The sequence below is a fragment of the Diceros bicornis genome, chromosome 4 (genome assembly GCF_020826845.1).
Source record: "Diceros bicornis minor isolate mBicDic1 chromosome 4, mDicBic1.mat.cur, whole genome shotgun sequence".
NCBI lineage: Eukaryota > Metazoa > Chordata > Mammalia > Perissodactyla > Rhinocerotidae > Diceros > Diceros bicornis.
In genome coordinates, this window is record NC_080743.1 from 59,781,126 (window position 1) to 60,028,113 (window position 246,988).

At 49.3% G+C, this 246,988-nt stretch overlaps 11 protein-coding genes and 1 long non-coding RNA gene across 26 annotated transcripts; 7 read left to right on the forward strand and 5 right to left on the reverse strand.

Moving 5' to 3' along the window:
• The first annotated feature begins 3,473 nt into the window (after positions 1-3,473).
• Positions 3,474-20,069, forward strand: SEMA4A (semaphorin 4A). Of its 5 annotated transcripts, none has more exons than XM_058539429.1 (15): positions 4,058-4,143; positions 5,087-5,261; positions 5,885-6,045; positions 6,966-7,028; positions 7,271-7,369; positions 7,599-7,704; positions 8,555-8,671; positions 9,029-9,153; positions 9,323-9,495; positions 10,740-10,890; positions 15,884-16,064; positions 17,534-17,652; positions 17,746-17,903; positions 18,231-18,331; positions 18,728-20,069. In XM_058539429.1, exons 2-15 carry the CDS (start codon positions 5,195-5,197, stop codon positions 19,318-19,320), a joined length of 2,214 nt encoding a protein of 737 aa, XP_058395412.1. In that variant the 5' UTR covers positions 4,058-4,143; positions 5,087-5,194; the 3' UTR covers positions 19,321-20,069. The 5 variants fall into 5 exon arrangements, with proteins under 5 accessions (XP_058395411.1, XP_058395415.1, XP_058395412.1 ...); XM_058539430.1 differs by having other exon boundaries at positions 4,072-4,143; positions 5,160-5,261; XM_058539431.1 differs by having other exon boundaries at positions 4,082-4,143; positions 5,163-5,261.
• A 5,207-nt stretch (positions 20,070-25,276) lies between these two features.
• On the forward strand, positions 25,277-41,489 carry SLC25A44 (solute carrier family 25 member 44). Of its 5 annotated transcripts, none has more exons than XM_058539437.1 (4): positions 25,279-25,477; positions 30,203-30,840; positions 36,743-36,819; positions 38,845-41,489. In XM_058539437.1, the coding sequence occupies exons 2-4, from the start codon at positions 30,216-30,218 to the stop codon at positions 39,034-39,036; spliced, it is 894 nt and encodes a 297-aa protein (XP_058395420.1). In that variant the 5' UTR covers positions 25,279-25,477; positions 30,203-30,215; the 3' UTR covers positions 39,037-41,489. The 5 variants fall into 5 exon arrangements, with proteins under 5 accessions (XP_058395423.1, XP_058395420.1, XP_058395421.1 ...); XM_058539438.1 differs by lacking the exon at positions 38,845-41,489 and adding an exon at positions 38,723-38,831 and having other exon boundaries at positions 36,692-36,819; XM_058539435.1 differs by having other exon boundaries at positions 25,283-25,477; positions 36,692-36,819.
• Positions 41,490-41,546: 57 nt separating this feature from the next.
• On the forward strand, positions 41,547-65,175 carry PMF1 (polyamine modulated factor 1). Of its 3 annotated transcripts, none has more exons than XM_058539443.1 (5): positions 41,547-41,892; positions 59,945-60,050; positions 61,253-61,353; positions 63,069-63,203; positions 64,642-64,681. In XM_058539443.1, the coding sequence occupies exons 1-5, from the start codon at positions 41,732-41,734 to the stop codon at positions 64,679-64,681; spliced, it is 543 nt and encodes a 180-aa protein (XP_058395426.1). In that variant the 5' UTR covers positions 41,547-41,731. The 3 variants fall into 3 exon arrangements, with proteins under 3 accessions (XP_058395426.1, XP_058395424.1, XP_058395425.1); XM_058539441.1 differs by having other exon boundaries at positions 41,552-41,892; positions 63,008-63,228; positions 64,642-65,175; XM_058539442.1 differs by having other exon boundaries at positions 41,567-41,892; positions 63,008-63,203; positions 64,642-65,173.
• Positions 65,176-65,290: 115 nt separating this feature from the next.
• BGLAP (bone gamma-carboxyglutamate protein) lies at positions 65,291-68,207 on the forward strand. Its single transcript, XM_058539444.1, has 4 exons — positions 65,291-67,290; positions 67,540-67,578; positions 67,823-67,892; positions 68,075-68,207. The coding sequence occupies exons 1-4, from the start codon at positions 67,227-67,229 to the stop codon at positions 68,202-68,204; spliced, it is 303 nt and encodes a 100-aa protein (XP_058395427.1). The 5' UTR covers positions 65,291-67,226; the 3' UTR covers positions 68,205-68,207.
• Positions 68,208-68,382: 175 nt separating this feature from the next.
• PAQR6 (progestin and adipoQ receptor family member 6) lies at positions 68,383-74,116 on the reverse strand. Of its 2 annotated transcripts, XM_058539434.1 has the most exons (8): positions 73,331-74,116; positions 71,868-71,943; positions 71,282-71,409; positions 70,942-71,147; positions 70,687-70,813; positions 70,187-70,283; positions 69,806-69,956; positions 68,383-69,443 (listed from the first exon to the last, which is right to left on the reverse strand). In XM_058539434.1, exons 2-8 carry the CDS (start codon positions 71,916-71,918, stop codon positions 69,169-69,171), a joined length of 1,035 nt encoding a protein of 344 aa, XP_058395417.1. In that variant the 5' UTR covers positions 71,919-71,943; positions 73,331-74,116; the 3' UTR covers positions 68,383-69,168. The 2 variants fall into 2 exon arrangements, with proteins under 2 accessions (XP_058395417.1, XP_058395416.1); XM_058539433.1 differs by lacking the exon at positions 73,331-74,116 and having other exon boundaries at positions 71,868-72,310.
• A 79-nt stretch (positions 74,117-74,195) lies between these two features.
• On the reverse strand, positions 74,196-101,237 carry SMG5 (SMG5 nonsense mediated mRNA decay factor). Its single transcript, XM_058539445.1, has 22 exons — positions 101,039-101,237; positions 97,332-97,430; positions 96,671-96,794; positions 96,161-96,317; positions 94,300-94,389; positions 93,267-93,356; positions 92,493-92,571; positions 89,661-89,786; positions 89,486-89,554; positions 88,806-89,014; positions 87,760-87,897; positions 86,996-87,595; positions 85,236-85,411; positions 84,005-84,080; positions 83,082-83,257; positions 81,925-82,083; positions 78,433-78,492; positions 77,868-78,027; positions 77,349-77,439; positions 76,376-76,450; positions 75,803-75,941; positions 74,196-75,613 (listed from the first exon to the last, which is right to left on the reverse strand). The coding sequence occupies exons 1-22, from the start codon at positions 101,110-101,112 to the stop codon at positions 75,530-75,532; spliced, it is 3,051 nt and encodes a 1,016-aa protein (XP_058395428.1). The 5' UTR covers positions 101,113-101,237; the 3' UTR covers positions 74,196-75,529.
• Positions 101,238-102,729: 1,492 nt separating this feature from the next.
• Positions 102,730-108,590, forward strand: TMEM79 (transmembrane protein 79). Its single transcript, XM_058539449.1, has 4 exons — positions 102,730-102,854; positions 103,615-104,417; positions 104,693-104,906; positions 107,542-108,590. Exons 2-4 carry the CDS (start codon positions 103,658-103,660, stop codon positions 107,753-107,755), a joined length of 1,188 nt encoding a protein of 395 aa, XP_058395432.1. The 5' UTR covers positions 102,730-102,854; positions 103,615-103,657; the 3' UTR covers positions 107,756-108,590.
• Positions 108,591-108,824: 234 nt separating this feature from the next.
• GLMP (glycosylated lysosomal membrane protein) lies at positions 108,825-111,854 on the reverse strand. The gene is made up of 6 exons (XM_058539447.1): positions 111,700-111,854; positions 110,936-111,193; positions 110,535-110,735; positions 110,189-110,407; positions 109,447-109,706; positions 108,825-109,332 (listed from the first exon to the last, which is right to left on the reverse strand). The coding sequence occupies exons 1-6, from the start codon at positions 111,817-111,819 to the stop codon at positions 109,167-109,169; spliced, it is 1,224 nt and encodes a 407-aa protein (XP_058395430.1). The 5' UTR covers positions 111,820-111,854; the 3' UTR covers positions 108,825-109,166.
• Positions 111,855-115,535: 3,681 nt separating this feature from the next.
• CCT3 (chaperonin containing TCP1 subunit 3) lies at positions 115,536-132,451 on the reverse strand. The gene is made up of 14 exons (XM_058539446.1): positions 132,341-132,451; positions 130,326-130,387; positions 129,560-129,610; positions 129,406-129,468; positions 128,553-128,649; positions 124,870-124,987; positions 122,599-122,785; positions 121,740-121,889; positions 120,409-120,541; positions 120,141-120,222; positions 118,542-118,722; positions 116,627-116,872; positions 116,215-116,346; positions 115,536-115,867 (listed from the first exon to the last, which is right to left on the reverse strand). Exons 1-14 carry the CDS (start codon positions 132,369-132,371, stop codon positions 115,763-115,765), a joined length of 1,638 nt encoding a protein of 545 aa, XP_058395429.1. The 5' UTR covers positions 132,372-132,451; the 3' UTR covers positions 115,536-115,762.
• Positions 132,452-132,675: 224 nt separating this feature from the next.
• On the forward strand, positions 132,676-140,243 carry TSACC (TSSK6 activating cochaperone). Of its 4 annotated transcripts, none has more exons than XM_058539452.1 (4): positions 132,676-132,751; positions 133,641-133,699; positions 138,136-138,258; positions 139,834-140,243. In XM_058539452.1, exons 2-4 carry the CDS (start codon positions 133,663-133,665, stop codon positions 140,049-140,051), a joined length of 378 nt encoding a protein of 125 aa, XP_058395435.1. In that variant the 5' UTR covers positions 132,676-132,751; positions 133,641-133,662; the 3' UTR covers positions 140,052-140,243. The 4 variants fall into 4 exon arrangements, with proteins under 4 accessions (XP_058395435.1, XP_058395434.1, XP_058395433.1 ...); XM_058539451.1 differs by having other exon boundaries at positions 132,677-132,789; XM_058539450.1 differs by having other exon boundaries at positions 132,695-132,735.
• Positions 140,244-163,413: 23,170 nt separating this feature from the next.
• On the forward strand, positions 163,414-180,336 carry RHBG (Rh family B glycoprotein). Its single transcript, XM_058539454.1, has 10 exons — positions 163,414-163,600; positions 174,069-174,255; positions 174,716-174,866; positions 174,987-175,134; positions 177,094-177,260; positions 177,562-177,699; positions 177,822-177,955; positions 178,512-178,633; positions 179,628-179,701; positions 179,905-180,336. The coding sequence occupies exons 1-10, from the start codon at positions 163,414-163,416 to the stop codon at positions 179,971-179,973; spliced, it is 1,377 nt and encodes a 458-aa protein (XP_058395437.1). The 3' UTR covers positions 179,974-180,336.
• Positions 180,337-205,239: 24,903 nt separating this feature from the next.
• LOC131403158 (uncharacterized) lies at positions 205,240-212,492 on the reverse strand. The gene is made up of 3 exons (XR_009219244.1): positions 212,329-212,492; positions 205,637-205,736; positions 205,240-205,282 (listed from the first exon to the last, which is right to left on the reverse strand). It is a non-coding gene; the product is annotated as an uncharacterized LOC131403158 (long non-coding RNA).
• Between the last annotated feature and the right edge of the window lie 34,496 nt (positions 212,493-246,988).

The window sequence follows — 246,988 nt, forward strand, 5'->3', positions numbered from 1 at the left end:
GCGGGTGTTCCCCGGGACTGTGCTTTTCTGGGGCTGCCCCTGAGGCTGGAAGGGAAAAGGGGGTAGGGGAAACTGGACCTGCTGGGCACTGGCGAAGCCAGGAGTGGCTTCCCTCCGGGCTCCAGGAGCCCCTTCCTCAGTGAGGTATCCATGCTCCCTAGGGGTGCAGAAGAGACAGAACCCCCGGGGCAAGCATGGGGTAGGGATGGGGAGCGACATCTCCATCTTCCCTCCCAGCTCCACCCCCACATCTGGATCTTTACCCTGGGCCAGTGAGCCTGGCAGGAAGGGGCTACTGTTTGGTGCGGTCTAGGGGCCACGGGGGCAGAGTCTCTGAAGGAGCTGGACCCTGGGGCAGGGGGGCAAGTTTGAACTCAGCATAGTTTTCATGGGGAGTCCCCAGGCTGGGCTCCGGGGCTTGAGGAGAAAGGAGTTGGAGAACCCCCACACTGGGGCTATGAAATGGCACAGCCCCTAGGGCCTGGTCCCTAAACATCTGACTCCTTCACACAGCCACCCCACCTGACCTGCTGCCTGACTCCAACCCCAGCCCAGACGCTTTCCCTCCCTGGCCTTGGTCTCCTCATTTGTACAGTGAGGGAGGGAGTGGAGCCCTGCCAGCTCTGAGCTTCCTGGATGCTGTGGGCAGGACCTGCTTCATCATTTGCACCTGCTACATCATTTGTGGGGCCCAGTGCAAAATGAAAACGTGGGGCCCCTTGATCAAAAAGGACCAAGACTTTCAAGACGGCAGCAGCAGAGCATTAGACCAAGCATGGGCCCTGCTGAGCGTGGGGCCCTGTGTGACTGCTCAGGTCATGCGCCCACGAAGCCAGCCCTGGCTGTGGGCTCTGCCAGCTGCAGGAAGGGAGATGGCAGTGTGACTTTGGATATGACTCCAGAGGCTCTGGTGCAAGAGGGGCAGCAGAAGGCCGCAGGGTGACCTTCTTCCCCATCAGGCTCCATGGACTTTAATCAGGAGGCTCTTGTGGACGTAAGGGTGGCACCTGTACCTGATGGCCTTTCTTCCAAGAGGTTTCTGTTCCCTCTTGAGACAGGAATCACCCCAGAGATACTGTTTCTTTGCCCAGAGGAGCTAGAGCATGCCACCCCCCACCCTCCACACGTGCCTTCTCCATTCAAGTAGCTCAGAGCTGAGTTTCCTGGACTGGGGTAGGAGGGAAGACTGCAGGAGGGAAGACTGCAGGAGCAGAACTCTAGGGAGACAGCGTAGCTAAGGGATTAGCTTTTGTATAATTTTATTTATTTATTTATTTTTCCCCAAAGCCCCAGTAGATAGTTGTATGTCGTAGTTGCACATCCTTCTAGTTGCTGTATGTGGGACTCGGCCTCAGCGTGGCCCGAGAAGCGGTGCGTCGGTGCGCGCCCGGGATCCAAACCCGGGGCGCCAGCAGCGGAGCACGCACACTTAACCGCTAAGCCACAGGGCCGGCCCCGGGATTAGCTTTTGAATGAGACAGATCTGAGTTTAACTTGGCTTCTAGCAGTGTAACCTCCCTGAGCCTCACCTTCCTTATCTGTAAAATGGGAATATGCTGATACTTATCTGCTAAAATTGTTGGGTAGACCAAAGCCTAATAATGCAAACTATTCATCTTGGCTGGAGGGGCTGGGGAAGAGGAGACCTGGGGCCAGAAGGAGAATTCTTGTGTCTCTGGAGAGGGCTGGGCATTGAATCTAACATTTCCAGAGAGGCGGGCACAGGGCAACAGGCAGGGAGGGTGGGGCTGGAACTTCCTCCCCCATCTCTCCCTCCAGCAGAACTCCTCCCAGCGAACCAGATAAGCCAATCTGTTCAAGCAGAGAGGTCTGGGCAGGGTGGTGCCCAAATCTGAGCCAGGGGTTGGGGAGACAGAGAAGGTGGAGTCCAGGTGGGAGTTTCCCCTGATTCTGAGAGTCCAGATGACTTTTTCTGGGTGGCTTGGCCCATGACTTCTCCCAAGCACCTGGCAAGGAGCCTCTGTGAGAGTCTGGGGGAATCTTAGGCAAGTCCTCACAGACACAGTTGTCAGGAGGGTCTCGCTGGGAAAGTGAGGGAAAATGGGAGCAGAAGGAGAAGAAAAGAAGGCTGAGCAGGTTCTGACAAGAAATTCTTCTAAGGTAGCCTGGGCTGTACCATCACCCTGTAGGCTGGTGCTGTGGCAAGAGGGATGGAAGTTACACTACAGGAAGGACTTCCTGACCATGAGGAATGTGTGTTTAAGAAGGAGGTGGGTTATTTACTGGAGTCGGATTAGCCCCAGGATGGCTGTGCTCTTTAACCAGCAGTCAGCTGGTCTCGGGCTGAGTGGGCAGGAAACTACCCACTTTATAGGTCATGAAGCCCTTGGTGCTAGATACCTCATTAACCCTACATTATGAGGTTCCCCCTGGGGCCTTCAGGGAGGGGCGAGCAGCCACCATTGGGAGGTTAGGTGCCTCAGAAGTATGTTCCAGAAGTATGAGCTCAGATGGGAAATTTTCTAGGCCTCCCACTGGCCTGATGCTGCCCTAAGAATGATGGAGATTAGACTACAGGAGGGACTTCCTCAGCAAAGCCATGGAAAAGAACCTAAGGCAATTGTTTTATTTTTTAAAGATTATGGCCCAGCTGGAAGTGGGAGGTTTGAAGGTTAGACCACTGCAGGGATTTCCCAGCAGGTAGGAGTGCAGAGAACCCACCTTGTGGGTAAGTGAAAAGAGGAATATGAAAGAGAGTGTCAAGTCTCCCATTAGGGAAATCTTGAGCAAGAGGAGAAACCACTGCTAGGCTGGTTAGACTGGATGTGACATGACAGAGGGACAGCGGAATGGCTGAAATAACCTAGAAACTTTCTGGCTTTTTAAACTTTGTGGATAGAGGGAGGCAAGGAAAGAGGGAAAGACAGAGGTGTGTCTCTTTTTATTCCCCTCCCAATCCACCAACTTCCGCCCAAGCCAGGGATCTGTCACAACTCGAGAGGTGGAAATTCTGGTTTCCCTTGCCCAGAGCTCCCAGTGCTGGCTTTGGCACTATGGGTACCTGGAGGGTCGCACTCCCGGCCCAGCCGGGCTGAGCCTTCCGTCCCCTGCCTCTGGGGCCTGGGAACCCCCCTCCTTCTTTCTCTTGGATGGCACCTGTGCCCCAGAGTCCGGACACCTGGGTTCTGCACTGTGGCTGGCTCAAGGGTATGTGAGATAAGATGAGTGGCTGGGGGTTGGCGGCCCCGGGAGAAGATTATGCAGAGACCCAGGGAGACAGACAGCAGCACCGCAGAGACCAGAGAGAGAGGGGGCAGCTGCAGAGTCTGGGAGACTGCCAGCCACCCCCCTGCCCTGGGCCACTTCCCGGGCAATGCTGATGGCCTGGGGCAGATAGCCTCCAAGAAGAGGGCCAAGGAGGACAGAGCATATCAAAGATGGGAGCCCAGCTGGGGCTGGGGGCAAGGTCAGAGCAGGTTGATTCAGACCTGGTCTGCCTGCTTAGGTCATCAGAGGGCAGGGGTGAGATGAGGCACAGGGTAGCAATAGATCTCAAAGTGCCAGGAGAGTCAGGTCTGAGAAGTCCATATTTTGAGTGCAGGAATCTGCTCCCCAGAAGTCCCCTGCCCAGGGCCAGGCAATGGTTTGGGTTCTGGGATATGGGAAGAAGGAAGGCAAAGAGCAGATAGCAAGAAGGACTTCCCTGAAAGTCAGGTGAGAAAAGGCAGAGCAGGGCTATTGGTGAAAAGAGATCAGAAGGGCAGGATGGAACATCTAGACTCCTACCCAGAGAGGAGAGTGAGGCAGGAGGCTGAGGCCTGTGAGGATGATGGAAGTGAGACTCTCTGAGGGCCCTTTGAGAGGGAACCGTTCCCTCCCCTAGCACCCTCTCCTCCTCCCCCAGCACCCTCCCCCCATACACACTTCTGCTGCCGGGACTCTCCGATTGGTCCCCGGGGTGGGGATGTGGTAAGGACTGCTCACCCAGAGAGTGCCCAGTGTCTGTTTCCCCAGAGCTATCTGGCGACAGCCTCTGGCTGAGCATGGCCCTTCCAGCCCTGGGCCTGGACCCCTGGAGCCTCGTGGGCCTTTTCCTCTTCCAACTGCTCCTGCTGCTGCTGCCACCGACAACCGCAGGGGGCGGTGGACAGGGGCCCATGCCCAGGGTCAAATACTACGCAGGTAAGTGTCTGATGGCCAGGAAGTGCGGGGATGACAACACTGAGCTGGTGGGGGGTGGGTGGAGGAAGGAGAGAGGGGGAACTAAGGGAGAGGGGGAGGAAAACGGACATGGAGGAGAGAGAGGTATGCCAGGGAGAGATAGAGGGCCTCAGAGAGAAAGTCAGCCAGAAATAGAAATTTAGACCGAGAAAGGAGCGAACGATGAAACCTACCTGGGGCGAAGATTGAGGACGGGGCCAGAGGCACCGCTCCCTCTGGTTCTCCAAAGTTGGTGATTTTTCTTTTCCTCCTTAAATGTCACTGTCATCAAGCTGGGCACCTCAAACCCCTAACTGCTTTGATACTCCCAGATGCCTCCAAAGCTAAGGCCCATGCTAGAAGATCATCTGTGGACCTGGTGACCCAGAACACACCAGGCCCATGCCAACCACACAGATCATGCTGGACTGTGCCATATCCAGTACCGTGGACGCCAGGAATACAAGAAGTTAGGGTGGCCTGGCTGGGGTGTGGGCCCTGGGACCCTATAGGCACAGCTTGGCTGGTTTCTTTCTGAGGCTGTGGGAGCTGCTGGCCCTCTCACCTCCAGGGAGAAGATTCAGGGAAGGACATGGGCCCCATAGGAGTTGTAGGGCTGGGGTCTCCTGGACATGGCTGTGCCTGTAGCATCTTTCTGGGGCAACCTGGTGAAGGAAATACATGGTGCCTAATGATGGAGAGGCCTCCTCTGTGTTGGGTGGTGGGATTACCAACGTAAACAAGACTCAGCCCCTGCCCTCAAGGTGCTCAGAGTTCTGAGGGGAAAGCAGATGAACAAGCAGACAATCATGCTACAGGGTGATCAGTTCAGTAACTGAGGGGTTTATACGTTCTGGGGGAGGCTGGCCCTTCCAGCACCTTGTCACACATGATTCCCCAACTTCTCCTCTTGGTCCTGTCTAAGATTCTCTGAGCCTCCAAAGGTAACAATTAGCAAGTCAGTCCTCTAACTAATGCAAAAGCGCACATGTGCTCAGCAGAGAGGATTTGAGGAGCTCCTTCCCCCTTGCTGATGTGCCAGTGGCACCGAGCACACACCCCACCACCACCCCTGAAGCAAAGTGATGGAGAAGACCTAGGTGAGCCTCCTAGGCTGACCTCCCCTGCCCAGGTGACATCCAGGCATGCCCACAGGGACCTCTAAAGAAAAATGTTTACTTTCTGTTCACCCTATGGCAGTGATTTAGGGGCGGAAATTTCCTCAGTAGAGAAGGGGAAGGAAGTGGGGTTGGCAAGTGGAACCCCTACACCCAGAGCTCTTCTGACACACAGTGCTGTGTCTACCTTTCCTGCCTGTGGCTGCCAACACCTTCCTGTCTATCTGTCTGCCTTCTGCCCCTCCTGCCAGTAAGGGCCAACGTGTCCTCCCCTCTACAGCCCTGCAAGAGCATCCATTGTGCCTCACTTTATTTCCTGTCCCTCTGTCTGTCTCTTGGGTGCAGGCCACCCTCCTCCAGCCCCAGGCTGTCATTACCCTTTCTCTGGCTGCCTCTCCTCTCTATTGTGGCCTCAACATACAGAGGTCCTATGGCTGCCAGCAGGGTGGGGCGAATGGGGGAGCTGTTGATGAACAGAGGGACCAGCTGCCAAGGCCTAGGGAGCACACTCCACCAACCCTTTCCTTTCCCCACTTTTATCTCAGAAATCAGCTGCCTGCCCACCAACTCCTCATCACTCACCCCTTCTCACCACCTCCCAACAGGGGACGGACGCAGGGCTCTTAGCCTTTTCCACCAGAAGGGCCTCCAGGATTTTGACACTCTGCTCTTGAGTGGTGATGGAGGCACTCTCTATGTGGGGGCTCGAGAGGCCATTCTGGCCTTGAATATCCAGGATCCAGGGGTGCCAAGGCTGAAGAACATGGTGAGGAGGCCAGGGATAAAGGGTGTGGGCTGGGAGCGAGGAGGGCGCCAGCAGCTGCCAATGCATGAATAACTGCCCAATTACTGTTATCTATAATCAGCAATAATCAGCAATTCTTGTTATATATATCTGATCCATATAACATACAAGAAATACTATAGTGGCCTCACTGTTCGTTGATATCATGAATACTGGTTGAATAATATTAATTGCTAAAATGTCTGATATGGAAATCATTGACATATGAGAGAAACACTGACTCACATTATATCAATAATGTGATATCCAGCCATTGGTAGAAATCACTGAAGCTCCTGTGTTAAATTATAGTCACCCTACTAATGGGAACAACGTGAGGGAGAAAGGGAGAAGGAAGGAAAAAACAGAGGGAGGGAAGGAGCTAGCAATTACTGAGCATCCCCACGGTTTCTGTTTCTCAGTGTGGTTTGTGGACCACCTGCACGTATAGGATGCCAGTTAAAAATGCAGATTCTCTGAGGCATTGACCCGGGAACTGAAATTTTTAACAATTTCCCCAGGAAATTTGTGGTTTGACAACTGTTGCTCTATATACTATGCATTGCATTAGGTGCTTTACATATGTACCTAGTTGTGCCCTCCAGAAGCCTGTGCCATTGACCAAGATCACTCAACCAGTAAGTGGGTGAGCCTAGATTCAAACTCAGGTCTGTCTGATTCCATAGGCCATGTTCTACCTTGGAGTTGTGTCCTAATGAATATCAGTGTCATCAGAGTAATAGCTATGGTCATAAATTGATGTTATTATAGCCCATGAGCATGTCATTAACCACCGTGCCTGCTGGTGATTTCACACCAGAGCCAAGGAGGGGATGGCAGGTCACAGCTAGAGCTAAAGACCTCATTTCCCTTCATCTCTCCCCTCCCATTCCCCACTTCAGATACCCTGGCCAGCCAGTGACAGAAAAAAGAGTGAGTGTGCCTTTAAGAAGAAGAGCAGTGAGGTAAGTGGAGGTGGGGGTACAGGGGCTCTAGGTAGGGAACCCTGGCATCCCCAGCCCTTCACTGGATGACCTCAGGTGGGGCAGGCAGCGGAGGATGCTTGTTTGCATAATTATCGCCTGCATCCTGTTCTATAAAGATGTACAGGGACTGCCCAGCCCTTCTCCCCACTAGGAACTGAGGGGGCAGCCTCTGGGGGCCCAGGAGTTTGGGGCAAGAGGCCTGAATTCCCTATCTCCCCCAGACACAGTGTTTCAACTTTATTCGTGTCCTGGTCTCTTTCAATGCCACTCATCTCTACGCCTGTGGCACCTTCGCCTTCAGCCCTGCTTGTACCTTCATTGTGAGTTATCTGGCACCCAGCTCTCAAGCCCCACACATCCCTCCTCACATCTCCCAGCCCATCCTCTGTAGCTCTGGAAAACTCTGGTCTTCCAGATGCAGGACCCTTGTGAGCTTCCCAACCCCAGGCCAATTTCACTCTATGTTACTTTCCCTTCCTCCCTCATGCCCCCCATTTCCCGGACATGAGACTCTGGCGTTCTGGCCCCCCAGCTTCTCCCCCCCTCTAGGAACTCCAAGATTCCTACCTGCTGCCTGTCTCGGAGGACAAGGTTGTGGAGGGGAAAGGCCAGAGCCCCTTCGACCCCGCCCATAAGCACACAGCTGTCTTGGCAGGTGAGTATCAGGTTCCCTGGTCCATCCCAACATTTGCTTTCCCAGGTCACTCTGTGACATATGGAATCGAACACAGTTTCCTGCAAGGCAGGGGACAGAGGGAGGGGAAGCCAGGAGCCTCAGAGCACGAGATCAGAGGGAGAATCAGGCACCCCAACCACCAGCTCCTGCTGAAGCTTCCACAAAGGAGGTGGAGAGAGATGGATGTGGAGAGATACTCAGAGGCAGGAGGGTCCAGGAAGGGTCTCAGGCAGAGAAGAGGCCTGAGATTCAGCTATTTGTTCAACAAATATGCACTGTGTGAACACCTCCTCTGGTGCGACAGACATCATGCTAGGAACCGTAGGGGTTACAAAGAAGAAATCATGGCCCTGTGTCCTCCTGGACACAAACCATTACAGACTTCCCACTCTGGCTTCCTGGAGGAGGTGGCCTTCGGCTTTTGAGTGGGACCTTAAAAGATAGGTAGACAGGCAGGGAAGGTGTTCCAGGAAGAGAAGGGTAGGACCCAAGGTGTGCAAGCAGAAAACAGAGCCACATTCCGGGAACAATGAGTGATTCTATTCGGCAAGTGGTTCAGCTGGGTGTGTGAGGGAGTAGCCAGAGAAAGGCTGGAAAAGTGCCAAAACACAGAAGGCCACAAGGTTAGCTGTTCCCTGTGGGCAGAAGGTCCTAAGAAGGGTGCTCAGCAGGGGACTGTGAGCTGGGCTTTGGGGCTCCACAGGAAGGCATAGCACAAATAAAGGGGGCCAGAGACTGATGCAAATCCTGGCCCCAGTCAGAGGCAGGTCTGAGGAGGGCAGGCGCATCCTCCAGCTGATAAGGTCTCCCCACCTCTGCCCTGTCCTAGATGGGATGCTCTATTCTGGCACCATGAACAACTTCCTGGGCAGCGAGCCCATCCTGATCCGCACACTGGGATCCCAGCCTGTACTCAAGACTGACAATTTCCTCCGCTGGCTGGAACGTAAGGACCTGAGGCCCACCCAGCACAGGTGTGGCCCCCTTCCCCGAATCCCAGAGACCTGGCACTGTGAACTGCTAATTGACTCAACTCTCACTTGTTGAGGGCATACTACATGCAAGGCAGTACTGTTAGGCGCTGGGAGTACAGCAGGGAAGAAACAAAACTCCCATCACCTTACGTAAATAAATACCAGTCGGTCCCCTCCCCCACCCGCCCCTCATGGCTATCCCTCAACCGGCTGTGGGATCCGAGGCATCACGTCTCCTGGCCTCCAGAGCCAACCCGAGGGTTTTCACCAACGGGAACCCAGGACATCCAGGCACTCAGTCCCTAAGCCTATCTGCCCCGCCCCTGCAGCGGACGCCTCCTTCGTGGCAGCCATCCCTTCGACCCAGGTTGTCTACTTCTTCTTCGAGGAGACAGCCAGCGAGTTTGAGTTCTTCGAGAAGCTCCACACATCCCGGGTGGCCAGAGTCTGCAAGGTCTGCAGCCTGGGTGGGAGGCGCGGCTGGCCATGGAGGAGCCAATGGGGAGACGGCAGAGGCAGGGCTGAGTGCCTAGGGCCCAATGGGAGCGGAGAGAGGCGGGCGGGGGGGGGAGACATGCGGGGCGTGGTGGGGGGGCGCCCCCTGACTCCGCCCGCGCCCCTAGAATGACGTGGGAGGCGAAAAGCTGCTGCAGAGGAAGTGGACCACCTTCCTGAAGGCCCAGCTGCTTTGCGCTCAGCCGGGGCAGCTGCCCTTCAACGTCATCCGCCACGCCGTCCTGCTGCCCGCCAATTCCTCCACCGATGCCCGCGTCTACGCAGTCTTCACTTCTCAGTGGTGAGCAGCGGGGCGGGAACGTGGGGGCTGGACGTGGGATCTGGCTCACAGGGAGGGGGAGGAACTGACGTGAGCCGAGCACATACTCCGCACTTCACATAGGACAGCATTTGATCATCACCACTTCCCAGGAATTTGACTCATGCTCTTAATGTAGATGGGAAAAAATAAAGCTCAGAGAGGTTCTTATTAGTTTATATCCTGCCTGATTCCAAAAAGGATAGGAGGCAGCTTACAAAAGGCAAACATTAAAATAAAATAAGATTGATAAGAAAATGGAACAAGAGGAGAATAAGAGAAGCCAGGGATAGGGTCAGCATATTACAAATGTTTGTCATTTATATAGTCCCTGGATGGGGCCGGCCCCATGGCTTAGCGGTTAAGTGCGCGCGCTCTGCTGCTGGCGCCCGGGGATCGGGAGCGCACCGACGCACTGCTTCTCCGGCCATGCTGAGGCCGCAGCAACTAAAAGGACGTGCAGCTATGACATACAACTATCTACTGGGGCTTTGGGGAAAAAATAAATAAATAAAATTATATAGTCCCTGGATACTTGTCACAAATTTAGCTGTGAGCTTCCTAATGGCCAGAGCAAAGAGGGAAACACCATTAGCATCATAAGATAAAAATAAAGTCATTGTTTGGAGGCTGAGAAAGGTCACTGCCCTACAGTGTTTGAGTACCTGCTGACAATGTGTCAGGTACCAAAGATATCTGGTGTAAGCAGGGTCTGCTATATAGGACACCCAGAACTGAGAACATGGTGTGTGCCACAGTCAGGTTAAAGAGAATAAGAGAGACAGACCTTCTGTCTCTACAGACCAGGGCTGAAGGAATAAAACTAGTCTTGTAGTCGGCTCTGGTTGGTTCTCTGAAGATCAGAAATTCATGGGACCCAAGGAGGAAGTCTACATCTGGAGCCTGTTGGGAGCTTGGGTACATTGCCCCTCCCATGGGTACAGCCCAGCCTGGGCAGGACAGACAGGAGCTGCCCCAGGGCCTGAGCCCCAATTAATTCTCATTAAGGATAGTCACACTTCAGATCCTAAGATGGGCCAGAGTCAGGGGCTCTCCTAGCCCTTATCACCACAACTGGGGGAAGGAGAGGCAGCTGGAGGCTGGCCTAGACCCCCACAGTCCTGTCCTCCTGGGGTTTCTCATCAAGGGTGGGCCAAGGCTGGAGGGGGGCCCTTCCTGGTATAGCAGAGGAGATCACAGACAATATCCCCTCTGGCTGTCTCCAGGCAGAGCGGTGGGACCAGGAGCTCTGCTGTCTGTGCCTTCTCTCTCAAGGACATCACGCGTGTCTTCGAGGGAAAGTACAAGGAGTTGGACAAAGAGACTTCACGCTGGACTACTTACGGAGTCCCCGATATCAGTCCCCTGCCAGGCAGCGTGAGTACCATCCCCCACACTGAGCAAAGTCCACACACAGAGACACGCACATAATGCTCATGTCAAAGCACCTGTCATGGCATAATAAAAGCCCAATAAATGACAGTGCTCCCCCCGCCCCCCCCGGCCAGTCCTGTCTGCTCAGATATATGCCTGGGCCAACTGCCCACATCCCACAGGTGTGCAACACATACACACACACACAGGTGTGTACACACAGGGCAGCCCTCCTTCACCCCAGCTAAGTGCACACCAAATACCTGGGTATATCCCTGAGGAAACAAAAGAGCATCGGCTGGGCCAAGCACTATCTTGGGCATCTGCACCTGCATTTTTTATTTAAGTTTTGTTTTGTTTTTTGATCAGAGTTGTATATGTGCACCATTTAAAGAATCATATAGATCTACATGGTTGGTTACAAAAATATAGCCCTATTCCCTGTGTTCCACTTTTCCCTTTCTAGAGACAACCACCTTCATCTCTTTTAGCTGATTCTTTTGGCATTTATCTCCAAATCTCTAAATAACATACTTTTATTGCTGCTTCTTGATATTTAGTTTCAGGCAGTATCTATTGAATTCCCATTCTGCAAGGTGAGGATTTAACTGTGTGTCCCCCCCGCCCCCACCCCCTACCCCCAGTGATGTGCTGGAGCTGGCTGGCGGCAACTAGCAAGAACTCTTTTTGCAGATCTCTTTCCAAATTCATGTCCAGTGTTATTACAGTGGTAGTTTGAAATCAGCCATGGTGGGAGTATACACCACGGAAATTAGCAAACACTACAAATCAGGGCTTCCCCACCCCCCTACAAGAGCTGCCTTACCAACACACCACGGCACCCACCCCTCATCTCCCAACGTAGTTTTATAGTAATTTGATTAGGTCAATATTTATATTATGACTCTTATTAGTCACAGCTGAGCCAGGTGGTAAGCCATGATTACTTTGCCTTTTTGCATAATTTTTTTCCCTGGGGTTAGTAATTATCTTGATTTTTTTTTTTCTTTTTTGCTTGCTTTTCTAAGCTCTTTAATTCAACCCCAAACTCTTCCTCAATTATCTGAATCTCTTCTGAAGACAGACCCATTAGGTACTCTTATAGTTTCATATTCTTGGAAATCCTTCTATCTGCTGCGGTCTGGACTGGTGGCCCTCTACATCCGAGGCAGAGCTGCCATCCTGGAATTTCCCTTCCTCATCATTCTGGGCATTTCCTTTGACTCTTTCTTGTGATGATCTCGTGTTTCTTGCATCTCATGGCTTCCTCTTTTTTTTTTTTTCTATCTTATTTTAGTGGAGGATAGCCTCTGTAGCTTCCTGGAAAGGGATACATGGCAGGTAAAATTTTTTGAGACCTTGAATGTCTAAAAATGTCTTTATTCTACTTTCACATGTCATAGTTTGGCTAGGTGTATGTAATTCTGGACTGAACTAATCTTCCTTGAAACTTTGAAGGCTTGCTCTATTATCTTCTGACTTCCGGTGCTGCTGTTCAGAAGTCCAAAGCTGTTCTGACCCCTAACTCTTGGAATGTCACCTGTTTTTTTCTCCTTGGAAACTTGTAGTACCTTTTCTTTGTCCCTAGTTGTTCTGAAATTTCATGATATTGTGCTTTTATGGGACTCTATTCTTTTATTGTGCTGGACATTCAATATACCCCTTCAGCCTGGAAATTTAGTTCTTTCCGTTCTAAGAAGTTTTCTTGAACTATTTCATTTTCATTCAACAAATATTTTTTGAGGCCACATGCCACTGTTCTAGGCACTGGACAAAAGTCCCCTCCCTCATGGAGCTGACATTCTGATGTTATGTTTTCTCACTTCTTTCTGGACCTCCTGGACTGGTCCTCCAACTTTTTAAATCCTTTCCTATTTTCCAAGTCATTGGTTTTGTTCTACTTTCTTGGAGAGTGTCTCAGTTTTATCTTGTGATCCTTCTATCATATTTTTAATTTCTGCTAAAATATTTAATTTCCTTGATTTTTTTGAGCTTTGAATATCTCTTTTATAAAAATGTCCTATTAGAGAGAATTTCAAACATAGAAAAAGTAGACAGAATGGTATAATGGACCTCCATATACCCAGCAGCCAGCTTCAACTCATAGCCAATCAAACTTGGCTCATCTACACCCCACCCACTCCTCCCTTATTATTTTGAAGCAAATTCTGGATATCGTAACATTTCATCTGTACTAGTTTGATAGGGCTGCCATAACAAATTACCACAAATTTGGTGTTTTTAAACAATAGAAATTTATTCTCTCACAGTTCTGGAGGCCAAGAGTTCAAAATGTATTCTCTCACAGTTCTGGAGGCCAGCAGGGTTGGTTCCTTCTGGAGGCTCTGAGGGAGAATCTGTTCTATGCATTTCTTACAGCTTCTGCTTGGCTGCTGGCAATCCTTGGTGTTCCCTGGCTTGTAGACACATCACTCCAATCTCTGACTTTGTCATCACTTCACCCTCTCCTCTGTATGTCTCCTCCACTTCTAAGGGCATTTGTCATTGGATTTAGAGCCTTCCATAATCCAGAATGATCTCATCTTGAGATTTTTAGTTATAGCTGCAAAGACCCTTTTTGCAAATAAAGTCACATTCATAAGTTCTAGATGGACACATCTTTTGGGGGGCCACCATTCAACTCAATACATTATCCATAAATATTTTAGTATGTATCTCCAAAAGATAAGGGCTTTAAGAAAATAGCCGTCGTACCATTATCACACCTAAAAAATTAACATTAATACCTAATCTGATATGCATTTAGTGTTCAGATTTCTAATAGTCTCATAGCTGTCATAAGAGCTTTTTAGTATAGTTTGTTTATTTGAGTCAAAATCCAGATAAGATTTATAAATTTGGACTGGTTGTTGTTTTGAGTCTCTTTTAATCTTTATGTTCCCTTTCCATCTTCATTTTTTTCTCTTACAATTTATTTGTCATGTAGAGTTTTCTGCAATCTGGATCTTGATGATTTTGCATCTCTGTGGTGGAGTTTAAGTATTTTCTGTAAATTGGTTGGTGGTTGGATCTAGAGCCTTGATCAAATTAAAGTTTGATTTGTATGGCAGTGTGGTCTTCTTTCAGGACCTACGTAATGTCTGGCTGCCCTCTTTGAAGTAAGAACTCCTCTTTCATAGCATTCTGTTCTTGTTTCATGGGTACACTATCTTCACTTATCTCTCTTAAGATAGTAATAATACTTTGCTATGAAGTTTTCTTTTCTCTAAATCATTTCTGTTTCCTCTTAGGTTTTTCTTTGTTCATTTTTCTCTGTTTGTTTTGGTCTCTTTCATGTTCATGGTTTTACTCACATGTCTGGTAATCCTTGGTAATCAGATCATATTTAAGAGTGTGGGACCGTGAAGCTGTTTGGAAACTCTGCCCTTGTGGGTATGACCTGGCAACTTGAGCTCCATTGTAGCTCCACTGAGGATGGTCTGGCTGGGCTGCTTTGTTGGGGACCTTCAATGTCAGTATCCTGAAGTCTTTCCTCCTGGAACTTTAGTCAGTTTTTCCAGAGCTCTTCTAGTCTTCTGCTTGGAGGGAGGTGGTCTGGCTCCTGGTGCCTGGAGACGGTGGGGGAAGAGCGTTGGATGTGGGGGAGGAGTCTCAGCATGTCCTGTGCCTACCTGCACCTAATCCCCTTACCCGCTGCTTTCATGATGGTGTCCCTCCTCAGCTGTGCCTGCTGTCCTCCATCCAGAGACCTCTGTTTCACCCTCTTCAGAGAATAAACCTCCAGTCTTGGGCCAGGGCGTGGAAGGGACAGTCATCCAGCTGCATGGAGCTGGGAGGAGATCTGTCTGCTTCTTAAACAGACTTTCAACCAATCTTCTTTACTCAGCCTCTCTTTTACCTCACTTCCAGAGGTGACTTGGGCCACTAATTGATGAACTTGAGGAATTTTGTCTTGTAAATCAGATAGTTTTGGGGTACCCCAGGATTGACTTTAGAAGATTCTTATTTTTTTCCCGTCAAGTCTTTTATTACTTGTTCATTTGCTTTCCAGCATCCAAACTGTGGCTGCTTTTACCTCCTCTCCTGTTCTCCCCATCCTTGTAGGTTTATGCCTTTAAAAAAAAAACCCTTTGGGAGGAAGCGAGAGTAGGTGCATGTGCTCATTCTGGCACCCAAATGAGATGTAGATGTTACTACTTCACTTTACAGATGAGGAAATTGAAGCTCATAGAGCTGGGGTAACTTGTCTGAGGACACCACTTGTAGGTGACAGAGTTGGGGCTGGCCCTAAGACAGTGCTCTTGGGTATGGAGGACAAGAATCCTGACCAATGATCAGGACACAGGTGTCCCAGAGCCACAGCCTGCTGGTGTTGGCAGGGCCTTTTGAGAACAGCCGGTCCAACCCCCTCATTTTATGGGTGAGAAACAGGAGGTCCAGAATGGAGAAGGGACTCTCCCAGAGTCATGCAGCAAGTTCATGCAAAACCGAGATGAGAAACACTCCCTGCTACACCACCCCTTACTGTGATATCCTTCATTCAATCACCGACTCAGCAAACATTTATTGGGCACCAGCCGTGTGCCAGGTCCTGTGCTGTGGCTGGGGCTACAGACAAGAGTAAAACATGGTCCCTGCCTGCGAGGGGCTGTCACCCTGCTTCCTGCTGGCTGCCAGGCATCCTTGATGAAGGTGATGAGGAGGAGGAAAGTAATAACAGCTAACATTTATTGAGTACTTACTTCATGCCAAGCACTGTTCTAATTACTTGTAATGTATTAGTGCATTTCATCCTCACAGCAAGCCTCTGATGTATTGGTAATATGCCCATTGCACTGTTAAGGAACCTCAGGATGCAGAGGCTGGAATTCAAGCCAGGCAGCTTCAGAGTCCGAGCTTTAGCCACCATCCTGAGATGAGGACTGCCATGAGGGAGGGAGGCAAAGGAGATGAGCAGAGGGGGAGGGAGGGAGGGAAGAGGCAATGGGTGAGGTTAAGGGAAGGAGAAAGCTGATCTGCCTCCTTCCCCCTTCAGTGCTCAGTGGGCCCCTCCTCGGATAAAGCCTTGACTTTCATGAAGGATCATTTCCTGATGGATGAGCAGGTGGTGGGGACGCCCCTGTTGGTGAAGTCTGGTGTGGAGTACACACAACTTGCAGTGGAGACAGCCCAGGACGTCGATGGGTACAGCCATCTGGTCATGTACCTGGGCACCAGTGAGTAAAGGGCTCCAGGACATCCCTCAGAGAACTAGAGCGGGACCTGCAACTAGAGCAGGTTGAGGAGAGAAGCTTCGAGATCATTCACTCATGCATTCATTCAGCAAGTGTCTTCTGAGCACCTGCTTGTGCCTGGCACCCTGCTAGGCTCTGAAAATACATTGGGGGAACACAACAGCCCAATCTCTACCCTTTCTGAGCTTTCAGTCTGGTGGGGGCCTTAGCAAGAGCTGTTTATCTTATGGCAGAAGCCATGTTAGAGAGGGGAAGAGTGAGTGGGTAGAGGGGAGCTGGAAACAGCAAGTGTAGAGATCACTCCTTCAGGAAGCTTGGCTGTGAAGGGGAAGAGAGGAAGCGGGGTGACTGGAAGAGGGTGTGGGACCCAGCCAGCATTCTTTTTTTAAAGATGGGAAAGATTGTCAGGATCCAGTAGAGAGGGAGAGATGGTGAAGAGATGAGCAGGCCAGGGGATAATTGGCAGTGAAGTTGCAGAGGCAGCAGGAAGCCAGAGTCCAGGACACAGGTGGAGGAGGGACAGCATCTCTGCTGGAATGGGAGTGAAGGAGTAGCAGAGGTAAGCCTGGGTGAGTGTATAGACTACGGGGCCAGGCAGGAAGCAGAGGGAACTCTTATCTTAAGTGAAGGCTTTTGTGTTCTCTATGAAGTAGGAGGACACAAGGTCTTGAGCTGGGAGTGAGGGGTGGAAAAGGTAGGAGGTTTGAGGAGAGAGGGGTAGATTCAAATAGTCATTGGGGAAAGAAGGAAAGAGTCAGTAGGGGAAAGTGGAGGATTGCCAAGCATATATATTGAGGGCTTGGCTGAGGTGGATGACCTTGAACTTCAGTGGAAGAAATCTACCAGATTCATTCATTCTTTTAGGACGTGTTACTAAGCACTGTATCAGCTGTGCCTATATTGGGTGTACAGTAGAGAACAAAACAGACAAAAAGGTCAATCCTTGTGGAGTGCATGGAGACAGACAATAAACATGCTGAGTGAATTACTTAGGATGTTATGAGATTAGGAAACTAATGAAGTATAAGGGCAGGTCAGGAATGCCAGTTGGGGAGGCTGCAGGGGTGGTCAGAGTAGACCTCACTGAAGTGCCTTTGAGTAGAGACACTTGATGGAGGTGAGGGGGGCTGGTGATGTGATTGTCTATAGAAGCGTTCAGCTGTCCGCTATCCCATGTCCATGGAGAAACGGGACAGCTGGGTTCCTTCAGGAATGGAGTTTTATCAGGCAGTTGCAAAGGAAGGACAGACAGGCAAGGGATTTCAAGCTGTTTACAAGAGCGCTCCAACCCCATGGCATAGAGGGAAATGGTCTGATCCATCTGTGTCCAGTGCATGTTATGCTTCAGAAGGAACTTTCCGACAGCTGGGGAGGCCACCTGGAGTCAGAGAGGAGCACAAGAGGGGTCTGTGGATGAGGTGAGACAATCTCAGCTCTCTGTCTCTCCACAGCCACGGGGTCCCTCCACAAGGCGGTCGTGAGCGGGGACAGCAGTGCTCATCTGGTGGAGGAGATCCAGCTGTTCCCTGATCCTGAACCTGTTCGCAACCTGCAGCTGGCCCCCACCCAGGTGGGAAGGGACTTTCTGATAGGTTGGGCCTTGGATGCTGGGTCCTCATTAGGTGTGGTGGGGGCGCTCTGACACTCTCCATCTCTCTTCCAGGGCGCAGTGTATGCAGGCTTCTCAGGGGGCATCTGGAGGGTTCCCCGAGCCAACTGTAGTGTCTATGAGAGCTGTGTGGACTGTGTCCTTGCTCGGGACCCCCACTGTGCCTGGGACCCTGAGTCCCGAATCTGCCGCCTACTGCCCACCCCCATCCCGTGAGTGCCAGTCTTGGATGGTGGCCACAGGTGGCCCACCAGGACCCTTCTTACCCAGCTTATGCTTCTGTTCTTCCTCTCTCCAGGGTTTACTGACACATTCCCTCCATGATTCCCCCCTCCTGTGATGGGTTGCTCCCGGGATGGAATTGCGCCAGGCAGTTTTGAAGCTGCTCCAGCTGTCCTGGCTTTCTCTTCCTCTCCTCTCTGTTCTACCTTATCTCCCCTGGCCCACCTTCTTCCCCACTGCACTTCCCTCTCTTCCTTCCTCCTCTTCCCACTTTTGGCTGTTTCAAGGGATGATTTTTGCTTTCCCTGCCTTCTCAGGAAGTCCTGGAAGCAGGACATGGAGCGAGGGAACCCAGAGTGGGCATGTGCCAATGGCCCCATGGGAAGGAGCCACCCGCCTCAGAGCCGCCCCCAAATCAGTGAGTGTGGGACCAGGGGAGGCGCAAAGGCTCAGGAGAACTTCTGGGCAGGGGCGGGCATTACTGCCTCAATTGCTGCAGCACCTGCCCAGCTTGAGACCTGAACACCCAGAGTTGGGATGGATTTGGGTTCTGGCTATAGGGGGGAGGGATAGGAATTCTAAGCTGGGATTCAGGATTTAGGGTGAAGTTGGTTTTGGTGTCAGAGTTGGAGTCAGATGGATTGGAGGTTAGTTTGGGGTCCAGACTGGAGATAGGCAAGGGGTCAGAGTTGAGTTTGAGAGTTGAAATGGAATTTGGAGATGGGAGTTGGGGTCCAAATGTAGGGCAGAATGTTCCCTCCTGCCTTCCTTCTCCCCCTTCCCTTAACCTTTTGCCCTTTTCCCTCACCTACAGTTAAAGAAGTCCTGGCTGTCCCCAACTCTATCCTGGAGCTCCCCTGCCCCCACCTCTCCGCCCTGGCCTCTTACCGCTGGAGCCGTGGCACAGCAGCAGTCCCGGAAGCCTCTTCCACGGTTTACAATGGCTCCCTCTTGCTGCTACTGCGGGATGGGGTGGGGGGCCTCTATCAGTGCTGGGCCACTGAGAGTGGCTTCTCATACCCCGTGGTCTCCTACTGGGTAGACAGCCAGGACCAGCCCCTGGCGCTTGATCCTGAACTGGCGGGCATTCCCCGGGAACGTGTGGCGGCCCCACTGACCAGGGTTGGTGGCGGGGTCACTCTGGCTGCCCAGCGGTCCTACTGGCCCCACTTCCTCACCGTCACTGTGCTCCTTGCCTTAGTGCTTTCAGGAGCCCTCATCATCCTCCTCATCTCCTCACTGGGAGCACTTCGAGCCCGGGGCAAGGTCCAGGGCTGTGGGACCCTGCCCCCTGGAGAGAAGGCCCCATTGAGCAGGGAGCAGCACCTCCAATCCCCCAAGGAACATAGGACCTCTGCCAGTGACATGGACACTGACAACAACCACCTGGGCACTGAGGTGGCTTAAACTCTTGGCACAGGCTAGGGGCTCCTGGCCATGCTGGCTGGGGCACCTGGAGCAGTGCAGCCCTGACTAGGGTGGGAGGAGCACAAAAGACCACCTTCCTCCCACACGAGGAGCTTCTCCTGCCACTCTGTGCCACCAACAGCACTCAGCGGGGTGGGCGCAGTGGCCTGACTGCCCTATGGGACTCCCTTCTACCAAGCACATGTGCTCTCTAATGGGGTTGCCCCAGACCTGGACCTAGGCTATGATACGAGGACCTAAAGAGGATCCTTCAGTTCTGGCCATTCCAAGACCGTCCAGAAACATACTGCTCCAGGAGACTCTGAAACACCTGACTGTTCTAGGACCCCATGGTGATAAACGCCAAACATCTAAACAGCCGTAAGATAGCGCACCGCTCCTGGAGACTCCACTCTGAAAGCAGCTGCCACCTTGGACACCAACACTCCCCTCTCCCAGGGGTCTCTAGGGTTCTGCAGGGAGCTGCCCTCTCCTGCTCCCCTTATTGGCCGTGCACCGCTGGCTCCTAGGAGGTCTTTCCTGAAGTCTGACCTCTTTCCTTCTTGCTTCAGTTGGGGCAGATTGTGATCCCTTCCGGCCTGGCTAGAATGGCAGGGGTAATCTGAGCCTTGTTCACTCCTTCACCCTGGCTGACCCCTTGACCTCTGTCCTCTCCCCTTTCCTTTGTTTTGGGATTCAAAAACTGCCTGTCACAGACCGTTTATTTTTTATTAAAAAGACAAAGCTTACGACTGGTGCTGTTTTTGTTGGAGCAGGGTGCTCCAGCAGAGGACTGCGGGATGTGAGGGGAGCAGGCAGTCCAAGGACATCAGTAGGGAGGAGGACTAGGTTTGTGGGGTGATTGTTCTCTCGAACTCCAGACCACTTCCTCTGCCCTGCCAGCTCGCCCCACAGAACCAGCTCCCCGCAGGTGCTGTACCCAGCTCTCCCACACTTCTCGTGACTCCAGCTCAGCCCCCCTTCCCCAAGGCAGCAGTTGGTTTCAGGTTTTGGTGGGTTGAATTTATAGAACAGCTGTACAGCCACCCCCATCCTGGCCACATCCTTCCCAATATCTGACAAACAGCACTCTGTCTACACCCCATACCACCTTCCCCCTCTCCCTCCTGTCCTGAGGGCACATGTCCCTCCTCCAATCAAGGCTAACCAGTGTATTTGCCCCCTCCTCTCTGCCAAGGCCCCCAGCATTGCCCCCTCGCTTTACTACTCTCTCATCTTTAATGCCCCCTCTCCTACCCACAGGTGTGCTAGGTGTTCTCTGTATGAAGAAAACAAAACAATAACCCTTCCCGCAACTGCACCCTTTCAGTCTACCCCCTCCACCCCGACTTGCTCTCTCTTTCCTCTACCACCAAACACCAGAGAGTGTCCGTTCTGGCGGCCTCGCCCAGTCCACCCCCAGTGTCGCCTTCACCTCCTTTAATCCCCCATGGTCTGGCTTTTTTCCCCACCTCTCGGCTCAAATGACTCTCCAAGATTTCCCATAAGCTCCTAACTGACCTTGACCTCCATGCAGCCTTCACAGCTTGGCCATGCTGTTCTTCTCACCACTCTCCTATGAAGACTTCTTCTTTAAAAATGTTTTTTTAATTGTGGCAAAAAGCACATAATATGAAATTTACCCTCTTTTTTTTTTTTTTTGAGGAAGGTCAGCCCTGAGCTAACATCCATGCCAATCCTCCTCTTCTTGCTGAGGAAGACCGGCTCTGAGCCAACATCTGTTGCCAATCCTCCTCCTTTTTTTTCCCCCAAAGCCCCAGTAGATGGTTGTATGTCATAGTTGCACATCCTTCTAGTTGCTGTATGTGGGATGCGGCCTCAGCATGGCCGGAGAAGCCGTGTGTCGGTGCGCGCCCAGGATGCGAACCCGGGCCGCCAGTAGTGGAGCACACACACTTAACCGCTAAGCCACGGGGCAGGCCCTGAAATTTACCCTCTTAACCATTTTAAGCATACAGTTCAGTAGTGTTAATTATATTCACATTGCTGTGTAACAGATCTCTAGAATTTTTTCATCTTGCAAAATCGAAAGTCTATACCCATTGGACAACTCCCCATTCCCCCTCCTCCCAGCTCTTGGCAACCACTATTCTACTTTCTGTCTATGAATCTGACTACGCTAGGTACTTCACATAAGTGGAATCATACAGTATTTGGCCTTTTTCAACTGCCTTATTTCTCTCACCATAGTGTCCTCAAGGTTTATCCATGTTGTAGCATGTGACAGGTTTCCTTCCTTTTTTGAGGCTGAATAATATTCCATTGTATGTATTTCATCTGTTGATGGACACTGGCTTGTTTTCACTTCTTGGCTGTTGTGAATAATGCTGCAATGAACATGGGTGTGAAAATATCTCTTCAAGATCCTGTCTGCTATGGCTTCTATATTGGAGTTATTTGGCTTCTCTAGTTCTTTCTTTCTCCCCTGCTGGCTCCTTTTCTTCCTCCCATTTCCCAATGCACTTTTACCCCAAGCCTGACTTTCAGTGTTCAAAGCACCCTTGCCAGACTTCCTCTCTTGTGGCTCCCCTGATGACCTCTAGGCCAAGGGTTGTGGGGGTGGTGTGGGGTGGTGAAAAGGGCACTGGGCCAGACTGGGCTCCTGGGACCTTCATCTGCTGTTAACAGACTCAGACAGCCTTCCCTGTCTGCACCTCAATTTCTTCATGTCTCAGAAGGAAGGAATGCGCAGGAAGCTCTTCCTGCTTTAAGCATTATGGACCCCTCACTGTCAAACATACAGCTCCAGAGCTGAACCTTCTCCTGTGCTCCAGGCAGTACAAGGACAAGCCTGCTGCACATCTTCATCCAAGTGCCCCAGAGGCTCCTGGAACCACACCCTTTCTCTGCCTCCCCCACTGTCACTCTGGAATGTACTCTTTCCTCATCTTTCTCTAAGGTACAATGTAGAGGCTGTCTCCTCCATACCGTCTTCCCAGCCTGCCCAGTCCTGGCTGATTATTCTTCCCTACGATTTCCCCAGCACTCACTGGATCACTCGTGAGGTACTTAGACCAACCATAAGGATGTAAGATATAGAAGGGATGACACATGTGGTTACCTCTGCTGGACTGCCAACACCCTGGGGACAGGAGGCATCTCAGCCTCATCTCCATAGCCTACAGCATGAGGCACTATGCTATAGTGAAAGGAGGCGCTTGGGAAATGCTTACCATTTGTGGGAGCAAAGCCTTGGTCAGTCTCATCTTGCGTAACCTCTCTGCAGCCCTTGACATTGGTCACATTCCTTCTTGTAACCCTTGTCCTTTGGTCTCTGGTTGCAGTGCTCTTGCTTATCTTCCTACCTCTCTGGCCACTGCTTCTCAGTTTCCTTCAAGCACTCCTCTTCTCTCCCTTTAAAAGTCCCCTTGGGCAATGTCTTCCCTGTCTATTGCTTCCGCTCCCACCTCTTAACCAAGGATGCCCATTCATTCATTCAGCACACATGCACTCAGTACCTGCTACGGTTCAGAATCTGGCTTTGACAGCTGGGGAGACACATGAATCAGACCTGCTGCCTGCCTTCACGGGCCTTACAATCCAGCAGTAGGGACGGGCTGGCAACAATCAGAGCTGGGGTGGGATGGGGAAGAGGTATGGTAGGGGACAGTGTATTGCCAGCTCAGGCTTCCTGCCTCCACCCAGATACACCACAGACATCTCTAACACATGTCCCACGTTGATCATCCTCTCCAAACCTGCTGCCCCTCCCATGTTCCCATGCTAGTTAATCGCACTGCAATGTAGAAGCTTGGGACTCATCCTACACTTCCTCTCTCATCCCCTCCACATTCAGTGGGCCACTGGTCTCCTCTCCTCTCCTCTTCCCTCTCCCTGGAATTCCTCAGCACCTCTCCAGTCCCATCAGGCCCAGACAACCTCACCAAGACAACCAGAGCCAACCCCTAACCAGTCTCTGCCACCTTCTCCCCTCCCATCCCATCCATATTCTGCTCTACGGTCAGGGTCAAGAGGAGCTTACTAAAAAAATTCTGCCTAAAACTGCCAAATGGCTTTTATTAAATCCAGAATTAAAAAATGACAACCCCTTGGAATGGCATGCCTTGCCTCCAGCTCCTCCATGCACACCTTGATGCTACTTGCAGTTCCTGAGCCCCTTTATACAGCTTCGTGGAAACCTTTATTGAGGGCCTAGCGTTACTCCAGTCCTTGGTGACACAGGGATGAATAGACATCCTGCCTAAAGGAACTAACCATGAGCTTCCTTTGGGTATGCTATTTCTTCCACCTAGAACATCATCCCCTCTGTGGATTCTTCTCTAACCTCCCATGCAGAGTTAGTGCCCTATGCACACCTCAGTACAACCCTTTGTATGCAATGCTGATGCTTCATTGTGCTTCTGTGGGCCTGGCATATGGTAGGCACTCTCTCAATGCTGACACCTGTTCATTTATTCAACAAATATTTACTGAGCACTTGCTATGTGACAGGCACTGTTAGGTGCTGAGGGCACATCAATGAACAAAACAGACACAATTCCTGCTGTCATGGAGCATACATTCTAATGTGGGAGATGGATAATAGATATATAAATCAGTAAAATAGATAGGGAACACTAGATGGTAAGGTGCAATGGAGAAAAAACATTAAGTTGGAGAAAGAAGGTTGAGAGTGGGTGGGGTGTCTACAATTTTCAGTAGGGGATTCAGAGTAGGTCTCCCCAAAAGGAAACTCTGTACGAATTAAGCAGTCACTCCTTGCTCTTCCTCCCCCAAGTCCTAGGCAACTGCTAATCCACTAATGTACTTTCCCTCTCTATAGATTTGTCTATTCTGCATATTTCATATAAATGGAATTACATAATATGTGACCTTTGTGTCTGGCCTATTTCATTGAGCATAATGGTTTCCAGTCATCCATGTTGTAGTATGTAGCAATACTTCATTCCTTTTCATCACTGAATAATATTCCAACACATGGATATACTACAGTTTGTTTCTACTTTTTGTCTATTGTGAATGGTGCTGCTCTGAACATTTGTGGACAGGTTTCTGTTTGAACACCTGTTCTCAACTCTTTTGGATATATAGTCAGAGTGAAATTGCTTGGTCATATGGTAATTTTGTTTAATTTACTGAGGAATCACCAACTTGTTTTCCACAGCATCTACACCATTTTACATTCCCATCAGCAACATCTGAGGGTTCCAATTCCTCTACATCCTTCCTAACATTTGTTACTTTCTGGGTTTTTGTTTGTTCGTTTTCCTTAAAGCCATCCTAGTGGGTGTGAAGTAGGATCTCATTATGGTTTTGACTTGCATTTCCCTAACGACTGATGATAGTTGAGCATCTTTTCATGTGCTTATTGGCCAATATCCTTTGCCCATTTTTTTAATTGGGTTATCTTTCTATAGTTGAGTTGTAGAAATATCTATTTTGAAATGAATTGGCTCTCCACCTCAGACCTCCCAGTCCCTCATTTAAAGAGCTTTTCCTCTTCTTTTAAATCCATGTACTACAGGCAAATAGTTTCAGAGCTGGAAGAGACCCTTAATGTCATTTATTCCACCTCCAGGATGTCCCCTATTCCCGCAATTTTTTGAGTTGCCAAACCGCAAAATTAGTTGTCTAACCTTAGTCCTTCCTGAGGCAGATTGGCCTCTACTGTTTTGGCTCTATAAATGAGAAAAGTTATGCAAAAATTACAGATTAGATTTGCATTTAAAGATTCTAATAGATCTGAAACACAAGGTGACCCATTTAGATTTGGATCTTCAAGAACCTGCCTGAAACTCGATTTCCGCGAATTAGAAAGGACACGCCCGCGCGCCGTAGAATTGAGGGCATGGCGAAGCTAATGAAGGCGTGGCTTATGCCCAAATTCAAGATGGCCGACAAGGACCTTCTATCCCTGCACCAGGGGTGGTGGGGAGAGGCTCAAAGAACGCCATTGGTGGAGTTGCCCACGGATCATCCCCGCCCCCTGTAGGGGGCGGGAGTGACAGCGTCCCAATTTCCGGTTCCGGCAGCACCGGGGTCCCCGGCGAGATGGAGGAAGATGCGACCCGAGGCCAGAAGTCGCGGGGAACAGAGGTTAGAGTGGGAGCTGCGGCTTAGAGGTCCGGGCTTGGACTTCGCCTCAGACGCGGCGGAACCGCCCTGATCTGAGAAGGTAAGAAACCACCGGCTTGGGGTGCCTGAGGACTAAGGTCTCCGAGGACCTGGAGCTGTCAAGAAGGCAGCGAGCGTCTGCAGTGCCCGGCTGCAGTTCCATGGGAGCCCGCCACGCAGTTTTGGGGATGAAGGACGACTCCCACAAGGCACCTTTTCCTGTCGGTGGAGCATGAGGTTCGCAGACAGCGAAAGAAGCATGACGAGAGGCATGGCAAGGGGCATGTCCGAGGACCCAGAGGCGGCTGTGCAGGGGCCAGGACAGAAGCTGCATAAAGGGGGTGTCCTGTGGAGTAGATGGAGAGGATTGTCATGGGGGTGTCTGTGATGAGGGATCACGTGGGTACCTATGGAAGACCAAAAGCAGGCTGGGTGGGAATCTCACCATGTCTGAGGGAGGAGATTATCTCGAAGGAGGGGTCGGAGGCATAGCCAGGGACCTCCCCTAAGGAAATGCATATTCATTAGGACAGGTAGGCAAGCATGTAAATATATTCCCATTCATGTGGTAGATTGCTCCCAGGATGCAGAGCCTTGATGCACATGCAGTAGGGAGAACAGAGGAACAGAAGGAGGAAGAAAAGATCTTGTGTCCAGCTGAGAGGTGGGGACCACACCCCATGGTGTCTTGTCAGGAGTTGCAGAAGGTGATCTGATTTGGTGAGAGTGGTTGACTGAAAAGATCTGAATGAGTCTAGCTGTCATCATTGGGCCCAGTTCTGGTGACAAGTCAGGATGGAGTCAGAGGGCTCCTAATCTAGTCTTAGTGGTCCTGGACTCCTGGAGTCGTTGTTGTTGTTATGATACTGACAATCCTTAATATTTAAAGCAATGCTTTCCAAACTCCGATGCACGTATTAATTACTCAGAGATCTTGTTAAAATGATGGCTCTTGTTCAGCAGATCTAGGGTGCATTCTGAAATTCTGTATTTCTAACAAGCTCCCAAGTGATGCCCAAGCTGCTGGTCTGTGCACCAGTCTGAGTAGCAAAGATTTAGAGCAGCACTGTCCAACAGAGCTTTCTGCAATGGTAGTAATGCTTTGCTGTTAACAAAATGTTTTCACACATCTTAGCTCATATGAGTTGCACCACACTGTTATATAGCCATGGCAGGCTTTATTAGCCCCATCTCACAGATGAGGAAACTGAATTTCAGTGAAGTGACTTGGTTCCAATCCTACTAGTAAGTAATGGAAGTGGAATTCAAATTTGATTCTCCTGACTACTAGTATTCTTTCTACGGTATGACTTTGCCTTCCAGGTGACACTGCCTTGTCCTGAACCAGAATCTTATCCCAGAACCTAGTGAATAGTCTGGTGTGATTTTTCTGGTACAGAGAGAGTGGAAGTGAAGGGGAGATGTATCCATCCCTCAAGTTTGTCCCTTTTCACTGATAGGCTCAGTAGTGGGGGCTTTGCCTCTGACCTCTCATTTGATGACTTCAGGACATCCTGGGTCATCTGTTGGGTCCCCAGGGGAAGCACTTCAACCTTTGTACCTGAGCAGTGTTAAAAGATGGGGGAAAATTCAGAATTGGAGCCATGCACACAAATAAGGGTCTGGGAAAGAGCCATAAAGAAGTTGGGCTGATTGAGTTAGGAGAAGGGAAGGCTGAAGGAAGTTTGCAAACAGGTGGTAACTGCAAGGAGGATTTTCCAGAGAGTAAAACAAGGGGAACTGGTTTTGATATTTCAGCAGGAAGTCTGGAGGTTATATAACAAAGATGAGGTTGAGATCCCACCTTTAGGAGCAGCCCAACCTTTTAAAGGGGTAGAGGGAGTGGGTGCAATGCCCCCTCTCCCTTCAACTGTGGAGGCTTGTCCCTCTGAGGCATGACCCTTCGTGGCTTCTCCTGTCACTATGGCAATGGTAAGAGTTACCTGCTTCGGCCTTGCAGAGGCTGCCCTTCCTTCTGGGAATTTAAAATAGACTGGCACATATGAGAGATGGAGGAAAGTGGGGAAATGGGGCACTGGGTCCTGCCTTAGGATTTCTCATCAGGAGATATTGGTATTTTGTCATTCAGCTTGACAAGTTGAGATGGTGCCCATAAAACCAGGTCCTGGAACAGAATCCTTGGTTGCTCTGCCCCTCTGCCCTGCTTGGCATGCAGTTTGCATGAGCTCGGCAGGAGGCCCTCCTGCTTGAGCCCTGCTGTATTTATTTGTCCTGTGACAACAGCATGCCCGCCCAGCCACACAGCTCGGTCACTCCACAAGCACACTGGAAAAGCAGAGGCAGCTCTTGGTTTTTCTGAAACAGAGACCTGAGAAAGGTCTCTGGGCATCTTCAGGGCCAGGAGCTTATGCTTAACCCTTGGGTGACTGGCAGTCATGAGGGAATTTTGCCTCCCACAGATGGGAATGAATTGGCTTCAGACTGAACAGAGAGATTTGTCTTGGAACTCCTCAACTCCCATGAGGTAGAAGACATGGTGGAGTAGAGGAGAAATCCTGGCTCATATCCTGCCTCCACCAGTGACCAGCTGCATGACCTTGGGCCTGTCCTTTTAACCTGTCTGACCCTCCATTTCCTCATTTAGCAGAAGTGTCTAACTGTACACAGGTTAAGTTGTGAGGATTACATGAAGTAATAGCTATTCTGCAAATCCTAGTGTCTCTCTATCTCTCCTCATCTCTCAGTTGTAATGGACAAATGACCTTGGGACCCTGGATGACAAACATCCTGGGGCAGGGGAGACAGTGACCACCTTCTCTTGAAGAGCCTCAAAGGAGAAGATTGCCCTGCTGGACTTGGTGGGTGTCCTAGGCTGAGGCTGGGGAGGAAGGGTTACTTTTGCCCACAGCAAGTGGCAATATCAATGTTCAGGGGTTCTCCTCCTAGAACCCCACCTCTAGCTCATTTCCCACAGCCTAGCTTCTCCATTCTGGCCAACCCAGTTGTTTCAAGCCATTGTTCTCTCTCTTTCACTCTCTACATGTATTCCTCCTTCATTCATGCTGCTTTGTCCTCCTCCAGGAAGCCTGTCTTGGTCACATGTACCTCACCCATGCCTCACCTTGAAGCTGAGGTTTTCCCTCACCTCGCATGTACTCCCAGTTTGCACTGCTGGTGGCCCATACTTTAATGAAAGTGATACAGTCCAGCTCAGGGAATTCCGGAAAGCTAACTTTGCTTCCCCACTGACTTCCCTGGTAAACCAAGAAGCTACTTATGCTAGTTGGGACCTTTGGGTGGGGACAGTGGTTGAAGATGAACTCTGATTAGATACTCGACGTGAGGTTTGCCAAGGCACTGGCACTGGGACTGCTTGTATAGAACATTTCAGCTCTCTAGACTTGTCCCGTTGATGTGGCCACATCCCTTCCCAGCCCTTAGGGATTTCTCTCACAGGCTGGGGAGCCCCTGACTTCTCGTTTCCTGGAATTTAACTTCCCACTTTCCCCTACTGGCTGAAAATGTCCAGTACCCTACACAGGAGCACTTAGATTGCCACTAAGAATATGTCCAATAAGAATATGTCCAACATATGATGTCCTCTTGTTTGACAGTTCTTAAGTTGGAAGCTCCTGATTTTATACAGTTATTCCATTAGTAAGATTATTAGTTTTGTTTGAAATTTTAGGTGATGGATACACTTAACATGAGGGCCACGTGTACATTAATTTCCCTGGTTTCTTTATTTCTGTATCTTACATCCCTTCCCCAGGGAGATACAATCCCCAGAGGGATACCGTGTCTCCTTGAACAGACAGTGAGTTTCTCGAAGGCAGAGTCTTTATCTTTTCTGTCACTTGAATTTCCCTTCATTATATAGGACTGCGGTTATGATTTATATGCTTAGGGATGAAAAGGGCCAAACATATTCTCTCCTCTGAAGTTCTGAAGACTCTTCAGGGAAACTGCTTACCTCTCAGGTGGATCTTTTCTTTCTCTAGAGTGAGTTATCTAATAACCAAAGAGGACTCTGACCTTTGGCTTATTCCTAACTTTCTAACTCCTTTCATAAGAGGGCGGGGAGGGAGGGGGGGCCCTGTGGTGTGAAAGCCCCACTTAGCTTCTTCCCCACACTTGCTTCTAATGCAGACTGGAGAAAATATAACTGTAGTGAGCATGGGTCAGGGGAGCTCAGAGGGCCCAGCACAGGAAACCAGAAGTAAAATAAGGTGAGTCAGCTGGTAAATGGTGATAAAAGAGGTACCCTGCTGAGGATGAAAGGCCAAAGGTGGTGACTCCTCAGTGGGCGCAGGAGCATCAGAAATGGAGCACTTCTCTTCAGCCTTTAGGAACCTCGTAAATGTCACCTAGTGACATCCCATTAGCCCACTTAAAGGCCTTGCGTCCTGTCAGGTGATCGGTTTGTCCATAGCATCCTGAGCTCTGCCTGGGTGAGCCAGAGAAGGAAAAGGAGAATGGGCTATGACACCAGAGCCCAGGCAGAAGCAGAGAGACCAGGATTGAGACCCGATAGGCTGGGGGTAGGGAACTGAGGTGGGAGTGGAGCCAGGGGAGTTGCTGAGGTGGGGAACAATTTCTGGAATTGGGAAGGACTGATAAAGGAGAGAGAGGGGGCAGTATCCTTATCTGTGAAGGAGACTCAGGTGGTGGTTGGCAGAGCCAGACTGGGTAAAGTCTAAGCTTTGGGGAGGTGAGTACCCCAGGAGATGAAGGCTGAGAATGGGGTTTCAGAGCCTAGCCAGAAGGGGAAGTGAGAAGTTCTGACCTCCTCCCTCACATCCCTCCACTCTGCTCAAATCCTCAGGTCTTCAGGCACAATGGAGGACAAGCGCAACATCCAGATCATCGAGTGGGAACACCTGGACAAGAAGAAGTTCTACGTGTTTGGTGTGGCAATGACAATGATGATCCGTGTCAGTGTCTACCCATTCACCCTCATCCGCACCCGGTTGCAGGTTCAGAAAGGCAAGAGCCTCTACCATGGGACCTTTGACGCCTTCATCAAGATCCTGCGAGCAGATGGGGTGACTGGCCTCTACCGGGGCTTCCTGGTCAACACCTTCACCCTCATCTCTGGCCAGTGCTATGTCACCACGTACGAGCTCACCCGGAAATTTGTAGCAGACTACAGCCAGAGCAACACAGTCAAATCTCTGGTGGCCGGTGGCTCAGCCTCTCTCGTGGCCCAGAGCATCACGGTGCCCATTGATGTGGTCTCCCAGCACCTGATGATGCAGCGCAAGGGTGAGAAAATGGGCCGCTTCCAAGTGCGAGGGAACTCAGGGGGACAAGGGGTAGTTGCCTTTGGCCAAACCAAGGACATCATCAGGCAGATCCTGCGGGCTGATGGGCTTCGAGGCTTCTACCGAGGCTACGTGGCTTCACTGCTTACCTACATCCCAAACAGTGCTGTCTGGTGGCCCTTCTATCACTTCTATGCAGGTAAGCAGGGGCCAGGACAGTGGGAGGGGAGGAGGGGTTTACTAATGGGGCTGAGATACTATTGCTCTGTGCATGTTGGAGTGGGAGACTTAATGGGAGAATGGGCAATTTATTCAGAAAATATTTGAATCCAAGAGGTTCCAAGATGATGAGACATGGTTCTTGTCTTCAGGGAGCTTATACAGTCATGCGTCGCTTAACAATGGGAATACGTTCTGAAAAATGCGTCGTCAGGCAATTTCATCATTGTGTGAACATCATAGAGTATACTTCCACAAACCTGGGTGGTGTAGCCTACTACACACCTAGGCTATGTGATACTAATCTTATGGGACCACCACCCCATTATATGCGGTCCATCATTGACTGAAACGTCGTTATGCGGCACATGACTGTATTATAATGGGAGGAATCAGACACGTCAAGTAGATGACGTAGAACATAGAGTATGTTCTGGGTGCATTGGGATCAACTAGGGTTAGTGGATTACTGGCAGAGATTTGGACGGTGGGGAAGGACAAAATTCATGGGATGTTTGAGATTTGAAGATGAAATTGATGGATAACAGTGAGCTTTTGAGTTGGATGCCAAGATGTGATAGAACCTTTTTGTGTATGTGTGTGTGTGAGGAAGATTGGCCCTGAGCTAACATCTGCCAATCCTCCTCTTTTTGCTGAGGAAGACTGGCCCTGGGCTAACATCCGTGCCCATCTTTCTCCACTTTATATGGGACGCCGCCACAGCATGGCTTGCCAAGTGGCGCATCAGTGCGTGCCCAGGATCCGAACCTGTGAACCCCGGGCCACTGCAGCGGAGCGTGCGCACTTAACCGCTTGTGCCGCTGGGCCCGCCCCCACCTTTTTTTTTTTTTTTTTGAGGAAGATCGTCCCTGAGCTAACATCTGCCAATCCTCCTGTCTTTTGCTGAGGAAGACTGGCCGTGGGCTAACATCCATGCCCATCTTCCTCCACTTTATGTTTTTTTTTGTGTGTGTGAGGAAGATCGGCCCTGAGCTAACATCTGCCGATCCTCCTTCTTTTGCTGAGGAAGACTGGCCCTGGGCTAACATCCATGCCCATCTTCCTCCACTTTATATGGGACGCCGCCACAGCATGGCTTGCCAAGTGGCACGTCGGTGCGTGCCTGGAATCCAAACCAGCGAACCCCGGGCTGCTACAGCGGAGCGCGCGCACTTAACCGCTTGCGCCACCGGGCCTGCCCAATGGAACCTTGAACCTCTCCACTCCTATAATGTATTTTTGTTCATAAGACATTTTATTTCTTTTTAAGTATTTCCCAGAAATGGGACTACTGGGTCAAAAGATAACATTTTGAGGGCCTCAATAAACATATTGCCAGATTTCCTTCTGAAAGGGCAGAGCGCATTGCCAAGAGCAGGACCTGAGTGTGCCTGCTACCCTGTGACATCCACAGCTTTGGGTAACCACCCAACTCCAGTTAGGGCAGTCTGTGCCTGGAACCTCCCTGATCCCTGCTGCTGGCTTCTAACTCTTGGCAGTGGGCATTCCGTCCCCTCCCATCTGGAACTTTTCTAACTAAATTTTGTAATGACTTCCTGACCTGTAATCATTTTGTCTCTATGACCCTGTACTTTTCTGGTTCTCCTATTTTTCTGATTGTACCTTCCTTTTTTTTTTTGGCTAGCCCTGTTTCTTTCTTCTTCTGTTTAACACAGTCTTTCATCTAGAGTATTTGGTAAAATTCACATACCTGGATTCCAGCCTGACACTTTGTATCAGATTCTTTGGGAATGGATCCTGGCAATCTTCATGTTAAAAAGACTCCTAGGAAATGTGAGCATTTTCTCTGGATTCTGTCTTTGCCCTTCTCTCCTCATTTAATTTCATTTACAATTGAGTTGTACTTTTCTAATATGTCCAAAAATCTGTATTTCCATTCCTAGACTAACCTGTCCACAGCTCTGGGCAGACATTCTGACTGTTGGACCTCTCAACTCGAATGCATTCATTTACATCTGAAATTTTATTCAATTAACTATTTTTCATCCCAGGCTGGCTTTCCCTTCTGACTTACTTTCATCTCTCAGTGGCCATGTTATTGTCCAAAGCACTGAGACTAAAGCCTTGGGGATTGTGCTTGGCCACTCCCTCTTCTTTGTCCCCACATCATTTGTCCTGGTGACCCCAGAATATCTTCCCCAACTTTCTGTCCATTCCTACTGCCTTTCCTGGAAACCATGCCCCTGTTACCACCCTCCTGGACTGCTACATTGGCCTTCTAGCTGTTTTCTTTTTTTTTTACCCCCTTTTTCTTCCCAAAGCCCCAGTAGATAGTTGTATGTCATAGCTGCACATCCTTCTAGTTGCTGTATGTGGGACGCGGCCTCAGCATGGCCGGATGAGCGGTGTGTGGGTGCACGCCCGGGATCCGAACCCGGGCCACCAGTAGCGGAGCACGTGCACTTAACCGCTAAGCCACGGGGCCGGCCCCATCTAGCTGTTTTTCTAGGTCTCTTCCTTCCAATCCATCACCCACCTCCCTAACAGATAAACTTTTTAAACCCTGGTTGTGATGTTCAGTGGCTCCCACTGCTTGCTGAGTAAAATCCAAACTTCAGCCTGACTTCCACCTCCCTTTGCAGTGAAACCTCCCCGTGTATAGTCTGTGCTGCAGCGAGGCCCGCTAATGCTCAGTTCCTCAGCCATGCACCCTCTCTCCCCCTCTGCTTTGTTCATATCATCCCTCTGCCTAGATGCCTTCCAGGTCCACTTACCCTGTGAAATCATGACTTACTTTAAGTGCTTCTTATTGCCTCCCCTCCCATCCTCTCCATGTAGCCGTAAACCCAGAAGTGATCTTTCCCTCCTTTCAACCCCCATGACATTGCTTGAATCTTTCTTAAGGCAGTTATAACATTTGCCTTGATATTATTTCTGTGTGCCTTATCTCTTCTACTATGTGGAAAGGTTCTTTTCTTAATACATTTTTTTTTCCTACCTTTATTGAGATATAATTGACTGGAAAGGTTCTTGGAAGGGGGAGGAAACTAAACTAACATTTATTGAATACCCCGTATGTGCCAGCCTCTGTGACACTCTGTGTCTCAGGGTCTGGTGAATTGTTAAGTGCTCAGTAAATATTTGTTGAATGGGTAGATTTGTTCTTGTCACTCCCTTTTGCTTAAAATCTACCAGTGCTGCCTGATGGGCATTTAGAATAAAATCCAATGCTTCCCATGGTCAATACAGGTCTATATGGTCTGGCCCCTGCCTGCTTTTCCAGCCTCATCTCATGCTACTCTCCCCTTACTCACTCTGGTCCATCCCCAATGCCCTTCTCTCAGTTCCTGAAACACACCAAGCTCTGTTCTTACCTCAGGGCCTTTGCAGATAATGTTCTTTCTGCCTGGAAAACCTTTCCCCTGTTCTTTGTGTGCCTGGCTCCTTCTCATGCTTCAGGCCTCGGCTTACATGCCACCTTAGCAAAGAGGACTTCTTTACCCATTGAAAAGAGGGCTCTTTTTGTTTTCTTCTTCAGCACCTGTTTCCTTCATAACACTTGTCATAATTTACAATTATTTTATCCCCAACTCCCAGCTCCTTAATTAGACTGTAAGTTCCATGAAGGCATTTCTCTGTCCATTTCTCTGTTTTATGTCTAGTGCTTATCACGGTGCCTGGCATCTAGTAACCATTAAGTAAATATTCATTTATGTTTCTTGTCCAAAGTCATTTAGCCAGAACGGACTTAAACCAAGTCATCCTGAGTTTATCTTCTGCCATACAGATAATGGGTGCCCAGTAGACATTTGTTGAATGAATGATGGAGAAGGAAAGACATGGGGCTCTTCCCCCACCCTCTTGCCTTTGTTTTTTCATCCTCTCCCTAAGCCCCAGGAAAATGGCATGTGTGCATGATTAGAATTGGAATCTGGATCCTGCTGCAGCTTGCAGCCCTGGGGGCCAGTGCAGACAGGCCCAAGGAGGCTGGCAGTGCCAGTCCAGTTGCTACCTTCCAATGGTTGCAAAATGCTTGTTTCTTAGGAGAAACAAGACACTCGTGAGGTGGAGCTGCCAGTTCACATTGTTTCTGTTTGCATGCTGACCCTGGGGAAGAAAGGGATTAGAAATCGGAGGAGAGGTGGTTCTGGTAGGGCTTAAGGAATTCTGCCATGCCGGTGGGGCTTAGAAACTCTCACTTCTGCCCTGCCAACCCCCTACCTTCCTACTTGTTCCCTAATCTTTAGTTGCCTGGCCACAAATTACCAAAACTAGGAGCATGAGAAAAAAATTCTTAAAGGTATTATGGCAACTGAAGTGTAGAGAGAAAACTGAGAGGGGATCTTTGAGATGATGAATCTGTTTTACATCCAGTCTCACTCAGAATAAAAGCCAAACTCCTTGCAATGGCTTCAAGGCCCTAAGTGACTTACTCTTGGACCTCATCTACTGTTCTTTCCCTCAGTCATTCTGCTTCAGGCATACTGGTCTTGCTGTCCCTTGGAAGACTTCAGGCATGCTCCTGCCTCAGGACCTTTGTATAGGATGTTACCTCTGCTTGGAAAGTTCTTTCCACAGATCCCTATGGCTTGCACTCTCCTTTGGGTCTTTGCTCAAACTTCACCTTCATGGAGAGGGCTTCCATGACTACCTTATTTAAAATGGCAACCTTTTCACCCCTTACCCTTGGCATTCCCTGTCTCCCTTTCCTGCTTTATTTTTATCTATAGGTAGCACACATCACCTTCTGACATAGCTATATATTTTGTTTTCAATTTGTTTACTGTCTCTTTTCCCCCACTAGAATGTAAATTTGATAGGGGCAGGGATTTGAGGCTGCTTTATTCACTGTTATATCCTTAGAACCCAGGGTGACTGGCTCATGCTAGTCACTCAATAAATCTTTGTTGAATAAATGAATGAATTCTTGTCTTTCATCTCCAGGGAGAGTAAAGCAAAAAATTCAATTGCACGTGAACTTCCCAGCGATACTGGGAATGGGTGGATCTGGGTACTCTTCCATCTTCTTACGAGCATTTTGAAAAGTGATTTTTTTCGTTCTTGATATAGGCTGGAGAAAAGTTCTCACTATAGGATATGACTTTCTCTTTTAATTGTAATTGTGTTTTTTTTAAAAAAACATTCATATAGGGCCGGCCCCGTGGCTTAGCGGTTAAGTGTGCGCGCTCCGCTGCTGGCGGCCCGGGTTCGGATCCCGGGCGAGCACCGACACACCGCTTCTCCGGCCATGCTGAGGCCGCGTCCCACATACAGCAACTAGAATGGATGTGCAACTACGACATACAAGTATCTACCGGGGCTTTGGGGGAAAAATAAATAAATAAAAATCTTTAAAAAAAAAAAAAACAGAAAAAAAAACATTCATATGGTTCAAAATTCAGAAGGTGGGAAAGGGTATGCAGTGAAAAGTCTCCTCACCCACTGTAGTCACCCAGGCCCTTCCTTAGAGACAATCAGTGTTACCAGTTATTCAGTGCATATATAAGAAAATATGTAGTGTGTGTTTTTCTAGCCTATGAATTGGGAGGAGTAGAGCACTAGCATAAGGTTTTTATATCAGGTAGGATTTCTGTCCATCAGATGAAAGGAGTCAGCAAGCAAAAAAGATAATCCCCTTCTCTAGAGGAATCTTGTCCTGTTCAAAATGGGTGATGACTTCTGGAAGGAGCCTGAGATTTATAATTTTTTGTTAGTTCAGATGGAAGCAAAAAAAACAAAAGATGGGAGTTACACGGTGAAGTGGCTAAGGATGGAGGGTTTGTCATCGTTGGGCCAACTGGTGGAAGCAGCATGAGGGCAGATGGGGTGGTACCTCACGTCTTGAGGCATTGTCTTTCCCTTGATTCCAGAGCAGCTCTCATACCTCTGTCCTAAGGAGTGCCCTCACATTGTCTTTCAAGCCATTTCGGGGCCCCTGGCTGCAGCCACTGCTTCCATCCTCACCAATCCCATGGATGTCATCCGAACCCGAGTACAGGTAAGACCAGCCTCTTCCCCACTCTCCTCCCAGAGAAGCCATTAGAAGCGTGATCTTCAGGTCCTCCAGCGTTCCCCTGACCTCTAGTGTCATGGCCCTCTAGTCCAGCCAGCCTTCTCCTGGTCATCCAGACCCTTCCTTGTGGTTACGACTTACCATCTACAGAAACCAGCTGAGCACTTTAAAGTACCTAGAATGTTTCTCTCATCCTATCTGCTACTTTGTGTGCCTCTACTCCTTTACTTGCCCATGCATCTAGGAATTCTTACTGGTTTCTTCTAGCCTTTCATTCTATTAGCATAGCCTATCAACCACCTTCTCCTTACCTTGCAGGTTTGTGGTAATTAGAAATACTGATTTCAGTTAATTTCCTAAGTCTGTCTGGTTTCTGCACTAGGCTCTGATCTCTTTACAGACAGTGAGAGTGACTGTTCTTGAATAGGTTTCAGATTGTACTGTGTGGACTCAGCAAAAACACTGACAAAGCCCTGGGTGGCACTGTCTAGGAATTATAGTCCTTGTCTTCAGTCGGCTCAAAGACAATTTCACAGCACCAAGTCCAAGGAAACAGTGTCTGAATGATGATGTATTATATACAAATGGTGGGTTTTCGCTGAATGATGATGTATTATATACAAATGGTAGGTTTGGGCTGTATAAAGCTTTAGGTGGAGAGAATGGGGGATTTTAATGTCTGATTTGGGTAGCTTAAGAGGAAAGCTGTCCAAGAGGGTGGAGTCATTGGGTTATGGCGAGGAGAGGCGGGAAGGAAAATAACTTTAACAGGTTGGGGGTGAAGTCAGCTTCCCTGATAGCAGGATGTTGGGACGGAGGTGGCTGGTAAATCTAGGTATATTTGTCGCTAGGAAAGAGTGCCCCCCCCCACACACATACACCACACAAATTTGAAAATGAATAAATTGGCATCTGATTGGTTTGCAAATAATGAAATGCATAGGTTCCATCCTCATTCTCTCCTGAACTTTGTCCTGGGTGTTCCACAAGGAGATCCAAGGGAAAGGACAAGTCTCTCCCTTGAGTTGCTCCCAGGCTGGAGGAGACAAAGTGCATATGAGGGCCAGAGGCATAGCTGAAATAGCCCTTGACATGGCTGTGGATAAGCGGGAGGGTTAGGGGAGCAGAGGTGGTCAGATGAGTGTACTGGAGAGGAAGGGAGTGTGGAGCAGGGTGCTCAGGGAGGAATGGTAGGATGTTCTTAGCCATAGAAGGGATTATCTTGTGAAGGCCATACAGTGTAGGGGGAGGTAGAACAAGGAGTGCCTTTGTCTTGCATTGGCTGAGGGTCTGAGTGGGGCGGTCTCTAAAGGTGTAGCTTGGTGGCAGGGTATGAGGGGGTTGAGGTGGGGGTAGGCCTGTTGAAAAAGAAGAGAGAAGAGATTCCTGCCTTAGCCAGGCTTCCAGTGTGACAGGGAAGACAGGTCATGGGGTGCTTGGAAGATGACAGGGTCAGAGTGGAGGACTCTAGCCCTGGGGGCTCAGAGGGATTGAGATGATCAGAATCAAAATCACAGACTGGCAAAGCTGCAGAGGACCTTAGAGGTGATTTAATCCAGCCTGCCTGAGACCAGAGAGAAGCACCCAGTCCAAAGACTCATAGCAATGTAGTTTATCTAATGATATTCATAACAGCTAATATTCATTGAACACCTACTGTCTGCCAGGCACTGTTCTCAGCATTTACAAGTATTCTTTTGTTTACCGCTCAGAAAAACCATGTGGGGTAGGTGGTATTATTATTGTTTTATATTTGAGAAAACTGAGGTGCAAAGAGTTAAGTAAATTATCTGAAGTTATGCTGTTAGTAAACTGGGGAGCAGAACTGAAACCCAGCCAGTCTGGCACCAGAGCCTATACTAACTCACTGTGTTGTACTGTCTCTCAGAAGCAGAATCCAGCCCTCTGACTCCCAAGTCTAGATCTTCCCACTTAGCCTAAGGCAGAGGGAGATGGAGCAGAGGTGCTTTGACTGCAGACCGTGGCCCTCCACTGTGTTGACTTTTCCAGGTTGAGGGCAAGAACTCCATCATCCTGACCTTCAGACAGCTGATGGCAGAAGAAGGGCCTTGGGGCCTCATGAAGGGCCTCTCGGCCAGAATCATCTCATCCACACCCTCCACCATTGTCATTGTGGTGGGCTACGAGAGCCTCAAGAAACTCAGCCTCCGACCTGAGCTGGTGGATTCGAGACACTGGTAACCAGTGGCGGGAAGAGAAGCCTGCTGTTTCCCACACTACTCTGGGTCAGGGGCATAGTGGGAAGGATAGTACCTTCTCCAAGTGCCCCCACCACATACCTAGCCCTGCCCTGGGCCAGGTGGCCTGTCTGGGGACAGGGATAGAGACTTTGAACTGTTCTTGCTGAAAAGGCTCCACGCCTGGATCCCTTGCCCCCATTATTTTTAATTTTCTTGCCAAACTGGGCTCCCTCACTCAGTCCCTGTACTCAGTCCTGCCTTAAGGAAACCTACTCTCCCTACCAATCCTACTCCACCCCTCCCCTGCTAACCCTTCTTCTGGCTTCCCCTTCATCTGTGTCCCTGAGATCCTGAGAAGAGCTGTACGGAGAGCTTGCTTACTACCACTGCTTCTTCCTCTTGGGCTTTCAGCCCAGATTCCTAGCAGCTGCCATCACCCCTTTCCTGGTTCATCTCTTAGGCTTGCTTATTTTTATTTTGGGACTGAGCTGCCCACCAGACTACCCTGCTTTTCCCTGCCACTGGGGGCAAGGTGCCAGGCATTTTTGCACAGGGAGTAGGAGTAGCAAAAACCTCTGGTTCTCCAGAGCACTCGTCCTCTCTTTGGAGAGTTATTAGGTTGGGGAGAAATGTTGATACTTTATTTTGTGTGTGTATTTTTTTTAACATCTGTGAACCAGGCTACTGTCTTAGTCCTGCTAAAGCACCAATCCTGCAGTCAGAGCCCACCCCTTCCTCACATAGATGGAAAAATGTAATGTAGTTTTCCCCTCAATCCCAGTTCCCTATCCCTTCCATGTCCCTTCAGGCCCAGCAGCCCCAGGACATATAAGCTGTTGGCTTTCCCTGGCCCAGATGACTCCAGTGGTGGGCACAGTTCTAAGTAGATCAAGCTGGCTGGGGCACACTGGACTTGGAGCACAACCGTGAAAAGTCAGGTTGAGCGAGTAGTTGATTTGGAAGTGACAAGTGGGTATGTGTGCTCCAGCGCCTCTCCCCAGACCAGCAGAGCCAAGCCTAGGAGAGGGCAGTGGAGGTTCTCAGCCCCAGCCAGTCATGACATACACATATATACCACAATCACTTGGACTTACGGAAACAGATGTTGTTTCACAATGGGAATCTCTGAGGTGTGGAACTGTTTGTGTTTCTCTTCTCCCTGATGTGAAGAGTCATCCTGGTCATGGTACCTTCTGGAGGGATGCTTGGAAGAGAGTAAAGAGCAGGTCAGAAAGTCACCCAATACCAGGACCACTGCATTTACCAGCCTGATACTGCCAAGATTATCTATTGAAGCTCTCAGGAGCTAGATGATGAGCCCTCCTTCCCTGCCTCATCCCCCGTCCCCTCCACCAAGCCTGTGTTGCAGGTGGAGAGAGGTGCAGCAAACGGAATGAGGAGGCATATCAAACCCTGCACTTCTACTTGAGACATTTGGCCCAGAGGATCCTTCAGACCTTCCTATTGGTCCCACTCCCTGGGAAAGGCCATGGTGCCAATTTGAAAGGTGCTAGCTACCTGAAGCCTTGATATTTCTTATGGCTGCCCCACATTCTATCACCTTGGCCAGATCAGAATCTGAAAACCACATTTCACTACCACCACTGCCCATCTTGGTCTCTTATCTTGGAGGGTTATTTTCCCTTTCACCTATTTTTCTTTTTGTTTGTCCTTTCTTGCACGTTGTCAGGAGTCCTCCAATTTCTGTCCATAAATGGCCATCAAAAGGGTTGGGCCCACAGATCATTCTGAATCTTCCTGTCCCTCAGTCACCCCTTTACTCTAAGAACCACCAACATAATGGAAGCCAGGGGCCCCACCTCTCTCTTTAAGCTCATCCTGGTGAGACCTTTGGCCATTGGTTTTCTCAGCTCCACACCATCCTCTCTCTAGAGACTTGTCTTCAATCCTTCCCCTCTATGGCAAAGTGGTAAAATATCATGGACAGGAGGTAGTCTCCTGCCTCTCATGTCTTAGGATGTTTCTCCCTCCCAGACTCCTTTCATTCTGTTTTATTTTCTTGTACAGTATTTTACAAGCCTTTCACCTGTTCTCTCTCCTCTCTGTCACACACACGCACACACAATTTTAAAGGATGATGTGCGTCTAATGAAAGGGACCCCTGGACCCTACTTTCCCATCACATAGTTTAGAGACTGGGATTGGGTGTGATTAAAATATACCTTGGTGGGGAAGGGACAGTGGGCTTCCGTTTTCCCAGGACCATGGACCGGACCAGCTGGAAATTTTGATGTATTGGTCCGTAGGCAAAACTGGAAGAAACTTTCCGGAGATTGGGCAAGACAGGAAACCTGATGGGAGTATTGAGGGACAGGGGGATGAAAATGCAGATACAGTTAACATTTGATAAAGTGGACTCATGAATATTAACAGCGAACATTCACTGTTGGCCTGTACGAAGTCTTTCGAGTGTAATTAAAAGTTTGTATTGAGCCGGTAAGCTTTGGCTTGCGCTTATTTTGCCCGCTTGCCGAGAAAGTACTCAGGTGTACTACAGCGTTGGTTTTCTCTTGGCATAACCCTCTGCATCCAGCAGTTTCCCTTCCCCCGTCGGCGGCTCGGTGATAGACATTCCGCTGCTTCCAATCGGAGGCGCCCAGTGCTGGGAGTGGCCAATCGTGGGCCTCGGTGGGCGGGGCGGCCGGGCCAGTTAGATTTGGCGGTTCCACTTCAACATGGCTGAAGCGAGCAGCGTTAATGTAGGCAGCGGCTGTGAGGAAAGAGGGCCTGAGGGGTTGTCCCCGGAACCTCTGCCTCCCGGCACTACCATTTCGAGGGTGAAGCTCCTCGACACGATGGTGGACACTTTTCTCCAGAAGCTGATCGCAGCTGGGAGGTAAGGTGGAGGAAGCGAGGCTGAGGGCAAACCTCACAGTAGGTGAGGCGGGCGAGAGGCAAAGAGAGGGTTTGTCCCCCCAAACTAAATCCCGCGAGAGCAGGACGGCAGACAGCCCAGTCACGTGGGTCTCGGGGTTCCAGGGTTATTGACTGGCAGTCTTGAATCAAACAACAGTCGATTCTTGAGCCTCGGGGCATCACGTGGTGTTTACCAACACAGGAAACGTGTAGCCGACCTGGACAACTCTGCTACCACTTCCGGTCAGCCTCGTTTTGACTAGAACTTCGGGTGGTCGAGAGGAAAGATACAGGCTTTGTAATTGATCAGGGTTCGAATCATGGCCCAGCGTGATGTGAGCCAGCCTTAACCGCTCTGTGCCTCGGTCCCTCATCAATAAAATGGTGATGATAGTACCTTTCTCAAAGGATCGTTTTGAGAATTAAATGAGTACATACACGTAAGGCGCTTAGAACAGTGCCTGCCACATAGAAAGCATTAGAATTTTAGTTATTACTATGGGCATAATAATACCTTCACGGAGTTGTGAAGACTAAATGTTCTATCACAGAAAGAAACACTTCCTATCTTGATTTTTATTTTATATGAACAATATTGTGACAATATTGGATGATTTCAAGGAAGAGTTTTGCCCATGAGCCTACCACCCCAGCACATTAATACTGAAACACTGTTATCAAAACTTCAAGGGGTTTGAGCTCAGCCGGTTCCCCATCCAGCCCTCTCTATCCTCACTACCCCTGTTCTTTGACCTCATCGAGACTGGGATCTTCTCCCAATCTCCTTCCTTCCTGGTTTAGTACTTTACCTTTTCTGCATAGACCTTATGATCCATCTCTTCACTCGTTGATTCACTCAGCAAATATTTGAGTGCCCACTCTGTGCCAGGCACTGAGGATACCATAAAGCAGACAAGGCCCCTGTCTTGGAGCTTACATGCAATGGGTAGAAACATGCAGTAAACAAAATATTCGTAGAGCTTGGTAAGATCATGAACAGGTCATGTGACAGAGAGCAACTTGGGGGAAAGGAAAATGCTGGATAGGAGTTAGGGGAGCCCACTCTGAGGAAATGACATTGAGCTGAAACTTGAAGAATGAGAAGGAACTGACTCTGAAGAACTAGAGAAAAAGCTTATAGGTAAAGGGGACAGCTTATGCAAAGGCTCTGAGATGGTGAGAGTGTTCTAGGGACTGGCAGAGGCCTTCTTGGCTACAACATAGTGATCAGAGGGAGAGTAAAATCAGAGGAGGCTGGACAGGCAGGTGACAGCCATATGCAGGACCCAGTTTCCATAGTAATGAACTTGATAAAATAACTTGTAATTATTTTTGTGGACCATTTATGACACACCATATTATATGTCCAGGCGAGGTCCCTCCTTTGATTGATTAACTTTTCGCTACTCATTCTTTTTTTTTTTTTAGAGAGTGGCCCTGAGCTAACATCTGTTGCCAGTCTTCCTCTTTTTTTTTCTTTTTTCTCCCCAAAGCCCCAGTACATAGTTGTATATCCTAGTCGTAGGTCTTTCTAGTTCCTCTTTGTGGGAGGCTGCCTCAGCCTGGCTTGATGAGCAGTAAGTCTGCGCCCAGGATCCGAACCAGTGAACCCTGGGCCACTGAAGCGGAACGCACGAACTTAACCGCTATGCCACTGGGCCAGCCCCGTCGCTACTCAATCTTGCCCTCCTCTCCCCTCCCCATAAGCCCTGCTTTCTGTTGGCTATATGTCCTCCATTTATTCCTAGTTCATATACAAATATTTATTGAGCATCTACAGTGTCCCAGGCTCTGTTCTAGGAGCTGGAGATACAGCAGTGATCAAGACAGAAAGGTCTCTGCTGTCATGGAGTAGACGTTATAGTGCCATAAAGAAAAATAAATAAGAGGAAAGGAATGGAGAGCAATGGGGAGAAGAGTCTGGGTTAGTGTGAGTGTAGTGACATTTGAATATGTTTATATCTTTGTGAAATATGTTGTTTTGTCTGTGTATGTTTTAAGTTTATATGAATAATTGTGCTACATATGTCTCTTTTCACTCATTTCACACACCATTTTTTTTTTTTTTTAAAGATCTAACCATGTACTGAAAGTACATATGGTTCAGAGCTTCTCAGTGCTGCTTCTCCTTCCATGATATGCATCCAGCACTTACCCATTCCCTGTCATGGACACCTGGTTGCCTCCAGCTCCCTCGTCCACAAATCATGGCAGGGTGAATATCCTTGTATATCCCCTCATGGACTAGTACTAGAATTTTTCTGAGGTATCTAACGGAGAGGGATCACTGAATCCAGGGTTTACACCTACCTATGTTTTGTCAGATTGCTTTCCAGAAAAGCTGTTCCTGTCTCTTACATCCTCACCATAACTGGGTATCTACCATTCTAATATTTGCCATCCTGAAGGTGTGCAAGGGGTATCTCATTATTGTTTTAGTTTGCATGTCTCTGAGTCCTCATAGGTTTGGGCATTTCCTCTTATACTTATTAGTCATTTGGCTTCCTCTTCTGCAAACTGTCTACTCATTTCCTCCAGCTTTTTATTTTCAGACCCATTGTTTTTTTGTGTGTGTGAGGAAGATCAGCCCTGAGCTAACATCCATGCTAATCCTCCTCTTAGGAAGACCGGCTCTGAGCTAACATCTATTGCCAGTCCTCCTCCCTTTTTTCCCCCAAAGCCCCAGTAGATAGTTGTATGTCATAGTTGCACACCCTTCTAGTTGCTGTACGTGGGAGGCAGCCTCAGCATGGCCGGAGAAGCAGTGCCTCAGTGCGCGCCTGGGATCCGAACCCCGGGAGGCCGGTAGTGGAGCGCTCACACTTAACCGCTAAGCCACGGGCCTGGCCCTAGACCCATTTTTTTTTAATTGGGGTTTTTATCCTGTTGATTTCCTGGAGTTCCTGGTATAGTCTAGAAATCAATCCCTTGTCAGTTTTAGACTGAAGAAGGAAATATCTTTCTCTGTCTATTAGGTGTTAACTTTGTCTGTAATGTCCTTTGAGGAACAGAAATCTTTAATTAAAAAATAACACATGGGCCGGCCCCGTGGCTTAGCGGTTAAGTGCGCGCGCTCCGCTGCTGGCAGCCGGGGTTCGGATCCCAGGCGGGCACTGACACACCGCTTCTCTGGCCATGCTGAGGCCGCCTCCCACGTACAGCAACTAGAATGGTGTGCAACTATGACATACAACTATCTACTGGGGCTTTGGGGGAAAAATAAATAAATAAATAAAATTATATAAAAAAAGAACCATCTGTGCCTGAAGACCCTTTAAAAAAAAAAAAACATATATTTTAATTGTTTATCCTTTACCCCAGGAGGATGAAGCAGAAAGAGAAATGCAGTCCTCCCAGGGGATCCCCTCACAAGCTGTGTGGATCCTCCTGGCTCTCCTTTTCTCAGCCTCTGGACTAACTCAGCATCCCTCAAACAGTCATAATACAGTCATGCTCCACATAATGACAGACTGCATACATGACGGTGGTCCCATAAGGTTAGCACCACATAGCCTAGGTGTGTGGTAGGCTGTACCACCTAGGTTTGTGTAAGTACACCCTATGATGTTCACACAATGGCAAAATCGCCTAACGACGCATTTCTCAGAATGTATCCCCGTTGACGCATGACTGTAAATTGTTAGGTATTGCCTAATCAATTTATTTTTTAAGACCCTTAATTTTCATGTAATTACTTCATTTTTTTCACCTTATATAAGGTTTGTGCTTTTGGAGTCTTGTTTATAGAGGCTATACTCACACCTAGGTCATAAAGATAATGTCTAGAGGTTTCTTCTGTTAGCTATTTTATCATTTTACTCTCTACTTTAATCTGTCTGGATTAAGGTGTAAGGTGGTGGTCTCAGCCAGTCTTATTTTTCTAGTTTTCCCAATCGTCGTCAACTAAATAGTTTATTCGTCCCCGTTGCTTTATGGAGCCCTCTTTATCATGTGGCAGATCTCTGTGCCTACTGTGTCGCTGGGTCTTTCTTCTGCCCTACTGATCTATTTGCCTGTCGTGCCAGTGCATAGAGGTTCCTAATACCAGGCCTTGTAGGAAACCTTAAGTCCAGTACGGCGAGTTCCCCTCTTTTCTCTTTTTAAAATTGGCCCAGCTATTTGAGGACCTTGATTTTGCCTTGTGAACTGTAGAATGAGTTTTTCTGGTTTCTCAAAACATTCAGCCACAATTTTGCTTGGGATTTTACTGAATTTATAGATTAATTTGGGGAGAACTGGCTATCTCTACAATGTACTGTCTCCACAATGCCTTCATCCAGCCACAGGAATGATATAATCAATCCATTTAGTCAGATTGTCTTTTATGTCTTTTAGTAGAGTTTTAGGAGTCTTTAAAGGACTAATGCATTCTTTATTAGGTTACTGCCTAATACTTTATAGTTTTGTTACTATTGTGAGTATTCTCTTATTTTCCATTTTCATTTAAAATTAGTTACTACTGATGGCTTAGAGAAATTATTGATTTTTGTAAGATAATTTTGTATCTAGCAATCTTGCTCCACTCTTATTAAAGTATAACTTCCCTCAAAGTGCACAAATCATGTGTTCAGCTTGGTAACATTTTACAAAATGAGCACACCCATGTAACGAGCACCCGGATCAAGAAACAGAACCCCCTCCTTGGGCCGGCCCCGTGGCTTAGCGGTTAAGTGCTCGCGCTCTGCGGCTTAGCGGTTAAGTGCTCGCGCTCTGCTACTGGAGGCCCTAGTTCGGATCCCGGGCGCACACCAACGCACCGCTTCTCCGGCCATGCTGAGGCCGCATCCCACATACAGCAATTAGAAGGATGTACAGCTATGACATACAACTATCTACTGGGGCTTTTGGGGGGGGGGAATAAATAAATAAATAAAATTATAAAATAAAATAAAATAAACAGAACCCCAGGAGGTGTCCCTAAGCTCCCTTCCCATCTTTACCTTAAACTGAAAGGGAAACCACTTTCCTGACTTCTGTTACCATAGATTAGTTTCGCTTGTTTTTTTTAACTTTATTAAATGGAATGTTATACTAGTGTGTTATCTTTTATGTCTGGCTTCTTTTCCTCTGCCTTCCTTTTGCCTTTGTGAGATTCATCCATATTGTTATAGGACTTCTAGTATTAGACAGTAAGAGTGCTATAATCATCTTTGTCTTTTTCCTAATCTAAAGCTCTCCATAATGTTTACTCTAGGTTTTTGGTACATATTTTTGGCAAATTAAGAAAGTCCCTGTCTCTTTCTAGTTTTCGGAGAGTCTTTTAAGAGATCATAATTAGGTGTTGAACTTGATCAAATGTTTTCTTCTCCTATAAAGATGATTTTGTAATTTTTCTTTAGTTCATTAATGTTGATAATCTACATTGGTAGATTTTATGGAAGTTAAACTATTTTTGCATTCTTAGAATAAATCTACTTGATTATGATGCATTTTTAAAATACAGTTAGATTAGTTAGATCTGTGTTCATATGCTCATAAGGGAAATGGACCTATGATTTTGTTTTCTTTCGCTGTCATCTGCTAAAAGAATCAAGGATATATTAACCATGTAGAAGAGTTGGAGAGTACTCCTTCTTCTGGAACAATTTATATAAAATCGGGATTATCTGTTCCTTAAAAGTTTGGAAGAGCTTATTTAGGCCTAGAACTTTTGGGGGTTGTTGAGGAACTGCGACTATTATGTTAAACAGCAGTGATGCTAGTAGGCATCTTTGTCTTGTCCTCAAAGTGTCTCCATAGTGTTTCTTGTGGTTTTTTTGCTATATAGCTATTTCTTTAATGGCTACCATTCTCTTCAGATTTTATTTCTTCTTGTGACAGATTTGCCATTTTACAGGTTTCCCCCTCAGAAATTTGTCTTTTTTATCTGTTATATTTTATTAACTTATAACTGTTCAAAATATTTTAAATTATTATTTTAATTTAATTTTTATTTCCCCTTTTTCCATTATATTTTGTTTCTTTTTTGGATTTTATGTAGCCAGAGTTCCCTCCATCTTATTAATCTTTTTAAAGAATCAGCTTTTTGTTTTTAATTTCTGTGTTTTGAGGTTATTATTGGTCTCCATATCTTTAGAATCTATCCTTATCTTTATTAGTTCTTTGTTTTTTATTTCTTTAGGGATGGTTTATTAGTCTCTTCCCAAATTCTTGAGTTGAACATTTAACTTTTCTTTTTCAATCTTTTTTTGTTTTCTGAAAAATGTGTTTAAAACTATAAATTTTCATATAGTTACTGCTTTTGCTGGTTTCTACAAATTCTGATATCTAATATTTTCATAGGCATTTAAGTTTTTTAATTGAGATATAATTCATATACCATAAAATTCACACATTAAAATGTACAATTAGTATAATCACAAAGTTATGCAACCATCATCACTATCTAATTCCAGAACATTCTCATCACCCCAGAAAGAAACCTGTATTCATTAGCAGTCACTACCCATTCCTCACCCCCACCTCCCAGCTCCTAGTAACCACTAATCTACTTTCTGTTTCTATGGATTTGGCTATTCTAGACGTTTCACATAAATGGAACCATACCATATGTGGCCTTATGTGTCTGGCTTCTTACACTTAGCATAATGATTTCAGGGTTCATCCAAGTTGTAGCTTATAACTCCTTTTTATGACTGAATAATATTCCATTGTATGGATGTACTACATTTGTTTATCCATTCATCAGTTGATGGACATTTCGGGTGGTTTTCACTGTTTTGTCTATTATGAGTAATGCTGCTATGAATATCTGTGAACAAGTGTTTTCACTTCTCTTGGGGATATACCTAAGAGTGCAAGTGCTGGTTCATATAGTAACTCTATGTTTAACTTGTTGAAGAATTACCACACTCTTTTCCAAAGCAGCTGTACCGTTTTACGTTCCTACCAGCAGTTATGATTTCTTTACATCCTCACCAACACGTTATTGTCTGTCTTTTTGATTATAGCCATCCTAATGGGTGTAGAGTGGTATCTCGTGGTGGCTTGGATTTGCATTTTCCTAATGACTGATGATGCTGAGCATGTTTCATGTGCTTATTGACCAACTGTATATCTTCTCTGGAGAAACGTCTATTCAAATACTTTGCTCATTTTGTAATTGGGTTATTTGTCTTTTTATTGTTAACTTGTAAGAGTTCTAATTTTAAGAAGTCCAATTTAGATTATTTATTAATATTTATTTAGCTAAAAAATTTCAAAGAATTTTTTCTTTTGTTGCTTGTGCTTTTAGTATCATATCTAAGAAACCATTGTCTAATTCAAGGTCATGAAGATTTACACTTTTGTTTTCTTCTATGAGTTTTATAGTTTTAGCTCTTACATTTAGGTCTTTAATCCATTTTGAGTTAATTTTTGTGTGTACGGAATGAGAAAGGGGTCCAACTTCATTCTTTTACATGTGGACATAGTCATTTAATTTATTTACTTTGTAATTTTCTGTATGATTTCCTCTTTAACCCAATGATGATTTTGTAGTATGTTATTTGGTTTCCAGACATATAATTTTTTTTTGTTATCCTTTTGTGTGATTTCTAATTTATTGCATTATGGTCAGATAACACAGTCTGTATGACGCTGATTTTTTTGGAATTTTTGACTCTTTGACACTATGTGGCCAAGTATACGAGCAATTTTGTGAATGTTCCATGTGTACTCAAAAAGAACGTGCAGTTTCTGTTTTTTGGGTGTAAAATTCTATACTTATTTACTACTTTGAGCTTTTAAATTTTATTATTAAAATATTTTATATGCTTATTTTAAAAATCTTCTTGATTGAGCCATCCATTTCTTTTTTAAAATCTCTAATCACAGTTGTTTATATCTATTTCTCCCCATAGTCTATCTTTGTTGCATTTTATATGTAGGGATTATTATTTTTATTAGGTACAAGGGAGTTTATTATTCTAAGAGAAATGGAAAGCCATTGATGTGTTTTAAGTCATGACTGATCCTCTTTTTTGCATTTTTGGGAGATGGCTATCTTCTGGCTTAAAAATTTTTATTTATTTATAATGCTCTGAATACAGTGACTGATCTTTAAAAGGCACTCTGGCTGCTGTGCAGTGAATAGATTGTTGGCAGGACTGTCTCAAGATCTTTCTAGGCTCTAGACTCTGATTTTTTTGAGACCTCGGCCCACATCATGTTGAATGTTTTTAAAAAGCATCCAGTATCTTGACTGAGATGGTGGTTATGCAAGGTTACATATGTGATAAAATTACAAAGATACACACACACACAAATCAATGTATGTATAACTGTTGAAATCTGAATGAGCTCTGTGGATTGTCCCAATGTCAACTTCTTGGTTTTGATATTGTACTCTAGGTGTATAAGGTGTTAACATCTTTGCAACTTCATATAAATCTATAATTATTTAAAAATAAAAAGTTTAAAAAGTTTATGTACAAAAGATATTCATCATAGCACAATGTTCAGTGGGAAATAATTGAAAACCACTTAAAATGTCCAACATTTGAAGAATGGTGGTTACATAAGTATAATAACAATATCTAATAAAATACTATGCAGATATTTAAAATTCCATTTTGAATAATATTGACTCATGGAAAAATGATCACATTATAATGGTATATTTAAAAATTAGGTTATGAGGGGGAAAGCATCCACATCCCACATTAAATATAATTTTTATCTAATTATATTAAAATTGCAGTTGACTAGTTGACATAATATTGCATTTCATTTAAGATAACAATTATTAGTTCAATTTTGAGATTTTATTTTTGAAGCCATTCCATTTTTTTTTAAGTCTAAAGTATTTTCTGTGCCTGAAAATCTTGTCAACCCAAAGCCCTGTGCCTGGGGTGCTAACTGCATGGTAGGAGCTGCAGTGGTCCAGGTAAGAGACGTGGTGCAGATGCGAGACACGCGCAGAAGTGAGCTGATTGGAGGTAGAATGGATTGGAGGGGAAGATGAGAGAAAGGGAAACTCCAGGAGGATGCTGACTCTTCATGATGGTGGTTGGGTGGAGGGTGGTGCCATCTACTTAGATGGGGGAGAAACACTCCCCACTGAGAGTTGGGGGAGAGGAACAGGTCTGGGTTTGGAAATCAAGACATCTGTTTGGACAGGTTTAGTTGGAGATGCAAGGCAGCCACTCTTCTGTTTCTCATCTCCTTTGCTCCCTCACCCTTCCAACCAACAGACTGGCAAAAACCCAAGTTCAGTATTCTGTCTTCACACCTCTGCCTCTACATTCAGCCTGCTGAGCAGCACTGTAGAGTCTCACCTGTGGTGGAAAATGGTGCCTTCACAAAGTCATGGTCTTGGACTTCAGCTGAGCCCTCAGTGAGCCCATGATCCTCATGCCCCCAGCCAGTTCTCTTCCTCCTCTCCACACCAGCTATCTTAAATCTTCGTCATGTCTCTCAGGCCCCTTCCCTGCTGCCTGTACCTTCTCAGTGAAAATGACCCCAACACCTGGTTCATAGAGAAAATTGAGGCCACTAGGCAGGAGTTTCTACACGTGTAAATTTGGCTGAGAGATAGCCAATCCTGCATCCTCCTAGCTACCTCCCCATCAATTTCCTTTCCTTTACATCCAAGGCTGTGGCTTCGGGTTTCTACATTCCCAGGCTCTAGTTTTCTTCCTCAGCTTAGAGCAGTTTGCCACCATTCCCTTAAAACTATTCCTTTTAAGGTCATTAATAACTCTTTGTTGCTAAATACTGTGGATATTTTTTCATCTTGAACCTGCCTGCTCTCCTTGTAGCATTTGACACTATTAACCACTTCTGTGTCCTTGAAATTTCTCCTCGGCTTCCAACACCATTCTTTGCCCCTTTACGTCACTAGCTGCTCCTTTTGGGCTCCTCTTCCTCCGCTTGTCCCTTAAATGTGTGAGCATTGCCCTTCCTTACTTCACCTCCCCAGTGAATGATCACATCCCATTTGATATCTTGCTGCTGCTGAAAGCCCTTCATCGGCTGTCCATTGCCCTTTTCCGTGGCCTCCAACGCCCCGCAGGCTGTAGCCCCTGCCTACCTCCTGTGCCCGCCTCCAACCATACTCAGTCATACTGACCTCATTTCCTAGAATGTCAAGGGCTTTCCTGCCTCAGAGCATTTGCACTTGATGTTTGCTCCACCAGGAATGGTTTCCCTCCGTGCCTTCCCTGACTTTCTCTAACGCCACCTTTCTCTCCTGGTTATTCTTTATTATAACACCTTATTTTATTCCTTCATTGCACTTATCACAGTATACAGTTCTATTGTCTGCCTGTTTACTTGTTCGTGGTCTATCTTCCCAACATAAAACATAAGGTCCTTGAGGATAGGATCTTGTCTGTCTTGTTCACCACTCTCTACTCATTGCTTATCACAGTGCCTGGCACATGGCAGACACTCAATAAATAGTTTTGGAATAAATGAGGAGGATTCCCAAGCCATATCTCTCTCCTGAGCTTCAGACCTCTATCTCCAACAGTCTATTAGAAATCTCTACTTGGTGTCCCACAGAACCATCAAGCTCAGCATGGCAGAAACACGATTTCTCCTCCCTCTGTGGTCCCTAAGTTGGTTGAAGATACCACTGACTAACCGTTCTCTAGGCCAGAGATTTGGGAGTCCTCACTGACCCCTCCTTCCCTCTCGCTTCCAGTTAACCACCAATCCCCGTTGGTTCCAGCCTCCCTCCTCAATCTCCTCCTTTCCATCCTTGTGCCAGTGCTTTAGTTCAGGCCCTCACCATCTCTCACTGGATTGTTGTGCCAAACTAGCCCTCGAGTCTTGCCCCCTCCCTCCAGTCCACAGCTCAGATACGAGCGTGTCCTTCTCCTGCTTAAAATGTTTAGTTGGTTCAAGTGCTTCCAGAATCAAATGTAAGCTCCTTAGCTCAGCATACAAGGCCATTCACTCCTCAGCCCCTCCCTGTCTCTCCAGCTGTGGTCAGGGCCGTAGGTGTACAACACATGCACACTGGCATGTAGGTACAAACACACAAATACACATAAGCTCTTCTTCATTGAGTGCTGCCACTGTCCCCCCATCCTTGCCACCTGCTCTTTCCACGTACTGCTTCTCCTTGCTAAACATCTTTCCCCTCGATTGGTTAAATAGGAACTTACAGCTAGTTTCCACATAGAAAGGGCTCAGTAAATGTCATCCAGACTTTTAAGATGTATGCAAATACTGACCCTTTCCCAAGTCATTAGGTTAAAAGTTCTCAATCCCAAAGACCAAGTACTTATACCAGGGACAGGAGTCTCTACAGAGTAAAAGCTAGTTTATTCACATGTCAGTTATCCAAAGGGATGTTTTAAACCCCAGATGGGTTTTCCCCACAACTCAGAGTATTTTCCATGTAAATATTTGCTCGATTAGGAGGGCAAATTATGTGACGCACCCCAGAGTAACTGGAAGATGATCGGCCTCGCTGGGCTATCAGATCCCATGGACCCACACCCTACTGTCTTCAGTTAGCTGTCTTTCATTGGATTGGCTGAGGCAAAGATGCCCGAGTCTGTCCTCTCTCAGGCTTCGGAACATAGAAACATGGCCCTGTTGGAGCTTCCATTTGCGACCTCTGCCTTGTCCTCTGAAAATGAAGGGTTCTTTTCTGTCCTCACAGCCTCCTGGACCTTCTGAGAAACAACCATTCTGTGGTTTGGCTAAAGCAAGCAGATGAGGCTCTCCCCTTTCTGTGTTTTGTAACAAATCAGGACCCGCCAAGAGAGGCAGTTGGTTAGTAGTGTTGGTGGAATCCTGACTGAAGCCCAGTTAGCACTGTTCAGAGGAAAGCTGGGTCTGCCACAGGTACCCATGGCACCCCAGCAGCTGTGCCGCAGGTGGTGTCAGTCCAAGGGGGCTGAGAGGGTGAGAGCTGATTGACAGTTTTTAAGTTCTTAGATGCCTGCCTGGGTCCAATGCCCGTCCTGGTCCAGTCTTCCAGCCTGAGACATGCTGTGCAGAGTTATGATTTGTATAAATTGACTTGAAGTCTACGTCTCACAGCAACCAAGGAGAGAGAACTAGTTGCGTTTGTATATGAACTGGTAGTTTTAAACTAGTGGCAAAGACCTTTGGTGTTCATAGGAAACAGTTCTTCACAGGACAAAGAGTGGTTTAATATATAAAATATTCTGTAAATAAATGCCTCAGAAATATCTCACCCTCTTTGAATGTGCAGCTGATGCGTGCTACTCTAGTGGTTTGTTTCTGAAGTGTGGGGATGACTCATCCGACTGTGGTGTGAGGCTTCAGCCCCATCATGCTGATTTTCTCTTCTTCATATGTTTCCAGACCATCCACCTCCCTCTGTCCCCATCGTGTCTGCCTTGCTCGAGTCTGCCATCCTTTCAGCTGTGCCTCCTGAGTCCGCCCTCACACAGCAGCCTGAGGGAGCTTTCTGAAGTGCAAATCTGATCATGTCCCATCCCTGTTTAAAACCCTTTTCTAGCTCCTCGTGTGGTGATACAGTCCAGACCCTATGTGTCTGGCCCCTCCCTGCCTGCCCCGCCAGCCTGCAGGCTGTGTGTTGTGCAGGCCACAGGCACCAGATCCAAAGCCAGATGTCTCCACCATGTCGCAGCTATGTGACCTTGGGCAAACTGTTCTCTGCCTCAGCTTCCTCCTCTGAAAAATGGGGATGATGATACTAGACCTTACCTCATAGAGTTATTGTGAGGATAAAATGAGCTACTCCATGGAGAGTGCTTAAAACAGTGCCTGCTTCTAGTCAGTACTCAGTAAATATTTCCTGTTATATCTTCCCACGTAGGCACACACACGCACACCACTCTTCAGCTGCCCCGCCTGGGCCTTCTGTCCTCTGGCCGACTCCTGCTTCTCTCTTAGGTCTTAGACGTTGCTTCCTCCAGGGAGTCTTCCCTGAGCCCCCGGTAGGGCCCCCCACCCTAGGCTAATCCATCCCCATTTTCCTGGGGATTGATCTGTCTTTCCTTCTAAACTGTACCTACTTTGAGAGCAGGGATTGTACTTTCTCAGCTTTGGGTTTGTACCACTGAGTTCAGCATGGCACATGGTTAGTGCTTAGTGTTTGTCAAATGAATACATGACTACAGTTATCCTGATGGTATTTTTTATCTTCATGCTAATCTTTATTAAATCAGAAGTTTTTTTTCCTTCTTTCTTTTTCAGAAAAAGTATCCCAATTTCAGATTCTTACTATTAAGTTTCTAACAGTTTCCAGAGAATCCAAGCAATGAAAGGTTAAATTAGCCCAAGAGATCTAATAACCTAAAGACATAATTAAGAATAATTTTTAAAAGATAACTGTTTTTTTGTGAGGAAAATCAGCCCTGAGCTAACATCTGATGCCAGTCCTCTTTTTTTTTTTTTTTGTGCCGAGGAAGATTGGCCCTGGGCTAACATCCATGCCCATCTTCCTCTGCGTTATATGGGATGCCGCCACAGCATGGCCTGACAATCAGCGGTCGGTGCACGCAGGGGATCCAAACCTACGAACCCTCGGGCCGCCAAGTGGAATGGAGCACGCGCACTTAACTGCTACACCACCGGGCCGGCCCCTAAGATAACTTTTTAATACAGTCTTCATCATAAATCACTGACCTCTTCTTTTCATCAAGGAACATTTCCGTTTGGTTTTCTTCCCCTCTCCTTTTCTCAGTCCTGAGGCTGCCCAGTGTACATAGGACTGAGAAAAGGGAGAGGGAAAAAGACCAAACAGAGAAACATTTCTTAATGAAGTGGGGCGGCTGTTTAGGTGGTGGGTGGGGGGTGGGGAGCATGTATTTCTGTCTCGGTGATCTCCAGCTGCTATTGGTCTTGGTCTCAATCTTCTCTGCCCTCCATGCCTCTATTGGGACCGAAGCACCAGTCCCCGCCCGCCCTCTGGTGGACACTGTGTGAAATAGGCATCAAGCGCGTCACCATGGAGGAGGAAGGCAAGCCAGGGCTCCCTTAGCGCTAGTACACTAGCACATGTCTGCTTGTCTGTGTCTCTCATCTTTCCATTCCTGCACAACTTATCTGTGTATATAGACCCACAGATTGACAAACCACCAGAGATTGACTCTGGGCTTAAATATTTTGAAGTTAATTTTTTTTTAAGTTAAACTTATGTCATAATTCAATTTACAGTGAGTTTCTAGTGCAGTAAATGAAATGCTTTTTCAGTGCATTCAAAAACAGTGAAGGTGTCTCAGATACTGCATAATAAGTGTTTAAGAGAAAAAACAGGTTAAAATCAGTTAATATAGTCATTTCTGTTTTGAAACTCAGTAAATGCAGTTTGTAAAATTTGCTTTCTTTGATGATAAATGTAGCCCTCTTTGGGAGGCCACAGGTTAGTCTTTTCTCTGTGGTGGGGCTGCAGAGGAGAAGGTTCCTCCTGCAGCTGGGTTGGTTTCTGCACATGCAATTGCAACCAAGATGCATTTACTAAGCACTCGCCTTCTGTGGGGGAGGAGAGTTCTCAACTCTGGGAAGCCAAGTTACTGACTGTGTTCTACACTTTGAGGGGGTGGTGAGGACTGTTCTGCTGAGAATAGTAATAATAATTGTAGCTAACAGGGAGCAGTTCAGTGTGCTAGCCACTGTACCAAATACTTCATATGTGTAACCTCATTTCATCCTCACAGTAATTTTGTGAGTTATAGATACAGTTATTATCCCCATTTGACAGAGGAGGAAACTGAGGCTTATAAAGGCAAAGAAGTTGTCCAAGATCATTCAGTTGATGAGTGGTACCAGTAGGATTTGAACTCAGGCAAAAGGATAGGCAGGCTGTCCTCAGAGCCAGCACACTTACCCAGCACATAGCTGGGTGGCCCCTTGTGTACCCTTGGAAGGCCAAGGCCAGGAGACTATTCTAGCAGAGGGCAAATGGGCGCTTGGCAGACAGGCCGTTGGGGGTGCTTTTCAGGGAGGACTCCTCTGCCCAGGTAGCCCAGGTCCTGGTACCCTGGGGTCCAGGGTAGGGGAGGTGGCTGGGAGTGGGGCAGACCTGGGGCCAGGCAGCCCAGGCCTCAACTCCGCCCCACTCGCCTGGTCTGCAGCATGTCTTGTGTGCTGCTGTGCATCTCATCTTGTGTGCTGAGCTCCCTGGAGATCCCAGCGACATTGCAGGCGGCATCCCTATCCACGAGGATATTAGTTTACATGAGAAGATACAATTTGACAGTTGGGGGTGGGCGGTGGAAATGGCCATGAATGTTTTCTAAAAAGCATCACTTTTCCTGCTTCTCCCTGAGTGTATTTTTTCAGGAAATTCAAACCATTCCCAAGTCTGCACTGGCTTTCAAGAAGGGAATTACCGGGGGCTGTGGGGAAGGCGAACAGGAGAAAGGTGGTCAAAAGATACAAACTTCCGGTTATAAGATAAGTACTAGGGATGTAATGTACAGCATGATGACTGTAGGTAACACTGCTATATGGTACATTTGAAAGCTGTTAAGAGAGTAGATCCTAAGAGTTCTCATCACAAGGAAAGATTTTTTTTCCTTTTTTTTGTATCTGTATGAGATGATGGATGTTAAGTTATTGTGGTAATCACTTCACAATATATGTAAGTCAAATCATTATGCTGTACACCTTAAACTTATATAGTGCTGTATGTCAATTATATCTCAATAAAACTGGGGGGGCAAAAAAAGCAAGGAATCACTTTCCTCCTGCCCTCACTGACATTGCCCTCCAGGCTGGCTGCCTTCCCTCGTCCTTGCAGCATATTTTCCCCATCTTGTGTATTTGTATGAATGTGCATATTTCTGCGGTCCTTCACTTTCATTGAATTCTCAAACCCCAACGGGGACATCAGAAGAATTCATGAGCAGTGCTGGTGGGCAGAATCTGCCTCACCCCTGCCCTGGGCCCTCTCCACTGCCAGCTGCCTGAACTGAGGGGAGATGCGCCAGCTCAGACCCTCCGCCTGTCAAGTGGGCTGAGAGGAGGAACAGGATCTCCCGTGTCCGAGCCAAACCCATTTTAAGCCACAATTACTGGGTTTCAATTCCAGCCCCACTTGGTCAGGCGTCATGTGTCCCTCCACATCCCTCCATGTAGCCATAGATTGCGTGGCTGGTGGGGCCAGCAGCAAAGCAACGAGATGTCTGGGGCTCTGCTGAGGGTTGAAAGGATACCCATCATCTGTTCTTTGTATTGTCCTTCTGGTACCTAGGTTTAGCCTCCAAGGGGTACTGCAATCAAATGTGTACAATGGCGAGAGACTGTCACTCTTACCCAGAGGTGTGCTGGTAGATGCTTACAATGGCTCTCCAAAAATAAAGCCCTGGCTTACAGTGTTTGCCAGTTTCCAAGGTGTAAATACTCCTAAGCTCACCAACCTAATGTCACTAAATACAGAGTTGAGAGAAGATGGGCAGCAGCACACCTTTATATATACTTCCATGGATAGAGACAATAGATATAAACAGGATCAGAGTAAAATGTGGTAGAATGATTAGGAAGTCATATGTTTTGAGTAGTTAGTGCCTTTGTTTTTAATATAATTTAATTTTAAGTTTATATAATTTTCAGTAATGGCTGTGTTTAACAACTGGCTCACAGATTTCATGAATATTTAACAGTTGTGCCATGTAAGCTGCCGTGAGCTGGCTCCAGCACATTACTGCTCTTTTCTTCACCTGTTTCAAAAAATATTGTTTGGGGGTAGCAATTGGGTGGGGAGGCCTAGAGAGCCATGAGAAAGGGAGGACCCAGCGTGGATTCCCTGGGTGGGGGTGGGGGCTATGCATTGGGTTCCAGGTACCTAATCCTCTGTCCAGTGGCCCACTAGCCTGCCCACACAGCTGGGGAGCATCCAGACCCAGACGTGTGTTTGAGGACTTCTCCTTGGCTCAAACACTTTCGGCAGGTCACTTGAACATCAGCGAGGCCTTCCCCACCCCATTTAAAGATGATCCCCATGATGCACTCTCTCAGGCTCATAACCCCTGTCTGCCCTTTCCTTCAAAGCACTGTCCCCAAATGGTCATCACCATATTCACGTGGGAGCATCTGTGTTTGCTGCCATCTCTACTGGAAGCTCCAGGAGGGTGTGCTGGTCTCACTCCCCCTGGAACATCCGGTACCTGGTGGGCGACCAGCACAAGCAGGCACTCAGTGAATATTTGTGGAAGGGGAAGAGCCCGAGAGAGTAGGCAGAGAGACAGGCAAGAAAACGAGGAGGCGGGAGAGGAAACAGCCAAAAGAGTTCATTTAACTTATTTGAGTTTCTTTGTCCAAGAGGAACAAGCTTTGGGAGTGTGCTGGGTACCCCTGGATCTTTCCAACTACAAGGGATGTATCAGTGAGGTACTCAGCTGCCAGTGACAGAGACCTGATTTTAAATGGCTTGAACAATAAGAAAAATCCATTACCTCACTGACAAGAAGCCCCAGGGTAGGGTGGCTCCACGTGGGTATTTTCAGCAGCTGGCGATGTCCTCAGAGGCCCCAGTTCTTTCCCTGTTTCTGCTCTGCCTCCTTAGGGTTTAAACTCTGCCCTCCGGCCAGGACCCCCACAGTTCCCGGGAGCTGGAGGCATCACTTGGATATAGTCATGTTCTACAGAAAAGGCATCAGTTCTTTCCTGTGTGGAGTAAGGAAACCTCTCCCAGAGGCCACATGCCCTGTCCTGATCCAGCCCTGCAAGGGCACTGGAATGACCAGCGGTTCTCAAAGTGTGGTGCCCAGACCGGCAGCATCACCATCACTGGGAGCTTGTTAGAAACTGCGGGAGTGCCTGCGATCTGAGTTTTAACATGCCCTCCTGTGATCTGATGCTCGGTAAAGTTTAAGAACTGTGGCTGGACCATCGTGACCCACCTTTAAGGGGGAAACACCTGAACTCAGCTGGGGCTCTGCTGAGAGGAACTGGGGAGACTGGTGAGGACTGGTCGGGTTGAGCCGTCCTCAGTAACTGGACCTGCAGATGGGACATTTTGCATCCACTGCCTTTAACCAGGGCCACGAAGCAGACAAGGCTTGGAGCCCTGTGATGAGAGGTGGGGGTGCCCAGGCATGAGCCGATGACTGGTCGCGTGTTTGACCCTCCTCACCTTTGCCTTCTCTCCTTCTCGCCAGCTACCAGAGATTCACTGACTGTTACAAGCGCTTCTACCAGTTACAGCCAGAGATGACACAGCGAATCTATGACAAGTTTATCACTCAGTTGCAGACATCTATCCGCGTGAGTGGCAAGAAGCCCAGCAGGTCCTGGCTTGGGTCCTGCCTCCAGATTGTCAGCCCCCTGAAGGCAGGGACCCTACCCTCCGCCCCTCTCTATCCTCAGTCCCTAAACTGTCCTCTGTGCCCAGCAGGCTGCAGTGGCAATTATCCCTTCCCTTCAAATGATGTGGGTATCCTAAATGCCCCTTCTCTCATTGCCCTGTGTTAGAATTCTGTGTTCATATGTCATCTCCCTCACTAGACCTTGTGAACCAGCAAGGGCAGGCCTGGGTCTCCCTCGTCTTCGTGTCTCCAGCGCCTGGTGCAGGGCCTGGCATAGGGGAGGCATTTAACACACTGTTGAATTCAATGGAACTGCCTACTACAGGGCATACAGGAAAGGACAGGATTCCGTTCGTGTCTTTAAACACCTGCGATCTCTCTAGAGCGTGTTATTTCCATGCTGTTACACTCCAGAATGGGCCCACTAAGCATCAGAATGTATGAGCAGTATCAGCAAAGGGTGCCCCGGGCGTGGGGATAACAGCTAGGGCTGCAGCTTTCAGAGATGATGGGCAGGAGGAGAGTCTTGCCGCAGGCTCTTTTTAAGTGTTTTCCATTTTATACTTTTTTTTTTTTTTTTAAGATTTTATTTATTTATTTTTCCCCCCAAAGCCCCAGTAGATAGTTGTATGTCATAGCTGCACATCCTTCTAGTGGCTGTATGTGGGACTCGGCCTCAGGATGGACGGAGAAGTGGTGCCTCGGTGCGCGCCCGGGATCCGAACCCGGGCCACCAGCATCGGAGCGCGTGCACTTAACCACCAAGCCACGGGGCCGGCCCTATACTTTTTTTTTAATTATAAAAATCACATGGGGCCGGCCCCGTGGCTTAGCGGTTAAGTGTGCGCCCTCCGCTACTGGCGGCCTGGGTTTGGATCCCGGGCGTGCACCAATGCACCGCTTCTCTGGCCATGCTGAGGCTGCGTCCCACATACAGCCACTAGAAGGATGTGCAACTATGACATACAACTATCTACTGGGGCATATAAAAAAATTAAAAAAATAAAATAAAAATCACGTATTATAGGAAAGTTGGAATATTTGTATAAAGACACAGAACATAAATTAGCCATAATCTTACTAAGTGCTGGTAGCAGTTTAGCATATATCCACTATGGGCTTGTCTGATATTCTTATAGCTCTTTCCTCCTTTCTCTGCAGGAGGAGATTTCTGAAATCAAAGCAGAGGGGAACCTGGAAGCTGTCTTGAATGCCTTGGATACAATTGTGGAAGAAGGCAAAGACCGCAAGGAGCCGGCCTGGTGAGAAGGGGGCAGGGTGATGCCCCCCTCCCTCACAGGAGGGCTCATGGGGAAAGATGGACCCATAGGCATGAGACTGGGCTCACGGCCCCTGAGAGAGGACCCTGTGATAGGGACAGGTGGAGAGGACAAACACCAAGCAGTAACCCAAAACAGTGAAACAGTAGTCCCCTCCTGGGGAGGAGCACCCTGGGGCAAGTGTGTGTTGTCCAGGGGTTTGAAGGGGACTGAGGGAAACCTTCCCTGAGGAGCTCCTTTCAGGACCATCTGGCCTGTGAGAGAAAGGGTAGAGGAAGTGGGAGGAGGCAGAATGGGAGGTTTGGAATCTTATGTCGATTAGGCTGGCCTGGGCATCTGGTTTTTATTCATTTGTTCATTCAGCAAATATTTAGGGAGCACCTACTTTACCCCCAGTACTGTGTTAGATGCCAGAGATTCAGCAGTGAACGAGACACCAGAGACCTGCTCTCCTGGAGCTGGCATTTCAGTGGCAGCCCTGCTGCCTGGTATGTCCTGTGCAGGAGGGAGAAGGGGGCCCTAGGGCAGGGAGTGGGCCTGAGCTCCTCCCACCACCTCCCTCACCTGAATAGGATCCTAGGCCAGAGGGAGTAAATACCTTTTTTGTGATTTCCAATTTTTTTATGCTTTGTGACCTTTATACTTAAGACAATTAAGTCTTATAACTGAAAAAGAATTCTTTTTTTTGTGTGTGTGTGAGGAAGATCAGCCCTGAGCTAACATCCATGCCAATCCTCCTCTTTTTGCTGAGGAAGACCGGCTCTGAGCTAACATCTATTGTCAGTCCTCCTCCTTTTTTCCCCTTTTCTCTCCAAAGCCCCAGTAGATAGTTGTATGTCATAGTTGCACATCCTTCTAGTTGCTGTATGTAGGACGCTGCCTCAGCATGGCCGGACAAGCAATGTGTCTGTGTGCCAGTGCACGCCTGGGATCTGAACCTAGGCCGCCAGTAGTGGAGTGCATGCACTTAACTGCTAGGCTACAGGGCTGGCCCCTGAAAAAGAATTCTTTAAAAAACCTATAGTGGCTTCCACCCTACTGCCCATCAGAACTGACCTATCTCCTCACTCTGGGCATTCGGAAGCCCCCATAATCTTGCCACCCCTATCTTTCCTTGTCGTCCCCCATTAGCCAACACTTCCTGGGGCCTCTCTGGGTCTGAGCCCGTTCTCAGGCAGCCACCCCATCCAGGAGGGCTCATCCTGTTGCCACCCTCCTCCGACCTCTCCAGCTCACAGTCTGATGGAGTGGATGCACCAGCAGGGCACATGGTCACAAGCACAGAGGCAGGGGCTGAAAAGTCGCCCTCAGCCCTGAAGTGTTAGAGATGGGGGGAGTGTATGTGGACGAGAGGAGGAGAATGGGAGGGATGGTGGAGAAGGTGAAGATACGGGCGGAGTGAGAAGGGAGAGAGGTGGATTCCTGGGCACTGAAGCTGAATGGACAGGTTTCATTCCCATCAGGAGCAGGAGCCGTCTGGCTGGGTCTTGGGAGGCAAGAGACCACAGGAGAGGCCTTGAAAGCCAGCCCAACTTGAGACTGGAGGTGGGAATTCACTGATTGGGTTTGGAAGTAGAACCCTCACCCCCCCACATGCCCTCCCCCTCCCCACCTCGTACCCCCTCCTGCCCTCCAGGCGCCCTAGCGGGATCCCGGAGAAAGACCTGCGCAGCACTATGATGCCCTACTTCCTGCAGCAGCGGGACGCCCTGCAGCGCCGTGTGCAGAGACAGGAGGCCGAGAACAGGCAGTTGGCAGATGCCGTCCTGGCCGGGCGCAAGCAGTTGGAGGAGCTGCAGCTGCAGGGCCAGGCCCGGCAGCAGGCCTGGCAGGTGAGGGTCCCGGCCCTGCCCTCAGGTACATGTTCCCCTGCTGCGGCAGAGGAGAAAACAGGCCTAGAGAGGGCAAGTGACTTGCCTAAGGGGACAGCTCCTCCTCCTTGACTTGTGTCAGAGTCAGGGTTAACCCTCTGTAGCCGTGGTGGTTCTCCTCCATGTGACCACTGCCCAGTATCTTTAAAACGTGTACATTGCAATGACTTCTAGAGCTTTCAGCACATCTAAAACACACCCTCCATGCAACAAATGTGTGTCCTTTGAGGGTGAACTTAATTTTTGAAAGTGGCTCAAAGTCATTTGGGGCCAAGTTGGTGAATAAGGGGGAAGAGGGTGATCAGGCTGAATGACACAGACAGCAGGTGTGGCTGCAAAATGATGAGATGGATTTTCTTACTGGTTCAAAATGCGGTTCCAAAGTGGGTTTCTAGTAGACAGTGGCACCACTGTCGGATTCTCTCTATCATTCAGATGTCCAACTTATGTTTACTTAGAGCCACTTGACAGCTCCCTTCCTGGAGCAGAGCCTCCTGTTCCCAAGGGGAATAGGTCCCTAAATCCAGACTCCTGGCCCCCCTGGTCTTCTCCTCCCAAGACCAGTCAGCTGCAGCCTGAAGGCCCTGTCCTGGCGTCAGCAAGGCCCCGAGCCTCGGAGAGCCAACAGCAGGAGAAAGGCTGGTCCTCCCTCTTGTCCTCACTCCCTCCAGCCTCCCCATCTAACAGACTGGCCCTGGGGACTGAGCAGCAGGCACCAAGGTGGTCGAGACCAAGGTCCTCAGCCTGGTGCTGTGTTGTGGGGCAGCTCAGAGTTGTATCTTGGGCACTCTTGGGGCCACCCTGCTGAGTCCTCAGGCAAGATACTGCTCTGCCATTGCCACTCCATCACCATGAGGCAGCCATCACAGCCCTGACGTTCAGTGCTTCTATTTTAAGAGGAGGATGAAGCCCCCTGTTCTTATAGCCACACCTCACCCATTGCAGCTACACATCCTAACTGTTGTTTGAAGGGGGTCAGCTAGGTTGAGTATTCAGTGCTGAGCCTTGTGTGGGAGCTTTAAAGAGCTCTTTTTCACCGCAATTTCCATGTCTGTAGCCCAGCTGAAAGTCCACTTAATTTCAAGGAAGTTTCTCTGCTAGAAATCTCTGGTGGGGTCAGAGGATCAGGGGCACACTTTGGGAGTCCTTATTGAAGATGGGCTCTGCTCTGGGGAAGCCCAGCCTAGGTGGCTATGGCACCCAGCCTGCCATAAACACCTGCTGAGTCGGGGAGACTTCGTAACATGCCTTTGTCCTCACACACCCTGCTGAGCCTGTGACATGAGCTAGACCTCTTCTGTATCGTTAGGGGGAAACCCAGGCCTGGAGTCAAGGACAGTAGAGGGAAAGAGTTTGGATTTCCTCATCTCCTAATTTGTCTGGTCTCTCCCATTGTCAGGCTCTCCACAGAAAACAGAAAGAGCTGGTGGCGGTGCTGAAGGAGCCTGAGTGAGGAAGAGACGGCCGGGCCTGGGAGCAGAGGGCAGTCAAGGATGAGGGCCTGTGGCCCAGCATGCTGGGCCTGGGCGAGCTGCCTCTGAGAACAGCTGAAATGGTGCCCAGTCCCTAAGCAGTGATGGAATTTGCTGGAGGATGAGGCCTGAGCAGTCCCCACTGCCACTGTGCCTTTGGGGCTCCCTTGAGGTCACACATACACACACTACCTTCAGATTTCTCCGTGTTTTCTTCTAACTTGAGGATTCTTGGCCAGCTCCCACCCTGGGAATCAGGCACCATGCCTTCTCTCCCCTCGGTTCACCAGCCCCCCGCCTCCCCCGCCCCACCGCTGGTTCCTGAGCCCTCCCTGGAACCTGGCTTGAGGAATCTGTTTTCAATCTCCACTGATTGCCCTCTTGCTGGCCAGCCCGAAGGCCCTTGCCATGTTCTCCCCACATCCGTAAATAAACTTCCTCCACTACACTGTAATCTGTGAGGATGCTTCCTCCGCCTGGGCCTCTCCCAGGCCTCTCCTGGGCCAAGACCCCCTCCTGGGCTCCTGAGGGCTGGCTCCAGCCGAGGCCTCAGTTGCAGGGCTCTGAGATCCTCCAGGCTGGGATGGGTTGGTGGGGATGTATCTGACCATCTTGCAGAAGGACAGCAAAGCCCCTTGTCACAGAAACCAGGACCCTGGGTTCCCTGAGGCCAGGACAAGCTGCCACGGGGGTGTCACTCTGTCCAACCCAACCCACCCTTTTCTTTGCCATTTGGATTAATTCTGAGAAAGGCTCCGTGGTGGGCCTCCCTCAGTGTTTGCACATGTGAGTGCTCACACACGGAGCCCTCCAAAGAGCTGGGCACTTTGTCCTCTTGCTTCTCACACCTTACTCTTCCCCAGCCAGGGCAGCAGGGCAGCAGGGCAGCAGGAGGGGCTTAGCCAAAGGCAGGATGGGTGCTTCCTCCAGACTGGAGGGTGAAGGGGGATGGGTACGGGTGGGGGCAAAACTTCTTTCCCGGGGCCAGCTCGGTGGCGCAGCAGTTAAGTGCGTGCGCTTTGCTGCGGCAGCCCGAGGGTTCACAGGTTTGGACCACAAGCGCGCACTGATGCACCGCTCATCAAGTGATGCTGTGGCGGCGTTCCATATAAAGTAGAGGAAGATCGGCACGAATGTTAGCTAAGGGCCAATCTTCCTTGGCAAAAAGAGGAAGATTGGCATCGGATGTTAACTCAGGGCTGATCTTCCTCACTAAATAAATAAATAAATAAATAAATAACTTCTTTCCCTGGTGAGGGCCTCACCCTAACTCTGTTGGGAGAGGCTTGGTTGCGTCTGCCTAGGAGTACTGAGGGCACTCCAGAAGATATCGGTGGCCCCTGCTTGCCAACCCTGCTACCCTGAATTGAGCCCAGTGGCTTCGTCTCTCCCCCTTGAGCTGCAGCAAACATCCAGACCCCCTCTGTCCAGCTGCAGGTCGGGGCAGTGGGCAGCGAGGGCTTTGTTTGTTTGTCAGGTCGCCACCTGGTGAGTGGGTGGTGAGGGATGACAGGGGTCAGACAGGGGAAGGTGCCAGGACACCCTCCTCCTCTCTGGCTGAGCTGAGACAGAAGCGGCTCTCAGGTGTGGGATGGGGTTTTTCAGGCGGGATGTTCTGTCACTTGGAGGACAGGTGCAAAGGTTGCTAACACTGGGGACGCTGCGAGGGCAGGAGGAGAACGAGTGTCAGGAGCCCAGAGGTGCTCTCCATCTCCCTGCTCCTCACAGGCCCTGCTTCCCTCACCTGCACAGGACTCAGGGAAGGGAGTCCCCACCTCAGCGCCCACCTGGCCTGCCCCAGACAGTGGGGCTCTCCTTGTCTCACGCCTGGCACCACCTCTGTGGGCTTTTGGCTCTTGGCCCTGTGCTGCCCCCACCCTTCCTCCTGATGCCAGGGCCTGAGCAGAGGCCTGTTATTGGCGGCTCGCCGGGGCAGGGAATGAGGAGCAGACCTCATTCTGGATGACTGAGGGCATCGCGAGGCACTCCCTTCCTGGGGTTTGGCTCCTGCCCTCTGGGCCGACAGTGGAAATCACAGTCTGAGAGCTGTAGCCCAGCTCTCCTCGAATCTATTTTAGACCTGGAGGCCCCCCTTTCTGTCTAGGCTCCCCCTCCTTCTCCTCCTGGCCTGTCCAGCTGATGGTCAAACTGAGGCTGGGGCTGGGTCTCCGTGGGAGAGTGAGTAGGGGCTGGGAGACCTGGGCCGGCCCCCTTGGGGAGGGCCCGGCGGCCATGTCCAGAGGCTGGCAGTCTCAGATTGTGGCCCACCCTCCTCCATCACTCCCAGGGGCCTGCCCAGGCAGCCGCACCTCCAACCACAACATCCTTTGGGGTTTGGCCTACAGAGCTGGGGCGGATGACCCCCAAATAGCCTTGGCAGATTCCCCCATGACCAGCCCGTACCATGGCCAGGCGCCCCATCCCTCGTCTCCCGGGCACAGCCCAGAGTATAAACAGTGCTGGAGGCTGGGAGAGGCAGCCAGCTGAGCCCTGAGCAGCAGCACCGACGACCATGAAGCCCCTCACGCTCCTTGCCCTACTGGCCCTGGCCGCACTCTGCCTTGCTGGCTGGGCAGGTGAGTGTCCCCAACTCCACCCCAGCCAGTGGGAGCTGCGAGGGGAAAGCACCATGGCCTCACCTCGCCCCACCCCTTCCACTGGCAGTCCCTTTGGCAGTCTAACCACCCTCCTGCAGGCTCAATCCATTTGCCTCCAGTTCTGTCCTTGTGGAGGGAGATGAGGGAAGAGCAAGCTGCTAGAAAGGCGGTGGGGGGGCGGAAGGTCCTAGGGATGAGCGGAGTGAACCTGGCTCCTTTCCTTTGCAGATGCAAAGCCCAGCGGTGCAGAGTCTGGCAGAGGTGCAGGTATGTGGTGGGGCCTGATGGGGGCTGTGCCCACGTCATCTGGTGGTGCTGCCCACTCCCAGCACCCCTCTTACCCTGGTCCCCTCAGTCCCACTCCCCCAACTGCCAGTTCCTGTCTGTCAGGAAGGCCAGCCCACTCCTCACCTTATCCCCCCAAACTCAGAGCCTGTGCCTCGCTGCTCTTGAACATTAGTGACTACGAGACCTTTATTGAGAACCTGATCCCCGCTCCTCTGCTCCACAGCCTTCGTGTCCAAGCAGCAGGGTAGTGAGGTGGTGAAGAGACTCAGGCGCTACCTGGACCACTGGCTGGGGTGAGAGAAAAGGAGATGCTGGGCCAGGGCCCTGCATCTCTAGAATGGGCTGGAGAAGTGGCCTCTGGGTGCTGCGGGAGGACAGGATGGTCCCCCTGGCGAGGACCCTGGAGCCCCATGTGCAGTGAGAGGAGGGGTGGGCATTTTGTATGGAGGCTGATGCCATTGTGTTGGGCTCTCAGAGCCCCAGCCCCATACCCAGACCCCCTGGAGCCCAGGAGGGAGGTGTGTGAGCTCAACCCAGATTGTGACGAGCTGGCTGACCACATCGGCTTCCAGGAGGCCTATCGGCGCTTCTACGGCATGGCCTAGAGCTTGCAGCCCTGCTGGTGTGGCTTGCAGCCCCCAGCTCTGGCTCCTCTCCAGCACCCCTTCCCCTCCCGTCGCCCTGACCTCCCTGCCCTGCAAGATGGGGTCTCCATCATCCCCAGCTGCTCCAGAATAAACTCCAGAAGAGGAATTGGTGGGGCTATCATTCTTTGTCCATCTATGGAGTGTGGGGGGAGGATGGGGGTTGGAGAGGAGGTTTTACCTTTTTCATTCCCAGAAAGTGCTTCCCAAAGTCTTTTGTTGATTGATTGATTTATTTGTACCTGCCTTGTTCCAGAAGCATTGAAGCTGGCTTCCTGAAGTCTAACTAGGGTTGCCCCTTCTAGCCCAGCACCCCTTCCCCCACCTCAACCCACTGCACCATCCATGACACATCCAAATAGACCCAGACCCCAAAGGCCTGGACACCTTGAGTATACATAGCTGTGACCAGGACAGACAGACTCATCTCTATAGGCAAAGAGCTGCCAGCAGATGGTACTGCCTGGTTTGGGGGGGTGGGGGTCAACAGTGGGCCTCCCCAGCTGGTTAACGAGCATTCAGGGTAGGCCTAGGTTAGTCAGGTTAGTTCTTCCCTGGGCTGAGCAGAGGCTTCCAGGAGCACCAGAAACAGGACCAGATGAAAGGGCCCCAACACCTCCCCATCCCAGCCTCCAACAGTGGTGGGGCAGCTCCAGCCTGGACACACCCGCCTCCCCTCTCAGCCCCTCAGCACTTCCCCCAGCCCCATCAAGAGCACCCTCACTGACCCTCCTGCTCTCTGCTGCCTCCGTCCCCCCAGCCCCTCTCTCCTCTCCTCTGCCTTCTTTCCTCTGCACTCTCTCCTCAGCCACTCTTGGTTCCAGGCTCAGATGTGCCCGCACCTTATCAGGCCTGGGTCTGGGCTCCTCTACAGCACCAGGGTGGTCTCTGCCTCCCTCCAGGGCAGGCTCAGAAATGGGCAGGATCACTGCTGTCTGGCCTTTGTACCCCGCTCCAGCGGGCCACCTTGCAGCAGGGGGCATGTTCTGGGACCCCGAAATAGGGAGGCTGTGAAGGCAGCAATGATAAGCAGGTTCCCAGCTACTGCCATGCCCAGTGTGGCCACCGTGCCCACCAGGCCCAGGGCGGGTTCCTGCGTGGCCAGCCAGGCTCGGCGAGATCCCATATCAGCCAGCACCGCCTCCAGCTGGAAGTGGGTGCCCAGCACTGCACAGATGTGGAATAGCTGGTGGCTGTGGCCTGTGGGAGGGTGGGGAGGTCAGGGCACATACTCCATTCCCAGGATTGCCCCGACTCACCCTGTGACCCATGGCAAGTCACCCCATCCTCTGGACCTGCTACTTCCCTAAAATTGGGAATAAGAAAGCCTGATTCCCAGAGTTATTGGAAGGAGTGAATGAGCTGATATGCATAAAGCTCCTAGCATACATGCTACTAGTTTTGCTGTTATCTGAGAAGTGGAGTTTGGGCCTCGACCCTGAGGACCCTTCCAGCGACACTCTCCTTTTGGCTGTGATACTCCATTTACCCCGTTCACTCTCTGTGCTCTGGCAAGCTGTCTCCCCTCGCCCCTTCCCGGATCAGGCCAGGCCTGCTCTCACCAATATAGTCAAAGCGTCCTGGTGCCAGCCGCTCAGGCAGGTGGGAGGCGAAGAGGAAGCCCGTGAGCAGGGCGCAGAAGAGGTGGTAGCCATGGCTGGTGCTCAGCGCCTCCTGCCCGCAGTTGTGGCCCCTGCCCCAGCACAGTCCGAGCTGGCAACGGAAAAGCAGGGCTGGTGGGAAGGGGCTTTGGGAATGGACACGGATGTGTCTGGAATCTGGTGAGGATGTGGAGGGGGTAGGCATAGCCAGGCCGGGTCCTGGGCCTGGAGGGGGTGCAGCAGGGCTGAGGTCAGGCATCGAGGGGGCAGGACTGACAGTGGGCACTGTGAGGGTCAGGACAGGAAAGCAGGAGCCTGGGCAGGGGTCCCAAGCACCCTTACCCGATAGAAGAGTGGGAGGTTGTCGAACAGGAAGGGATAGGTGAAGGCGGCTGTGCGGAGAATCTTACTGAGCCCAGGGCTTTCTAGCTCGGGGAACCTGGGAAGCAGGGGGGCAGGCTGGTCACCATCCTTGTGCTGGGGGGGGGCGGGTCAGAGGAAAGCAGGGGACCTTGGGCCAAGATGGAATGTAAGTGTAGCTCAGTGGCTACTAAAGCCCTTAGGGCACGTGAGCCTCTATAAATGACCACATCTGTAAAATGGGGATAAAGACACCTGCTGCTTGGTGCCTGTGAGAACTAAAGGAGACAGCGCAGCTTCGGCGGTGGGGCACAGGGTCTGGCACACAGTAAGCCCTCAACACGTGGTCCCGTTGTTACTAACGCTCAAGAGCAATGAGGCGCAGGCACACGATGGCTGGCCTACCAGCCATTCTGGCTGTCCGTGTGTTTGGGGATGCCCTGTCCCTCCTCCTTTCCCTCCACCACTGGCCAAGAACCCACCGGGAGTAGCAGGAGAGGCCGGTGCACAGGAAGGAATTGAGTGCGGCGGCGGGCACAAATAGCTGGTGCAGTCGGCCGTGCAGCCAGGAAGCCGGCATGGAGTACGCGGCATAGGGGAAGGCGCAGCCTGGTTGGGGGAGGCGCGGGGCGGGAGCTGAGGCCCGAAGTGCGCGCTGCGGGCAGAGCCCCCCGCGCCGCACCCCGCCCCCGCCGGAACGCTCCCACCCCCGCGCGCCGGCCGCCCGTGGGGCTCACCCAGGCTGTAGAGACTGAGCGCGCCGTAGTCCAGGAAGTAGCAGATGTGACGCGCGCGGGGCGACATGGAGCTGAATGTGTGCGCGCAGCACGACGCGAAGGGGTAGAGGCAGGCGGGCAGCAGGAAGATGAGCAGCGGCCAGTGGTATGGCTCCGCTCGGAAGCCCGGGCCGCCCGCGAGCTCCAGAAGGCGCCACAGGAAGTACCTGCAGCGGGCATCTGCTCAGGCCGCCGCGGAACCCCGCGACTCCCGCCGCAGCCTGCAGGCCTAGTCGGTCCCTGCCCGCCTGAGTACCCTCTCTGAGCTCAAGGCCGCGGCCTGGGACACAGCCTCCCTCACCAGGTGGGCAGGAAGTGAGTCCAGATGTTGACCGTCTCGTTGGTCATCTGGAAGGAGCTGAGGACACAGTCCAAGGCCGAGCTGGTGGGGCGGCGGTAGCCAGACATGATGCCATCTTCCCAGAACACCTACGGAGTGGTGGGTGGGAGGGAAAGGAGGGGAGTGACTATGCTGGACCCTTTCTCTCCATGAGAGATCGCGAGATGCAGGGTTGAAGAGGCTGGAGTCACAGTGGCCCTAAAGCCAAACTAAATCCGACCCCCATCTTACTACAGGTTCCCATACCCAGACAGCAGATGAGAAACAGAAGAGCTACAGTAACGGGACAAGATATGATAGGGCTGGTCGGGGGGTGCAGCGGGCACAGACAGGGCACTCTGGGGAAGGGGACTCTAGATGGAGGGGCATTCTTGGCTCTAGGGAGTGGGTCATAAGTCTGTTCCTTAGAGAACAGAGGAAAAGTCTCACGCTGGAACGGGGAGGGATAAGAGTTAGCCTGCAAGAGGGACTTCCCCAGTTGCTGAAGGAGAACCTCTGCCTCAGTCAGTCCCCTGGGGAGTAGGAATTGGTGGGTGGAGGCCCTCACCGGGGGGACCTGGTGGATTTGAAGGAGTTGGGGCAGCTTCAGACTGAGCATGGTGGCCCGACACCTCCACGTTGACCTAGAGACAAAGTGGGGGGAGGAGGTGGGTCAGGTATCTGCCCTCATCCACAGGCCCCATTTCTCCCAGGTCCAGGCTGGGCCTGGTCATGGAGTCCCAGGGTGGGTTATGTGCATGCACATGCGTGTGGGTGGTAGCTAGCCACCGAACTGCTTCCTTCAGGCCAGGGGAGGCAGGCCTAGCTTCCCCAGTCATTATATCACATAACCCCGACCCCTCCCCATCTGAGGCTGGGGGCATTCAGTTCCCCCATGGAGAGGGGCTGGTCAGCTCAGCCCAGCATGGAGTGGAAGGTCCTCCCCCGCTGGAAGGCTGTCTCAGTTAGTAACCCCAGATCCTGGATCCAGGCCCCCTAACCCCCAATTTCTGTCTCAGGAGAACGGTGACTAACCCCAGATCCTGGATCCAGGCCCCCTAACCCCCAATTTCTGTCTCAGGAGAACCTTGACTCATGGAGGTCAGCACAGAGAGAGCTCAAGCACACCCCACCCCCCCACACCACCAGAAAGCCCCTTGGCCCACAGTTCCTGGGCTGAACACAGAAAACTCATGGTGCTCAGGAAGAATTCCTGGAGATGCCAGATACCCACCACTGGGGCAAGGAATTAGGGGGATGCCTGGCTCTTCTCTGAGGACTACACTTGTGCCCCTGGGGCCATTCGGGGGGTCCCTGTCCCTCCTAAGCCCCGTGCCCCTCAGCCCCAGACCTGTGCGCTGCCTCCGGGTGGCCGTGGCTCTGCTTCCCCGCCTGCCTCTCAGGCTGCCTCTCCCAGGCACATTCCTTGGCACAAGTGGAGGGGCCGGGCCAGCTAGGCGGGTGGAACTGCCCCAGAAGTAGGGAGAATAGGACACTCCCCCCACCTCCCCAGGCCAAAACTTTCCAGCAACACTACAGCCTAGCCCCACCCCTTTTCCTGCTGCCAGCTTGTCCCGTCTGTTGTTTGTGCCGTACACACACTGGGCCTCACACCAGTTGGTCCCCCAGGCCTCTGCTCCTGTTATTCAACAGTTTGGGGGCCCTCTACCCCTGAGCTGGGTGCTGGGGTCCCTACCAGGCACAAAGCACACCTGGTCCCTCGTCCCTGCACCCTGGCTGAGCTTTACGATAGATGGATGAGGCCTCCCAGGGTATCCCCTGCCCCCTCCCAGGCATGGATGGGGTGATCTGACCTATCTTGAGTGCTGCTGCCCAGCTACCTGGAGGGGTGGGGAGAGGAAGATGCCGGGGTCTAGCTCCCCTCAGGGTCCCATCCCTCGGCAGTAAGGTTTAGAGGTTTCTGGAGTAGACTGTGTGCTGTAACCATGGAAATGGGAGAGGGGGCTGGAGCAGGCACTTTACTTCTAGTTCCCCAGAAAGGGTGTCAAAGCCCCAAGTGAGCTTTCTTACCCAGAGCTTGACGGGAGCTCCTAAGCCAGTGGGTCAGCGGGCCTGGGGCTCCAAGGGTGGAGTCCCAGGCTCCTGCGCCAGGCCGATGGGAAGGAGAGAGTGGCGAGCAGGCGGGCCAGGCCTGGACAGGGAGTGGGAGACAAAAGGGTGCCAGGGAACAATTCCAGCCTTGTCCAGCCTCCAGGGAGCAGCGCAGGGTGGCCCAGCCCCATTAGCAGGCAGCTCACTCGGCCTCCTGCACACAGCCAGCCCCTCCAGCTTAACCCAACCCTACTGAGATCAGACTGGCCACAACAGGCTGGGGCCCTAGCCAGGATGCAGCCAGAGTGACATGGAGCAGCCCTCGGGCCGGGCAACGCCACAGTTCCAGGGTTCCAGATTCTCCCAGGAGTTGAGGGTGGCTCTGCCTTAGGCTGGGCAGAGGCCAGAGCAAATGCTTTGGTACACGGTTCAACCATGAGGGATGTGCCAAGCTTATTCACTCACCAAAAGCACACTTGATGTGCCAGTCCTTGCAGAGGAACAGGGATTGAGGACTCAGAGACTGGTTTCAAGGCTCACCCCCACCTCTCCCTTGAGGAAGTTTCTCCATGATTCAGAGGACCCAGGTGGAGACAGCAAACCACCCCCAGGCAGTACTGTTGCTTTCATAACATCGTTTTCACCTATCACCCTTGCTAAGTCACCAACTCAGTTCACAGGGTCAATGAACTTGACAATGTCGATCACAAAACTATCTCTGGAGCTTTTGCTTGATTTGCCGGCTTTTTGCTTTGATGGATCAACCTCGAAGACACCTTTCCAAAATGCCATTTCAGCATATAATATCCAATGTCCCAATAAAATTGTACAGAAAGGCAGCAGGTGACAGGGAGTGGGCTTCGGGGGGGTCTTTATTAAGTGATGCTTTTGTCTCAGTCTCTGCCAGGGACTGGCAGTGGGGGTGACACCACTCCCCCCAGGTTGTCCCAGACTTGCTATCTTAGAGGAAGGAGGTAGGAAGCCTGCTCTCCTCTCAGAATAGCCTGGGAAGCCAGGCTATGCTGCGGTGGGGACAGCAGAGCTGAGAGCCCCCACCCCCAACCCGAGCCACAGGTACAGCCCAAGGGGAGAGGCAGAGGCAATCCTGGCCAGCGCCTCCCACACACAGCCCTGCTCTTGCTGCTCCACTCAGTGCCCTGAGCTATTCATGATCTCTGCTCCCACACAGTCACCTCCATGCTCCAAAAGCTAGCCCAACCTGGCCTTTAGTGCCGGGGAAGGGCAAAGTAGGGAAGCCCATCAGGACAGACGGCCCCTGACCCAGCAGCTTCAAGGGGCCTCTCCTTTCTGCTGCCCACCCAAACACAGGCCCCTTCCTAGAGAGTAAGGGGGAGGTGGCCTCAGACTGCACCCCACTCTTCTCTTACTGGCCTTCCACTCTGTCCCAGCACAGCAGCCAAGAGCACAAAGCGTGGTGAACCCTCACTGGCATACAGACCACACTGCCTGCAGCCATTGGTGGGGCCTGCTCCCTGCCCTGGAAGCTAGACAGAGGGAGACAGAAAGTAGAAGTGGGGCAACTGGGGGTGTGGCCCCTGCAGCAGGAGGAGGAGATGCAAGCCCTGCCCTGTTATCAGTGCAGGCAGCTCCAGGACCCCCTCTTCTTCAAGAGTGCCCAAGGCTCCAGAGCTGCCCAGCCCCTACAAAGGGAGATGAGAGGATGCGTGGTTCTCAAGGAGAAGGGTCTGCAAAGAACCATCCAGATATCTGGTATTACCAACTCTTCCCCTGGGGCTGGGGAGTCCAAACTCCTGGCCCCAACCACCTTGTGTCTTGGATGAGGAACAAGGGCCCCTTCTGCTGTCCCTTCCCCTCAGAGGTCCAGGAACCACTCCAATGAAATGGAGACACCTGTGCCTGCCACCCGCCCCTGGGGACAGCAGGGAGGTTGAGGCAGGAAGGCTGGCTAGGGGCCCAACAGGCCTCTCCTGCTCCAAGCACTTTCCTCGCTTTCCTGACGTCATCTTGGCAACAGGGGGACCCTGCCCTCCCAGCCAACTCCTGGGCCCTCCCCGCAGCCTGTGTGCAGCTGGGCTTCCTTCCTGTGTGCGTGCGTGAGTCTGCGTGTGGTGGGGTGACTACAGGTGCTGGTCCTGGCTGCCAGGGAGGGCAGAAGAGATCTGGAGTCAGCCCCACTGCAGGGCCTGGGGGTCAGTCTCAACCAATCTCCTTCCACTGCTTGTAGAAGTCCAGAACATTCTTGATGTCCACACTGGCGTGTGCAGCGGCCTGCAGGGCTGCCTGTGGAACGGGGGGGGAGGACAGATGGGGGAGGGCCTGACCTCTTGAACTATGGGACAAGTCATTGAGGGGTTGGGGAAGGGGTGAGGGAAGAGGAAAAGGGCAACTGTATGGAGGGCCTGAGAAGGGAATCTAATCCAGCACCTCTTCCCCATCCCACACCAACCCCCACCTCACCCCATGACCCACCTGCATAGGGCCTGAGAGCGCACCGGGGTTGTCCAGTGGAAGGCCCGTGACGATGGTCACCATGCCGCTCGGGTCCTCCTCACCTGCCCCCTGGGCCAGAGTCAGCTGTTTGCAGCTGTCCAGGATCTTATAGAGAGTCCTAGTGGGGAGGAGGGGGTGGGTAGGCCAAGCCCCAGTGTTAGCATAGCCTGAACAGCAAGATCTCCAGGGCACAAGGGGTGCTGGGGGTGGGGAGGGCACTAGGAGAGAGCAAGAGAAACCAGGCAGCCAGGGGCAGTGGGTCCTGGAAGCTGGCCCTGGAGGATGTGCTATGGGGAGTGGGCAGAAATGCACCAAGTGAGGGCACCAAGCCCAAGCATCTCAGGGCCACAGTGGCTCCAGTGCTGGAGCAACTTCTTACTCCCTCCAAGGTGAGGCCTGCAGGGGACACTGGCAGGCTGAGCATGGAGCCCAGGCTGGTCCAGCTACCTGTTAAGAGAACTCTCTGGCCCTGTCCCGCTCTCCCAGAGTGCTCATGGAGGAGCAAAGCAGGCAGCCTATCTGGGGTTCTAGGGGCGGGGACTGAAACTGTACCAGGCATCTGCATCCTGCCTCTTCAGCTTATGCCGCTCAAAGCTCTTTCCCACCTCTTTCTGGCAGCGAATGTACCTGCAAAGGAGACGGGAGAGTGGAGGTGAGGGGCAGAGGAGAGGGAGGGTACCTCACACAAAGCAGACCATTGTGGCTCAGGGGGCCCAGTTTTACACGAGAGGGTAGGAGACACATCTCTCCCATTGCAGGTCAGCTTGGAGCCATTTTGAAGCAGCTTCCTGGCCGCTTTTCCTCCTGATAACATCGATTCTTTGGTTCCTCCCAGGGGAGGTGCTGGGAGAGGAGAAGCAGCAGATGCTTTTCAAGTCAGGGCATCTAGAGACAAGGTCCAAACAAGTAGGCTCTGTGCAGCTTCCTGGCCAGGCAAGGGGCAGATCCAGAGGAGGGGCGAGCTGGCTAGCAGGGCAAGGGGGGAGCGTTCTCCCTCTTCCCTACACCCACTGCCCAGCCCTCTTCCTGTCCTAAAGGCCAGAAGGAAGGGTCAGTGCTGGGCTGAGCACCTGCATGCTGCCGTCTGCTGGTCCCTGGATGGCTTCAATGGGAGGTGGGAAGCCCCCAGGCAGCCCCGACGAAGGCACTCCCACCCTGGTAAACCCCATCACTGGTCTCAACCCTAAAGCAGGAGAAACTCCTGCAAAGAAGCCCACAGCCTGGTGTTGTGGGGTCTGCTCCCCTCTCCTCGCTGATGCTGATCTCATGTTTGCCCCAGAGGCAGAGGGACAGCAGGTCAGTGCTCCCCCACAGGGCTCCTGGCTCCTCTGATGACCCTCTATTTCCACACCTAAGACCCTGACTTCTAATTATGTCTTCAGTCTCCCTGCCCGGGCAGTGAGTGAACTGTGAGCAGGGACTGCAAGTGTGTGTCTTACCCACAGGGAGGAAGGAACACATAAGCAACTGTTGTCTGGGAGACGGACACAGGACTCAGCACAGGTCCAGCCAGGTCTGCACTCACCTGTTTCCTTTTTTAAACTCTGCCTCCAGGTATCGGATCCCATCTCGGGCCCCTGGGTGTTCCTTCTTCAGCAAATCCAGGCCATCGATCACTGGTGAGCAAGGTGGGAGTAGAGAAGGACAAACAGATGAGCTCAGACTGCTGTGACAGGGGGCTCTACAGGAAGTATCTGAGCTCGCTCCAGTACACACTGCAGGAAGAGAAGGGACCATGGCTCCCTATGGGGCTTCCAGAATCCTTTGAAAGTGTGACCTTCTGCCAGCAACATACTTGGCAATTTACCAAGTGCTTTCACTTAGATTTTCTCTTCTGTTTCTCCCAACCATCTTGTGAGGCAGGGTTTAACAGCAATTGTTATGCCCATTTCACAGATGAAGTGACTGAGGTTCAGAGAGGTGGTAGGACTTGATTAAGGCCACTGTGTGTAACCTGGGCCCCAAATAAGGGTCTCTCAATGCCAAGCCCAGAGTCTCTTTTAGCCACACTCTATCCGTCCCCCCACCTCCCCACTATGCTTACCTGTCCTTGGGATGATGACAATGAAGCGTCCACTGGTGGCCAGCTGGCGGATGACAGGGAGGTGGTGGCAGAGGGCCTGGGTGTCGGGGACGAGGTAGGGAGACATTGCCGACTGGGCCTTGGGCTGCTGCAGGCTCCCTTCCAGCTGAGAGACCTCAAGCTAGTGAGAGAAGGCAGAGTGGGTGGGGCTATGTGGGGCCCCTGCAGCCTGGGAAGATGGGAAAGAATGGTACTCAAAGTGGCTCTTATGGGGCTTCTCCTGCTGCCAAGGGGGACAGGGAACTCTACTAATAGGCTTGGGCAGAAAGTAGACAGAAACCAGGGTTAAAGTAAAGAGAAAGAGAAGGAAAAGAGACAGAAGTGAAGGCAGAAAGGGGGCATTAAGGCTCAGTGAAGAATGAGCAATAGGGAGGGCGACCTAGGAGGCCAGGACGGTAATCTGGGTGAAGTGGAGGGCCACAGCAGAACAGAGCTGGGGGCTGCAGCTGGAGGGGTGAGGATCTGCCAAGGGGCTTTAGGCAATAACCAGATCCAGAGCAGGAGCACCTGGGCCCTGATTTCCTACCTGAAGTCGTAGCTGGGCCATGTCTCTCATTAGCCTGTTCCGCCGGGCTTCCTCCTGTGCCTATGAGGGAAAACACGAAGTGCTAAGCTTGAGACAAGGAGTTGAGAATATATCCTTTCTCTAGTGATCAAGAAGACCAAGAGGAATTCCTGGGGTTTGAAAAAGGTACGGCCTCATATAAAGTCAGCTCTATCATTCCTGCTAAACGAGGGGAAGAGAAGCATGGGAGAAAAATATTCCTCTGGTGCAATCTGAACAAATTCCATTACCAGCCCACGGAAGCTCACACCGTTCCAGCACATGGGAGAGAAGGAGCAGACAGCCGTGCGCCGCCATCGCGCAGGAGAGCACCTGGCTGTGCCCGCACATTTCGCGGCTAAGCCACCCTCAATCTCTACTCATTAAACACTGGCTGGGCCTCAGGGTTTGATCTCTGCTCTCCTCGATTTGTTCTCCCTCCCAGGGGATACCATCCTTGCACCCCCTCACCTTCCATCACCATCTAGTTGCCAACTTCTTCCAAATCTGCAGCTTCAGCTCAGACCTGACCACCCAAGTTCCAGACCCACATCGTCAACAGCCTACTCAACAGCTCCACCTGCTCCTCAAAACCTGCTTCTCCTCCTCCAGTGTTCTCCAACTTGGTAAATAAACCACCATCTGCCCAAGTCAGAAAGCTGAATTGGCTTTCACTTTTCCCTCTCTCTCAGCCCCAGAAGTCATCAGCTTCCCAGTCCTGTTAATTGTACCTCCTACAAATCATTCAGATCCTTCTGCCTCCTTCCATCTCACCTGTGTAACCCTAGCCAGAGCCAATACCTCCCACCTTGACTATGATAACCACCTCCTTACTGGTCTCTGCCTCTGATCCAATCCATTTTCTCTGCCTGCGACCAAGGCAATCTTTCAAAACCCATCTGATGTCCATCACGCCCCTGACAAAGTCCTTTGATGGTTTTCCTTTGTCTTCTGGATGAAGTCCAAATTTCTTACTTAATATGGTCTAAAAGATGAGGTCAAGGATGGCGACTTGTCCTAAAAGATATGGGGAGCCACTGAAGGCTCTTTGATGAGCACAGTGGCATCATCAGAGTGGTGCTTTAAAATATTAATCTGGAATGTATAATCTCATTCTAATCATAAGGAGACACCAGACAAAGCCAAACTGAGGGACACTCTACAAAATAATTGACCAATATTCTTCAGAAGTGTCAGTGTCATGAAAGACAAGGAAAGACCGAGGAACTGTCACAGATTGGAGGAGACTAAGGAGACACTACAACCAAATGTAATGTGGGATCCTAGAAGAGAAAATAAACATTATTGGTAAAACTAGTGAAATCTGAATAAAGTCTATACTTGATAGTACTGTACCAACCCTAATTTCTTAGTTTTGATAATTTTACTATGGTTATGTAAGATCCACCCCCAGCCCCTGCAGAGTCCTGCACAACAAAGAATGGTCCTGTCCAAAAAGCCCAGAGGGTCCCCTTCGAGAAACACTGGTAGAGGAAGGAAAGAAGGGAGGCAAAAGCCCAGAGCCTGAGCACAGCCATTTTCTCACAGGCCCTGTTGGCAAGTCTGCCGGGGGGGGCACTGTGGACAAACTTCCCCTCTTCTCACTGTGGAAATCAAACCCAGTAACCTTATTTTTAGGCTAAAATTGGAACCATGAAACCCCATGTTCCAGAGAGCGGGATAGGAGCCCTTGGGTGAGTCCCCCCAGAAAACCAGTGCAGGCAAGTGTGGATCCATCTGGATCCAGGAAGAGAAGAGCTGCGCTAATCAAAGGCTCCGGTATTACCGGTTCAGCAGTTCAGAGATGTGGGCCTATGTGTTCCTCAGGCAAAACCTGAGGTTGCATCAGGAAAGAGAGGTCCCCAAACCAGGCAGACGCTGGAGTCCCAGAGAGCAGGAGCAGCAGCTCCCGGGGCCCACCTGGCCTGTAGAGAAGCTGAGCCCCACAGCAGCTGTCGCCCTCCAGAGCCCTGGCTCTGCCGTGGACCACATCTCCTTTGTCATTCCGCACTTCCTCATCTAGAAAATGAGGACGCAAGCACCCGCCTCACAGTGTGGCTGCAAGGGTTAAGTGAGATGTCACATGCAAACCAGACTTTGCACACAGAAAGCTCCTGATAAACGACACGCGATGGCAATATGACAATGACCACGCTGCTGCTGCTGCTGCTGCTAGAGGATAAACCTGTGACCCTGGCAGAGAAGGAGGCAGCCCCTGCAGGCAAAGTGGCTTGTGTCCGGCATGGCCTGTGGTACCCAGCACCACACGACAGACTTTGAGGTACTCCCTGCCCCCACAGGAGTCTTTGGAGCTTCAGGCTGGAGGAAATGCCTGGAAAAACTCTAACATTTTTTGAAGCTGTGTAACTTCCCCATAATTATTTGTATAACCCCCCGTGTCTTCCCTTATGAAACAGCAATAAACACCTTAACACAAAAGGTTTGTTTTTAACAAAATGTGCTTGCTTTTAAGACAGCAAGGAAGGGAGTTTCTGGGGAGGCTGTGCCCCTTCCCAAATAAGCAGAACGTCCGCAGGAAGGGGGCCTCAAGAGAGGTGGGGACACCTGGGCTAGGGAAAGGAAGGACATGGGGGAGGGTGCTGGCTTGGGATGAAGAAGAACCCCAACGCTTGAGGAGACATGTGGGCCATGCTGCCTGTGCCACACACCACCCCAGACGTCCTGGTGCTGCTCAGCTCGGGGAGGACAACACACCCAGGGCTGTGCAGGCCCCACTGCAGAACCCAGATTGTTGCTCACAAAGTATCAGCCCCACAAGAGAAAGGACTGTCTTGTTTGCTGCTGCAACCACAGTGTCTAGAATACTGATGGGTCTGGCACAGAGCAGACTCTCAATAAATATTTGTGGAATGAATTAGTGAATGGAAAAGAGGTAACACAGGCAACCTCCTTTTCTTTGGAGCCTCTGAGGGATGGGGTCGAGTCTGGGATGGGAGGGTTCCTGCGTGGTATCTGATACCACGATCCCTCCACTCCCCTCCACCCCTTAGTCTTCATCCCCCTAAAAGAGAAGGGCAATGAGCATTTGCTGAGCACACACACTCCATGAGACAATGTGCAAGGGGCCAATATGCACTATCATTCCATCATCACAACCAGCCCATAAAGCTGACTCTCCTATTCCCACATAACGGATAAGGAAACAGGCTTAGCAAGGTTAAGTGACTTGCTCAATTCACAGACTGGGCGGTGACACAGATGGCTCTCAACCCCTAGTCAGTCTGGATACAGGTCCACTGCCATGCTGCCTCTGTTCAAAGCACCTCTCACTGTCTGTCTATCAGCCCGTGCCTTAGTTCTCTCCCCACCTCCTCTCTCCGGAGGCTCGGTTTCCTCAAATCCACTCACCACGTTCTTCAGTCAAGGGCCACTGGTCTGTCTGAGTCTCTTACCCTGGTTTCTCAGTGAGCCCCACAAAAGCAGAGCAGACAGGGAGGGGAAGGCCTGACTCACCATGCGGAACTGTGCCTGGGCCTGCTGCAGCAGGCTCTCCTGCTCAGACTGGGCGATGCTGACGAAGATGCCGACCTCCGGATTGAACTGAAGGATGCTGCCTTGCAGGCGGGCAACGAAGTGGCCAAAGCTGCGGATGCAGCAGATGCGCACGACCGACTGCGAGGAGACACAGGAGCCCGGCCCGGCTGAGCAGGGCCCTCTAAGCCCAACCCGCCCACCTGGGCTCCCTCCCTCCTGCCTCCCTGCTGTCCCAGCCACCTCAGCAACAAGGGCTCCTTGGAGAGGCTCGTGGGCTGTGGGGTGGGAAGGAGGAGTACAGAGCCCAGAAACTCTAGCTGCCAGAAGCAAGCAAATAGCAAGGAGAATCCTAGAAGGACTAGAGAACCAGGAGTCCGGGCCAAGGAGACAGAGACAAGGGCACGGGGCTGGGAGTGAGGAGACCCAGGGTCTAAAGCCATCTCTCTCCTCCAGGTCTCAGTTCCTCACGTGGAAAATGACGGGACTGAACTAGACCAACATTTCCAACTTATTTTTTTGGTCAGCAAAACCCTTCTTCCCCATCAAACAAAAATCTTATCTAGAACCCTAAAATATAAAACCGAATAAGGCAAACTGCTCTGGCTGGAAAGGGACCAACCAAGGGGGCGGGCATGTGTTGGGGAGGAGAGCTGGGAGGTCTATTTGCTTGGCTTTCCTCTGCTGCCCCCAGATGGCCTATGTGGTGACACACATTCAAGAGTGACAGTCACTGGGCTAAGTGGGCAGCACATTCCCTTCCAGCTCTAACTTTCTCTGTTTGATGTTCAGCTCAGAGAAGGCAGGACCCAGAGCAGAAAAGAGACTGATAAAGATTTCAAAGCCCTAATAATTCACTTGTTCTGTCTTCTACAAAAGGTGAAAAAAGAAGAGGGAGGCTTGTGCTACAATAGGAGACATTACCAACAGCAGACCTGTGGAAGGACATCCTGCCAAGAAGGAAAGGAAGCTCAAATGGCTCACTGAATGAAGAAGATCCACCACCCACAGCCCCAAGGATACTCTCCCTGTCTGGATGGGGTGGGGGGGCGGCCTGCCTGCCCCCTCCAACCCTGAGCCCCTGCTTTGCTGCTGTGTCTGATTAACGATGGAGCTTGTGCCGTGAGAAATATCCTCACCTCCTCTAAAACGCTGAGCAAGGGCCGATCTGTGTCAAAGTTAAAGCGTCTGTGGGCAGCCCGGAGGGGAGGCAGGTTACGAAGTGCCATGTCCTCTGGAAGCAGCAGGCTAGAGGGGAGGTCAGGCAGTTCACAACCTTCAAGAAGATCCTGGACCTCGGGACACAAGGCCAGGCCTGGGGATAAAGAAGACACGTGAGACCACCTGCCCTGTGGGAGCCCCCAGTCAGGGGGACACAGCCCTTCCCTTTGGGAATTCCCAGGCTGATGAGACAGGACATACCCCTAGGACAGAAGGTGGGGAGACATGGAGGGAGGAAAGGAAAGAGAGACAGATACAGAAGTGCTGTCAAGCAGAGGTCTAGGAGACCAGAGCTGGAAGGGTTAGAGAAGCAGAGCAGGTGGGGAGAACAAGGACAGCTCAGACTGGGAACTGTCCCTCCCCAGCAGGGACAATTACACTAGGATGGAAGTGAGAGGAGGGTCTCTGAAGGAAGGAATGAATAGCCCTTGGTTGAGTCCTAGAGGGAGAAGGTGATTTCTAGCTGGAAGGTGGTAGGAGTGGATGAGCCAGACAGATGGGCTCTGGAGGTCAAAGTTGATTCTCAATGACCAAAGTGTCAGTGTGACACCAGTGACTAGGGCTGGTTCCCAGGCTCCCCTCACTCTGCTCTTGTTCCCTCCACTGCCTTCCCCAGGGAGCACACTCCCTGGCAGACTAGGCCACCTGCCCACAGTGAGGCAGTGTTGGGCAGGAAACCGGAGAGGCCAAGACCACAATGACTGCTGTGTGTCAGGGAGGCTGGGCAGTGAATCCTATTAACCTCCTTACCCCAAGGACCGGGTGACCAGGAATGGGGGATGGGCTTCGTGGGGCCAATGAGAGAGAGGGGAAGGGAGGGTAGCTCCAGGGACTCACTCACCAGACTCTTGAAGTTCACCAGCAGCTGGCAACAGATTCAGCAACACAGACAGGCGGTTCCACAGACTTTGAGAGCTCTAGGGTGAGAGAGAGAAGAGGAGGCCTTCAGTCCGGGCAGTGTTGGAAAATGGCAGTGAGCAAGAAAAGCACTAGACTTGGGGGGTCTGGGGTTATGGTCACAGGCCCAGAGAGATTTGATAGAAAAATTAACAAAAGAGGCCAAGAGGGGCTCATGCAGGACTTGGAAAACAGGGAGCTGGTCCCATGAGAAATGAAGAAGGGGGACCATGGAGCCTTGCTGAATTTCATCGCCAGCTGAAGGCTTCATGAACACAGTAGGTGTGAGAAGGACTTTCTGGATCTTGGTAATGGGAAAAGCTGGAGCATTGGAGACAGCTTCTCCACGTCTAGCACAAACCTTTTCTTCCAGCCCTCCACATGCCCATACTGGCACACCTCCGGGGATGTGACCCCGCATCTCCATCTTTACCACACCTCCCTGGATGACTAACAATGACTGCGTAACTAGCTGTCATCAGACATAAGCACACACCCAAGGGTGTGCCTCGCCCTTATCCAAACTCTCATTTAGGGAAGAGGGCGACATGCAGGGAGAGGGGTTTTCTGCAGCAGGGCAAGTGTGCTCCTGGAATGAAGCAAGCCTGAATGAAAGCGTCAGGGCATTAGAGGCTCAAGACTGAGGCTCTGAACCCGAGAAGAAGGCCGCCACTGCCCCACTAAGCATCCATGCAGCCAGCCTGTGACGCCACTTGCTCTGGCTGCAGGACTCTCCTTCTGCCCGGAACACCTTCACCTTGTCTGAAGACCCCACCGTTTGCTAGAACCCATCTCTTCCATCACTACTCAGTGTTCTCTCCTTTCTCTGGACTCTCTGGTATTTACCTATCGATGTTAGCTCTCAAACACATACTTTCATCAACATTACTCATAATGGCAGGCATTATGCCTGGCTTTGGGGATACAAATCAGAAAAAGCAGCTGTCTCACTTTCCCAGTCCACAAAATTTGTATCCCAGCCCAGGCCACAGGCTCTGAGGGCAAAGGTCACGCCTAATCCTTTTCCTATAAAAAGCGTAAGGACTTAGCACAGAGCAGATGCTCGACAATAACTTTTGTCCCCATCTGAGGGGATTCCCAGGCCCCATCCTGGCTGACACCCTACCCCAACACCCTGGGGCCTGACAAAGGGCAGTGCAGGTAGAGTGACACACCTGTGCACACACGATGATGAGGTCGGGGTTGGTCCGCAGCCAGTCCAGGAAGACTTTCACGGCAGGAAGCAGGCCTTCGGCCATCAGGACCTGCAGCTTCTCCTGGATGCTGCGCTCATTCCGACAGGAGCGCCCGCTGGACTCGCTCCCCTCTGACTCAGAGCCCTCTTCGGAGGCTTGGGGCAAGTAACAGAGAACTGGGATGAACAACTAACAGGCACAGGGCAACAGGCTTCAGCTCTGTGGGGGAGCATGCCCCACCTGCCTGGACTCTTCTGAAGAATTCTGACATGAAAGATGGGGAATTCACTTACAGACCCTGCCTGATTTTCCCAGGCCCACTAACTGGTTGCTTTTATTTATTTTTAATTAATTAATTAATTTCCCCCCCCCAAAGCCCCAGTAGATAGTTGTATGTCATAGCTGCGCATCCTTCTAGTTGCTGTATGTGGGACGTGGCCTCAGCGTGGCCGGAGAAGCGGTGCGTCAGTGCGCGCCCGGGATCCGAACCCGGGCCGCCAGCAGCGGAGCACGCGCACTGAACCGCTAAGCCACGGGGCCGGCCCCAAACTGGTTGCTTTTAAACCAAGAGCCTGATGCCTTTCTAAATATGATTCTTTCAGACTCAAGCTAATTTGTGAGGCTGGTCTACAGCTGTTCACTCAACTGATATTTATAAAGTGCCTACTCCGTGCTAGAAAGCAGGGCAGACAGTCAGAAGGGAGCTGTAAGGGAGGGAGAAAAGGGGTACAGAATTAAAAGAGCCACTTCCAACTCCTAGCTCTTCGACTTTGCAGGTTAGAACACTGAGCAAGTCACTCCACCTCTGAGCAACAGCTTCCTCATTTCTTTTATTCATTCAATATTTCCTAAGTCCCACCCATGTGCCAGGCACTGTGTTAGGTACTGAGGACAAGCAATAGACAAAACATAGACTGTCCTGCCTTCAAGAGACTCACCATCTAGTTGGGGAGACAGACAACGTCACTTGAGTGGGAAAGGGCTGGAAGCTGTGGAGGTGCAGAGGCTACAGGAGCCCACAGGAAGGAAATCTAACCAAGCCTTGGAGGAGTCCCAGACCAAGTGACTTTTAAGCTAAAATCTAGAGGGCAAGTAAGAATTAGCCAAGTGACAGGCTCAGGGCAAGGGAGTTTTTGAGAAGTATGCTCCAGACCGAGGGTACACCATGCACAAGAAACTTGGAGGTAAAACAGCAATTAGAATAGGGATGATAACTCTTCCACAAGACTGCTGTGAAAGTTAAATAAGATAAGACCTGAAAATTTCAAGTCCAGCCTAGTGCTTGCCACAGAGTGGGCTCAACAAATGCTCGCCGCTGCTGACTGGGTGCTCCCTCCGCAGGAAGACCCTCAGGAGGTAAGTCTCACTCTAATCCACCGGTCCTGGTGGGTGCTGGTTTTTCTAGCCTCCAGGAGCCCTGGTGGGACCTGGGATGGCACCAGGGGAGGAAGCTGCAGCCACAGGTGTTGTGTGAGGAGAAAAGCCCCAAACCCACAGAGCAGGGTGGAGCAGGAGAGGAGCAGGACCACGAAATAGGCTGGGAGCTAGGAATGGGGAAGTGAGCAGAAGACGGAATTCTTAGGGAAAAACTCCTGGGCTATGCTACAGTCAGAGGGCCACAGGTAAGGCAGTGAGGGTGGGGATGAGAGGTCCTCGCACAGAAAGGAAAGTGGCTTGTCTCAAGTAAGTGCCAAGAGCATGGAGGTGTGGACCAGAGCAGAGTGATGAGGCCCAAATACCTGGCTCTGAGGGCTTCTCCACATCCCCATTAACACAGGGCCTGTGGTTGGCCAAGGTGTGAGGTTCAGTGGTGGGTTGGAGTAGCAGGTTGCTGAAGGTGGGGGCCAGTCGGAAGCAGCGCTTGGTCTGGAACATCTGGGTGGACATGGCTTGCAGATTGCTGGCGATGCTAGCCTCACTGGGGCCCAGCGGGCCATTGAGGGATTCAGGAGCCTCTGACCTGCCCCGAGGGGGCTCCAGGGCTGGGGATCGTGTCCCTTCCTCATCCTCCATATCTTCCAGGTCTGATCGGGACTCTTGGCTATTCATTTCTGAGTCTGTCTCAGCATCAAAGGCAGTTCCTCCCCCTTCAAGACTCTTGTCGGAGCCACTCTCTGAGCCCTCGCTGGCCCGGGCTGAGTCATGGCTTGAGTCTGATTCAAAGCCTTCGCTCAGGTCACTGTCATCACCAGCTTTGGGGGGATGGCGGCGGCGGCGGAGGCAGGAGAGACGGGAGAACTTGCGGCTCTTTCTGACCTCACTCGCTTGAGGTGATGTAGGAGGAGGTTCAGGACCCGGCTCCTCCTCCTTCTCCAAGGGTTCTTTGGACTCCGGTTCATCTGTAGAAAGAGGACAGTGAGGTGGGGCCTAGGGACAAATTGGAGCCCGGACGCTGGAAGGTGCTCTTTGATACCACCTCCCCCTCCATGACTGTGTTCCCCTTCCTTGATCCCCACACCCCATGCTAACTTTTCCACAGTCACAACCTCCCCCACTCCTGCACCTGTGCCATCGCTCTGGAATGCTGGAACAGGATTCTCGCCCTCTTCCAACTCAGCCTGCAGCCGTATGTTGACATGATTGACGAGGTGGGAGAAGAGGGCCAGGGTGAAGGCAATGGCTGCACTGTACTGCCTGGATCCTAAAGCCAGAGAAGCCAGGCATTAGGGGCCTAGGGCCCTGATGAGGAGTAGGCACCATCAACTCCAATCCCTGCTTACCTGTTCCCAACCCTTTTCAAGGATCCAACTACCTTTCAAAGCTTCTTCTAGGGTAAAAAAAAGATTTCTCAGGTTTCTGCACTATTATCCCATAATCCAGAATGTGCCAGCTCGCGCTGCTTCCTCACGTAAGCTCACGTATCCTCTTTTTATTTTATTTTATTTTTATTTATTTATTTTTTCCCCCACAGCCCCAGTAGATAGTTGTATGTCATAGCTGCACATCCTTCTAGTTGCTGTACGTGGGACGCAGCCCCAGCATGGCCGGAGAAGCAGTGCGTCGGTGCGCGCCCGGGATCCGAACCCGGGTCGCCAGCAGCAGAGCACGTGCACTTAACCACTAAGCCACAGGGCTGGCCCTCATGTATCCTCTTGTCCCATCTCATCCTCCCTCACTTTGATGCCGTCACATAGGCTCCTCCCCATACCCCAAGCACTTCCACATCCAGCCCTTTTTCTCCCTCCCAACCTTGCTCTACATATACCTCTGCCAGAAAGGTTTCCAGAACTGCCTAACTGCCCCCACCAGCAAGGTCTGAATTCTGTCTGGATCATTAGCTAAGTATCCTGACCCTCGTGTGTGCCTGAGTCCTGGCTAGGGATTGGGGTCGGGGTGGGAAGGTAGGGATTATGCTGGTGCCTTTGTTCATTCACCAGGAGCTCCCTTAGGGTAGGGTTCCTCATCCCTCACTCTTCCAGAGCCAAGCAGGAACACAGGTAGTGAAGGGACTGCTTATGGAAGGAAGTTTATGAATAAGGAGCTGTAGAAAAGGGCAGTGAGTATCCCAGAACCCAGTGAGGGAGAAAAGAAGGACATAGGGAAAGTTACCTGCTCTCTTCAAGCTGTGCACACCCATAAGGCAGATGATGACCATTTGAAAGATGAGAAGATCTGGGAGGAAAGCATATCCACTCTCATACTCTTCCTCATCCTCACTGGCCAGGCTGAGGTTGGGTGAGGAGGGCAGGTAGAAGAGACAGAGGTTGAAGTCCTCCAGGACCGACTGGCAAAGCGATGTCAGCTCTGAGTCCACGGAGCTATGGAAGGGCAGGAGTAACAGGGGAGGTCAGTGATGGGGGCTGAGGCAGGCGAAAAGAGGTGGGAATACGGGATTCAGAGAAAAGACTAAGGGATCCTGCAGAGGAGACTTCACAGAGAGCAACAGGGGGACTCAGTGCTGGGCTGACCTCCAAAGCAGACAAAATAACATGGGAAGGGCAGACCTTCAGTGGAAGGGATGTGAATGAGCTTCCCATTCAGTCACTCCTTCAACATTGAGTAAGCACCCATTCTGTGCCAGAGGGTGAACTGCTCAGAGGAAAATGAGCAAAGAACACAAGGGTGAAACAGTGAAGGATGCCTAGAAAAGACTAATTGGCTACAAAATTTCCAGCTGAGAGGCAGAATTCAACAGCCCGCTCCCTGCTCTTCAAGTGCCCCTCTGTAGAGGAGCCAGCATGGATGGGGCTCACAGGACACAGTTCTTGCTCGTGCTCTCTTCCACTCACCTGCTTTTGGGCTGCAGGAGGCTTTGCAGATACATAAAGTTCACCAGCAACCTCTTAATGTCTTTACATCTGAAATGAGAGGAGCCCAAGGTAAATGGTGAACGGCTCCACAGACCCTATGGTTCTACTGTACCAAATGGAGAAAGATCCCCTCCTCCCCACAGGCCCCACTCACCGCTTCTTGCTGGGGGAGAGTTTCCGAGTCTCACACTTCTTCAGCTGGTGGTACATTTTGGCTGCCTTGTCATACAGCCGCTTGAGGTTCCCATAGGCCCCCTCAAAGGACACTTCCGACTGGATGCTGAAGGAGATACAGAGGTGAGCTACTGAGTCTTGGCAGAGGCAGAGGCAGAGGGGGAAATGTCACTCTGCTAGGACTTTAGGGAAGAACGTTTCTAGTAAATACAGGCTGCCCCCACCCTCCCCTCCCATGTACATACTCAGAGTGAAAGCTATCTTTCCTAATAAAATACACACACACACACACACCAACTTCCAGATTAATCAGAGTAAAGATGATGTCTGCATCTCTTCTATATCTGGAAATGGGACAATTAATCCTACTCTATGGTACAAAACTTAACCACTTAACTTAATTACCATCCCCGAAATACACTATCCTTCATCTTTTTTAAAGCACAGAGCATCTTGGGGCTGGCTCTTAGTGGTTAAGTTCGGTGTGCTCCGCTTCGGCGGCCTGGGCTCGGTTCCCAGACATGGACCTACACCACTTGTCGACAGCCACGATGTGGTGGCGACCCACATACAAAATAGAGGAAGACTGGCACAGATGTTAGCTCAGGGTGAATCTTTCTCAAGCAAAAAGAGGAAGATTGGCAACAGATGTTAGCTCTGGGCAAATCTTCCTCAGAAAAAAACGAAATAAAATAAAGCATAGAGCACTTAATAACAGATAGCATTTAATAAGCCATTTACTACATGCAAGGATATTTACATACACCATTTCACTCATTCAAATGCAAATACGTACTGAGCACCCTACTGTGTGACAGGCACTGTACTCTAATATTGCCCACATTTACAGATGAGGAAACAGAGCCCGAGAGAACAAGCATACTGTGAAAGTCATCTAGCTAATACATGGTAGAGCTGAGTCTGTCTCACTGCAAAGCCTATGACCTCAACAGTACACTACACTTTTTTTGATGTCTTGTTTTTTTGAAACAACTTTTTTTGTGTGTGTGTGAGGAAGATTAGTCATGAGCTAACACCTGACCTGTTGCCAATCCTCCTCTTTTTGCTGAGGAAAACTGGCCCTGGGCTAACATCCATGACCATCTTCCTCTACTTGATACGTGGGAGCTGCCACAGCACGGCTCGATGAATGGTGTGTAGGTCCACGCCCGGGATCCAAACCTACAAACCCCAGGCTGCTGAAATGGAGCACGCGAACTTAACCGTTACACCACCGGGCCGGCCCTGAAACAACTTTTAAGTATAAAAAGTAAGGCATAAAAAAGGAGAAATACAAGTTTGTGGTGAATTAAAGAGAGCCATAAATTCTTTGATATACCTTCCACTGAAAAGTGGGATCTATGTCTCCTCCCCTTAAATCTTGGTTGGGGGTGGAGCACTCTGCAACTGCTTTGACCAATACTGTAGAAGTGATTCTGCCAGTTTCCAGGCCTTAAGAGACTGGCAGATTCTACTTCCAAGTCTTTTGGGTCATTATTCTCTGTTGGAGCCTCCAACCACTATGCAAGAAATCGTCTACCCTGAGGAAGACACTGCATGGAGAGGCCCTGAGACTACACGGAAAGGGAGAGGGGCCCAGATGAGTCAACCCTCCAGATGTATCAGACCTCCAGATCTGCTGAATACCAATGACTGACCCTAGACAAAGCCACTGGGAGGAGAAGTGCCCAACTGAGTCCTAACCAAATGCCTAACTCAGACACCACGAGATATCATTGTTTAAGCATAGGACAGTAGGACCTTAGTGGACACCTCCCAAACCTGCACGTACTTAGCTCTCTTTGGAAGTGACTCACCCTGAATCACGACTATGAGTGTGATGAGGGATTCAGGACAAGTAAGGGGGGCATTTTCTGGATGGCATGTGAGGAATGGGAAAGACACAATGGGAGGTTATAAACCTGGTGATCATACTTAAGAATGAATACAATAGAACAGGAGGCCAGTCCGTACTGTTCTAGAAAAGGCGAAGGGGCACCACATGAGCAAATACTTGTTGATACAGGGAATAGGTTTCCTTGACCAGGTGAACCAAGGTCATGACACATGTAATTATAAAGCAGAATTAGGCATTTTACTTTACACTTTAGTATCTGACCATTTAAGCTACGAAGACCACCTTATTCCCTTTGCTTTGATGCCCAATTCACTATACAACCTCTTCTGAGAATGATTTAGCTTCTCAAGTAAACTTTGGCCCTGATTAGGTGGCAACAGGAAGTTTCTCGGTTTTCCTGGCAGTTTATTTCTCGCTATAACTTAACCAACAGCATTCTGGTTTACCTATAAGCCTCATGGACATTTGGTTATGGTGACTCAGTAACCGAGGCCTAATCAACTTTGCGTGCCCTGAAAAAATTCTTTATTCTAAGAGCTAAGTGTCAGATCCATGGAAGCAGTGACCCACTCTGCTGCTAAGTTGGTCCCCAGAGGCTGTCATCACCTCAAGACACTGAAGTTCTACAATTCTGAACTTGTCAGAGGCTACTTTGGTGACTTTTTATTGACTATATCAAATTTATTTCCTTCTTCAGGAAGGCAGAAATCCTGTATTTGGCATGATAGTGGACAGCTATTTTAGCTGTCCAAGTGCCTACAAACCCAGGTGGCTGTATGAAAAGCAGCAAGGCTGTCAGGGTGCCCCTGAGAGGAGGACAAATGAGGGCAATCTTAGCATTCCCGTATCTGTCTTACCCAGGAGCTAGAGAAGGGAGGAAGGGAAGAGAGAAAACAGAGCAGGAACAGTATGGACATGAAAGCAGGGCTGGGGAAAGAGCTGGCAAATACTCACCAGCGCAGGTAGCAATACATGGCTTCCACATTATAGTACTTGCTGCCTGCAAGGGTGCCCAGCTGGTTGAAGGGCATTCCTGGAGAGAAAGAGAAGTTATGCAGTCTGTGGCCACAATATTCACCGAAAGCTGCCAAGTCCAACCAACGCTAAGCATCAGAGAACTCGCAGGGAGAACAGCGGGTCTGCAGGCGACACTGGTGTCTCAGCCGAGGAGCAGCTTAATCTTGTTCCTCCAGGGGATTACCGATTAGAGACTCACTTCCTATCAGTCTATTCCAGCCTGGCCTACCAGGGATTTCAGCACCAATGGTGGGCCATTCCTTCAGCAGCAGCTGTGGCTTTTCTAACACTGACAGAACTCATGGAGCCCTCTCTTCTATCCCAGCTCAGTCTCTAACCTCTGAGTTCTCCTTCCTACATGCTAAGCCCCATCTCTCCCTGGAATGAAGCCTCATCCCTTCCCTCACTGTGCCTCCTGTGGGGGCAGCTGAAGTACAGAGACCTTAACGACAGGGAAGCCATCTTCTCTCTTTCTTCTCTTCTGCCTCCATCCTTCTTAGTTCAAGACTTTCCCATTTTCCCTTTTTGCCTCCCCATCTTCCGAGTGTGTGTTACAAGGGGGAGAATGCATAACCAAGGTGAAGTATGAGAGAACTGAGCGTGGGTAGGATCTAGGGAGAAGCGAATACTGCCTGCCTGCCATCTCAACATCATCATCTTCCTCTTGCAAAATGCTGCTGGCTTGGGAGGCCCAAGTGGGGACCCACTTACCAATCTGGGGAGCTACTGACAGAGCTTGGTAGTAAAATCTCTCAGCTAGCAGCTCAGTGTCTACGCCAGCTAATTCATTCTGATATCGTGCTGCAGGAGAGAAGAGGAAGAGAAACGTGATGATTCCATGTTTCAGAAAAACCTCCCCTCATCTGGGAGTCCACTCTGTGAAGCTGTCATAAGAGCCTGGGAGGAAGATACCTGAGCTAGGAGGCAACTTGCTTGGGTCTCTGGCATAGTCTTAAATCTGCATGACTATGGGCAAATTGTTCAACTCTCTCTTCCTTGCTGGTAGGTTCAAAATGTAAAGAATATTTAGAGTTTGTAAACAGATTCTTCTTGATTATCTCTTCCCAACGAAGGGGAGCTGCAGTACATATAATTGTCTGGAAAGACTTTCTAATACTGGAAAGTAACTGCTCGATTCTAAAGAGAAGACATTACTAACGACGCTTGGTCAGTCTAACGTGAAGCAGCTGATTCTCTGTGCATACTGCCTATGAGGGGTCCAGGAGTGGGCTGGGGGCAAGGAGAGAAGGAGCCTCAGGTCAATAAGAGATAATGCTTCCAACAGCCACACACCAGCAGCCTAATGAGGAGACTTTGCCTATTAGGACTAGAGACCCAAGGGCCATTAAGCAAGAGAGTACTTTTCCATTCTGAGAAATATTAGTCTGAGGCAGATAAGTCCTCCCTGAGGTCTAATTTCAATTTCTCTAAGAGTCCAAAAAGAGAAAAGAAAATCCCAAGAAAGAGAAAGACATCAAATTAAAATCTTCCTAACCCACCACTGAAACCGAGTTATCACCCTGACTTTCTTAAAGGTCAAAGACATTTTCCTTCTTCCCGTATTCACTCACAGAAGAGCAGTGAAAAGAAGGGAACATTGTAAGCAGACTGGAAGGAAAAAGTTATAGGAGGCCAAACTACTCCTCCTGCTCTCCAACCTCATAAAGGTTGGTTCCACCAACTAAAGCAGCTTGAGCCTGTCTTATAGCCCCAAACAGAGAAAATGAAAAGTTCAGATTCTTACACAAATCCCCCAGGTACACTAGACATCGGTGGCATGCCATCTGTGCCCAATCCATCTCCTTCCCTGAGGCAGACACTGGCTTCTTGCCTCCTGAGAGAGAAAGAAAGAGAGATTTATGAGCCCATTCCTCTGCCCCCTACCTATGGGGAAACACCTTTCCTAGGTGAAGAAAGGAGATCGAGAATCCAGGGCTAGTCTCGGAACATTGTCTCATGGAGCAGAAAAGACACTCATCCAGGATATAGGTAGAGACACAGAGGCTCGTAGGTAGGATTCATCCACAAGACAGGAAGGAACTGGAAGAGATGGGTTAGGGTCCTTAACCTAGGACAACTCTTGGGGGGGAAGGTCACGTGAAAGGTCATCATAGGAAGGGTTCTAGAAGGGAGAAAGAGGTGAGGCTCAAGCGTCAGGAGAGCCATGGGTGCCTTGGGTAGAAGCTCCCCACATAAAGGTAAAAAGTTTGGGTAAAGATAGGAAACTTGTCCAGGAAGAATGGAATGTGAATGAGGCCAAGGTAAATGCTCCTGGCTTCTGCCTAGTGGAGGAGGTCCACGGGAGGCGGCAGCCTATTGGAGAGTCTGCCCGTGAAGGAGACAAGGTGAGCTTGCCCTGCCTGAGGACTGGTGGTGGCCAGAGCCAAATATGCCTGGGCTCTCATCTCTCCCTTCACCCAAGCAGCCTTGGAATTTCAGTTCAGAGAGCTAGAGCTCCTTGGGAGGCAGCTTCCCCGAGTCCCAGGAACTGGTCTAAGTGTTTTATATCAACTTAACTGATCCTTACAGCAACCCCATGAGGTAGTTACTCCTATTACTCTCACTTTACAGTTGAGGAAATGAAAGTCACCCTGCGGGTTAAGTGGTACAGCCAGGACTCAAAAGGCAGTCTGGCTCCAGAGACCATCCTCTTATCCACTCCACCTTGCAGCTACTCTCCTGGCAGGGTAGCTTCCATTCTGAAAAGGCCTTCCTAATGTTTTCTATAGAGACATCTCTTATTTGCCTGAATGAGAAATATCAATAAGGAGAAAAACTAAAGTGGTTTGGGGAACTGACCTTTTGAAGCAAGGTTTCTTAATCTTTTCTTTTGGCTATGGATTCCTTTGGCCATCTGATATAAAGCCTATGAATGCTGTCTCAGATTAATGTTGTTTTGTTTTTAAATAATGTTTTTAAATGCACAAAATACAGTGCTGTGCTTCCGACCAGAGAATGCTGCCATGTGGTGGCAGGGACACAACCTCCATCTCTGACCCAGAATGTCTATGTCCTGGTGAGGGCAGGGTATATGGGGTTGGGGGAGGGAAGAGGGTATAAAGAGCAAGGGGAGTTGGAGGAAGAGAGAAAGAGGTCTAAAGGGTGGTCGAACTAAAGAGAAAACTACCAACTAGAAAAAGAGGTAAACTCTGGCTGCCAGTACCTTAGACAGCCAAAACGAGATTTGCACTATCTTCAAAGAATAATTTCTCCAACGTTTCTAAAAATTTCAATATTTTCATCAAACAGTGAAAAACAATCTCTAAAGCTGAAAGAAATAGTGCCAGCCAAATTCAACTGGGAGAAGAAAACAAATGCTATTAATACCATCTTCCAGTGCCAGACCTACTCTAGATCATTCCATCCCCAACTCCACATTGGTCTACAATCCCAGACCAAGAGAGGCCTCTCTCTTTCCTTAAGATCTTCACTCCAACTCATATGCTTGTTTGGATAAATCCAAACTTCACGAACCATTTGCAGGTCTTGCTAGAATCCTCTCTGCCTGGCTGGGTCGCAAGGTACATGAACCCTGAGGGATAAGAAGGCCAGAGGTGGAGGCCTATGAACCTGTTCCTCAAGCCCACCTTTTAGATTTCACTGACCTATGAGGGGGTCGGTGACGTGGGTCCAGTCGATGCAGCACTGCAGTTCAAGCTGGTAGTGGGACTGGATATACAGAAGGAGATGCTGGTAGAAACCAATACCAGCAACCAGGTGTGTCCTGTAGGCACATTCCAAGGTGCTTCGGCTGTGGATATGCTGAAGATTGGGAAAGAGAAGGGGCTGGCTAAGCAACAAGCTCAGAGTACCACTCCCCCACTTCCTAACGCAATTCATCTCACTGAGGAAATAAACATCGTCTTGGTTCTGGAACTTTATCCATATCTCCTCTCACTCACGAGTTACCCCCACACCTTTAGATCTACTTCTCTGGTCTCTCCATCTGGGATCAGGCTTCTTCCCTCCCCTAATCCTAATTATATGTGACTCCTTCCCTCCTTTCTGCCATCTCTTCCTTGGCTCCCCAAACATGCTCTGGCCCACTGTCTCTTCCTTCCTTAGCTTCCTCTCTTTAGAGAAATTTCTTCCCAAGTTCTAGGACCTCCCCTTACCTTTTTGTTAGTCTTGATAAGCTGGATAACTTCATAGTATACCTTTCTCCACAGTAGCTCCTCAGCCTTCCTCCCATAGTCCACCGGGTGTAGGAACATAAGCTTGACGCAGAGCTCACGCAGCCTGGGAGGGTGTAGACAACCACAGAGTGACTACCCATCCCTTGGTGGGGTACACAAGAACCGAGGGCAAGGAAGCATTTGCCAATACCCCAAATGACAAATCTCTGTGCCTCCCAGGAGACATCCAAGGTCAGTCAGTATAACCCAGGATGACAGCAGTCCTAGAATGCAGTGGGAGCCCCAAAAGATAGAGGCAGGAGCAGTAAGAATTTTAATAATCTTCATTTTCTTCCCCTGCACCCTTCTCTCCTTTTTTCTCTGCCTTTTTATCCCCTCTTTCTTTCCTTTCATTATGCAGTATGGTCAACTCCCCCAACTCAAATGCCATTCTTACGGCACCAGTCCATTAGACACAGAAGCTGCAGATAAGAGTGAGGGATCTCCATCTCCTCTCTTAGGAAGGCCAGAGACTTCATAGCCCATTATTGTACCATGAGGTCAGGAGGTAAGAGAGAACATACGTCTATCTGTAACAGGGTTTTGGGTAGAGAGGGGCAGAGAAACTGCAAGGATCCGTGGTTTAGAGTCTCCAGCTTACTTGTTCCTCAGGCTAATGTTCTCTGGTTTGAACACTTCTTGATACGCGGTTTTGTTGCAAAGGATGAGGTCAAGTCGATGCACAGCCTCCACTACAGCCCTGCAAGGAAATACAAGCAAATAGCCCCTGAGTCATGTGTATGGTCTACCTACGATGCTGGGACACCGATCCTAGAGGAAAAGCTAAAAAATTAGGAGTGGGGAAACGAGAAGGCTACAGGCTGAGCTCTGTACAAAACAAGATGAACACAGTGTCCATCCTGATACAGCAGCCCCCCAAGGAACATTTGGCAACGATGGAGACATTTTTAATTGTCACACCGGGAGGAGGGGGGAAGGAGTTGCTACTGGCATTTAGTGGGTAATGCTAGATATCCTAGAATACACGGGACAGTCCACCACAATAACTACCCTGCCCAAAACGTCAACAATGTCAAGGTAGAGAAACCCTGTGATGTGGGAAGGTAGACTCTCCCAATGGACAGAGCATAGGCTGTGATGCCAGGCAGAAAATCTAGGGTTTGAACTAGATCTGGCTGTGTCTTACTAACTCTGTAACTTTGGGCAAATTACCTAACCTCTTTAGGTAGGTAATCCATAAAAACGGAAATAATAGCAGCCACCCCAGAGTACTGTTGTGAGGATTAAATGAAATAATTTATATATAGCATGGATATATGGTAGGCATTCAATAAACAATGGTGGAATGAATGTATTATTATTATGTAAGGGCTTATGTCTGACATAAAGGAAAGGCGTTCCTAGTATAAAATTCTGCTTTGGAATAGTGGGGTATGGGAAAGTAGGGGGAGGGGGTTCCCGAGCTGCGAGTTGTAAGGTCTCCTGGATTCTGCTGAAGGAACTCTGTTTAATATAGAGTGTAGGCTCTGGAACTAGACTACTGGGGTTCAAATCCTGGCTCTACTTCTCACCAGCTACGTGGTCCTGGGCAAAATATGTAACTTCCTTATGTCTCAGTTCTCCCATCTATGAAATGGGAATAACATTATCACCTACTTTGTAAAGACTAAATTAGCTAAAACATAAAGCACCCATAACAGTGCCTCGTACATAGTAAATGCTCAATAAGTATTAGTCTCCATCCTTCTTGTTATAAGGCTGAGGAGGAGACTCCAGACACTAAGAGAAAAGACCAAGGAAACTACAATGGATGGCTAAGAAGTGCCAGAGATAGATGTCATCTCTGGAGGGTAAAACCCGGAGGATGACAAACAGCAACTGTGAAAACAGGTGGATCAGGCATAGCTCTGGACACAATAGCAACCAAAAAAACAGGGAGTGATGATTCCCCAAACACTCCAAGATTGTTTTAGAATACTGAAACATGTGCTCCTAGGCCTGGGAAAGTGGGCCACAGCAGGCTAGCATCCCGTGGTGGCTCAGGTGGTACACCACTAAAAGCCACCCGTACAGGGCAAAGGGAGCGCCAGCACCAGCTAAGTGGGTGGGATGGCAATCAAGGCCTTCTCACAGGCAATCTTGAGAGCTCAGCATTTCTCCAAACACGTTCTGGGCTGCCTGGAGAGGGGAGCCAAGCCCTTTTGGCCAGCCTGGCCCTCGCTGCCAGAGGCAGCATCAGGCAGCCATCAGTGATTTACTCTATGCCAGCTGAGTCCCCAGAGCAGCACTCTTAACTTCAGTGCCATAGATAGATTTAAGGGGGGGGGGTGTGTGTGTATTTTTATGGACAGGCTCCAGAGCTCTCCTTAGATTCTTGATCCAAAAAAGGTTAATAACCACTACTCTAGTAAGTTCTAATTGCAAATTCTTAAACCTGAAAGGACTCAGCACTTTTTTCTCCATTCCCCATCAGACAATAAGCTCCTCCACTAAACTGTAACCTCCTTTAGAACAAAAACTATAAAACTAGTCTTGTGTCTCACTCACTATTGTAATCCCAGGCCTAGCACAGTGTTTAAAAAAAAAAAAAAAAAAAACACTTTAAAAAAAATGGTTAATTGGGTTAATTAATTAATTGGTGCTTGTGTCCCTTCCCGTATCCTCTCTCCTGCTGCTTTTTCTTCTGAGGGGCTTAACACATTTCAGAATTTCATTTCTGTAAACAGATTGTGGGAATTTCCCAAATTTACTGAAGCTCAGAGTGACAGTTTCGTAGTCTTAACACATCTATCTTGGGCAGAGAAATCAGACCTTCCTTCCCCAGTTCCTTCTACCAATCACCATTGCTATAGTAAACAGCAAAAACAGAGACCTGCTGCCTCAAATTTCCACCCTGCTCAAAGCCAACAACACACAATCACAGGCAGAGATACCCATGTGAACATACATGCAAACACATCAGCTTTAGTCAGTCAGTCCCATGAAGGTAGTGGCTTCAGAAAGAACTAGACTTGAGAATGATTAGAAGGATGACCAGAGCCATTACCCAAAGCTGGAGACAAGGAAGGAATCTTGCAGACACTGCCCACGCTGTCTGACAGACAGCGCTGACACTCGGCAGCATGACAAGGCACATGTGCCACCCTCAGTCAACTCCTCACCCGCCCGGAGACCGCTTGGGGCAGCCCACAGTGGGAACCCAGGGGCTGCTGGACTGGATCACTTTTCTATTTTTGGAGCAGCCTATACTCCCCTCTGCCTTCTGGCTTAATAAGCCAGAGCAGGCAGGATGCCTACTCAAGAGAGGAAAAGACAACATGCTCTTGACTCTTTCACTGCCAAAATTGGGCCCATGGCTCTAAGGGTGGTCTTCTCATGCAAACACCTCTGTTCTATAGAGCTTGAGCTAAAGGAAAACTCAAACCCTACTCCCTACTAGAAAGCAAAAAACTCAACTTGGTCTCTGTGCTTCATCCTATTTTGACCCAGTTCTAGAGCCCATGTTCCAGTTGCCCCACACAAAAAATCCTCAACCCAGGGTGGGAAAAGCTCATACTGGCCTGTTCCCAACAAAGGGTTGAAGAGCTGAAGACGTGACTTAAGGAGTGTGAGTGGCACTGTGGAAATCAGAAACCAGGAATGTAAGCTGCCTGGCAGGAGACTGTAGTCATGAGGCTGGGAGGCAGGGAGGACTTAGAAGTCCCCAGCTGCCCTGAACTGGGCATCCATGACCTAAGAGCACTCTGGACTCAAAGTCCTTCCTGGCTCTTCCAGTCTAACACACCTAGTCTTCCAGCCTCTTTCTTTTCATTCAGATTCCCAAAACTTAGAGTCATAAGAGACTTCAGAGCATATCCAATTCAAATCTCTCCTTTTAAGGATGAGGAAACTGAGGCCCAAGGTCACACAGTGAGAGGGGCAAAGCAAGGATCTGAACCTGGTTCTCTTGATTTCAGTCCAGGGCTCTTCCCCGTAAATCCTACAAGGTTCTAAGCACCATTCCCTTCCGGGTTTTTCTCCATCTGTGACCCCACCCTCACCTTCCCAACCTCTGCAGCCCTCAATTTTCACTTTCTTACCCCAAATCCGTCAAGTTCGGTGCCCGCCCCAAGCTCACGGCGGAGGGGCTTCCTCCACGTGCTTCCCTCCAAACCTCCCACCCACCCAATTCCTTCTTTCAACTCCATCTCGGGTTACGGGGCCCCGCCCCCCCTGCTTCCTCCAAAATTGCACCCTCCTCCCTCGCACCCCAGCCCGGCACCGGGGCCCCGCCCGCCCTGGAGGCCCCGCCCCTCGCTGTCCCCTTATTTCGCTCAGCGGCTGCATTTACGCCCCGGCCCCTCTCACCGGTAAAGCCGCTTAGTGTGGAGGACCTTTGCTTCGGGCTCGCTGCTCTCCCCTGGGGGGGGCCCTTGGCTCATGGTGCCCAAGTCCGGGGGCGGCTCCCGGTCACAGGCCCCCACCACCCACCACTGCCGCCACCACTGCTGTCTCCGGCCGTAGCCGCAGCCGCCACCGCCGCCGGCCCTGCTCGGCCGCCATCGCTGTGAGGCGGCTGCCCGCGACAGCTCCTCCTCCGCCGGCCAAATCTCGCGATAGCAGCTGCACAGTTGCGGGCCAGTGGCCTGCTGCTACTAAATCTCGCGAAACTAGTTTTCCCTCCCGGGAAGTTGCCAGAACTAACTCTGGGCAGCGTGGCCTCTTTCCGGCTTCTCCGAGCACTTGCGAAAAACTTTATTGACAAAGGTGCCAGCGAACGGACAGTGGACTCAGTGAGGGGGCTGAAGCTAAGGTGGATGGGACAGATGGGCTCCCATGGGGCAGATGGGCTCCCAGCTAGGAGCGTGACTTTGCTTTGTCCTACAGTGGCCATTTGGTCCATTCTGCTGCCCCTTCACCCCTCCCCCCCAATATGAGCCGAGCCTCTTTCAGATTACTGGTTAGAGTGATTTCAGTTCTCCCCTTTTTCCATTATTTAAACAAACAAAAAAACATGTATGTGAAAATTTCCTTGGAAAGGGCCAAGCATAACTTAAGGGTAAGGCCCTCTAAGACATGACTCTTGTACTGGCATCTTGGCCCTTCAGCTCCCTCGCCCCCAAAGATTTCCACTTGCATATCCATCTCTCACCAGTCCAGCAAACATTTATTGAACACCTGCTGTCTTCCAGCCACGATGCTGGGTTCTGGAGACACAGAGATGAGCAATCCAGACACCATCTGGGCCCTCACAAAGCTTAAATGACTTGAGAGATAAGGTCCCACAGGAATGAGAAGTCACTCCCTCACGTATCTGCCCCCTGGTCCTCCCATTGGAAAGATCACCTTGGATTCCTATTGCTTTCTTAACCTTAAACCTAAGCTAAAAGGCAAGGTGTTTGGGGGGGCCTGTGTACATGCTGTAATGGGAACATAAATACCACCACCACCACTATGCTCCTGATTCCAGCCACCAACCTTCTTTTTGTTCCTGACATAGCCTAAGTCTTTCCCACTCGTTGGCCTTTCATTTGCTGTTCCTCTGCCTGGAACACTCATACTCCTGATTTCTCATCAGATCTCAGCTCAAATGTCACCTTGGCAAAGAGGTTTTCCCTACTGAAATTGTCTTCTTTAGCTGCTAGGCTTCTTTATTATCTGTTACCCCAATAGAACAAGCTCCTTAAGGGCAGAGACCTTGCCTGTCATCTTGTTCTCTCTTGTGTGCCTAGAATAGAGCCTAGCTAATAATAGGTGAACAAATAAGTGTAGAAATTTCACCTCTTTTCTGGGTATCTCAACCTACTCCACACACCCTTGGATCCATAAACCCACTCTTCCCCCTCTCTTTCCTGAGCTGGAACCTCCTGCACATCCCATGTACCTAGAACACACATTTACCTCTGTGCCCAACTGCACATTCCGCCCCCCCCCCCCTTTCAGAAAGGATGACTCCTCTAATGCTTTTTCTGTCGGCCGATTCAGCAGGGCGGGCCCTGCCCCTTTAATCTGGGCCCCACCTGCTCTGGTCAGACAGGTTTGGAGACACAGGTAAAGGAGGGACACCGAGAGGAACACTTGCAGTGCCAGCAGGGAGCTAGGCAGCTTCTTCCCGGACACTGGGGACCCACTGCCTCTCTCCAGATGGAAAATAAGAGGGTGTCATGGGTCCAAGCGGCAAGAGGTAGGAGGCTCTTGAGGAGGTGGTGGGAGGGGAATCAACCCCATCCAGAAGCAGTGAGATGGAGGATGGCAGGGAGGGGAGAAAACAGGAGAGGCAGCATGGGAAAAAGCCGTGATTAGACCTAGAAGTCAAAATGGACAGACCCAGGCCCTCCGGGGATGGAGGAGGTGGGCTAGTGAGGACTTTGGAAACTGACCAAGTACCCAGATTGGAGAAGAAAAGAACAGGGTACACTGCTACTGCCAGCTCTTTGGGACAGATTTGTTGGCAAATCATTGGTATCATTTGCCAGGAGAGTTCCAAGCAGGGAACTGCAGGGAGAAGGGGAGGTTTGAAGGTGAAGGGGCAGCTTCTCTGTCCACAAGATCCTTAGTGGGAAGGAAGCTCTTGGCAAAATTCTAGACATCTTCTCTTCCTCCCATTCCTGCATTAGGGTGGCCATGACCCCAGGGGTTTTGGTGGAGGGGGATAGAAAGCGTGGGTGGGGGCTGGCTGAGGCCACAGCTGCCAGGGCCTGTGCCCCTTGACTCACCCTCTGCTGGATGGCATTTGATGTCGAAAGGGTGCCTCCATTTCAGCTGCTCACTTCCCTCCGCCTCCCTCTGTTTCAACACCTTCCTGCATACCATGTTCTCTCTAAGGTCCCAGAAGGGGCTAAAGCCCATGAGGCCAGCTGCCCTGGAGAGTTCCAGTTCTATCAACCCGTCCTAAGGGCTAGAGGACAGGAGCTTCTGACAGAGCTTTCCTCTGCTCTCTCCAGGGTGACGTGACCTCACGGTAGACCCCAGAAGTGAGGCCCCAGGATGACAGAACCCGAGACCCTGGCCCTGCTGGAAGTGAAGAGGCCTGAGGCCCCAGAGAAAAGCCCACCCCAGGCCTTGGTCCCCAATGGCCGGCAGCCAGAGGGGGAAGGTGGGGCTGAGTCCCCCGGAGCTGAGTCCTCCAGAGTAGGGTCTTCAGCTGGGTCTCCCACAGCCAGAGAGGGGACTGAGGATGGTCTAGACAGCACAGTAAGTGAGGCTGCCACCTTGCCCTGGGGGACTGGCCCCCCGCCCAGTGCCCCGTTCCCGGATCCCCCTGGCTGGCGGGATATTGAGCCTGAGCCCCTTGAGTCAGAGCCACCCACCAAGCTAGAGGAGTTGCCTGAAGATGATGTCAACCTGCTTCCTGAGAAGGCAGCCCGGGCCTTCGTGCCCATTGACCTACAGTGCATTGAGCGGAGGCCCCAGGAGGACCTCGTCGTGCGCTGTGAGGCAGGCGAGGGTGAGCACCGCCGGACCTTCCTGCCCACCCGGGCCACCCACCCTGAGCCCTCTGAGTGCAAGTGGGCCGAAGCAGTGGTGAGGCCACCTAGCCGCTCCTGTGGGGGCTGTGGGAGCTGTGGGGGCCGAGAGGGGCTGAGGGCCGTGGCCTCAGTGGGAGCTGCCCTCATCCTCTTCCCCTGCCTGCTGTACGGGGCATATGCCTTCCTGCCCTTCGATGCCCCACGGCTGCCTACCATGAGTTCCCGCCTCGTCTACACGCTGCGCTGTGGGGTCTTTGCCACCTTCCCCATCATACTGGGTGAGCCTGGGCCCTGTGAGAAGGAAGGGGCTGTCTGGGAACTGGACTTGAGGTCAGGGCCTGCCTGGCTTGGGGAGCAGGAGAGTTTCCCTTCACTCAGCCCAGCCCCCTCAGGGCCTCCCACACCCTGCCACCCTGTGTGCCCATCTCCCTCCAGGATCACCTCAGCCCCACTGTGTAGGGCGCATGCCCATGAGCTTTCCATTACGAATTCTGCCCCCAGCTTCCTGCCTACTGCTCCTGTTCTGACTTATGTGTTCTCCAACCCCACCCAGGGCTCCTGGTGTATGGGCTGAGCCTGTTGTGCTTTTCTGCCCTACGGCCCTTTGGGGAGCCACGGCGGGAGGTGGAGATCCACCGGCAGTATGTGGCCCAGTCGGTCCAGCTCTTCATCCTCTACTTCTTCAATCTGGCCGTGCTTTCCACCTACCTGCCCCAAGATACCCTCAAACTGCTTCCTCTGCTCACCGGTCTCTTTGCCATCTCCCGGTGAGTTGGGGCTGGGGGTGGGGCACAGGGGAGGTGATGATGCTAGAGGGACCCAGGCATCTGAATATCTGGAGGGCCAGAGACAGGGAACTTTCTGGATTCTGCAATAGCCCAAATGTGTACCCTGGAGAGCTGAGTCCACTTTCTGCCTTGCACCTTACCTCACCTGGTAGCAGGTGATCAGTCACATGTCTTCCCAAGGGAAGTTGATTTCAGAGATACATATACCAACCTAGAACTGCAAGGGCTTTCAGGTGTCATGTCGACCAACCTCCCCTCATTGCAGCCACTCCTCTGTGGCACTCTGGTCAGGTGGCCATTAGCCTCTAGTTGAACACCCCCGGTGACCAAGTGCTCAATTCTTTATAAGGCACTCTGTTTCATTTTTCAAAGGTCTTAATTATTAGAAAGTTCTTCTTTATATTGTGCTAAAGACTGCTGCACTTCGGGCCAGCCCAGTGGGGTAGTGGTTAAGTTCACACGCTCTGCTTCGGCGGCCCAGGGTTCATGGGTTTGGATCCTGGGCGCGGACCTACACACTGCTCATCAAGCCATGCTGTGGCAGCGTCCTACATACAAAATAGAGGAAGATGGGCACAGATGTTAGCTCAGGGCCAATCTTCCTCACCAAAAAAAACCCCAAAAAAACAAACAAAAACAACCCTGCTGCCCTGACTCTGTCCTCTGGAAATGCCTAGGACAAATGCAGATATTTGACAACAGCTCTCAATTCCCCTACTCCAACACACTGCTCCCCTAGTGTTTACTTTGCTAAGTGACCCTGGTCTCTTTACTGTCCTGGGTCCATTCCTTTAGGAAGGAAATTCTCCTGCTTGTCAAAGGGGGGGGCGGTGGCGGGACCCTGGTCAAGGGTATTGTCCTTCTGTTCATACAAACCGAGGCCACATTAGCTCTCATGGCAGCCTCATTACTCTCCTTTCGTTTAGAATTTACAGTCACTTGAAATCCTTAGGGGTGTTTTTAAGTGAACTACTGTTACCCCAGAAGGCACCTTTGAGTTTCTGAAGTCAAATGCAGGTCTTTCCATTTTTTCCCTAATACATTTCCTTTTGTTACTTTCGATATAGGATTCCAGGTAGTTTAACTGCTAAAACATTCTTCCTGTTGAACTAAAATCTGTCTTCCTGTCACTTCTGATTGTAGTCTAGTGGTCATCTGTCCCACCAGCCTCCTGACCATCATGCAGCCCTGCATTTTCTGCCAGTAGATGTTTCCCAAGATAAATATATTCCGGCTCATGTAACTCAACCTCGCATCTCCCTCTCGGGGAATGCTGGTCTCAGATAGAAGTTGGCTTAAGTAGTACGAATCATCAGGGAGCTAAAGGAAGACTCAGTGATTGTCTGGTCCATCTTACCCATTTTACAGGGAAGAAATCACAACAGATCGGGGGAGAAGGGTTGCTCAGGTCAGTCAGCAGCAGTGGCAGACTAGAATCCAGGTCCCTTCCCTCTGTCATCCAGGGTCCTTTCTTCTCTACCATAGGCAAGTTACTTAAGCATTTCATGTCTGTTTCATCGTCTAGAAAATGGACTTAAATGAGCTAATTCATGTAGAGTGCTTAAAACAGTCTGGTACTTGGGAAGGGTTCACTAAATGTGAACTGTTACTATTATTATGCCTGCTGCTTCCTGGAGCAGTAGAGAAGCAGTTGTTACTCTTCCCTCCATTTCACAGCTAAAAAGAAGAGGCCTGTCACCTTTATAATAAGGTCCTTCAGATATTAAGAGAAAGCTGCTGTGCTCCCCCACAGGGAGATGTATATTTTAGTGGATCTTCTAAGAGAGGAGATTTGATTGTGGCTGATCCATCCCTCTGGGCTTCAAGCCCTTGCTTCCTTACTCTTCTTTCCCTCTGCCCATCTAAAATGGCAGGGAGGGGGTGGTGAACAGGCTTGGGTTCAAATCACAGTTTTACTATTCCCCAGATGTGTGACCTTGGACCAGTCTTACTTAATCCCTTTGGAATCTTAGTTTCTTCACCTGCAAAAGAGGCAATAAATACAATGGAATGTACTGCAGCTATAAAAGAATGAGGCTGTTTATATACTCATATACAGTAATCTCCAAGATATATTAGGTGGAAAAAAAAAATCAACATGCTACCATACTTCACAAAAGGGGGAAAAGGAAAACACAAATCTTTTTGCTCACATATGCATAAAACATCACTTGATGCACAAGAAACCATAATACTGGATGCCTAGGGTGGGAGTGGAGTGGAGGTGGAGGTGAAGGAAGAGAAGAGGGTGGCTGAGAATCAGTAAGGGGGGAAGACATTTTACTATACTCATCAATACCTTTGAATTTTGAAACATATGAATATATATTGCCTACTCAAAAAATTTTAATTAAAATTTTAAAAATAAACAAATAAAAGAGGGGAATAATATACTCACCACATAGAGATATGGGGAGGTCTAAATTAAATAGTGCCCCTAAAGTAATTAGCACCGTGCCTGGCACATGATAAGTGCATGAGCATTGGCTGTTTTTGGAAGCCTGGGCAGTACCCACCAGCCCCTCCCTTAGCTCTCTGTTCTCCCCACCATCAGCCTATTGCCAGTTGGCTGCTTCCCTCAAAGGTAGCCCGACCTCTTTCTTGCCCCCCCTAGGCTGATATACTGGTTGACCTTCGCTGTGGGCCGCTCCTTCCGAGGCTTTGGCTATGGCCTGACGTTCCTGCCCCTGCTGTCCATGCTGGTGTGGAACCTCTACTACATGTTCGTGGTGGAGCCGGAGCGCATGCTCACTGCCGCCGAGAGCCGCCTGGACTACCCCGACCACGCCCGCTCAGCTTCGGACTACAGGCCCCGCCCCTGGGGCTGAGCCACTCCAGCCTCTTGCCCCCTGCCCCGGATTCTCAGTGGGACAAACCTCACTACTGCCCAACAGGGATCCTATCCAATCAGAGCAGGGACTGTCCCCTCCTCTCCCCCAGTCGGCGCTGCCCTTCACCTTTGGAGGGGAGATAGTCGTGAGGGGGGCACTTAGACCATTTTCTTGCAGGGAAAGAAGAGGGCAGCCATGTCCCATAAGGATGCTGAGGGCACGGGGCCAGGACCAGGAGCAGAGACATGATTCCTTCCTGAGCAGCCCCCCAGCACTGCCAGTAGGGCCCACCACTGCTGGAATCTGCTCCACTCTCCAGCCTCCTGTGAGGCAGCAGGCAGAGTCACAGCCAAAACTTGGACCATTTCTGTGCTCATTGTCTAAGTAGAGGGCCTCAAGGAGACTGGAAGTACTGCCCACGCCTAAAGAGAGAGGGTGGGCATCAGATCAAATAGAACTTTCACACTTGGTGAAAACCTTCCTGGGGGCTTGGGTTCAGGGCCCTCCACGACTGGACCTCATAGGCCCTTTAGCCTCAGTTAAGATGGTTACAGCTGCCCCAGCCCAGAGCTGCTAACAGCCTCTTCCCTTCCAACCAATTTAGGTCCCTGTAACTTCCCACTTCCAAACTGCCCAGAAGTCATGCCTCTCCCATGGGAAGAGGAGTGGACAGGGAAACCTGCCTCCCATGGGGGTGTGTGTGTGTATGTTTTTGTGTGTGTGTGGGGACGTCCATGCATGTGGTGGCTGGGTGGTTAGAAGGCATAGTGGCTGACGTGAACCCCATGTGAGTGTGTGTGTGTGTGTGTGTAACAATAAATGACTACCAGTCTTCCTCGGCTCTTCCTGCATCTTTGCCCCCCAGTCTCAAGAGTCCCTTCCTGGTTTGAGTCAGACTGCATCAGAAACCTCCCAGATCTATATGATGGAGAGTGGCTGCTGGGGCCTGGTCCCACTGCAAAGGAGAGAACTAGGCCTGGTGAGGAAATGGGGCCTTCCATGCCCACCTCTTAGCCCTCTCATTCCCTGGAACCAGCCCAACAACACTCACACACTGAGAGACAAGCCCTGTGGAAAAAAAATAAGTCTATTTCATGCTCCAGGGCAACCAACCAGTCATAAGGCCTCTCATTAAGGCCTATGAGTCCCATTCAAGGGAAATGGGGGGTGGAGGGGCAGGAGGCAACACCAAGGGGACCATCCCTCCAGCAATGACCCTGTCCTTGGTCCCTCCCCAGAATATGAAGGAAGCTCCACCTGGGGGGTCCCCAGGAAGTTGAGGCTTGTCTCCGCGGTTCTGGAGAAAAGCAAGGTGGGAGAAGGGAGCAGCTGGCCGGGAACACTGACCCTCAAACCTTTAGACCAGCAAGGCAGGTCCAGTGATGTCCTTCCCTCTAGAGAATGGGCCTCAATTTATGGGGTGGTATTCTGAATACCGCTTGTGGCCCAGCAGCAGATACAGGCCTCCTGCCAGCAGCATGAGCCCTGGAGCACCCAGAGTCACTGCCATGATGCCTAGGACTAATGGGGACAAGGCATCTACTGGAGGGGTGCCCACACCCAGGAGCATCGACCTAGAGCAAGCAGAGTGAGAAAGAGAGGTAAGCAGGATTAGGAGGGAAGACTGAGAGGCCCAGCCCTCCTCCACTTCAACCTCCCAAAGCCTTTGCCCAGGCCCTAACTCTCACCAGCTGAGGTAGTGTTGGTCCCAGTAGCCAGGGCCTGTGGAAGCCCCAAATGTCAGATTGAAGGCACAGAAGTTGTTCTGGGACCCGAAGAAGGCTTGGACAATGGGTGACTGGGGGAGAAGGTACGCCAAGGTGAGGGGGTAAAGAGGTGAAGCTTGGCAGGGCAGGGCTGATTCCCGGCCCCTCTGTTTCTGGGAGAAAGCCACTGGTCGCCACTGCACGAAGCCTGATGGGAGGGAGCCCCATAACAGCTGGTTCAACTGGGGAGAAAGGCAAACAGGCAGAGTGAGGAGGACCAACCTGTGCCTGACCACTCTGTTCCCCTACCCTTTCCCAGCCTCCATCTGTCACTAGTCAGCCTGAGTCCTAGGCCTGGTTCTAGAACTCACAGGCTATTTGCATTAGGGCCTCAATCTCTCCTCTGTAGAAATGGGAGTTGAACCGGATGAGCACTGCATCCTTTTCCAGCCCGGACACTCTGCAAGCCTGCACTCAGCTCCCTCCTTTGAGCCCCCAGGCCCTTGCAGATCCCACTTGTCAGAGCACTAGTCACACTGAACTGCCTTCTGTCTGTCTTCTCATTGAGGGCAGAGTCTGGGCCAAATTCATTAGCACAGTGCCCAGCACTTAAAGGAGCTGAATAAAGTGTTGCTAAATGGTAAATGGGTTAATGATTTTCTGAGGTTCTAACGGGGTCCCCCAACATTCCCCCACCCATCTGCCTCTCCGCTGGAAGCCTGACCTGGAAGACAGCAGGTGCATATTCATCATCGATGGAGTGCTGCTCCTGCACTGATGGGCAGTCAGGGCCCTGGCCCAAGGTGGCTACCTCCAGCCCAAATAGGGAGCGGTTACCCTGGGGAGAGGCCCCAACCAGGGCCACCTCTAGCTGGCAGGTGTCCGCTGTGTGCAGGAGGCGAGGAGGTTGGGCTGGCCGGCCGGATCTGGAGAAGGCCTGCACCTAGGACGGAGTAGGCATGGGAGGTATGGGAAGCAGGTGAATGCCTGTGCTTGGAGGCCACCCCCATCATTAAATCCCACCCTCATAAACCAGTCTTTTGAGTTCTTCTGATTCCCCATACCCTTACCCTGAAGGCCAGGCTGCCATTGGCAAAAGCCTTGGTGGGGTCGTGAATGGGGTGACCTTGAAATGTAGCACTCAGGGTGGCAGGATCCAATGAATCAGCGATGTTGTTCCAGGAGAAATTGGCCAAGGAATATGGAGGATACGGTTTTCCTGGAGGCTTTGCTGCTGCATCAGATGTGTTGGTGCTGTCAAACTCAAACAGCTGGCGGGTAGGGGTGGGGTGGGACTGGGCTTGCCAGAGTCCAGCTTTCTCCTGAATCACCACCCCCCACTCACTGGCCCACCCCCAGGCGCTCATGCCTGCCTCTGCTTCACTCACCCCCCGTCTTCAGTTCCTCCCTCTAATTCAGATGAACCCTCTCCTCTGCATTCTTCCACCTGGTTCTCCCCCACCCTCCTCACCCTGGTAAACACAAGGGCAGAAGAAAACTGGATGCTGTCCTTGGGGAGCACCATCAGGCCTCCATCACGCTCAGGGGAGAGTAGGCGGCTCCAGTTGACACTCAGGGTGCTGTGGGGGGTGTTGGTGGCCACCAGCAGCACTGCTGGAGGCCCCAGGCTGCTCCACACATAGTGCAGCGTAGAGTTGGTACCCACTGCCCGAACATGAAGCAGGTTCTTGGGAGGGCCCAGCCGGTCAGGGATGACCTCCAGAGACACCTAGAACATGAAGTAGTGGAGGATCAAGGGAACAGGATCAGGGAGAGACACAGAGCAAAGAAGCTTGCAGTGAGGGAGAGAGGGCTTGGGACGTGATGGGGAAAGGGTGGGACCTTGGGGGCCTAGGCAAGAGAATGTGTGTGGGAGCTAAGGGAATCCTGGTGTAAGGGGCAGAGGTGGGGTGGAGGAGAGGTGGGTAGAGCCAGAACTGCCCTGACCTTGGAGGAGAAATCAGGGCACGGGGCTGAGAGGAAAAAAAAATCCAACGCTTGCCTGGATCTGGGTCACTTAGGGCTGAGCCAGGGTCCAGACTTCACCGGGAGACAGGAAGCCCTCACATTCGCTCTACTCCACAATTCTGTCCCATGACCCATGGCTGCTCCCCACCCCGACTGAAGAAGTCTTCTTTAGGCAGCCACTCCCTACCCCCCTCAACATTGGCTGCCCTAGATTCAAACCACCCTGTAAGGGTAACTTTTCCTGAAATATCTATTCTAGCCTCTCACCTGGCGGGTCTCCTCCCCCAGCAGGCCAAATGGGGCTGCAGACAGAAGTAGACTCAGGAGGAGCATGGGGCCGGGGGCACAATGCCCGGAACCCCAGCGGGGCTCCTCACAGCCGCACATGCAGCCCCAACTTGAGAGGGCGGAAGAGACACTGGAGTCATGTGACTCACTGATTCAGCTGATCTCTTTAAAGGGCGGGGCCATCACACCAGTTCTTAAAGAGACCTCCTCCCTTAACTCAGATTTAGGCTTGAGAGAGAAGAAAATCAGAAAAGGTTAGGAGTTCGTCATCTCCAACTGGGCTGGCAAGCAAGACATCCCACACTAGATACATACGCGGACATACTTCCATCTCTCCTATCCAACCGGTCCCACTGAACAGTTATCTGTAAGTGGGCATTATCTCTGGATTCAAGATCCAAATGGGATCCTAATAAAATGACTCTGTGGTAGGGAAGGCACAGAAAGAAATTTGAAGGAATTCCATGGGGGAGATAGTGCACCCCACAGGGTTCTTTTTGTCAATTATTAATATTTATTGAGCCTCCAGGTATGCAGGTTCTTGTCCTGGAAGAGCTCACAATTTTATTGTGGAGAAAAGATACCACAGAAGATAGGATATGAGAGCAATATATATATTTGTCAAAAAGGGGAGTTCATGCCTGGCTGAATGAATGCATTTTGTTGTTCTTGGGTTTTTTTTGCTTAATCTTAACATTATTTTGACTAATAATAAATGCATATGGTACAAAATTCATAAGGCACCAAAGGGCATCACCCCTATTCCCCAGCAACCTGGGTCCTTCCCTGAGACAACCACTATTACCAGTTTCTTATGTATCCTTCCAAGGATATTCTATGCATACTCAAGAATATATATAATACACATATACACACATATTACATAATACATATAATACGTATATACACATATATGTAATACCATACAATGGCATCTAAACACTGTTCTGCAGTTTGCCTTTTCACTTGCATATTGAGGACTGTTCTCGATTAATGCACTTGGAGCTGTCTCATCCTTCACAGAAGTATTTCAATGCAGGAAGATGTTCCATGGATATACTTAGCAGGAACTTTGATAGTTTCCAACATTTTGCTATGGCAAACAACGCTGAGAGGAATATCCCTGTACCTACAGCATTTCATACATATTTGTAACCAAATCCAGAAGATAAATATCCAGGTCAAATTGTCCTCTATATGAGGTTTATCAGTTGACACTCACACCATGTGTTTGAGGGCCCATTTCCCCACAAGCTTGCAAGTGTTTACCAAACTTAATTTTCATTTCCTTATGAATATGGTTAAGCGTTTCTTCATGTTCTACAGTCATTTGGTTTCACTTTTTTTGTGTGTGAGGAAGACCAGCCCTGAGCTAACATCCGATGCCAATCCTTTTTTTTTTTTGCTGAGGAAGATTGGCCCTGGGCTAACATCCATGCTCCTCTTCCTCTACTTTACATGCTGGCACAGCATGGCTTGATAACAGGTGCGTCAGTGCGCACCGGGGATCCAAACCTGCGAACCCTGAGCCGCTGAAGTGAAGCATGCACACTTAACCACTGCACCACCAGCCCGGACCCTGGTTTCACTTTCTTTTATTTAAACCTGCCTAGAAGTAATTTTGCTGTAATGAATGAAGTAGAGAACCAATTTCATTTTTTTCCCAAATGGCTACTCTAGGATGAACTCAAGTTTCCTCAAACTTTCATTTTTCTTGAGAAAAAAAGTACTTGTGGGGGGCCGGCCCGGTGGCGCAAGCGGTTAAGTGTACGCGCTCTGCTGCAGCGGCCTGGGGTTTGCCGGTTCCGATCCCGGGCACGCACCGATGCACTGCCTGGCAAGCCATGCTGTGGCGGCCTCCCATATAAAGTGGAGGGAGATGGGCACAGATGTAGCCCAGGGCCAGCCTCCTCCTCAGCAAAAAAAGAGGAGGATTGGCAGATGTTAGCACAGGGCTGATCTCCTCACACACACACACAAAAAAGTACTTGTATCCTCTGAGGTATCAACTCTGGGACCTGATAAGAGAGAATAAAAACAAGAGTCTTGGCTGCGTACTGAGAGTTTAAGTAGCCAGTAATTCAAGCTTCCTCACCCCAAAAATACTGCTTGATGGGGGGAAAAACAGAATTTCACTGAATCGAGGAGTTTGACAGTGGGAGCATGAGAAAAGTCAAGGAGGTGGCAAAACCGTGCTCATGGAATCACTCGATTTTGTGATTAGAGTTCATGCAAGGCACTAGAAAAACTGGCTTGAGTAGCCTTTAATCACTATGGTAAATTTAGGCTTTGGACAGCACAAAGGGGCTTTGAAAGCTAGACTGGCGAGTACAGGTTGATCTAACAGGCTAGAAGGGATTTCCACAGGTTCAGGAGACATTGCAGGTGCTTAAAGAAAAAAGGCACTGATGACAGCAGGGAAGACTACTGTGTACAATCATCCAAGTGCTTAACCATTAGAGCTGCAACCAGAATGGACCTAGAAGAGGAAGGAACAAATGGGAGGCAAGAATCCACAGGGCGTGACTTGCTTCCTCCATCCACAATTTCTCAGATCTTACAAGCACTATTTCTTCAAGAGCTTTTACTCACTTATTTGAGAATTAACCCATTATCCTTCTCTAACGTCTTAAAGCTCTGAGGGAATTATTAACACTGCATGTAAAAAGGCAGATTTCAGCAAAAGGTAAGTAGGCTTATTTCAGAGCCCCTTGTAGAAGACGAAAAGCTGAGGACTTCAGACTGGGCTAAGCAGGAAGCTAAATATTAGGTATGCTCACAGCAGAAAGTTTCCAGAGGCCCTCTCACACGCCCTTTTCCACCTCACACCTCAGTTCAGTCAGCATAGCCAGCTATAAAAGAATGGCTTCTAGAGCCAGACTGCCTACATAGGAATTCCAGGTCTGCCACTCACCAGCTTTGTGACCCTTGGACAAGCTTTATTTGTGCTTTCGATTCCCCATCATAAAATGAAGGATACTACCTATCTTAGAGGCTGCTTGCGAGGACTAGTTACTATATGCAAAGTGACTAGAACATGTCTACTACACAGTAGGCACTGTGTGTTAGCTATTATTGTTCTACCTAGTATTCAACTTAATATGACTAAGTCCTGCGGTTAGGGAGGAGATATAGGCTGATTATATGAATCATAAGGACAGGGGGATGGTGGAAGTCCCAGTAGCCAAGAGGAAGGACACGGAAGAAATCGAAGGCTAGCCCCACCTAGCCTCCAGCATCCCAGGGCCACTACTCAAGATTTTTCCCTTGATAAAAACAAAGCACAAAATGAGACTTAAATCTTTTGTTTCTGCTAACAGGGAAAGCAGAGGTCTGATCGTGACACATAAGCATACCACGACAATCAGCCAGCAAGCCAGAATATAGACTGGAATCAGGAAGAACACAGAGAGAGCAGAGAAAGAGATAGGAAGGATTCTGAAAGCCACAGGATACAATACAAAAAAAGAGATGTTCTATGTTCTTTACGACAAATGCCTGAGCCATAGCATATATTGGGTGTTGCTCTAGGAACAACCACAGATGGGGAACACCCAGGGTTTGGACAGGTTCCTCCTGTTCTTTGGGTGGTGAGTGCAAAGTGGTGCTTCTTTAAAGCTTTACAGTGTCTTCTTTTGAACTTTGAGTTTCCCTAACCGGCATCTACTGAGAAGTCTGAAGAATATCCCTTCAAGAAGGCAAAGACTTAATGACCTCATTCCCATCTCCCCGCCTCCCCAATGCGGTTTTCTGCCTCTTCTCTCTGCCACAAGGCAGAGATATGACCCAAGGTTGAAAAACACATAACAACTGTCTCAAATGACTTAGATTTAATCATCGGAAGCAAACTAAATGCAACGCTTACAATAGAGAAGAATTACATGTCAGTGCCTTTTGCAAACTGAGCTGGGACAGAAAGGGACTGGGGCTGCCCCTCAACCTGATCCCTTCCAAACAAAGACATCCACAGTGTCCCTGGCAGTCTGGCTCAGCGGAGGGGGAGACTGCTGGCTCTGTGCGTTGAGGTCGCCTTGCCCACCGCTCACTCCTGGCCAGCATCAGGAGCCCCACCTTGTCGGCTCTGGTCATCGCCCTTCTTTTTGTGGCCTGAGACGATGTCATCAATCCGCAGCAGCAGAACTGCAGTCTAGGAGAAAAACCACAGCCCCAAAGAAATCAGCAGAGAAGAGAAGGACATTTGTTTTCTTTTAGATATATCATCTAGCTCATCCTAAATAATTACCATTTTATCTGAAATCTACCTTTTCAGAGTCTTGAATGTAAAATGCAGTTCTCCCTAGGCAAAGGATGCAACTTGTGCTATTATTACTGCTGTTTATATCAGCTAAAGAACAGTAGTGGGATGGAATTCCTTGGGAGACCTTTGGAGAATACTCTGCCTTCTATAACTTCTCCCTTCAAGACTGGACCAAACACACTGATGTCTGGTTATCTGGAAATAAACAGCATAGCATATGTCTTAGGGTACCTCACCTCCACTGCTGTCTTGTATGTTTGCAGTTTTACAGCCAGTGGCTCCCAGATGCCCAGTTCTTTCATGTCCACCAAAGTACCTGTCTCACCATTTACACCCCAGGTCTCACAGTTTTCCTGGGTGTGCTTGGCCTGTAGTTGGAACAAACATAAATAGTCAAAGGAAAAATACTAGGAACAGGTAAGCTGGCAGGGAACATTAGGTAAAAAACTAAACCAAAAATAGTGGATTGATAAGGAAGGGTAAGAGAACATGGCAATGACAGCAAACAAGTCAAAAATTAACAGAGAGGAGAGATTTTAAGGGGAAAAACCTATAAGGAGAACCCACACAGACAGACACCAATGATCCTCTTAGGCCAAACAAAGCTTTCCCTACTCCATCAAAAGAACAGCATGGAAAGGAACTCACCCGAAGGGAGGTAAGTAGACGAATGGTGCTGGCCCCACAGTTCTGGATAAGGGTACGAGGGATGACTTCTAGGGCCTGGGCAACAGCCCTGTATGGCCACTGCTCCACACCAGTCATGGCCTTGGATTTTTCTGTCAAGGCATGGGCCACAGCCATCTCAGAGGCTCCACCCCCTGGCACCAGCTGAGGGTCCAGGAGAACATTGCGGCACACTTGCATGGCATCCTGGAGGTTGCGTTCTACTTCCTTGGGAAAGCAAACAGACAGCATGAAGCCAAAGCTTGATTACTCTGGGACAAATCAGAGGCACCAAAGGACTTGCTGACTGCCAAGTTCGGTAAACCACCAAGGAGGGCAACAAAGAAAGGTCCCTGGAACCTCTATTGAGCAGGGCAGATGCTATTTACCTTGGAAAAACACATTAACTACAATTGCAAGAAGGCCGGGGTGGGGGATGGGGGAGGTATCACTCTGTGAAGCTGGGCGGAGCTATACCCTACTTTGCCCTGTCCTAGTTGTGCCCTTTAGGAGGCTGCGTGGTGTAGTGGAAGCTCTCTCCTACTTACTAGCTATGTGTCTTTGGGTAAGTTACTTAACCTCACTGAGGGAAAAGAAAGTAATAAGTGTAATTTCAACTTAAAAAATAAGGAAGCAGTGGTTGCTGGGGGATGGGAAAATGATGAGTCACTGTTCAAAGGGTATAGTGTCTCAGTTGCAAGATGAAAATGTTCTGAAGATCTGCTGCTCAAGTATGTGAACATACTTAACACTACAGAACTGTACACTTGAAAATGGTTAAAATGGTAAATTTTTTTTTTTTTTACCATAATTAAAAGTAAAAATATTGTGTTACAACTGATAGAGTAATAAGGAAAGATTAGAAGGGCATGAAGACAGACGAGGTAGTGCAGAGCTATACCAAGGATTCTTTGCTGGCCACTCATTACCTGCAATTCAATTACGTTTCATGACAATTTTAAAAAACAAGTAAAATAATCTGAATTAAATTTTAGAGAACAGAATTTTATCTTCTCTATAGAAAATGGATTGGAGGGAAGAAAGCAAAGATTATTTGGAGGCCTCCTACAGGCTATTTTTAAGACCAGGTGGAAGGCAATGGTAGACTGGATTAGAATGATGGCAGCTGTAGCAGACACTGGTCTTCATAAAACGTTTCCTGTTGGATACTCATCTAGACTAGACATCCTCACTTTTTTGCGTTTTGGTGTGTCTATATAACTGAGTTCTTTTCAATGAAATAGAAATGGAAATTATGAAAATCAATTCCAGGCCTAGCAATAAAACCCCCCATGCAATCCACTACTGTCTCTTCCTTCATCTGCTGGCTGACTACAGATACATGCTGAAGATGGCAGAGCCTCAATAAAGTTGAATCTCTTGAATGACTGCCTAGAGTAGAACAGCCATATCCCACCCTATAAACAAACAAAATCTCTGCCATCCGTGCTGCACATCTAACTTGAAATTTTCAGGAAATAGCTTTCTGTTGTCCCAAAACAGGCAAACCTGATCTTATCTATTGGAGGTAAGGACAGTGGTTAGTCTTGAGAGTGATAATGAGCAGAAGATAATAGGAGTGAGGATTCTGGAGTACTGGTAAATTTCTGTTTCTTCATTTGAGTTCTGCTTACATGGGTATGTTCAGTTGGTGAAAAGTGATCAAGCTACATAAATATGATGGTTACATTTTCTGTATGTATTTTATACTTTACTAAAATATCTTAAAATGTCAAAAAAATAAATAAAAATATTAAAAAAAACAAGAGAGATACCTGTGGCTATAGATCAAAATTAAATATCTAAAATGGGCAGCAGGATGATTTTAGGCCCTCTGGGAAACTCTCAATGGAGTTGAGACCTAGTCCATTCAGTCATACTTCCAAGGCTGACTCACCGAGAGAATCTCTTTGCTGGCCCCCCGAAGGAGAATGGTGCAGGCCTTGGGGTCTTTGCACTCAGTGATGAATGTAAAGTACTCATCTCCAATTTTCTTGATTTCCAACAGGCCTGCTCCTGTCCCAACATCTTCTTCTCTCAGCTCCTCTGGTCGGCTGACTATCCGGGCCCCACACGCCCTATTGATTAGATAGGGGGGTGGGGGGGAGCGGGGGTAGGCAGGGAACCAGATGATTTCAGATACTTTTACTCAACTTCCTAGTCCCTAGGGTCTGTGACTGGGGATAAGGGCAAACGTAGATTGCTAGAAACATTTCCATGTAACTTGAGGTATCCTGGCTGCCTGGTGAAATAGATTTTCAAACATATATAGATGAAGTTTCCTTAAACTAATATGGCTTTATAAATAAAAGTGTACATACCTAAGGCAACTACTATAACTACATATAGTTTAACTCAAAAGTATATTTTGTGGACACTAAAATTTGGACAAATGAGTTATTATGCATATCTACTATGTACATATCACATAAGAGAAATTTCTGAATAGAATTCGCCCCAGATAGTACTGCCCAGTTAGATCTCTAGGCCAATAACAGGACTGTACTAAAGATGATGCAAAGGTCAAGCAAGGAGGAAGGTGAATAAGTGTAAGTCTGACCCAATTTTAATGAAAGTAGGACTAATTTCTTACTTGTCCCTCTTGGGCATGTAGAGTCAACCAAGTATATGCAAGTACGCCCACGAGTCATTTTACAGCAAGCGGAAATATAAAATTCAATTTGGATCTATGTTATATTACGTGATCTTGGGGTAGACTTTTTTTTTATTAATTAGTATTAAAAATGGATGGTATCTGAGCACAGACATCACTGCAGAAGTAGTGAATGCAATCTAAAGTTGCATTAACAGTAGCTGAGGATCCAGTCAAGGAAACTGATGGTTCTGCTATATCCTGAGCTTTAAGATAAAACAGACTACAGGCATACCTCAGAGATACTGGGGGTTTGGTTCCAAAGCACTGCAATAAAGTAGATATCTCAATAAAACAAGTCACATGAATTTTTTGTTTTCTTGGTGCATATAAAAGTTATGTTTACACTATACTGTAGTCTATTAAGTATGCAATAGCATTATATCTAAAAAAATGCACATACTTTAATTAAAAAACACTTTATTGCTAAAAAATGCCAACACTTGGAAAAATGGCACCGATAGACTTGCTCAACGTGGGGTTGCCATAAACCTTTAATTTGTAAAATACACAATATCTGCGAAACACAGTAAAACAAAGTATGCCTGTACTCTGTAACAGATCCCTACACAAAGCAAGGTAACAATCACAGATGTCTAAGCATAAGTTGTTCACTACTGGTTAGGAGAAGTATAGAAGAGACTCATGTAGTAGATAATTACTGGACTAGATAGAGGACTTCTGAAGGGGCCAGACAGCTAAACCCAAGTTATTTCCACGTGTAACTGATTTGGCTTACTGTATCCTACATTAAACTTTTTCAGGTAATGATGACTGCATTATGAAGCTACAAAATGCGAACACATGGGTAGGAAGAATCTTATTTTTACCTGGCCTACTCACCTAGCAATGCGATTATTGTCTGTCTTCCGGACTCTGCGGATGGCTGTGATATTGGCCCGCACGAGGTAGTGCTGAGCTAAATCTGCAAACCCAAGAGTAGAGGTGTCAAGCTGGAAGCCAGAACTCCTGGGTTCTGAACTGGTTATATCCTCAATACACCCCAACCCTCACATGTTTATTATGTTCAGTCTATGCCAACCAAGAGGGAAAAAAATAACCCATCCTCTCCTACCTCAACAGTAGTCTGGAAAAATGAATGGAGTCCTACCTGAGATACCCTTTTCTGTAATGACCACGTCAGGCTTCAGATGGATAATGTCCTCACAGAGCTGCTGGATGTACTCTTCTTCCATTTGGAGGATTCGAGTGAAGTCTTCCTCTCGCGTGATCTCAATGTCAGTCTGTGTAGTGAAGAAAAGTCACTCTGATTTAAAAATCTTGGACTGGTACAGCTCTTCAGGGTCATCCCAACTACTACGAACCCTCCACTCAGCCCTCTTACGTATCCCAGAAAGTTAGTTACAATAATGTTAAAGCCATGACCCACCTCTATAAGCCAGTTTAGCTCTAGCAATTATCTAGTTTAACTCTCTCATTTAATTATAAAGCAACTGGAATTCAAAGTCAAAATGCAATTAGTGGAGAGTTTGGTATTAAGTTCTCTGACCACTCAGTTTAATGTTACCTCTGTCCTGTCAGTGTGCGTGGTAATTCTGGGTCTTAATTCTTCCCACCAATAAAATGATTCTTGTTCCCAATCCTTGTTTAATGAACTTTGATTACTTTGTTTTATCTAAGGATGATGGAGCCTTGTGAGTCTCCAGTCCTCTGGAAATTCTTCTTTAGCACTTCAAAGCTAAATTAACTCCTACTCTGTATTCTACTAATGCATTCGGAAAGGTGGCATGGTAGTGTGGAATTGAAGCCAAATACAGCCAGGTTCAAATTCTTTTTTTTTTTTTGGTCAGGAAGATTAGCCCTGAGCTAACATCCACACCAATCCTCCTCTTTTTGCCAAGCAAGACTGGCCCTGGGCTAACATCTGTGCCCATCTTCCTCTACTTTATATGGGATGCCGCCGCAGCACAGCGTGCGCACTTAACCACTACGCCACGGGGCCGGCCTTGGGTTCAAATTCTGATTCGACTAATACCAGCTGTGTTCCTCAAGCAATTAACCTAACTTCACTAAGCTTCAGATCCGTCACCTGTAAAATGGAAGTTAACATCAACTGTTTTAAAGGGCTGTTTTTGGGGCCGGCCCCGCGGCTTAGCGGTTAAGTGCGCACGCTCTGCTGCCGGCGGCCCGGGTTTGGATCCCGGGCACGCACCGACGCACTGCTTATCCGGCCATGCTGAGGCCACGTCCCACATACCGCAACTAGAAGGATGTGCAACTATGACATACAACTATCTACTGGGGCTTTGGGGGAAAAATAAATAAATAAAATTATAAAGGGCTGTTTTAAGAATCAAAAATTACATGTAAATGTCAGTGATCAACATCGAGTAGGCATGTAATAAACATACCTTTTATTTCCCTTGTCCATATTAGCAGTTAGATTCTCACATCAACTTTAAATAGGGCCAGGAACCTTACCTGGCTTTCCCCTTTCTTGTATTCTAGAGAAGAATCCAGCAGCACAATGCGAGGGTTCTTGATATAGCGCCGCATTCGTGGATGGGTCACATCCTTGTTAATCATGACTCCACGTAAGACACATGAGTCTTCAATGATGCCCCCAGGTATCTGAGCAAAAGATCCACTTTAATCCACAATCAGGAGGAGACAATTTCTCAACTCCCTTCCCAGATATTCATCTTCCCCAAATGACCACTCTTTCAGGTTTCTAAACTATCTTTCTTCCATGAACCTCAAAAACAAATAACTGCAATCCCATTTTTTCCCCTCTAGGAAGCACTCCAATCTTAGACCACGAAACTCAATTTGAAGGTCACCTGAGACTCACAGAAATTCAGTAATTAGATTTAAAGGGGCTCAGATCTCTCCTACTTCCTCAAAGATACTCCCACAGAACTTTAGGCTTGGGGCTCCATCTACCGGCCACAAGCTATTAAAGCTACTTTTTGATCTTAAATTAGAGAGAGGGAGAAAGCTTTCTGGGGCTTATTAGCATTACACTGTAGAGGCCTTGTTTATATCCTGAGCAAGTGGCTGATATGTATGCAAATGCACAAACATGGAGACACCAATAAGCCTTTCCCTCCTAGCCCCTGTAAACATTGTGTAGGGACAGCAGTGAAGCTAACAAATTTCAGGAATACCTCCTTGGTACTCTCTTTTTCAAGTTTTTGTTTTCCAGGCAGCAAATATTACTCTTCTTCTTAGGTCTAACTATAAAGATCTCTTGCTCTGATTTAAACCTATTTCCTCCATAAGTGGGATGATTCATGCTAGGAAATATTTTGTCTCCAAAGTACAAATTGGAAGAGTTTACCTTTTCCACCCTTGCATATTTCTTAATGTCAATCTCTTTCCGACCATTCTCCTCAAACTGTACAGTCTTGACAGCATCTAGGGCTATGCTGCAAGCCAAAGAGGACCACCGACTGATTGCTTTGGTAGTAATGGAGCTGTTGATGATGTTCAGCATCATATCACGGTTATTAGTGTCAACAGGGGTACTGGAGAAAAGAAAAACGGTAATATGCTCAGCAGGGATCTTGGCTATTTAAGGAAGTCCCTCATCTATATCTCAGTAACTTTAATACTGGGCCAACAGACAGAATTAGGAGAATTTTTTCCTTTATAGGAAACTAAAAGTGACATCAAGAAGTAACTTGTCCATCCTCCTGCCTTTTGGCAAGGTTACAACTAACCTATCCCTGGAAGGTGTCTCAACTTCCTGATAACTCCCATGTCTGACAACTCTCCACACTTACATACAGTGCTCACAGTAAAACAATTTGTTCTTTACCTTCTGCTCCAAATAAACTTGACAACTTTTACAACTTGGGCCAAGACACATTTTGTCTTTGAAACCTTATTCCATAACTAACAAATTCTGAGAGTTCCTCTTGATAATCAACATCTGTCTGTACTTTCCATTTGAATACCTGACTCTATTTTATCTAGCATCTGAATACATGGTGTGCCACATGGTGTTTACTGGTTTTACGTGTAATCTCCCTTAAGATTATAAGTTTGTACATGATGAGACTACTTAGAACCATAAAGTCGTAACAGACCTTGGAAACCATCTTGTCCCAATTTTCACATATTGCTAAAATCCCTTTTATAACAGTATAAGACACGTAATACGCAATCATTAAATATTTGCTGGATTATGGATTTTAGGGCAGAAGTCATAGCTCCAAAAGTATTATCTAAGACATGTAGGTAGTTACTGCTTGATAAAAAGAAAAAATTTCTAACTATTCACCTCCACACTCAATAAATCCTTTGGGTATCTCTACACTCTTTCAGAGCTTACTTCATAAAAATAATTTAAATCAAACACCTCATTCCCTAAGAGTGCTAGACAGAGATAATATAGTGTATTTTGTTTCTTAGCAGATAGTGTAATACAAAGCTCGCCAAATTACTAGATACTTATGTAACCAACAACCAAACCATATAAAATAGCAGAACATCATAGGTTTTACTTACTTCTTTATTTTCTGGGGTGAGCAAGATTGGCCCTGAGCTAACATTTGTTGCCAGTCTTCCTCCATTTCGTATGTGGGACGCTGCCACAGCATGACTTGAGCAGTGTGTAGGTCTGCACCCGGGATCTGAACCCATGAACCCCAGGCTGCCAAGGTGGAACGTGCAAACTTAACTACTACACCACTGGGCTGGCCCCGGTTTTACTCTTTAAACAAATTTAATGAAAAAAATTCTGCAGTCTGAATTATGTCACAACTTAACTAATAGTCCCTAGTTAGAAGTCATGCAGGGGCCAGCCCAGTGGCATAGTGGTTTAGTTCGCGCACCCCACTTAGGTGGCCAGGGCTTGCAGGTTTGGATCCCAGGCATGGACCTACGTACTGCTTAGCAAGCCATGCTGTGGCAGGCAACCCACATATAAAGTAGATGAAGATGGGCAATAGATGTTAGCTCAGGGCTAATCTTCCTCACCAAAAAAAAAAAAAAAAAAAAAGTAGTCACGCATTTCTATATTCCTTTCATTACCCTATTAGCACTCAGCAAACACAGACTAACAGCAAGTTATTCAATTACTAGATAGGATTCAAATAGCATTTTCAGTCCCAGTCCCTTCAATTTTAAAGAAAAACTGCTGGCTACAATCCTCCACAGCACTTTATTAGAGCACTGACTGAATTAGCTATAATCACACATGATGGTAAGATATTTTAATATTAAGTCCTGAATAATTACAGTTATCTAACTCTGTAACTTATTTCCCCCACTAGAATCTAAAATCTTAGAAGGTAGATCTATTACCACACATTTCCCATGGCAGTGCCTAACATGGAAATTAGAAGATAGCATGTAATCAAAATATATTTTGAAGAACTGCACCTAGCTCTTTTGTCTGCTTTGTATCCTTTGCCATTTTCTAAAACTTTTATTTCCCTTAATCTTCTCTTTATTTTGCTCTCCTCTGTTTCTCCTTCTCACAAAACGACACCAGGGTAGGAACCACTGTGTGTATGATCTGCTTGGCCTTCCTTCACTACCTAAGAACAGATCAGTGTTCTAGGCTTTCCATATTTGACACTACCCGTTTTTGTCCTCCCAATACCTGATTTTCTTAAGGGTGCTGATCATATCATCCAACGCCTTGCGGTAAGCACTGATCACCACTGTTGGGTGCATCTGCTGCTCTAGGAAGTGCTCAGCCACCGACAGCATCTCCCCGGCTGAAAAAGAATACAAACACCATAATAATGTTTTAAAAAGTACCTGGACATGAAGGCAACCTCATCATGCTTCTAAAAATACCTTATCTTTTTTCCTAAAATAGATTCTCCCAAAAGATATGCCATTTGGCTGTTAATGCTATTCCAAATTTTACTCTTTGTACAAACCAATTCATGAAAAAAATGTCATCAGACATATTTTAAATGATCAAAGACTGATCCTAGGGTTTACTTATTCTCTTGATCTTGCTAACTAAACATTTGTTACCAGTTTTCTAAACAAACAAACGAAAACTCTTCCAAAGACTCTAAAATAGAAGAAAAATAGATAAAAGAAAATCGACTTATCATCTCAACACCTAGGATGTAATCAAACTGCTGGTAGCAAAAACAAAAAAACAAAACACACAAAACCTTATACCTGGAAGAATACACACAAAAATGTACAAAATTCACCCTTTGGATGAAGGATTATCGGTAAAATGTCCCCTTCTTTTAAAGTTTGCCTTTATTTTCTAATTAATACACACTCACACAATAATACATTAGTACACATTCACACACAAAGCTGGTTTCTAAAAGTAGTTGCAAGAGAAAAATATAAATTTTTTTTTTTGTCAGAAAAAGCCGTTTGTACAAATTGCTTGTACTACCTGCCCAGTGGCACTAATTTTTAAAATGTACACAAATGTGCTAAAGCTCACATGTATTCTCTGGCATGTGCTCAAATGTTTCAATTCAATACTTTATACCAATTCCTAAGTGACCATGATGTATATTAAAAGAAAGATAATCAAATATTTTAAAAGATGCTCGAGTGAATTAAGTTAGAAAAGGATATACCCTGTCAAAGAACAGTCAGAACAATAACTTAGAAGAAAGATGTCTTTAGGGATGGGAAAGTTTTGCTTTTTCCTTTTTCATTTTTTTGGTGAGGAAGATTAGCCCCGAGGTAACCTCCATTGCCAATCCTCTTTTTCCTGAGGAAGACTGCCCCAGCCAACATCTGTGCCCATCTTCCTTACTTCATCTTCCTCTACTTCCTCTACTACCTCATACTTTCTCTATGGGACTCTGTCACAGCATGGTTTTTTTTTTGGTGAGGAAGATCAGCCCTGAGCTAACATCCACGCCAATCCTCCTCTTTTTTTGCTGAGAAGACTGGCCCTGGCCTAACATCTGTGCCCATCTTCCTCCATTTTATGTGGGACGCTGCCACAGTATGGCCTGACAAGAGGTGCATTGGTGTGTGCCCAGGATCCAAACCTGGGCCGCCAGCAGCGGAGTGCGCGGGCACTTAACTGCTATGCCACAGGGCCAGCCCCAACACAGCATGGCTTTGATAAGCGGTGCGTAGGTCCACGCCCAGAATCGGAACTTGCGAACCCGGGGCCACTGAAGTGGAATGTGAGAACTTAAGTGCTACACGGGCTGGCCCCTATATTTTTTTTATATGTGGGATGCCTGCCACAGATGGCCTGATAAGCAGCACGTAGGTCTGCGCCCGGGATCCAAACTCGTGAACCTGAGGCTGCTGAAGCAGAGCGCGTGTGAAGTTAACCACTCGGCCAGTGGGCCGGCCCCTTTCTTTTCTATTTTTTTTTTAATTTTTATTTATTTATTTATTTTATTTACTTAGTGTGTGTGTGAGGAAGATCAGCCCCCAGCTAACATCCATGCCAATCCTCGTTTTTGCTGAGGAAGACTGGCCCTGAGCTAACATCCGTGCCCATCTTCCTTCACTTGATATGGAACACTGCCACAGCGTGGCCTGACAAGCAGTGCGTCAGTGCACGCCCGGGATCCCAACCCGGGCCATCAGCAGCGGAGCGCGTGCACTTAACCACTACGCCACGGGGCCAGCCCTCCTTTCTTTTTTAAAGCTACCTATATCTAAGATAGCTAGACTCATGGATACTTAACCTACCTAATATCTCCAGGTGATTCAACTAAGATGATCAGCTAGAAAATTCTGCTTGATATATAAAACTCATCTTCTACAAAAAAAAAAGGAAAGCATACAAAGTCTTTCCTCCCTCTTTTATCCTCCAACTTTTTCTTCACAGTATAGAACTAGCCATATGTAATTCTCAATCCATCAAAGCATTAGACCCAAAGATGTGATTAGGGCCCGCCCCATGGCTTAGCAGTTAAATGCACGCGCTCCGTTGCTGGCAGCCCGCGTTCGGATCCCAGGCGTGCACCGACGCACCGCTTCTCCGGCTATGCTGAGGTCGCGTCCCACATACAGCAACTAGAAGGATGTGCAGCTATGACATACAACTACCTACTGGGGCTTTGAGGGAAAAAAATAAATAAATAAATAAAATTATAAAATTAAAAAAAATAAAGATGTGATTAGTTGGCGGCGACGCAAGCAAATTTCCACCCAACTTGCCATTCTCAAAATGCAGCACAAAGGCATTCTAGAAATAATTTAAAATGTCACTTTTTAAAAAGTTCACATTATAATAATGTTTTTGTAAGAACTCTATTTGCAGGCACGTGGGCCAATACTATAAATTGGCATTCCTTAAAATAGTTTTTTCTCATTTCCTATCAATGTGTTGCTGCAATCAGATTTTTAAAAAATGAATGCTTTTAATATAAAAATTTCACCAACTTAAAATTTACACAAGTAAAGGCAACAAGTTTTCAGAAGTGATCTTTTATGATGCTATATGAAGTGGAAAGATTAGTAATTAACACGTGTCCAGCCGAGATTCATTCTTGAGATTCATATTTGTCTACTTGCTAAAATTTATTTGTAACCCCAAATTGATATCTTTAGCATTTTTGTGGTCATTCACAGACATGTGCAGAGATGAAAAATTCGAGTTGCCCAATGCATACATTCCCAGGTGAGGTCAAACAAGACAACACTATGCCTTGTTTCAGCTCTCATACTGTAAACAAGTGTCCTTCATGTGGTATATTTAGTACCATGTTTTTCATATTCTTGTGCATTTTGTTGATGATTTCACTGTTTAAAACGGCCCAAGATGTAGTGCTAAAGTGTTATCTGGTTTTCCTAAGTGCAAGAAGGCTGTGGTGTGCCTTATAGAGAAACCAACACTATTAGATAAGCTTTGTTCAGGCATGAGCTATTGCGCAATTGGCTATGAGTTCAACGTTAATGAGTCAACAATGTATTAAATTAAGGTGTCTTTAAAACAAGCAAACAAAAAAAACATAAAATAAGGTATATATTTATCAGCAAATAAGTATGTGACCAGAGGCTCACCTAACCCCTGGAGCGATGATTTCCCTCAGGATTGATGGTTTAGTATTTGCTTCTTCAGTGTTTGTGGTGACTTTACAACTTACTGTGAATAACGAGAATCAACTGTATTTTATTCAACCATATTTGCACAGCTCACCCTATACTATGATAAGTGTTTTATACTCAATAAGAGAGACTACCTAGAAAATTAGAAACAAATTATTTAAATATTTCTAAGTAGTGGACTGGTAAAAATTTCCTTCTAAAATATGACATTATTTCTGGCAAAAACCTTCACGATTCAATCCAACTTTCCTTATCAACCTTCCATTCTCTTCTTACCAAGAATAATTACTGATGTGGTCCCATCTCCAACCTCTTCATCCTGTGTCCGGCTAATTTCAATCATGGACTTGGCAGCTGGATGCTGTACCTGAATCTGAAAAGAAAAATGTAGATTGCCACTGAATCAACACTACTTAAACACCTCTTAACCCATTCTGCTTGGCCCTAACTCTTGAGCTTCTTGCTTTCACACTTACTCCCTTTTCCTTTATTGTTTTACCACAGCCTGAAAGTTTAAAAGTGACCCTCAAAAATATCTAGGTAAACCACCTTTCCAAATCCCCTTCTTTTTGGGGAAAAATGCACTATGTCAACACAACTATTAGTTTCTTGAGGACAGAACAGTATCTTTCAGCTTATTTACTGGGAGCACCACAGTTGTGGTAAGGACATGCTGAAGTCCTACTCCCTGGAAATGTGAATGTGATTATATTTGGAAACAGAGTCTTTGCAGCTGTAATCAAGTTAAGATGAGGTCATATGGGATATTAGGGTACACCCTACGTCCAACCACTGGTGCCCTTATAATAAGAGACACACAGGAGAACGCCACATGACAACCGAGAAGGACTGAGTTTACAAGCTGAGGAATGCCAAGGATTGTGGTCAACCATGAGAAGCCAGAAGAGGCAAAGGATTCTTCCCTAGAGCCTTCAGAAGGAATATGGCCCTGCTGACACCCTGATTTTGAACTTCTAGCCTCCAGTCTATGAGAGAATAAATTTCTGTTGTTTAAAGCCACTCAGTTTGTGGTAATTTATTACAGCAGCCCAAAGAAACTAATTATCGTCTATATATATCTTTATGGGTCCTTTACAAAAGGATTAGAAAGCAAAATGAAAAGTCATACCTCTCGAAGAATGGCATTGCCATCATTGGTCATCACAATGCCTCCCATTGGGTCCAAAAGCATCTAGGACAAAAGCAAAAGTTATATTTAAGTGTTCCAAATAACAGAAAGGGAAAATCTGTAGTCAAAGAGTTTCAGTGAGAGATAAGCCTACCTTCATCATGGACTTGGGTCCCAAACATGTTCGGATGATATCTGCAATAGTCTATTGGAAAGAATATATAAAACATGTAAGCCCAGATCAAAGGAGTGCGTGTGTTAGGTGAAGGGGCACGAGTAATCCACAAAGTCAGTGTTTTAACAACTACACCTCTAAAGCAGGGTTGGCAACCACTTTAGACATAGCAAGCCACGTGGCTAGATTCTGTTGTTTTTCCCCTTTGGGAATGCTTTCAGGGTGGATGTAGAAAGAAAAAACTTCTCACAAGAAAAAAGGAGGCGTGCCTCCCAGAGCTTCAGTTTCCCAGCAGTCCAGGTAACTGGAAGTCCATGTCTTAGTATTTCTTTCCATGACAGTGGCCTCCACACCATGCTAAATCAGACCTAGGGCTATTTCATTCTTTCATTCAAAAGATATTTACTGAACACCTATCCAGGATCTACAGTGGGGACTAGGAATACAAAAGGGAATTTAATACAGTCCTTCCCCTCAAGTAACTCAGTCTAGTATGGGAGACAAACACAAACAGAATACTATAAAACAACATACAGCAATAGAATTATACACAAGTTAATATGAGAAGACTGTTAGGCATCTCTCAGAGAGGCAGAGCTTCCTTCTCTCTAGCACCATTAGGAAAATGTCCTGAAAGAAGGGAAGTCAACTTTTCCTCTCCCTAATTGCAAACAAGTACAGAAATACTAGGAAAGGCAGCTGGAGGCAAACTATCATACTTTAAACAACTTAAAAGATATGCTACCTTGGCGGCATTGATGTTTCCAGACTGAACTTTTCTTCCAGATTCACGCTTTGTGTTCTGGCCTAAAACAGATAAGAACAAAAGGCAACAGCCCAGGATTGCTCCACTGTATATCAGCTATTTATTCCCTGACCTTTGAAAATAAACACACAGGTATATACACAGATCACAGCTTCTCAAATTGTACACTTTAAATATGTGTGACTTACTGTATGTCAATTATACCTCAAAAAGCTGTTAAAAAGTAAACATATGTACTTACGGCTACTTACTTCTTTATTTACTTCAATTCCCGGTGTACTAAGAAACAACCCATAAAGCTTCAATTTTGGAATTTTGTTACTTTCTCTCTAACCAAACATTAATGTATTTACAACAAGGATTCATAACCTGAAATCCTTGAGTGGGCCTCAGTGGGATAGTGAACTCCCTGAGATTATATGAGAAAATGAGAGAGACTGCGTTTTTGTCTGGGAAGACAATCTCTAGCTATCATCAGATTCTTAAAGGGCTGGTGACCCTAAAAAAGCATGAATCACTGCTTTATGTAAAAAGGGAAGAGCTTGGGGGTTCACATTTTCCTACTTGGATAGGGAGAATCATACTCTGACAGTTTCAGTATACTTATTGATAGTGCCCCCACAATGTGCTGGGGAATGAGAACACATTCTCAAAAGTATGCAAGATAGTCACGTCATGCTTGGATATGGTAAGAATGCTTCAGTAACCCATCAGTAAGAGCTGACTATGTATTTTAATAGGGAGCCTCATCAGTTAATAGCCAGTAATGCCAGAGATTAATGTAGACCTGAAAAGGGCTTCACAACACACCACTCACTCCAGGGCCCTCAATGTAGACAAGCCAGTGGGTTATAACCAAACCAACATAATGCTTATTTCCCGCCTCTCTCCAAATTATACATTCCCTACAATTTAAATCTGTAAATTTTTTCAATCCAGTTCTATCAAATCTCAACACAACTCTCAGGTTTTAGATTCCTATTTTAGGCAGTCGTAACTAAAATCCTGCATTGACCTTTCTGATGGATTCATCAGAAATACTGTGTTTTTTTCGGTCAAGTGAAATTTTTTCTGAAAACAGTTATCTTCCAGGTATAGAGGAAATGAATAAAATCTACGAAGAGAATTCTGTATACAGAAGATGGTAAGGGAGGGAAATGGCGAGTCGGGCGTCTTAGGTAGTCTTGCAAATGGGATACAGAAGTTGCACACAGAATGGAAACATATCCGGGAAGACAAATGGAGGTGGTACTCACTAGTCAGAAAGAAACCTGGGACGTTCCCGACAGGTAAAGAAAACCAATGGAAAAATTTGGGAAAACTCGGCTAGTGAGAGAGATTACAACGCGGGGGACACTGAGGGAATAACCACATCTAAGACAGACCAGTGAGGGAAGTAGGGTTTCTTCAGGAACAGGGGTTGGTGAACAGAAATTCAGGAGGAATGTTACCGAAAAGTGACCAAGGCTATCACTTGCTGTTTGCCAGATCCTCTTTTAAGCAGTTTACCTACTTATCTCATTTAATCCTAACAATTCTACGAGGAAATACTGTTAGCCCCAATTATCAAGACAGAAACGCTTAAATCAAGCAATTTGGCCGAGGCCTCACCGCTACCAGAGGACGGGCCAAGGTTATAAAGCTAGGCCGGACTGAAAAATCATCATTCATTCAGCTACACACTGAAAATCAAGCCAGGAAGAGTGCAGGGGCGGGGGAGGGGAGGAAGAACCGAGCGCCGAGTGGGAAGTGGCTTCCCGAGGCCAGTGCCCGCAAAGACAAAAGGCTCGGAGAGGGGAGGTCAGTTTGCGTTTGTGAAGACAAGGGAATGGGCCAAGGGAAGAGAGGAAGGCGGGAGACGGGGATTCCAAAATGAATGATGACTGGAAGGCTCAATGGCCGGACCAGGGCGGGATGGGGCTGGGGCAACACCGTAAAGTGTGGACAGATGGGGGCGAAAAGGGGGTCCCTTCCCCGGTTTCCCCACAACTCACTGAGCACGAGCACGGGACGATGGCCCATCATGGCGGCGCGATGCAGAACCGGGCACCCAGCGCGGGGGCAACCGGCAGAACGTTCTGGAGACAGACCCAGAGGCAAGCCCAGAAAACGCTGGCTCCTCGGGGCTTACACCTAAACCCGCTATCTTCAGAGTCGCGGCCAATCACCGTAGCCACCTCATTGACCGGCACGAAAACAGGCCAATTGACATTCTTAGCCCCGCCTCCCACGCAAGAACGGTAGGGCAAGCTAGATAGAGAGAGCGCGATGATGGAGGTGGGAGGGCACAAGCGCTTGCGCAGTAGGGTGGCCGCTCCCGGCCGCGTGCGGCGCGAACCTCGGCGCAAGCGCCAAGGCTCTGGCAGTTGGCCGGCACGCTACTGCGCATGTGTGTCAACTACATGGTGGGTGCTGGGGTTGAGGCCTTCAGTTAACATCGCAGGTGAGGTCATTAAGCTGCCTTGCGCCTCAGCTGTTCTCGGGCCGCGAAGATCAACGAGGGTGTGACAGTTTCCACTCTTTCGTTCCAGCCTGAGGAACGGGGAGGAGTAGAGGGGCGGGACTTCACCGGTAGTTGAGGGAAGACCTGGCTGGTGTGATGTGGGTTGAAATGGGAGTTGTAGTCCTATCGGGCTGAGCTGGGCGGTAACAGTACGTCTTCTGGGCACGCTGTGAGTTGTGGTGTATTGCCTCTGGACTCGTTGCTGTGAATGGACCTTTCCCTTTTTAGTCAGATGCTTCCTACTGAGGCTGTGAGCGGTACTGGAGGGTAATGGCTTACTTTTTCCCAGAGTTATCCTATCTAAAACGTTTTCTCAAGCGCTCCCTGTAGTGCTTTGAGATTTTCTTTCTGCACGCCTATCTGCTCTCCCGCCCTGCTTGTCCACTCAACTGCTGGTCCATTAGAGATGATGGGGAGCCAGAGTTTTTAAGTTATCTTACAGGACAGGAAAAAGGGTTGATAGTGCAGAAATCAAGCGTGAAGAGAACACAGAGTAATTGCTGTTCGTAGGAGGCTCGTAAGGTTTGGGTTTGGTTAAATTACTATTTTTTCCACAAAAAAAGGAAGCAATAAGAGAACTGTGTTACAAACTAGTGAAGGCACCGTGAGAGCACAAACAATGCAAGAAGAGTTACTTATATTTGGCCATGAAATAGAAGAGTACACCCTTTCACACTTTTTCCTCCTGAAATTGGAACAGCCTGAGATCTGCTGGAGGGAACTTATGAAATTGTCAATAGTAAAATAATAGCATGGGTTGTTGATCATGTGATGCTATGATTCTTTCTTAGGCACCACACTGTTGGTGTTCAGATGGAGCAGCATACTACTCATCCTTCGAACAGAAAAGGTGTGTGTCAGAGGCCCTGCTTTCTCTCCCGTAAAATCAGACCGCTTTAATGGCCCAGCATTTGGGAAAATTATTCTAGTTGTGTGTATGTTTTTTCCTTTTATTTAAACTTTTTTTTTTTTTTTGCAGAGGAAGATTAGCCCTGAGCTAACATCCGTGCCACTCTTCCTCCACTTTATATGTGGGTCACTGCCACAGCATGGCTGACCGGTGGTGTAGGTCTGCAGCCAGGATCCGAACCCGTGAACCCAGGCGGCCAAAGTGGAGTGTGCTGAACTTAACCACTACACCACAGGGCTGGCCACTGTGTTTTCGTTTTGTTTAGTTAATTGAAAAGTATTTGTACTTTTTTCTGCATTTCCCACTAAATGGGAACATTGATGTATTCCCAGTGCCTAGAACTGGATCTGTTAAATAACAGATGCCCAGTAATTATATGTTGAATGAATATATTATTCTTCCTTTGTAGCTCCTCTTAATACTTAGAACAAGACTATGTCCAGGGATCCCAGAAGACATAGTGTTGGCTAGAGTGAACTCAGTTTGAGTGGGACAGTCCCACTGGTGGCCAGGGAAATGCCTGAGGCCATCCGACTCCAGAGCCTATCCACTTAAGCGTAGTGGAGTAGATTACTTTATCTGAGAGGCCTATTATGTCATAGCTTGCACATAAATGAACTAGCTCTTTTCACAGAGTATATTGTGCAGTGATAAAGAGCATGACCCTGGAGTCTACAGGCCTGGATTTCATTCCAGTACTGCCACATACTAATTGTGGAATCTTGAGCAAATTTCCTATCTTAAGTTTTTTCATGGGGCCGGCCCTGTGGCATTGTGGTTAAGTGCACGTGCTCCACTGCTGATGGCCCAGCTTCGCATCCAGGCGTGCACCGATGCACTGCTTGTCAGGCCATGCTGTGGTGGCATCCCATATAAAGTAGAGGAAGATGGGCACAGATATTAGCCCAGGGCCAGTCTTCCTCAGCAAAAAAAGAGGAGGATTGGCATGGATGTTAGCTCAGGGCTGATCTTCCTCACACACACACACAAAAAACGTTTTTCAAAAAAATGTGGATAAAGCTACCTACTTCAAAGAGTCATTTGTGAGACATATATAAGATAATGTATGTAAAGCACTTTTTATTATTATTTTCTCTGTTCTGCCTCCTTTTGCTGCTCCTCAGCCTCATCTTCTCTGATACGTTGTCTAGTCAATAATGTGGTTCCTTAGTATGAATTATCTGTAAAGTATTCTTCAAATCTTACAACCTGGTAGAAAATGTGTCATTATATACCTAGGAAGGGCTCAAATTATTTAGAAGTGCATTTGTATGGAAATTATCAAATTTTTCAAACGGTGAGAAGAATCTATTTTTTTGTTTTTATTTTTTGTGAGGAAGATCAGCCCTGAGCTAACATCCATGCTAATCCTCCTCTTTTTTTGCTGAGGAAGACCGGCTCTGAGCTAACATCTATTGCCAATCCTCCTCCTTTTTTTCCCCAAAGCCCCAGTAGATAGTTGTATGTCATAGCTGCACATCCTTGTAGTTGCTGTATGTGGGATGCGGCCTCAGCATGGCCGGAGAAGCGGTGCGTTGGTGTGCGCCCGGGATCCGAACCCAGGCCGCCAGTAGCGGAGCACGTGCACTTAACCGCTAAGCCATGGGGCCGGCCCAAGAAGAATCTTGAGACCTGAGTTTCAGTTTCTATTTCTTTACCACTCTGCATGAGCCATCAAATGACTGCTGACCCTGGAGCAGGAGGGAGGAGAGGATGGAAGACATTCAGTAGGGTTTGGAAAATCCACAAGCCCAGAGCGAAAAAACAGATTTCCTTCACCAAGAGTAACTGACAGGGAATAGAACAGCTGTCAGTTTTCACAGGCTCAATGACTTTCCAGACAGAAAGCACCTCAGCCTGGCACCTATGTGTGAACACTTCTTCCTCTTGGCAGGCCATTACTCTGTTGCAGTCTGAGTAAAGGACAAGAATGAGACATCTTCCTTCATACAACCTCCTTGTCACGCCTCTGCCCCCAGGCTTGTTTTTCGTGAAGAGGCCCTCTCTTTATCTTCATCCTTCAAATCCCAGCTGAGACTGTGTCACTTCCTCAGAACACACTCCTCAGCTCCATAGACTAGGTTAGGTGCTCTTATAGCAGTTAAGGGGTGTAATAATGTGCATGCTTGATCGCTTAATTACTGTTTACACTGCAATGCTGTCAGTTCATGAGAATAGTGACCACATCTGTTTAGCTCACTGTGGTATCCTCAGTGGCTGACACATTGCAGGCACTTAACTCTTATCTATATGAATGAATGAATGAATGAATGAATGAATTCCATTTTCCTATCCTTTTTTGATCTCTGACAGTAAGTTATAGACTCCCAACTGTCTCAAGCTCTTTAATTCCCTCATGGTCCCAGCTATTCTACCTTTCCATCCATTGCTCCTCTGTCTGCTTTGCCACTTCCTTTTCATCTTCCAAACTCCTGAGGAGTTCCCCAAGGATCTAATTTTCACTCTCAGTTTTTCACTTTGGAGGGCTAATTTATTTTTGCAGATACTTCATCACCTCCTTGTGGCTGGCCTGGCGGTTTGACCTTTCTCCTTAGCTCAGTGCCATCTCCCTGACTATTTTTCTTTTTTTTTTTTTTATAATTTTATTTATTTATTTTTTCCCCCAAAGCCCCAGTAGATAGTTGTATGTCATAGCTGCACATCCTTCTAGTTGCTGTATGTGGGACGCGGCCTCAGCATGGCGGGAGAAGCAGTGCGTCGGTGCGCGCCCGGGATCCGACCCTGGGCCGCCAGCAGCGGAGCGCGTGCACTTAACCGCTAAGCCACGGGGCCGGCCCTCCCTGACTATTTTTCTGGGCACTTCTCTTTGGTCTGCCTAGTCTCACATCAGATTCAATATGTCCAAAATATGATTTATGTTAATATGACAGAACCCCAACTCAGACTTTCTTGAATGAAAAAGGAAATTCAGAGGCTTATGCATTTGGAAGGGATACTGAGGTAGTCACAGAATAAGAAGAAGAGCTGCAAAAACCAGGGCTCTAGGGACTGAAACTGGTTATTCCGTGCCTGTAGGTATCTGTCCATTTATCTATCTGTCTCCTATGCTCTCTCTTGTCTCCAGTCTCTTGCTTGTATCTTCTTCTCATGGCATGCTGGGCAAATTCAGTAGCTTTCATTGGCCCCAACTTTACATCTTCCCAACACAGCAAATCAGAAGAAAGCAAGCTGCTTTGACACAGAATCCATATATCAATCTCAAGGAATGACTCTGGCCCAACGTGCCTCCTGTATTTACCCCTTGGATCAATCACAATTGCCAAGGGGGACAGAATACCATGATTGGCCTGTCTTGGGTCACATGCCCTTTCCCACGGGGGAGAGGGGTTGGGTGCAGTCGCATCAGTATGACCTGGAATCAGGATGGAATAGTTTCCCAGAGGAAGGGTTGCTCAGTAGACAAAAATAATATCTGTCTTCTGTAGGACTCATCATCTTCTCTCTACAGGTCAGTTTTTTCATCTAACAACTATTTTTGCCAAAGGTATTCTTTTTTCCCATTTAAGAATTTCTTCCATCCCATTTTAATACCTAAAGATTAATTAAAATAGAATTTTTATCATATTTTCTAATCCTAAAAGGGTCAGTGGCTTTCCATTGTATTCAAGAGAAAGCCTAAAGTCTCAGATTTGCTTTGTGAAGGGTCTTCCATGGTCCATCCTGCCTTCCCACTCTCCCTACTCTTAATTCTGGCCAGTTTCCCAGGGCTCCTCGTCATTCCAGTGATATATTGGCTTCCTTGCCTTTGCTCTTGCTATCCTTTTTTCTCCCACTTGAAATACCTTTCCCACTCATCAAAACCTTCCTGTTTTCAAGGTCCAGTAAATATCCTCCACCTACCTGGAGTCTTCTCTGACTATTGTACTCATATTGATCTCTTCCCCCTTTTCGAAAACATTCATTTTTACATCTAATCATATACTTAGCGTAACTAAAAGGTAAAAGGCCTTATTTTCAACCCACACTGTCAGACTCATTATTTATGTCCTTGTGTTGTTATATCACCATTTCATCAGCATCTCATTTGTCTCCTTAACTAGATATTAAGCACCTAAAGAACCATGTCTTAGATGTCTTGTGTATGCCCTAGCACCTAGCACAGTAATGAGCATGTAGTGCATATCAATAAGAACTTGTAAAATGTAAGCAAATTAGATTTTAGCTCATCCCATTCCTGCTTAGTTTCCCTTAGTCCCACTGTGGTTTCTTTTTTGTTTGTCTTATATAACCTTCTTTGAAGCTATTCAGGGCAGGGCCTTGGCACCTGTGTTCATAGACCAGATGCAGTTATCTAATTAGAAAGGCCATCCCTTGTTGGAATGAGCTCTGATTAGTTGCCTCTGATTTTGTTCCAGCCAAAGAGGAAGGTAATGCTGTGCCTCTTTGTCAAGCGAAACCCTCCCCCAGCTTTATTAATCTTCAAGCAAGTTCCCCGCCAGCCACTTTCCTGAACACCCAGACAACAAAGCTGCGTTCAGGTAAGGATGTGGGGAGGGCCTCCCAGATGGAGTCAGCACAGGGGGGTTGCATGGAAGAGTGGCCTGAGCCTTCTCCTGTTGATCTGGTACCAACTCTAGGTCAAGCCACCTCTAGATTTTTCATTGGTAGCTTGTTGATTATTCAGTTCTACTGATTCATTTAATTCCTGATTCTACCAGTTCGTGTTGTTTCCTTGCTCATTAGCACATTTCCTAGACTAGGCAGGACTGAAATGAAAATTTTATTGCTTGTTAGTGCTGTTAGTTAAAAAATGGCCAGAGAAGGAAATAGTAACTATTAGCTCAATTTCTTTGAATTTCAGCTATCCATCCTCCCAGGGGAAAATCAGTGGGTGTTTAGCATACTTGTGGGGAGCCTACCAGGGCAAGACAGTCATGACCCTTGCTTTTGAGGACCTCAGAGTTTAACAAAGAATCTAGACCAAGGGCCATCCCGGTGATGTAGTGGTTAAGTTTGTGCACTCCGCTTTGGCAGCCCAGGGTTTGCAGGTTCGGATCCCAGGCACAGACCTACACACTGCTCATCAAACCATGCTGTGGCAGTGTCTCATATAAAGTAGAGGAAGATGGGCATGGGTGTTAGCCCAGGGCCAGTCTTCCTCAGCAAAAAAGAGGAGGATTGACAGATGTTAACTCAGGGCTGGTCCTCCTCACGAAAAAAAAAAAAAGAATCAAGACCAAGAAATACTGGGCCGGCCCCGTGGCTTAGTGGTTAAGTGCACGCGCTCCGCTGCTGGCGGCCCGGGTTCCGATCTCGGGATCGCACCGACGCGCCGCTTCTCCGGCCACGCTGAGGCCGCGTCCCACATACAGCAACTAGAAGGATGTGCAGCTATGACAGACAACTATCTACTGGGGCGTTGGGGGAAAAATAAATAAATAAAATCTTTAAAAAAAAAAAAAAAGACCAAGAAATACGCAAACAATAGATAATATAATTACCAAGGTTAACTAAGAGCTGGCTGCATATAATGTAGTAGAAACCATTAGAAAAAAAATGGGCTGATGTAGTAAGACTGGTTGAAATTAGACAACAGGAAGAACTTCAGGTCACCGCTAATGAGACAGTATGTCGAATAAGAGAAGAAGGCTGAGGCATCCCCTGAGCTCTTGAGAGGGAGTTAGGCCTCACTCCCAGACCATATCATTCACTCATCAAATATTTGTTGAACGTTTTGCACCAGGCACTCTTTTAGGTGCTGGGGATACAGCAGTGAACAAATCAGACAAAAATCCCTGCCTTCCTGGAGCATACATTCTAGTAGGGGGACTTAGACAGCAATTAAATAAGTAATTACAAAATATGCCACATGATCATAAGTATCATGGGGAAAATGAAGGGAGAGGGGTAATAAGGTCCAGTGATTGGTTTCAAATTAAAATAGGGTGGCCAGGTAGGCCTCACCGAGAAGGTGACAGCTGAGGAAAGGTGTATCTGGGTTAAGTTGTGCCTGGAAAGGTTAGAGGGGTTATCTTATTAGAGCCCTTCCCACCTCAGCACAATGACAAAATCTCTCTTTTGTCCCCTTTCCACCTCCACTGCTCTTCCTTCAGGAGTTGACCACAAGCCCAAGGAATGCCTAGGACTCCTAGAATGTATGTATGCCAATCTCCAGCTTCAGACCCAGCTTGCCCAACAACAGATGGCTATTTTGGAAAATTTACTAGCATCTGTGACACAACTGGCTACTGGGAGGGAAAGCAAGAACTCTTCTCTCCCAGCCTTGTCTCGCAATCTGTTGTTAAATCACCTGCCCCAATTCAGTAAATGAATTGTGGACAAAGTTATTGTGTATGTTTTTTCCCTCTCTGTTCCCAGTTCAACCCTTGGTGGAATTTAGGCATAGATAGTCTACATATGGTTGGTTCATGAGTTCGTAATAAGTGCTCATTGAGTGCAAAGCACTGTACAAGGCACTTGGGTTTACATATTACAGAAGAGACAGTTTTGGAGGATTTACTGTCTAGCAGGATTTACTGTCTAGCAAGGCAAATAAGAGATAATTCATTGCAAAATTTAGTGGTACTCTAAGGGGGAATGGAGGTTGAGAGATAGAGGGTACTAGGATATAACTGGACCAATCTTGGAATCTTGCTGGAGGAGGTGGCCTTATGAGGCCACTTGATGAAGGGGTGGGATAGGGGACCATGGACAGATGAAGTAAACTGGTTCCATGTCAGCTGGGAAGCTTCAAAGACCCAGAGGTAGGAGAATAAGTCATCAGAAATTAGGAGAAAAGATTTTTTTCCCCCAAGAATGTAGAGTGTGAGGTAGAATGTAGAGCAGCTGAGGACAAGGCAGCTTTCCCTGGGGAATTGTTCTGATAGCAACCATTAGAAGCTCTGGTTTTATTTGAAGCACCAGAGAGCCATTGGAAGCTTTCAAATAGCAGTGAGGCACACATAAAATAGTAGAAACACCATGGGCAAAACATTTTGGGGTGGAGGGAGAATGAAAGTTGAGAGAGACTTGCATAAATTAATAATAGTAATTTGATGTGAAACTACCATAGTCTGGATAAAGGGTTTAGAAATGAAGATAGGCAGTGGGTAAGTCTGAGTTATATAGCAGAGAAGGACTAGTCTTGAGCTTGAAACACCAAGAGACAGCATCCTGAAATTTCTAAGTTGGGAAGTCAGTTTAGCTTTACTGAGGGTTCAAGTCCAACCATACGTTTTCAGTATTTGAGAAGGGGACAATTGAGATTGGCTCAGCCATTTGAACCACATTAGGTCACCACTTTCTCCTACAGGTGTATTGGCAAATTACTCTCAAGACTGGGTCCCCTTTCCACAGAGGCCTTACTTTCCTGTGGAATGTGGAGAAGATGAAAAGAGAGTTAGGCTTGAATACAGAGATGAGGAGAAAATGAGAAAGCAGTGATGGGGAAGAAGACTTCACATTGGCCTTCAGATCTTTGAAGAGTTTTTCAGAGATTTCTTCTTTATTCTCTTCTATTAAAGAGGGCAGAACAAGAATAAGGCTGTTGTGAAGCTTGAGGAATTGGGGTTTGGCATTCAGGAAAAAATTCTGATTAAGCTGCTATCCATGGAGAAAGAGAAGGAGGTAATTAAAATAATTTCGGAAAGAGAGGCCCCGATATTTGTGGATAAGTTTGGACCTAACTGTGCTTGGATGCAAGGGGAAGGGTAAGTTATGTCTGGAAGTTTGTTTAAGTTTCATCATCCCATTATTCTCATCAAAATGCAGTTTTTGAATAAAATCTGAATGCGGTCCCCTCTTCTCTTAGCCAGTGATCTCTCCATCACACTTAAAATGTAAAAGTCACGCTCAATGGAAAGATTATCCATGTTCATGGATAGGAAGACTCAATATTGTTAAAATGTCAGTTCTTCCCAACTTGATCTATAGATTCAACGCAATCCCAGTCAAAATCCCAGCAAGTTACTTCATTGATACTGACAAACTGATTCTAAAGAGGAGAGGCCGAAGACCCGGAATAGCCAATGCAATATTGAAGAAAAAGAAGAACAAAATTGGAGGACTGATGCTACCCAACTTCAAGATTTAATATAAAGCTGCTTTAATCAAGACAGTGTGGTATTGCTGAAAGAATAGAGAGATAAATGGAGCAGAATAGAGAGCCCAGAAATAGACCCATGTAAATATCGTCAGCTGATCTCTGACAAAGGAGTAAAGGCAATCCAATGGAGAAAGCATAGTCTTTTCAACAAATAGTATTGGAACAACTGGACATCCACTTGCAGAAAAGCGAATGCAGACACTGAGCTTACACCTTTCGCGGAAAGTCATGCTCAGTGAAAAGACCTTGAAACAGTGATCAACTCAGTAGCAATGAATCCACCTAGCACTTAGATTATAGTCTCTAAGTGCCATTTTTTCAATAAAAGGAAGCAGGGACCCTTAAAGTAATGGCTGTTTCCAGATCTCAGGCAGGAAAAATACAAGGTAAGCCTAGAACGTCTTATCCTATCAGGTAGAAAGAAGCTGTCAAAGCCTGCTAGGATTGTGTCAAAAGAACTCAGTAGTCAATCTGAATAAGGCATACTTTAATTATAAAAAACACATTTCGGTGAAAGTAATGGATGGAAAAAGATATACCATGCTAACAGTAAGCAGAGGAATGCTGGAGTAGCTCTATTAATATAAGATAAAGTCGACTTCAAGACAAATTGTACTGCTAGAGATAAAGAGAGACATTTCATAATGATAAAAAGGTCAGGATGAACTATTATATTCATGCAATGGGGTACTACTTAGCAATGAAAAGGAAGAAACTACTGATACATACAACATGGGTGAATCTCAAAAACATTACACTGAGTGGGAGAAGTCTCAAACAAAAGAATACACATTGTACCATTCAGTTTATTTGAAGCTCTAGAACATTGCAGTATTAATGTATGGTAGAAAAAAACTAAAAACAATGGCTGCCCCTGGGGATGGAGTGGGAATGAGGATTGACGGGGAAGGGCATAGGGAACTTTCTGAGTTGATGATTCTATATTTTGGTATAGGGGTTTGGGTTACACAGCTGTATGCATTTGTCAAAACTCATCACATGGTATACTTAAGATTTGTACATGTCACTGGATGTAAATTTTACCTTAAAAAGAAACTGTAAATAAATATTGAACTCTAGTTAATGATATCCACACAGAAGGGTATATAGGTGAAGTATCCTGACGTCTGCAACGCACTCTGAAATGCATCAAAAAAATAAAATGAATTAATGGAAGGATACATAGTTACGTAACAAAGCAAGTAGAATAAAATGTTATTATAGAATTTAGATAGTGTGTATCTATGAGTTTTCACTGGAAAAAATTCAACTTTTATGTATGTTTCAAAATTTTCAAAATAAAATGTTGAAAATAAGAGTCCTTATATTTAGAGATACATACAGAAACACATACAGATGATGTCTGGAGTTTGCCTCAAAATAACCTGGGTGGAGGGGACTGGTTTAGGGCATGAATGAAATACAGTTGGTCATAGATGGCTAATTGTTTAATCTGGGTGTTAGATATATCAGGATCATTACAGTCTTCTCTATTTTTGTATATGTTTGAAAATTTCCGTAATAAAGGTTTTTTTTAAAAAAAACCGCAGGGGCCGGCCCCGTGGCCTAGTGGTTAACTTCAGTGTGCTCCCCTTCAGCAGCTCGGGTTTAGTTCCTGGGCACGGACCTACACTACTTGTCAGTGGCCATGCTGTGGTGGTAAGCCACATACAAAAAATAGAGGAAGATTGGCACAGATGTTAGCTCAGGGCAAATTTTCCTCAGTTAAAAAAAAAACAAAACTGTAGACATTTAAAAAGCTTACAACAACGCATAAGGTATAAAATAAAAGCAGAACACCAGAAGTCTCTCCTAAAACCCTAGGCCTTCTCCCCAAAGAAAACTGCTGTTGACCATTTCCTGATATTCCAGAAAGTAATATATCTATACCAGTTTATATATTTGGATTGAATATATATTTATTTATCTCCATTTTTCTAATTTACACAAATAGTGGTATATTAGTTTCCTGTTGCTGCTGTAACAAATTGCAGCAAACCTAGTGGCTTAAAACAACACAAATTTATTATCTTACAGTTCTGTAGGTCCAAAGTCCAACACAGGTTTCCCTGGTCTAAAATCAGGGTGTCAGCAGGGCTGCGTTCCTTTTTGGAGGCTCTGGGAAAGAACCTGTTTCCTTGCTGTATAGATAATACAAAATATGCATACTAGTCTCTGCTCCTGGTTCCTGGCACAAGCTCCTAAAACCGTTGTAAATTCCTGAGTGAGAAGAACACTAGGAGCGTCTCTTGTTTTAATGAAGCAACTCTGGGTGGGCTCTTGAATGGCTCCTGGATGAGGGCTGGTCATCAGAAAGACCAAGTCGTGATTGGAAACTTGGGATTTTCAGCTCCACCCCCCCATCCTCCAGAGAGGGGAGAGGGGCTGGAAATGGAGTTAATGATTGATCATGCGTACATGAGGAAGCCTCCGTAAAATCCCAATCATGTGGGATTCAGAGAGCTTCCAGGCTGGGGAATACAACACTGGGAGGTGACACACCACAACTCCATAGGGACAAAAGCTCCTGTGCTCTGGACCTTCCCAAACTTCACCCTATGTACATCTTCATCTGGCTGTTCATTTGTGTCTTTTATCATATCCTTTAATAAACTGGTAAATGTAAGTAAGCATTTCCCTCAGTTCTGTGAGCTACTCTAGGAAATTAATCGAACCCAAGGAGGGGGTCGTTGGAACCTCCAATCTATAGCAGTTGGTCAGAAGTGCAGGTGACAACCTGGGAAGGGTTGAAGGGTGTCTGAAGTGGGAGGGGGGCAGTCTTATGGGGCTGAGCCCTTAACCTATGGAATCTGATGCTATCTCTGGGTAGGGTCAGAATTGAGTTGAATTCTTGGACACCCTGCTGGTGTCTGAGAATTGCTGTTGATGTGGGGAAAAAACCTCCATACATTTGGTGACCAGAAGTCTCAGAAGTGAAGTGTTTTGTGTGAGTAGTAAAGGAGACTCACAGGGAAGAAACTCATAGTAGGGAAGAACTGGGTGTTTCCATACACAGGAAGAGGAAAACTGGGTTTTTCCCTTTTTACTTGCCTTTTCCAGGTTCTGGAGAACTCCTTCCTCCATCTTCAAAGCCAACAATGTTGCATCTCTGTGCATCTCTCCCTCTGATTCTCCTCTTTTGCCTCCCACTTCTACTTCTACGGACTCTTACCATTACATTGGGCCCACCCAGATAATCCAGGATAATCTCCTCTTTTTAAGGTCAGCTGATTAGCCACCTTAATTCCATCGAAACTTTAATTCCCCTTTGCCATGTAAATTAACATACTGATATTATGCTTAACATACTGATATTATGGGGATAAGCCATGGACATCTTTGGGGGCATTATTCTACCTACCACAGATGATATACTGTACACATTATTCTGCACCTTGCTCTTTTCTACTTAATATAACTTGGTGATCATTACAAATCTGCATATACAGGTTTACCACGTTCTTTTAGATTGCCGCATAGTATTTCATTGCAGAATATCACAGAATTTAACTAGTTCCCTATTAATGGACATTTATATTGCTTCCAGTTTTTTGCTGTTACAAAAAAAATGCTGCACTAAACATCCTTGATTTGTAGGTAGAGGTACTTGTGACTGTAGGATAAATTCAGCAATGGAATTATTTTAAAAATGAGATGTCTTACAGCACTGCATTCTCTATGATGAGATAATCCTAAAAAATGATAATGTTCCCTGTTCCTTTTTTCTTCATTCATTCATTCATTCATTTCCTGGGTGTCTCTCATGTGCCAGGCACTGATCTTGGAGCTGGGGATAGAGCAGTGCACAAAACAGAAAAAGTCTCTGCCTCACGGAGTTTTCATTTTAGTGCAGGGAGACTGACCACTATAAGAAAACAAGGAAATACATAGTAGGTCAGATGGCGATAAGAACTATTAAAAAACAGTGTAGTAGTTCTCAAAATGGGGCCAGGGACCCCTGAGTGTTCCTAAAGCCCTTTTAGGGAATCCATAAAGTCAAAACTATTTCTGTAATAATACCAAGGCATTATTTGCCTTCACTCTCATTCTCTCACGAGTATACAGTGGATTTTTCCAGAGGCTACATGATATCACAATAGATTGGATGCAGAAGCAGATATGAAAATCCGGTTATTTTCTATTAAGCCAGACATTAAAGATATTTGTAAAAATGTAAAACAGTACTCTCACTAATTTTGCTTTGGCTAAGTTATTTTTTATTTAAAATATTTTATGTTAACAAGTCATGGGGTTGCTATTGTTTTTAAATGAATACGTGAATATTTTTAAATGTTCTAATTTCTCATAAGGTAAATATTGAGAGAGATGACCCACATAAAGAAAACCTCTTTGGGATTCTCAAGTTTTAAGAATGTAAAGGGGTCTTGAGACCAACATATGCGAAAACTATTGGTGTAGTATAGTGGGGGGAGGGGGAAGATGGTGGCAGGCGGGGGAAGCCTTGCTGACAAGAAGACAACATTTGAGCAAAGAACTGAAAGTAGAGAGGGAATGAGCCATGTGAGAGTAGAACATTCCAGGCCAAGGGAACAGAAAGTGCTATGAAGCGTGCCTGGAATTCTGGAAGGGTAAAGAGGTCAAGATAGCTGCAATTATATGACTGCAAGGAAGAGTGGAGAGATGAGATCAGAGAGGTGGTGAGGATCCCAGATGATGTGTAGGGCATTGCAGGATATTGTAAGGATTTGGGTTTACTCTGAGTGAAATGGGGAACCACTGGAGCATTGGAGGATGTGATCAGAAATACTTTTTGATAGATGACTGTAGCTGCTGCGTTGAGAAGGGGTTGTATAGAGGCAAAGGAAGGAGGAGGAGGCTGTTTTAATAATGCAGGCAAGAGGTGATGGTGACTTGGACCAGGGTGGTAACCGTGGAGGGGGTGAAAAATGTTTGGAGTCTGAATATATTTTGAAGGTATGGCTCTCAGGATTTGGTAATGGATGGATATGATGTGTGAGAGAAGGAGAAGTCAAGAACACCTCCAGAGTTTTGACCTGACCACGTGGAATGACAGAGTTTTCATTGATGAGATGGAGAAGCCTGGGGGAGGAGTAGGTGGAGAGGGATACAGAAGCTAGGTTTGTGACTGGGTTAGGTTTGTGATGCCTGTTAGATATTTGAGTGGAAATATCCACCAGGCAGTTAAATACATGATCTGAATTCAGTGGGGAGGCCTGGAGAGGAGATAAAAATTTGGTAGACATCATCGTCTATTGATGATATTGAAAGCCACAAAACTGGAGGAGGTCACCTAGGGAATGACGAGACAGAGAAAGAGAAGTGAGCTCTGGACACCACACTGTCAAGAGTTCCATGAAAGGAAGAGGTCCCTTCAGACTGTGTTCTCCCTGGCTTTGATCGGAGAGGCTAAGGTAGTGTGAGAAGAAAACATGTTCAAGAACGAAAGAGCCAAATCACCTGCCTTTCACTGTTAGGAATATAATTTGATTCTGAAAAAAGGTCCCTTTAATTATTTTCCCAAAATTTCCACCAATCATTTCTTACCCATACTTGCTTGGCTCTGATTTTCCAGTCTTTCTTCTGCCAGGCCCCTGACCAACCAGCCAAGCCATTCACCGCTACTGTTCAGAACTCCCTGTATATTCTTACCTCAGGCCACTTCTCCTGCCATACAAAGTGAACGACTAGGTGTAATACCCAAGGCTCTGCCCCCAGGAGGATTTCTCTTCACCGCTGTCCTGTAAGGCCACCTCTGAGAAAGGCTGTGCAGCAATACCCATTTACAGCTAACACCAATATATCATGCTGACCCATCTATGCACCAGACTGAGATTTTTTTTTTAGGGTGAGGAAGATTGGCCCTGAGGTAACATCTGTTGCCAATCTTCCTCTTTCTTTTTTGCTTGAGGAAGATTGTCGCTGAGCTAACATCTGTGCCAATCTTCCTCTATTTTGTACGTGGGACGCCACTACAGCATGGCTTGATGAGCAGTGCATAGGTCCACGCGCGGGATCTAAACCTGCGAACCCCAGGCCGCCGAAGTAGAGCACACGAACCCAACCACTATGCCACTGGGCCGGCCCTGAGTTGTATTTTAACGTTGATTTACAGAGAATTTAGAACATATACCATAAATAGAATAGTATATGAACTCCCATCTATCCATAACTTAGGCTTAACCATGGCCATTTCTGTCCCATTCATTTCCTTCTCTCATGTTATTTTATTTTTTTAATTAATTAATTACTTAATTTATTTTTTCCCCCAAAGCCCCAGTTGATAGTTGTATGTCATAGCTGCACATCCTTCTAGTTGCAGTATGTGGGATGCGGCCTCAGCATGGCCAGAGAAGCGGTGCGTCGTTGCGTGCCTGGGATCTGAACCCTGGCCGCCAGCAGTGGAGCGCGTGCACCCAACCGCTAAGCCACGGGGCTGGCCCTCTCATGTTATTTTAAACCAGTTCCAGACATTATAGAATTTCACTGTAAATATTTTAGTATGTATTGCTAAAAGATAAATATTTTTGAAAAATAATGACATCATCATTATTATACCTGAAAATAACAATAATACCTTAATATCAAATATCCAAGGAATGTTCAAAATCAGGCCCTAGTTTTTGTTCCTCTGTCAGTGGGTCTTGAAAAGTTTCTCTTGAGGCCATAGATGTGAGGTGAAGAAAAAGCATTGGTGCAAAGCACATAGATGACACAGGAGTCTGGACCACCAGTTCATGTAATTAGCATGTGTCTTTTGGATCTGCTCAGGCCTAATCCCAAATATGGTATTTCCCCATCGTACAATGGATTGCTGCTGTGTCCTCACAATCTTATGACTCAATGGATTTGATAATACCCAGTCAAGATGAGTAGCTCTGGATAAATAGTCACTTGATGGCGCTATAGTCAGGTTCTGGGTCTGTGATCAAGCCCTGTAGCCCAGACAATGAGTCATTCTCTGCTACTGTAGGCAGAATTTTGCTCCAGAACCGAGTCTGTGCTACTGGAGACTCTCCTACTGGAGCTTTTTAGAGACTCTATACAACATCCCTATCCATTGTAGATACCTCTGGATTCATTGTATTTTTTGTCGCGTGGCTTTAGTGGTGAGACGGCTTGACTCACAGCCTGAAACTGCTATAGAGCTCCCTTTTGCTTGGAACCCGACTCAAAACTGGTAGCCTTCCTGGTCACCTGATAAATGGTTTGGAGCAGTACTCCCATGTGTGGTATATGCTGCCTCCAAAATCTAAAGAGTTTCCCAACCACTATTCGTCTTGGTAGTGGGGGATACAAAATGCAAACATTTGTCTTTACCTTAGAGGAGGTGTTTTGGCATATGCCTTAGATTATTGGATCCCTAAAAATTTCTTCAATGTGTCAGGAGCCTGAATCTTCTAGTCTTGCTAAATTACTTGCCCTTTCCTAATCAGTCCAATTAGTGAGTCATCTATATAGTGGAATAGCATGATGTTGGGCAGAATGTAAAGACAATTGAGTTCCCTGCAGACTCTATCAGGTTAGAGAACAGGAGAGTTAACATGACCCTGGGGCAAGACAGTGATTGTATGCTGCTGGCCTTCCCATATAAAGGCAAATTGCTCTTAACCATCCTTATCAATGAGGATGGGGAACACATTTACCAGACCAACATCGCATGTCAAAGTGCTAAATTCCCAGAGCACCCAAGCAGAGACACATGGTTCTTCCTCCAGGAGGAAAAGGACCGACTTGAGGAAGGGAGACCACTGTCTGACTCCTGATCCTGCTTAGTCAGCCAGGCCCCCGCCCAGCCTTCCTCCACTCTTGGGAGCCCAGCCACTCATTCATCTATCTATCCAGCTTACTTTTCTTCCTTTTTACCTTCCTCCTACCTTCCTGCCTTCTTTTTTACCTTCCTAAACTTTCCTTCCTTCTTTTTTTACCTTCCTTTCTTGCTTCCTTCCTTGCATCCAACCATCTGAAGGACCCTCTGGAAAACAGGCCAGAGCGGCCTCACTACATCGCTGGCCACAGCCTGTGCCTGCGCCTACCCACCGCCAGAGGGCGCTCCCGCTCACTCAGGGCCTCGGGGCCACGTCGCTTAGCAAGGGGGGTGGTCATTAACGGTGAGGCCAGAGGGGCCTGTGGCCCGCCCATGCGCAGTTCATTGGCCGGCTTCATCTCCGCGAAGCCGGGCTCCGGGAGGGAGAGGGGGTGGTGCGGGAGAGGCGGAAGGATGGGAGAGGGGTCAGGTGGGGAGGGTACCTCTATCTTCCTCTCTTAAGGTTCCCCGAGGTCCTAGATCTCAGGGTGGCTGCCGCCACGCCGCCATAAGCTCCATCGCTGCCCCCGCCGCCCCAGCCTCCCCTCCAACTGCCACCATCACCACCACCCCGGTGGCAGCCTTACTCGGAGGCGAGACGCGGGCACGCCGGGCCCCTCTGTGGACCCGAATCTGGACCGCAGTGGGTGACAATGGGGTCAGATGGGGGGGGGGTAGGGGAGATGAAATCCGGTGAGGCGGGAACGACAAAGATCCCCCCCGAATGCCGCTCCAAGTGATGGTCTGCTCAACCGCAAATCTAATGACCCTGGGACCGGTGCCTCCCCTAGACTTGAGCAGAGGCCCATGCCCTTTGGCCACAACCCAGGGGGTCCTTGCCTCTCCCACTGCCTTCCAGGAGTCTGTTGAAAGCCACCCCCCTCCCGGCCAGTCGCCCCACTCCACAAACCACCACCTTCCCTCAGGTAGTACCTGGGCATGGCCCTCCAGGACCCAGCCATGGAGACCCAGCTCAGGCATAGACCGTTGGTGGGCCCTTGGGCCACTGATGGAAATTCTCCTTGTCAGGCCTTTGTCACCTCCGCAGTGGGGAGAATCCTGAAAGGGCTCTAGCTGTCCTCAAAGGAACCATGTTGAAGAATGAGCAGTTTCCTCCAGGTCCATGGGATTGTCACTCAGAGTTTCCCCAAGGGCTTTCTGGGCTCTGACCCCTCCCATCGAGTTCCAAGTTCTGGTGATGGCAGCACCCCATCTCTGGGGACGTCTGCCAAAAGCCATCAGACCCCAAGGGAAAAGCGGTGCGTTTTCCATGACGTGAATTAGGCCAAGAGATAGGTTCATGGGTAGCTACAGGGGAGGTACGAACATGTGTTCAGTCATAGGTGAAAGACACAGAAGGGAAATGCTCAGTCTGGACAGGGAAGGGAATCTCTTTTCTGAGTTGAAAAACCTCAGCAAACCAACCAAGGCAATGACAAAGAGGTTTGCCTGTGACTCTTATTAAGAAGGATGGAAGCCACGACCTGAGCAGAAGGCTTGAAGAACAGGTGAGACCCAGCTGAAGGAAAAGTGAACCCGCTGGGATAGAATGAGTGCACCCTAGCCTAGGAGCACAGGATCATGGGGAATAGTGAAGAGCTGACACAAGCATAGAGAAGAGAGAGATCACGGGCATAGAGAGACACTTGTGGCACTGGGATCCGGCAAGAAAAGATGGAGAGAGAGAGAGTGCTTCTGAAGTAGTATTTGGAGATTCCCAGACGGACTGTGACCCCCCAGCCATGCTTTGGACCCAAGAAGGACCCCCAGAGGGGTCATGATCAAGAATATCCCATCCAGGACCACAAGAGGAAATGTGCTGAGTGCCAACCCAAGGTCTGAGAAACTTAGAGACGGCGAAAAAGGAAAAGAAAGAAAAAGAGACAGAGAGAAAGAGCGCCTGCCGAGGAAAAACCCTGGTCCCAAAGACCCCCACCACTCCCAGCCCCACCGCCAGCCCCCAGGGACCCACCTCCCAGGAAAAAGTGGCAGCCAGAAGGTGAAGTGCTGCTAGGCCAAAACAGGCAGCTCAACTGGCAGTGGGTCAGGGGTGAACTGGCCATAAAGTCTGCAGCTGAGTCGGTCCTGCCTTCCCAAAGCGACGCTCCTCTTCTTGATCATAGTATTTGGGTTAGGGAAGATTCTGGCACTGGGGGAAGAGGGATGGTAGGGTGGCATTAGAGTCATGAGCACCTTCTCTGAGCTCTTTGGCCATTAATGCTGCAAGTGTAAAGTGAGTTCCTGATCAGGTCTTCATGAGTTCTCGTGTTTGGAAAGGTATGGCTCAGGATGGAGTGGGGCTTCCTACCACTGCAAGTCCGAAGCCTAGTTATCTCCCTGTAGATAAAAAAGGGGTGGCAGGAATAGTACTTGGTAAGGACAAGTGACGTATTTTGAGCCATCTTTTTCATGTGAGTTCTTTGCAGGGTCTCCAAGCAAGGGGAGGCTACTTTCCTCTAGCAAAGGGAGAAGGGTCCTTCTGTTGACCTGGAGTGTTCAGATCAATCTAGAGGTTCAAAATTCTCAGGTTCATGCACCCAAATGTCTCATTCCAGGTCTTTGGGTCTTACTTTTTTCCTATCAGGGTCCTGACGTTGATATAGGAGACCTGTTGACACTGTGCCTTCAGTCTCCTTTGCAGTTCTGCCACCCTCAGTTAGAGCCTGTATCTGATTTTCAGCACTGTTTGCTCTGCAACTTAGATGAGAGCCTCCTTAAACATTGCCATAGGGGCCGGCCCGGTGGCGCAAGCGGTTAAGTGCGCGCGCTCCACTGCGGCAGCCCGGGGTTCGCTGGTTCGGATCCCGGGCGCGCACCGACGCACTGCTTGGTAAGCCATGCTGTGGCGGCGTCCCATATAAAGTGGAGGAAGATAGGCACAGATGTTAGCCCAGGGCCGTCTTCCTCAGCAAAAAAAGAGGAGGATTGGCGGATGTTAGCTCAGGGCTGATCTCCTCACAAAAAAAAAAAAACAAAAAAAAAACATTGCCATAGAGGCTCTCTGACTTGCACAGTGTGCCTTAGTTGATCCTTGGCTGACCTGAATCTGTAACTTGTTTTTCAAGGCTTCCAAAGCAACTAACAAAAGCCAGCCAATCCTTCTGCTTACCATTGCTCCCTTACTATTCAAGGGTCATAGCTATCACATATCCCAACACTTCCTCTTTTACCACATCCCAATACACCATAGGTGAGAATCTTAGTTATTTGATGCTATCATACACCAAGAATTACCAGCAATAGAGTCCTTTTTTTGCCATCTGACTAAAGAGTGATCTAGTTCGAAAATCCCACCTGACGGTCTTCATTCTAGCCTAGAACTAATTGTTTTAGCCAGATGCTCCCAAAAGCAAAGCCTGAGTCAAATGTTTGCATGCAGGTAGTTTATTTTTAATGTGATCCAGAGAGCAGGTATGCAGAACAAGGGTTGTGGAACAGGGAAGAAGGGAAAGGTGATATAAAGATGTGTCATTCAGTTGGCCACCACTACAGGTGACTGTTGATCAGTCCCATGAGACCTTCTGAGGAGCCTCATGAAATGGATCTCAGAACTGCCCACCAAGGGGGAATGAAAAGGGGAAAATTTAATATTGCCTCCTGACACCTGTTGAACAAGAGTGGCCCCACTAGTGTTAACTCCCTGTCTTAGTCAGTCTGGTGCTATAACAAAGTCCCATAGGCTAAGCAGCTTATAAATAATAAATTTATTTCTCACAGTTTTGGATTTTGGAAGTCTGAGAGTTCCAGCCTGGTTGGGTTTTGGTGAGGGTCCTCTTCCTGCTGCAGACTGCCAACTACTTGTATCCTCGCATGATGAGAAGAGGATGAGAGAGCTCTCTGGGGTCCCATTTAAAGAGCACTGATCCCATTTGTGAGGGCTCCACCCTCATGACCTAATCACCTCCCAAATGCCCTACCTCCGAATACCAACACATTGGGGGGTAGGGTTTCAACATGAATTTTGAGGGGCTACAAACATTCAGTCCATAACACTCTCCCATGCTTCCAGGTTACACTTGCATGAGTCTTTGTAGGTTCTTGCAGAGAATCCCCAGGGTAAGAAATGGGAGGTGCATAGTACAGATTCCAAAGTGAGACACTGTCGGGTTGTAGCTGCACTAAGCTGGTTGAAGTGTGTATGAAACAGTCACCACCGCACTGGCTGGAGGAAGAGATAGGGCCCAGTGAATTTATAGAACAGGTATCTGTTACAACATGTGATAGTGCATTTGGGACATCACAAGGGAATTGCAGAGATGGGTATGGAAGAGGGAAGGTGGCTGGTGTGCCTGGGCGGCATTCCCCCAGTGTCCTTCTCCTCTTGGCTTTCCCCTCAGTGAGGCAGAGGTTTCATTGATTACTGTTCCTCTTCCTTCTTACCTAAATGTGTTGCTTAGAGATTCTAGGTTTTGCCATTCCTTCCTCTCCAGGCCTTTCTAATTGCTCTAAGGCTGAGAGAAAGGCCTGGAGAAAAATTTTGGAGACGAGCCTGAATCCACCTACCAAGGGTCCCACAGGTGAAGGCAGTAGGGCCCAAAGGCCCCAGGCAGTAGATTTCCAGGTGACGGGTGCACCGGAAGCAAGGACCACTGTTTGCTGCCAAACTGAACACTTACTGAAAAAGTCTGAAGATCGGTGTTTTTTGTTTGAATTTTTAATGAAGTGTGACACTTTAATAAAGAAGTGAAACCATTTTGTGATCTCAGGTTTGACTGGTTTGTCCTCTAGACAGGTTAACCATGAACACACATCCTTTGTTAAGCTCTGATTATTGTTTATTTTGTGCTGGGTACTTCACACACGTCATCTTAGAGTCACAACCACCTGGTCAACCCGGTACTGGTATCCTCATTTTAACAAATAGAGAAATAGAGGCTCAGAGAGATTAAATAATTAGTTCCAGGTCATCTAGTTTGTTGGGGCAGAGATAGGATTTAAATCCAAGTCTGTTTTGGCTCCAAAATCATGCTCTTTCCACTCTCCCATAAATTCCTATCTAAGGAGCCTAAGCCTGGGTAGGGGTGGAAGGAGTGGGCACCAGGGGAAGATTCCCAGAGGGAGTGAGGCAGGGGAGAAGGGGCATTCAAAGCCAAGGGAAGGGCCCCGGGGAAGGCACAAAGCCATCAAAGGGCAGGTGCCCTGTGTCCAGGAAAAGCGAAGAGCCTCCCCGTCCATGGACTTTCTGGACCCTCAGCCCCTTGACCCCAGGGTCTCCATGGCAATGGGCTCACCCAGGCCTTTGGCAGTCTTTGCCCTGGAACTGGCACAGCAGGGGCACCGCGTATCTTTCTTTCTGAGAGGTGAGCGGGCTGTTTCCCAAGCTTTCTTTCCTCTCTGACTGCTAACTCTCTCCACTCGGGCTGAATCTTCTCCCAGAGCTACCAAGGGGCTTATTTATCTTCACGATTTCTTCCTGTTCAGAAGTTACTTTCCTCTTTAGCTGCTTCAAGGAATAGAAATCTTTCCTGAGGATTTTCAATTGCACTATATCTTCCTACATGTTGTTATAGCATCCTTTAGGATTTGGGGAAGCTGTGGGAGATTTAAGCCATTGCTACTTAATTCCCAAATTCATCACTAGGATTTAAAGATTTTAGGCCCATAACTCATGCTGCCATACCTAAACTGCTCAGAATGTTTTCCTCCAACACTTCTGCTGATGAGTCTTCATTACTCTCATCTGTTCTGCAAGTAGGTTCATGAACAACGGTTTCAATAAATTCTAGCATTTTACCAGCTCAAAAGCATTTCTTGGCTATTCTCCACATGATGGCAAAGAACACAGGCATCAGTACACTACATTGTATTTTTCATTCTGATTTCTTTTTTGTTTGTTTGCATCTGATTTCTCTCAGGACTAGTTGTATTTCCCTTAGTCTGTTAACTCATTACTAAAATATCTATTATTAAAAAAAGAAAAAAATTCCTTGGCCTTCTCATACCCCTCCGTCTACGGCCCCATTTCTCCATTACCCTTGGAGCAGAACTCCTCAAAAGAGATGATTTTGCCCACTGTTTCCCCTTCTCTCCTCCCATTCTCTCTTGAAGCCACTTCCATTAGGCGTTTATCACCGCCAGCGTGCTGTGACAGCTTGTGTCAGCATCTCCAGATCCACCGCCGTGTCAAATCCAGCAGGCACGTCTCAGCCCTGGTCATCCCCTTCTTGATCTGCTTGTTTCACTTGGGCTTCTGTGAGCCCCTCTCTCCGGGTTTGCCTCCTGTCTCCTGGGTCGCTCTTTCTCGGGCTCCTTCGCTGGGCCCTCTTCTCTTCCTGATCTCTAAGTGTTAGGGTGCCCCCTTTTTTCTTCTCTATATCTACTCACTTTCGAGTCGGTCTCACTCAGTCTCATGACTAAATGACAGCTCTACACTGTCGACTCCCAAGTCTCTGTCCGGAGCCCGGATCTCTCTCCCGCACTCCGGACTCCTGTATCTGACTGCCTTTTCGATATCTCCATGTGGACAGCTACTGAACGTCTCAAACTGTCTATCTCAAAGTGAAACTCCTGATCGCCCCTGGGCCTGCTCCTCTCTCAGTGCTCCACAGCCTGGTAAATGGCCTCACCATTCCACCAAAAACCTGGGCACCATCCTTGACTCCTGTATTAGTCAGCTTGGGCTGCCATAACAAAACACTATAGACTAGGTGGCTTAAACAACAGAAATTTATTTTCTCACAGTTCTGGAGGCTGGAAGTCTGAGATCAGAGTACCAGCATGGTCTGGTTCTGGTGAGACCTCTCTTCCTGGCTTGCAGACAGCCACCTTCTCGCCATGTCCTCACATGGCAGAGAGAGAGATAGTAAGCTCTCTGGAGTCTCTTCTTATAAGGGTACTAATCCCATCATGAGGGGCTACTCTCATGACCTCATCTAAACCTAATTAGCTCTCAAAGGCTCCATCTCCAAATACCATCATAATGAGGGTTAGCGCTCTAACATGTGAATTTGAGGGGAACACAAGTTAGTCCGTTGAAACTCCTTCCTCTCTCACTCCATATCCAATCCTTCAGGAAACCCTGTAGGTCCTACCTTCCGAGTATCTCCAGAACCTTACTGCTTCTCGCCTTCCCTTCTATTTCCATGACCATCGGCTCTTGCCTGGATTGTTGCAGCAGCCTCTCAACTGGTCCCCTGCTTCCACTTACCCCTGCAGTCCATGCTCCCCAGGCAGCCAGAGGGAGCCTTTAAAATAATAGATCAGGGCCGGCCCCGTGGCTTAGCAGTTAAGTGCGCGCGCTCCGCTACTGGCGGCCTGGGTTTGGATCCTGGGCGCACACCGACGCACCGCTTCTCCGGCCGTGCTGAGGCAGCGTCCCAGATACAGCAACTAGAAGGATGTGCAACTATGACATATAACTATCTACTGGGGCTTTGGGGGAAAAAAAGGAGAAGGATTGGCAATAGATGTTAGCTCAGAGCCGGTCTTCCTCGGCAAAAAGAGGAGGATTAGCATGGATGTTAGCTCAGGACTGATCTTCCTCACACACACAAAAAGTAATAATAATAGATCAGATCATATTATTCCTCTGCTCTTGACTGCTCCATTGCTCCCCATGATCCTTACCGTAAAGTCCAAACTCCTTACCAGGGCCTTGAGCCCAATGTGTGCTGGCGCCCGCTACCCTTCTCCCTGCACTGCCCCACTGCTCACCGCGCCCTAGCCAGACTGCCCTCCTGGTGTTCCACCTCAGGGGCAGCGCATTTGCTGTTCCCTCTGCCTCGGAGTCTGTAAGATCCCCTCTCTCACTTCCTGCCCTAGCAATCCAGTCTAGTAGCTCCCCGTCACCCTATCCTCTTGCTCAGCTTTGTTTTCTTTGAAACTCTTATGACATTTTATATATCTGTGTGTGTTTATTGTGTGTCACCCCTGCTAGGATAGAGGCTCCATAAGGGCAAGGGCAGTGTCTGTTCACTGTCGCGTCCTCAGGGTTGAAAGCAGGGCCTACCTGACCTTGCAATGTATGGCTCAATAAATAGCTATGAACTGAATGGCTCAGTGGTTCTGACTCTGCTTAACAGCCTTAAGAGCCCCAGGTCTCACATTCTCTCCTGTGTCTCAGGGGCTTGGATTGCTAGCAGGGCTGTAGGAGGGAGATCCAGAGCAGACAGCCCATGTCCCTAAATGTGCACTAGAAGGGGCCAAGTTCTCCTGTGTTCACAGCCCAGTCTGATCACTTGGAGCCAGCAGCTCTTGTCAGACCTTAAGGATCCATCTCACCACCTTCATCCTGGCTGCTCCCGCCCTGCTGTGCCAGGTCCCTCACCGGCCCTGGGCAGAGAAGATGCGCTTCCAACCTTTACAGTTGTTCTGTCCTGGGTCATATGCAAACAACATTGCTAGTCAGTTGCTCCCTTTCCAGAGAAGAGAAGTGTTCATCAAAAAGTGTCGCTCATGTTTGGGGAAGGCAGGGAGGGGACGATGGGGCTGGCCTAGGAAAGGGAACAAGGGTCCCATCCCAGGATGCCTGGACAACAGCTCCTGGCAGAGGGAAGCGGTGGGATGTGAGACAGCTTTTCTGGCTTGTCCAGGGCAGAGTGTGGTTTTGGTTGGTTCGGTGGTGGTGGTGGAAACTTCGGAAGGACTGAAGGAAAGAAGCCGGGGTGGGGATGCAGCTTCTCACTCTCCCCCACAACTCCCTTTAACTGCAGTCACATCCACATGACCCATTCCTAGAAGCAAGCCCACGGCCCCCTGGATTCCCTCCTGGCTTTTCTCTTAAGGGGCCCCAGTCAGGTACTTGGGAGCTAACTGAACACACTTCTTTTTATTTTCAAAACTAAGGACTGATGGCCAGTTTTCTTATGTCCCCAGCAGTTAACAAAGTTCTTCTAAGGCCAGTAGCAGGAGAAATGGAAAGGAAAGAAAGAAATGGCCATACGATTTATTTACATGTTTCCTTATTAACAACAGTAATAACCATAACTCATACTACTGAAGACGAACCACATGTCATGGGCTTTGTGGACATTAATCCTCACAACAACCCCTGTGGAGTAAGTACTATTATTATCTCCATGTAACAGATGAGGAAACTGAGTTTCAAGGCATGGTAAGCAACTTGTCTAAAACCTCTTTTGGATGGAGCTGGGACTCTGACTTATGTCCTTCTCATTCTGAGGCCATGCTCTTACCTTCTGCTCTTTGCTGTCTTTCAAAACTTTGACTGGTCAGGAATTGACCACAGACCCCCAACAGCACAGGCAAGAATGATGCCACAGGACTGTACCACTGCATCAGGGCTGCGGTCAGCCTTAGGAACTGAGACTGCATCTCATCCGTCTGGTGTCCTGAGAACAGAGTGTGGTTCCCTTCCGTGTGGTAGTGATGGAGCTGGAAGATATTCCCCCAGAACCAAGCACAGCACATGGCACATAGCAGGAATGCAAACAAAATGTGTTAAATGAATGAAAAAAATGTTGATTGGAGTTCATTGCCATCTGACAAACTTTTTTTTAGATACTGTCATGTTTATTTTACAGGTGAAGGAAGCTTAACAAACAAAAGTCATCTGATTTTGACAATCTTTTACGTGGATGCTAATCTGGTGAACCTCTGGAGAGAAAAAGCGGTGTTTAATTTTTACCATGCCATGTATGTAAATACAACCATATTTTGCACAGTGCTGCAGTGGCTGTGGTTTTCAGGAGAAATTAAGGTCTGGGCTTTGTCCACCCCCAGAAAATGGGCCTTGAGGAGCTCTCTAGTACTGTAGAGGCTCTTTTCTATTTTTATACCAGAGTGTTAGACAAAGAGGGATCTCCCATCTCCACCCCAGTTGTGAAATTAGGCCAGATCTCAAGGTAAGCATCGCTTCCTCCGGGAAGCCTTCCCTGACCACCCCTATCATGGGCTGGGTCCCCACAGGACCTGTCTCCCCCATTATAGCCCTCTGCAGTGTGATCACCTGCCTATTCATTTACATACCCCCCAAGAAGGAGCCCCTCACCCAGGGCAGGGGCCGTATCTTATTCCATTGGATTTCCAGCATCTAGCACAGTGCCTGGCACACAGTAGGTGCTCAATATATGTTTGTTGAATGAAGGAAGGCTCTGCCTTTCCCCAAATCTCTCTTCAAGAGTTGTCATGTGACTGGGGCTGGTCTGATGGCCTTGGCCCCTGGCCCCTGCTGCTACCCCCCCCAGCCGATGACAGGAGACGCATCCAGACTGTGTCTGCCCCCTCCCTCTGTTCCTGTCCTCAGAGCTGCCCTGTGCCCCATAGTGTGTTGGAGTCAGCATCATTTGCCCTCTCTGCCAAGCCAATCAGAACAATAATAATCACCACATCTGTTGAATGCTTATGAAAATGCCAGCACTCTACATCAATTATTGGGAATCCTCGTAACAATTCCACAAAGAGAATATTATTACTCCTATAGATACGGAAACTGAGACTCAAAAAGGGCTCAATAACTTGCTGGAAGTCATCCAGTAAAGATGTGGTGAATGAATGAATGAACAGGTGTCTTAACGACTCTGGTGCTTTGCCACTTTTCTCTTTTGTTCCCCAGTGTTATACTGGGGATAACTCAGTGGAACTAAAGGAGCCAAGTGGCTTTGGGGATTCCTGAGCCAAGAGAGCAGGGAGTAGGGAGGAGGTAACCCCGATAAAGAGCAGCTCTGAACAACCCTGACTTACTCAGTAACCCAAGCCCTGGTACCCACGGACAGCCTGGCCAGCCTGGGCCAGGGCAGGCAGCAGACACTGGTTCCCCTTGGCCACCGTTCAGGCACCCAGCTGGTCACAGCTGGAAACTGGAGATGGAAGGTCAAAGATTGAGCAGACCCCAGGCCAGGCAGGATGGGAGCTGGTGACAGAGTCAGGGGCTCCTCAGAGGAGGTCTGGGTTGGAGGGAGGAGTGAGAGATGCAGCCCCCCATTCCATCAGAGTTTTCAGGGTCAGAGAAGGCAGGGGGGAGGGCGAAGGGCCTGACACCACTTGGCAATGCAAAAGAAAACCATGGACTGAGCGTGTTCATAGTAGGTGGTAGGCTAGGGGTGCCCTCACAGGTGGAGGCCTGCCAGGAGAGCCCTCAGAGGGAGAGGGTGGGCCAGGGAGGATCCTCAGAAGGGGAGGATTGTCAGGCTCTTGCTCTCTGCTGGACCAGGGGTGATACCAGCTGATACCAACTAGTTGTTAAAATATCAAGATCCTCCCATACAAGTTGGTAAATAGCTGTTGCCCAGAGGTCTCCAAGGGGCTGGGCTTGGAGGCTGACCCAGCTACCCCAGCCCTTCCAGGGGGCTCCCTCTAGACCTCCCCACAACCCAGCAAATAAAAGGTTAACACCTGCCAGGGCTGGGGCCCTCCAGGACCCAACCCTGTTGCACATGTTGACTAGAACCTCAGGTCATAGCCCCAGGACCTGGCCCAGGGTTGGCACTAAATGAATAGTTGTTGAATGAATGATTGAGCAACAGAGGAGAGGGGAAATCAGAGATCCAGAGGAATTCAGAGAGACAACAGGTGAGATAGAGATGGAGGAGGCTGGAATCAAGGAGGAGGCTCCCAGAAGATGCTGGGAAGTCCTAGTCCTTGCTCTCCCTGGTTCAGCAGCTTTTGAAGGCTTTTCCCCTCGGGGGCCTGTGCAGACCCTGCCTGGGCAACCCAGAGCAACCCCTACTCCCAAACAAGGCTCAGGAATCAGGCTGTGTCTCTGGGGCGATACCCCAGATGCTGAAGTATCCAAGAATCATTATCCAAAGGCTGCTGACCAGCCATCTTCCCCACCGCCAGAAGGAACTAGAAAACAGCCTTCCTGCTGACCAAGTAGTGACAGACAGCCTCTGGGCCAGGAGCCAGGGGCCAGCGAGGGCCAGAGAGTCTGCTTGGCCTGCTGGGAGTAGCACTACCAGAGGCTGAGCCCCGCCCCCCCATGCCTGCCTGGCTGGGTGCTTAGGCCAGGAAGCTGGACACCCAGAATCCAACTGTCCCCCAGAGCCCATGCTGGGTTGTAGGCTCCCCGTGAGGGGAGGTGGGGAGGAGGTGAACTGGGGAGGGGGCAGAAGAGGAAGCAAGGAGGAGAGTCAGGGACTCCACTGTCACCCCTGGCTCTGCCCACTCCTGAGAAGGGGCAGGCCCTGTTCCTAGAAGGAGCCCCACCCTGCATCTGCTTTGGGGAGTGGCTGGCCTCTCTGAGCCTAGGCCACATCCCCTGGGAATGGCAGCTCTTCCTTCAGACAGCGGTCTGGGACATCTTTGTGAACACCCACAAGCCCTTCCCACACAACAGCCCCCTCAGACAGGTGGGGCTAGGCTGGGCAGCAGTGTAGACAGAGGGCCTCCCCTCCCACCAGCCCCGCTGAGACTGGCTTTCAGCTTTTCTTCTTTGAAGACCCTTGTGGCCTGCAGGTGTCAGAACCAGTAGTGCCAGGTCCTCCACCTGTTTAGAGCCTCCAGTGTCCCAGTACTCAGTGGGCAGAAGCCATGTGCCTCAGCAGGGTCTTCAAGGCCTTTCTAGATTCTCTACCCCTAGCCTCAGTTCCTGGACACACTGGACACTCACACGGCCAGGCTTCTGTCTATGCTGGTCCCCTTCTTGAAATGTCCCCTCTTCTTTCTTCACTTGCCCAATTTCTAGGTTCTCCTTCTGGACTGCCTGCAGACATTACCTCCCAATCTGGCCATCTCTGGCCATCTCTGTCCCCTCCCTCATCCCCACTCCTGTGGATTCTGCAGCCTCTTCTCCTGTGTCCCCACAGCCTCTGTACTTCCTGGGGTCACACATTTACCCCAATGGTAATTAAATTCCCTTCTGAGTGTCTGTCTCCCACCTGGAAACAGTGGCTCCTGGAGAGGGGGGTCATCTGGTCCATCTTGGAAGCCTGGCTCACAGTAAGTGCTCAGTAAATGTCTATCTCCTCACTGTCTGTCTGCCAGGACCCCCGTGGGTGCAAATCTTGCTGTGTAACGAGGGACTCTTGACTCCTAACTGAGAAGACGCTCCTTCAGTCTAGCTTCCCCTCTTTCCAGCTGCTGAGGCAGCCCAGCCCTCTCATAGCCGCACTGGGCTGTGCAGGGAACCCAGGTGTCAATGCGGCCCCCGTCCAGCCTGCTGCACTGCGGTGGGGCGCAGACTGGGGGTGGGGCGGCTGCGGAGGCTTGGAGCGGGGTAAGGAAGCTACTGCTGAGGCTTAGACGTCCGCAGGCGCGTTAATCATCAATGCCTGGAGAGCCGGCCTGGTGAGCCATCTCTTTATCTCCGTCCTCCATCTGGCTTTTTCAGTCGGGAAAAGATTGAGTAACCCCTTACCTCTCTCCTGTGTTAACCCTGAAGGGGCCAGGCCGTGGCCTTTTGAGGCCCGCTTATTCCTTGGGCTACACTCTCTAAACTAACGGGAAGTTTGAGGGAGCATGTCCGTCCGTCGTCCCCCACCCCCTTCGGGGTCCTACAGCTATGCCCCAGCAGGGAGAAAGGCGCCTTTCCAGGGTCATTTCCAAGGACCTGTCCCAACCGGAACAGCGCCAGGGTCAGTGGCCAAAGGAGACAGGACCTGGGGGTCCGAAGGCCCCCTCCCCTCCCAGTCCTTCCCCACTTCAAGCCTCTGACCCGGGCCCAAGGCGTCGCCGCCTCGCCTTGCCACCTCCCCGCCTTGCCACCTCCGCACCTCTCCACCTTGTGGGACCTGGAGCTGCCGAGGGTAAGCCTCCGCGTGGGCGGGGCCTCCGCGTGGGCGGGGCCTGGTTCAGGTGGGCGAGGCCTGGCTCCAGTGAAACCTGCGCGGCCAGCCCCGGGAGTGTCTGCCTCGTGCCGCGCGCCCGGAGCCCGAGCGGGAGCCGGAGACTCGCCGCGTCTGTCCCATGGCCGGGTCCCCTCTCCGCGCCGCAGGTCGGCGACTGCAGCTGCCCCTGCTGTGCCTCCTCCTCCAGGGCGCCACCGCCATCCTCTTTGCGGTCTTTGTCCGCTACAACCACGAAACCGACGCTGCCCTCTGGCACTGGGGCAACCACAGTAACGCGGACAATGAATTTTACTTTCGCTACCCAAGTGAGTGCGGGTGAGGGCGCGCGGGGAGCAAAGACCCCAAGCTCCCCGGTGTCTTGGGAGGGAACACTTGGGTGCCCAGATCTACCACTAGGTAGGCAACCCTCTCGCTCTGAGATGAAGGTGCCCCAGATTTATAATAACACCCTTTCACTAGTGTCTGCCATGTTCCAGGTATTATGCTGAGGGCGGCACATGCGTTATCTCTTTTAGTCTATGAAGTAGAGGAAGATGGGGAAACTGAGGCCTGGAGCCGTTAAGTGGCTGGTTCGTGGTCATACTGTCAGAATTGAGAGAGCTGGAATTCAAACCCAGATCGGAAGCCCTAGCTTTAACTGCTCCCTTGTCCCGTCTCCCAGTTGGCCTAATTGGGCTTTGCTGGGCTGTTCCAGAGACTTCCGCTTTCCTGGGGCCTCTGCCCTGACCACAGGAAAGAGAATGCTTCTGGGCAGGGGAGATCGGGAGTGGGGTGCAGGACGCGGTAATGGCAGGTATTAGCTATGAAGGTATTAGCTATGAAGGCAGCGAAGACTAGTGGGGCTCAGACATTTCTTCCCCAGTCCCCCAAAGCTGGCCCTTCCAGAGTCAGAGAGACGATAATGCAACTACCTACCAGCCCACCACAGAGCAACCCCCAGCCCTGAGAAGGAGGCATGGCGGGTCCTCACCCATTTCATAGGGAGGAAGCTGAAGCTCAAAGGGGTTGTGACTTGCTCATGATCGCAAATCATGTTAGTGGCAGAGCTAGAACTAGGACTCAGGCATCCTAAGCTCCTGCACCACAGCTCACCTGCCTGCTAACAAGGCCCAGGAAGGGGAGGGTTAACTCCTGCCCCCTGCTGGGGACAGAGCCTCTCCCTCAAGATTGGGGGTCCAGCCTGGGATTCTGGGACCAAGGACACCAGATCTCCCAGACTTCATCCCAAATGCTTGGGCAGGTCTTCTCTAAGCCTCAGTTTCCCCCATCTGGGCAATGGGGAGAAGGATGCCTCAATTTGAAGGATATACATTCAAACAAGGTCCAGACTGTGAGAGTCTCCTATAAAAAATCTGAGGCTGTTATTACCCTACTTTCTGTGTGCAGAGCTGGTGGCAGGTTGTCCCCACCTGACCCTCTCCCAGCCCCAACTCCAACAAAATGAAGCTCACAATGCTGAGGATATAGAGGGTGAGGTGCAGGCTTGGACCTGGGCATGAAGCACCAGACCCCTAGCCATCCTAGGCAGAGGGGGCTACAGCTCCTCCCTCCCCATATTTCACCCCAGCCCTGGCTGGACGAGGTGGGCCGTGGAAGCTGGGATCAAAGCTAGAGCCACAGAGCAGGGATGGTAGACTCCTGGGGTCATGGATTTGTCCAGAGAGACAGGGAGTTGGCAGGAAACAGTCCACAGGATGAGAGAAGTAAGCTCTTGTCCAAGGGTCTGACCTGGCTGCCTGCTGTGAACCCCCATTTGCTTCTCCCATGGGCCTTACTCAAAGCCTCTGAGCCCCGCTTGTTTCACAGTCCTCCCTGAAACCTCCCAACCTCTCGCCCCTAGGCTGCAATGGTGGGCTCTCCTTGGACACGCAGCTTCTTGTCCCTGGATCGCAGTAGGAGGAATAGCAGTGGGAATCCTACCTCTTTTTCTGCCCTAGGTTTCTATCCCTGTGGACTTGGGACCCTGTTGTGGGGGAAGGTTGGGGAGGAGGGAGGTGTGAGGTCCCTGAAGCCTGGGGCTTTGATGAGCCAGGTCTTCACCTGTCCCTGTGTTCAGCGGAAGGGGTAAAGGCCAGAGGGGGGTGTAGCCACGGCCCTTTGATTTGGGAGATGAAAGGGAGTTCTGCAGCTGTCGTTGAGCTGTGGGACTGGCCAATGCCAAGGGCATGGCTGCTCTGAGGGTCTGTCTTTTATCTCTATGGGAAGGGCCCTCAAAGCCCATCTGGTCCACTCCTCTTGATGTGGAGAGAGCCAGAGAGGTCGTGTGACTGCCCAAGGTCACACAGCAAGTTAGCCAGGCGAGAACCAGGTCTCTTGACTCCTCTTCTGTGGCCTTTCCCCCACATTACAAGCCTCTTATCCCACGAGGCAAGTAATGGAAAATGAGAAAGAGAGAAAAGACTAGGGTTACAGGGGCCACAGAAGAAACATGAGAAAGGATTCCAAGAAAAAAATCTGGACAGGTCCTTTACTATACGCCTCCAAGCGTATTGCAGAGAGAGGGATTTAAGATAGATGGAATCAGGATTTTCTTGGAAGAGGTGGGGGAAGGGTGATGTGACTGGGACCAGAGTGGTTCGTGACCTCTTCTAGAAGACTGCTCCTCTGCCCTCTTAAAGGCGGGTTGGGGTAGAGTGTGGTGGGGGGACATAACTTCCCCAGCTCACCACTCTCTTTTCCCTGCTCCTCATATTTTATATCCCCACTTTACAGATGAGAAAACTGAGGCTCAGAGAGGTTAAGTGTTCCTTCAAGGTTACACAGTTAGAAATGGAGGAGCTGGAATGTAAATCCAGCTCTGTCAGATGCTAAAGCCCCAGCTTTAACTGTTCCGTTGTCCCACAGTCTTATCTGGTTGGGGAGTCATCTCATGGGGTTGGGGAGGGGCAGTAAGGGAAGGAGGGAAGGCAATAGATGGCTCTAGAGGGTTTTTATCTTCTCTCCAACCGAAGGTGCCTGGGTTTGGTGGGGGTGGGGCGGGATAGGAGGTAGGCTCCATCCTGCCCCCACAGGGATCCCCTGAAGGGAGTGTTGAGGGGTCATCTTAGCCATCCCGCTGCCTTCAGCTGGCATAGCCCCTTACCCACCACAGCCCACAGAGAGTGTCTGTGTGGAATGTTCCTCAGTGAAGGAGATTTCTTGATGTTTAGACTCCAGTTGAAAGGCCAAGGGATTGGGTTTTTTTTTTTTTAATTTTTTTATTGATGTCATAAGTTTATAATGTTGTGAAATTTTAGTTGTACATTATTGTGAATCACTGTATAAATTCATCCCATGCCCCCTTATGCCCTGCCCCCAACCCCCTTGCCACCGGTAACCACCAAACAGTTCTCTCTGTCCGTGTGTTAGTTTATCTTCCACTTATGGGTGAAATCATGTGGTGTTTGTGTCTTTCTCTGACTTTTTTCGCTTAGTATAATACCCTCCAGGTCCATCCATGTTGTTGCAAATGGCACAATTTTGTCTTTTTTATGGCTGAGTAGTATCCCATTGTGTGTGTGTGTGTGTGTGTGTGTATATATATATATATATATATATATACACACACACACCACATCTTCTTTATCCAATCATCAGTTGAGGGACACTTGGATTCTTTCCACGTCTTGGCTATAGTGAATGATGCTGCAATGAACATGGGGGTGCATAAGCCTCTTTGGATTGTTGATTTCAGGTTCTTTGGATAGATGCCCAGACATGGGATAGCTGGATCATAAGGTATTTCTATTTATAATTTTTTGAAGAATCTCCATACTGATTTCCATAAAGGCTGCGCCTGTTTGCATTCCTACTAGCAGTGAATTAGGGTTCCCATTTCTCCACAACCTCTCCGACATTTATTGTTTTTCATCTTGGTGAGTATAGCCATTCTAACACATGTAAGGTGATATCTTAGTGTAGTTTTGATTTGCATTTCCCTGATGATTAGTGACATTGAACATCTTTTCGTGTGCCTATTGGCCATCTGTATATCTTCCTTGGAAAGTTGTCTGTTCATAGCCTCTGCCCATTTTTTGATCAGGTTGTTGTTTTTTTGTTGATCGGTTGTGTGAGTTCTTTATATATTATGGAGATTAACCCCTTGTCTGATATATGATTTGCAAATATTTTCTCTCAGGTAGTGGGTTGGCTTTTCATTTTGATCCTGGTTTCATTTGCCTTGTAGAAGCTCTTTAATCTGAAGAAGTCACACTTGTTTATTTTTTCTTTTGTTTCCCTTGTCCAAGTAGATGTGGTATTCGAAAAGATCCTTTATGACAGATGACAAATAGTGTACTGCCTATATTTTCTTCCAGGAGTTTTATAGTTTCAGGTCTCACCTTCAGGTCTTTGATCCATTTTGAGTTAATTTTTGTGTATGGCGAAAGGAACTGGTCTACTTTCATTCTTTTGCATGTGGTTGTCCAGTTTTCCCAGCACCATCTATTGAAGAGACATTCCTTTCTCCATTGTATGTTCTTAGCTCCTTTGTCGAAGATTAGCTGTCTGTGGATGTGTAGTTTTATTTCTGGGCTTTCAATTCTGTTCCCTTGATCTATGTGTCTGTTTTTGTACCAGTACCGTGCTGTTTTGATTACTGTGGCTTTGTAGTGTATCTTGAAGTCAAGGATTGTGATGCTTCCAGCTTTGTTCTTTTTAATCAGGATTGCTTTAGCTATTCGGGGCCTTTTGTTGCCCCATATGAATGCTAGTATTCTTTGTTGTATTTCAGTGAAGAATATCATTGGGATTCTGATTGAGATTGCAATCTGTACAGATTGAATCTGTAGATTGCTTTAGGTAGTATGGACATTTTAACTATGTTTATTCTTCCAATCCATGTGCATGGGATGTTTTTCCATTTCTTTATGTCATCATCGATTTCTTTCAATAATGTCTTATAGTTTTCATTGTATAGGTCTTTCACCTCCTTGGTTAAATTTATTCCTAGATATTTTATTCTTTTTGTTGTGATTGTAAATGGGATTGTCTTTCTGAGTTCTCTTTCTGTTAGTTCGTTATTAGCATATAGAAATGCAACTGATTTTTTAAGTTGATTTTGTACCCTGCAACTTTGCTGTAGTTGTTGATTATTTCTAATAGTTTTCTAATGGATTCTTTAGGGTTTTCTATATATAAAATCATGTTGTCTGCAAACAGCGAGAGTTTCACTTCTTCCTTGCCTATTTGGATTCCTTTTATTCCTTTTTCTTGCCTAATTGCTCCGGCCAAAACCTCCAGTACTATGTTGAATAAGAGTGGCGAGAGTGGGCACCCTTGTCTTGTTCTTGTTCTCAGAGGAATGGCTTTCAGTTTTTCCCCGTTGAGTATGATGTTGGCTGTGGGTTTGTCATATATGGCCTCTATTATGTTGAGGTACCTTCCTTCTATACCCATTTTTTTTTTTTTTGGTGAGGAAGATCAGCCCTGAGCTAACATCCGATGCTGATCCTCCTCTTTTTTTTTTTGCTGAGGAAGACTGGCCCCGAGCTAACATCCGTGCCCATCCTCCTCTACTTTATATGGGACGCCGCCACAGCATGGCATGACATGTGGCACATCAGTCGCACCCAGGATCCGAACCCATGAACCATGGGCCACCAAAGTGGAGCATGAGCACTTAACCACTTGCGCCACAGGGCAGGCCCTCTATACCCGTTTTGTTGAGAGTTTTTATCATAAATTAATGTTGGATCTTGTCAAATGCCTTCTCTGCATCTAATGAGATGATCATGTGGTTTTTAAAATTCCTCGTTTTGTTAATGTGGTGTATTGCATTGATTGATTTGTGGATGTTGAACCATCCCTGTGTCTCTGGTCTAAATCCCACTTGATCGTGGTGTATGGTCTTTTTAATGTATTGCTGTATTCGGTTTGCCAATATTTTGTTGAGGATTTTTGCACCTATGTTCATCAGCGATATTGGCCTATAGTTTTCCTTCTTAGTATTGTCTTTGTCTGGCTTTGCTTTCAGGGTAATGTTGGCCTTGTAAAATGTGTTAGGAAGTGTTCCATCTTCCTCTATTTTTGGAACAGTTTGAGAAGGATAGGTATTAAATCTTTGAATGTTTGGTAAAATTCTCCAGAGAAGCCATCTGGTCCTGGACTTTTATTTTTTGGGAGGTTTTGGATTACTGTTTCAATCTCTTTACTTGTGATTGGTCTATTTAGATTCTCTATTTCTTCTTGGTTCAGTTTTGGGAGATTGTATGAGTCTAAGAATTTATCCATTTCTTCTAGATTGTCCAATTTGTTGGCATATAGTTTTTCATAGTATTCTCTTGTAATCCTTTGTATTTCTGTGGTATCTGCTGTAATTTCTTCTCTTTCATTTCTAATTTTATTGATTTGAGCCTTCTCTCTTTTTTTCTTAGTGAGTCTGGCTAATGGTTTGTCAATTTTATCTTCTCAAAGAACCAGCTGTTCGTTTCATTGATCCTTTCTATTGTTTTTTTGTTTGTTTGTTTGTTTGTTTCAATTTCATTTATTTCTGCTCTGATTTTTATTATTTCCCTTCTTCTGCTGACTTTGGGCTTTGTTCTTCTTTTTCTAATTCTGTTAGGCATACTTTAAGGTTGCTTATTTGGGATTTTTCTGGTTTGTTAAGGTGGGCCTGTATTGCTATGAGTTTCCCTCTCGGGACCGCTTTTGCTGCATCCCATATGAGTTGGCATGGTGTATTTTCATTTTCATTTGTCTCCAGATATTTTTTGATTTCTCCTTTAATTTCATCAATGATCCATTGGTTGTTCAGTAGCATGTTGTTTAGTCTCTACATCTTTGTCACTTTCCCAGTTTTTTTTTGTGAGGTTGATTTCTAGTTTCATAGCATTATGGTGAGAAAAGATGCTTGTTGTGATTTCAATCTTAAATTTATAGAGGCATGCCTGGTTTCCCAATGTATGGTCTATCCTTGAGAATGTTCCATGCATGCTTGAGAAGAATGTATAATCTGCTGTGTTTGGATGGAGTACTCTATGTATATCTATTAAGTTCATCTCATCTAGTTTTTCATTTAAGTCCACTATTTCCTTATTGACTTTCTGTCTGGATGATCTACCCATTGATGTAAGTGGGGTGTTAAGATCCCCTACTATTATTGTGTTGTTGTTAATATCTCCTTTTAGGTTTGTTAATAGTTGCTTTATGTGCTTTGGTGCTCCTGTGTTAGATGCATATATATTTATAAGTGATATGTCTTCTTGGTGGAGTGTCCCTTTTATCATTATATATTGTACCTCTTTCTCTCTCATTACCTGTTTTTTCTTGAGGTCCACTTTGTCTAATATAAGTATGGCAACACCTGCTTTTTTTTTGTTTGCCATTAGCTCGGAGTATCGTCTTCCATCCTTTCACTCTGAGCCTACGTTTGTCTTTAGAGTTGAGATGTGTTTCCTGGAGGCAGCATGTTGTTGGGTCTTGTTTTTTAATCCATCTCGCCACTCTGTGTCTTTTGATTGGAGAATTCAGTCCATTTACATTTAGAGTGATTATTGATGTATGAGGGCTTAATGTTGCTCTTTTATCGCTCATTTTCCAGTTCTTTTGCATTTCCTTTGTTTCTCGTCCTGTGTGTTTCGGACTGTCCATTCAGTTTGGTAGTCCTGTTTGGTGATTCTCTTATTTTTCTCTTTATTTATCGTATGTGACTCTGTTCTGATTGTTTAGTGGTTACCATGAGGTTTGTATAAAAAATCTCGTGGATGAAATAGTCCATTTTAAGGGACTAAGTTTTGGTTCCAAAGAAGTCCAGGGTGGGAGATGTAAATGTCATTGCCATTTACGACAAGTTCTGGAGCGGTTTCGGCATGTAATGGGCACAGAGCCCTGCAATGCCGCCCCTGTGTTACCTTGCTGTCCTTGGGCAGAAGAGCAGGCTTGGCATTGCCTTTACTGTTTGCACAAGGGGAAAAGAAGTCAGGCAGTGAGGCTTAAAAGAACTTAGGCCGCAGGCTGAGTTCTAAGTGATGCCTCTCCTTTTCTGTTGGTTTTTTTTTTTAAAAGAAAATAATTTTATTTAAATTTTTAGAAGGGCAGAGAGTGGAGGAAATTGAAGGCAGAAGGTAAGGAACTCATCTGATACCACTAGAAAGAGCATTGTAATAACAAGCTTCTAGAAAGAAGTAGAAAGAGGTGTGGTTTACAATCCAAGTGGAGTGTCATCTTTATTTTTCTTGATAGAATATTGTGGGGTTTGCAAATTAGTTAAGTACTGGCTGTTGGGGCCTCAGTTGCTAGAGTCACAGGAACATCTGATAATTTTGATCCTTTTTTGCTATTAATTACCTTCCAACAAGTCTCTCTAGTTTTGCAGAATGATTTCGATATTCTAATCCAAGTGAATGGTGTGAAGAACCAAAAATCAAACAAATAACAAGAGGAACTCATATGAAACCACAGCTATTTTCAATGACTCTAAATTGAAACCATCATTCACTCATTCTAGGTCAATAAAATGGCGATATCATAAGCTCCTTGTTGTCTTCCTCTCTGTAACATGGCCCTTAAACATATGCATGGACAACTGGAATCACAAGTCTGTGCTGGTGCAAGAAACAGCTCTTAAGCAAAGAAAATTAAAATGTTTTGAGAAATCCTCCATGGACTCTTCAGGATCAAATGCCCTGTCTGCAAAAAAAGAGTTAGTTATCTTTGGAGGAATTTTCTCTTGTGAATCTTTTTTTTTTTTTCTGTTGGGTTTTAAGATCTGGGAGGGAAGATACATCTGGGTGATTGGGGGAGTGGGTGAGGCTGGAGAAGTGGCACAGTGTTGGGGACATTTAGCGGGGCTGGTGGGCCTCCAGACCCTCACTCCTCTTGGCCACCGGGGCTGGCAGCTGAGCTGCAGGCCTCCTACTCTGGCACACACCCACCCCTCTGCTAGGGGCTTGCAAACGCATTTCCTGTCAGCCCGTAGACAGCACAAAAAAGCATAAAAGTTTGCTTTTTCTCAAAGTTATTGATTGCATTCTAAATTTGAATAATAAATTGTTGGCTTGTTGGTGCTTCTTCAGATTAAACCAAAAAGGTGACCATGATTTTTTTTTCTTTATGATCTGCCTCTTTCAGGTCATTTACAATAAAAATGTGTATAAGAAAAGAAAAGCAGAGACGCAGAACACAAATAATGGACTCTGTAAGAGCCTACGGTTGTTACAGTTGAGATTCCAGTGTAGCTCAGAGCTTCCAGGCAGCCAAGAGAAAAGGGAAATACGATCAGTTATGTGTTCTCATCAGAACCAAGGAAGCCTCACGTATGCAATTCTTTGGTTCTTTTCTTTAAATTGAATTATAATTGACATACAATACTATATTAGTTTCAGGTGTACAACCTAGTGACTCGATATCTTTATACATTATGATATGATCACCACAATAAGTCCAGGCACCGTCTGTCACCACACCAAGTTATTACAATATTACTGACTATATTCCCCATGCTGTACACCACATGCCCGTGACCCATTTGTTTCATAACTGGAAGTTTGTACCTCTTAATCTCTTTCCCCTATTCTTTGATACTTTGATGTCTGTCCTCCATGCTCCGTGAGGGCAGTGACGGTGGCTGCCCTGATGACAGCTGCATTCCCAGAGCCTGATGCACGAGTGCTAGTAAACATCTGTCACATGAATATGGGAAAGCAGACCGGTTCCTCAGGGGAAGTGACATTTCCTAGCACTAAGTTCCCAGAGAAATTTCTCATGGGAGAAAAGGGAAGTTTAGAGTCATGGTTGACTCTGTTTCTCAATAACTTATTTACAACAGATGCAGTAACAGCGCTTGTGATACAATTTCTCTAGTGTTTCTCAATTAAAGCCAAAGACATAGCCTGGCATCGCTGTATACGTGGACCCAAGATAGAGCAGACAGAACCAGATGCACTGGCTGAGCATCACACTAGCTGTGTTTCAAACCCTATTTACAAGTAGATAGGGGGAGGGGTACAGAACAAATTAATACTAAAGCAAATTATTTGTATTTATCTCGTTTTCAAGATTACTGTATATTATTTTTATTTGCTTAGTTTTATGCACAATGGTACAGAATAGAAAGCACTCAGAAAAGGCCCCAAATCTCCCTGCCCAGAAACCCCATTGACACTTAAAAAGATTCAAGTAATTCATCTGTAAAATTAAAATATTCAAACTATAGAAAAAAACTAAAGAGTAAAGTCCTCCTTCCCAGAGCCACCATATTCGTAACTCCAGGGGCATCATTTGCGTTGGAGTTGTGGGGCACAGCAGCCCTGCCTCCTTCAATTCTTTTTCCCTAAGGTAATGTCTGTTAACAATTTAAAGCTATTTTGTAAGTTATTTTTTAAAAATTTAAAATCCTCAAAATGGAGAAGTATAGATTCTGAGGGATGAGTATGAGGGATGGAGGTTAGACGTCAAGAAGGACTTTCCAGCAGAAAGGGAAAATTGGACAGAAGCCTGAAGGGGAAGAGAATTTTGAGCACAGAGGGGCAGGGACCGCAGCAGGAAGGAGCACAGGTTGGGCTTTTCACCAGTCAGTTGTAAGAGACCCAGGGATAGGGCAGAGAAGAGGGCAGAAGAAGGCTGTACTCCCTTGCTCTGACATGGGGACAGCTGGGATGGTCCAGTTCCCACTGCCCCAAGCTGGCCAGCTCTGCACAGGTTGCCAGGGCTGGGAGGCCCCGCCATTCCTGGGGAGTTTTATGGGCTTGGCTCCAGCCTCAAGGCAGCCCTGGCTGGTGAGAGTTGGGGGCACTGGCAGGGTGGCTGATTGGTTGATGGGCAGTGGCCAGAGCAGCCCCTGAATGCCCCCTGCAGGCTTCCAGGACGTGCAAGCCATGGTCTTTGTGGGCTTCGGTCTCCTCATGGCCTTCCTGCAGCGTTACGGCTTCAGCAGCGTGGGCTTCACCTTCCTCCTGGCCGCCTTTGCCCTGCAGTGGTCCACACTGGTGCAGGGCTTCTTCCACTCCTTCCACGGCGGCCACATCCATGTTGGCATCGAGAGGTGGGCAGCAGTGGCCTCCCCGGCTCCCCCCAGGACTACCTGGGAGGCCCCTGCCCAAGGGGCCCAGCTCAAGCCCTCAAGTCCGTCCAGTCTGCTCCCTGACCCAGGTTTTTACCCATCAATTGCCCTGCCTGTTCTCACTGCCTGATTTCTTCTCCCATCCTCGACCCACACAGTCAGCCACATCTCCCCGTTTCTTTAGGCCCCTTATTACCCAAGAGCTGTTGGGAGGATAGATAGCTTGGTGGAAAAGGGCTGGGTTCAAAGGAACCCTTTGTTCAAGATCTGGTTCTCCCGCCTGTCGTAGGTTTTGTTCCCCAAGTCACAGAACCTCCCTGAGACTTGGCTTCTAACGGGGAAGAGCTTAGACGTGTAGGCTCATTGCCTCCTCCCCGGCCGCCTCCCCCAAGGCTGCCCTTGTTTCTGGCCCGTCTCACCCTCCCCGTCCCAACCCCCCCAGCATGATCAACGCTGACTTCTGCGCTGCGGCTGTACTTATCTCCTTTGGCGCCATACTGGGCAAGACTGGGCCAGCTCAGCTGCTGCTCATGGCCCTTCTGGAGGTGGTGCTGTTTGGTGTCAACGAGTTTGTGCTCCTAAGTCTCCTGGGGGTGAGTCTGGATGGGGATGGGGTGAGGGGTGGGGGTGGCCAGGGCCAGGCCCTGAGCAGGGAGAGCATGGGGTGGGAGTGGGGCAGGGGGCTGGCCCTCCACCTCAGCTCCACCTCCCAGGTGAAGGATGCAGGAGGCTCCATGACTATCCACACTTTCGGTGCCTACTTTGGGCTGGTCCTGTCACGGGTCCTCTATAGGCCCCAGCTGGAGAAGAGCAAGCATCGCCAGGGCTCCGTCTACCATTCGGACCTCTTTGCCATGATTGGTGAGGCCTGCCGAGGTCGGGTGGGGTGGGGGGCCAGTTCCAGATGCCCCTGGTCTGGGCCACAGAGGGCCACCTGCAGGCAAGGTCTCAGGGTGCTGCCTATAGTCCTTGGAGTTCTGGCTAGGGACTCCCTTCCAATTTGGACTCCTGTGAGAGCCCTGGGATCTGTGCTCCTCATTTTCAATAGTTTAGTGACAGGTTCTTAGAACTCAGCCCTGGGGTTGAGTTCACAGGCCCCAAGACCCATTGCCAGGGGTCCTTTTAAATCAAGTCACCTGCACCAATCCCTGTTTAAAACCCTTCAGGCCCCACCCCACCACAACTTAGAAGCCAGACTCCTCAGCCTGGCACACCCGCCCCTGCAGAGTCTCGGCTGCCCCTTGGTCTCCTCCTTCCTCCCCACTCACACTCCCCTCACACTCCGCTCCAGCCAGACTCAGCTTCTCTCCATCTCTTACCTCCAGGCCTTTGCCCCTGGTTCTGCCTCCCACCTCCTAAGGACGCTTCCTCCCAGGCGATTTCCCAGAAGCCCCTGCACTATCAGCAGGGAGAGGAGAGGTCGTGGGTCACCCCTGGGAGCTGTGGGGTCTGACCTGCAAGCACCATCACCGCTCCCCGTTTCTTCACCGCTCCCCGTTTCTTCTTTTTTTTTTTTATGTGAGGAAGACCAGCCCTGAGCTAACATCCAATGCCAATCCTCCTCTTTTTTGCTGAGGAAGATTGGCCCTGGGCTAACATCTGTGCCCATCTTCCTCTACTTTATATGGGACGCCGCCACAGCATGGCTTAACAAGCGGTGCGTCAGGGCGCGCCCAGGATCCGAACCCGGGCCGCCAGCAGCGGAGTGCGTGCATTTAACCGCTTGTGCCACCGGGGCGGCCCTCCCTGTTTTTTCTAAGCACCTACCTCCACCTTGGCCTCTGCTCCTCTCTGCCTTCACGGACGAGTCAGGAAAGGAAATCAATATTTTATTTTTTCGTTGACGGTACTCAATAGTGAGTGAAGTGCCTATTCTTACATGAAAAAGAGGCTGGTTTTGTATTTCTTGCTCACCTCAGGGTTTGTTGGGAAATAGATCACATGGAACTTTGTTGGCAGAGGCCTTGTTGCCCTTTGTGACACAGATAAGTTTGGCTTGAAATCCAAAAGCTTCCCCAAGATTTCCATGCTTTCCCAGGAGGCTTCCATTCACATACCTTCTCTCTCCCCGGCTCCCTCCAGACAGGAAACCGGGCCTCTCCCTTGATCTCTCCCCAAAGGACGCATGTGTGAGTGCAGTCGATTCTCCTGCAGACTGTGGGGTGCAGGGAGAAGCTACATCGCACACCCAGGACCACTCAGGACTCAGGGGCTGCCGCTCAAGCCTCCTTGCCATGCTAGCCCTACCCGACAGGGTCCCCAGCCTGGCCCTCATGTTGTGTCTTGGCTCCTCCTCCCTCTCCCTCAGGGCTGACCTGGGCACGTCACAGGGGCAGGCAGGGCAGATGGAGCTTCCAGTCCTTACCCCAAAATGTGCAGGCCTAGCCCATCCAGGGCTCAGCAAACAGAGGCCTCTCCTGCACATTGCAGGGTCTACCCTCTCTAGGAGGCGGTTGAGGTTATAAAACAAGTTATTTCCTGATGTGGATCAAGCACCCAGCTTAGTGCCTGGACACACGGTGCCTTTGTCTTTTTTTCTTTTCTTTTCTGATGCTTAATAAAAATCTCAGTGCTCTGTGGTGCCAGTGCCCTTCCAAAACTCCCGTTTGTTGAGCAATTAGTACCTCTAGGCCATGGGCTGTGCACTTCATATGCATCACCTCACTGAGCCCTCACTGTATGAGGTAGGTATTGTTACCCCCACTTTACAGATGAGAAAACTGAGGCTGCTGAGAGGTGACTTGCCTGCAGTTACAGAGCTTATACCTCGTGGGGGAGGCACTTACTTCCTCTCACTCTGCCTGCCTGCCTACCATTTAGGGACCATCTTCCTGTGGATCTTCTGGCCTAGTTTCAACTCTGCACCCACTACGCTGGGGGACGGACAGCAACGGACAGCCCTCAACACGTACTACTCCCTGACTGCCAGCACCCTCAGCACCTTCGCTTTGTCAGCGCTTGTCGGGGGGGATGGGCGGCTGGACATGGTATGGGGAGGAGGCTTGGGAGAGGCAGAGGGATGGATGGGAGGGGGAGGAGAGGTCTGAGACCCTGTAAGGCCGATTCTGCAGGGAATAGGTAAGGGCACAGGTGCAGGGGGCTCCATCTGCACTGGACGTAGTGGGGTCAGAGCATGAGGAGATAATATGATAGCAGGGGAGTTAGAGGTTAGATGGTGGAGGGACTTCCAGAAGCAGTAGGTACCACTGTGGTGGCCGGGGTTGTGTTGGGTGTGGGTGTGACAATCTGAAAGGGCCTCCAACGCTTTGCTTTTCTGTGCACCCTTAGGTCCACATCCAGAATGCAGCACTGGCTGGAGGGGTTGTGGTGGGGACATCAGCTGAAATGATGCTGACACCCTTTGGGGCTTTGGTAGCTGGCTTCCTGGCTGGGACTGTCTCCACGCTGGGGTACAAGTTCTTCACGGTACAGATGCCTCTTGGGCCCTGGGCAGAACAGGGAGTCTTCAGCACCGTCCCTCCCAGCCCTCCAATAGGCCCAGAGTGGGAGGGGCACATGAGACTCATTATTGGTGTCCTGTCCTCCAGCCCACCCTTGAGTCAAAATTCAAAGTCCAAGACACATGTGGAGTCCACAACCTCCATGGGATGCCTGGGGTCCTGGGAGCCCTCCTGGGGGTCCTTGTGGCTGGGCTGGCCACCCATGAGGCTTACGGAGATGGGTGAGTCCCCCCGGACCCTGATCCACACTGGAGTCACTATCCCCCTGGAATGACCTCCCTCACTCTTCCTCCCTCTGTGGACCAACAAAAAAAGGCAGCGTCTATTTTCATTCACTGATTCATTCCTCCATATTCTGGGAGCTGAAGAAACTGGAGTGAACAAGACCAACCCGGGGACTGCCTTCCCGATCCTCAGTCCAGTGCAGCAGGTTATTGAACAAATGATTTCATGGTGGTGTTACGAAAGGGTCAGTAAAAGATGATGACCCTTAGGACTGATTTTCGCAGATCATGACTCAGAGAAGGCAGGCAAAAGTGACCCTCAAACTGAGTCTTGAAAGGTGTGTGGGTGTCTGCTGGCACAGCAGGGTGGGAGGGTGTTCCGGGCTGTGGGCCTGCTGGAGCAAAGGCCCGGAGGCGAGGCTCAGCCTGGCGAGCTCCCTTGAGGCCCTTTTGGCTGCTGCATGATGCAGTGCAATGCACTGATGCACTGATAGACTGCCCAGCCCTGCCTCCTGCTCCGTCCCTGTCTCCCCACGACCTCCTCTCCCTGCAGCTTAGAGAGCGTGTTTCCGCTCGTAGCCGAGGGCCAGCGCAGTGCCACGTCTCAGGCCGTGTATCAGCTCTTTGGGCTGTTTGTCACACTGACATTTGCCTCTGTGGGCGGGGGCCTTGGAGGTGAGTGACCTTGGCTGGGGGTGGGGGGCTGGCAGGAGCTCCAGAGAGGGCAGAAGACAGAGGAGGGGTTCTCCGGAGGAAGGGCCATTGGATCCCATCCCCCGGACACTCATTTACTCACAGATATTTAGTGAGTGCCTACTTTGTGCCAGGTGTGGGGTGGGGTTGTAGAGTTCAGGGGTAACCTCCCCAGGTGAGGAGGAGCAGGTCGGTGCTTGCTCCCTCCTGGCACCAAGGCAAGATGGGGACCTGGCTTGGGCCTGAGTTGGGTCCCTTTCCTCCTGTTCTGTGGCTTCCCTGTGCTGCTCCCTCTACCCACTAGAGGGCAGCCCAACCTCAGGCTGAAGCCCTGAAGGGGCAGGGGCGGGGCAGGGAGGGAAGGGGCCAGCCCGGTTCACATGAGATTGGAGCGCAAAAACCTTGCACAGAGAAAGACTGCCGACTGATGCTGGGTCAGGCAATTCTTCCTGATGTCCGGCTTTAATCCTTTTGGCCTTTAAAATAAAACCTATGATTCAGTATCCCCACCCTCCTGCTCTCACCTCAGGATTTTCATTCTCAAACAAGGTTCAATTCATTCATTCATTTAATTACTTATTAATTCAATAAACACTTTCTGCACCCCTCCTGGAGGGGAGGCCGCAGAAAGCTCAGCAGCTGTGGTTCATGACAGAATCACGATTTCGTCTATTACCAGCTGTGCAAACTTGAGTAAGTTACTTAACTTCTCTGAGCCTTGGTTTCCTTCTCTGTAATATAGGGATCTTATTCACTGGTAGGGTTGCTGTGATTGCTCAGGAGGGCAGTGCTTGTCAAGCACTTTGCACAGGGCCTAGCATGTAGTAGGTGCTCGACAAATATAGCTGTGATTGGCCTGTGCCAGGTGTCACATTGACCTCGTACCTCCCAGCCCCTCTGTGCCCTGTGGCACTGGGCGGCAACCTCCCCATGGGGGCAGCAAAAAGCGTCACACATCCTTCCCTACCACCACCAGGGCTCCTGCTGAGGCTGCCCTTCCTGGGCTCCCTCCCAGACTCTCAGTGCTACGAGGACCAGATTTACTGGGAGGTGAGACATAGCTGCAGCCCTTCAGGCCCATAGGACCCGCTCACCCTCCAACCCTCCCTTCTCTCCTGTGATCCACCTCCTATGAGCCAACCTGCCTCTTTGCTTCCTTGCCTGCTCGTTCTCCTCTGGGGTACACCCCTGAGCTGTGGTCTCCAGCCCCCTGGAGCTGCCCCTTCACCTGCTCCCTCACCCCTGCCCTCCAGGTGCCTGGGGAGCATGAGGAAGAAGCCCAAGGACCTCTGAGGGTGGAGGAACGAGACACTCAGGCCTAACTTGCTTCCAGCCCTTGAGAGGACACTCTCCTTTTAGAAGATGATGACTGGCTACCCTTGGGAAGTTCTTCTTTTCTAGCTCGCATCCCTCCTGCTGCAAGAAGGAAGTCATGAACCGGAAGGAGCCTCCTTTCCATAGGCAGCGTTGTGGGAGGGCAGTAGATGGCCGGCTGGGGAGCGGGTGGAGAAGCCGGTGGACTGTAACTGGCTGTGGTGGGGGAGAACCTCACAGCAGCCCCACCCCACCACCCCATGGCCTGCAAGTGAGGCACCCGAGTGACTGCTGATCCGCTGGTCCAGCGTTGCACAGTTCCGGTGAAGTCTGAGCCAGGGCCTGGCTCTCAGAGGGTGATAAACTCCACCTTCACCACAGACTCTGACCCCTTTTTTTGTGCACTGGGAATTTGGGAAGTTCGTCACCCTCTAACTCACAATGTTAGAACCTTGGGGTGGGAAAGGACCTTAGTGGTGACAACATCTGGCCTCCCTGTGTCCATGGAACTCCCTCTAGGATACCGTGTTCTACTAGATGGGTACCCAGCCTGGGCTTGCCTGTCTCCAGAGACAGGGAGCTCATTCTTTCCCAGAAAGTCTGTGTCTGTTATAGGACAGCTCGGGCTGCTGGAGAGTTCTTTCTATTCCAGAATGGCTGCCACTCCGACCCTCAGCTTGGGTGGCCTCTGAGCAGAGTAGGAAGAGGGCCCCTGCAGGGCCTAAGAGGGGCATAAAGAGTTCTTTGCCATTAACTCCTCAAAAGCTGGAAGCAGCCAGCACCCAGGCACCACCTTATATCCCTGTCCCGGGTCTGAGGAGTGGGGAGTAGGAAGGGCAGATGGGTGTTGCCGCCGAGAATGGGGAAGGCAGGCCCAGGGTCTCCGTTGGCCTGAAGTCATTTGACCACCAGAGGGTGCTCCAGATCCAGCAGAGGAAGGTGCGGCCTTCATGCCCCTCCATCCTCTGCCAAGAGTGGAAGTCCTTCCTACAGCCTAACAGCCTTCACCTCTGGTCCTCACCATTCATGCCACAAGACTTTTTTGAACTCCTAGCCCCCACTACGTGTCAGGCAGGTGCTAGGGCTTTCAGATTTCTCATCCAACAGAGAATCCATCCCTCCAGAAGACCAAGCTCCTTTCCCAACCCTGAGGTACTGGGGCCCCCCCTGCCCTCCCTGCCCTTCTCCCAGGCTTCTGGCAGGAGGTGAGCATGGCTACAGACCTCTCCCTCAACACCAAGACCCATTCAGACCTAGGAACCCGAGGAGGAAGTGGAGGGGTTTCTGGGGCCTGGCCCTGGGACAGGGGCAAAAGATGCCCTCATCAAGCTCTATCCTCACTGTAGTTGGAGGGACCAAGTTTGGCTGGGGAAAGAGGCCAAGTGCAGAGCTGAGGAGAAGGGGAGGAAGGAGAAGAACAAGGAGGGCGATTGAGGGACAAGCGCCCCATGGGAACCATCCCTGCCCACGTGGCCCAACCATGCTCCCACCCCTTCAGCTCCCCTCCTTCCTCTGCAGCCTCCCCTGCCCACTGCTGGCTGGGACAGGTATGTCGAAGGGAGATCTCTGTGCTGAGGCAGAAGGATAACTGCTGACATTGCAAGAAGGTTCCCTGTCCTGTCAGGCCCTGCTGGGAGGGAGAGAGTCTGGGACAGCTGAGGCCCCATCCCCCATTCCACGCTATTGGGCCTTAGCTCCCAGCCCTGCACCAGGCCAGGTATAGCCAGCTGACGTGCTGTGCCCTGAGCTCCCCAAGCAGTCCTCAAACAGCGATCCAAAGACTTTCAGGAAAAGGAAGACTCAGGATAGGATGAGACTAGCTCCTTCTGAGTGGCAAAAGCTAGGAGTATTCATTTATTCATGCCAACACACCAACATACCAACATTTTTCAACATGATTCTCTCCCTCTACTTCTAATTCTTTTTTTTTTTTTTTTTTTGTGAGGAAGATCAGCCCTGAGCTAACAGCTGCCAATCCTCCTCTTTTTGCTGAGGAAGACTGGCACTGGGCTAACATCCGTGCCCATCTTCCTCCACTTTATATGGGATGCTGCCACAGCATGGCCTGACCAGTGGTGTGTCAGTGCACATCCGGGATCTGAACAGGCGAACCCCAGGCCGCCGCAGCGGAGCACACGCACTCAACCACTTGCACCACCCGGCGGCCCTTTCTAATTCTTTCTTGACCACGACCAAATCTTCTCCAGACTTGAAAAAATGGGCTGCTCCAGCCCAGGCTGGTCATTGATCCATCTCAATCCAGGGAGGCTTCCTGGAAAAGGGACAACTGAGCCCTCTCTGGGGAAGGGCAATTACCCAGCCAGCTTCCAAGGGAGGAAAGGCTATGGGTCCTAGGATGGCACACCTCTTGGTCCCTGAGAAAGGAACGACAGGGTGGGGGCTGCCCCATGAGACATGGCCCTGCATACCCTGTAGCCAGATAGTTCCAAGCTCTGTCACCCCCCGTGCAGCCTCCCATGGCCTGGGAGACATTGCTGAGCTCTGCTACGAGATCCCTCACCCTGGCCCCAGGGCTCAGGGGCCTCTCTGTCCAGGGCTGATCTGAACTCTCCTAAACCACACCCTTGGTTTTTCACTCTGCATTTCCTCCTCTCCCTCCCCCAACTTTGCCTCCAGTGCCAAGCACACTGGTAGGTGCTCCACTGATTGTTCCATTTTATTGGACTAAGCCATCATTTGTGGTTTGGGTATGAGGGTGATTGTCCCACCACTGCTTTCAGGCAGAGGCTCAGAGGGCAGGAAAGACAGGTATATTTGGAGCCCCTCCACTGAACCAAGACTGAGGCCCTGCCCCATCTGTAGCCCCTGGCTCAGCACCATTGGCCCCCCACACAGCAGCCCATCCATTCAGGCTAGGTCAGCAGGGTGACAATGAGCAGGTCAAGGAGATGGCGGGGACAGGGGCCAAAAGGCCTCCTTCCTCACCCCTTCAGGACAATGAGGCCTCTGCCCCTCAGGGACAGCCCCTCTGATCACCACCATTATTACTTTCAATGCAGGACAATCGGACACTTACCCACTCATGAACTCTGTCTGTCTAGCACCGATGCCTGAGCTCTGGGACAATGATGGACAAGGACACCGGGCCCCTGCTTACTTCCCAGGACCCTACTGATGGGGGAGACAGTGATGGGAGACCCCAGTGCCTGGGGTCAGTGTGGAAGCCAGCAGAGCCAGAGGCATTGAAGGAAGGGTTTCTGGAAGTGCCCACTGTTCTGGCTTGGCACAAGTATGTGTAGGTGACAACAGGGTGTCCTGCCAAGACATCTGAATGGGAGGCCCAGCATCATCCAGGGGCTTCAGGGTGCTTCTGTGCCCATGTGGCCAGAGCCCCCTTGGCCAGGAGCTAGGAGCTGCTCCCCTGACCTCTGGAGGACCCGGTGCTCCGAACCTGAACCTGCGTAGCCTGGGAAAGGCCTGAGATGCCCCCTATTGGGATTCACATCACGGCGCACGGCGGGCCCCAGCTCGGGGAGGAATTAGACACGGCATGGGTGTCCAAAGTGGGGGGCGGTGGCCGCCCCGGGACATACAAACTCGGCAGCCGCGTCCCCTCCACCTCATCCCGATATTTCTCGCCCACCATCGGGATCTCCCCCAGCCCCCGCCTCCCGGCTCTGCGCCCCGTCTCCTTTGTCTGGCCCTCCCGCCCGCTCCCAGCCTGTCTGCCGCGCCGCCCCGCGCACCCCGGCCCGTGCGCCTGCCGCCGCTACCGCCCGGGAACAATGCGGGCCAATGTCTCCGGGCGGGCGAGCCCGCTATGCAAATGTCCAACGGCCTGTGAGAATCCCCCTCCGCTGCCGCCCCGGCTTCCACCGCCTGAAAGGGGCTGGCTGCCGGGCCTGGGGAGGCGGTCACTGCATAGGGATGAGCTGTCGTCCGGGAGCGCCCGCCCGGGACAGAGCGCCATTGTCTATGTGCCGCCGTCTGATCGCCAGTGGAGTTCGCCAGCCTGGCGATGAAGGCAGAAGATGACCCAAACCAGGCCTTGGGACCGAGAAGGAATGGTCACCTGTTCCTTCCATACCTGCTCCTATCCCCAAAGAGCCTTGACTTTGGGGTTAGACTGTGGTGGGCCCCCATCCTGGCTCCCCCACTCATTAGCTTGGTGGCCTGCATAAGTAGGCTCATTTCTCTGAGGCTCTGTCTCTTGGAGGTTAAACCTGGCCCATAGTTGGTGCTTTTCCCACCCTCCCTACCTTAACCACGTCCTCCGCAATCTCCATCTATTTTTTCACATTGCACTGACCAGAGGTGTCTCTGGAGCTAATTCTCTTCCAGAGCTCTGAGGGAAATTCTCATGGTTTCCCCAAAGCAGGTTACTGGACAGAGATGCCCCAAGGGATCCCCTCTGACCCTTGAGCCCCACGCCCAATCTAGGCCTTCCTTCCTGCTTCCTTCTGCCGTCCATCACCAGTTAAGGAGTCCCACCTTTTACTGGTAGCCATGGCAGGACTGAAATAAACTTCTCCAATGATGTAGAGCTGGGGGGTTGCTGCATAAGTGCCCTCTCACAAGTAAAAGAGGCACATCCCTCTACCCCCAGCTCCGGAGCCTGTGTCCATCTAAGGGATGGTACTGGTCCAAAACTGGAGGAAATACCTGGACGGTGGGCAAGGGAGCTCTGTGCTGGGAGCGGAATCCATTCCAGCTGGGAACTTGGCCCCCTGCTTTTGGGCACCTACAGGCTGAGCTCCAGTAAATGGGCTTGTGACTCAGCGAGGTGCAGGACCTGAGTCCATCTTTCCTCACCTCCCATGAGGACTCATGATCAAGGGCTGATGCCACTCAAGGGAGAAGCTATTTCAGAGATGGCGCTCGGGCCCTTGAAGTGGTGATCCTTCCAGGATTCATAATGGTTTTTGGAGCAAAATCAATCAGGGCAATATCAAAATGAGAACTGTCCCAGGAATTCCAGGTCTTCAGCCCCAGTAAGGCAGGAAAGGGCTGGATGGGGGGAAGGAGGGAGAAGATGCTGGTAGGGCAGGCGGTCTTAGTGAGGCCAGGGTCCTAGTGCTGCCTCAGAGGCCTGTTCATTTTTGGTTTGGCCCAGCCTTCCACTAAGATGGAGCTCTTCCCTTCTGTCCTCCTGGCCTCTAGGAGGATCCAGGTGCAACCCGCATGTAATCCCATTCTGGGGAGGTGGAGGTGGGCTGGGGGCAGTGGAGCCTGGCCTCCTAGGATGGCACTGGGGAGACTATCAGATAAGAGGGAAGTTGGGGTCAGGGGACATGGGCTGGAGCTGAGACATTCCATGGTGCCTGGGAAGCAGCCAGAGTTCTGTGCACCCCTACTCCCCCGCCTTTGGAAGTTGGCCCTCTTGCAGCTCCTCACCCAGCTGCTCTCTTGTCCAGGTCTCTGCTCCAACCCGGAATCCCTCCAAAGCATTCTGACCTGGGGCTGCCCAGCCTCATGGAAGCTCCTCTAGAGATCCTAAAAGCCACCTCTGAAAGAAGCCAAACCTGCATCCTCACACGTCTCCACACGTGACAAAAGCTTCCACCCGCCCGAGCCCCAGAGCACCCCCTCCCTCCCTTATCCCTCCCTCCTCGAGGGCATCTGCAGATGGCACCCTTGCTTTGGGCAGTCCCCTTCTAGAAGAGGGTTGACCCAAGCTCCCTGCCCTGAAGGAGGCCCTCTATCTTTGGTCCAGGGCTCTCCGGGCCTGCTCTGGCTGGTCTTTGGATCCCCAGGCAGGACCTGAGCAGCCCAGCTTGGCTCTGACGCTGAGAGAGGAAGTGGGCTTTGTTGTGCCTGAGCATTGTCTGGATTCTTAAATTCGCTTTTCCCACCCTGCTCTTCTTGGCAGGAGAGCCCTCAGCCAGAGAAGCTGCCCCCCCACCCCAGTGTCCCCTCCTTCCCAGCTCAGCACCATCCATCTCCGTCTCCCCAGAGCAAGGAATGTGGCTCCAGGACACTGTGGGGCTTGTTCCCAATCCCCTTCTAGCTCATTTCACTTGGGCTTTTACAGACTCGCCTTCATCCCATGGGTTGCTGTCTGGGTTCTGGCTCTGAAGGCACAGACAGAGGTCTCCCCTCCTCCCTGCAATTCCTCACGCTTCATTTTGTCCCAACACCATCTGAGGAGGCTGCGCTGTGGGGGGTCAAAGAACCCTGGTGGGGGAGCTGGTAGAGGGGCAGGGTCCCCCTTCTTCCCATCTCTCCGGCCGCTCACGCCGGCCTCTGCTGTAGCCAGACCCAGCACTATACACCGTGTCTGCAAGCCATCCATCCTGCACCCACCCTTCCTGTCCACGCCCCGCAAGTCTCGATTATTGGTGGAATTAGCACCGGGCTTCTTGTTGGCAGTCGCTAATTAAGGCCATTAATAAACGTGATTATTAATGCTGTAGCAGGCTGCAGCCGCCAGCATCTATCACCCGCACCATTGGCAAGGTGTGGGCTCTGGGATGGCTTCTGCCTGCCTCCATCTTGTGGAGGGCTGCTCCGTTTCACCACCCGCCTCACCTTGACTGAGGCCCTTCCAGGCAAGCGTTGGTGGGTAGAGAAGCTTGGAGGGGTTTAGCTGAGCCTTCCAGAGAAATGGAGGGGCAACTTTCACTCCAGGGAGCCCCAAAACTAGATCCAGTCTGTGCGTGTGAGAGGGACTGAGTGAGACACATGACACCAGTATCTTTCTTCCCCAGAACGTTCGGGATGGGTCAGGATGGAGTGCATGAAGCCTCAAGGGAGAGGTTGGGGGGGTACATTCTAATGTGCACCTCTTCTCCCCATCACCCCAGAGCTCTCAGTGCCCTCCAGAGTCCCCACATTCCTTAAACCAAGTGATATGGTATTTGAATTTCTCCTCCTGGGGTTCGGGGACCATTTCAGGGAGACACTCTCTGTAAAAAGAGATGATGCTCTGGGTGGAACCTTTACCTCACAATTTCTGAGTATCTACCAGATGCTGGGCCTTGGGAAGATGCTCATAAATGAAATATAGTCATCTTTTCCAGGGGACTGTTCCTAACTCCTCCAGACTAGATGAGGTCTGCCTCCTCTGTAGACCCTCGTCACCCCCTTTTACATTTCAGCCCACCTCACAGTGTGTGTAACAAGCTGTTCCTTTTTCTGCTCACCCCGACTGGACTGTGGGCTCTCGAGGACAGCAGCTGTGTGTCGCCTACTGCAAACAGTGGAAGCCTGATGGGACTTGGCTGATGCAGCCTTGCTGCCCGCTCTCTCCTTCCTAACCTCCAGTCCCGGGCTGCCAGAGCAGGATGGGTGGTAAGGAGCCCTCTGGCCCAGTTTGCCTCAGCTGGGCCCAGTCAGGGCAGGAGAGGCTGCCTGAGCCCTCAGCTAGGACTCAGAGGAGGTGACAGGTGGCCAGGCAGGCAGGGCTGGCCCCTGAGGGGCCTTCCAAGGGAGCCAGTCTGCTCCCAACATGCCTGTCTGGGCTTCCCCTCTGGCCCAGCCTGGCCTCTGCACCCACTCCCCATCCACTCATGCCCTGAGAAGTGGTCAAGGCAGCCCAGGAGAGCTTGGGAAGCAACCCTCCCCCTCACACCTGCCTTTCCCCCATTCTTCTTCACCGGGACTTCAATGTCTTGACTTTTTCCTGCAGCTTTTGAAGGAAGGATCCACCAAGACTTGAGTCTCGCCAACCCAGGGAAAAAGAAGAGGAAAAAAAGTCCTGAAAACAAAACCCCTACAACAACCTTAAAGTAGGAGAGATTGGTTGGAAGGCTTTTAATCCCTTAATCCCTCTCAGATGGGCCTTGAGACGCTAATGATTTTCCTAATTATTCCCTCCCATTTTCCCATCACTCTGTGAGGACTTTCGAGAGGAGTGAAATTCTGAGTGAGCGAGTATGGGATGAAAAGGCAGGCCCACCTCCTCCCAAGTGGAGCCCTGAGTCCAGGCGGCTGGAGAGGTGGGGGAAGGGCCAGGAGTGCTCCAGCTGGGGGGCTTGGGCTTCCTTGCCACTGACACCCGTGTGCAACGCGGGCCTGGGACAATGGGGCAGTCAGGGGCTGCCTGAGAGGGCCAGGTGTGGGGCCGGGTCCCCTCAGTGTGAATGGCCTATTATCCCGCCTAGAGGATGGGAGCTGAGGGTCTCTTTGTGTCCCCCAGGAAAGGCCCCTCTGGGTGATAATCACCCTGGGAGGGAGGTGGAGGTGGTGATAAGGGTCTTTAAAGGGGGCCAAGCCTCCTCAGAGAACAGTTTGCCATTCAGGCCTTTGGCCCTTCATTTGTCTCCAGCAGTCTGGGATCCAGTGCCCATGCATGGGGGTTGGGGGTTAGGGGTGGGCCAGTAAACATGGCAGAGCTCTGGGCTCAGGCCCCCTCCCCATCACTGTGACCTGCTAGACTAAGTTCAGTTCGGGAGGTAGCCTTCTGCAGGAAACCACCCCCAGACCCCCTTCCCAACCCCCACCTAGTCTTGGGTACCCTGGGGCCTTGTCTCACCTCCAGCAAGACACTGAGTTTCTCTGGGGCTAGACCTGCCTGAGAATAGACCTTGACCCTGCCCCATTGCTCTACTTTTATGAAACACTCACAGGGATTCTCATTCCACCCCTACAAATTCCCTGTGGGATAAGGGCATCAGCCCCATTTCACAGATGTCAAAACTGAGGTTCAGAGCGGTTAAGAGACTCATGTAAGCTTACACAGTGAGTAGGGGCGAAGCTGAGATTACAGCCTGATCTTCCCCATCGCAGGCACATACCAGGCCCAGGGCTTTTGCACTTGCTGTCCCTCTGCCCAGAATGCTTGCTTCCCAAGTGACCACATGGCTGGCTTCCTCGTCTCCTTTGGTCTTTGCTCAGATCACACTGTCTGTGAAAGAAGATGTCAGGGATTTGCTTCAAAACAACAGACGACGTGGGGGAGAGTGGGTGGAACTGCAGAGGAAACAGGATTGGTGGTTGTTGAAGCTAGATGACAGATGGGGGGTTCATTACACTAGTCTGTTTATTTTTGTATCTATTTAAAATATTCCACGAGAAAAAGTTGAACAAAATCTAGCCTTTGCTAAACACCTTATTTTAAATTGCAGTTCACCACTCAACCCCACCTGTTCGTGTCCCCTTTCCCTGTTCTCTTTTTCTCCATCTAACATTCCATGTATTTTATGTGTTTGTTTGGGTTCCTGTCAGTCTCCCCTACTAGCCTTCTGAGGTCAGAGGTCCTGGGTCTGTTGTGCAGGCGGTGCCCCAGCACAGAGCAGCACTGGCACTTAGAGGCACTCAGTACACATCAACGCAGGTCTGGATGACCTGGGTTTGCATCCGTAGGCTCTTGGCCGATCAGCCTTGAAGCAGAGAAAGGGCTGTCGTCTTGGGTTTCTGGCCTGTGGGGTTCTTTGGCACCTGGAGCCACAGCCAGAGGGTCCTTCCCAGCCCCCTGGCCTGGGCTAAGCCCCTAAGTGTCCCATTATGCACCATTCACTTCTCACTTTGTCGGCCCCATCCACAGATGCTGCGTCCTTTTGTCAGAGGGGCCTGGGAGTGCGAGGGGCTATTACCACAAGGCCTCATTATTCGCAGCCAGAGCAATCAGGAGGGGTCCCTTCCCCAGGCTAGCACATTTTGCAGGGTCCCTCCCATTTAATAACTTTAATAACAGCCACCATTTATGAGCCCCCGCTTCATGCCGTGCTGCGCCAAGTACTTTACATACATTATCTCATTTAATTCCTCCAACAGCTCTGGCAGATAGCTACTGTTTGTATCCCCATTTTTCAGATGAGAATGCTAAGACTGGGGGACCAGAGCTCCTTTATCCTCAGCTCAGCCGTACAGAGAGAGGAAGGGCAGGGATGCACCACATTCCAGATGGGACACTGATGAGCAGAGAGGGGAAGTGACCTGGGGGAGAGCAGACAGGAGATGAGCAGGGCCCAGGCTGGGGCTGGGCAGCCAGATTCCCTCAGGCATGGGCAGAGGAGGGTGAGCAGCAGTCCCCCCGGCTCTCCAGGCGAGGTCTCTCACACACTCCTCAGCTGCAGTACGGGGAGCGGCCAGGCCATCACAGTCCGCCCCACAGGGGCAGATGCTGGTGCAGGGAGCTTCCGTGACTTCCCACCTGCACAGGGCCGGGGAGAATCCAGGTGCTCTGCCCACAATGCCAACTGCATAGAGAGAGGGTTTGGAGGCGGGGGCACTTCTGCTCTCCGGGCCAATCCTGAAAGGCCCTTGGAAGACCTGAGCAGAGTGTGGGGCAAACTGACCAGGCCCCTCTGGCCTGGGGGGAAGCAGGAGCAGGGCGAAGGAAGGGGGAGGTAGAGAGATAGGACTGAAATTCCACTCTTTCCTCCCAAGTGAGGAGTCTAAGGGGTTCTCTTATGCTCTGGCCTTTGGGGTTGAACATCGTCCTTCTACAGCCTTTAAAAAAGACACAAGGGCCAGCCCAATGGCACAGCGGTTAAGTGTGCGCACTCTGCTTCTGTGGCCCGGGGTTCGCAGGCCCGGATCCCAGGCGTGCGCCGACGCACCGCTTCTCAAGCCATGCTGTGGTCGTGTCCCATATAAAGCAGAGGAAGATGTTAGCCCAGGGCCAATCTTCCTCAGCAAAAAGAGGAGGATTGACATCGGATGTTAGCTCAGGGCTGATCTTCCTCACACACATGCACACAAAAGATAGAATAATTAACATTTTAAGTTAAATTAGATTTATTTATGAGTAAGTAATCTCTTCACTTTAAAGGCACAAAACTTCAGAGGCACAAAATGGTGCACTAGTTTCCCTGCTGCCTCCATCCCCTCCCCCCAGTCCCCATCCCAGAGACAACCAACGTTGTTGCTGGTAAATCGTGTATCTTCCGAGATACTCTGTCTCTGGCCTTGTAGCTATAAAAGTAAACACCCCCTGCTCCCCAGGACATTCATTTGTTTGCTAAATGCATGATAAGCACCCTCTCAGCCGGGCTCTGGGTGGCCAGAGATAACCCTCAACTCTCAGGGAGCCCCAGGGATGGAGGGAGAGAGAGACCTCTCAGAAGGGCAGAAAATGAGCAAGAGGGACGACTTTCCAAGGCAAGGGAACAGCACATGCAGGGTTTAGCAGTGTGACACCCGATATGTGTCCAGGTTCCTAGTGTGCTTTTCGCATGAGAGGCAGGAGAGGAGGCTGCACCACTTAGGTGAGGCTGGACCCCCATAGCTGGGGGTCTTTGGGCTGCAACCTGCATACTCTTGACCCTCAGTCTGAGGTCTCTCAGAGTCTAGAGAGGGTTTGTCCATCTGTCCCTTCCTAGAAAGAAGGAAGGGTCTGAAAGAGGCCACCCCTGGTCAGTGGGACTCCTGGCACCTGCTTAGCTAGGGGGCTGGGCCTGGCTCAGTCTGCTCCTGAGGGAAGACCCACTTTACTGTGGTGGTGAGGGTTAAATATGTTTATAAAGTGTTTAGTACAATGCTTGACACAGAATACATTTTCAGTTAATATTGCCTGTTCTAATTGTTCCGAGGACACTCCTATTCCAAGGACATCCTAATATCACCAGTCTCAATGTCCCCTCTCTGTGGGGACTTAAGCACCCTCTTTGCTCATTCCTGGCCCAAAAAACTCTTCTCTAGGCCTCCCATGACTCCATCACGCTGCAGCCTCCTCTTGGTGTCTCAGGAAGGGCAGCAGGGGGAGACTCTGTGGCAGGGACCCTGTGAGCTGGGGTGTTCAAAGTGAAGAAAAACCCTTCCCCGCCTGGCCCCTCAACTCCGCCTCTTCTCAACCACGCTTCTTAAAAAAAACCACCCTGCTCATTATGGAGGAGCCCCAGCAGCCAGGCCCTGGCAAAAGCCCCGCGAAAGGCAGCAATTAGATCGTTAGCACCAGCCCCAACCCACCTGCTCGGAGTCCCTCAAACGAGTTTTAATTATAATCCCTTAATCTCTCCCTCAGATGGCAAGGCTGGCTCTAGGGCTTTTGCCCCCAACGGCCCCTTCCCGCCCTCCCTTCCCCCAATTAAGGGGTCCTCTCAGCAGAGAGCCCCTTTCGCAGCTAAAGGCCTCCCAGCCTGGGAGGAGCCACATCACACACACTCTGTCTCCCTCTCCATGGGAAGTGGCCCCAGATGGCGGGCCCATCCACCTAAATTCCCATAGGTGTGGCTGACCCCCTCAGGCTCTGTGTCTCCTGCCTGGGCACGAGCTGAGATGCCTGGGACCGTTTCTCTCCCCCTTGGCCTCCTCGTGTCCTGGGTTCTCTGTGTTCTCTGGGAAGCATCTCTCCCTGGCCCTTTCACAATGACTTCTATTTTCCTGTCAACCCACCCATGCCACCGTGTCCGAGCCAGCTGTCTCCTTGGCAATTCCATCCAGGAGCCCGCCAGGTTCTGTCACAGGTGGAACTGAGGCCAGGGCCCTGACAGGATGTCTCCTGGTGGCAGCCCTATAGTGACCTCTAGCTGACCTCAGCAGAGGGCAGCCTTGCCCTCCTGCCCCTCATGCCCACTCAGGGCTCTGGCACCCTCAGCCACATAGGGGCTGGCAGAACACTGGACCAGCCTCTATCCCTGAGCTTCGAGCAGGGCAGAGGCAGGAGGAGGGACAAGATGACCCAGCATGTGGCTGTGTCTGAAGCTGAGCCTAGATGAAGCTCTTTCCTGGGAAAGTTCTGTCACTAATTGACTTGCAAATGCCTGTTTGTCCCCAGATTCATAATTAGTGCTAAGGATTTCTAGGGCCCCATCCTGGAGGGGCATTTTTTGGGGGCAGCCTGTTCATCTCCCCTCTCTGAGGTTGGCCGGGCTGGGGATGGGCAGAGCCGGGCACCGGTGCCCAGCTGCCGTCCAGCGTTCCCACGGCTCTGGTGCCAGCATGTGAAAGGCGAGGTGCGGGGGGCGCGGGGGCCGGGGCTCCCCGCCATCCTTCAGCCGGGACCAGGGCCAAAGCCCTGAGGCTCCAGGAAACGACAGAGCTGGGGAGCGGGCTGTGACAGCGGGTGGGGGCCGGCTGGCACCCCCAGGAAGGAGAACCCAGCCGGGGCCGGGGACTGGCATTGGCCGAGCCTCCTGCACGATGAATGGGCCAACAAGGGGCCTCTCTTCCCCACGGCTTCCCCACAAAGGCCTTGGCTACACCATTGGATGTGGGGGGCCGGGGGCCACCGGAGGAAGAGGAGAGGCTATTCTCAAAGATACCCCCACTCCCAGCCTCTGCCGTGCCAGGAAGGGGCCCTGGGCTGGGGGCCCAATGCCCAGGGTTCAGGCCTGGCTTGGACTTGGATCTGCTGTGTGAGGAGGGCAACTCTCCCAATCTCTCTGGGCCTCAGTTTCCCCCACTGTATTATCCCTGGCATCCTTCCTGCCCTGATGACCACCTCCTGGTTTCTGCCCACTCCACTCCCCCAACAGCCCCATCCCAGTCTCCACTGCTAGTTCATTGTCCTCTGCAGGCCCTATCTGGGCCTGAGGCCCAGCCAGACCTCCCTCAGGGTGTATCAGCGCCCTTTACCCAGGCACAGCCCCATAGCCCCTAATGCCCTTCACCTCCCCTCATGTCAGGAGGAGCTGTTCCAGTCTCGGCTTGCCAGGTCAGTATAAGAAAGTCGCTGTGGCTGCCTTCCATGAAGTCAGACAGGCCAGGGCCGTGACATTCGCAAACTGTGTGACCTGGACGTGTCTGTCAGCCTGTCTGGGCCTTGTCTGTGGAAGGCCTCACAGGTTATCACCGGGATCCAGTGAGACTGTGAGTGCAAGGCAGTCCATGTGGGACCTGGAACGGAGTGGATGCTCAGTCGAAGTTCTTTTTCTTCCTGCCTCCCTCTCAAAGCTTTCTGCCTGTGTTTCCTGGTGACTGAGATGTTCTTTCCTGGTCCACTCCCATCTTTTTTGCTTGGCTCTCCCAGCAGCCCCTCTATATTCCCATTTCATCTCCAGTTCCTTTCCCAGAACTGGCCATTTTCCTTTGGTAAGTCCTTCCTGACGTCTAACCTTCTATTGCAAGTTGCCCCCCCCCCCAGGCCTGGCCTCTTCCCAGGCTGCCTTGCAGCTGGGGCCCTGAGGGAAGGGGGTGGGGGTGGGCTCTATGGTAACCCTGAGAAGAGAATGCCCTCTCTCCTCATCTGCATACAGACGGTCTCATTTGCATACAGACAGGCCTCATCTACATATGCTCAGTGGGACTCTAAGAGCACATTCCAAAGTGTCCCGCCTGGACCCTCCCACCTTAGTCCTGGCATCCCTGTTAGAGAGGGGCCCTTCCCCACCCCTTCTGCCTCTGTCTGGCTCTGGGTCTTTCTGTTTCCAAAAGGCAGCCCACCCTCTGTGGCTCTTCTCCCACCTGCTGTTGCTGGTGTCTTGCTTTCCTTTCCTGTGCTCAGAGGAGTCCTTCGTCCCCCCTCCTCGTGCGGGCCCTAACTCCTTCACCAAGATCCTCCCTTTCAAGCCAGGAGGCCACTAGTGGAGGGGGCGGGCTGGCCTCAATCACCAGCTGCCTCTCCCTGCCCAGGCCCCCAACACCCAGAGGGTAAGGAGGCCATGAAGATGGATGCTCAGGCTCTGGGGTCCAAACAAAAGCAGGGGAGAGGGAGGCCAGACCTGGGCAACTTCCTTCCTGCTGACCCCAGGCCAGACCCTGTCTTGTTTCACCTCTCCTCCCCAGGGACAGACCCCTGGGGCCACAGTCCCGCAGTCCACAGTGAGTCCTTGCAAGGCCAGGTAGCAGGAAGGTTCTGAAAGGAGGGCTGGGAACCTCAGACACACTGGCTGGGCCTGCTGACTTCTATACGACAGATTGTGAGGCAAATATAACTGCCTTATCCTGGCTGTGTCCTCGGCCTCAGTCAGCCCTCCTAGACCCTGTCCTTGTGGCGGACCATGGGGCTCCTTGGCATGTAGATTGGGGGAGCCTAGAATTCTTCTCCCGATGAGTCGCCACCATACTGAGGCCCCTGGACATGGCCTTTCCCTTCTCTGGCCTCAGTTCCCTCTGTGAAATGAGGAGCTGGGCTAGATCAAGTGGCTCTCAATGTGTTGCTTCTTCCTGGAAACAGTGCCCAGGTGCCTAGCCAGCATTCTGCATGCAATTTTAGCAGAGGCAAGGATCCACTGAGGTTCATCTTGACCTCAGGTTAGGAGTCTGGGTCTAGAGGAGCTAAAAATGCTGTGGTCAGTGTGTAAATGGAAGCGGGTGTAGATATATGTGCTTGGATTCATATGGAGTATCTCAGGGAGGACGCAGGTACTAGTGGTTGCCTCTTGGGGGCAGAGGTGAGTGGCTGGGGAGAGGGTGGGAAGAAGACATACTTTCCCTTTTGTGCTATTAGAATTGCACCACATATATTATCTTAAGCCTTTTCTATTTAGAAAAATTCTGGGATTCAAACCATAGTTTCATGGAGGGACTGTGGTTAGACGGGAGGAAGGACGTTGTAGAGGGTGGTGGAGAGCTCAAAGGTGCTGGCCATCTGGACTCTGCTAATACTTTCCAGCAGGAGCTCTCTAGAGCATGAGATGGGCCTACCTGTTGGGGGAGCATGTTGGATACAGATGTGTTATGGGGGAAATGGGTCAAGAGCACAGTTGCAGCTCCATCTTGCTGTGGTTCCCCTGACCCTTTAGGTTCCCTCCCAGGTCTCCTTGGGAAGTCCTACCTGCTGTGTAACCTGAATCCCTCTTGCTAGGCATATTCATTCCCTTCTGCTCTAGTGAGGACAGAGAGGAAGCAGGAGCCGGTGGCCTCGTGGGACAGGGGTGCTCTTTCTCTGTGGTCTGTTCAAACCCAGGAGGACATTTCTGAGGATCCTTTTGTGGAGGAGACAGAGAGCCACTCAGTGATCTCCCACACGGCACTCTGGGGAAGCAACCCCACCCTCTCCCATTCTCTTGGTCTTTGGGATGGTATCTGGGGACCTCCTTGGCTGGAAGTATCAGCCCATTGCCCTGAGTTGGGACTGACCAGATCATGGATGGAGTTCCCAGGTGTTCTGGGGTGGCTGAGAGAGGTGGAAGAAGCCAAGGAGCTTTTTACTCCCTACACACCCCCCATAGGTGGGAGTTCTTAGTGAGGCTTCCCCCTTCTGTAGCAAAGGTGGCTTCCATGCATTGGTCTCTTAGAGGGAGCCCAGTACTGTCCTCCTCTCCGTCAGTCCCTCCCCTCCCAACCCTGTGCAGGTATATCGACTACCACTAGTACTGTTGTTCAGTATTCAAGAGTCTTTATTAGACATGAGATGGGTCTTCCATCTCAGAGAATCTCAGCTCAGACGACACAGGAGAAACCAAGATGGGCCAGGACGGACAGCTTGTGGACACGGGAGAAATGGTGAAGCAAAATCTTATCCCAGGTGGCTCCAGGCGTAATGGGCTGCCTAGGCTGGAGGCTAGGGCCTGCCTACTTCCATCCTGCTCAAAGGCTTTTTGGCAGAGCCGGTCAACTTGCTAGAGTTTAGCTTCATCTTTTAGTCAATCCAGGAAGGCTTCTCAGAGGGAACCCAGGCCAACCAGGTAAAGTAGGTTCTTCTTTTTGGTCTGAAAAGAAAAAATGTCAAGAGTGAAAAAGGTTCTCTTTGGATAGAGACCTCAGCAGGAGACAGAAGACAAACTTCCAGGGAGAGCGTCCAGTGTCTGAGTCTAGGCGTCTCTTCTAGGGGCTCCACCCGGGGCTCTGGGGGAGGGGAATGCCCAGGGCAGGAAGGCAGATCCCAAGCAGGTCAGAAATTAGGGGGTGGCCCAGGGCACTTGCTTCAGGAAGGCGGAGAGCATGCTTCCCTTGGCCAGGGATCAACCTGAGAGGATTTTGGTGGCTTCTACAGCTCCTGTGGCCTCCTCCCCAGTCCTGTCTTCAACTGGCAAGGGCCGTTTTAGCATCCCTCAGACTTCACTCCTGCACCTGAGAAGGAGCACCCCCTTCCTCCCCTGAGAACATGCCCAGAGGTCCCCCTGCCTCTCTGGTCCTCTCATCTCAGTCCCTCTGACTGTCTGGAACATGTTCTGCCAGAAGTCGGCACAGGGGAGGGAGACAGCACATGCTTTGGGATCCACGAAACCCATTTGAAGCCTGGCCCAATTTGGTAGTCCTGGGCAACTTACATGTCCCTCTTGGGGCTCAGATTCTGCCTTTGTAAAGTGGGGACAGTATTGCCAGTTTTCAGGACTGCTGGAAGATTAACTGAGATAATGGCTAAGAAAGAGCTTACACAAGCAAGTTGGTGCTGAGTCAAGGCCAGCTCCTCCCTTTCTGGGGTGGAGGGAAGCTGCGCCCCGGAAAGGAAAATAAAGTCAGCAGGGGCCACACAGAAGTCAGGCGTCAGAGGCCAGCTGTGGGCACAGCATTCCTTTCCTGCCGCATTCGGAGTTGGGAGCCCTAGTTTTGGAAGCCCCCAAAGTTCACCTCACCCGACTACTCCAAGGGCTTTAAAATCTGAGAATAGAATTTCAGAAAGAGGAGAGGATCTGAGCCACTGCCCTGCACAGGCCAACTCCTCAGATCAGTGTCACCTCCCTCCTACCTAGTCTCAGATTTTCCAGATTTACGTCCCTCCTCCCTGCCCCTCCCCCCTCCCCCACCCTCCCACAACCCCCACCTTTGCCAGGTCCCTAACCTTGACCTTGACCATACTTTGGAGGGGCGGGAATAGGAGGTGGGCCTCGCCCGTTATACTGGAAGCTCACTAAAGGTAAGGACTCAGTCTCCCTCAAACCTGGGCGCTGGGAGCCCTGTGTCCCTGATCCCCTCTGGCCCTCTTCCCAGCTTGGGCTGGCTCCCAGAGGCCCTGAGGCAGCCAGCTGTTCCTCAGTGTCCCAACTAAGGCTGTCATCTCTCCCTCTACAGCTCTTTCCCATTCCTTGCTCCAGATCCTCGGCCTGCCTGAGAGCCCTGTTGGCCCAGGCTGGCTGGATTTGGGGGAATGATAGAAGAGACTGGCATCTGTCAGGGCCTGGGAAGGGGTGGTGGAGGAAGCTCAGGGCCTTCCCCTGGGTGGGGGAGGAGGAGTCCAGATGGAACAGTCTCCTCCTGTTCCACCCTCCCAGCCCCTGACATAGCAAGCATCTCCTAGCAACAGTACAGTAGCAGGGGGCTGGGAAGAGGGTGGGGGCTGGGAAAGTGGGGCGGGGAACAATGACATCATAAATTATCCCCAGCCCCTCCCTGCCAGCCCACCCTTCCTCACTTGAGAATGGCCTCCTTTCTCTCTCCACCTGCTCCTCATTCAAGATTCCCTCAGCAAAGCTGGCCCCTGCTCAGTGCCCCTTACAGATGCCCCTCTAGGTCAAGGTGACCACTCTCTGCTTTCTGCTTGAGCTCCAGAGTGAGGGAATTCTCACCATCCCAGGATCTCTCAGGGACCCTTGTTGGAACCTCCCCAGTGGTGGGAGGGGGAGACTGCCTTCTGGGCTGCCCCGGAAAGCCTGGGAAACTACCACTTTCCAATGGCCTCTGGCTCCTGCCTCTTTCTTTGGGTGGGGATAGGGACAAGGAAGGGACATTTCAAAGCATTTTGTGATATAGACTCCCCTTCTCTAAACAAAAGGTTTTAGACTTGGGGCCCCCAAGTCTTTAAGGGGCACTCGGACCTCTCACCAAGCTAGCTAAGTCTCAGTTTCCCTGTCTCAACAGCTGGAGTCCAGCAAGCCCAATAAAGAGACTAAAGCTGGGTGGCAGTTCCTTCCTTACCTCTCAAATCAGCCATGTCAAGCCAAGGGTCAAAGAACTGGTGCTTCAGCAGTACAGATCTTGGTTAGACATTGGGAAGGACTTCCCAAGAGAAGAATAAGAAAGATCATGGAATTTCCTGACTGGAGAGAGGAAAAGTCTGTCATAGAAATAGGAAACTGGGGGGCCGGCCCGGTGGCGCAAGCGTGGGGGTTCGGATCCCGGGCGCGCACCAACGTACCGCTTGGCGGGCCATGCTGTGGCGGCATCCCATATAAAGTGGAGGAAGATGGTCACAGATGTTAGCCCAGGGCCAGTCTGCTTCAGCAAAAAAAAAAGAGGAGGATTGGCAGATGTTAGCACAGGGTTGATCTTCCTCACAAAAAAAAAAAAAAAGAAAGAAAAGAAACAGGAAACTAGGTGGGAACCTCTTAAATTTTATCTCATTAATGCTTTCTTAGCCAAATTAAATACATTAAGGACAGAGTCTGATGTGTGGTAAGCCTCCATTTTGGCTATTTTTAAAAATCACATTCATATGAATTTTTATTGCATGAATATCAGGAGGAAGGGATAAATCCCTGAAGACCTATCTCCCATCCTCCAGGAACCCCATGGGAAAATCCAGATATGAGGTAGTGCCCTGAGTACAAGATGGCAGCCAATTGCCATGGCAACAGCAGAAGAAGGAGTCTGGTTGGTTGCGGGGGCAGTGCCGGAAAGCCAGCTGGTGCCAGATGGACAAACCCAGCAGAAGGTAGCCCCAGCTGGGTGAAGCTCATGCTCCCTGTGCCCAGGGCTCTCCCTCCATATGCCAGCCTTAGCCTGGTCCTTCCCTTCAGGCCTCAAGTCTCCACTGCTACTTGTGGGGGATGATGCCCAAACCATTCCTCCTCCTGACTCACTCGTACAACAAGGAATGACCGCTTAGAGACTAGAGATGCTTCTGCTCAAAGTCTCCCTGGCTCATGGGCCGAGGGATCTAAATAAGTTGAAATTTATTTATTTATTTTTTTGTGAGGAAGATCAGCCCTGAGCTAACACCCATGCCAATCCTCCTCTTTTTGCTGAGGAAGACTGGCCCTGAGCTAACATCCGTGCCCATCTTCCTCCACTTTATATGGGATGCCGCCACAGCATGGCCTTGACAAGTGGTGCATCTGTGCACGCCCAGGGTCCGAACCCCGGCCGCCAGCAGTGGAGCGCACGCACTTAACCGCTACGCCACGGGGCCGGCCCCCAATAAGTTGGAATTTAGCTCCCTCCTGACAATGCTGAGGAACCAACCATAACATCAGGGACTTGAGGGTCCTAAGTGGCAGGGCTTGGAGGTACCATTTTGTGCACATTTAGTGGAGGGTCACAATGTCTGGCTAACGCTCCCTCTGGATCATATGGAGATGAGGGCTGCAGGGAGGGAGCAGAGGGGGCTAGGGCAATGTGGGGGGAACTCGAGCTTCACTCCACCCCTCCCTTCCTCCCGGATTGCTGGACAGTAGTGGAACAGGGCCAGCAGGAAGTTCTTCCTGAGAAGGCTGGAAGAAGCTGTGGTCATGGTCTACCAGTCTACCACCTAGCTGTTAAAAATGAGTGCCTCCCAAACCAGTCCAGCAAGACGCTGGCCTGCGTGAGACCACGAGAGCTCCAGCCAGTCCCCGGAGCCCAGCCACACTTCTCAGACAGGCCTTCATCACAGATTGTACCCAGAGTCCCTTCACTCTCCTTCCTGGCAATCCACGCCCTCATTTCCAAACCCTGGATTGTCCTTACCTGATTGTCCCCACTACCTGCAATGGCCCCTCTAACTGTGTCCCTCAGCATTGAGAATTAACACTGGACATCTGCACACAGCCTTATGAAGCCCTCTCGTTCACACTGACCCATTTGATCCTCAGGACAGCCCTGGAAGTTAGGATCCAAAGACATTAAGCGGCTTGCCTATGGCGACCCAGGTAGTAAGGGAGGGAAGCCAGAATGTGTATCCTGACCAGCCCGATTCCAGAGTTAAAAACCAAAACCTCCTTCTTTTGTTGTCCTTCCTGTGGACAGAGCCCCTCTATCAAATCTGTGGGCAACCTGCAAGCTGAGGTTGTGACTGCTGTCATTCTGCTTGCAGCGCCCCAAATCCAAACATTTATTAGAAGGGACAGTGTGCCTAAGAAGGGGTTGGAGGTGGGGGAGAAGGTCTACCCACACTGCTGATTAGCAATGAGTGACCTGAGGCCAGGTGGGGAGAGACCTCCCCTGTGGAGGACAAGAGTGGGTTGGAGACTGAGGCAGCCTCAGGACTCCTTTTTGGCTCTGGTCAATCTTGTCTTTCCACCCTCCCAACACAGCCTTCCCCTGAGGGGAGGGGGAGCTCTGCGCAGGAGCTGGAGGTGGACTCCAATAGTCCCTATGCTGGGAAGATGAGAGAGGCTCAGCCCCAGAAGCACCATGGGAAGGCATGTATGGGTTGGGGAAGGGAGGCTGGAGAGGCCTGGCAGGATCAGGAGTCTATAGCTGGGAAGAAACGGGGTGGGGGTGGGAGCAGGGCCTTGGTGCTGGGGACCTGTGGGGCCTGGCTGGAGCATGGAGAGGAGCCTATTCTGGGAATGGCTCCACCCTGGCCTCACTGTGAGACCCTGGCCAGGTCTCAGCTTCTAGTTCTTTCCCAGACCTGGTTAAAGCTTGAGGCCTCCTCTCAGCCCTCCCCTCCTCCAACCCCATTTCACCACTCCCAATGGGCCCCCGGGGAGCTAAGCCCCCTCACCTGACAGGGCCACTTCCACGGCCACTCACAGAGAAGTCTTTGTGCAGAGGCTGGGCATGGGGGAGGGGCAGTAGCTGGCACCCAGCAACTTACATTCCACCCCAGTGGCCAGCAGCGGCCTCATCATCTCCTCAGCTGTCTCTCCAGCCCCTCACCCCCTTTCTCTGGGAAGAATCCTCTCAGAGCCTTGGCCCACCCCTGGATACCCCCTTATACCTTCCCTCACTCCCTCTTCCAGGAAGTTTCCAGGACTGAACCCCCTTCTCTATTCTTCAGTCCCCAATGGCCCATCTCCTGTCCTGATCTTGGGGCACTCATTGTGCTGGGGACCAACCTTGGCTTCTCCACATTTCTCCCCAGAGGGCTCCCACCAGCCTGCCTGGTGTGTGCATGCCGGGGTGTGGAGGAGGTTGATTCTGGAGGGGGAGAGGCTGAGACTCTTCCTCAGGTGGCTTCCAGGCCTTTGATATGTTCCTTCATTTGTTCAGAACTAGGCAAGAGCCAGTCAAGTGTCTGGTTGGGTGCTGGGCTCAGTGGTCAGCTAGATGCAGGTGTCCTGGTCCTGGTCCCAGCCATACCCTGCACCCAGCGTCTCTGAGGCTCTCAGCCAACTTCCCAGCACCCCCATCAGATGCAGCCTCCCTGGTGGAGCACATAAAGCTCTTAATAACAGAACTTCTGCCTCCTCTTCCCATCTCCTCCAGCCCAGACTCCCTTTGATGAACACTCTAGGCCCTTAATGCACCATGCTCTTCCCTACTTCCCTGCCCTCACATACGCTGTCCACTCTCCACCATCCACTTCCTCAAACTCCTTAGACTGACAACCCCCTGCTTACCTTTTATCACTTTTATTCCGTTTATCTTTTGTCATCAATCTTTTGGCTTCCTCCAGGAAGCCTTCCTTAACTCCCATAAGGTGGCCCACAGCTCCCTCCCCGATGCTCCCACCGCAGTCTTCACACTCCCTTGTAATTGTGTGTCTGCCTCCCCTACTGGACTGCTAGCCCCTCAAAGCAGCTTTGTATTCCACCGTCCTCTTCAGCACAGCACCCAGCCCACAGTAGGCACTCAATAAAGGCCTGTTGAATGAACGGGCTGACATGGAGGCACGGATAAGGGAAAGGAAGGTATGGACGTGAGACGTGCTACAAAGGAGGAAGTGATGAGTTCTGATGTGACTGACTTGGACCAGGGGGAAGGAAAAGGGCAAAAAATGCTCAGGATTTGCACCTCAGGGCCTAGAGTTTAATGCTGCCACTGATAGAGGTAGGGAAGCAGGAACATGGGGCAAGACTTGAAGCCCGATGCGGAGTGAGTAAGCATCTGAACGCCCTTCCTATGTCTGGGGAATGGCTCCCTCATGAGTGAGTTTTGGAGGGAGGCTGCACTTATCTGCGACTACAGAAGCCAAAAGCACAGGTACCTTCCCAGCCCTCCTTGCAGCGAGGGCCTGGGCATGTGGTCCAGGCTTAGCCAATCAAATGTACCACTCCAGTCTGATCTGGGAGCTAGTGGCAGGACCACAGGCAGTAGTTAGCGTACAAATCTGGAGTTTCAAAGTGGTCAAGGCTAGAGAAATGAAATGAGCATTTATAACTCCAGCTGATGGTTGAAGTGATAAAAGTGAACGAAGGTGAGTAGGACAGAAAAAAGAAAAAAAGCTGATAGTAGAACCTTGGGGAACACTATTGGCTGGAGAACTGGTCGACCCAGCAGAACCTTGGGGAACACTATTGGCTGGAGAACTGGTCGACCCAGCAGACTCAACGAAGAGAACCCAGAAGGAATAATCAGGGATATAACAGGAGAACCAAAGGCCAAAGGAGAAGACAGGATGGATATCAGTATGAAATGTTCCACAGAGGTCACAAGGCCTGAGCAAGCTGTGAGTGACCTGAGAAGGTGCAATTTCACCAGACTTATGAAGATGGAAGCCGGACTGCTGGGCTGAGGAGAGAAGATTTGGAGCTTTACCTCAAGTACACAGCCGCCCTTCATAGGCCCCAGAGAGACCCTCAAACTGGCAGATGATCCTGCCTGCCCACAACTTACTCTCTCCCTCCTCCTGCTGATACTCCCAATTCTGATTCCTCCTGTAGTTTTTGCATTACCCACAGTCCTCCAAGTCTTCTGACCACTGGTGCTCAGAAGGGGTCTGGAACTAAGCCCAGCGTGGAGGCCTCTCCACCACCCTTGCTCCTGTGTGAGGCTCGCATCTCTTCCGGGGCTGCCCTTCCTCATCTCTCCCTCTTTTCTTCTCTCCCCATCCTCTCTTCCCAATTGCACTAGAAGGAAGACTCAACAGTGTTCTTGGTCAGCCATAAAGTCCTTATGGTCTCACCTCCCTCCATGTCCACCAACCAGGGCTGCCTCTCAGTCGTGGAGAGGCGGCCATTTTATAGGCGCCAGCTACCTAAGATGGCGGCCTCCCTCTTCCTCTGCTTCCGTTCCCACAGCCTTGCCTCTTACCCCTGCTTCTTTCTTTCTGAAGCCTGAGCCCAACAAGGTGGGGGGCCAGGCTGGGGAGCCAAGGCCAGAGGAAGCAAGACAAAAAAGGACAGAAAAGCCGGCCCCTTGGCATCTCTCTTTGGCATTTGAGTCTAGTTCAGGGAGGGAGGGCAGAAGGGAAGAAAGAAAGTAGTGTGAGTTTTTATTTCTGTCCTCTTCCTGCCACCTCCCCCCAACACACACACACACACACACACACACACACACACTTTGATGAAAACAAAATCTCTCCCCTTTTCTGTCTTCTACAAACCCCCTCCCCGTTTTTCCTGGCTCCTACCATGAGCCTCCCGGAATGCAAATAAGTTGTATTATGCAAATGTATGCAAATCAGGCTTAACGAGCGGAAGGAGGGGGCAGAATGCCGAATAAGTAATGGCGGAGGGTGCAGATGGAGGATGGCAGGAATGACTCCCTCTTCTTCTCCATTCCCACAGCCTGGAGGCTTGCTGGGGGTAGCAGGGTGTCCCTCACTTCTGGGAAAGAGTAGAAGGTCAAGGCCCCATTGCTTCAGCTGAGAAGGCCTAGGATGGCCTTGGCTATAGGTGAGGGACAGGAGAGCTTGCAAGGAGAGAGGGTTAAGTACAAGGGACTCGTGCTCACTTGCACAACCTCACTTGCACAACCTTATACAGAAACTCTAGATGCACCAGCCTCCCTGCCTGTATGGCCTGCTGATGGCAAAACCTTCAGCTCTGGGTGCTGAAAAGAGGGTGATGCTTACGCGTGCCATGGCTTGTGCCTCAGAAAGGAGGATTCTCAAGGGAAGATTCCCAGCCAGACCCAGGTTCTTCTTGGGGGTTGGGGGTGAAAGCTGTCTCTCTTTGTGTTTTGGAAGGTGGGGGTTGGGGTGGTTGCCATGGCAACATAGCATGGAACATCCACCTCCCCAACATCCAGCCCCAGAGGACCTACAAGTTGGGGAGGATAATGGATCGACATCCCCTAATGCCCCCACCACCTGGCACTGCCAGCCGGAGATGGCGGCATCAAATCCTAGAGAGAATGGCCTCTTTGTTTCCCGGCTCACGGTGTTGGGGGAGCAGGCCTGGGCACACAGAAGGGCCTTTCCCAGGCCCCGTTCCAGTTTGCGTGACTCTTGCTGGCCTCTGGAGACTCCTTGTGGCCATCCACTGGCCTCTGTGCCCTGGCAGATGGTTGTTGCCCCCTTGCCTTTTCTCCCATGGGCTTGCCAGCTACTGCAGGGTATGCTTTCCCCTGTACTTCTCTCTGAGGCCTCCTCAGATAGACTTCTTGGCTTGTGTGGACACCTCACATGCCCAGATATGCATCTTGTCCTTTTTTGTATGGGGGTAACCTGTGAACTCTCCCTACCACCATTAGGCCTGCTCCACCCAACTTAGGTAGGGAGACTCCTAAAGGAGGTATCAGACACAATAGGCAGGGCTGGGCTGGAATTCAGAAGCCTGAGTCTTGGCACTTCCACTAACCAGCTGAGGGACCTTGGTCACACCTCTTCCACTCTCTTGGGATCTGTAAAATGAGGGATATAGGGCTGATGATATCCAAGGCTCATTTTAGCTTTACCTGACTGGTACACTTTGTATCTTACATGAGCTTAGGTTAAATCCTCCCTGAAGTCTAATATTCATCCTTCTTACTGCTGGAGCAGCCTCTCTCATTCAGACTCCCCAACGAGGACAAACCCAATTTGCTTGAAATGGAATGTCAACTGCCCTCAGCCTTTTCCTTTCCCTGAGACTCCACATCTGCCTGCAAATAACTCCCACAGATTAAAAAATCTGGAGTTTTTAATATCTGACCGTGCAGACAAGAGGACCCCCTCCTAACCCTCCCAAAGGGGGTCAGCACAGCCATCTCACTCACCTCCTGGGAGCTGTCCGTGGTGCTGGATGTGGCTCTGGCGCACGTGTGGATGAAAGAGGGCGAGAGGGTGGTGGAGCACCTGCCCGCCCCAGGTGAGAAGCTAAAGGAAAGAGAAGAAGCAGAAACATTTGGAAACAGTAAAGAAAGGGGCAGATGTATTCCTGAAGAAAGTTTCTCCTCTCTGAAGACCTCCAAACTGCCAATACTACTTTGGGGGGGAGAGCACAAGAGTCAAGGAAACTCTGAACCTCTCACTCCTTCAACCCTAATGACTTAAATGTCTGTATTATCTCAGTCCTCATATGGATCCTATTTGGAAATCCACAGGGAGATGGAGTCATAATTCCTGCCCTTGGGGAAGAGCTCAGGTTGAGGTAGTTGACAGGGTACAGACCTCTAAATTCCACCCTAAATTCTAAGGCTCCTACAAGGAATTTAGTAATAAAGATGAAGAAGATACACAGGTGAAGATACACAATCTGCCTGATAGTATTAGAGATATCAGGAGCTTGGGAGGAAAGGTAGGGAAGGCAGGGAAGGGTGCATGTGTGTATGTGCCCGTGCACAGGTGTGTGTGTGTGTCCTGGGCAGAGATGAGCCTGTATCAGTGGTTCTTAACCCTAGCTGCACATTAGAAACACTGAGGGAACTTTTAAATGATATCGACGCCTAGGCCTCATTCCCAGATACTCTGATTTCATTGGTTTGGGGCTGGCTCTAAACATCAGTATTTTTTTAAAAGTTTCCCAAATGATTTTGGTGCATAACCAGGTTGAGATCACTGGCTTGGAAGAAAGCAGAAAAGAAAAATTGCAGGGGTTAAGCCTGATCATCTGGAGGGAGAGGCAAAGCTAGGGGCCCTGTAGAAGAAGGGAATGAATAGAGAAGAGAAGGACAAGCATATTGACTCCCGTCTCCTAGGAGCTCCCTATGGCCCCAGGCCTGGCCTAGAGACCGACTCAGGTGTTGGGCTTGTCTCTTCTGTGCTGTGGAAGTTCAAACCACCCCAAGGCAATGAGATGGCCTGTCTCCCCACCCCAGTCCCTTATGCAGAGACAGGGAATGGGTGCAATGACCCTGAGGGCATGCTGCTCCCCTTCACCCAGAAGGTCCCCAGGGAGGCGGTTGTGGAAGGTAAACAGCAACAATGGTCTCTTTCAGTGTCCAGATTCCAACCCTTCAGCCCAATTAGCAGACACAGCAAACAGCAATTCAGCTGCCTTCAGCCGCTGTCATAACAAACTCAGAGCAGCCTTAATGGGGGGATTAGGGCAGGAGGAGGGGGCGGGTTTCACTCTGAGCCCTGGGAGAGCCTGGGTGGCAAGGAAGGGTTCCCCTTTTCTCTCACCTCTCTCCTATCTAAATATGCACCACCCACCTTTACCTTCCATAACCCTGCTCCTCATTCTCCTCAAAGCTCCGAGAATGTTTTTATGGTTTTGTCTGTTCTTTCCCTCCAATGATTTTAAAGCATTAACCTAAATTCGTTTATCTCCTAGGGAAGTGGGCAAACCCTGCCACCGGAAGAGACAGTGCCATAACCCCCACAATCTCTGAGGTCTCAGTAGCAAAGGAAAGGAGGCGAAAAGGTCAGTCTGTCCCCAGAACACTGGGTGGGAAGGAGGTGAAGAAATAAATGAGTATTCCAACTCCCAAACCTTGGGAAGTACAGACTTCAAGAAGATCTTCCAGATGTAGAAGAATGCAGAGGGGCCTGTGCTTCTCTGGTGGGTTACCAACCTTGGGAACTGAGTTGAGGGGCTGGGAGGCAAGAGGAGAGAAAACACTCCTTCCTAAAGTCACTCAGTGAGGAAGAAAAGTCTGCATGCTGATAGGCAGGTCTTTATTTGGTTCATTAATTATACCCACTACCTAACTGGTCCTTTAATTTAATAAACTGTGTTTTTAGTAACTCTAGAAGTCTAATGGAATAAACTTGGAGTGGCATTATTACACATGCCATATTTCTCTATCTACATAAGTCTGTTTACCAATCATAAATACTCTTACCAATAAGTTGTAAGATCCATTAAGGAGAGAAACACGATGGCCATTCTGCCTCGTGGACTCTAGCCTCTTCCCTTAACAGGTTTCCCAAGGACTGTTCCTCTTCTCCCCAGTCTTCAGACACTGCCTACCCAGGTCCCACGAGTCCCTCTTCAACTCCCAAAGCTGGAAAAGAAGGAAGAACTTCCTCGAGTTTAAATGTTTTGAAATCCTCAGTCAAGAATATGCCAAAGAGCTGTCCTTTTTGCTTGATTTTATTGATTCTGAAATCAGTCATATGCTTTCAAACTGTTGTTCCAAACTGTAGCCTTTAACCCTTCTGCAGTCTAAGAATTATTCCTTACCCATGGGCATCATAACATATTATAAGATATTTTATATAGAATTCTTCATTTGCTCCATGTGACAACCCTGAGGATATAGATTCTTATCCCTATTATACAAATATCTGAGCTGAGGTTCAGAGATCTGCGTAGCTGGTAAATGATGGTGCCTAAACATCGACCTTGGTTCAGTTGCACTTGCTCTTTCTATCTCTTTCCCTTGCTACGCTTGCTGATTGTGACAGTTCTTATGACTTTAAGGACCTTTCAACAAAACCCTTTCCATTCCTAGAATTGGGAAAAATTTGTCTCAGGGTGAGGGTGTGAATGACAATGTAAAACTTGAGTTTTAAGAGAGTTTTACATTTAGGAGAAAATTGCCTTTGAACTTCTGAACTCAGAATTCAATAGGAGGGCACTGGGATGAAGGACTGAGGAGAGAATGGATTAAAAAACCAGCTTAGAATTTGCTTTCCAGTAGGAATAGGTGGATGTTGCAAGATCTGAAGAATAGAAGTAAAAATTCTTGGGCACAGACAGAAGCGTGATGATACAAAGGAAGAAATTTCCTAACTGGTAACTGGTGAGACCCTTCAGAGCCCCTTTCAACCTAGCATCCCTGCACCCCCATTCTGTCAGTTCTCCTATTGGGTTAGCTGGAGGGGGTACTATCTGGTATAAAGGTTGGGGGAGGCAGGAGGCAGGACCGAGTGGTGTCACTGTGATGTGTGCATTTGGTAAAATCCCTTGAATCCCAGAATGTATGTTCCTCTAGTGGATTTATACCCATACATAGCCAGGCATCGCTAATCTCACACCAGAGCTTCCTGCCCACCGTGGATCACACACATCCAACCTCAAACCAGGTCACACACCACTCAGTTTCTCATCCTCATAAGCAGACACACAGCTCACAAACAGTCACGCATCATTCTCCTGACAACCCCACCCCCACCCCCACAGGCACACACCATATGTACACATAAGGCAGACACACACCCTCACCCCCACACTCCTCCTGGCCTCTACTCCCCCTTTCCACTGAGCTGCTTGTTTTGTAGGGTGTAAACCCTCAACCCACCAGTTCCCTCAGACCCTGTATTCTCCTTCAGAGATCCTGTGGTGAAATGTCCTAACGGGATACAACAATAATAATATAAACCCATTGTGGTTAATAATATATGTTCTAAGTCTTATGTGGGTGAGTCTCAGGAGATCCCAAATACACATTTCCAACCAGTTACATGAAAAATTAAAAAAGAAAAAAAAGGCCTATTTTTCTTGGTGCTCCTTCTCCTCAGGTCGCAACTCCCCAGCCCATGCTCACAACGAGGCCTTGCATCTCTCCGTGGGCCTTCCCTCTCCCCTGATGCTCTGATTCCCTCCCTTCTTAGCTCTTCTCCATCCGGGTCTCCCCACCTCACCCTCTCAAGCCCTTCCCTCAGGCAAGTGTAGAGTATCAGAAAAAGCAATGGGTTTGAAACCATTGAGTGACATTAGCAACTCACTAGAGTCTGTGGTTCCCCACCTGTAAAATGGGGTTAACAACAGCTACAGTGTTGGAGGATCAGAGAAAGGCACGTAGGCAGAGCGCTGTTCCCAGGAAGTATGGTGTGGTGTTAGGGATTATTAGCCCCTGCCCCAAACCTGCTCCCTTTCTCCCTAATCCTGTCTCCAATTGCCCCGCTCCAAAAAACCCAAATTCCAAACCGCTCAAAAAGCAAGAGGCTGCTAATCTCTCCTTCCTCCAACCTCTGAAGTAAGGAAACATATGGACACTAGGCTCTCTGAAGCCCAATTGTCTTAGTTTGGGTTCCCCAATATTTCCCCCATATTACATATAATTGAATCATAATCTTCTAGCTATAAAATCAGTTCCTGGGAGGAAATTTTAAATTTACACAGGAAACTGGAGTCAGTACAAGGTTATTTCATCCAGTTCTCCTTTTGCCCTCTTTTTACCCCTTCCTGCCCTGCCCTGCTCTGTGTTCTGGAATGCCAGGAGGTGGGGGATGGGATGGGGAGAGGTAATAAATGCAGAGGGGCTACCTCTAGCTTTGCTACGTTTACTTTATTCTACCAAGTGACTCTAGACCACCCTCCTTTCCACTGCGCCTAAACACTCTTTTGCTTGAAATATTTAGGTCAGGCCATATAAATGGATTCTTTTAGGAAAGGCCCTGATTAATCTCTCTAATTCTTCGCTTTCTCTGGGCCGCATAAATACTAAGCTACAAATTCCTTTGTGTTTGAGCCCCTTGAGGCCATTTGCTCTTGGAGATGATTTCCAAGAGAGTGAGGATGGAGTGGGAAGGGAGGGTGTCCTGAAAGACCCCAACTCAACCCCTTTGGTCTGTGAAGACAAAGCTGGCATGAGAAGCTTTTCAAGACATCAGACTCAGCTCCTGGGTCGGAAGGAGGAAAGAATATGGAAACAAGTGAGCTGAGAAATACTCTGCACTCCATTGCCCCAGAACCCAGCCTGGGCAAAAGGTTTCCCAGCCACGCTGTCTTCTTCTTGAGCAACCCCCCACCCAGTACCTCCAGCCCTACATGCATTTATCTCCACTTTGCCATTCTCAGCTCCCAACCAAGCTGCATAGACCTATATGGCTTCAGGGAGTCATCAAAGCAAAGACCAGCGTTCTCAGGTGACCTCCTCAAACCCTCTCACCCCAGCAGTAGCTGTGGATAGCCTGCGGGAAGCTGTTCACCGGAGCCCACGGGAGAGGCCTGGGCCGGGAGCCCCAGGCACTGGCCCGAATAACCCTGCAACTAGATTTCAACAGATCTCTCCCTTGGAGCAGCTTCTCTGGCAGTGACCCAATTCGCAGCCTGCTGGAAAAGGCCCCATCCCGAGAGGTAACCACAATGCCGCTTTCTTGCTTCCCCCCAACTCGGCGGGGGAAGATATCGCACCCGGCTAAAGTGAAGGGGCGGCGACTCCTACCTGCGCGGACCGGGTTGGGGGGTGGGAAGTCGCCCCGACAGGCGCGGTCTGGAGGCGCGCGGGCCGCCGGGTCCTCTTCTCGCCTCCCATGGCCCGCGGGTCCTCGCGGCTCTAACCCCTCGCTTAGGCTTCCCCCGCCCGCCCGTGCGGCCAGCTTTCCCGGGGTCCCTCTGCGCAGTGTATGGGGTTATTTTTACTTTCGGTTATCTAGCTTTATGAAGACTCCACACCACTCATACAGCTAGATAACCAAAGATAACAACCAACCCCGCCTCCTGGCTGCCGCCGCCGCCTCTTCCGCGCAGTCCCTCGGCTGCCGCCGCCGCCAGCACCGCCGCCGCCTCCCGGTCGCCCGCCGGTGGGGGTTAGGGAGAGGGTACACGGGTGGAGGTGGGGGGCGAAGAGAGAAACGGAGTCCCAGACGGAAAAAGACTCGGAGACACAAGGATACAGACACGACAGAGACCGAAAAAGGCGTGGAAAGGATGCGACGACCGGTGGTGTCGAAGTCCGAAGATCGTTCCCGGACCCCAAAAGCTTCCGACGCTCGTTTTCCCCGCTCCCCCTTCCAGCCAAAAGCGGGAGTTCTGCTGGTCCCGGGGAGGAGGGACTCGTGAGCTTTTCGTGCTACCCGGGAAGACCGCCGGGACCGAGGCGGAGGCCTCCCCAACCTCATGGGGTCTCCACTGCCCTCCTTTGGAAGATCCAGGCGCATCCGATAGCCGGAGCCTTAGCTTTCAGAGGAAGCCGAGCCCCCGCGTGGGGGGTCGTAGCCGGGAGGAGGGGAGCGGCCCCATCACATCTCCCAACTCGCGAGGGCGATGGAAGCGAAGCAGAGCTGGTGCAGGGGAAAGGGCTGGATTCAAGCTACCGACTAAAAGCGGGAGCAGGTACCGAAATCCTGGGGGTAAAACCCCGAAGGCGTCCCAGCAAGAAACAGGGAAATCCCGGCAACGCAAAGAGAGAGGGAAGCCAGTGGGGGTAGGGTGGGAGGCAACCCAGAGACTCCCAAGCGAGTCTCTCAAGGAGAGAAGGAAAGGGCAAAGACCCCACCCGGGAAGGGATCCAGGAGAGCACCCACGAGATAGAGTGGGAGGAGGAGAGAGGAGGGTGGGCCAGGCAGGTGAGCTGAGTCCCAGGCCCCGCAGGACTCCCCACCCCCCATCCCGAGAATGAGCTTTGTACAAAGAGGTCCAGAAATCACCCAGGGCTGTGAAAATGGCCGGGGGTCCGAGGCTCGACGTGCCATAGGGGTTGGCGGGGGTTCCGATCAGGAATGGGAATCGTCCAGGAGGTCCCGGGAGCCCCGAGGAGGGTGTGGGGCTCGGCCGGCCCCTCGTGGCAGACGTGCAGGCACGCTGGGTTCCGAAGCGCTCGCCCATCTCCTGCCCCGAGCCGGCCAGGCCACTTACATCGAGCCCAGGGTGCCCATCTGTGCTCTCTGTGCGGTCCTCCTGGCACATTCCCGCCCACGGAGCACCATGGCCTTGGGTCCGGGGTGCCAGGGCTCAGCTGGCGACGGGCGGAGGCGCCCGCCGGGATCTCAGGCTCCGCGGAGCCAAGGCTAGCAGGGCAGAGCGGGCCTCTCACCTCGCTCGCTGTCTCCTCCGCCTCCGCCGCGGCTCTGGCCCGGGCGCGCTCCGGCTCCGGACTTTTCATTCATCCTTTCACGCTCCCTCCCCAGGCCAGCCTCTGATTGGTTCCTCCGAGTCTGACGTCACCTCCTCGTTCCCCCGTCGGCCCCGCCCCTCCCGCTTCTCCAGTCGAGCCGGAGAGCGCAATTGGGGCGCCCCTCCTCTCAGAAAATTGGGGGGAGGGGGGGAGGAACTACTATGTCTGCTGATTCCCAGCGTCTTGCTGCCTCACCCACCCCCGAGACCCGCCTGCCACCTCCAATCCATTGCCATTTGTGGTTTTGATCTCCAACCTCACTCGTTTTGTAGGTTGTACGTTTTCCATTTTGGCTCTAGTTATATTGCACCAGGTCCAGGGCTCGAAGACGGGAAAAGAGATCGGGTGACATCTCCTCAAAAAGAACCAGATTACTGGAGACTACCCCTACCTTCCTTTCATCAGAATAGTCTTTGTGCTCCTCGGGTTCTGATCCCTCCCAGACTGTGATCCTAATCTTTTAGGACTGCAAGAACCTCTCTAGTTGATTTTCAACCCCAAACAGCGAGGGTAAGATTCTGGAAGTTTGGGACTCTTACTGGGAGACGGGACGCGCGTCTGAGCGAGGCTGGACCTCTTTTTTCGCCGTGCAGAAATGGGAATATCTCTTGAACTTGTTCACAGCACCAAAGTTCCAGGTAGGGGAAGCTGGAGGATCCCAGCTGGCGTTAGCCTGGGCAACACCCATAGATTTGACTCAGCCATGGAGGCCCTAGCTGGCGCCTTCTCTCCCCTTCCCTACCCCGTGCGCCTCCAACTGCAAGCCCTTCGCCCCTGTCCCTGTTCCATCTCCAGGCGCCTAGAGAGGTGGGGTCACGAGGAGAAGGATCACTCTCCAGCAAGGTTTCAGGTTCCGGGCTTTCCCGACCTGGCTCTCCATCTGGCCTGGAGAATCAGAGCTGAATAAAGCGGTGTCCCATCCCCAGCAGCACACGCTGACCCACAGGCAGGATCTGGATTCTCCCTGCCTAGTGGAGCACTCTGAGAGCGAGCTGCAGTCTCCTAGCTGAGCAGCTGTGCCTGCCAGGGAGCAGTCCAAATTCCCGTCCTGAGGTACCCTACCCCTCCATTCACCCTACTCTCGGCCCGTTTGCTAAGAAATCCTAGGACTTAGATACCTGGAGCCTGTCTGCCTGCTGAATATGGGCCTGCTCTTATCACCAAAGATCCCTGAACACTACGCCAACAGGGGTGCATTCCAGGGGACCCCAAGTTTGGCCATCAGGCCCAGCCAGATTGTTTCATGCACCCCAGGGTCCCGCCTCAGCATACTCTAGGACAAAGCTGAGCCTGAATGCTGTTCGCCTTGGTTAGATGCAAGCCACTGGCCAGTGGTTTTCATTTGGTGCTGCACTCAAAGACTAGAGAATGTCTGAATAATCGCTGCATGATCGTGGGGTGGGGGACACTTCAAAATAGGATAAAGCCCAGGGACCTGTGTTTCACTACCAGAATAGCGGTACAGAGGTGAAGCAAACAGCCTGATTTCCCCAGGTCTCAGGGCATTCTCAAGGCTGTGCTTGGCGCAGCTTTTTTCTCTCTGTCAGCCTCCACATGGTCTCAGGGCCCTTACCCAAGGGAAAGGCTTTCTAGAAGCTTCCACAGCACCAATTCTTCCCCCGCCCAGAACTGGGAGCACATCAGCCAGCAATGGTGGTGAGAGGAGAGAGACAAAGTGTCCACTCCCTACTTTGTTTCCTCCTGCCCCCTCCCAGGTACACCTACAGCTCAGAAAGGAGCACTGGGGGAGCACTGGGGTCGCTGTTGCTCCTACAGTTGCAGAAAAGCGGAATCCTCCCGAAACACTCTCAGAGATAGACCTACTCTACTGGCTGTGCTGCTAAATGCATTCCCTAAATGCATCTCAGAGAAACGATAGGCCCCTCCAGCCCTTCCTCTTTGTGTCTACAAACCTCCTCAAATATTTCTCAGTACACCACCTCACACCCCTTTACAGGATACCCAATATCCTCTAGACATTCCAGCAATCCTAAGTAGAGCCTACACTTCTCCTACGCACACCACCAACTTCCCCTATAAATATTTCCCTATTTGCCCTCCACAAGACCCCTTCAAAGCACCTTAAGCAGACCTTCTCCCCCTCTTTCCTCCCCCCACCCAGCGCTTAGGAGGCTGGGGCCAGCTTGTGGGAAAGAGCGGGCTGTCCTGCTAGCTAACACTCTCCTCTTTCTTGTCTGTCACCAATTTCCAACGACGTCCCCTGCCCTCTGTGGGGCCCAAGCTCATCTCCACAACCCCTTACCCTGGCCTGCGCCATCCAGACAGCTAGGAAAAGGCGACTGGGATCAGCAGGAACCTTCTTCTCTTTCAGCTACTATTTTTGTTGGGGAGGGGAGAGGACAGAAAGGTTTCTTTGCCCAACGGAGACCCTCCACCTCCCCCCCATTGGCCAAATTCAGACTTAACTGGACTTCCTCAAAAACCAAAATCAGGAGAGAATTGGGTACATATCTAAATTTCCCCAAATAGTTAGATAAAGAGCTAGATCCCCCTGCCTCGTACTGTCACTTTGGGTTCTACAGAGGTACCTCAGCCTAAACAGTGTCCCCACAAAAGAAAATGGAGATTAGTCTAAGTTGTCCTGGCACTATCTCCATGGAATTTCCCCTCTCTGCCCAGATTCCTGATGAAGTAATTTTTGTTTGGTTTTGTCTGGGTGGACTTGACAAGCGATCTCCCACCACTTCTGCTCAGGGATGGAGGTGAGTGAGGCATCTGTCTTTATTCCAATGGAGATGGAGCTATAAGCCATGAAAGAAACAGAAAACTCCCTACCATCATATTAACTGGGATTGGTTTGTATACCAAGACATGTTGCTCTAGTTTCAAAAAAGAAATTACTTTGAGGGTAGCAAGTGAGACAGCCCCTCAAGGGCAGAGGCAAATTCATACATATTCAAGTCTGTGGTATCTAAGTCTACGCCCAAAACATAGTGGGTGCCCAGTAATTGATGAATTAATAAAGGTATGAGTGTGTCTGCAAGTCTGAGTTTGCCGTCATGTGGATTGAGCACATTGTGGGTGGAGAGGGAGGGTATTGGTAAAATGTGTGTCCTGTGGGATCTGTGTGGGGGTGTGTGTGAAGAGAGGGGAGGCGTAATATCTATGGTGTTGTGTGTTAGTGACTATTCAGCAGTTCCTTTGACTAGAAGAGACCCTTCTACTGCCCAGAATTGGATAAAATGGGTACCTTAGGTCCCCTTGTGCTTGGCCCACCAGCCTCAGTCTCCCTAGGAAGGCCTCGGTTGGAGCAGAGCCTTCTGCTTGCAGCACACAGCACACTCCGCTGCAGCGTTCTGTAGAGCGATGGTCTGCAGACCCCACCGGGAGTCCTTCCAGGGAAATTCTGAGGGGGCTGTGGGGAGAGCACACCAAGTCCCAGGAACTGATCTGGGTCTATAAGTGTCTCAGTTAGCCTAGGAGCCTGCATTCTTACCAGCGCCTGACCCCACCCCCATCCCTACAGTCCTGATGCCCACCCATTGTCTGTGTGCCTGGAGAGGCCCATGGAGAGAAAAACGTGGCCTGAATTATGCTCTCTGGCTGCAGCTTTTGGACAGATCTTTGTAATGTGGGTCCCAAAATACATTTTGGGATTAAGCCACTCTCCTGAAATACTCAGGTAATTAAATAAAAGCATATTTTTCCTTTGTTTCAATCATCAGGTTAATTTACCTTGATATAGATGAAAGCTGCATTTGGAGGAGGGTGGGTTCAGGTATTTATTTCTGTCTTATAAGTGCATCATTATTATGAACATTATCATACATTATTCTTTTGCTATAGACTATTTGCATTGTCCATGGGATAGTGACAAATAAAAGCAAGAATTGGCAATAAAAAATGCTTAAGCTGTGAAAAATATATATATATATATCTCCATATGGGCAGATGAGGTTAGAGGACGTGGAGACATAATCTGGAAGATCTCATCCCTGGAGGTACCACCCTTCCCTCCCCACAAGACTGTTTTTTCTCTTATTGAGAGGCCAGCCTGCGAATCCCTCAGAGAGGTGAGAACAAGGTGACAGAGATGGTAGAGTGTCGGCCATCAGCAAATGGTCTCCTTGAGGGGCAAAAGCATGAGTCTGTAAGCATGTTGTGCATGCACACAGGCATGCACACACACACACAAACCTATCAACGAAGACAAATGCAATGACATAGTCACAGATACAACCTCCTGATGCTTACAAGTACACACCCTGGCACTCACACCCACTCCTCACACTGCTCTCCTTTCTCACCTCTGTCACCCATGTACATATCTCTGCTCCTTTCTGCAACCAACCACCTCCCCCAAGGTCCACTGGCCTCCAGCTCTGCCTTCAGGAGCCTATGAGAGAAGGGGAAGAATTCTCTGAATCCTCAATGCCTCTCCTCTCTCTCAAAGAACTGGGCACACGGTGGCCTTTCATTCCTCAGCCACCTTGTCACATTCCCATTATCAATGACCATGCAGGTCTTACTACAATTGGAGTAGACCAAAATCAGGGGCTGGAAGCTAGGAGAGACAGGGGGTGGGGTAGAGAGGTGTAGAGAACAGGAGAAAACCCAAGTGATAGAGGGCCAGCTTCCCTTTTCCTCCCCCACCCACACCACCATCAAAACAAACAAATAAGAAAATAAATACCCCAAAAGCCAAAGGTGGCCACCTACGATGACACCAGAAACAAACGAGGCTGCTTCTTCTTGGATGCCCAGCTCCTGTCAAGGAGGAGAATGCAAAGGTTAAAGTCCTTTGAGCAGCTCCAACCTTCTCTCCCTAACACCCCTAGTCTCTCGATCACTCTCCCACCAACTCCTTTTCTCCTGGTCTTATGTTTGGCAGGGCCCCTGGCCAGAGCTTCTCCAGCTCCATCTTGCCTGGACGAATCCAACCCACGCCCACAACCTCCCTCCACCTCCACCCAAAACCTTAGGGCCCAGGGGTTTGAACTGAGCCTGTGGAGATGCTGTGTCCTTTCTGACTTGAACATTCAGAAGCAATCCCCTGCCCAGTGGACATTGTCTCCTCACAGACTCTTGCTGCTCATGGTCCACCAGAAAGCACCCTCAGGACAGAATGAAGGATCTGGGATCAGGGATATATTTTTGTCTGTCTAGATCTAACCGCATTCTAAACTGTAAAGTGCTGTGCACATTTAAGATATTCTCAATCATGCTGTGTCTCTAGCTTTCTCCCCTCATCTCTGTCATTGCCTATCTACCTATCACCTATCCACGCATATCACTAAGGATCCATAAAAACACGTCCTGTAGCTATCAATTTTCTCCCTCTCTTCCTTTCCTTCTCTTTCTTGCATATACAAAAGGTGTGAATACAAAGCAGTAGGTTTTTTTAATTTTAATGTTGGGAATGGAACACAGTCTCAATATTTTATAGTCTCACCTTCCCAGTATTTTGCTTTCAGGAAAAATTATGATTTGGGGGAATGACATGTATACCATAGGTGACCCAGCTCCCAAAATACTAAGAGGAGGGTATTTATGTATGTGCGTTTGTGTGTATTGGGGTAAGTTGATGACTCCTTCTACCTCAAACTCAACTCGACAACTAATTCTTCTTCTTCTTCTTTTTTTAAGTCAGGAAGATAACCTACCTAAATGCAGAGGAAATCAGAAAAAAGGAGGGCTGGGAACCAGGGATAAGCCTTAAATCCAAGCCTGATTTCTAGGAGGGGTGCTCTGAATGCCCCCTCCCACTTCTAACACCCATGAATACCCACTTGACTCCCAGCCCCAACTCTGCCAGCCCATCCATTTCGTAAAGGGATGTCTGAGTCTGAAATTGTTATCTTCATGCCAAAGAGGGGGCCACCCACCCCCCAACTTGCTGACTTGCTAGAAAATAGGCACAAGGACAGTTCTTCCACCCTAACCAAAAAGAGCCGTGGGATCCCGGGAGCAGTTACACCTCTCCTCACTGACATCTGCCCTGCCGCCTCCCCCTCAACACATACACACAATGCCCGTGGTGACAAGGACCAGGGCCCAGGACGCATGGAACATGTGTGTGCATGTTTGGTGGTTGGCAGCCTCAGCTTCTCCCAGAAATCTGGCCTCTGGGATACCAGAAATAGTCTGCTGGCCTCCAGCCCCCACTACCCCATGATGCTTCCAGCCTGTCTCCCAGAAAGCACCGTGTGGGTGGGGACTGGAGGCGAGAAGAGTGTCTTCTTTCTATATCCCCTGGCCCCTCTTAAAAACACGAAATTAAAAAACCACCATCAGATGAGTCGGATGAGAGCTGGAGTAGGGGTCTATCCCCTTCTAGAACCTAAGCATCTGCCCCCAACACCTCACTTGACTTTAAGCTCCCCTTAGCCCCCTTCCCACCTGCCAGCTCATGGGAAAAGCGGGGAAGAAGGAGAATGAAATTAATCTAAATCCTATAAAATGTTTTTGGATTTTTTCCTAATTCTGGCCTCCACCGTTTTGGAAATGTGGCTCCTTTCCCCCTGCCCCCCAGTCCCTCAGACTTTGTCCTCCCCTAAAACCTGAAGTCTCTGGGGCTGAGAGGAATAAGAGCCAGAGCAGGGAAAGAAGGTCAGGAGTCCAAAGACAGAACCATTTTTTCTCTTCCCTCCCATCTCCACTACACTCTTCCTTCCTGCCTCTCCTCCTGTGCAAGCATTAAGACGTTGGCCATGGCTGGTGGAGAGAAGGGAGGGGCGGATTAATAGGATCAGTAGCACCGTGACCCTAAAGCCCCCTGAATCCCATTGACAAACTTAGTGAGCTGTCTCCGGGTTGGCCAGGGCTGGGGGAAGGAGGGGGACTGAGAGGCGCTCTGGGGCGGCTGGGCAGGGCCGCTGCCTCAGCTCGCCGCCCGCGGGGATGGATGCCCTGGAAGCAGGAGGTGAACCCTGCTCTGCCAGCTACTCCTCCACACACACACCTCATCCCCTTTAGTCACCCCTTAAATCTTTTATCAGCCTTTCCTTGCTGAGATGATTGCACCCGCCTCCATTAGCCAGCAGGCAAAGTACGAAGGTTAGAGCGCCCTGACTGATTTTAGGGGATCCCTTCCCACCCCCAGCCTAGATGTCTGAGGGGCCTAAGCCTCTCCGGAATGGCGACTTACCTGGCTTCTGTGAGGAGGAGAGACTGCTCGGTGGCCCCTGCCGCTGGACTGCCTCTCTCTCCCGGCTCCTAGCCTCTTGTGGAGTGGAGGCTGCAGCTCGGATGACGTAGCATCTGTCTATCCATTCAGGAATTTCGCTGGCCTCTCTCTTTCTCTTGCTGTTGTCCCCGGGAAGGCAGCAAAAAGGGGGTGCTGCCCCTGTCTGGAGACACCACCACCACCAAAATAACAGCCCACTCTGATGAAGCCCCCTCCTTCTTCCTTCTAATGCCTGTGTGGGAAGGGGTCTTTGTCATCTCCACTGTTTCCCACCTCCTCCTACTGCCTTTTCGAACCTGAGGCAGGAAGAAGGGGCGAAGGGAAGCTATTGTTCCTCCAGGCCACCCTCATCCCCAAAGGAAGCAAGAGAAAGGGTGTGACAGAAATACTCCTGTCCTCAGTCTCCTCCAGTTCTAATTCACCTCGGAACTCGGAACTCGAGAGCGAGGTTAAATGCCGTGTGTGTCCAGGGCGGGGAGTTGAGTTGGTTGGAGTGACAGAAAGAGCACACAGCGTGCCATTTGGAGGTTCAGGGTGTTCCAGTCCCTCCTTCCCAGACCTTCCCCCAAGTCCCTGTCCCTGTCAGCTCAACTATACACAAATCCAGATCTTAGTTGTGAAAGAGAAAGTGACAATTGGAAGATGAGGGCTGAGAGCTAGAGTGGGGGACAAAGTGGGGGGCGGTGAAGGCCAGTGCTTGAAAGTCTAGACAAGAGAAGAGGAGGGGTGGGACCACAGACTCACAGTGGGAGATAAATTATCTTGTTCTTAGAGGAGGGAGAGCGATTTGGGAGTTGGTTTCCAGGGCTGGTGTCCCGATATTTGGTGGAAGCTGGGGCCCAGAATGGTACAATGGTCGGGTCTCTTTTCTCCCTCTCACCCCCACCCTCGGCCCCTCCCTTTTTCTCCCTCCCACTCTTCCTGGCCTGCATGGGAACTCAGTCTGAGCTCGACATGACAGACAGCAGGCCTGCATGCTAATGAAGTTTGTCTCAAGTTCATTGTCAAAGCCCCCCCTTCCCCAAGGCCCCCTCCCCTCCTCTCATACACAAATCTCCCTCCAACTTTTGTCCCACAGACCTGGAGGCCACTTGAGTCTCTGCCGGCTCCCCTCTCTCACCCTCCCCCACTGCTTTCAGTCTCCCCTTTCCTCACTACCTCCCTCAACTGGGGCGGGGGGCTCTCTTCTCCCTGGTGCCTTCCCAACCACCTTCTGGCCCGGCTACCTCTAAGCTCTGAAAGAGGGATTCTGAGGGCTAAGTTCAGAGTCTATAGACCTGGTCCTTCTTCCCCCACCCCACAGTAGGGAGACTTTGAGGAGGTGAGAGAAGGCAACAGACTGCCCCACTCAAGGTTCCCTGCCCCCCAGTTCTCAGCCCTGTCCTGGCCCAGTCCCCCCATTCCAGCCTCAGCTTCCCCCTCCCTCATTCCTCCCATTATGATTATTTTGCTCTCCCCTTGATTACATCTGCTTCACTAGCTCAGAAATAAAGATCCTTTGAGACTAATTTTGCAACCCCCCCAGCTCCCCACCCCTTCCCTCCTCCTTCCCTCTAGACCAGGGCTCCCTTTAGCTCCTTTCTCACCGGCTGGAAGACATTGAGTTCCTTGTCTAGGGAGCTGGGGGTTTGATGGGAGGGGGTGCCAGTGGAATGGAGGGGGGGTCTCTCAAACTCTGGGACGTGTCCAGCAATCCAAACCTGTCCTTCCTTTGTTCCTCTAAATCTCTTCATACTGTCACCACCCTCTGGAGTCCGCCTTTCTCCCAGTAACCAGGGAATAGGGGAGGAAGGGGAGGAGGACCCTGAACTCACTCCACCCCTCCCTCAGGAGGGAGGGGAAGAAAATGGAGGAAAAAAAAATAATCCCCCCCTCATTAGCCAGAAAGGAAGAGAAAGGGGATAATTATAATTAAAAGCAGACAGCTGTGGATTGCATCTTTTATGTTCCTCCAAGCTCTCTCCCCACTTCTGCCACCATCACCCAAAAATCTGCACAAGTCCATGAGCATCCTCCCCCTGGTTTCCTGAGGGTGGGGAGTGTGCTGGGAGAGTAAGGCATGGGGGCAGATTTGAGGAAGAGGATCCCACTTCCTCTCCCACTGACAGCACTTCCTTAAACACCTTAACAGGCCTAGGATATGGAGGTGCCCTCTTCTTGTCCCCCGAGATGTATCCCAAAATGTGGGCCTGTAGGAGGTGGGGGCATTCAGGTGATAATAACTAATTCAATAATTTTGGGAAATCTTTGATTTTCCTAAAAATAGCAATAACTTATTCATAATGATATTAATACTAAGAATTAAATATAACCTAGAATATTTTCTCATTCAGGCATCTCTTTCCTCCTCCCCTGGAATTGCCTCAAAACACAAGAGGGGTAGCTGAAAGCCAGAAGAGCTAGGATCTGTAAGGAGTGTTATAACAAAGAGAGGCTCATCAATTTAGGGTACACAAGAATGCACACATATACATTCGTATACTTTATAATTTTGGGGGTGGTGTTGCTAGGCCTAGCTCTGCTATCCTATGTATTTATAGAACTTGATCATAGGCCAGAACAGCAGGGTAATTATAGCATTATTAGCATATATGCAAATCAGGTAACCTATATACACTGAATGGAGGCAGATTATTATTTATTTCTCTCCCCCCACTCCTTCCCTGGTATCAGCTCTGGCTTCTCAGAGCTGCACACCAGCAATTATCTGACATTATAAGAGGGGGTTTTAGCCCTGGAGGAGGGGGCTGAGGGGAGTAGGACAGGGAAAAAACCTACCGGCGGTTTTATCTCATTTTACTCACCGTTATTCTGGGAAGAATGGGGGGGGCGTTCAGTGAGATGCCTTTGAACTAACAAAGCGGGGTTGGGGGAGAGACAGAGGCCTGAGAACAGAGACAGATGAAGTCAGAAAAGCTGTGAAGCAATGACAGAGCTGGAGCGAGATAGATCCCCAGATCAAGGGAGTGGAGAAGCTAGAGACAGAGTTGCAAACTCACACCAAGAGAGGCACAAAGACTCCAGATCTGGAGAGAAAACAAAGACCCGTTTATCTGGAGTCAGGATGAGCTCTCCAGGTTCACTCGGCTTGGGGCAGTATGGGGACCAGGACTTCCCCATCCCCTGTTCCCTGCTGACTTCAGAGCCCATGCCACACTACCAAGTCCTTTGCCCTCTTTCCACCACCTAGCAAATGGTGAAGGGACCCAGGCAGAGGCTTTTGGCTCATCCTTCATTCCAACCACCACATGAGGAGCACAAACCGCATGCACAAAGTCTGAGACCCTCCTTTCTCCCACCAGGACGAGCTGGGAGCCCCTCCTCTGCCCTCCTGGGCTGTGCTACCACCATCCTTCAGTCTTTGGCTCTCCAGCTAGATCTCCACAGGGCGCCTTGGTCTCTAAGGAGTCAGCCGCACCACTGCCTCCCTTTTCATTCTCTAGCCTTCTCTTACTCAGATGTTATTTATACTAGATCTGCGGTTGGGAAGCGGAACCTTGACAGTTTTTACTGCTTGACTTGCCCTACTGAGTTGGGTACCCCTTCCCCTGCCTGGCTGGGTGGGATTCTGCTGGCCCTTGCGGCCACAGACCAGGGATTGGGATGTCAGAGTCTCACCTACATCGTTCCCTCTGCTCCACTCAGAAGAAGCCTCTAGCCCCTAGGTGAATTAAGGGAGAACCTCTGTTTGACTGCCCCAAAGCCCTTTTTATGTCCGCAGAGACGCTTGCATCTCCATCAAGTTTCAAGTGTGTCTCTCCAGGTATCGCGTGCAGTGTGGCTATCTAGCTATCCCTGTCATAAAAACCTTTGCCCACCTGAAGCAAACGTCGAAGAAAGCAATAATGAGAGGACGGAGGATTACCAAAACTGGCAGAATCCAAGGGCTAAAATGCTTGCTCTTGAAGGGTATAAGAAAGAGACGGTCCCTGAGAGAAACAGCTACAGAGACGGACACTCAAAGAGACAGCGGCCAAAAGACTGAAAGGAAACAAAATTTCAAAGCTGTACTTAGATTTTTACACAAAAATGAAAATGTGCTGTCACGTAAATATATATATACAAGCAAGGTGAATGGGCTTATCATCGATGACCTCTGCATCTACGATATGCATTTGTATTTATATCTGCTCCTGGATCTGGCTGTGCTTCTTTGTGGCTATATGGTACAGAACAGTAAAAGAGCTGAAGAGGCAGTGAGAGAAAGACAGACAAATCGAGCGGAGAGAGAAACGGAGAGAGAGACAGCGACCAAGACCTACAAGAGCGAAAGAGAAAGGCGATGAGAGGCACCAGAAACCCAGTTAAGAACAGGGCAGACCCAGAGACTGACAGCCAGCCAGCCCTGGGGGCCAAGCTTTCCATTCTCTGTTCCACGTTAGAGATCTGGGATGTGGCCCTCACTTCTACCTGTTTCTCTCCCAGGCTGGCCCAGAAATTAGCGAGTAAATTTTCAGCTTTACCAGGCACATCCCTCTGCATGCACCTGGAGTCGTTTGGACAATGGGTCGACCCCCTCCCGGGGCTGCCCCACAGAGACTCATCTCCAGCAGTTGGCATTCTATGATGGGGACTCGCCGGCATTGCTCTTTTCAGCTATGTACTTTCCTACTCTGTGGCTCTCCTGTACAATAACGGAGCTCCAAACCTACGAAGCTCTGTGTGTGCACATAAATATCTATTTCATCTTCTCTTCTACAAAGTTAACCTCCCTGGCAATCCAGTTGGACCTCTGCAATCACACTTGCCTGCCTCTTGCCCGGTGTGGTCAGGAGCTGTCTGTGTGTGGAGCAGGTCCGTGTACGGCAGGAACAGGTTTGTGTTTCTATTCAGCATGGTCTGCGTGTGCCGACACCTGCCCGCAGTCAGGCTCCACCATCAGTTGGTCATGTCTGGCCAACACTTGTGCTGTTACAGTGAGGGCACCTTCCAGACCCCGACTTCTGGGGCGCAGTCCAGGTAGTTATTTTTACCCCAGAGTTCCTCCCTAAAGCTGCCAAAATCTGCCCTTTCGATGGCTTGATAATATATCAGATACATATAGTTCTCCTACAAACCAGCCTTTCACCACAGAGTTCCCACAGCACCAAACATTCACAGTCATGTCTGCCCTGGAAAGGAGACCAGACCTTGCTACAGAGGCTCAGGCTAGCATGCCAGTTTGATAACAATACCCAGGAACTTGAGAGAGATTTTCTACTTTACATCTCCCTAGGTGTGTATTGGTACCTATATTTGTACGCTTATGTTACTTTTATTTCTGGAACCATACACATCTCCTCTGCTCATTTTCACAAAAATCATGGTCTCTATGTGGGCGCCTGGCCAAACAACAGCACTGTGTGTTACATGTGGCACACACATCGCACGCCTGCTTTATGCTCTAACATAGTGCCATTTTCTTGGTGCAGTGCTGGCTTCTGGCTGCTTCACAGAGGGTTCTCTAGGTCTGATGCTCATTTCTGGGGCACAGGCTCTCGGATTTGAGCTCCATCCGTCAGCTAAACAAGCAGCCAGTATTCCCCACCTTTGGGAACCCCTACAACCTTAGTCCAGGCAGAGGTACCGAACTCTGAGTGGTTGTGTATATAGCTACTGCTGTGCCTTCTGGTGAGACCAGGCAGGTTCCCTTCCCAGGGCCTGGTGCTCTCCCGAGGGTCACCACTGGGATGGGTTGAGTTAGCGCTGAATCTCCCTAAGCTGCTGAGTGTGTGCAAGCAGGTTTACATCTCTCTGAGTCATGTCTATCCGCAGTGTGCAATCATGTGTGTGCTGGTTGGTGTACGTGTACTATGATCACATATATGTCCACGTGTCCACGCTCTGTGAGTGTTGTGTGTGTGCAGTTTTGGGGCTGTATGTGTGACATTTGTTGATCTCAGTGTTTGTCGGTGTGTGCTGTGTGCGCGCGCGCCCTTGAGTTGGCTGCGAGGCTGGGTGTGGGTGTGTGTCTGAGTGGTTCGTGGACTATGGACTGCGGGCCCCTGAGTCCCAGCGTGTGTGGGCCTGTGGCTTCCCTCTGTCTGCCCCTGGGCCGGGCCAAAGGCAGGACGAAACGCGCCCGCGCCGCCCGGCCCGCGCCCCTGCCTCGCCTCGGCGCTCTCGCGGGCGCGGCGGCTGGGCTCCCGCTTCCGGCAAAGTCCCGGCTCCGCAGCGGCGCGGGGCGCGGACCCGCCGGCGGCGCCGAGCGGGCTCCGGGCGGGCAGGGCGAGGGGTGGGGGACCCTCGCTTCCTCTCCCGGGCCGGACCACCGCGGACTCCGCCCGACGCGAGAGCCGTACAGCCGCGGGCGCGGAGGAGAGGAAACGAAAGCCGGAGAGGAGCCGAGGCGAGAAATGAGCAGAAAAACAAAATAGAGACTCGGAAACAGGGAAAAAGGAAAAAGAAAATCCATTTGAAAAGAAATAAAACGTTAAAACAAAAGGGATAAAATAACGCTCAATGAAATACAAAAGAAACATTCCAAAGGCATTAAAAATGTTAAACTAAGCGATAGAAAAGGCAAAGAAACAAAATGCAAAAGAAGAGGCTCCCAGGCGCCCGCCCGAGGGGAAGGGGGCCTGGACGGGGCACCGCGGCGCCGGGAACCTCGGAGTCGCCGAGCCCGCGGGGTCTCCTCCGCCCACCGCCCGCTGCCCGGACCCGGCTTGGGCGAAAAGTCCCGCTGGAGGGTCTACTAGTCCCCACTCCTCAGCGCGAGCAGCGGGAGACACAGGGGGCCACCTCTGCCCCCATCTCCGCCGCTGAACCCATCCCCGGGGGGAATAAAACCCAGAATGGTCCTCGGACCTGCCACCTCTCTGAGTCAGTTCTCCCTTGGGTTCGCGTTCTTGGCCGAGAGGCCCTTGGAGACGCTTTCCGGGTTCGAGGCACCAAGAGGAGTCTCGGGAAAGCCCTGGACCGTCAAGAGCTTGGGGGATTGGGAGTGGGGGGTCGGCGGCTCGGGACCAGCCCCCCAGGCGGGAAGTCTCAGACTGTGGTGCGGGGCCAGGGGCTGAGTAATAATAACTAGGAGAAGCTGGGGTAAGAGGGGAGCCCGGCAAGCCGAGGAGAAGGAAGATGAGAGAGACAGAGACGGAGAGGTGGAGAGAGGAGGAAAAAGGGGGCCAAGAGCGAGGCGGACGAGAGGCCGCAAAGAAGGAAACAGCGAGATCAATAAAAGAAAAAAGAGAGACAGAGAAGGGCGGTGGAAGGACAGCCGGGCCCCTCAGGGAGTTTGGCCAGAGGCCCTGATACCTCCTCCCTCGAGCGGCCGCCGGAGCCCCTTCCCTTTTCTTCCAAAGCTGCCAAATTCTGCCCCTAGTCCCTAGGTTTCCAGTAGTGGATGGGGACAGACTCCAAAGAATTAGGAACATGCAGACTCCGTGGAACATGTCTGTGGCTCTCAGAAGCAGGGAAAGAGATAGAGAGACTGCGGGGAGATGGGGAAGCTGTAACATCTTAGGGCACAGAGAGGGTACCTAAGAGATAGAACCAGAAAGCCGGAACTCCTCCAGATGCAGGGGCAGAGCCATTTCTAGGATTCTGGAATCACTGGGTCCAGAGGTCACCAGCTGATTTCAGTGTCAGGAGAATCAGTGGCCATTCCACTCTCAGAACACCTAAATAAATACCTCCCCCCACCCCCCCCAGCCCACCTCTCTCCCACCCCCATATCTGTGGACTGGTGGGGAAAGGCTGCTATGGACCAACTGTGTGACCTTGGCCAAGTCGTTTCCTCCACCCCTTTCCTCCTTTATAGAAGAGTCTGGGGCTGGGAGTCACCACAGTCCTTCAGAGGAAAGATGATCAGAGCCAGGAAGGAATGAGACCAACTCAGATTTAGCGGATCAATCAATCTCATGCCAGGACATTTTCAACTTCATCAGTAAACATATTGCATATTAATTTGGGGCAGGGTGTGAGCCAACCTGGAGAAAGCCATTAGCTGTGGGGTGGGAGGTGAGGAGTGGGCTGCTTCTATGGGAGAAACCCAGGAGAACAGGGAGCAAGAAGACTGCCCAGGAGGGTCCCTGCCATGAGGTGAATAACCAGGCAGGGTGATCTGGGCAGAGGATGACAAAAAGGCCAGACCACCTGGTGGAGGGTGCAGGGTGTTGGGAAGAGCACAGTCCACAATGGCAGCCCCACCACTTAACTGGCTCTGTGACTCTAAGCCAGTTACCTAAACTCTCTGAGCCTCCCTTCTGAACAGGTAAAATGGAGGAGAGGAAACCTACTTCCCCGGGTTGTGAACTCAGTGAATTAATGTACCCAGTGCCTGCTTGGCTCTTCATAGATACTCAAGAAGTAGTAGCTTTCTTCCAATTCAGAACTGTCACGTCAACTTTTTGATTTTCGTATTTGGGGGGAAAAATTGGGGGGGCGGGATTGCCGTAGCTTGCTGCCTCTCCACTCTGCCTTCCTGTTTGAACCAGTCTACAAATCCCTGTGTCAGCCTCAAATTTCTCAAATAAATACATACATAATATAAAGTGTCACTCTTTTTAAAAATGGTACTAGAATAAAATAAAACATCCCTCAATTCATTGAAATAGCCTGAAATAAAATACCATACAAGTCAAATTCCTCCTGGAACCTCCACAAGTCACCTGCTACATCTCTTAGTTAAAGTTAATACACTCAAAACTGCTGGAATTTCTATTTGGAATTGAGTAGTTTGTGCTGCCTTTCTATCTGTCCACTCCATCCCACTTTCTTTCTTTATGTATTTATTTTCAGAGAATTGTAGAGACTCTATGTATGGGAAAATGCATGTTTTGACTGTTTGTGTTTTGGTTTTTAATCCTCCAAGTTAAATCTATAAATCTGTTACAGTTCCAATCAGATACCTGTTCAGGAATTGTTGTAACAATAAAATTTTGGAAATGACTTAAACGCTGAAATGACTAAATAAAATGTTGTGCAGTAGTTAAAAGAAAAATTTAGACATTTATTAACATGAATAGAGTTCATAGTATAATGATGTTAAGTTTCAGTGCTGGCTCTGTCAATTACTGAACTGGGTGACCTTAGGCAAGTCACTGACCCTCTCTAAACCTGCTTTCCAATTTTTCAGATGCCCTCCTTACCTAGTTGTTACCAGATCCGAATGACATTCTGCACAGCAAAGTTTCTTTATAAACTGCCGAAGTGTTATATGAATGCCAGATATCACACACGCTGTAAATAACTTATTAAGACCCAGCCTCCACCAATGGCTCCTACTGTGCCACACCTCATACTGAACGGGTCTCCCATATGCCCTCAACTCCGCGGCCCAGATTCTCCAGATGGAGAGGATCTCAGGCCTGGAGACGCTTGGGATCTGGGGGATAGAGGTGACTTAAGAGGATGGAGGGATGGCCAGAGTGGTTCATTATCGCCTTATCTCCCTTTCACATTTCCCCTCCTCCCCAATTGCTACTCCCAGTTGCAGTTTGCCCATTCCACCTCCTCCTGGCTCTTTCTCTGCCTCGCTTTCAAGTATACGGAGAGTGGAGGGGGTCCTCCTGGGCTGTAGCGTTGGAGTGGGAAACAGACTGAGATTATAGTGGGAGGGATATAATTTGGATTCTACGAAGAATTTTCTGACCTTCCAAGGCAGGAGACCCAATATCATTCTCTCCCGAAAGAAGAGTCCTCTGAACTCTCTGGGAATGGAAAGAGTGGAGGAAGGGGTTGCTAGTGAAGACACTCCAGCACCCCCAAAAGAGAGGGTAGGGGGAAAGGGGAAAAAAGAGGCTCTGAGGGGGCACAGGGAGAATTCTTATTTCTGCGCTCTGTCAAGAGGAAAGGGGCTTGCATTGCGCAGCTAACGAACTTCTTCCCAAATTCTCTGTGCGGGATTTGGCTGCTCCCAGAGGGGGGTCCTTTCTAACAAGGTGCCCCCGGGCCCTGCCCCTCCCTCCCCAGGAGCTGAAGCCGCCAAAGGTTCGTGGAATATAATGGATCATTTTCCAATTTACCAGGGTCTTAGAGATTACGCCGCTAATCCCATCAAAGACCATCTGCTTACATTGTCCCTCCTGAGCCAAAATAAATAGATCCTTTACTCCCTCCACTTCAGCTCCTCTGGGGTATTGTACCGGGAGAAAGTTCGACAAGGCCCATCCCATTTCCCCCTCCCTCCCGCTGCGGGTAGGACAGAAAAGGAGAAAACAAACTTAGCTTGTCTGAGGTGTGAAAGGTCACTTATGCTCCTGACCTGCATTCTTCTCGGGAGCCTGCGACGATGGGAATCAGGGAGAGGGGCGGGCCCGGGGCTCTGGGGGTCTCTGAGGATCAGCCTCCTGCAGAGGTGTGGGACAGGCTGTTCTGTGCTCCACTGTCCTGCTGTCTCAGCTCCCAGGCCACCTTAGCCCCAGCTCATTTTTGGTCTCTTTCTCTCTCGTCTTTTCTCCCACCTGTGACTGTTGGGAAATAATTATTGAAATCTAATTTTCATCCCTCCCTTGGCAGCTGAGGGAAAGGACAGGAAAATCCACGTAAACACTAATTCGATTTCATCTAAAAGTCATTTACTCTATAGGCTTTTCACATTTATTCTCTTATTTGTTATTACTCTGTTGCTGAAAGGGGCTTCATAAATGGGGGAGAAAGAGGCTAGGAGGAGCCTCATGGCTAGAACCAGGAGGAACATGTGTGTGCAAATCAACCTCCAGGAGTTAGATCATGCAGGTTATGTATTAAAAGGTGGTAACTGCCATAGAAAATAAATGAAATGTAAAACAGGGTAAGGGAGTGAGAGGTGGGGCCTCACTGAGAAGGTGGCATTTGAGCAGAGACTTATAGGAGGCAGAGAGTTATTCAAGAGGAAATCAGGAGGGAGCTCCACACACAAAGAATAGCCAGTCACTTCTCACAGTTTCCTTCCATCCTGGTCACTTCTGTCCCATTCTGTCCCTCAACCATCATTTTTAGCTGTTTTCTGATCCGCTCAAGAACCTAAAGGGCTCCTGGCAGCCTTTCTTATCCTCTGCAGGACAATCTGCAGAGGCAGGTCTCCCCAACTCTGCCCAACATCTGCCTGTGTGGGGTGACTGCCCCAGACACACCTAGTCTCCAGAAGGGGCACATGTTTTACTTTAGGAAAGCAGCACAGTAACAGAAACAACACAGTCATCGGAGTCAAGAAGATCTCAGTTTGAATCAATCCCAGCTCTGCGGCGTACTAGCTACGTGATCTTGGGTCTGGAAGCTCGACTCTCTGACTCCATTTCCTCATTTGTAAAATAGAGATAATACCTACCCCAAAGGACTGCTGTGAACATTCAGCGAGATAATATACAGTTCCTGGTGGGTGCTCTGTACAAAACACCGTGTAAGACAGAGCAGGGACTGAGCCCCAATGCCACAGAGAAGTTAGCAAGGATTTGCTCAAGAAATTTAATAGGGATGTGTAAAGCATTTACATATTTAGGGACAAAATATGAATTTCCCAGTTAAGATTTGTTCATTTGACAAGTGTTTGCTGGAAACCTCTATGTACCAGGCGCTAAGGGACACAAAGGGGAATGAGGCATATGCGCTGATTAAAGAGCGAAAACAAATGACTGGCGTACATAGCAGGACATGATATGTGCTCAGAAAATGAGATAGAAATTCTACGGATAGAGAAGAGATAATGTTCAACTGAGGTAATATGGAATCAGGAAAGGTTTTATTAAGAAGGTGGCATGAGCTGGGTGGTCCTTGGAGGGCGGAGGTCCTGGGAGGACCTAAACTTACAGAATGCAGGGGAAAGCAGAGAATGAGAGACCGTGCTTGATGATAATGCATATCAATAAGACTTCAACAGTTAGGTAACCACAGGCTCATTATGAGCCAATAACATGATGTAGCTACTAAAAACAAATGTGCCTTTGGCTCTGTGAGGAGAAGAATCACATCCAGGTCAAGAAAGATGAAGAACATTACTACTCTTTGAACTGACATTATCTGAAGTGAGATACTGGCGTAAGAGAGCATTGAGAAGAGAAATAGCCGAAAATAATGAGGGGCTCTGCCATACGTAAAAGTGTGACCATGGGCAGGTTACTTCACCTGTTTCATCTTCCGTTTCCTTATCAGGAAAGTGAGAATGATATTTACTGCACAGTAAGTGAGGGTTAAATGAGATTATATGAAAACACCTACTAAAGTGCCTGGCACATGGGAAATAATTAAAATAATTCTTGAAAAAGAAGAACTCTTTAAAATCAAAGCATTGTGAAGAAACTGATGCTGGACAGCTGATATCTGTCTTTATTTAATCGGTCTTCATGTAGAAGAGGGGCAGATTTATTTAATGGTGCAGGAGAAGAATCAGTGAATGGAAATAAGGAAGCAGATTAGGGTTGGCATGAAGAAGAATATACAAACGGCCAGAAAGGACCAAATGTAGAGAATGTTTGGTCAAGAATGGCCATCCATCAAAGATATAGAAGAAGGAATTTCTGTTTGGGGTAAGTGATTCAACTAGTTGGTTTCTAACATTCTTTCCAACGCCAGGATTCTAATACAAAGCAGTGGACGTGTCAGCTTAAATTGAAAACGATAGCTTCCTTGAAAGGTCCATGAGGGCACAGATCACACGTGTTGGTTCATTTCTCTCTCAAGTGCCCAGAATAGTCCCAGGCATATAACACGCATTTGACAAATATTTGTTTAATGAATGAATGAATGAATGAATGAGACAATGCATGTGAAAGTTCTTGTAAACTATAAAATATTGCAGAGGTAGAAGTAGCAATGATAATCATTGACATTTATTGTGTTCTGTTTCAAGTGCTTTATATGCACTACTATAAAGACAGTAAGTGTTACAGGAGTTCAGTCAAATGAAAAGCATGGGAAGAAGTGAGGTCTGGAGGAAACAAGAAAGACCAGGGAGTCATAGCCCATAGACAGAGAAGACAGGATAAGATGGTGGTCTTGGTTCTATTGTGCTAAAGGAAATTGGGAGGGGCACTCCTGGGCTTCACATCATGGATGGCTGCTAAAATAGGACATTGAACAGAGCAACAGAAGGAAGGGAAATAATACAGAAAGGGAGATTTTGTGTTAGATGAAATAAAGTTACAAAACCAAGCAGAGTGAAGCTAAGGAGAAGGCAGCATTTTTCCATTGGGACTGTGTCCATGACTTGCATTATGGTGGCAAAGGTGGAATGATCAACTCCCTGCTTTGTACCACAGTAGCTTTTCAGGGCTTCCTGGCTGAGAGGGGGGTTTACTCAATGGCCCCTCGCTTTTGGCAGAGCCGTCTTTCCTGTAGCAAAGAACCAGTACTAGGAAGCATAAAGTGAAGAGTTTCCATTAACTACATGGCCTGATTTCTGCTTTGCTGAGAAAGGCTATGAGCTCTCTATCTGTGGAGAAATTGGAGGAGAAATGTCCGAGGTGTCTCAAGGCAGGAATGGATAAGCGGTAACTTTCCCAGGGTACCATTATTTGATTTAAAAAAAAAAAGAGAGAGATTGCTGTACCATTTCTTTCCCTAGTCTAGATTAGGGAGTCCTATCTAAATGCCTCCTTAACCTAATCCAGATTTCTCATGCCGTGTTCCAAATTTTCCCTTTCTTTTACCCTATTGAGAGCTGGAAAACTCCCCAGTATTTGGCTCTCTCCAGGTTTTCTCTTCCCTACCTGCTTCAGTGTCTTTACCATTAGAGAGAGTGTCATCATTTGAAAGAACATACATAGAGACACGGAAGAGGGGCTTAAAGCCAGGGGAATACAGATGAGGTGCCACTTCTTTTGGAGCAGCCAGGAAGAGGTACTCATCTCTTGGTTTGTTGCCTTGTGCTGCCACCTAGTGTCCCCAAACCTTAAAATACCTTACCCTAGGGAGAGACCATATTTCATTCAGTCAGTCACTCATTCAGATTCATTTATACATTTACTTTTTTATTCACTGATTCACTTAATCCTTTGGCAAAGATACTAAGCCTTCCCTCTGGCCAATTATGGAGCAAGTCACCCTATCCCTCCACTTGTTTCTAGGTATCCCTGCTTTCATGCTGCTCTAGACAGTTCCCTCTCTGCCCTTTTCTCCCTATTGAAAGAGGCTCCAGCCTTTCTCCTCTAAATATTCCAGATAACTTAAATTCCATTACCTCCTCTTCTGGTTCAAACTCATTCCTCTTTGTTAGCAAAAGTGGAGACATGCTCTGTAATCCCTTCCAAACAATCCATTTCCAACCTGAGGCGCAGGGTTGATGGAGTGAAGAGTGTCCACTGAAAAGATGACAGAAGGGAGAAATGACGCAGTATGAGATTAAACAAACGTATAACCTTTTTGGTACCTTATAGTTAATAAACATTGCCAATATATGTCAAGATATTTAATTTTTACAGGAACCTAGTGAGGCTCGCAGGGCAAGTATTAGTATCCCCATTTCACAGGTGAGGAAACTGATGCTAAAGAAAGTCAAGCGCCTAATAGACAGGGAGGTAGCTAATTAGTGGCAAAGCCGGGTGAGGCACAGGTCTCCCGGCTCCCACTCAGGGTCCATTTCTTTAGAGCAGGCTGTCTGAAGGAAGACATCGGAAACATAGAACTAGAGAGCCCCATGTATGCCAGGAGAAGGAGGACAAGATGGCAGTGGTGGCATTACGAAATAGCACACTGCAGAACAATATGTCCCAGAGGGGAGTGATGTGGCCAGAGGACTCAGGCTGTCTTTTTCTGGCAGAGTTGGGACGCCTTCTGTGGCACAAATGCTCCTCCCGGTGGCCATGCCAGGCTATGACAATGTCTTCCTCCTGACAGGAGGAGAGTGAGAGGAGAGGAAAGGAAGGAGAGAGAGGCTGGAGGGGCTGAACTAGGTGGGAAGAGACTCAAGGAAGTAGAGTCATTTACTCTGCACTGATGTGGATTTCCAGAAAGGTGGGCACATTCATATTAAAATATAAACATATGAAACCCATTTTGAATGTAGTTTATGTATTCCTACTATTACTACGACACCTAACTTTTATTAAGCACGTAATCTTTGCTAGGCACTGTTCTAAATGCTTTATTTGCATTATATTGAATCCCCACAACTCTATGAGCTAAGTACTCACAGAGACTCTGAGAGGTTAAGCAGTGTGTGCCCAGTCACATGAGTAGTAAGTGGTGGGGCCAGGGCTTGAACCCATATCTGTCTGACTCCGAAACATAGAACATCACTTCCCTCTACCCAACACTCAGAATAGAACTGACTGTGTGGAAGTAGGCAAAGTTTATTTATGTCAGAATCCAATGGAAAAAATAATCTCTCTTCTTAGGGGTATCTGTGATCTATTCCAGCTTGCAGGAATGACTCCCTCCTACAACGCAATTTAGTTCAGAAACAGAACACAACAACTCACCTGACAGCCTGGAACGCGGAAGTTGAAGGATTCAGAAGAATGGACCAAATGCTTCTTTGATTGGTTCAAATCACTCAATCTAAAATTTATATGTAGTAAATAAATAAATAAAATTTATAGACAGCACATGCCTACTTTGGACACTGCTTAGTGGGGAGGATAATGTGGGAGATACAAAGATAGCTAAGAAATAGTCCATATCCTCTGAGAACGTCAGAGACTAGAGGGGGAGACAAACTTTTACAGAAATATCTGAGATAAGGAAAAATATGATAAAGAAAGGCAAAAAATACTAAGGGTGGGGGTTGGTAGAGGTAGAATTAAATGTCTCCTTGGAGGATCTGAAAGGGTTTTCTGGAGGAGGTGGCATGTGAACTGGGCTTTAAAGTGTGGGTAGGATTTCAACAGACATATATGGGGGGCAGATAAAGGCTCATGTTCTTGGCTAGATGGAACATAAGGTTCACACAGGGCACTGTAGGATGAAAGGCTCGCATTAGAGGGTGGAGCGCCTTGGAGGCCAAGCTAAAGGGCTAGAACCTCACTCAGCACCAAGGGCTGTGAGGATTTTTACTTGCAAGTAGTGATATGTTAAAACTATGTGTTAGAATGAAATCTGTCGGTTTGCGAATCTCCAGGCAAAAAGACAGAGCCTGATCTCAGGAGTTGGTGGGGGGCGCGGATAAAGAGGGGACAGCTGTCCAGTAACTATGCAGAGATACAGGGACCTGGAAACTGGCTGGATATGTACAGAGGAGCAGGAAGAGATTATGTGGTGAAATACCACACAGAGGCTTTAGCACTAACTAGACCCATTGAATACCACCACTTTCTAGTAGTTTCCTCATAATAACAATGGGAATAGTAAATCAACCTTACACGATTATTGTGGGAGGATTGGATTTGATTATGTGTAGAAAGCACCTGGCATATAGCACGTACTCAGTACATGGCAGCTATTAGATTATGGTTTTGAACACAACGACTAGAAGTAGGGTGATGGCATTAACTGAAATGAGAAACATAGTGGGAGGAGCAGGTTTTCCTGTGTGTGTGTGTTAAGGGAGGGAGGTTGTTGGCTAATAAATTCAGTTTGGGACTTGTGGAATCTGAGGAATCACATCCAGGTGGAGCTGTCTAGCAGGCAACTATGTAATTTGGGCCTGGAATTCAACAGAGAGGCTATAAATCCTCAATGTAAAGGAGATCATTGAAGCCACAGAAGTAGGTGAGAAAACCCAAAGAGGGGAGAGAGAGAGAAGAGATGAGGGTTGAGGCACATAAACATTTAGAAGGCAGGCAGAGGGGCCAGCCCAGTGGCATAGTGGTTAAATTTGCATGCTCTGCTTCTGGCGGCCCAGGGTTTGCAGGTTCGGATCCCAGGCGCGGACCTATGCACTGCTTGTCAAGCCATGCTGTGGCAGCATTCCATATAAAGTAGAGGAAGGTGGGCACAGATGTTAGCACAGGGCCAGTCTTCCTCAGCAAAAAAAAAGAGGAAGATTGGCAACAGGTGTTAGCTCAAGGCTAATCTTCCACACCAGGAAAAAAAAAAAAGGCATGCAGATTCACAGACACTCTCCTGAGAGAGGAGAACCAGGAGAGGGCAGAATCACGCAGCCAGAAGAAGGCAGTCTCAGGATGGAGGGTATGGTCCTGCATCACAAGCTACTAAGAAGTGAAGGAGGAGGACGGAGACCAAGACTTTCAATACGGCTTTGAAATTGCGTGGGACCTTGAAGATTGCAATTTCAGGAGAGAAGAAGGGGTTCCAACACGGAGAGGTAAGTGAGAGTCTATAGACACTTCTTGATTTCTCTTTGAAGAAGATTGATGGTAAAGGAAGAAGAGAAGAAGGTAGTAGTTTGAGAGGGTAAAAGGGGATGATGGAACACTTTTTTTTTTCTTGTATAGGAGAGATTTAAGTATAATTGTTGCCAAAGGGAAGACATTAATACTCTATTAATGGGAGAAAGTGCTGACATAATACAAAGGTTCTAGGGGAGGCGGGAAGGACAGGAGTGCTTTTGGAGGGTCAGCCTTAACAAGGACAGAGAAAACATAAGCTCTCAGAGACAGGAATTTAGGAAAAGAGGGGGAGATAAGGGAAGATACTGAAGAGTCACAAAAAAGAAACCACGGTGCACAAGAGCAGCAAAAGTTGGCTAGAAGCTTCGGGAAAGTGCAGAAGATTGAGAATTATCCCTGTGAGAAATGTGCTGTCACCTTCCCCTCTGCCTTTCAAGTGAGTTGTGTATCCAGAGGAGGCGGGAATACTCAGAAGGGAATGATGAAAGATTTAGGAGAAAGACAGGGGCTAAGAGTTGAAGGGTCAGATATAATTTATTAAATCAGCAAAAATTAAAAATAATAATGTCCAGTGTTGGCAAAGGGACAGGTAAATGAATGTTACCATATACTGCTGGTACAATTTTTCTGGAAGGCCAATTTGGCAACATGTATTAAAAGCTTTTCAAATGTGCATACTCCTTGGCCTTCCATTTTCAGTTCTAAGTATTCAATCTAAGGAAATAAAAAACATGTACAGATATGTTTGGTGCTATTTGTAATAGGAAACAAACAGAATTTTCACCAGGCAGTAGAATATAGTACATGTGTAGGAGATAAAAATGTAGAAAAGTATTTATTGACATGATAAAATGATCATGACATTAGTAAGTGAAAAAGAAAACATAATACATAAAATATATGTTTCTGCTCTTTTAAATATCTACCTACACACACACACACACATACAGACACGCACACATTTGGAGAGAGACACAGACAGACAGACAGAGGGAGTTGAAGACCTGTATCTGGCTTGGGCAACTGGGAAAGCATTGTGACCACTAGCTAGGATACGGAACTTAGGAGAAATTAACAGTTTTAGTCCTGAAGATCCTGAGTTCCTGTTCAATTTAACCTGTGAAATACCCTGGGGATATATTATATAGGTAGCTGGATACACAGATCTGAAGCTCAAGAGAGAGATTTAAGCTACAGATATAGATTGGGAGTTATCAGCATTTAGGAATTGCTTTAGGAGTAGATGACGCTTCCCCAAAAAGGAGTAGAAAGGGCAGCCAAAGACAGATCCCCCAGGAAACAATACAGAGTGAGCAAAAGGAGTATCGCCTGCAAAGAATAATGTCTCTAAGATTGCCAACAATCTATAGCTCTACTACACCACTCTGTTACTGGAGATGTAACATTGCTTCTGCCTTGCTGATAAAATGCACAGGAGCTCTCCTGCATCACCTTTCCCCACCTCAAGAGTGTGTATAATTATGACTCATGCCTTTGACCCTTCTGCCTACTTCAGAGGAAGAGGCTCTTCACTTCCTTGTAAAGGTCAACCAATCCCTTCAACTGGCTGACTTCTCAATTCTTCCCCTCACCTCTGATGGTGCACTCTCACATATTCCTCAAGCACTTTCAGCATTTCCCATGCTGCTGGTTTTGTCTCTTTTACCTACAAACACATCAGGATTTCGTCAGTCTAAAGAACTCCAACTGGCACCATTGTCTCCAATATCTCCTGCTTGATTTTTCTTCCCTATAGTGCCAAACTTCTCCAATATATGATCTATACCCTCCTTTACAACCTGACTTCACAACCCTTTCCTTTCTAAACCACAGAAATATGTCATCCAACTTCCTCTGCTGAAGCTGCCCTCTCAAAAGTTACCAATAATCTCCTTGTACTAAAATTCAGTGGGTTTCATTTGACTGACATAGTGGTGATCTTTCTGCAAGTTTGATGATGCTGACCATCCTTCTGTCTTAAAACCACTTTCCCCTTTGGTTCAATAAACATTGATGGAATATCTCTTAGGTGCTAAAATTTAAAAAAAAAAAAAAAAAAGGATAATCTTTGATCTCTGAGGAATTTAGCCCAGTTGGAACAGTTTAATAAATTTAGCAACAGAGACCTTTGCCCTGGTCAGAAAGGCTTCAGTGGAATGGCGGAAGCTGACCTGGGACTTTAGTGCTTTGAGGAATAAAGCTAAATTACAGTGGGAAGAGAGGGAGTAGAAATAGCAAATGCAATTGATTCTGTCAAGAAATTTGTCAGAGAAAGGAAAAAGAAAGAACTTTCTAGAAAGTACCTAGAAGGGATCATAGGACAATGCAGCAGCATTTTTAGGATGTGGAGAGACTTCGGCATGTTGTTAAACTGAATAAAAGATGCAAGTAGAAAGGGAGAAGTTGAAAACAGAGGAGAGTGAGGGGATATTGATGGCGCAAAGTCCTGGAAGTACCAAGCAGGGTTGGGATTGACAACATGGAACTGGTCTGAACAGGAACAGGAACTTCTCCCCCTAAAATTATATATAAGCATGTATGATTTGAGGGTGGGAAAAGAGTTCCTCCTTGGTACTATATTAGAGAGGTTAAAGACTGGTAGCCCAACAAATCCAGCCTATAGATGTATTTTTTTGATTTTGTTTTTTTTTACCCGCATAGAGTTTCAAAATAATCTGAATTGGTTGCCAACACTTAAAAATCGTGAAATTTCAAATAAAAATCTGGATTTCCAGCCTCATCTTAAAACCTGGAAGATGTGACAACACAAGCATTGGTAACAAGAGACAGCTGACGTCTTTAGATGGGCCATGGCCTCTCCAGTCTCCACGGCTCCCTACACTCACCACAGGACCACTTCACTCAGTTACGTTATCTGCCTGGCTCCTCTAGGCATCTGAATTTGTCACCCTTGCTCTTATTATCTCTTCTACTTCCCAGACTAATCCTTCTATGTCACTTTCATTGGCTTCTTTTTCTTATATTGGATAACAGGGTGTTGCTTCTATCTTCAATCTTCTTCTATGCATTTTCCCTTTGAGAACTTTTCAACTATCACTTCTGTGAGATTACTTGCAACTCAGTATTATAAAATCATCGAATATTGGAGTTGGAAAGGAATTTAGAGATCAGATAGTTCAATCTTCTCAATCCTTTGAACATTGTTGGATAACAGAATTCTATAACTCAAAAGAACTTTAAAAATTAACTAGCTTAATTTACAAATAAGGAAATTTAGGTCTCAGAGAGATTAAACAATGTTCTTTCCACTTCACACAATTCTGTGCAATTCAAGACACATCTACTGAATTCCTACGTTGTGCAAGGAACCGTGGGGGAATATAAACTTGAATAAGATAGGGTTCCTTCTCTCAAGGAACTCACTTCTAGCACATGCCTACAAAGTAAAATGTGGTAAGCACTATAATGGAGAAAGAACATAATATTATGGGATCACAGAGGAAAGCAAAGTTTCAATGGTGGATATCTGTATATTTAACTATCTGAGTAGATTTAACTAGATCTTGAGAAGGGGACAGGGCACATTCTTCTTTTTAGTTCTTGTTGTGTGTATATGTTCTTTAATATGTGAGGAAATAGACTCAGACAGATTAAATGACCTGTCCAGGGTGACACTGTTAATTAAAGGCAAGGCCAGGGGGCCGGCCCCGTGGCGTAGCGGTTAGGTGCATGCGCTCCATTGCTGGCAGCCCGGGGTTCGGATCCCGGGCACGGACCGATGCACCGCTTGTCAGGCCATGCTTGTCAGGCCATGCTGTGGCAGCGTCCCATATAAAGTGGAGGAAGATGGGAACAGATGTTAGCCCAGGGCCAGTCTTCCTCAGCAAAAAAAAAAAAAAAAGAGGAGGATTGGCATGGATGTTAGCTCAGGGCTGACCTTCCTCACTGAAAAAAAAAATAAAAAAAAAATGAAGGCAAGGCCAGGTCTAGAAATCAGGTCTCCTATCTCAAACTCCAGCGCTCTTTCTCTTACATTTCAGGGTGTCTTCAGCCCTTATTTCTCCTGAGCACTATCCTGTATTGTCAACTGCCTGCTACGCATTTCTGAATGACTGTCCATCTACTATCTTGTTTTACTTAGTCAGTAGCACAACCACTCTTCCAGTTGGGATGTATCAACATCCTGTAGCCATATACAACAATACACACAGCAACAACTACAACACACCTCATATCTACTCTGGCAATAGGTCTTATTAACTTGTCCTTCAAAATGTCTGTTTTATTCTTTGGTGACCACTTACACTACCCCAGTGGAGAGACATGGTTTTGTCTTCAGCCTCTGATAAACTCATAGAGCCTTAGAATTGAAAAGAACCTTAGAGTTTATCCACAGTCAACCTTCACCCAGAGAGAGAATTGCTTCTGTAGTACTCCTGATCCTGACAATGGTCAGCCAGCTGCTGTGCAGGGTACTCAACTACTTCCAGGGCAGTTCATGTCACTACTAGACACCCAAGTAATTAGAAAGTTCAGTCACTCACCCACTCAACAAATGTTTACTGACCATGTTCTCTGTTCCAGGTACAGTGCTTGGCACACTGGACATTAAGCTGCACAGGGCTGCCTACTGGCCTTCTGCATTCCCACCTTTCCTGTCTTTGTTCACTGCCTTAAGTAATTTTCAGTTGCATTTCTTCATCTCTAACATGGAGATAATATCTTGAAGGGTTGTTTTGAGGATCAACTGATAAAATGTGTAGAAATGTTCTGGAAATCAAGTGTAATATAGGTAATGCTTTCTCCCTTCTCTCCAACTATGTAATATATTTTGGGCGGGCGGTGATTCCACTATCATTTTTTTAAGTTTTATTTTATACATACAAAAGAATTGTTATATGTGTGATATATATATATATATATATATATGTAATGAAATACCTGTAAATCTACCATTTAACCCAATAACTAGAACATTACCAATAGAATCCACCTGTTCTTCCCCGTCCCATCCTCAATCTCTCTTTCAGGTTACTACTAATGAATTTTGTGTTTATCATTCCTCAGCTTTTTAAAACTTTTTATCATATAAACCTAAACAATATATTGTTTAATTTTGCTTGTTTTTTGAAATTTATAAAAATGCATTCAAATGTTTGTAGTGTTCTGGGATTTCTTTTTTCATTCAGTGTTAACGTTCCTAAGATTTATCCAATCCAAGTATATACTACGAAGCTTCATCTTCTTCATGCAGCCTTTTCAAATCACAAGAGCACAAAGTGATCTTTTCAGCTCTAAACTCCTCTAGCACTGATTGTCTATAAAACAATGGCTGAAACTGTAGCTTCACTTTTCCTAAATCTTAAGTGTCATCACCTCAACCAGACATAAGCTCCTTGGAGAGCAGGGAGGCAGTTTATCATGGTGAAGAGCACTGAATGGGGAGCTGGGCAGCCCGAGTTCCAGCCCCCGCCTTCACCTACACAGGCAAGTGTCCTCGGCCTCCTCCCTTTGCCTTCCTGAGCCTTCGCTTCTTTACTTTAAGCTAACTGGAGGGGGTTTTGTGAGGAACTCCTGAGATAATGAATATAATGCTTGGTAAACTGCGAAGTCTTGTCCTCAAATTAATATTCTCGTTACTGTTGGCCCACAGCTCCCAAAGGGGTCTCTGCACAAAGACCCAGTCCAGTGGCTCTCTGGCTGTGTTTGGGGACGCTCGTGTCGTCCCCAAGGGCAAGGACCGAGATTCTTCCTTTCTTCGGGATCGTCCAGGCAGCGCCAGGTCCGACGTAGTCTCGACAGAGACTGGACATCTAGCAAAACTGCCAGGAGGCCAGAGGGCGCTACCTCCCCCTCAAACTGGAGGAGGGAGAGGCGGTGAGAATCAGGCATGCGCACCTCCTCCTCGAGGCCCTGGAGCGACCAAGCCAAAATTGGTTCTCTAGGCTCGGTTTTTTCCCATATAGGGGCTAAATCTTTTGTGTACGCATGCGTCTTGTCCAGGCTGCGGTTGGCAGATGATTCTAGCCGTCATTGGAAGAACCAATGGAGTGAGCCTCCAGATCCACTTCCCACCCGACGGTCGGGGCCCTGGAGATGGGTTTGGGTCTTTGTCCGCACCCACGCCCGTGTGAACGAGCCCAGTGAGGCGTCTGTCTGGGCGCGGGCAGCAGACTGGGAAGTGTTGGCTCACCCGCTACTGAACGATTGCTTTATTTGCTGTGTCATAGCGGGGAGGGTGAATGGGGGTGTAAAGGGGCCGGTGTAAAGGGCGGTGAGGTCAATGCTGCTTCCGGCAGTGTCCGAGGGGTGGTGCTAGTCAACTTACTGAGCGCCTACTGTGCGCCAGACACTGTCCGAGGCGCCCTGGAATGGTGATCTCTGCCTCCATGAAAGCTTACAGTCTAGAGGGGCAGGTTAAATAAGTGCTTTTATTGCCTTCCACCTCCCTTCTTCTCCTTCGCCTTAGATGGATATTTTCCTTTTCCCGAACCCTAGGCCGCTCCATCGCCCCCGCCCGGCCCTGGCTGCCAGCGCAGGGATTGGGCGGCACGGCGCCGGCGCCAGCCTCCGCTGCCAGCCCAGGGTAGTGACTGGGGCGAGGACGGGCGCCGAGGTCACGTGGGGGCGGGGGCATGGCGGGCGCGTGACTCCCGGCAGGCGGGGCCCTTCTCCTCCTCCCTCGGGCCCTTGGTGTCGTCACCGGCTTTTATTGGGCACGTGGCGGCTGATGCGCAGTAAAGAGGAGTGACTCTGGGCGGCCACGCTGCGAAGGCGGGGACCGCACTTTACGAGACTCCAAACTGCCCGAGCGAGGCCGGGGAGCTGTAAACACGTGGAAACGAGTACAAAGCAAAGGGTGGTAAATGCAAATCAAGCCAACTGGAAGCAATAAATACTGGGCCCCCAGGCTGATCTGAACTAGACCTAGCTGGGAAGTGCGTGAGGCGCTGTGGAAAGAACCCGAGAGCCACCTCTTCCTTCTGGACCTTGAGTTTACCAGCTGTGGAACAACAGGGCAGGGGATTGGACGTGCCTCTTAGCCGGCCGGTGACAGAGTGCTTTAAGGCTGCCAACAGACACAAGCAGCCTATATGGGCTCCAGTAGGAGCCACTTTGGAGCCTGGGGTGGGGTCGCCTTATGTCCCTTTCACATCCGCTAGCTGTTCCTGAAACAAGTTTCCACAATCACAAGGCTGGAAAAGTTACTCAGCCCATGGGACTGAGGGGTGAGTCAGAAGAACATGCGCTACAGGGAACTGGCCTGGCCTCTTTCTTGGCTGGAACAATCAGATACCACCTTTTGCTTCCCGCCTGCCAAGAGCCATCTCTTTGGGGGTAGGAGCCCAGTGGGTGCTCTTTCTTCAGTGGACAATAGTTACACCTAGGAAACTGGAACCCACACTCCTCAGCCTCATTGACCTGGCGCTCCTTCAGGAGCTGGTCCTGGAGCTGGAAAGTAGAAGAGAAGCTGCAGAAAGCCACCACGCCCTTGAAGAAAAAAAAAATCATTGGGGTTTGTAGCACTCCCCAGTTTACAAGTGCACTTTCACATGCATTATCTCATTTTAGTCTGACTGAACACATACTGTGTGCCAGGCACTGAGCCAGACACAAAAATGAATGAGGCAGTGCATTTTTTAAAGGAGCTTTCAGTCCAGTTGTAGAGAGAAAACAGAAACTAGTACCTATGTTTTCAGGTAGAGTGAGGTAGGTGCTATAAAGAAGGGGCAGGTTCCTAACGCATCTCATCTGAGAAGAAGAACACAGCCAGCTGGGTAGGAGAGGAAATCAGGAAAAGTTTTAGGGAGAGAAAGTTGTAGGAGTGAAACCTTGAAGGATAGGAAAGGTTTCAAAGACAGAAATAGGGGTGTAGAGCAGCTTTTTGCCCATAGACCTCTTCTTACCCGTCAGCTCATCTGCTTTCATGTCTTTGACAAATAGCAGTAATAAAAATAATAACACTTATTGACCACTTATTATGGGTCAGGAATGGTTTTAAGTGATTTATATGTATCATTTAAATCTCACAGAAACCTATTTTATGTATGAAGCAACTGAGGCATGGAGAGGTTAAGGTACTCTCTAGGCTGATGTTTCACAAGTCTACTCTCATCGCTGGCCTAGGTCTTGTCCTGAGCCTGAGGTTCATCCATCTATCCACCTACCAGCTAGTCCCTCCTGAATATCCTCCAGGTAGCTAGTAAAGAGGTGTCATCTTCCCTTATCAAAGGAAAACCAGGGCCAGCCCCGTGGCTTAGCGGTTAAGTGCGCGCGCTCCGCTACTGGTGGCCCGGGTTTGGATCCCGGGCGTGCACGGACGCACCGCTTCTCCGGCCATGCTGAGGCCGCGTCCCACATACAGCAACTAGAAGGATGTGCGACTATGACATACAACTATCTACTGGGGCTTTGGGGAAAAAAAAAAGGAGGAGGATTGGCAATAGATGTTAGCTCAGAGCCGGTCTTCCTCAGCAAAAAGAGGAGGATTAGCATGGATGTTAGCTCAGGGCTGATCTTCCTCACAAAAAAAAAAAAAAAAGGAAAACCAATGACGTCTAGGGTTGCACTGGGTGTCTGGCCTTTAGAATGAGATCTAAGGCTCCCATACCACTGACCACCACGCCCAACCCTGCAATTACCCTTGGGAAGTAAAGCACCCCTCCTTCCCTTTGATGCCCCAAAGAATGCACCAATGAGCTTTCCCTTGTTCAAAGTTAGGACAAGAGTAGTGAGTCAGGCAATTCTTTAGTAAATTAGGAGATCACAGATAGGAAACACATTTCTGGTTTGTCTCACCTCCACACCACCACTACCCATATGCAGCTTGGGGCCCTCTATGTGAGTTTCTTCTTGCCTGGCCCCCCAGCCTTTCTCCATGGTCCTTGGAGTTCCCATGTCCTGAGGACGACTTCTTCACGGTGACCAACACCACGAATGGCTTCCCTCTTCAGAAAACCTTCTCCCGACCCATGGTGTGACCTCACCCTGCTGGCCTGAACAGGATGGCCATCTATCAATATGGTGCACTGGCTTCCATGTACACCTCTGAGTCAGGTTGTCTGAAGTGAATCTCATCTGCCCCGGACATACCTGGTGGCCCTGTCTGGAGCCACATCCAGTCAGTAGTCCAAGCATGACTTTGAGAGTCATTGACCCTCCTCCTTTTCCTTCCTCCTCTACCCTCACCGGGCAGTTTCCAAGTCCTGTTATTCTACCTCTTAAATATCTACTAAATTCATCCTCGCACTCGTAAAGGACCCTGACTGAGCCTCAATTTTGCATTCCTTCGAACTGGTTCTTAGTACTACTGTCAGAGGGAGCTTGAACTGGCAGGAGCTTTCTGAAATGCAAATCTGATCACGTTCCTCCTCTACTTAAAATCCTCTGATGACCAAACATCTTCTGCAGCATAAAGTCCAAATTATGGCACTCAGGGCCCTTCACAATGAGGCTTCTGCCTACCTCTTCAGCTTTACCTGCTATCCCTTTGGCCTGCACGACAGTATTCGATTTCCTAATTGCACCATTCTTTCTCTACACCTTGCATGTTATTCCTGCTATCAGGAATGACTTCCCTGCCCTCATTGGCCCAGGAAACTCCTGCATGTCTTCAAAATCCAGCTCAAACACCTCCTCTGAGAAGCCTCCTGTGATCTCCACTAGCTTGGATTTGGCTGTGCCTCGTCTCTGATCCCACAGCCCACTCATATCCTTCTGATGTGACATTTAACACAGACTGCTGACTCAAGAGTTAAAACTGTTGGTTCCCTTCCCTTGGCTCTTGTCCCCACTAGACTGTGAGCTGCCGAGAGGCAGGAGCTCTTTCCTCTCTATACCCTCAGTGCCTGATAAAGAGTTTCACACACAGTAGGTGCATAATACATGTTTGCTGCATTTCAGACAGAAGGATGGCATCAGCAAAGATAGAAAGGATCTGTCAAGGGACGGAGTGGTCTGCCTGGCCAGCCTAGAGTCCAAGGGGTGCACAGCAGGAAGGCATAGACTAAGCCTGGAAAAGAGGTGGTGTTGGTTCTTTGAAGGCCCTGGGAGCCCGGCTGAGGAGTCTGGACTTAAATGGTGGGCAGTGGAGAACCCTGAGGTGCATAGATGACCAGAGTTGTGCCAAAGATGGGAGGATGGACTGGAGAAGGGAAAGGCAGGGGT

Bases quoted from the DNA above. Each gene is read 5' to 3' on its own strand.
- RHBG (XM_058539454.1), top strand. From the start codon at position 163,414: ATGGCCGGGTCCCCTCTCCGCGCCGCAGGTCGGCGACTGCAGCTGCCC. The intron at 177,956-178,511 runs GTGAGTCCCCCC...CTCTCCCTGCAG, and splicing joins CATGAGGCTTACGGAGATGG to CTTAGAGAGCGTGTTTCCGC. The intron at 179,702-179,904 runs GTGAGACATAGC...CCTGCCCTCCAG, and splicing joins AGGACCAGATTTACTGGGAG to GTGCCTGGGGAGCATGAGGA.
- CCT3 (XM_058539446.1), bottom strand. From the start codon at position 132,371: ATGATGGGCCATCGTCCCGTGCTCGTGCTCA. The intron at 121,890-122,598 runs GTAAACTCTTCC...TCTTTTGCTCAG, and splicing joins AATATGCAAGGGTGGAAAAG to ATACCTGGGGGCATCATTGA. The intron at 118,723-120,140 runs GTGAGTAGGCCA...TCTAATCAATAG, and splicing joins GACAATAATCGCATTGCTAG to GGCGTGTGGGGCCCGGATAG.
- SEMA4A (XM_058539428.1), top strand. From the start codon at position 4,005: ATGGCCCTTCCAGCCCTGGGCCTGGACCCCTGGAGCCTCGTGGGCCTT. The intron at 17,653-17,745 runs GTGGGAAGGGAC...TCTCTCTTCCAG, and splicing joins TGCAGCTGGCCCCCACCCAG to GGCGCAGTGTATGCAGGCTT. The intron at 18,332-18,727 runs GTGAGTGTGGGA...CCTCACCTACAG, and splicing joins TCAGAGCCGCCCCCAAATCA to TTAAAGAAGTCCTGGCTGTC.
- PAQR6 (XM_058539434.1), bottom strand. From the start codon at position 71,918: ATGCTCAGTCTGAAGCTGCCCCAACTCCTTCAAATCCACCAGGTCCCC. The intron at 71,410-71,867 runs GTGAGGGCCTCC...ACCACTCCGTAG, and splicing joins AAATCCACCAGGTCCCCCCG to GTGTTCTGGGAAGATGGCAT. The intron at 70,814-70,941 runs GTGAGCCCCACG...TCCCCCAACCAG, and splicing joins GCTCAGTCTCTACAGCCTGG to GCTGCGCCTTCCCCTATGCC.
- PMF1 (XM_058539441.1), top strand. From the start codon at position 41,732: ATGGCTGAAGCGAGCAGCGTTAATGTAGGCAGCGGCTGTGAGGAAAGA. The intron at 41,893-59,944 runs GTAAGGTGGAGG...CCTTCTCGCCAG, and splicing joins AAGCTGATCGCAGCTGGGAG to CTACCAGAGATTCACTGACT. The intron at 60,051-61,252 runs GTGAGTGGCAAG...CTTTCTCTGCAG, and splicing joins AGTTGCAGACATCTATCCGC to GAGGAGATTTCTGAAATCAA.
- TSACC (XM_058539450.1), top strand. The intron at 133,700-138,135 runs GTGTGTGTCAGA...ATTTTGTTCCAG, and splicing joins TCATCCTTCGAACAGAAAAG to CCAAAGAGGAAGGTAATGCT. The intron at 138,259-139,833 runs GTAAGGATGTGG...CTCTTCCTTCAG, and splicing joins GACAACAAAGCTGCGTTCAG to GAGTTGACCACAAGCCCAAG.
- SMG5 (XM_058539445.1), bottom strand. From the start codon at position 101,112: ATGAGCCAAGGGCCCCCCCCAGGGGAGAGCAGCGAGCCCGAAGCAAAG. The intron at 93,357-94,299 runs GTAAGAATCTGA...TCTCTCCTGCAG, and splicing joins AGTGTACCTGGGGGATTTGT to CACGATATCAGAATGAATTA. The intron at 85,412-86,995 runs GTATTTGGGCCT...ACTTGCCCCAAG, and splicing joins GGAGAAGCCCTCAGAGCCAG to CCTCCGAAGAGGGCTCTGAG.
- GLMP (XM_058539447.1), bottom strand. From the start codon at position 111,819: ATGTGCGGCTGTGAGGAGCCCCGCTGGGGTTCCGGGCATTGTGCCCCC. The intron at 110,736-110,935 runs GTGAGGAGGGTG...CCTACCCGCCAG, and splicing joins CTGCCCTTGTGTTTACCAGG to CTGTTTGAGTTTGACAGCAC. The intron at 109,333-109,446 runs GTGAGAGTTAGG...TGCTTGCTCTAG, and splicing joins GACCAACACTACCTCAGCTG to GTCGATGCTCCTGGGTGTGG.
- SLC25A44 (XM_058539435.1), top strand. From the start codon at position 30,216: ATGGAGGACAAGCGCAACATCCAGATCATCGAGTGGGAACACCTGGAC. The intron at 30,841-36,691 runs GTAAGCAGGGGC...CCTTGATTCCAG, and splicing joins CTTCTATCACTTCTATGCAG to AGCAGCTCTCATACCTCTGT. The intron at 36,820-38,844 runs GTAAGACCAGCC...TGACTTTTCCAG, and splicing joins TCATCCGAACCCGAGTACAG to GTTGAGGGCAAGAACTCCAT.
- BGLAP (XM_058539444.1), top strand. From the start codon at position 67,227: ATGAAGCCCCTCACGCTCCTTGCCCTACTGGCCCTGGCCGCACTCTGC. The intron at 67,291-67,539 runs GTGAGTGTCCCC...TTTCCTTTGCAG, and splicing joins CTGCCTTGCTGGCTGGGCAG to ATGCAAAGCCCAGCGGTGCA. The intron at 67,893-68,074 runs GTGAGAGAAAAG...TTGGGCTCTCAG, and splicing joins TACCTGGACCACTGGCTGGG to AGCCCCAGCCCCATACCCAG.
- TMEM79 (XM_058539449.1), top strand. From the start codon at position 103,658: ATGACAGAACCCGAGACCCTGGCCCTGCTGGAAGTGAAGAGGCCTGAG. The intron at 104,418-104,692 runs GTGAGCCTGGGC...AACCCCACCCAG, and splicing joins CACCTTCCCCATCATACTGG to GGCTCCTGGTGTATGGGCTG. The intron at 104,907-107,541 runs GTGAGTTGGGGC...TGCCCCCCCTAG, and splicing joins GGTCTCTTTGCCATCTCCCG to GCTGATATACTGGTTGACCT.